The sequence below is a fragment of the Ranitomeya variabilis genome, chromosome 3 (genome assembly GCF_051348905.1).
Source record: "Ranitomeya variabilis isolate aRanVar5 chromosome 3, aRanVar5.hap1, whole genome shotgun sequence".
Taxonomy (NCBI): Eukaryota; Metazoa; Chordata; class Amphibia; order Anura; family Dendrobatidae; genus Ranitomeya; species Ranitomeya variabilis.
In genome coordinates, this window is record NC_135234.1 from 229,937,326 (window position 1) to 230,225,683 (window position 288,358).

Below are 288,358 nucleotides of genomic sequence, written 5' to 3' on the forward strand. Positions count from 1 at the left end.
AAGGGCTGCCAAAAATTTGGACCTACTCCAATGCCCCTTGGAAGAGACGTAGAGGAGGGCCTCATGAAAAAAATGTTCCCATTATGAAGCAATGGCTGCCAAAAATTTGGAGGAACTTCAATGCACCTTGGAAGAGACGTACTGTAGATGTCAGAGGGCCTCCTGAAAACAATGTTCCCATTATTAGGAAGTGGGTCTCCCATAGCGTTTTCCTATGCAGTGAATGCAAGGGCTGCCAAAAATTTGTTTTGGAGGAACTCCAATGGCTCTTTGAAGAGATGTAGAGGAGGGCCTCATGAAAAAATGTTCCCATTATTAGGAAGTGGGTCTCCCAAGTGTTTGTCTATGCAGTGAATGAAAGGGCTCCGAAAGTTTGGACGCACTCCAATGCCCCTTGGAAGAGACGTGGAGGAGGGCCTCATAAAAATTTTTCCCATTAGAAAGAAGTGGGTCTCCTATACTTGTAATGCCCATGCATTTACCCCTGAGGAGTATACATGGACACACTGTCTAATAAAATAGTTTTTATGGGCATCATAAACACCCTTTAAAAAACTATGTAGGTGTTGCATCACAGACCACAGTCGCCCTGGAGATATGGTGGTGGAGAATGAGGATGAGGAGAAGGAGGAGGACAACAGCAAATAGCCAAAATCAGGAAGCGTATACCCATGTGAAGAGGTGCATTTGAATAGACATCCCAAAAAAATACACTGGATTTGAGTTTATGTTACTCTGCTATCATTCGGTGGTGTTGAGAAGTCTGGCCAAATCCAGCCCTTGATCATTTTTATAAGAGTCAGCCTGTCAGCATTTTCTGTTGACAGGCGGATGCGCTAATCAGTTATAATTCCATCAGCGCACTAAAATCACGCTCTGCAAAACGCTAGCGACAGGGCAGGCCAGGACCTCCAAGGCGTAGAGAGCCAGTTCATGCCACGTGTCCAGCTTGGATACCTAATAATTAAAAGGCACAGATGAATCACGGAGGACATTGGTACGGTCAGCTAGGCACTCCCTCACATTCTTTCAAAACTTTGCACTCCTTGTGAGAGTACGCCGCTCCTCGAGGCCTGTGTGATGGAAGGGTCTGAGAAAACTCTCCCAGAACTTTGCCAGTGCTCCCCTGCCTCTGCTGGATTGGAATTGTGTCTCTCTCATCTGCACTCCTTAATAATTCCGCAAAAAGGGCCCTCTGGTACTGCCCCATTTTAGTAGACCTGAATACCGACAGCCTTGTTGATGCTGGTAGTCAACAACTGCCCACTTCTGCTCACAAATCTTTCCAACATCTGCATTGTAGAGTTCCAACATGTGGGGACATCACACACCAGCCGGAAGCTGCAAAAGCTGCTGAAGCACGACAAGGGCTGAGTGAGAGGCGTCTGACTGGGATCCAAGAAGTATTGTTTCTCCTTGCGGAGAGTGACATGTTAAGCATGTCGAGATGAGAAGACATAAAGATTAGAAGACTTAAAGGTCAGACACCTCTCACTCAGCCAAACCAGATCTCCACTTTGCACTGATGAGGGGCAGTACCCCGAAACACGGTGTCTGCAAATTGAGATTCTGGTTTGGCTAAATTATAATGCTTAATAAAGTTAATATTTTCGATATCACATAAATCATCTTCCTTCCTTATTCTTTGATCTCTATTCAAGGATTTAATTGTGGTGGAGATTATTCCACATGATTCCATGATGGGTTGCTCTTCTTTTTTGGTTTACTATATTGTTCTATAGGAATTATGGGTGTTATTATATTTCTTAGGATTTTTTAGGCTGTCAACACAACTCCAGAGTCTGCTACATATTTCAGAAGGTCTTTTGCAGTCAAGCAGAGGTTCTGATTTGCCTCTCTAGCAATCCTATGAGCAATTCTCACTGAAGTTTTCCTTGGTCTTCCAGACCTTATCTTGACCTCCAGTGTTCCTGTTAACTTCCATTTCTTAATTACATTTTGAACTGAGGAAAGGGCAACTGGAAAAAGCTTTGCTATCTTTTTATAACCTTCTCCTGCTTTGTGGGCCTCCACCATTTTCATTTTCAGAGTGCTAGACAGTTGCATCGAAGAACCCATAGTTGCTGTTTTTTTGGCACAAAGTTAGAGGAGGGTGGGTTTTTATAAAGCTGGAAAATTTGCATCACCTGCCCTTTCCTAAGAATGATAGTGAACAAACCTTAATCCTAACAGGCTAATTAAGGTCCGAAACCTTGGTCAAAGTTATCTGAACAAACAAATCTCCATGGGAGCCTAAACTTTTGCTTCAGCCCATTTCCCTTTTTGCCATTTGTAAAAAGAAAACAATGACTATATATATATATATATATATATATATATATATATATATATGTAGCGCCCCCACCGCCGCAGGGCCGAGGGGTACCCGGTACCGGGCCTGTGAGTCTCTGCTCTGGGGTTGTCACGGTGGCTAGACCCGGTCCGTGACCCTGCTGAGGGGCGTACAGTAATAGATGTGGATGGTGGTGGTGGTGCGGTGCAGTAAATAACGAGGACACCAGGTTGCAGTCTCTTTACCTCTTTACTGAAGGCTTCTGGGTCCTCAGTCCGGAATACGGTTAGCCGGGCTGCGCAAGTCCGGCCGGTCCGATGGCACCTCCAGAGTTCCCTTCGCAGGTGGAAATCTGTGCCTTCCTTCTAGCGCTTATGTGTTGTGGTCCTCCCCTGCTGTGCTTACGGGATAGTCCCCACAACTGTTGTGTCTGTTTCTCGTGTTCCCTCACAACTCGATTCTGATGTTCTTCTTAATCTCATCCCCTAGATCTTATGGTAGGACGCACCCGTATGACGGGAAGGCTCGGAGCTCTTCCGGAACCCTAGAGTCGCCCCTCTCCACAAGTTGCCCCCTATGTCTGCGTAGGTGATGTAGGTGAGACAGCCAGCCTATAGCTCTCTGTCCTGCCGTTGGTTTGATGTAATGCTTAGAGCTCTGTACTTCCTCGGCGTTCCGGCCACCGGTTAGTTACGCCTCAGTAGGATGTTGCCTCGGTCTAACAGCACGACTCCTACTGGTATTTCTCCCTGTTGCGTTGATCTCGTTTCTCACTCAGCACAATAAATCTCACTTCTTGTCCTTTCTTAGGGCACCGCCGCTATGAAGTGCAGGCGCGGTCCCGTAGCTTTCTCTCTGTTTGCCAGGCCTCTGTCAGGATCCCACCCCTGACAGGGACCCTACCGAATCTTCCCCTACAACACCCTCTGCCACAAGGTGTTGCCTGGTTCCAACCCAGTCAGCGTTCTTTCTAACTTCCTGCCTAACCCCCAGTTTTACCAGACTGTGAGGAGTGGCCTAATGAATAGTACCCTTAGCTCCCCCTGGAGGCCATACTGTGAAATGTATTGGTGTCTGTGATACCTGGTCAGATGAACTCCTTCAGTGCCATCAGACGTACCATAGCCCCCCTTAGCAGCGGAGCCACAGTACTGCAACGACCAGGACTCTGGGGCGCTGCACTCCCCCCGGTTAAATCCAGTACTCCTGGACTGGGAAGAAAACAACAATACATGTCAGCAAAAAGACATTCAATTTTGAAAATGCAAGTGCAAGTCAACTTTTTAACAGAGCTTCCCTTTATGGGAGGTGAGGACACTTGAACGTTACAAACATGGTTAAATACTTTTTAAATAACTTTACTATAAATAACTTTTCTTACCCAACTGGGTATTCTACTGAGTGCAAAATTTTTAACATTAATTTAACATTGCCTTTAAGGACGTACTCGCTAAATCCACTAAAGATCTTCTTATATCACATATAAGGCTAATTAACTTTTATGCATTCTCCTTCTTTAAATCTGCAGGACCGCCTGTCCTAACTGCTCCAGACCTACTGCCTCTCCTTTCTGTTACAGGACCGCTCCTTTCCGCCCGAGCCTACTGTCCTTCCACTACTATACACAGTATAGAACATATCATTTTTCTTTCAGTTTAACCCCTTAAGCCCCGAGGGTGGTTTGCACGTTAATGACCGGGCCAATTTTTACAATTCTGACCACTGTCCCTTTATGAGGTTATAACTCTGGAACGCTTCAACGGATCTTGGCGATTCTGACATTGTTTTCTCGTGACATATTGTACTTCATGTTAGTGGTAAAATTTCTTCGATATAACTTGCGTTTATTTGTGAAAAAAACGAATATTTGGCGAAAATTTTGAAAATTTTGCAATTTTCCAACTTTGAATTTTTATGCCCTTAAATCACAGACATATGTCACACAAAATACTTAATAAATAACATTTCCCACATGTCTACTTTACATCAGCACAATTTTGGAACCAAAATTTTTTTTTGTGACGGAGTTATAAGGGTTAAAAGTTGACCAGCAATTTCTCATTTTTACAACACCATTTTTTTTTAGGGACCACATCTCATTTGAAGTCATTTTGACGGGTCTATATGATAGAAAATACCCAAGTGTGACACCATTCTAAAAACTGCACCCCTCAAGGTACTCAAAACCACTTTCAAGAAGTTTATTAACCCTTCAGGTGTTTCACAGGAATTTTTGGAATGTTTAAATAAAAATGAACATTTAACTTTTTTTCACACAAAATTTATTTCAGCTCCAATTTGTTTTATTTTACCAAGGGTAACAGGAGAAAATAGACCCCAAAAGTTGTTGTACAATTTGTCCTGAGTACGCTGATACCCCATATGTGGGGGTAAACCACAGTTTGGGCGCATGGCAGAGCTTGGAAGCAAAGGAGCGCCATTTGACTTTTCAATGCAAAATTGACTGGAATTGAGATGGGACGCCATGTTGCATTTGGAGAGCCCCTGATGTGCCTAAACATTGAAACCCCCCACAAGTGACACCATTTTGGAAAGTAGACCCCCTAAGGAACTTATCTAGATTTGTGGTGAGCACTTTGACCCAACAAGTGCTTTACAGAAGTTTATAATGCAGAGCCGTAAAAATAAAAAATCATATTTTTTCACAAAAATTATCTTTTCACCCCCAATTTTTTATTTTCCCAAGGGTGAGAGAAGAAATTGGACCCCAAAAATTGTTGTGCAATTTGTCCTGAGTACGCTGATACCCCATATGTGGGTGTAAACCATTGTTTGGGCGCAGGGCAGAGCTCGGAAGGGAAGGAGCGCCATTTGACTTTTCAATGCAAAATTGACTGGAATTGAGATGGGACGCCATGTTGCATTTAGAGAGCCCTTGATGTGCCTAAACATTGAAACCCCTAACAAGTGACACCATTTTGGAAAGTAGACCCCCTACGGAACTTATCTAGATGTGTGGTGAGCACTTTGACCCAACAAGTGCTTTACAGAAGTTTATAATGCAGAGCCGTAAAAATAAAAAATCATATTTTTTCACAAAAATGATCTTTTCACCCCCAATTTTTTATTTTCCCAAGGGTAAGAGAAGAAATTGGACCCCAAAAATTGTTGTGCAATTTGTCCTGAGTACACTGATACCCCATATGTGGGTGTAAACCATTGTTTGGGCGCAGGGCAGAGCTCAGAAGGGAAGGAGCGCCATTTGACTTTTCAATGCAAAATTGACTGGAATTGAGATGGGACGCCATGTTGCGTTTGGAGAGCCCCTAATGTGCCTAAACATTGAAACCCCCCACGAGTGACACCATTTTGGAAAGTAGACCCCTTAAGGAACTTATCTAGATGTGTGTTGAGCACTTTGACCCAACAAGTGCTTCACAGAAGTTTATAATGCAGAGCCGTAAAAATAAAAAATCATATTTTTTCACAAAAATGATCTTTTCACCCCCATTTTTTTATTTCCCCAAGGGTAAGAGAAGAAATTAGACCACAAAAGTTGTTGTGCAATTTGTCCTGAGTACGACGATACCCCATATGTGGGTGTAAACCATTGTTTGGGCGCATAGCAGAGCTCAGAAGGGAAGAAGCGCTATTTTACTTTTCAATGCAAAATTGACTGGAATTAAGATGGGATGCCATGTTGCGTTTGGAGAGCCCCTGATGTGCCTAAACATTAAACCCCCCCACAAGTGACACCATTTTGGAAAGTAGACCCCCTAAGGAACTTATCTAGATGTGTTTTGAGAGCTTTGAACCCCCAAGTGTTTCACTACAGTTTATAACGCAGAGCCGTGAAAATAAAAATTATTTTTTTTTTTCACAAAAATGATTTTTTAGCCCCCAGTTTTGCATTTTCACAAGGGTATCAGGATAAATTGGACCCCAAAAGTTGTTGTCCAATTTGTCTGGAGTACGCTGATACCCCATTTGTGGGGAGGGACCACTGTTTGGGCGCATGACAGAGCTCGGAAGGGAAGGAGCGCCATTTGGAATGCAGACTTAAATGGATTGGTCTGCAGGCATCACGTTGCATTTGCAGAGCCCCTGATGTACCCAAACAGTACAAACCCCCCACAAGTGACCCCATATTGGAAACTCGACCCCCCAAGGAACTTATCTAGATGTGTTGTGAGAACTTTGAACCCCCAAGTGTTTCACTACAGTTTATGAAAATAATTTTATTTTTTTTTTCACAAAAATGAAATTTAGCCCCCAGTTTTGTATTTTCACAAGGGTATCAGGATAAATTGGACCCTAAAAGTTATTGTCCAATTTGTCCTGAGTACGCTGATACCCCCTATGTGGGGGGGAACCACTGTTTGGGCGCATGACAGAGCTCGGAAGGGAAGGAGCGCCATTTGGAATTCAGACTTAAATGGATTGGTCTGCAGGCGTCACGTTGCATTTGCAGAGCCCCTGATGTACCCAAACAGTACAAACCCCCCACAAGTGACCCCATATTGGAAACTAGACCCCCCAAGGAACTTATCTAGATGTGTTGTGAGAACTTTGAACCCCCAAGTGTTTCACTACAGTTTATAACGCAGAGCCGTGAAAATAAAAATTATTTTTCTTTTTCACAAAAATGATTTTTTAGCCCCCAGTTTTGTATTTTCACAAGGGTATCAGGATAAATTGGTCCCTAAAAGTTGTTGTCCAATTTGTCCTGAGTACGCTGATACCCCCTATGTGGGGGGGAACCACTGTTTGGGCGCATGACAGAGCTCGGAAGGGAAGGAGCGCCATTTGGAATTCAGACTTAAATGGATTGGTCTGCAGGCGTCACGTTGCATTTGCAGAGCCCCTGATGTACCCAAACAGTACAAACCCCCCACAAGTGACCCCATATTGGAAACTAGACCCCCCAAGGAACTTATCTAGATGTGTTGTGAGAACTTTGAACCCCCAAGTGTTTCACTACAGTTTATAACGCAGAGCCGTGAAAATAAAAATTATTTTTCTTTTTCACAAAAATGATTTTTTAGCCCCCAGTTTTGTATTTTCACAAGGGTATCAGGATAAATTGGACCCTAAAAGTTGTTGTCCAATTTGTTCTGAGTACGCTGATACCCATATGTTGGGGTAAACCCCTTTTTGGACGCACGGGAGAGCTCGGAAGGGAAGGAGCACTGTTTTACTTTTTCAACGCAGAATTGGCTGGAATTGAGATTGGACGCCATGTCGCGTTTGGAGAGCCCCTGATGTGCCTGAACAGTGGAAACTCCCCAATTCTACCTGAAACCCTACCCCTAACCGTTTACTGAACATTTTCTGACAGTCATAAGTGCCACGTATATAAGTGCCACGTATATAAGTGCCACGTATATAAGTGCCACGTATATAAGTGCCACGTATATAAGTGCCACGTATTTAAGTGCCACGTATATACGTATATAAACGTATATTTCAGTGCCACGTAGTTCAGTGCCACGTATTTCAGGTTAGGGGTAGGGTTAGGGTTTTTTGTTTTTTTCTTGTGTTTTTCTATAAAAACGCATGCGTTTTACCGCGTTTACATGCATTTTTTCACACATGCGGTTTTTTTAAAAAACGCATGCAGATAAAAACGCAAGTGTGAAACCAGACTAAAAGACGCTTTTTATAGCAAAAAAGTTTTTGCGTCTCCACATTTTGAGACCTATAATTTTTCCACATTTTGGTCCACAGAGTCATGTGAGGTCTTGTTTTTTGCGGGACGAGTTGACGTTTTTATTGGTAACATTTTCGGACACGTGACCATTTTTTATCACTTTTTATTCCGATTTTTGTGAGGCAGAATAACCAAAAACCAGCTATTCATGAATTTCTTTTGGGAGAGGCGTTTATACCGTTCTGCGCTTGGTAAAATTGATAAAGCAGTTTTATTCTTCGGGTCAGTACGATTACAGCGATACCTCATTTATATCATTTTTTTATGTTTTGACGCTTTTATACGATAAAAACTATTTTATAGAAAAAATAATTATTTTGGCATCGCTTTATTTTGAGGACTATAACTTTTTTATTTTTTTGCTGATGATGCTGCATGGCGGCTCGTTTTTTGCGGGACAAGATGACGTTTTCAGCGGTAACATGGTTATTTATATCCGTCTTTTTGATCGCGTGTTATTCCACTTTTTGTTCGGCGGTATGGTAATAAAGCGTTGTTTTTTGCCTCGTTTTTTTTTTTTTTCTTACGGTGTTTACTGAAGGGGTTAACTAGTGGGCCAGTTTTATAGGTTGGGTCGTTACGGACGCGGCGATACTAAATATGTGTACTTTTATTGTTTTTGTTTGTTTTTTTTAGATAAAGAAATGTATTTATGGGAATAATATTTTTTTTTTATTATTATTTATTTAGGAATTATTATTTTTTTTTTTTACACATGTGGAAATTTTTTTTTTTACTTTTTTACTTTGTCCCAGGGGGGGACATCACAGATCGCAGATCTGATAGTGTGCACAGCACTCTATCAGATCCGTGATCATACTTTCATCGGAGCAGGCTGCAGCTTTCATCTGCAGCCTGCTCCGACCCGGAAGTGCTCCCTGCAGGACCCGGATACAGCCCCTCGGCCATTTTGGATCCGGGGCCTGCAGGGAGAAGACGTTCGGTACGAGGTGAGTACATCACCTTGTACCGATCGTCTCAGGGAAGCCCGCAGGGAGCCCCCTCCCTGCGCGATGCTTCCCTGTACCGCCGGTACACCGCGATCATGTTTGATCGTGGTGTGCCGGGGGTTAATGTGCCGGGGGCGGTCCGTGACCGCTCCTGGCACATAGTGCCGGATGTCAGCTGCGATATGCAGCCGACACCCGGCCGCGATCGGCCGCGCTCCCCCCGTGAGCGCGGCCGATCGCGTATGACGTACTATACCGTCACCGGGAATTAAGGCCCACCCCACCTCGACGGTATAGTACGTCATATGGGATTAAGGGGTTAAGATCACTGAGCCATCTCTATATGGCTCCTAGGAGGACTCACTACTAACCCCTACGGGTTCACTTCCTGTCCTCATTCTTCTATTAACATTATTGAACATTTCTAACAATCAACTAGTTGATTACATTTAACTTTCACATATCAACATCATCAATACTTTCTTTTCAAGACATCATTGCCATTCAACCATCTTAAGGCAACACTGTTCATAAGTGAAAGATGTGAACATCCCCTTTAAGAGGGAACCAAGTCTCTATGAGGTAGTGCAACTTTTCAAGCTGCAAGTCCGTATGCAGCAAGGACTCCAGTGCAGGTTCCAAGAACCGTATCTTCGCAAAGAGTCCGTCTTTTATGTAAAACCAGTAGAGAGCACCTTTAAGAAGCTGCAAACTATATACAAGGAGTTTGTATCATGCATTGTTCATGATTCAGCAGTTCTGGATAACTTGTGCAAACGTAGAAAACAAACAAAAACAAGAGGGATCCCGGGTCAACAAAGGGATCCCTTTAAGAGTTAACCCTAAACGGGTTTTAGCAGCAAAGTAGTAGAGAAAAACAAGGAACTATTTACAGTCACTAAAGCATTTTTGCTTACTTAGTCTTCTTGTAGCTGTGCAGGAGGTGGTCTTCTTCCAGGCCTCACCCGGCCAACGGGTCGCCTTGGTGTAGCAAGGGCCGGTCCTGGCTCCAGCAGTGACAGGACCCCTCTGCGGGATGCCCTCCTTGCTTGTGGGCGAGCGCGACCCAGAGGCACGCGGTGGACCCGGACCTCCTGAGGTTCCACGGGGACGGGCTCCGACACCTTCCCTGCAGAAGGCTCGTCCTCCGGCGTTCCGGCAGCAGCTTGGAGGGCGACGCACCGCTGGACGCCTCGAGCTATCCTGCCAGTTTCACCAGCTTCCCTCCTCCACCGGGTGTAGGTCACTGCATCGCCAGGCTCCAGATCGGAATCGTACCTTTCCCCGCAGGGCTCCATTTCTTCCCGATCCACACGGACCTGCAGTGGCTCCCCGATCTCCTGGATAACTCCCCTTCCTTTCCGGGAGTTAAAGGATATTACTACACCCCAGTGCGACGGTGGAACCTCCTCAACGCTCCTCAGATTGACTTGGGCTGCCGGTTGGGGTTTGTTCCGCCACGTGGTCATCAGGCGCTGCAGGTGCTCCGCCTCCGGCAGGATCCTCAGGCCCTGTGCCTGCAGCTCACACTCCGCCGCGGCCGGGATAAAAGAAGCGGGGGACACCGGAGACAGGTGGACCTCCGTAGGTTGGCCCAGCCGAGCGATCACACGGGCATCGGCTTCCAGGCGGTAGGCTACCTGCCGGGCCTCGGCTGCAGCCACACACTCCTCGGACATCGGCCATGGGGGTCGGCCTATCGGTAGCTCCGCAAGGGTCAGTTCCCACAACGATGGCGTGTCCGGGGCTGTGTCGGCTTGTGCAGCCTCTTGCTGAGTCGGGTTATTCCCACGCGGTGCTTCCGGCGTCGCCATTTTCGCTTCCTCTCTGGTGTCCTCTTCCCACGGTCTCTTTTGTGGGCGGCCCCGTCTCCATGGTCTCCATCCTCCAAAAAGAATGAGGAGGCGGACCTCGGCTGCTGACGGACACGTCCTCAGGACACAGAAATATTTAGACTGGGCGGCCATTGTCTTTCGCGCTATCCAGCTTGTCTACACCCACTCCACGCCCTTCTTCTTCTCCTGCGCTCTCCTCAGCGTTGTAATAGCGGCGGATTTTGGCGGCAAGTGGCACAGCACAGTCTTTGTAATAAAGTACAGTCCAAGCACAGTAAATCACAATTCCAAGGCACACATGACCTGATTCTTCAGGCTTAAGTAGATCCTGTTCGTGACTCCAAGTTGTAGCGCCCCCACCGCCGCAGGGCCGAGGGGTACCCGGTACCGGGCCTGTGAGTCTCTGCTCTGGGGTTGTCACGGTGGCTAGACCCGGTCCGTGACCCTGCTGAGGGGCGTACAGTAATAGATGTGGATGGTGGTGGTGGTGCGGTGCAGTAAATAACGAGGACACCAGGTTGCAGTCTCTTTACCTTCTGGGGATTCTGGGTCCTCAGTCCGGAATACGGTTAGCCGGGCTGCGCAAGTCCGGCCGGTCCAATGGCACCTCCAGAGTTCCCTTCGCAGGTGGAAATCTGTGCCTTCCTTCTAGCGCTTATGTGTTGTGGTCCTCCCCTGCTGTGCTTACAGGATAGTCCCCACAACTGTTGTGTCTGTTTCTCGTGTTCCCTCACAACTCGATTCTGATGTTCTTCTTAATCTCGTCCCCCAGATCTTATGGTAGGACGCACCCGTATGACGGGAAGGCTCGGAGCTCTTCCGGGACCCTAGAGTCGCCCCTCTCCACAAGTTGCCCCCTATGTCTGCGTAGGTGATGTAGGTGAGACAGCCAGCCTATAGCTCTCTGTCCTGCCGTTGGTTTGAAGTAATGCTTAGAGCTCTGTACTTCCTCGGCGTTCCGGCCACCGGTTAGTTACGCCTCAGTAGGATGTTGCCTCGGTCTAACAGCACGACTCCTACTGGTATTTCTCCCTGTTGCGTTGATCTCGTTTCTCACTCAGCACAATAAATCTCGCTTCTTGTCCTTTCTTAGGGCACCGCCGCTATGAAGTGCAGGCGCGGTCCTGTAGCTTTCTCTCTGTTTGCCAGGCCTCTGTCAGGATCCCACCCCTGACAGGGACCCTACCGAATCTTCCCCTACAACACCCTCTGCCACAAGGTGTTGCCTGGTTCCAACCCAGTCAGCGTTCTTTCTAACTTCCTGCCTAACCCCCAGTTTTACCAGACTGTGAGGAGTGGCCTAATGAATAGTACCCTTAGCTCCCCCTGGAGGCCAGACTGTGAAATGTATTGGTGTCTGTGATACCTGGTCAGATGAACTCCTTCAGTGCCATCAGACGTACCATAGCCCCCCTTAGCGGCGGAGCCACAGTACTGCAACGACCAGGACTCTGGGGCGCTGCATATACAGTTATATGAAAAAGTTTGGACACCCCTATTAATCTTAAGCTTAATGTTTTATAAAAACTGTTTTTTTTGCAACAGCTATTTCAGTTTCATATACCTAATAACTGTTGGACACAGTAATGTTTCTGCCTTGAAATGAGGTTTATTGTACTAACAGAAAATGTGCAATCTGCATTCAAACAAAATTTCACAGGTGCATAAGTATGGGCACCCTTATCATTTTCTTGTTTTAAATACTCCTACCTACTTTTTACTGACTTACTAAAGCACTTTTTTTTTGTTTTGTAACCTCATTGAGCTTTGAACTTCATAGCCAGGTGTATGCAATCATGAGAAAAGCTACTTAAAGTGTCCAGTTGCAAGTTGTTCACCTGTTTGAATCTCCTCTGAAGAGTGGCATCATGGGCTCCTCAAAACGACTGTCAAATGATCTGAAAACAAAGATTATTCAACATAGTTGTTCAGGGGAAGGATACAAAAAGCTGTCTCAGAGATTTGACCTGTCAATTTCCACTGTGAGGAACATAGTAAGTAAATGGAAGAACACAGGTACAGTTCTTGTTAAGGCCAGAAGTGGCAGGCAAAGAAAAACATCAGAAAGGTAGAGAAGAAGAATGGTGAGATCAGTCAAGGACAATACTCAGACCACCTCCAGAGAGCTGCAGCATCAACTTGCTGCAGATGGTGTCACTGTGCATCGGTCAACTATACAACGCACTTTGCACAAGGAGAAGCTGTATGGGAGAGTGATGCGAAAGAAGCCGTTTCTGCAAGCACTCCACAAACAGAGTCGGCTGAGGTATGCAAAAGCACATTTGGAGAAGCCAATTTCTTTTTGCAAGAAGGTCCTGTGGACTGATGAAACCAAGATTGAGTTGTTTGGTCATACAAAAAGGCGTTATGCATGGCGGCAAAAAAACACAGCATTCCAAGAAAAACACTTGCTACCCACAGTAAAATTTGGTGGAGGTTCCATCATGCTTTGGGGCTGTGTGGCCAATGCCGGCATCGGGAATCTTGTTAAAGTTGAGAGATGCATGGATTCCTCTCAGTATCAGCAGATTCTTGACAATAATGTTCATGAATCAGTGACAAAGTTGAAGTTACGCTGGGGATGGATCTTTCAGCAAGACAATGATCCAAAACACCGCCCCAAATCTACTCATGCATTCATGCAGAGGAACAATTACACTGTTCTAGAATGCCCATCCCAGTCCCCAGACCTGAATATCATTGAACATTTGTGGGATCATTTGAAGAGGGCTGTCCATGCTCGGCGACCATCAAACTTAACTGAACTGGAATTGTTTTGTAAAGAGGAATGGTCAAAAATACCTTCATCCAGGATCCAGGAACTCATTAAAAGGTACAGGAAGCGACTAGAGGCTGTTATTTTTGCAAAAGGAGGATCTACTAAATATTAATGTCACTTTTCTGGTGAGGTGCCCATACTTATGCACCTGTCAAATTTTGTTTGAATGCAGATTGCACATTTTCTGTTAGTACAATAAACCTCATTTCAAGGCAGAAACATTACTGTGTCCAACAGTTATTAGATATATGAAACTGAAATAGCTGTTGCGAAAAAAAACAATTTTTATAAAACATTAAGCTTAAGATTAATAGGGGTGCTCAAACTCTTTCATATAACTGTATATACTGTATATATTATTTATATATATATATATATATATATATATATATATACACTCACCGGCCACTTTATTAGGTACACCTGTCCAACTTCTTGTTAACACTTAATTTCTAATCAGCCAATCACATGGCGGCAACTCAGTGCATTTAGGCATGTAGACATGGTCAAGACAATCTCCTGCAGTTCAAACCGAGCATCAGTATGGGGAAGAAAGGTGATTTGAGTGCCTTTGAACGTGGCATGGTTGTTGGTGCCAGAAGGGCTGGTCTGAGTATTTCAGAAACTGCTGATCTACTGGGATTTTCACGCACAACCATCTCTAGGGTTTACAGAGAATGGTCCGAAAAAGAAAAAAAATCCAGTGAGCGGCAGTTCTGTGGGCGGAAATGCCTTGTTGATGCCAGAGGTCAGAGGAGAATGGGCAGACTGGTTCGAGCTGATAGAAAGGCAACAGTGACTCAAATCGCCACCCGTTACAACCAAGGTAGGCCTAAGAGCATCTCTGAACGCACAGTGCGTCGAACTTTGAGGCAGATGGGCTACAGCAGCAGAAGACCACACCGGGTACCACTCCTTTCAGCTAAGAACAGGAAACTGAGGCTACAATTTGTACAAGCTCATCGAAATTGGACAGTAGAAGATTGGAAAAACGTTGCTTGGTCTGATGAGTCTCGATTTCTGCTGCGACATTCGGATGGTAGGGTCAGAATTTGGCGTAAACAACATGAAAGCATGGATCCATCCTGCCTTGTATGGAGCATCTTTGGGATGTGCAGCCGACAAATCTGCGACAACTGTGTGATGCCATCATGTCAATATGGACCAAAATCTCTGAGGAATGCTTCCAGCACCTTGTTGAATCTATGCCACGAAGAATTGAGGCAGTTCTGAAGGCAAAAGGGGGTCCAACCCGTTACTAGCATGGTGTACCTAATAAAGTGGCCGGTGAGTGTATATATATATATATATATATATATATATATATATATATATATATATTAAATAGTTTTTGGCAAAGCCAGCTTACCGCTTTGAAGAAACAGGAATACATCCAACCTGTGGTTACAGTTCGCATGGAAAACGGATTGGGACATATCCACACATGTAAAGAAAAAACTTTTTGTTTCTCCAGCGATCAGTCCAATGGTAGAGTAAAATATACCTTTTATTTATCCATTAAAAAGTTCCAGATTTCTTCAGTTACAATATTGCAGACATTCAATCCCTTATGGACAACACATCCAGCTATGTGCTTTCCCAAGCCCAGATATCCCTGTTATCAAAGGGATTGGGCTTCTCCCCTACTAAAGACTTCAATGTGTACCAAACCATTATGGATATTAAAAGGTTTGCATGGAATTTAACTTTAAAATGCCACTATATTAAAGATAACAGCATTCTGGAAACTGCTGAGACCAAGCCGAATATGGAACTTTCCTTGGAATAAGATGAATTACTGATGTTTGAAGAACAGAGGACATTAAAAGATTTATATGACTTGGATACGACTGATAAAAAACCTGGGGATCAGTCTCTTAAGTTCCTAACATCTAATACAGATTATTATCCGTTGAAGTCAAGACCAGCAATCCTGGATACATTTCAAGAGGTTGTTGAATTGTAACTGATTGAACTGAGTAAAAATACAAGAAAAAAATCCAAGGGCAATTTGAGTACAGAAGAAAAAATAGCGTTAGATTAATTAGCACAAAATAAAGATCTTCTAATTAAAAATGCGGACAAAGGTGGGGCGATTGTGGTGATTAATGCTGGACTGTATAAAATCCTAAACCTTAGAGATCTAGAGAATCCGGATGTTTATTTGGAATTAAAAGAAAATCCTACTGTGAGATTTAACGGTGAACGTCTAAATTTACTCCAGGAAGGTGTAACAACTGGAGATTTGAACGAATAAATAAAAAAAATTGCTATTTGGACCACCCTGTCATTCCAATGTATCATTCCCTACCAAAAATTCATAAAAATATATTTCCACCTCCTATGAGGCCCATAGTGGCGAGGATTGGTGCACTGGGTGAAAGGCTGGGTGAGTGGTTGGATGCACATCTCCAGCCACTAGTTTCTTTGACTCCTAGCCATATACGTGACACGAAGGCAGTGGTTACCATGATGCATGCTTTTAAGTGGGAGGATGGTTTCACATGGTTTTCGTGTGATGTAATTAGTCTGTATCCCTCTATTCTTCACAATGTAGCTCTCAAATGTTTATCCTTCTATCTCAGGAAATATAGCAGTTATTCGGAGGTTTTATGTGATTTTTTACTTGAAGCAACTAAATTCCTCTTGAGTCATAATTATTGCATGTGTGACAATAGGTATTTTTTGCAGCCTAGTGGTGTAAATACGGGAGCAAAATTCTCCCCTTCACTCGCTAATATTGTAATGGCAACCTGGGAAGAGAATTTTATCTATATATCTTCAAACCCATTCAGAGACAATCTGGTGTGGATGGGAAGATATATAGATGATCTGGTCTTTGTGCTGAAAAATATGGAGGATGATGCCCAGTCTTTTCTTGAATATTTAAACAACAATGATTATAATCTCCAATTTACTGGTTTTCCTGAGAAGTCAAAGATTGATTTTTTAGATGAAACGTTTGTTGCTAGTGTGACGCCCGGGAGACCGAGGTACCCAGCACCAGATCAATGAGGTCCGTCTCTTGAGGGGGATGTCACTAGTGGCTTGACCCGGTGCTGTGGTCTCAGGCAATGCACAGTGCAAGGGATATCATGAAGGAACAGACACTTACTTGATCAGCAGCAGGTCCTCTCAGCTGTGATGACCCCGATCCTGGATCGATGGCTATTGTCCAAATGAAAGACTGAGGCGCTGAAACGTTTAACCAGTTTACTTCAACAAAAAGGGATTTGCAACCAATACTGTCACCGGAGTCTGTATAAGAACTCTGAATTACTTTGACCCTGTCAGGATTTCCACCTCTTATTATGCGCAGTTTCTGTATGGCCCTGCTGCTGTATGTGAACTGGCTGCCGACCCAATCTGTCTCTTCTGTGCTCTGGTTCGACGGACAACCCGAGTCCTTTTTGTCGGCTTACCCCCTCTGGGAGTACCGCTGAACTCTGTGTCTGTTGCTGCGTCTTACCTTGGTGAAGCTGATATCACCTCACTTTCTTCCGGTTGCTGTATTATATATAACGAATATAGCCACGGATCCAGTATCCGTCTCTGCGCCTATTTTGGGTAGAAATTATTGCTACCCGGTTCTCACAATGTCCTTTTTCTCTATTCCTCTTTTCCTACTATGGGTATTACGGGCCTATAATCCGTCATAGGACTGTTAGGAGTTCAGTTATACGACCTCTCACTTTCAGCTCCTCAACCCAACTGCCAGTCCTTTTCTCAGACCAGAATAGATCAAGGGGAGTCTCTGGAGCTCCCCCTACTGGCCAGAGATGGTAGTGCAGTCTTACTATTTTAGTATTTGTATTCGGTGTCAATAACTATTTTTGTGGCAAATACCCCTAGGGGCAACACACTAGTATTGAGGAGAACAGGGTATTGGTACTCCCTTACCGAAAATCAACTGCTTCAAAGAGTATACTGGCAGCTACATCTTGCCACCCCCCACATGTTATTAGAAACCTACCTGTGGGGGAACTCATCAGGACTAAACGCAATAGTTCTGATGATTCTATATATACAAGTGAAAGTAAAAAAGTTTACAGCAGATTACAAAACTGTGGTTACCCTAAATGGTGTTTGGAATGAGCCCATTCGATTGTCAGGAATATTAGCAGAGACTCTTAACTTAAACATAAACGTAAGAAAAATAAAACGGCTAACAATATTATTACATTCACCATGGGGTACAGTCCACAATTTAACCAGATCACTGACATCATACGGAAGTACATACCTATTTTGCGACAATATACAATTCTCAGAAACATCTTGGATAATCACATGGTCCGATTTGTGCCAAAAAGAGCAACTACATTAAAAAACCTTTTGTCTCCCAGCTTATTTGTGGATGTAGAATGAGATCAAAGGAAAAACTGGCTTAGTGCTGTTTCCACAAATGTGGAGCTAACGTGTGCAAATACCAATAGAGAATCATGAAGGCACTGGATCCAAAATGTACCAAATATAAAAAGCATGACTTTATTAACACTTATTAAAAACATAACATGACAAAAAATACAATAAATATAAAGTGACAATGAGCCAATACAGGGTCACCACAGAAGCTACAGACTGATACAACCCCCTTAGTGTCTACACCCGGTATTGTAAGTGATCATAGATTGTCAATCATAACAGGCATCCTAGCTAGACTGCTGGAAGTGTAACATACTAAAAACATCTAGCCACCAAATCCGGATACTGTGATCCATAAATAGTTGTAGCTATATAGAGACAGCTAGTAGTAGTGATTACCTGTAGTCATTATGGACCGGGGATGGGGGGGTCGACCAAACTGAGCGCACCTCGACGCGCGTTTCACTGCAAAGGCAGCTTCGTCAGGAGGCAGTATGGCGTTGCTACTGGAGCCTTATATACCAAAACCTAATTCTCACATGCCCAGCACCTGTGTGCCAGCGCATCGACGCCATGTTGCGGCGTCACTGAAGGGACCGCGCTCAATGTACGCGTCATCCGGTCACATGGTCCGGTCATGTGACCGGCCATGTAACCAAGACAACGCAGCACATACCAGAGCGCTTCCCCACAGCGGCACCACAGCGCATGCGTGCCGTGCGCTGAATGCTCAAGCAGGAGAAAGGTTTGTGGCAGGGATCATCTGTGACGTACAAAAACAGAACAACAAGGCTAACTACATTAAAATAGACCGCTACATCGTTCCTCCACCCTAACTGTACTAACAAACCTACCTTCCACCTCTTCATCCCATGCCATACAGAAACAGTGAATATACAAAAACAGATATTGCATTATTCAATATAAACATGATAACTATCTAGTTGGTGGCACACAATAAACAATAAGCATACAACAATAAGTGTCATAAGGCATAATGTTTCCACATATGAATAATTCGGCAGAATTCGTATAAAGTTAACAGTGCTGAGATCACAGGTAGCCTCTTGATTGTTATTTCCTCGCTTTTCCCCTTCCATTTTTTTGGGGTAATTCATAGGTGATTGCAACATCATCCGTACCATCAAATGCGTCTAAGATATAGCGTAACCACCAAAAGATGCTGAGCACAACTATAGATGGAATAGAGAGGGAGTTATTTCAATTATAGTAGATATATCTACATATTATGCCTCCATCAATATTCTAGTTCATGAAGCAGACAAAAGAATAAAAAATAAAAAAGAAGAAAGAAGAAGAAAGGAGGGGAGGGATGTAGATCCAACGGACACATAAAAAGTGGAAATATAACATAAAACCATAGAAGCAACATATAATAAAATTCGCGCTAGCCTAGGAAGGATTTGAAGCTAATCGATTCGTTTAGCCCATTGGGGGCGAGGGTATCCAAATCAACCATCCATCTCGTTTCACGTTTAAGCAATTCCTTTTTATAGTTACCACCCCTGATGCCCAATTGCACCCGATCAATCCCTCTGACTTTAAATGTTATAGGGTTACTATTGTGACATTTTCTAAAATGCTTAGGGATTGTTTTTAGTGCATCCACATCCAGCGCCATGGCCCCATTCTTGATGTCACGTACATGCTCTAAGGTGCGCACCCGTAGTTCACGTGTGGTCATGCCAATGTAAATCAGATTACATGCACATTTGGCATAGTATATCACGTTGTCTGTTCTACAATTGATGAAATGCGTGATAGAGAAAGCTTTACTGCCCCTACTATTTTCAAATGTGGTGACCCGCTCAACATATTTGCACGCAGAGCAGTCACCACATTGAAACGAACCCCATCGTGGGCCCATTCTATCAGAAAAAAATGATTTTTGGGGTGCCACATAATGGCTTTTAGTCAGCATGTCCTTTAGGTTTTTGGACCTACGCCATGTCACTGATGAATGGTTGGAAATATGTGGTGCCACATCCTCATCTGCCAATAGCACAGGCCAATATTTCCTCAAGATCTCTGACACTACTCTCCATTCTGAATTAAAAGAGGTAATAAACCGCACAGGTAAATTGTCATGATGTTTGACAGTTTTTTTGGCAGTTTTTTGTCCAGACTGGGCCAGGAGCGTATCACGTGACGTGAATTTGGCTCTTCTATATCCGGTGCGTATCGCTTTATGATTATAGCCTCTCTGTTGGAGATTATTTCTGAGGATTTTGGCCTGTCGTTCAAATGCATCATTATTAGAACAAATACGCTTAATGCGTAGAAATTGGCTGATTGGTACTGATTTAAATGTCTGTGGGTGGTGTGATGATGTTGCATGTAACAACGTATTTACAGCAGTGGACTTACGGAACACATCAGTCGAAATGAAACCTTCATCATCCTTGCTGAGCGTAACGTCCAAAAACTCCACCTTTTCTCTACTATACTTCCATGTTAGGTTAATATTCAATGAATTGTTATTTAACCTATTGAGAAAAGAATTAAGAGAAACCTCAGACCCCTGCCAGATAAAAAGTACATCATCTATATAGCGAGACCATGAGACCACGGCGTCTATCCCCTCAATACTACCAACAACCTCCCGCTCCCACAGCCCCAGGAAAAGATTTGCGTATGAGGGCGCACAAGTCGCCCCCGTCGCGGTTCCCTGGAGCTGTAGGAAATAGCGGTCCTTAAAAATGAAAAAATTGTGGGTGAGGGAAAAATGTAGAAAAATCAAAATGAAACTACACAGTTGGCCGTCTGTATGTGCCATACTCAAAAAGAAACGAGACGCCGCGATCCCATGGTCATGCCGTATAGATGTGTAAAGCGACTCCACGTCGCATGTCACTAGATGCATATTATCCTCAAGTTGTATCCCATTGAGGCGATTAAGAATGTCTGTTGTATCTCTTATGAATGATGGTAATGATTCCACACATTGTTGAAGATAAAAATCGATGTATCTGCAAATTTTCTCTGTTAAACTACCTATGCCTGACACTATAGGTCGGCCGGGCGGGTTTCGTGAATTTTTATGGATTTTGGGTGTCAGGTATAATGTAGGGACTATGGGAAAATCCACCATAAGTCCCTCCATCATTTTGGGGGGAAATGTTGTGGTCTGGCCATCGGAGATGTATGAACATGAGGCATTCAAACAACTCAATGTGACACAATGCTACAGACGGTTGGCCAATAGCCCACTTGAACAATATAAAATGGAACTTGATCAAATTTTGGTGTCGGCTAGAGACATGGGAGTTATTTCAACCAAAATGATGGAGGGACTTATGGTGGATTTTCCCATAGTCCCTACATTATACCTGACACCCAAAATCCATAAAAATTCACGAAACCCGCCCGGCCGACCTATAGTGTCAGGCATAGGTAGTTTAACAGAGAAAATTTGCAGATACATCGATTTTTATCTTCAACAATGTGTGGAATCATTACCATCATTCATAAGAGATACAACAGACATTCTTAATCGCCTCAATGGGATACAACTTGAGGATAATATGTATCTAGTGACATGCGACGTGGAGTCGCTTTACACATCTATACGGCATGACCATGGGATCGCGGCGTCTCGTTTCTTTTTGAGTATGGCACATACAGACGGCCAACTGTGTAGTTTCATTTTGAATTTACTACATTTTTCCCTCACCCACAATTTTTTCGTTTTTAAGGACCGCTATTTCCTACAGCTCCAGGGAACCGCGATGGGGGCGACTTGTGCGCCCTCATACGCAAATCTTTTCCTGGGGCTGTGGGAGCGGGAGGTTGTTGGTAGTATTGAGGGGATAGACGCTGTGGTCTCATGGTCTCGCTATATAGATGATGTACTTTTTATCTGGCAGGGGTCTGAGGTTTCTCTTAATTCTTTTCTCAATAGGTTAAATAACAATTCATTGAATATTAACCTAACATGGAAGTATAGTAGAGAAAAGGTGGAGTTTTTGGACGTTACGCTCAGCAAGGATGATGAAGGTTTCATTTCGACTGATGTGTTCCGTAAGTCCACTGCTGTAAATACGTTGTTACATGCAACATCATCACACCACCCACAGACATTTAAATCAGTACCAATCAGCCAATTTCTACGCATTAAGCGTATTTGTTCTAATAATGATGCATTTGAACGACAGGCCAAAATCCTCAGAAATAATCTCCAACAGAGAGGCTATAATCATAAAGCGATACGCACCGGATATAGAAGAGCCAAATTCACGTCACGTGATACGCTCCTGGCCCAGTCTGGACAAAAAACTGCCAAAAAAACTGTCAAACATCATGACAATTTACCTGTGCGGTTTATTACCTCTTTTAATTCAGAATGGAGAGTAGTGTCAGAGATCTTGAGGAAATATTGGCCTGTGCTATTGGCAGATGAGGATGTGGCACCACATATTTCCAACCATTCATCAGTGACATGGCGTAGGTCCAAAAACCTAAAGGACATGCTGACTAAAAGCCATTATGTGGCACCCCAAAAATCATTTTTTTCTGATAGAATGGGCCCACGATGGGGTTCGTTTCAATGTGGTGACTGCTCTGCGTGCAAATATGTTGAGCGGGTCACCACATTTGAAAATAGTAGGGGCAGTAAAGCTTTCTCTATCACGCATTTCATCAATTGTAGAACAGACAACGTGATATACTATGCCAAATGTGCATGTAATCTGATTTACATTGGCATGACCACACGTGAACTACGGGTGCGCACCTTAGAGCATGTACGTGACATCAAGAATGGGGCCATGGCGCTGGATGTGGATGCACTAAAAACAATCCCTAAGCATTTTAGAAAATGTCACAATAGTAACCCTATAACATTTAAAGTCAGAGGGATTGATCGGGTGCAATTGGGCATCAGGGGTGGTAACTATAAAAAGGAATTGCTTAAACGTGAAACGAGATGGATGGTTGATTTGGATACCCTCGCCCCCAATGGGCTAAACGAATCGATTAGCTTCAAATCCTTCCTAGGCTAGCGCGAATTTTATTATATGTTGCTTCTATGGTTTTATGTTATATTTCCACTTTTTATGTGTCCGTTGGATCTACATCCCTCCCCTCCTTTCTTCTTCTTTCTTCTTTTTTATTTTTTATTCTTTTGTCTGCTTCATGAACTAGAATATTGATGGAGGCATAATATGTAGATATATCTACTATAATTGAAATAACTCCCTCTCTATTCCATCTATAGTTGTGCTCAGCATCTTTTGGTGGTTACGCTATATCTTAGACGCATTTGATGGTACGGATGATGTTGCAATCACCTATGAATTACCCCAAAAAAATGGAAGGGGAAAAGCGAGGAAATAACAATCAAGAGGCTACCTGTGATCTCAGCACTGTTAACTTTATACGAATTCTGCCGAATTATTCATATGTGGAAACATTATGCCTTATGACACTTATTGTTGTATGCTTATTGTTTATTGTGTGCCACCAACTAGATAGTTATCATGTTTATATTGAATAATGCAATATCTGTTTTTGTATATTCACTGTTTCTGTATGGCATGGGATGAAGAGGTGGAAGGTAGGTTTGTTAGTACAGTTAGGGTGGAGGAACGATGTAGCGGTCTATTTTAATGTAGTTAGCCTTGTTGTTCTGTTTTTGTACGTCACAGATGATCCCTGCCACAAACCTTTCTCCTGCTTGAGCATTCAGCGCACGGCACGCATGCGCTGTGGTGCCGCTGTGGGGAAGCGCTCTGGTATGTGCTGCGTTGTCTTGGTTACATGGCCGGTCACATGACCGGACCATGTAACCGGATGACGCGTACATTGAGCGCGGTCCCTTCAGTGACGCCGCAACATGGCGTCGATGCGCTGGCACACAGGTGCTGGGCATGTGAGAATTAGGTTTTGGTATATTAGGCTCCAGTAGCAACGCCATACTGCCTCCTGACGAAGCTGCCTTTGCAGTGAAACGCGCGTCGAGGTGCGCTCAGTTTGGTCGACCCCCCCATCCCCGGTCCATAATGACTACAGGTAATCACTACTACTAGCTGTCTCTATATAGCTACAACTATTTATGGATCACAGTATCCGGATTTGGTGGCTAGATGTTTTTAGTATGTTACACTTCCAGCAGTCTAGCTAGGATGCCTGTTATGATTGACAATCTATGATCACTTACAATACCGGGTGTAGACACTAAGGGGGTTGTATCAGTCTGTAGCTTCTGTGGTGACCCTGTATTGGCTCATTGTCACTTTATATTTATTGTATTTTTTGTCATGTTATGTTTTTAATAAGTGTTAATAAAGTCATGCTTTTTATATTTGGTACATTTTGGATCCAGTGCCTTCATGATTCTCTATTGGTAGTTGCATGTTTATCTATGAAGGGATCCCGTCATAGGGGATGAGGAATTAATATTGTTTAACGTGTGCAAATGTTGCCAGTATGCTACAAAGGATAAAAAATGTGTCTCTTTTACAAACAAAAAAGAGTTTCCAATACGCAGTTTTATAAATTGCAATACGGACAATGTTATTCATCTAATTCAGTGCAATATTTGTCAACTTCAATATGTGGGTTGAACCATGGACCCTCTGAAAAAATGCATCCGTAAGCATTTGTCCGATGCGGTTAATTTGCCTCCAGCAGGTTTCTCTGCAGTTTCACGACATTTCGCCAATAAGCATAATTGGGGATCTAAAATCTTTTTCCTTCAAAGGAATAGAGAAAGTGTCTAAGCCCGTTAGAGGGGGCAACTTACACGAAAAAATCCTAGCGAGTGAAAGTAAGTGAATTTTTTTACTGGAAACTAGAGTGCCGTGTGGTTTAAATAGCCGCATGGACTTGATAACGCTATATTAAATATAAATTGAGATGTTATAAATAGAAGCTCTATAGTCACAGTAATTTATTTAATATGAAATAATTCCACTATTACCCCCTTCTTTTTTCCTGTTTTGTACTGTGAATATCTGAATATTTAATATGAATCTTTTTGTATCCTATAGATATAGTTGATTTTAATTTGCAATTAATGTGGATTTTAAAAATTCGTTTTTTTCATGTTGTTGAAATCCTTAGGAAAGGATGAATACCGCAAGGGGTTACTGTTGGCTATGGGGTGGGGTTAACTGGGTTAAATCAAATCTATTGGAATTTTCTATACACACCTGTGACACCCAGTAACCCATATGGGTCTTTTTTTTTTTTTCCCCCCCCCCCTTCCCTATACTACATTTGCGGTCTTGATTCAGTACTCATTTGGACCTGGAGGAAGACACATGTTGTTAGGGTTGGAGGAACGCACCGAATATATATATTTATTAGAAGAAGTTGGTGCGTTCGCAACCCGGGATGTATAGAGCACTGGCTCACGAAACCCCTACAAAATTTACTATCACCAGAAATATTTTCTGGCAGCGGGAGGCGAGATAGAGTCGGAACAGGGGTGGCAGTGGACATGGTTGCTGCAGCCACGCTAGCAGCCTGTACAGCAACTGCGGTTACGTCCACAGCTGAGGTTATGCGCTCGAGAGCCGCCAACCTACCCTCCAGCTGCTGGATGTACCGCATGGATTGCTGTGTGTCCTCCATAACTAGCCAGATCCTGGCGCTAGTGTACTGTTAGGGTTGGCAGAACGCACCGAATATATATATTTATTAGAAGAAGTTGGTGCGTTCGCAACCCGGGATCCACCGTGCAGGAAAACACCTGCAGCTAGATATGGCGGTACAATTTAGTAATATAAACAGACTCTGTTACTTCACAGAGTCTGTTAGCAAGGATAACGCTGTGCCCTGTTTGGCTCACAGAGGAACACAGCTACTTAGTAGAGCAGATGGTGGTCATGCATTCAAATGCAAACACGCAGCTCCTCGCCGGAGGTGCCAGCATTCTAGGGGCTTATTTCAGCCAGGTCCCTGAATACACACACACCAAACTCCTCGCTGGAGGTGCCAGCATTCTAGGGGCTTATTTCAGCCGGGTCCCTGAATACACACACAAACATGACCACACTGGCGCTGAGCTCGTACATAAATTGACACTAGCGCATGGCCGTGCGGTCATGCGCACCTCTCATAGCTGCAGCAAGTACAGGACCTTCCTAGAAGGACCAATGAGAGACTGCCACAGACGTTGAACACCTTCAGGACCTTCCTAGAGGACCAATAGGATTTGCTGCAGTACCTGAGCATGTGACCCTTGATCGCCAATGAGAGATCTTACCCTGGGCATGCTCAGAAGAGGAAAAGTAGGACTTAGTCCCAAAGACGTCTGCTCGCTGCTGACCAGTACTGGCCACAATGGCAGAAGCTGGAAGGACAGCAGTAACCCTTCGCACAGTGTCAGACTGAGCATGACGCTGGGACCGACGCCTCCGCTGAGCAGGCTCCACTGCGGCAGGAGAAGAATGGGAGACTGCAGCGGAGATGGCTCGAGACTCCCCCTGTGCAGAGGCAGAAACTCGACCCCTAACATTACCCCCCTCCTTGGACCTCCCCACGCTCAAAGGCAGCAATGAGCTGCGGAGCCCGAATATTCTCAGCAGGCTCCCAGGACCTGTCCTCAGGACCATAACCCTTCCAGTCCACCAAATAAAATTTTTTGCCACGTACCACCTTGCACCCCAAAATAGCATTCACCTCATAATTGTCCGTAGACGAACCCGATGTCCCAGCAGATGACTCGGAAAACCGGGACATGTATACGGGCTTCAAGAGGGACACATGAAAGGTGTCGGTGATACCCAGACGTGGCGGAAGGGCCAGACGGTAGACCACTGGGTTAACCTGTTCGAGGACCTTGAAAGGACCCAGGTAGCGAGGAGCAAACTTAGTGGACTCAACTCGCAGCCTGATGTTACGGGCGGAGAGCCACACTAAGTCGCCAGGAGCAAAGGTTGGAGCGGAGCGCCGATGTGCATCGGCGGAGGACCTCATTCTCTCCTTGGAGGCCCGAATGGCATCCTGAGTGCGGTCCAAAATGTCCCGCGCCTCCACAGCCCAGTCTGCCACCCTGGAGTTGGCGGAAGACATGGGCATAGGTACAGGTACCCGCGGATGCTGACCATAGTTTAGGAGGAATGTGGTCTGTCCGGTGGAGTTGGCTACGGCATTATTCAGCGCAAACTCCGCCCACGGTAGCAAGGATGCCCAGTCATCCTGCCTGGCTGAGACAAAATGTCGAAGATATGTGACCAAGGTCTGGTTGGCCCTCTCTACCAACCCATTCGCCTCGGGATGATAAGCTGAAGAGAGATTCAACTCAATGCTGAGTAGACGACAAAGCTCTCTCCAGAAACGAGACGCAAACTGGGGTCCCCAGTCACTGACAATTTTGTCCGGCATACCATGTAGGCGAAATATGTGTTTGATAAACAACACCGCCAGAGCCCGTGCAGAAGGTAGCCGTGGAAGAGGCACCAAGTGCACCATTTTGGAAAAATGGTCAGTGATAACCCAAATAATGGTGCAGCTACAAGACTTAGGTTAGCCCACCACAAAATCCATCCCGACCATCTCTCAGGGTCTGTCTGCCACCGGCAGGGCATGAAGCAACCCAGCTGGCCGTTGACGAGGAGACTTGTTCCTGGCGCAGGAGACACATGCCCGAACATAGTCTGCGACATCACGGGCAATATGCGGCCACCAATATGTCCTCGCCAGGAGCTCAGATGTCCTTTTGGTCCCAAAATGTCCACCCACCCTAGACGAGTGAGCCCAAGAGAGAACCTGCGGACGCAAACTGGATGGTACAAAAGTCTTGCCCGGAGGCACAGACTCTAGCGAAACCGGGGCCACAGTTCTCAGGCTCTTGGTAGGGACAATAAGCCGAGGCTCCTCTTCATCCTCCTCAGATGATACAACGGAGCAAGAGAGAGCGTCGGCACGAATGTTCTTCTCCCCGGAAAGAAAATGGAGGGTGAAATGGAACCGAGAGAAGAACAAGGACCATCTGGCCTGGCGAGAATTTAGCCGCTGGGCGGTCTGTAAATAAACCAAATTCTTGTGGTCTGTGAATACTTGGAAGGGAAAACGAGCCCCCTCCAGGAGATTTCTCCACTCTGAGAAGGCTAACTTCATTGCTAGCAACTCCCTGTCCCCGATGGAATAATTCCTCTCTGCTGGTGTGAAGGTTTTGGAAAAGAAGAAGCAAGGATGCTTCCGACCTTGAGCATCCTTTTGGAAGAGGACTGCTCCAGCACCAACGGAAGAGGCATCCACCTCCATTATAAACAGCTTATCTACATCGGGGTGATGTAGAATGGGAGCGCTAGCAAAATGAGATTTAATAGAAGTGAAAGCCTTGGAGACCTCCACAGACCACAATTTGGGATTTGCTCCCTTCTTGGTGATGGCTACCAAGGGAGCTACCAAGGTTGAGAAATGAGGAATGAACTGGCGATAATAGTTAATGAACCCCATAAAGCGCTGCACCGCTTTAAGGGAATGGGGTTCTTGCCAGTCCATCACAGCCTGTAATTTGGCAGGATCCATAGCCAATCCTTGGGCGGAGATGATATAGCCCAGGAAAGGTAAGGACTCCTGCTCAAACACACATTTCTCCAACTAGGCGTAGAGGGAGTTAGTTCGTAAGAGGTCGAAGACTGCAAACATCTCTCCGGTGGGAGTCAATATCTGGAGAGTAGATGAGAATATCATCCAGATAGACTACGACCGAGGTGGAGAGCATATCCCGGAAGATATCATTTACAAAGTCTTGGAAAACGGCTGGGGCATTACAGAGCCCACAGGGCATCACTAGATATTCATAGTGCCCATCCCTGGTGTTAATAGCTGTCTTCCATTCGTCCCCCTCACGGATGCGAATCAGGTTGTAAGCACCCCGCAGATCTAGTTTAGTAAAACCATTGCTCCCCGAAGCCTATCAAAAAGCTCTGATATCAGGGGCAGAGGATATTAATTCTTAACGGTGATGGCGTTAAGACCCCTGTAGTCTATGCATGGACACAGTTCTCCACTCTTCTTCTGCACGAAGAAGAAACCAGCCCCTGCGGGTGACACTGACTTTCTAGTGAATCCTCTTGCCAGATTTTCCTGGATGTACTGAGACATTGCCTCCGTCTCCGGGAGAGATAATGGATAGACTCGACCCCGGGGAGGCTCAGTCACAGGGGCGGAAGGGTCTCCGCAGCCCTTTTGGAGAACACGTCAGCATAGGACCAATACTGCTTGGGCAGAGAGGAAAGATCTGCGGGTACCTCTGTTGTAGCAACCTGAACGCTCTCTCTCTGACATCTACCCCCACAAGATTCACCCCTTCCCAAAATTCTGCCTGTGGACCACTCGATATGAGGAGAGTGGTACCGTAGCCAAGGCATCCCTAACAGGACCTCATCAATTCCTTCAGGAATGACGAGCAGAGAAATAATCTCCTGATGAGACGACGACAAGGACAGAGTGAAAGGGATGGTCTGGTGTGTAATCTGTGAGGACAGTGTCGACCCATTTACCACACGTACTGTTACTGGTTGAGCTAACATTACCAGGGGAATTGCATGATGTTGGGCGAAGGCAGAAGACATAAAATTGCCCTCCGCCCCAGAATCCACGCAGAGCTCTACCGAGTGGGTAAATGAGCCTATAGTAATTGTCCCCTTAAAGGACAATTTGGAGGCAAACGTCGCCGTGTCTAGTGTACCTCCACCTACTACCACTAGACAATGACGTTCCCTCGACCGCTGAGGACATCTGGTGGCAAGATGTCCTGACTGCTGGCAAACAAGACAAGCCTGGAGTGCACGAGCGGTCTGGGACTTAGATCCCGCTGGTGACCCTACCATGGCCTCATGTGACTCAGGGACCAGGACCGGAGATTCCAGAGGTTTGGCAAAGGTGGGAGCCAGCCGAAACCTCTGCCTACAGTGGGCTCGCTCTAACCTCCGCTCGTGAAAACGGAGGTCAATACGAGTGGATACAGTTATTAACTCCTCCAGTGTGGCGGGAATCTCCCTAGTGGCCAGAGCGTCCTTCACGTGGTCAGCCAGCCCCCTCCAAAATATCGGAATAAGGGCCTTATCCTCCCACTCCAGCTCAGATGCTAGGGTGTGAAAGTGGACGGCAAAATGGCTGACCAAGGACGAGCCCTGAGTCAATGCCAACAGCTGGAGCGCAGTATCATGGGTGACACGAGGTCCTAAAAAGACCTGTTTCAGAGTGCTCAGGAACAACAGAGCACTCTGCACCACATGATCGCCATGCTCCCACAGTGGCATAGCCCACTCCAACGCCCTGTCCGACAGGAGAGACACAATAAATCCCACCTTAGCCTGCTCTGTGGGGAAACGTGCGGCCAGAAGCTCGAGATGTATAGAGCACTGGCTCACGAAACCCCTACAAAATTTACTATCACCAGAAAATTTTTCTGGCAGCGGGAGGCGAGATAGAGTCGGAACAGGGGTGGCAGTGGACATGGTTGCTGCAGCCACGCTAGCAGCCTGTACAGCAACTGCGGTTACGTCCACAGCTGAGGTTATGCGCTCGAGAGCCGCCAACCTACCCTCCAGCTGCTGGATGTACCGCATGGATTGCTGTGTGTCTGCCATAACTAGCCAGATCCTGGCGCTAGTGTACTGTTAGGGTTGGCAGAACGCACCGAATATATATATTTATTAGAAGAAGTTGGTGCGTTCGCAACCCGGGATCCACCGTGCAGGAAAACACCTGCAGCTAGATATGGCGGTACAATTTAGTAATATAAACAGACTCTGTTACTTCACAGAGTCTGTTAGCAAGGATAACGCTGTGCCCTGTTTGGCTCACAGAGGAACACAGCTACTTAGTAGAGCAGATGGTGGTCATGCAGTCAAATGCAAACACGCAGCTCCTCGCCGGAGGTGCCAGCATTCTAGGGGCTTATTTCAGCCGGGTCACTGAATACACACACACCAAACTCCTCGCTGGAGGTGCCAGCATTCTAGGGGCTTATTTCAGCCGGGTCCCTGAATACACACACAAACATGACCACACTGGCGCTGAGATCGTACATAAATTGACACTAGCGCATGGCCGTGCGGTCATGCGCACCTCTTATAGCTGCAGCAAGTACAGGACCTTCCTAGAAGGACCAATGAGAGACTGCCACAGATGTTGAACACCTTCAGGACCTTCCTAGAGGACCAATAGGATTTGCTGCAGTACCTGAGCATGTGACCCTTGATCGCCAATGAGAGATCTTACCCTGGGCATGCTCAGAAGAGGAAAAGTAGGACTTAGTCCCAAAGACGTCTGCTCGCTGCTGACCAGTACTGGCCACAATGGCAGAAGCTGGAAGGACAGCAGTAACCCTTCGCACAGTGTCAGACCAAGCATGACGCTGGGACCGACGCCTCCGCAGAGCAGGCTCCACTGCGGCAGGAGAAGAATGGGAGACCGCAGCGGAGATGGCTCGAGACTCCCCCTGTGCAGAGGCAGAAACTTGACCCCTAACATTACCCCCCTCCTTGGACCTCGCCACGCTCAAAGGCAGCAATGAGCTGCGGAGCCCGAATATTCTCAGCAGACTCTCAGGACCATAACCCTTCCAGTCCACCAAATAAAATTTTTTGCCACGTACCACCTTGCACCCCAAAATAGCATTCACCTCATAATCGCCCGTAGACGAACCCGATGTCCCAGCAGATGACTCGGAAAACCGGGACATGTATACAGGCTTCAAGAGGGACACATGAAAGGTGTCAGTGATACCCAGACGTGGCGGAAGGGCCAGACGGTAGACCACTGGGTTAACCTGAGAACGCAGCGGAGATGGTTCGAGAATCCCCCTGTGCAGAGACAGGAACTCGACCCCTAACACATGTGGTGTCGAAACATGTCGTCCATAAGGGATTTAATGTATGCAATATTGTAATTGAAGAAATCTGGAACTTTTTAATGGATAAATAAAAGGTATATTTTACTCTACCATTGGACTGATCGCTGGAGAAACAAAAAGTTTTTTCTTTATATATATATATATATATATATATATATATATATATATTTTTTTTTTTTTAAAAAACCTATATGAGACAAGCTCACTGTAATATGACAGCATTGGTTAGGATATTCACAGAAAACAATTATTTAACCTAAGTTGAAGAAGAAATGATCTCTAAGGTCGTGCCCCAGGACTTCCGGGTCAGGGTCCTCCAGGGTCAGTGAGAGGAGGAACAGAGTGTCTGCAGTCCAGAACAAGGAAGTGCGCGTGTGCAGAGGGAGTTGGAGTGGGAGGTGCGCACGCGCACCCGACGGTAGCCTGGAACCAGCAGCGAGTCAGGAAGAGAGGAGGCCGGAAGGTGTGTGCACACTGCAGGAACGCACCGGGACAGGTAAGTATGCCGGCGAGCGGGGAAGAGGGCAGCAGGTGCAGCGGCAGACACGGTGGCAGGAAGAGGCACCATAACAGCGTCATGGCAGGATTGCGTTCCTGCAGATCGGGTGAAAGGGTTAACTGAAATTTCACCAGACCTGCAGGGACAGGGGGAGTGGTACTTGAGCCCAGGGGGGTGGCTTTGCCCCCTCATGGCTACGATCACTCTGATTGGCTGTTGAAAGTGAAAAAGTCAATCAGAGCAATCGTAATACTTCACCAATGAAAACTGGTGAAATATTACAATCCAGCCATGACTGATGCTGCAATATCATCGGCCACGGCTGGAGACCCCGATCTGACCCCTCCACCGACTGACAGCGGCGATCTGCAGCCACCGCCAGTGTTTCCTACCCTCCGTTATGTCCTCCGCTGCCCTCCTCTCACCTCCTCTCCCCTCCATCCTGTCTGGTGCCCCCCCACTGTCCGATCCCACCCCCTCGTGCCTCCGGGGTCCTGGGGTCCCTCCCGGTGTCTGTCCGGCTTCTAGGATGGGAGCCGCCATCTTTCAAAATGGCGGGCGCATGCGCAGTGCGCCCACCGAATCTGCCGGCCAGCAGATTCGTTCATTCATTTTGATCACTGTGATAGATCATATCACAGTGATCAAAATAAAAAAAAATTAAATAAACCCCCTTTTATCACCCCCATAGGTAGGGAACATAATAAAATAAAGAAAATATATTTATTTTTATTTTTCCACTAGGGTTAGGGTTGCAATTAGGGTTAGGGTTGCAATTAGGGTTAGGGTTACGGTTAGAATTATGGTTAGGGTTAGGGTTGCAATTAGGGTTAGGGTTAGGGTTACGGTTAGAATTAGGGTTAGGGATAGAATTAGGCTATGTGCACACGGTACGGATTTGGCTGCGGATCCGTAGCGGATTGGCCGCTGCGGATTGGTAGCAGTTTTCCATCATGTTTACAGTACCATGTAAACCTATGGAAAACCAAATCCGCTGTGCCCATGGTGCGGAAAATACCACTCGACATTTTCCGCAGCACGTCAATTATTTGTGCGGATTTCGCAGCGTTTTACACCTGTTCCTGTATAAGAATCCGCTGGTGAAATCTGCACAAAAAACACTGGAAATCCGTGGTAAATCCGCAAGTAAAGCAGTGCGTTTGACCTGCGGATTTTTAAAAAACGGTGCGGAAAAATCCGCACACAAATCCGCAACGTGGGCACATAGCCTTAGGGTTAGGGTTGGAATTAGAGGTTAAGATTAGGGTTAGGGGTGTGTTGGAGTTAGGGTTAGGCTTGTGGTTAGGGTTATGTGGAATTAGGGTTAGGGGTGTGTTGGGGTTGTGGTTAGGGTTGGGATTAGGGTTAGGGGTCTGTTGGGGTTAGGGTTAGGAATGTGTTGGGGTTAATATTGGAGTTAGAATTGAGGGGTTTCCACTGTTTAGGCACATCAGGGGGTCTCCAAACGTGGCATGGCGCCACTATTGATTCCAGCCAATCTTGCATTCAAAAAGTCAAATGGTGCTCCCTCTCTTCCGAATCCCGACGTGTGCCCAAATAGTGGTTTACCCCCACATATTGGGTACCAGCATACTCAGGACAAACTGGACAACAACTTTTGAGGTCCAATTTCTCCTGTCACCCTTGTGAAAATAAAAAATTGCGGGCTAAAAAATAATTTTTGAGGAAAGAAAAATTATTTTTTATTTTCACGGCTCTGCGTGATAAACTTCTGTGACACACTTGGGGGTTCAAAATGTTCACCACACATGTAGATAAGTTCCTTGGGGGTCTAGTTTCCAAAATGGGGTCACTCGTAGGGGTTTCTACTGTTTAAGCACATCAGGGGCTCTGCAAACGCAATGTGACACCCGCAGACCATTCCATCAAAGCCTGCATTTCAAAACGTCACTACTTCCCTTCCGAGCCCCGACGTGTGCCCAAATAGTGGTTTACCCCCCCATATGGGGTATCAGCGTACTCAGGACAAACTGGAGAACAACTTTTGGGGTCCAATTTCTCCTGTTACGCTTGTAAAAATGAAAAATTGCTAAAAAAATCATTTTTGAGGAAATAAATTTTTTTTTATTTTCACGGCTCTGCGTTATAAACTTCTGTGAAGCACTTGGGGGTTCAAAGTGCTCACCACACATCTAGGTAAGTTCCTTGGGGGTCTAGTTTCCAAAATGTTTAGGCACACAGGGGCTCTCCAAACGCGACATGGTGTCCGCTAACAATTGGAGCTAATTTTCATTCAAAAAGTCAAATGGCGCTCCTTCCATTCCGAGCCATGCCGTGTGCCCAAACAGTGGTTTACCCTCACATGTGAGGTATCAGTGTACTCAGGAGAAATTGCCCAACAAATTTTAGGATCCATTTTATCCTGTTGCCCATGTGAAAATGAAAAAATTGAGGCTAAAAGAACTTTTTTGTGAAAAGAAAGTACTTTTTCATTTTTATGGATCAATTTGTGGGGGTTTAAAGTGCTCACTATACATCTAGATAAGTTCCTTGGGGGGTCTAGTTTCCAAAATGGAGTCACTTGTGGGGGAGCTCCAGTCTTTAGGTACACAGGGGCTCTCCAAATGCGACATGATGCCCGCTAAAGATTGGAGCCAACTTTTCATTCGAAAAGTCAAATGGTGCTCCTTCCCTTCCGAGCCCTGTTGTGCGCCCAAACTGTGGTTCCCCTATACATATGGGGTATCGGCGTACTCAGGATAAATTGGACAACTACTTTTGGGGTCCTTTTTTTCCTTTTACTCTTGGTAAAATAAAAAAATTGTTTCTAAAAGATCATTTTTGTGACTAAAAAGTTTAATGTTCATTATTTCCTTCCATGTTGCTTCTGCTGCTGTGAAACACCTGAAGGGTTAATAAACTTCTTGAATGTGGTTTTGGGCACCTGGAGGGATGCAGTTTTTAGAATGGTGTCACTTTTGGGTACTTTCAGCCATATAGACCCCTCAAACTGACTTCAAATGTGAGGTGGTCCCTAAAAAAAATGGTTTTGTATATTTTGCTGTAAAAATGAGAAATCGCTGGTCAAATTTTAACCCTTATAACTTCCTAGCAATAAAAAAAATTTGTTTCCAAAATTGTGCTGATGTAAAGTAGACATGTGGGAAATGTTATTTATTAACTATTTTGTGACACATAACTCTCTGGTTTAACAGAATAAAAATTCAAAATTTGAAAATTACGAAATTTTCAAAATTTTCGCCAAATTTCCATTTTTTTCACAAATAAACGCAAAAATTATTGACCTAAATATCAGAATCGCTACGATCCTTTTGAATCGTTCCTGAGTTATTACCTCATAAAGGGACACTGGTCAGAATTTCAAAAAATGGCCAGGTCATTAAAGTCAAAATAGGCTGGGTCATGAAGGGTTAAATGAACTTCTGATGGCATAAGAATCTCTACCAAAGAGTAAGTTTCCTAAGGCATTGATTCCCAAATCAAAAAAGTTTCCACCATTAACTTTTAATGCTAATATTGATCTGTTTGTGAAATTGGTGAGTGCTGATTTGAAAAGTCTCAACTACAATCTCTGCATATAATTGCACCTTTGAATATAAAAAGGCCATTGAACAACTATCTGCGAGAACTGACATAGTTATCAAACCATCAGATAAGGGTGGCAATATTGTCATTTGGCCCATGTATTAGAAAGAGGCATATAAATTGTTGCAGGACACTAAATGCTATCAGAGACTTACTTTTAATCCTCTATGATCTTTTAGTTCACAGCTTAAAGATATTTTGGAACAAGCAGTAGATTCCCAGGTAATTAATAAAAAGCAGATGGCATTCCTGATTATAAAACATCCAATTATTGCTGTCTTCTACAGTCTCTCGAAGGTACATAAAAATGCATTATGTCCACCAGGTCACCCCATTGTAGCGGGCAATAACAACTTTAGTGAATTAATATGCAAGCTGATTGACTTTGTTCTCCATCCTTTAGTAAAGACTTTACCGTCTTACCTTAAAGACACTAACGATGTACTCCATAAACTGGATGGCTTACAGTTGGATGATGACATGATACTGGTGACCTGCGGCACAGAATCGCTGTATAAATCAATTCGATATGAAGATGGACTCCGAGCTGTGAAGCAGTTTTTACTGATGTCAGATGAAGATGGTCAGTTCTGTTCATTCTTCATAGATCTCCTCCAGTTTGCACTCACCAATAATTATTTCCTTTTTAATGATCAGTTCTTCCTACAACTCCAGGGGACAGCTATGGGGGCAGCATTCGTACCCTCACATGCTAATCTGTTCCTGGGGCTGTGGAAAAGAGGGATTTTAACCACTAATCCTACACCATTAGTGGAAAGAGTGTAATACTAGGGGAGGTATATTGATGATATTTTATGCATTTGGCAGGGATCCTTTCATGAACCACCTGAATCAGAGCGACATTAATCTACATCTGACCTATAGAACCGGAAGATCAAATATCAAATTTTTGGATATTTTCCTACAGGTTGATGATACTGGACATATTCACACTGACTTTTTTGCAAGCCTATCTCTACAAACAGTTTGCTTCCATGCATCATACCAACCTAGTTTGATTACACAGGTCTACAAAAAATATTTTTTTGTAATCATCGCAGGTGACTGTACTTTTCTGAATCATCTTTTTGTACTGACTTAAAAAATGTATATAGTTTTTCTTTATCAAGTATAGTTTCCATGGAGCAGCATCATTATTATAAGATAAAGGAAATATACTGGTGACATTAAGAAAACAGTAATCTACATGTCAGAAAAAAAATGATTCACCTTATAAAAACAGTTTTTATTGAACCAAAATAATTTCACATGCAAAATAGAAACCAAAATATAAGCAGAAATTAAAAGTGCTTGACATTAGACTGTCGTTGATACGATTTTTCAGGGTTGTCCCTATATAACATCCAACAGTAATCTGCCATCATTGAGTAATTCCAAAAACCCTGGTAGCGGTGTTCCATTACTTTAATGTCCTGGTGAAACCGCTCGCCTTGTTCATTGCTTACATCACCAAGATTTTGAGGGAAAAAATCTAAATGTGAATGCCAAAAGTGCATTTTCAGAGACATGCGACATCTAAGACACTGGTATGCTTTTAGAAGTTCCTCAACACCTTCAACATATTCTGGAAATTTTTGTTTTCCTACGAAGTTTTCACAGATCCACATGAAGCTTTTCCAAGATCTCAATTCCTTATCATTTAGAGTTCCTTCAAACACATAATCTCTCATAAGCTCTCTGATCTGAGGACCAACAAATACCTTCAGTTTTGCTGGTGAAATGATGGAGAATTTCTATGAAATGTACTGGAACCCTTGTGAATTTGTTTTTGCCATGGCTTTCACAAAGTTTTTAATCAATCCCAACTTAATATGTAGTGGAGGAAGAAAGATTTTTGCTGGAGCAACTAAAGGATTATGCTGAACATTGTCTCTACCTGGAGCATAGATGTTTCTCTGTCCCCAATAATGACGAACGTAATGCTCTGCTGTATTTCTACTGTCCCATAAACACAAGAAGCAACAATATTTTGTGAAATCTCCTTGAATTCCCGTTAGCAAACCAATCACTTTCAAATCTCCACAGATATTCCATTTATGATGCTTATATTGTATAGCATCCAAAACAACTGACAGATTTTCATAACTTTCCTTTAAATGGCATGAGTGAGCAATAAGGATTGATGGTTTTATATTTCCATTGTGAAGCAACACTGCTTTCAAACTTCTCTGGAATGAGTCAATACACAATCGCCGATCTGCAACAAAATACTCTTGATTCAGTTCTTCAAAGAGGCCATTCGCATTGTTACAGTACACCATTGGTCCATCAACTGTGAAAAATTGTGTTAAAGTGTTACTTCTGTTTTGGTAATAACACACTTTGACATCATCATGAAGAAGATTCTTTTGTTTCAACCTAGATGCAAGACGTTCAGCTTTATCTTTTGACAATGAAAGGTCTCTGATGAGATCATTTAATTCCTGTTGAGTAAAGTGTTCTGGCTGCTCGGCTGCTCCATCAGGTACATACTCATCTTGATTTGAGGTTTCCATGTCTTCGCCAGTAGCTTCAGCAGCATAGCCTTCATATTCTTCTTCATTTTCATCCAATCCAGACAACGGTGGTACAGGAACTGGTAAGGTACCATCATGTGGAACTGGCCTAATTGCAGATTCAAGTTCAAGGTAATTAATCTTATGTTTATTCTTTGTAGAAAAGCCTGTCAGTTTGACAAAACAAAAGTAGCAGTTATCACTATGGTTTTTGGGTTCTCTCCAAATCATGGGAACAGCAAATGGCATAGCCACTTTCCTCATATTCAACTAGTCACGAAGACCATTTGAACAACTTGAGCTTTGTCTTGATCACCAAATAGACACTTAAAGTACATCTGGAACATATTAACATCTCTGGTAATATTATGAGTGATTGAACATACTTGGCCTATTGGTGTAAAAGAACCACACACATAGCAGAATCTTTTCGGATGATTGATACACTGTTGGGGCATTTTTCTCCTTTAAATCAGATCAAACAGTAGAGTAAGTTCTGTTCAATGGTGGTGACAAACTAAAAAAAAATGTGGTGAGCCGACCGACAGAAATGCAGTGAAAATCCTCTCACAATGGCAGCTGTCCACTGCCTTCCCTTCTATCTCCATATGGCAGGGCTTAGATCCCTGTAGAGGCCTATTTCCTGTCAGAGTCTCACATACTAGTCCTTGCTGCCATCACCATCATTTTCAGACTGACTCAAATCTTACTGCCTCATAACAGCTCCTCCCCATGACATGTGACTTTCCGAGAATCAGTCATTGGTTGACTGCACTGTCAGTACTCCTTCCCATAAAATGGACTAAAACCTTTACTGATGTTGTCCCTGTAAGAAAATGTACAATTAAGTAAGACAAGCAAAGAAATGGGAACAACATAGGAAAAACCACAAACATTGAAAATGCAAAAATAACGTAATAACAAAAATACTTCTATCTCAGAAACTTTATGTGATAGAGCAAAACTAAGCATATTTTTGGAATCAGCACATCAAACTCCATAAAACAAATATATTACCTTTGCTGTTTTTTTTTTTTGTTGACCAGTGTTAGAGGAATTCCAGTGGGACAATTCCTGAGAATACGTCGTATCTGCTCAGACGATGATCTTTTTGAGAAACAAAGTAAAGACCTAAACAAAAGATTCAAAGAACGGGGATATTCATCCTTAAATATAACACAGGGATATTGGCAAGCTAAGAGGATGAATCGTTCCAAGGCACTTAATAAACTGAAACCTCAACCACAGCCTTGGACAAGGTACAATACAACCACTCGTTCGATTCTAGATGGCGTAAGGCCAGTGAAATTTTGTCTGGACACTGAAAAGTGTTACAATTAGATCCAGTCCTTTTTGAATATTTACCACCTAAACCCGCCATCACTTATAAAAGATCCCAGAACTTTTGTGATGTTTTAGTAAACACCCACTATAAGAAGAATGCTGAGTACTTATACGGATCACGGGATCCAATGTGGGGTTGTCACCTGTGCGGGTCATGTGTTGCTTGTCTAAATATAGGGAGATGCACTACTTTCTCCAGTGCTGATGAGTCAGTGCTCAAGGTTAGGGGTACCACATTATTTTGAATGCTAGAGGTGGGGACCTTAAGAAACATCTTGCCCAAATTGCGGCAAGCTGGATCTTTAGGTTGGACACTCTAGCACCCAAAGGACTCAACGAACAAATTTCTTACAGTGTATTTTTATGATTTTATTATTTGTTGTTTTTATCTTCTTTTTGTTTTGTCTTTTAGCTTCATCCTTGTCATCAAGCCTTCAAACAAAGCATTTCCATCCCATCTATACTTAATACATTTACATTTCGGTCTTCTCTAAATGTTTGTCCTTTGTCATCTCACTTCATCACTCGTTTGCACGTGTGTCCACTGCACTTTTTCACTGTATTAATGTATTTATATATATTGGTATATTTATACTTTTGTATTTACCTGTTCGGTGTATATATATGAATTTAGACTTGTCATTTATCTATGGTATTTATTATTACTTTTATTATTATATTTTAATATCTATGGATGGTATTGTCTTCTTTTCTTTTCTTTCTATTGCTTTTCCTATTTTTAATTATTGATACAAGATAACATTGCTTCTATTTTATTAATGTTTTCTTTTGCCAGTACAGTAATTGTTTCCAACTGTATCCCATTATAATCTTTAGTATCTACTTATGGAACATTATCATTTTAGTACTATACTTGTCTCTTCATTCATGTCCCTTCAGTTTGCGCTATCCTCCAGCCAATGATGTTATTTGTTTTTACATCTTTGCCATAGTATTCCATGGGTTTGTACGTTCCACCCTGGAGCGCACGGCCGCGGCATGTCACTTCCATTTCCCAGTGTGTTTTGGGTTGCGTGCGCTCCAGTGTGGAGTGCTCGCTACCAACTCCCAGCTGTATTTTTTCCTTCACCTCCTTTGAGCATTCCACACTGGAGTGCATCATCTCTACATGTCACTTCCACTTCCGGGCGTGTCTGTCTGTGGCGTGCGTTCCATGGTGGAACTCATATACCACTTAAGTATTTCTTTTCAGGGTTTTTATGGCTCAAATTGCTTCTACTGCAGTGGAACACATACTGCAGACAGACACCATGGGAAGCGAAAGTGGCATGTAGCGACGATGCGCTCCAGCGTGGAACGCTCAAAGGAGGTGAAGGAAAAAATACAGCCGGTAGTTAGAAGTGAGCGCTCCATGCTGGAGAACACGCAACCCAGAACACAACCGGAAACGGAAGTGACATACCGCAGCCATACTATATCCCTTCTCTATGCTCTTTATGCACTTTACCTCTAGACATGTATGTCTATTAGACTTTTGCACTATGCAGATTATTTAAATGGGATTCTTTTTATGCCTAATTATGTTATTTGGTCAGTATTCCCAATGTGGTTTCTGTCTTTGTTCTTTGGTTCCCCTATTTTATATGTTTTATTATGATTCAATAAAATTATATATTTCATCTTTGATTTATCTGGTTCATTCACTTATTCTGAATAGGTTAAATATATTTTTTTGCCTAAAATACAAAGAAAATGTGTCATCTTTAACTTTAAATCTTTTAGAGATCATTTCTTCTTTAACTTGCTTAACTCTTCACAATAATGACCATACTTTTACATGACACGGTAAGTAAAAGTAACTATCTCCTCCAAATGATACGGGGATTTCCTTTATGTCCTGCAGGTCCCTAAACCTCGACAATGGAGGGTGTCCAGATACTCACAACCTAACAATAGCCTTATGACCTTATTCTCCCCATCCGTTTCCTCAAAGCTGATTCATCAGGGGACTAGATATGACTATCATCACAGTTCAAGCAAATAAAATAAATATCTCCATCAACAGTAAAATCCATATTGACCCTCCTAATCTAGTCATAGCTGCGCCATGGTATTGTTGCCGGTATAATTGGAAAACATCATATCCGGACACCAAGGGTGTGCTGGAAAACACTGAGTATGCGAGACATCACATCCGGGTGTCCTGTGGAATGCATCCTTGGACTGTATGAATGTCATTACCGGGCGCCATTCATTAATTATGTGCATTGTAGACAGGAAAGGCTTTCACTTTGATTTTATTCATCAGTTACTATGTGGCTTGCTTCTTTTTAACTTACCTGCGATGTATTATTCCATTATGTTTCTTATTGTTGTTTTATATATTTAATAAAATTCAATTGTTTCATTATTATTGGCTTGCATTTTTGTTCCTATTATTGGTGTTCCGTGAAGAAATCTATATTCTTCTTTTTCTTTTTCTTGTTTGTTTTTGTTTTTATATTAAATGCTTTTTTTAGTGTATATATCTGATGAAGGTCGGTGAGACCGAAACATTAACTTGTACAGTATGTACATAATTTACTGATTCAATGCATTGCATAATTTTTACTTTGTGTGACTGATTTCTTGTTGAAAATATATCTTTATGCTAAGTTTTATTTTAGTGGAACTGCCATGATCACAAAATATTAAGTAAATGGTATTGTCATCAATATAGTTCAAAGCGCCGAAAGCTGATGAACAGGAACTTAGTAAAGTGTTTGGTGAGCGGCTCGGCTATTGGACAAACACTGTGGTATGATGCTCTCAGCTGACATCTAAAAAGATAAAGTGGTAGCTACAAATCTAAGAATTTCAATTGATAACAAAAGTCTTACTAAGAAATCTTTTATTTTCTTACACAGACTAAACTTTATTCAGAGATCCTCCAGACAAAGATAAAAGATACAAATAAGAAACAACTTACCACACAGGTGACCAGAGACAAACTGTAACACTTCACCTATGTAGTTTTCATCAGTTTTCTATAGGAAGACTATGAAATTGAGAGTTAATAGTATACATCAAGGTCAGAATTTCTATGGAATATGCATTTTATGAGGGACCTAGTAGAACCTGTGAGTCCATCTCAATGTCTATATCTCGTATACCTTTCTTTATTCCTCCATCGGCAGCACAAGTATATTCTCCAGAACTCAGCAGAAAGCAGGAGGCCCCTGACTTGTTTTTGTCTTTGGCACTGGCTCTTCGTATGATTCTCTTGTCTTCAAGTTGTTGGAATGCAGTTGGGTCTTCGTGATCCTCATCTGACATTACCGTGTTGGCATCGCCATTTTGCTTTGAATCTGGGGAAAACATATTTCCTTTAGAATTCGAATATTGCAATGCAATAAGTAACTTTTTCTTTCTTCCAATCCTACTACATATATTAATGGGAATATAACATAATCAAAATGTAATTTTCTATGTAAATATCAAAATCTTTTTCAGTAGCAAAAATACATTTAAACTCTATAATGTTCATGGTGATATAACATTTTCCTATCTAAAGTATCTATTAAAAGTGCCTAAATGAAATGTATAGAAGAACCTAACAGAAGGCAATTCATGACTTGTATTAGAATCTTTTCCTCCATTGACCTTAATGATAAAAATAACAAGAACTTCAGGTTAACTATATTTTACCAGTGTAACAGACCGCTAACTATGCCTCAGCCAACATTCATCTGTAACAAGACAAAAATAGAAGGAATATGTTGACTTTTTGACATGACTCATTTCTCTCTACAAAAAAAAAAATATATATACAGTCATATGAAAAAGTTTGGGCACCCCTATTAATCTTAAGCTTAATGTTTTATAAAAATTGTTTTTTTTGCAACAGCTATTTCAGTTTCATATATCTAATAACTGTTGGACACAGTAATGTTTCTGCCTTGAAATGAGGTTTATTGTACTAACAGAAAATGTGCAATGTGCATTCAAACAAAATTTGACAGGTGCATAAGTATGGGCACCCTTATCATTTTCTTGTTTTAAATACTCCTATCTACTTTTTACTGACTTACTAAAGCACTTTTTTTGGTTTTGCAACCTCATTGACCTTTGAACTTCATAGCTAGGTGTATGCAATCATGAGAAAAGCTACTTAAAGTGGCCACTTGCAGGTTGTTCTCCTGTTTGAATCTCCTCCGAAGAGTGGCATCATGGGCTCCTCAAAACAACTGTCAAATGATCTGAAAACAAAGATTATTCAACATAGTTGTTCAGGGGAAGGATACAAAAAGCTGTCTCAGAGATTTAACCTGTCAATTTCCACTGTGAGGAACATAGTAAGGAAATTGAAGAACACAGGTACAGTTCTTGTTAAGGCCAGAAGTGGAAGCCAAGAAAAACATAAGAAAGGCAGAGAAGAAGAATGGTGAGATCAGTCAAGGACAATCCTCAGACCATCTCCAGAGAGCTGCAGCATCAACTTGCTGCAGATGGTGTCACTGTGCATCGGTCAACTATACAACGCACTGTGTTTTTTTGCCGCCATGCATAACGCCTTTTTGTATTACCAAACAACTCAATCTTGGTTTCATGAGTCCACAGGACCTTCTTCCAAAAAGAAATTGGCTTCTCCAAATGTGCTTTTGCATACCTCAGCCGACTCTGTTTGTGGCGTGCTTGCAGAAACGGCTTCTTTCGCATCACTCTCCCATACAGCTTCTCCTTGTGCAAAGTGAGCTGTATAGTTGACCGATGCACAGTGACACCATCTGCAGCAAGTTGATGCTGCAGATCTCTGGAGGTGGCCTGAGGATTGTCCTTGACTGATCTCACCATTCTTCTTCTCTGCCTTTCTTATGTTTTTCTTGGCCTGCCACTTCTGGCCTTAACAAGAACTGTACCTGTGTTCTTTAAGTAGCTTTTCTCATGATTGCATACAACTAGCCATGAAGTTCAAAGCTCAATGAGGTTACAAAACCAAAAAAAGTGCTTTAGTAAGTCAGTAAAAAGTAGGTAGGAGTATTTAAGAAAAACACTTGCTACCCACAGTAAAATTTGGTGGAGGTTCCATCATGCTTTGGGGCTGTGTGGCCAATGCCGGCATCGGGAATCTTGTTAAAGTTGAGAGATGCATGGATTCCTCTCAGTATCAGCAGATTCTTGACAATAATGTTCATGAATCAGTGACAAAGTTGAAGTTACGCTGGGGATGGATCTTTCAGCAAGACAATGATCCAAAACACCGCTCCAAATCTACTCAGGCATTCATGCAGAGGAACAATTACATTGTTCTAGAATGCCCATCCCAGTCCCCAGACCTGAATATCATTGAACATCTGTGGGATCATTTGAAGAGGGCTGTCCATGCTCGGCGACCATCAAACTTAACTGAACTGGAATTGTTTTGTAAAGAGGAATGGTCAAAAATACCTTCATCCAGGATCCAGGAACTCATTAAAAGGTACAGGAAGCGACTAGAGGCTGTTATTTTTGCAAAAGGAGGATCTACTCAATATTAATGTCACTTTTCTGGTGAGGTGCCCATACTTATGCACCTGTCAAATTTTGTTTGAATGCAGATTGCACATTTTCTGTTAGTACAATAAACCTCATTTCAAGGCAGAAACATTACTGTGTCCAACAGTTATTAGATATATGAAACTGAAATAGCTGTTGCAAAAAAAAACAATTTTTATAAAACATTAAGCTTAAGATTAATAGGGGTGCCCAAACTTTTTCATATGACTGTATATATATATATATATATATATATATATATATATATATATATATATATATATATATATATATATATATATTATTTCTTTGAGAAATGGTCTCACCTTTGGTCTTGCAAACAACAATTTAGTTTCTCATTATTGAAGCATTTGAAATTGGGGAAGGTGCTTTTGTATTAACCCTTTTACTGTAAGGTTTATAATATTAATCTCTGGCAAGCATAACGTTTTCATGTCACTGCAATCAGAATTCAATGAAATCACTCTGTGCTACTGACTAATACAGAGAGGATGTTGGAGAGGACAAAATTCCCCATTGGACATTGACAGTACTGGATGTAATGAGCCTAAGTTCTGGCTCCCTGTCAAATGCTCCAACCATGATGATTAGCACGTAGTAATTCAATACTTCCTGTGTCCATGTCCCGGTGATGTCACTTGCTTGGACTAATATACTGTACACCATTGATATGATTGGTGAATGCAGAAACTGCTTAACACTCTTATAGGAACATGTAGCCAGCTGGAAATGATATGGAGGGATGTGACTGGTTGCCATTGTTATGGGGGCACGTGGCTGTCTTTGTCATATCTAAGCAAATTGCCTCTTCAGAGAGGATGAGGACTTCTAGTGCCACCTATTGGAAATAGCAATTCTAAAAATCACTATTGACCCTTTTACAAGCCTTACCACATGACTTAGCATAAAAGCCAAACCAGAATCTCAACTATTTAACTCTAGTGCCACCTACTGGAACAGGAGCACTGCATGGCTTATAAGCTTCCTTACACTGGCATGTCACTCTCCACAAATAAAAATATTACCCTTTAGATTTGTGTCATATGTGACTTTAAATTATTTTCATGATCAAAGAACATAATGGAACTAGAATTTCGGCTTTTCAAAATTCTGTAAACAGCACTGAATTCTGATGTCTGAACCGACTCCGGAGTCCATAGCATTCAATAAGATTCACGATCATTGTTGTACATAGTCCCTTATGTGCTTGTACCCTTCTTCCATTGCTTTACCCAAAGCTTATATTTTCTTATTTATTGTTAAATATAAAATGAATAATGGCTGAAACATATTTATCACTATTATCTCAAAGTAAAACATCTAAAAGGTCCCTGAAGCAAAAAAAAAAAATGTATAAAACCTAATGCAAAGAAAAACTGATTAGAGCAGTAATTTTCCTAAGCTTCGTTGGTGAAAGTGCGAGTTGTGCCCCTGGCCATTTATACAAGTTGTTCAGTAATCATTTTGTTGCCATTACCATGTATGATACAATAGCGAAGTAATAAGTATGTTCCCCTTAAGGTTTACTTTAAGTGATACATGTTTTACTGGAGAAAGTATCTCTAAATATACGTTATTATTCACATTATGTATTTGAAGATGTACAGTAGTGGCCAAAAGTTTCTTAGAGTGTCACAAATTTTGGAGTTCACAAAGTTTGGTCAAATGTTTCTATGGTTATTGAACTACAATTATAAGCGTTTCATACATTTTTAGACTTTTAGTGATAAATACATCAAATTTATGTAAAGACTTAATTTTTCTAATGTTGACCCTTATTTTTCAAGACTTCTGCCCTTCATGCTAGCAGTTGGATATCAGCTTCTGGGCCAAATCTTGACTGATAGCAACCTATTCTTGCTTAATCAGTGTTTGAAGTTTATCACAATTTCTGCGTTTTCGTTTGTCTACTTGCTTTTTGAGCATTCACCACAGGTTCACAATGGGATTTTGGGACTTCAAAGATCAGAGTGTTTTAAAAGCAATAAAATATTTGTAAAAATTAACAATTTATATAGTCATTACCGTATTGACCTGAAAAAACAAGTTACCAGATCATTTTTACTGCACAATGAATGACATAAGAACCCCAAAAACAATTACACAATTGTGGGGTATTTCATTATCATTTCACCTAATCATTTTAGAATAATTTTCCTTTTTTCCTGTTTGATACTGACCTAAAGAGTCATGATACCAAAAAAGTTTTACTGAAAAAATGAATGGCATAAAATAAAATTCCGAACAAAAGACCGAATGTGTTTTTTTCACTTTTCTTCCTATATTTCAGTGTCTTATATAGTAAAGATTATGGTGTCATTCAAAACTACAACTCCTGCATCTAAAAATATGTCTTCTTACAAAACATAGTCTGCATGCATGGGCTCATACTCATTTGCGAGAAAAACGGACGAGTGCAATCCGATAAAAAATCGGATTGCACTCTGACCAATGTTATTCAATGGGTTAAATCTCATCTGTGATTTTTTTCAGCTGAAATCGGACTGAGAAAAAAATTTCAGCATGTTGAGATTTGCTGCATATCTCAGCCAAGACTCGCCAATGCAAGTTAATGGATACGAGAAAAAAATTGCACAGCACTAGGACCATGCGAGTTCTGTCCGATTTTTACACACCAATCGCATTTGAAAAGCTGGCAATTCATATGCAGCTACAGTAATATCACACTGTCATTTTCTCATGGTCCAAACTTCAATGCAATTCAGGCTGCGAGGGAGCGCAGCTTCAGTGACGTCACCGCTAGTCACTGAAGCTGCTCTCGCAGCATCTCACTCACCAGTGGTTTTCAGCCAGGATGGTCACATCTTGGCACCGTCCAGGTTGAAAACTGTATGTTCCCCAGATATGGATTACTGCGTGGCACACAACAACGGACAGGTATGGATATATTGTTGGTTTGTTATTTTACTTTTATTACAGGAGATCAAGGGCTTCGCAGGAATTAGGTGTGATTGTAAGTATGGTTTAATTAAGAATAATAAAGGAGTCTGTGTATTTCTTTCAAATAAAGGACTTTATTCTGGCTGTGTCTTTATTTACCATACAAATATAGGATTATTAATGGATAGGTGTCTTATAGCGCTTCTCCATTATTAAGCTGTGGGCTTGATGTCACCTGACAGTGATATCAATCTCCCACAACTATTACCCCACTTGCCACCGCTACAGGGCAAGTGGGAAGAGCGAGGCTAAGTGCCAGAATTGGTGCTGATGTTTTTAACCAGGGGGAGCCAGTATCCATGGCCCCTTCCTAGGCCATTAATATCAGCCCAAAACTGTCTACATAGCCTTTGCTGGTTATTAACTATGGGGGTACCCCAAGTCATTTTTTTTGGGGGGTCCCCATTTTAATAGCCAGTAAAGGCTAATTATACAGCTGTGAGCTGATAATAATAGCACGGGAAGCTCCATGGGTATTATCCCCTTCCCAGGCTACAAACATCTGCCGCCAGTTGCTGGCTTTCACTCTGCTGGTTTTGAAAATTGCGCGGGAGCCCACGCCATTTTTTCCCCCAAAAAACCCTTTAATTAAATACATGTACAGTAATTTGCACACACACTGTACTAATTGTATTTGTCACAGACCTCTACATATCTACCTAGTCTATATGTATTTACTGTATGTAATCCATCGCTTCTATCCTGTCTGCTCCTGCTGTGATATTACACTACCGCAGGTGCTGAATTACTGGCTTATCTATCTATCTATCTAGGTAGAAAGAGAGGAACAGCACCAGAAAAAATACCTTAAAGTGTGCATGCTTCCCTGACCAGCATTCCAATGGCCTTCCAGACAAACAAAAAGGGAAACAGCACAAAAAGATGTAAAAAAGGACTTTAATGCTCTATCTATCTATCTACACACTGATCAAAAAAATAAAGGGAACACTAAATTCCCACATCCTAGATATCACTGAATGAAATATTCCAGTTGTAATTCTTTATTTATTACATAGTGGTATGTGTTGAGAACAATAAAACCTAAAAATGATCAACGTAAATCACAACTAATATCCCACGGAGGTCTGGAGTTTGAATAATGCTCAAAATCAAAGTGGAAAATGAAGTTACAGGCTGATCCAACTTCAGTGGAAATGCCTCAAGAAAAGGAAATGATGCTCAGTAGTGTGTGTGGCCTCCACGTGCCTGTATGACCTCCGTACAACGCTTGGGCATGCTCCTGATGAGGCAGCAGATGGTCTCTTGAGGGATCTCCACCCAGACCTAGACTAAAGCATCCGCCAACTCCTGGACAGTCTGTGGTGCAATGTGACATTGGTGGATGGTGCAATACATGATGTCCCAGATGTGTTCAATCTGATTCAGGTCTGGAGAATGGGCGGGCCAGTCCATAGTTTTAATGCCTTCATCTTGCAGGACCTGCTGACACACTCCAGCCACATGAGATCTGGCATTGTCTTGCATTAGGAGGAACCTAGGGCCAACCACATCAGCATATGGTCTCACAAGGGGTCTGAGGATCTCTTCTCAGTACCTAATGGCAGTCAGGTTACTTCTGGCGAGCACTTGGAGGGCTGTGTGGCACTCCAAAGAAATGCCACCCCACACCATTACTGAGCCACTGCCAAACCAGTCATGCTGAAGGATGTTGCAGGCAGCAGATCGCTCTCAACGGCGTCTCCAGACTCTGTCATGTCTGTCACATGTGCTTAGTGTGAATCTGCTTTCATCTGTGAAGAGCACAGGGTGCCAGTGGCAAATTCGCCAATCCTGGTGTTCTGTGGCAAATGCCAAGAGACCTGCATGGTGTTGGGCTGTGATCACTACCCCCATCAGTGGACATCGGGCACTCAGACCTTCCTCATGGAGTCGGTTTCTAACCGCTTGTGCAGACACATGCACATTTGTGGCCTGCTGCAGGCCATTTTGAAGGGCTCAGGCAGTGATCCTCCTGTTCCTCCTTGCACAAAGGCTGAGGTAGCGGTCCTGCTGCTGGGTTGTTGCCCTCCTATGACCCCCTCCCTGTCTCCTGGTGTACTGGCCTGTCTCCTAGTAGCGCCTCCAGCCTCTGGACACTACGTTGACAGACACAGCAAACCTCCTTGCCACAGCTCACATAGACGTGCCATCCTTGATGAGCTGCACTACCTGAGCCACTTGTGTGGGTTGTAGAGTCAGTCTCATGCTACCATGATTTGATACTAATAAAGTGGTTTTCATATTATCAATGTGTGGTGCCTTCTCTTATAGGTATATACATGAGTGTGAAAAGTTTAAAGAAAAAAACGGAGTGCACTCACCAATCTTCAAAAAATAAGCTTTATTGAATCTTCATAAAAAATTCCATTGCCGGGAGGTCGAGAAATGGGGCTCCAGCGAGCAGGAAAAGACCTTTTCCTGCTCGCTGGAGCCCCATTTCTCGACCTCCCGGCAATGGAATTTTTTATGAAGATTCAATAAAGCTTATTTTTTGAAGATTGGTGAGTGCATTCCATTTTCTTCTTTAAACTTTTCATGGATTGTGGTTATTTTTCTATGGATGTGCACCCGAAATCGTTCAGTGTGGCTGCTGTTGGAATTTAGATCTCTTGTCCTGCATACCGGCTTTCTTCGCTTGGAGGATTACAGGCAGTGCCGTTCAATAGTGTTGAGCGATACCGTCCGATACTTGAAAGTATCGGTATCGGAAAGTATCGGCCGATACCGGCAAAGTATCGGATCTGATCCGATACCGATACCCGATACCAATACAAGTCAATGGGACTCAAGTATCGGAAGGTATCCCTGATGGTTCCCAGGGTCTGAAGGAGAGGAAACTCTCCTTCAGGCCCTGGGATCCATATGAATGTGTAAAATAAAGAATTAAAATAAAAAATATTGATATACTCACCTCTCCAACGCAGCCTGGACCTTACCGCTGTGAACCGGCAGCCTTCTTTGCTTAAAATGAGCGCGTTCAGCACCTTCCATGACGTCACGGCTTCTGATTGGTTGCGTGCCGCTCATGTGACCGCCACGCGACCAATCACAAGCCGTGACGTCATCCCTCAGGTCCTAAATTCCTAGAATGGAATTTAGGACCTGAGGGATGACGTCGCGGCTTGTGATTGGTCGCGTGGCGGTCACATGAGCGGCACGCGACCAATCAGAAGCTGTGACGTCATGGAAGGTGCTGAACGCGCTCATTTTAAACAAAGAAGGCTGCCGGTTACCAGCGGTGATGTCCAGGGGCCTCTGGACAGGTGAGTATATCAATATTTTTATTTTAATTCTTTATTTTACACATTCATATGGATCCCAGGGCCTGAAGGAGAGTTTCCTCTCCTTCAGACCCTGGGAACCATACACTGGAAACTTCCGATTCCGATTCCCGATACCACAAAAGTATCGGATCTCGGTATCGGAATTCCGATACCGCAAGTATCGGCCGATACCCGATACTTGCGGTATCGGAATGCTCAACACTACCGTTCAACTTTTCTGTCTTTGCTACATAAAAAAAATATACATGAGTGTGAAAGCACAACCAACGTTCAAAAGTGACCAAAACATCAGCCAGGAAGCATTGGTACTGAGATGTGGTCTGTGGTCCCCACCTGCAGAACCCCTACTTTATTGAGTGTGTCTTGATAATTGCCAATAATTTCCATCTGTTGTCTATTCCATTTGCACAACAGCATGTGAAATTGATTGTCAAACAGTGTTGCACCCTAAGTGGACAGTTTGGTTTCACAGAAGTTTGATTTACTTGGAGTTATATTCATGTTTAAGTGTTCCCTTTATTTTTTTGAGCAGTGCATATGTTTTGACGAATAATTCCTTTGAAAACGATGTGTAAATGACATAGAGAACTGCTGTATGTAAAAGCTCATGTTAAAATCACATTGCAATCGGATAGCAATCGCAATGCACTAGGATGTAAATCGGATGCTAGGTGTGAAAATCGCATTGTACTCGCAGGACACTCGCATGTCACTCGTCCGTTTTTCGGTCCTGATATCGAACCTTTTTTTACTCACATATGAGTATGAGCCCTATGGAGGAGGCTTAGGAGCTGCTTTCACATATGGCTGATGTTGGCTATATTACATAGCCAACATCTGTCTCTAGTAGCCATGGCCGGAGCTTAGTATATTAATATTATATCAATAAAGCAAAATGAATGGTGTTCAAAACTATAGATTGTCTTGCATAAAAGTCCTCATATGTCTATCGATAGAAAACAAAAAAGTTATATTTCTTGGAGAGAGACGAGGAAAAATGAAAGCACAAAAATGAAAAGTTCCCCTGCACTTATAGGATTAAGCTTTGTTTATAGAAAAAAAATGTAAGGATTTAAAGGGGTTTTCTTCTTTCAATAAACTTATATCTGCAAGCTCAGTTCATTGTAAAAAAAAAATCCTGCACTTTAAATACCACCCAATAGTGGTGGCAAAAACTGTGATGTCACACTGAAATTGTTGCAACTTATGCTGAGCTCAGTGGCTCGTGCCATTTACATCAGCAGAGCTGTTGAACGAAGTCAGTAGCTGCAAAATGATGCATTGACGCAGTCTCAGAAGGGCATATCTCTCAACTTATGAAAGGCAAGGAGAGACATATGTTTTGTAGCACTTACACAGTAATTGCGTCCCTACTGAAGCCCCTTAAAGTTCTGACCCACTATGAAACCCCTTTCGTGTCGACCATATTATATGATGCCCCTAAAAATGCTTCCCCAATAAAGAATTATGTCCTCCATAGTTAACCTACACACATTATGAAGCCCTCACAGCAACCGCCACACAGTATGATGCCTCCAAAAAACAGTATGATGGCCCCCACAGCCCACCATACATTATGATGCCTTTACAGTCTTCCTACACAGTATGATGCCACCATAGCCTTCCCACACAGTATGATGACCCTCACAGTCCTCCCACACAGTATGATGGGCACCACATAGTATGATAATCCCAACACATAGTATGATAGCCCCACCGCCTTGCCCACACAGTATGATGGTATGATGGCCCCCACCCTCCCACACAAAGTATGAGTATGATGGCCTCAACAGTATGATACGCCTAAAGCACTCTACACAGTATGATGCTTACTCAGCCTAAAGCACAGTATGATGTCCCTCACACTTTTTCTTTCAACAAGTACTGACTGTCAAAAAATATTATGCACCTTGCCCTGTCCCCTCGATGTGTTGCTCCAGTCTGTGTTGTGCATGGACTGAGGCTCTGCACATCAGGCACAAGTTACTGGTGATATTACTCCTGTGGTTCCTTGTTCTATCATTGTTTGTGACTAGGGTTGAGCGAAACGGATCGTTCATTTTCATAAGTCGCCGACTTTTGGCAAAGTCGGCGTCTCATGAAACCCAACCCGATCCCTGTGTGGGGTCGGCCATGCGGTACGTGATCTTGGCGCCGAAGTCGCGTTTCGTATGACGCGTTTAGTGCCATTTTTTCAGCCAATGAAGGAGTGTGGGCAGAGTGATGACATAGGGGTTAGGGGCGTGCACGGCTATCATCATTTTATCGCTTGTGCGCAGTAGGGATTTGCAATGTGTAACACGAGATTTTCTGTGCTGGGACGGAGGGGAATATGGGACGGAGGAGAGAGAGAGAGAGAAAAAAATAAATAAAAAAAATTCCCCATTGACGTGCATAGGGTTTCGTGTTCCGGCCGATCCTCGACTTTTCGCAGTAATCGGCCGATTTCGCCCGACTCGACTTTTCAAAAAGTCGGGTTTCGCAAAACATGACTCGACCCTAAAAAGGTCAAAGTCGCTCAACCCTATTTGTGACTGTATCTACACACAGAGGATGCAGATACCATTGAAACTGAGACTACGGGGCAGGGAGAGTGGGTGTTTCAATTCGGAACCAGACACCTCAACTCATGTGCCTCATAGTGTGGTTGTGTGGTCTGCCACTATTTGCACTGTAAAAAAGGAGCCAAATGTGGTTTATCTGCTGGTTGGCAATGAAGATTCAAATTATCCAAAGTATAATAAAGGATTTTTATTTCACGTTTTTTTAGTCAATGCATTTCAAAGTCAAGACTGAAAAACCTGAATTAAAAAATACGTTATTATACTTCCATTTGGCTCTTCATTACCTACCAGCAGCGCGGATAAACCACATTTGGCTCCTTTTTTTCTCTTTTCTGGTTGGAAGAGCCATGGATCTGCAGCAGATGTTTTCATGTATGCTATATGCAGTAGGCTACTTACAGGGCTTACATGGCAACTTTGGTTTCGGCACAGATCATGCGGCTGAAGATTGGTATGTGCCGATGCCAGGGTACCATAGCCATAATAAATCACAAAGAGTCAGTTAAACCAAGTCTCAATGCAACCCTATTCACCTGTATAATGCTGCAACACATAGTGATCTATGGCTGTGCAACCTGTCACGGCCAAAATCTCCATGTAGCCTCAGCTTAATGAATTATGAAGCTTGCAATTTATTTAGATCTTCACATTATCCACCTAATTTGTTTTTTGGCTGCTGCATTTACACATTTTTATTTTATTGCTAATTGCTTGGTTTTTTTTTGCTCTATGATTTTTTGTTGTTGTTTGTACTGTTTTATTTGTCTATTTGGCTTCTGCGCTGCACAGTATTAATTATGCGGAAAAGGGTTAAAAAACTAGACTGAGAGAGGAGATGATGTCATTTGATTGACAGGTGCAGACAGGAGGACATCATTTGGAGAAAAAAAAGAAATTGCGCAGGCTGATTACAGAGGAAATAACTGTAATCATGCTACATGGTGTTAGATCTATTACGCAAGTTGTTTTGTTACTGAATTGTGGTTTGACACATCTAAAAAATACAGTTCCCTCCACCTTTTATTTTTCTACTTTTTATAGCACAAAGAAACACACTGGACTAAAGTTACAAAAACTGTCTAATAAAAAAATTGCCTTCTTGCCAGTAACAACCAATCAGATCTCTGCTTTTATGTGAATGTCCAATTGATTAAGCTGTACTAAATCTGAATATTGTAATGAATAGTATTCATATATTATTCCTTGGTAGAATATCTGTTTATTAACAAATACTATTTATTTCCCCTAAAATGAAATCTATTAACGGGAACATGTCACCTCCAAAAATGCTATTTTTGCAAATTTTGGGGTAATTTCTATGTAAATAGCGTTAAAATAATGTCTGTATGCCATACTTGAAGCATGTTGTTAGAGGAGGAAAGAGACGAACGAGTGGCCTAAAAAGGTACAGAGGCATTACTTAAGAAAAGTGAAAAATGTATTTTATTGGACTAACTAGGTAAAAGTGGCACTATATATTTTCTATATTTATCGCCTGTGGTATATAGGGAGTTACGATTAAGATGTACAATACACCAGGTAACCCCAGCGGCCTATGGGTGTAAAGTATCAACAGTATGCAAATTCCGCAATATGTGCCATATTTAAAATATTTGGGTTAGATAGTTAAATGCACAAATCGATGGATAACCTGTGCAGCATGTAAGTCTACAACAGCATCATACATGGAACACAATATGCTCCCCTTAAATATACACAATAGCCTCTAAAGGTAAATGACGATGAAACACCCAAAATATTTCTGGAGGAGGAATAACGAGTATAAATTCAAGGATTATCAAATAACAGATGGCTCTTGCTTAAAAGGTATAGATAGCAAAAGGTGAAAGCAATACATAGGTCCTTGGATCAATGTAGCATGGCTAAACCAGTCCATGATTTAGTGTAAATATAAGGTACATGCAAAATGGTTGAATGCACCAAATGTGAGAAAAGTTTATGTGTAATGTATGTGCATGAGATGTTCAATTCATCCAGATAAGCGAATGCATACAGGGTTCAGCTGGGTGAACAGCATATGGAGTTGTGTGCCTTATCCTATATCATGTTAAGTACCATTTAGTAGTGGTCGTCAGTCTATTTTATATTTTGTTATATGTTGTACATGAGTGTGGGGTAGCTGAGACCCCAGAGAAATTCCGACACTGTGGAGCGCTATGCACTCATATCTCAGCGCTGCTAAAAAGTGGTGCTGAGGAATAAGTACCCTTAACTGCCACCGTTAAAAGGCGTATCGGCGGTCGTTAAGGGCTTAAAAGGCCACTTTGAATCACAAAAAATGTGGAAGGGTTTGGGAATACAAACTTGAAACTTTGGGAGTCTTTGATTCCCTCAACCTAAGACTAAATCTGTCAGGAGGATTTATAACTGAGTCACTACAAAATCTGAAGAATCTGGTCCAGAGACAGTGATGGCACTAGGCCGCTGATCTTACATGGATATTGGGACTATCAAACCACTAATCTAACCCTATTTAGGATACATTCTCTGAACTCAGTCGGTTTATTTAAATGTCCATTTATTATTCCATTCTAGTCCTGTTTTTGTTTTTGTGCATATATTTGTGTTTCTTCAGATGTTCTGTTATACCATACCTGAGGAAGAGATCTAAGTATTGAAAGCTTGCTTTGAAACATCATTTATTTTATTTTTGTTTGCCATTAAGCAGACCGAGGCTGTGTTGCATAGGAGGAATGTCAGAACCCAGATCGAGGTCCTTTAAGCTTGTCGGGTGGTCCTCAGATGGGAATGCCTTCATTACCTCCTGGCTATTGGAGATGATCTTGGTAATTCTGAGGTTTGCTGCCGACAGCATTCCTTGTGTTCTAGAGAGCACATCAATTTCCTCTTCACTTGTGGGCAGAGGTTTAATCCCATCTTCTAGATAGATGTTCTTTTCTACAAATAAACAAACATTAGATCCATACTGTTTTTCACCTTCCTGGGTTGTCCATCTCATTCCATAGATTGTCACAGCAGGTGAGGGACTGTTCCCAAAGACATGTAGCTTCATCTACGAACTTGTTGCGGACAACATTGTCCCTGTGCCATAGGAGCAAGAGGTAGTTTCTACTGTCTTTTCTCATAATAAAACAATGGAAGATTTGCTGAATGTCAGCCATTACTGCAACAGGTTCTTGTTTGATGCGAAGGATCATTTCTATAAGGCTGTCGTTTAGTTAAGGCCCAGTGAGGAGCATGCTATTGAGAGGGATGTCTTCATACTGAGCACTGGAGTCAAAAAACGCTCTGATTTTGGTTAGCTTTGCAAGGGTGATAGACACCAAAGGATGGAAGGTACCAGCATTTTTCCCCTTCTATCAGTGGTGATACAGGCTCTGCATGATCCCTGACAAAAATATTCTGCATGAAGTCAACAAAATGTTTTTTTTTTAAACTCTGGTTTTCTCTTTAGGGTATATTTTAAAGCTAAAAACCTTGTCGTTGCTTGCTGTAGATTGTTTAGCAACCTTATTCTTGGAGAGCAAAAGGGTAATGATGCTACCCAGCTGTTGGAATCATCCTGGACAAATTCCTTTTACATCATCCTTATGAATTACTTGTCCTCTCTTGCCGATGCCAGCTTACTGTTTTCACTTGTAGAATTGAACACTGTTGACCTGAGGTCCTCACCACAGGAACATGTTCATGTTGTTGGGGGTTTCTTTCTGCCACTTACTTTCACTCAGCTTCTCATTCACCCAGTAATGATGTGGACACGCCTGAAAGAAAGTGCTGCGAACATTTGCAAGACATGAGTCTTAAATGAGGAAATCCTTGTAAGCCTCTTCATCTTTTCTATGCAGACATTACTTAAGTTATGATAACCCAGCCTAGATCAAAACTTTGAGTAAATAGAGCATTGTGTGGTCCAATGATTTGCTGACGTACATTGTGTTGCCGGAGAATGTCTCTGTCCAGCAGAATCAGGATATTTGTTATCTTGCTGGCTATAGTCTTTAGATGAGGGTGATGAAATGCAGCCTCTGGAGTTGGAATCTACTCTCTGTTGGATGGTATCTGGTTGCACTCGACTATGAGTTCATTGTCTCTTCTCCCAGAGATGTCCGTAACACGATTACAGGTGCCGAGGGTGTAGGGATGAGCATTTCCCTTTAAGTTAAACAGATCAAAGAGATCTGACCTTGCAAGTGATCAGTTACTCTGATCATCCAGGATGACATACACCTTTGCGGTTTTCTCTGGTTGACCCTTGGGATGTACGTACACCAGACATATCTTTGAACATGATTTGTCCCGGAGGCCATCTCCACAGACTTTTGTGCATGAAGAAGATATTGTGGTAGAGCTCAATGCTTGATCTGCATCTTCCCCGCCATGCCTTGTGGTGGTAAGCGCTGCAGAGTTAGATTGGAATGGATGGAGTGTTTGTACATGGTCTTCACTGTTGCACTGCAAACATTTAATAGCAATTTTACTGTCTTTAGCAAAGGGCTCAGTAGAAGCGCAACATCTGTAACATACCCCAAAGTTCTTTAGAATCTCCTTGCATTCCTGGAGTGCATTTTTTTCTGAAGCTGATGCACTTCTTTAGGGGATGTGACTTATGAATTGGAAAGAGTCGATTAGGGTTTTCAACCTTTTCACCTTTGTCACTCTTGTCTGGAGATGATGAAAGTGTTGGAAGAACATCAGTCTTCTTGACTGATACTGGACCTCTGCAGTTTCTAATATTATGATGTGAATCTTCAAATTTAGGAGATGATAAACCAGGGCCACTGGGCTCTCCGTAGGAAAAGCTTAGGTCAGTCTTAGACTCTCAGAGTTAACTTGTTGGAAAACCTGCAGCTCTTCAAAAGAAACAGATGTGTTAAGCCTTTGCAGAATTTTAATGTATTAATTTGTCTTTCTGGCATAGGATTCATGAACTGAACACACTCCCTCTAGTGATAGTTCAAGAGAAGCAAACTGGGAGATGCTGTTAATGTGACTCGGCAATTTCTGCCTTAAGTCTAATATATCACAAGAAAGATCATGTTTAATGGATTCAAAGTTCTTTCTAACCTTCCATGTAGGTTTTGTACAATGTTTAGCCTCTTCAATGGACTGAGGATTAAACTTTATACATTCTTCATCTCACCTTGCTTCTCTACTTCCTGAGGTCGAGAGGTCTACTAAAATGGTGCTAAACCAGAAGACCATTGTGGAAAATATGTTGAAAAAATTCCCATTAGACAACGCTAGACAAGCTTCCTTGCCCAACATAGGAGGAGAGGCAAGGGAGACACACACCAGGTATAGCAGAGGTACACTGTCAAAGGCCTGGGCCAATTTCATGACACTCTCCCAGTGTCCATGGCCTGATGACCGGGTATTTATGGCAAGAAGGGAATAGTTTTTAAAGATGGTCAAGCAACACCTGGTGAATAAAACCAGTGTAATTCCTCTGCGACTTTCAACTGTATTGGGTATCAAAGCTAGACACCTGGCATGAGCTGTCCCTCTATGCCTTGGAGGTGTTGTTCTGCCCTGCGGCAAGCATCTTGTCTGAGCGGGTTTTTTGTGCCACTGGGAGAGGTCATAACAGACAGGTGCTTTCAGCTGTCAACAGAAAATGCTGACAGGCTCACTCTGATAAAAATGAATATAGCTTGGATTAGCCCTGACTTTTCCACACCATTAGATGACAGCAACACATGAAGTGTTTTTAATCTTCAATATTTGAATGAAGCCCACCAGTTGTTGCCTTCAAGGGTCTGTGGATGACTGGATGACCCTTCTTATAATTTTTTCCTGATTTTGCACTTTGTGCAAAGCCTTTATGAGTGTTGGAGTACATCAACTACACTTTCAAAATATTTTAATGAGGCCTGCAAGCTGTTGCCTTCAAGGGTCTATGGATGACTGTATGGCCCTCTTTATAATTTTCTCCTGGCTTTGGATTGTGTGCAAAGCATTTATGAGTGTAGATGTTCCACAACTACACATTCTTAATTTTTTTTAATAAAGCACTCAGTTGGTGCCTTCAAGGGTGTATGGATGACCCTCCTTATCATTTTTTCAATTTTGGTTTACTTATTTTTTTTAAAAAACTTTTTTAAAAATTTGCGTTATATACAAGTCATCATAAAGGAAAGAATGTTTATTAACATTTTTTTCCATCTACTCCAATTTCTCATTGATTTTGAATGTTTTATTGTCTGTCCTTAAAGTGGAGTAAAATTGTTCTCAGCAGCGACCTGGGAGTCAGAGATGCTTCAGGCATTCTTCCCCATGCTGTCCTCCTTCCATTCAGCACTTTTTCCATCCATTTTAACGTTTTCACCACTCCCCAAACCTCCTTGTTGGGTCTGGTGGAAAAATGCTTGGATTTCCAAATGACTTCCATTATATTCGTTACTTGAAATGAGCATCCGAGCATTGAGAATTGCTTGGTTCGAGTAACGAGCAACCAAGCATTTTAGTGCTCGCTCATCCTTACACATCAGTTCTCATCTTACTGGGCTAAAGTGTCATTTATTACATCCCATGTTAGTGGCAAAGCTCTTGCATGGCTCAACCCCTTATGGGATGGATCCCCTAGTCTCCAACCACCAGACTTTCCTAGAAGTCTTCCGCAAGGTCTATGATGAGCCAGGCCAGGTGTCCTTGGCAGCATCCTCCCTCCTCAGATTGCACCAGAGTAATCTCGCTGTGGGCCAGTACACCATACGTTTTCATACCCTGTCCTCTGTGCCTGCCTGAACTAATGAGGTGTTGGCAGCCGCCTTCTGGGAGGGCCTGTCTGGGAGAATTAAGGATGAGCTGGCTGGTCGAGATGTTCCCACTTTTCTAGATGACCTGATATTCCTGGCTACCCGGATCAACCTTAGGTTACTCTGGACGCCCTCACTCTGGGATTCTGGGAGGCTTCTTATAGCCTCATTGTGGGTCCATTCCCTGTTGCTTATACTTTGACCCTTGGTTGAGTGTGTGTGAGCCTGTTGTGCCTGTGCCTGTGCTTTGTGCCTGTGCTACTTTATGCTTGTCTGGTTCTGACCAGGTTCTGTCCCCGTTTAGAGTTCTGCCTGTCCCTCCTGTACTGCGCTGCTATCTCCGTGTATGACTCCTTGCCTACGTTCTGACTATTCCCTGCTCACCCCTTCTGTACCACGCCACCCTCTCCATGTATGACCCTCGCTTGTCCGACCTGAGTTCCCCTTTCCTCTGTTCCAGGGTCCCTGTAGCATCCTGCATTCATCTCCAGTAGCAGGACGCTAAGCCTTGCCCCCTGTGGTCACATGATCACAGGTCCTTCTGGTTTCTGCTATCCTCAGCGTCTCCTCTCACCACGCTGCTCAGGTCCCGTTTGCCTGAGTTTTCCCCGCGGCATCTGACCCCGGGCTCTCCCGCAGTGTGGGTGAGTCACCCTGCTCAGCCATGGCATTTCGCGGGTGCTGACAGGATCCTGTTACTCTCCAAGGAAGTGATCCAAGAGAAAAAGACCTATGTGCTTGGCTCCTACCTTCCAAAGGCCAATCATGCCGCAGACCTCAGCTTCGACACTCCCCTCCGAAAATATGCACGTTGACTGACTGAAACAGGCCAAGCATCCTTAAGAGGTCCATCGAGCCAAGGGGAGGTGCTTCCACTCTAGTAGTCTAGAACATCTAATTCGCTCCTGTCTTGAGAAGATGGGAAACCACAAGACGTAGGATCAGTAGGAGAGACTACCCTAGATGAGAATTAATCCTTTCCCTCGCTGACTCTGTTAGTGTCTGTTTCCTATGGCAACACCCATTTCCATGAATCAGCTTATTTAGATTCTGGTTCCGCAAGAAATTTCATACAGCAGGTTATGGTGGATCGGTATCAGATCCCCATCTAACGTCTTAAGAGTCCTTTGATGGTATCTTCATTGAATGGGAGGCCTCTATCCGACACCATTCTTTTTGTTTTTGAACCTGCAGAACTGTGGGTAGAAATGTTGCACTCGGAGAAGATCTCCTTTTATGTGTTACCAGGTCTGTTCCATCCTCTGTTTCTGGAACTGCCATGGCTACAAACACACAAGCCTGTTTTGGATGGGAGAACCGGAGTAATACTTTGCTGGGGTCAGTCCTTTCAAGAGACATGTCTTGCCTCATTCATTTTGCTCGACCTCCAGGTACTTCACTTCATCAAATATACCTGGCTTGCCTTCCACTTATTGGACCTACGCAGATGTCTTCGATAACAAGGAGGTGAAGATGCTACCACCACACAGGCTGTACACCTGTCCTATAGACCTTAGAGTCTTCTCCCCATTGAGGCTATATGTATCCACTGTCTCAGGCAGAGACCCGAGCCATGTCTGAATATATAAAGGAGAATATAGCCAGGGTATTTATCCAGAATTCATCCTCCCCGGCTGTAGCAGGATACTTCTTTGCTAAGAAGGATAGCTCACTCCATCCCTGTATTGAATATAGGGGCCTCAACCAGAACACGATTATCTTGTTGCTTGATTGTCTCAGAGCTTCCAGAGTGTTTAAGAAACTTGATCTGTAAGGGGCATATTACCTAGTCCGAAAATGTCAGAGGGATGAATGGAATCTTGCCTTTAACACCAGTGATGGGATGGCCATTATGAGTATCGCGTAATGCCATTTGGACGCTGCAGTTCCCCAGCAATCTTCCAAGAACTAGTGAATGATATCTTCTGGGACCTACTATACTCTTGTGTGGTGGTTTACCTGGAAGACATTTTGTTGTTCTCACTTAACCTGTCCACACACAGGAGGCATGTCTACCAGGTCCTGCAGAGGTTAAGGAAGAACCGTTTGTACACCAAATTTGAGAAGCGATTCTTTAAGCAAATCTCTCTTTCCTTCCTAGGATAATCATCTCTGAGACCAGACTGAGGATGCATCCTGAGAAAGTGTTTGCCGTCTGAAGTGGCCCTGTCCTGATGTCCTGAAAGCAATCTAGCGTTTTCTGGGATTCACTAATTACTACCACCAATTAATTCCCTATTTCTCCTTGTGAACCACTGCAATTTCTGCCCTGGCCTACAAGGGTACTAACCCTAGGGTAAGGAGACCAGAGGTTGAAAGTGCCTTTGCTTCCATAAAGCAAGCCTATTCTTCTGCTCTAATGCTGCACAAACTGGACAGTAATAAGCAATTCTTGGTGGATGCTTCTTCCTCTAGGGCCAGTGCCGTTCTTACTCAGAAGTCTCCAACTGAATGTATTGTGCCCTATGATTTCCTTTCCAATACCTTCTCAACTCCTGAACACAACTACTTGATAGGCAATCGAGAACTGTTGGTGAATAAATTGGCTTTTTTAGGAGTGGGGATTTCTATTTGAAGGAGCGGTTTATCCAGTTACTATCTATACTGACCACAAGAACTTAGCCTTTCTGCAGTCCGCACAGCGGCTAAATCCATGTCAAGCCAAGTGGTCTTTCTTCTTCATACGCATTGATTTTGTTCTCTATTTCTGGCCAGGGGAAAAGAATTGCAAGGCTGATGTGCTTTGTAAGTTGTTTCTGTCTTCTGACCAGGAGGAGGAGCCTCAGCCCATCACTGAGTTCTTCAAAATGCTTACTGTTGCTCCAGTGGACTTGTCTCGAGTTCCATCCGGAAAGACCTTTGTCGCTGAACCAGACAGGAGGTGGTTTCATCAGTGGAATCCCGCATCTCAATTGGCTGGTCATGCCAGACAGAAGAAAATGGCTCTTCTGATTTCACAGCATTATTGGTGGCCATCCTGCAATAATTATAGGGGATAACTCAGGAGACTCTTTGCGTGGAACAAGACAACTACAGGACACAGTTTTATAAGTGGTAAAGTCTATATTATCACACGGTGATTCAAGCAGGTGCAGAGAGAAACTCAAGTCCACAACACTTGGTGTAAATATTAAACGCAGCTTAGCAGTCTATAGGAAACTTCAGAGGAAAATGCAATCAAGCAGAAAGTCTATGAAGCGCAGTTATTCTTGAGGATACTTGACATGAATAAATCCTTGTCTTAGTCCAAACACAGATAGATAAGCTTATAAGGCAGTTCAAATAATATCTCAGCTCAACCAGGGAAAGTCTATATAAAGAAAACACCGTGTGCACTGCTATAATAGGTGCAGAGACTAGGTACCCAAATCCTTCTATAGACAGAAAAAGAAGTCTCGCACTCAACTTAAGTATATTTGCAGATTTATTGGGTGCTGATGTAGCACTGGGGAAACATTTCAGCCTCAAATAGGCTTTCGTCAGTCACGTATTGTGTCTTTTATGCTGTATAGACACTTATAATGGTCAGGACACAAGTCATGTGTGATGCACTAAGTAGTTGCCTTGTGAGAACGTACAATGGTAATAGAGACAGGATGCTGAGAGAATTGTAGAGCTCTCAGATGGGCTGGCCCGGGTTGAGGGTGATATGTACCAGAGGTGACCAGCTAGGGGATCCGTTGGCTGGAGGGAAGCCGCTGTGGAGTGGATATGATCCTCGCAGATGCGGTGTCCACGTCTGCGAGGATCATATCCACTCCACAGCGGCTTCCCTCCAGCCAACGGATCCCCTAGCTGGTCACCTCTGGTACATATCACCCTCAACCCGGGCCAGCCCATCTGAGAGCTCTACAATTCTCTCAGCATCCTGTCTCTATTACCATTGTACGTTCTCACAAGGCAACTACTTAGTGCATCACACATGACTTGTGTCCTGACCATTATAAGTGTCTATACAGCATAAAAGACACAATACGTGACTGACGAAAGCCTATTTGATGCTGAAACGTTTCCCCAGTGCTACATCAGCACCCAATAAATCTGCAAATATACTTAAGTTGAGTGCGAGACTTCTTTTTCTAGCTCAACCAGGGAGGCCTGGTTAATAGTCTCAGATTTTTGCAGAGCAGCAAAGCTTACATGTCCAGCAAATGCAGATGGAAGTAAACACGAGCAGCAGATGAAGGAGGATTACTGGAAATTGGTGTATGCAGCAGGAACTCAGAGCAGAGTAGCAGGATCACCAGACAGGTTCACAGGAGCAGGAATATAGCCAGGGAGTAATCAGAGGTCAGGAGCTGGATGCAAGGCAGAATACTCTAGCACAGACTGAAGGCTGGGGTGGAGTTTTATAGCAGGAAGACACAGTGCACATGAGACCAAAGACGCCATCTTGGAAAAGGGCAGTAATGCACAAAAGGTAAAAAATGTTCAGAGTCCTGACACATCCCTGCTCAAAGATATTGCTGATTTAGACTGTGCCCAGAATAATACTCCGGAACAGCTTCCGTCCAGTCGGTGACTTCCTCTGCCTGTACCATCAGCTCCCAGGCTGCACATTTTGATGGACTTCATTACCGATCTTCTAGCTTTGGTCGGCCGTCGGTCGGCACTTCTCAAAGATGGCCCACTTTACTCTGTTGTCTAGTGTCCCTTCTGCCCCTGTACTTGCTGAGAAGTTCATCTAGCATATCTTCAGTCTTCATGGGTTACCTCTCCATATAGTCTCTGATAGAGGCGTCCAGTTCACATCTCGGTTCTGAAGGTCTACCTGTAGGCTACTAAATGTAACCCTGGACTTCTCTTCAGCCTACCATCCCCATTCCAATGGCCAGGTAGCACGGGTCAAGCAGATCCTAACCAACTTCCTGCAGCATTTCGTCAATGCTGGAAGGTTCCTGAGTAGGGTGAGCGACTTTTACTTTTTCAGGATCGAGTCGGGTTTCGCGAAACCCGACTTTGTCAAAAGTTGGATCGGGTGAAATCGGCCGATTATTTCGAAAAGTCGGGGATCCGACCGAAACACGAAACCCAATGCAAGTCAATGGAGAATCAAAGTCGGCAGTGAGTGGAGGACAGGAAAACACCAACAGAGCCCATTTTAATGCCAAAAACATCAATTCTTGTTACTTAAGCTTGTCAATCTTAATTTACCTTATAATAATAGTTAGCCATTGAAAATTTGGGGGTCATTTGGCAACAGTTGTGGGGAGAGTAGGGCTGGCTCAAGTTTTTCGTGGGCCCAGGAAACGCGGACTACGTCACGGCGGTGGAGCAGGGAGAGGTAAGTATTTCAACTTTGCAAGTGCTGTGATCCTGAGCAAGCAGGGGGGGCACACTCGTTTGCATTGCCACTGGCACAGGGCCCCTCAAAGTACGGCGTTGTGATTGACAGCGGGGGCGCCTCCCACCGGCAGAGACACTTTTGCGTACTATGAGGGGCCCTGTGCCAGTGACGTCGCCAACGAGTATGCCCCCCCACCTGTTGAAGGAACCTGCGCTTTCATCTGCACCTTCCTCTTTGTCCCCGTGTAAGGTGGTATAGTATGCGGGAAGGGGAACCAGACTTTCTGCAGGGTCAGATACTGGCTATGTAGAGTGCAAGGGGAATGTAGTGGTCTGGGTCAATGTACCGGCAGACTCATCTAGCAGTGGCTGGGCAATGGGCAGGATGAGGAGGAAACACAGATATAGGCCCAAAGAATAAAGTAGGCTAAATGCAGTTCAAAATTGGTAACAGGAGTAAACAGGCAGCACTGCTTTGTTCAGTGGAGAACAGCAAGGAGCGGCAGACACCGTTAGTAGGCCCAACCAAACCAGTAGGCCAAATGCAGTTTTAAAATTCCTATAGGCCGAAAGCCTGAAGATTGAAGCTCAGGGGAAAAACACAGGGGAATACCAAGGAGCGGCAGACACCGTTAGTAGGCCCAACCAAACTAGTAGGCCAAATGCACTTTAATATGTGATATCAGCTGCAAATTGAGGCTCTGCTTTGTGCAGTGAAGGACAGCTGTATTGAGTGGCGCAGACAGACACAGGTAGTAGGCCTAAATTAAAAAAGTTGTCTCAATGCAGTTTAAAATTGGTTACAGGGGTACACAGGCGGCAGAGCGTTGTTAAGCGGAGGACGATTGTCAGGACTGGAGTGGCCCAGACAGACTTAGTAGGCCTAAAATAAAAAAGTAGGCGCAATGCAGTTAAAAATGGGTAACAGGGGTACACAGGCAGCATTGTTTTGTTAGGCGGAGGACGATTGCTAGGAGTGGCGCAGACAGACTTACTAGGCCTAAAATAAAAAAGTTGGCTCAATGCAGTTTAAAATGGGTAACAGGGGTACACAGGCAGCACTAGTTTGGTCAGCAGAGGACGATTGCTAGGAGTGGCGCAGACAGACTTACTAGGCCTAAAATAAAAAAGTTGGCTCAATGCAGTTCTAAACTGGTAACAGGAGTAAACTGGTGGCACTGCTTTGTTCGGTGGAGGACAACTGGAATAAGTGGCTGACACAGTACGTTGGCCTAAATAGTAAAGCGGGCTAAATATCTGCAAAAAAAATGTTTGCAAATAAACAGGTGGCAAAGCAACGTACAGGGGTGGGTTCCTCTGCTGAGTACCAGATAGTGGTAGTTCGCGCACAGTATTCACAGGTCAAAATGGAGGGCATGGTCCCTGTATATATTTACTATCATCTCTCAATTTGTATTGGCAGTGCCATTGAAGGATTTAACAGCACCGACTAAACAGCGGTGGAGCACTGTTTGAGCTGGGGGGGGGAACACTCTCTCGTGGGCGGCGGTACTGGCCCAGGGCCCCTCATATTACGACGGTGTGTCTGACGTTGGGTGTGCACCGCCACCGCCAGAGACACTTAATTGTACTATGAGGGAGCCTGTGCCAGTGCCGTCGGCCAAAAGTGGGCACACCCACCTGTCCAGGCAAACGGCACTCGCACGGGTGCTTGGGCCAAGTGGTGACCACGGGCCCGTGGGGGGAGTCAGCCCATTTAGGGAGGTGTTAAAAATGGCCTATGGTGGACATTCAGCAGCAGCAAATGGAGGAACTGGAGCAGTCAGTAAGAGGAGTCCAAAAGCAAGACCTTTTTAAAGGAAAGCTACGTGTCAGCAGGGGAAGGTGGGGCAAAAGAATTTGAAATCCATGATTGGTTCATTTTAATGAAGGTTAGATCATCAACATTTTGGGTAGCCAGACGTGTCCTTTTTTCGGTCAGTATTGAACCAGCAGCACTGAAGACTCTTTCTGATAGCACACTGGCAGCAGGGCAAGCGAGCTCCTGTAATGCATATTCTGCCAATTCAGGCCAGGTGTCTAGTTTAGATGCCCAGTAATCAAAGGGGAATGACCTGTGAGGGAGAACATCGATAAGGGAGGAAAAGTAGTTTGTAACCATACTGGACAAATGCTGTCTCCTGTCACTTTGAATCGATGCAGCTGTCCCTGTCGTGTCAGCGGTCATTGAAAAATCACTCCACAACCTTGTCATAAAACCCCTAACGCCACTTCGGATTTCTGCACTGCAAGCACCTCTGCCATGTTGCCCCCTACGGCTCGTGTGAGAACCATCACCGCCGCTGTGTGCTGGGAATGCCAGAACCAAACGGTCTACAAGAGTTGCTTGTTTGGTAGCCAATATTTGCTCTAGGTTCTCATGTGGCATGATATTTTGCAATTTCCCTTTGTAGCGTGGATCCAGTAGGCAGGCCAACCAGTAATCGTCATCGGTCATCATTTTGACAATGCGGGGGTCCCTTTTTAGGATACGCAAGGCATACTCAGCCATGTGGGCCAATGTTCCAGGTGTCAATTCACTGCTTCTGCTGGGTTGAGGAGCACTTTCTTGCAAATCTACATCACAAGTGTCCCGCAAGAAACCTGTACCAGACCTTGCAATAGCACCAGTTTCTATTGCCCCCTGAGAAGCTCCCTCCTCCCATACATATTCATCCCCATCATCCTCCTCCTCATCCTCTTCGTCCGCCACCTCGTCCTGGACAGTTCCCTGACCAGACAATGGCTGACTGTCATCAAGGCTTCCCTCCTCCTCGGCTGCAGATGCCTGCTCCTTAATGTGCGTCAAACTTTGCATCAGCAGACGCATAAGTGGGATGCTCATGCTTATGATGGCGTCATCTGCACTTACCGGCCATGTGCATTCCTCAAAACACTGAAGGACTTGACAAAGGTCTTGTAGCTTCGACCACTGCACACCAGACAACTCCATGTCTGCCATCCAACTGCCTGCCCGTGTATGCGTATCCTCCCACAAATAAATGACAGCACACCTCTGTTCACACAGCCTCTGAACCATGTGCAGTGTGGAGTTCCACCTTGTTGCAACATCTGTAATTAGGCGTTGCTGTGGAAGATTTAGCAATCGCTGATGGTTCAGCATATGGCTGGAGTGTACGGGCGACCGGCGGATGTGCGAACAAAGTTTTCGCACCTTCAGGAGCAGGGCTGGTAACTCCGGATAATTTTTCAGGAAGCACTGCACCACCAGGTTCAAAGTGTGAGCCAAGCAAGGTATGTGTTTAAGTTGTGAAAGGGCTATGGCAGCCATAAAATTCCTTCCGTTATCACTGACTACCTTGCCTGCCTCAAGATGTACACTGCCCAGCCATGACTCACTTTCTTGCTGCAAGAACTCGGCCAGTACTTCCACGGTGTGTCTGTTGTCGCCCAAACACTTCATTTCCAACACAGCCTGCTGACGCTTACCACTAGCTGTTCCATAATGAGACACCTCGTGTGCAACACTGGCAGCTGCGGATGGAGTTGCCAGGCGACTGCGCTCTGTGGACGAGCTGTCGCTTCTGGAGGAGGAGGAGGAGGAGGAGGGGTGTCAAAAGCCTACTGCCTACTGTTTCCTGTGGACCCTGCATCCACCACATTAACCCAGTGCGCCGTGATGGAAACGTAACGTCCCTGGCCATGCCTACTGGTCCATGCATCTGTGGTGAGGTGCACCTTTCCACTGACAGACAGCCTCAGTGCATGGATAATGCGGTCTTTGACATGCTGGTGGAGGGCTGGGATGGCTTTTCTTGCAAAGAAGTGGCGACTGGGTAGGTCATAGCGTGGTACTGCATAGGCCATCAGGTCTTTGAAAGCTTTGTTTTCGACCAACCGGTAGGGCATCATCTCTAACGAGATTAATCTGGCAATGTGGGTGTGTACTTTCTTTTCCTCATGAGAGTCTCTTCTAGGGTGAGCTGGACAGGAGACCTGCAGATGGTGGAACTAGCGGTGGTGGTGGTGGTGGACATGGCGGATTGAGAGACAGTTGGTGATGTTGGCCTACATACAGTGCTTCCTACCAATAACCTTCTGATTCCCTGCCTGCTTTGGCCTTGCGATGATCCCTCCACATTTGCTTCTGGTGGTGTCCGAACCGGTGGGCTTACAGTGAGGGAAGCAATGTAGCGTTGCTGACTACCTTCATTCTGACCAGGTGCACCAACGGTACAGGACGTTTGGCACCCTCTTCCCCCAATGGCTGCCAATCTGGGTCAAGAACTGGGTTATCTATCACCTCCTCCTCCACAATGTCATGTGCACCTTCCTCAGTGTCACCGTGTAAGCCGGTGCTATAGCGTTCGGGACAGGGCACCATAGTCTCATCAGGGTCAGATTCTGGCTCAGGAAACTGCGAGGTCAATGTAGTGATCTGAGTCAATGGAACAGCATCATAATCTAGCTGTGGCTGTGCATCAGTGCACTCCATGTCCGATTCTTCTTGTAATGGGCAGTGTACAATTTCCCTTTCTAACCCTGGCACGGTATGGGTAAAGAGCTCCATGGAGTAACCTGTAGTGTCGCCTGACGCATCCTTCACTTTTGGTTTGGGAGAAGGACACAAGGAAACGTCTTTTTCCGGACCGGAAGCATCCACTGATGACTGGCTGCTCTTAGATTTTGAACTTTGGGAAGAGGAGGCGAAAGAGCTAGAGGCTGAGTCAGCAAGGAAAGACAAAACTTTTTCCGGCTGCTCCGGCTTTAAAAGCTGTTTTCCTACTCACAGGTAAGGGAGCCTTCGAGGCCTTGTGTAGCCAGACGATGACGCAGGCTCAACACCTCCAGCCTTAGGTGCTACTGTGCTTTTGCCACTACCACCAGATGCAGCACCACCACCACCATCAGTACTAGCTGGCAACCCCCACCCACGGCCTCTTCCACCAGACTTCCTCATTTTTTGGGGGGAGACACTGAACCACAACTCTGTCCCAGTGGTATAACTCAACACTATGAACATGGCAGAAAGTGGCTGCCTGATATATGACACACTAGCAGTACTGCAGAATATAAACTGTGTGAGAATTACTATCTCACTTTTGAGGGGAGACACTGAACCACAACTCTGGCCCAGTGGTATAACACAACACTATGAACGTGGCAAAAAGTGGCTGCCTGATATACGACACACTAGCAGTACAGCAGAATATAAACTGTGTGAGAATTACTATCTCACTTTTGGGGGGAGACACTGAACCACAACTCTGGCCCAGTGGTATAACACAACACTATGAACGTGGCAGAAAGTGGCTGCCTGATGCACGACACACTAGCAGTACAGCAGAATATAAACTGTGTGAGAATTACTATCTCACTTTTGGGGGGAGACACTGAACCACAACTCTGGCCCAGTGGTATAACACAACACTATGAACGTGGCAGAAAGTGGCTGCCTGATATATGACACACTAGCAGTACAGCAGAATATAAACTGTGTGAGAATTACTATCTCACTTTTGGGGGGAGACACTGAACCACAACTCTGGTCCAGTGGTATAACACAACACTATGAACGTGGCAGAAAGTGGCTGCCTGATATATGACACACTAGCAGTACAGCAGAATATAAACTGTGTGAGAATTACTATCTCACTTTTGGGGGGAGACACTGAACCACAACTCTGGCCCAGTGGTATAACACAACACTATGAACGTGGCAGAAAGTGGCTGCCTGATATACGACACACTAGCAGTACAGCAGAATATAAACTGTGTGAGAATTACTATCTCACTTTTGGGGGGAGACACTGAACCACAACTCTGGCCCAGTGGTATAACACAACACTATGAACGTGGCAGAAAGTGGCTGCCTGATATATGACACACTAGCAGTACAGCAGAATATAAACTGTGTGAGAATTACTATCTCACTTTTGGGGGGAGACACTGAACCACAACTCTGGCCCAGTGGTATAACACAACACTATGAACGTGGCAGAAAGTGGCTGCCTGATATATGACACACTAGCAGTACAGCAGAATATAAACTGTGTGAGAATTAATATCTCACTTTTGGGGGGAGACACTGAACCACAACTCTGGTCCAGTGGTATAACACAACACTATGAACGTGGCAGAAAGTGGCTGTAATTATTATAAAAAAAAAAAATTACTGCAATAACAAGCTTCCTACAATGATCTCAGGACAAGTATGGCAGCAATAAAAAGGACTGCTGAACAAAAAAATTGGTAGACAAATAAACAAGACAGGTAACTGTGCAGAAAGGAGCAACAGGATGTTTGCTTTGAAAAAAGCAGTTGGTTTGCACAGCACCGTGCACACAGCTATGCAGCTGCTGCACTAAAATACGACCTCCACTGTCCCTACACAAAAAGGTGGTGTGGGACAGTGAAAATCGCTCCAGCACAAGCGGTTTGGGGGTTTATATTTCCTCCCTAACTCTGTCCCTGCTTCTGACTAACTGCAGCAACCTCTCCCTATGCTCAGATCGGCAGAAGTAAGATGGCGGTCGGCGTGCATGCCCCTTTATAGCCCCTGTGACGCCGCAGACAGCAAGCCAATCACTGCCATGCCCTTGTCTAAGATGGTGGGGACAGAGACCTATGTCATCACGCTGCCCACACTCTGCGTCCTCCTTCATTGGATGAAAAACGGCGGTAACAGCGTCATACGAAATGCGACTTTGGCGCATTGATCGATGACCGCATGGCCGATCCCACACTAGGATCGGTTCGGGTTTCATGAAACCCGACTTTGCCTAAAAGTTGGCGATTTATGAAAATGACCAATCCGTTTCGCTCAACGCTATTCCTGAGAAATGTGTTCACTCTGCTTGCCTGCATGCTTGCTAGTTCTCAGGTCCCCTGTTCTAGTATACCTATCTATACCTGTCAGCACCTGCCATGCCTGCCTGTATACCTGCAGCGCCCCAGAGTCCTGGTCGTTGCAGTACTGTTGCTCCGCCACTAAGGGGGGCTATGGTACGTCTGATGGCACTGAAGGAGTTCATCTGACCAGGTATCACAGACACCAATACATTTCACAGTCTGGCCTCCAGGGGGAGCTAAGGGCACTATGCATTAGGCCACTCCTCACAGTCTGGTAAAACTGGGGGTTGGATAGGAAGTTAGATGAGAAAGCTGACTGATTTGGAACCAGGCAACACCTTGTGGCAGAGGGTGTTGTAGGGGAAGATTCAGAGGGGTCCCTGTCAGGGGTGGGATCCTGACAGAGGCCTAGCAACCAGAGAGAACGCTACGGGACCGCGCCTGCACGATATAGCGGCGGTACCCCAAGAAAGGACAAGAAGCGAGGTTTATTGTGCTGAGTGAGAAACGAGATCAACGCAACAAGGAGAATACCAGTAGGAGTCGTGCTGTAAGACGAGGCAACATCCTACTGAGGCGCGTAACCGGTGGCCGGAACGCCGAGGAAGTATAGAGCTCCAGGCCAAACTTCAAACCTACGGCAGGACAGTCAGTTATAGGCGGGCTGTCTCACCCAATTGACCTAGGAAGACACAGGGGGGTAACAACAGGAGTGGGGGCGACGCTAGAGTCCCGGAAGAGCTCCGAGCCTCCCCGTCATACGGGTGCGTCCTAACCATAAGATCTGGGGGACGTGGAAGAACATCAGAATCGAGTTGTGAGGGAACACGAGAAACAGACACAACAGTTGTGGGGACTATCCCGTGAGCACAGCAGGGGAGGACCGCAACACACAAGCGTTAGAAGGTAGGCACAGATTTCCACCTGCAAAGGGAACTCTGGAGGTGCCATCGGACCGGCCGGACTTGCGCAGCCTGGTTAACCATATTCCGGATTGAGGATCCTGAAGCCTTCAGTAAAGAGGTAAAGAGACTGCAACCTGGTGTCCTCGTTATTTACCGCAACCGGCACTTCACCGCACTACCACCACCATCCACACCTTTCATTGGGCGCCCCTCAGCAGGGTCACGGACTGGGCCTAGCCACCGTGACAATCACAGAGCAGAGACTCAGAGGTCCGGTACCGGGTACCCCACGGCCCTGCGGCAGTGGGGGGCGCTACATACCAACCGTACCTTCCGTGCCAACCTACATCCCAGCAGTACCTGCCAGCCCCTGCCTGTTTACCAACCATGTCTGCCAGGACCAGCCGTGCCTAACTGTATACCAGCCGAACCCACCTGCACCTACAATGTCTCCCTGTATACCATCTGTGACTGCCAGTACCTGCTGTGCCTTCCAGTATACCAGCAGTGCCTGGCAGCACCTGCTGTTCCTGTATACCTGTCGTGCCTGCCTATATAAGCCAAGCTTTCCCATTCCTGGCCATTTCAGCTTCTTGCCCCTTTGGGCATCAGCTGCTGTGTGTCCAAGGATCAGTGGAGTGATGGTTAGTTGTATGCATAGGCTCTCTAACTGAGCACTCCACCCATCAGCCTCTGCTGGTTTTAATCACAGCAGGCTCCTACCTACCCATTTAAAGGTAAGCTATCAGCTTTGGAGAGTTATCACTAGGGTTGAGCGACTTTTGCTTTTTTAGGATCGAGTTGGGTTTTGTGAAACCCGACCTTCTCGAAAGTCGGATCGCGTGAAATCGGCCGATTCTACTGTAAAATCGGGTTCCGGACCGGAACACGTAACCCAATGCAAGTCAATGTGGATTATTTTTTACATTTACTTAATATCTCTCTCTCTCTCTCCTCCGTGCAAAGCATATGTTGTGTTTGACTGCGGAAATCACTGCAGCCCAAACGGTAATATGGCTCTATGACGCCGCAGAAACCAGGCCGGAACCTATGCCATCACGCTGCCCACACTCCTTAATTGGCTGAAAAAATGGCGGGGAAGGCGTCATACAAAACGCGACTTTGGCGCCAAGATCGCCGACCACGTGGCCGATCCCACGCTGGAGTCGGGTCGGGTTTCACGAAACCCGACTTTGCCAAAAGTCGGCGACTTTTGAAAATTAACGATCCATTTCGCTCAACCCTAGTTATCACATTAGGTTTTGTCCCAGCACAAAGAATCGCTTTATGGCTACTGCTAGGTATACATGAATTGGCCAATTTTTGCGCTAAATATTCTTGTCTTTCCCTATTTTCTAGATCCTTAAAGCAATTCAAATTTCATATATTTCATCTTTACATGCTATAGTGCTATAGAGTGCAACTTTATTTGTTAGTTATATACAGAGATGGCTACTATTAGGGTATGTGTCCACGGGCCGGATTACATCCGGATTAGCTGCGGATTGAATGCTGCGTACAACCGCTGCCAACAATCCAGACCGTGGACACGCACTTCGCCCCTGTACACACCTGTTTTCTGTTTGGAAGTGACAGTCAGTCTTTTGTTAGTTGTGATCAATGAGATGCCGGGCTTCAAAATGTGGTGGTGCATGCATAAGGCCAGAGTCAGACTACTGTAGAACACAGGCGAGTGCTATGCTAGAAAACATTCCATAGCACCCAGACCAGTGTTAATCTATGGGGCAGCTCACATCAGCATTTTTTTTCTCAGGAATATTCAACGTGTGTGTAAAATCGCAGCATGCTGCGATTGTACGTGTATATCGTCCGAGACTCGCCAATGCAAGCCTATTGGTGCGAGAAAAATTTGGACGTCACAAGGACCACACGTCTAGCTTGCGACAAATACGCACACATTTTCCTAATTTCAGCTCATTGAGCAATTAAAATCAATATGGAAAGTCAGTGAGAAATGTAAAGCCATACACATGTCATACGGATGCCATACGGATACCATACGGATACATGGGTGGGAGAAAATCGCATCATCGCATTGCAAACGCATTACACATGGATGACCAAACAGAGAACAGTCGTGCAACTCTCGGCAAGGAAACTCGGAGTGATTTTTCATACGTTAAGTGTGACTCCAGCCTTACACTTAAAATCTGTGTGTAAGGGCTGTCCCACACGTCCAGATAATTCCGCTACCGGAATAAATCGGTACCGGAGTTATCCGTGTCCGTGTGCCTGGGAACTCACGTAGGCCATACGTGCGGCATACGTGTGCCGCCCGTATGGCGAGTGGGTACCACACGGAGCGTGTGGTACCCACGCGTCTGGTCCCCTGCATCTGGTGCTGAAGCTGCGATTCATATGTTCCCTGCAGCAGCGTTTGCTGCAGAGAAAATATGAATAATAGTGTTTAAAATAAAGATCTATGTGTGCGCCGCCCCCCCACCCCCTGTGCGCCCCCCCCGCTGTTCAGAAAATACTTACCCGCCTCCCTCGCTGCTTCCTGGTCTGGCCGCGGCTTCTAGTGTATGCGGTCACGTGGGGCCGATCATTTACAGTCATGAATATGTGGCTCCACCTCCCATAGGGGCGGAGCCGACTATTCATGATTGTAAATGATCGGCCCCACGTGATCGCATACAGTGGAAGCCGCGGCCAGACCAGGAAGGAGCAACAGCCAACGAGGGAGTGGGTGAGTATTTTCAGAACAGCGGGGGGGCGCACAGGGGGTGGGGGGGCGGCGGACAGATAGATCTTTATTTTAAACACTATTATTCATATTTTCTCTGCAGCAAACGCTGCTACAGGGAACATATGAATCGTGGCTTCAGCACCAGTGGGGGGGACAGCGCTTACTGTAGCGCTGTCTCCGGCACGCCACACGGACCCCAGACAGAGAATGTCCGTGTGAGGTCCGTGTTTTACACGGACCCATTGACTCTATTGGGTCCGTGTAATCCGTGCGCTCCCACGAACACTGACATGTCTCCGTGTTTGGCACACGGAGACACGGTCCGCAAAAAATCAATGACATCTGCACAGATGCATTGATTTTTATGGGTCTACGTGTGTCAGTGTCTCCGGTACGTGAGGAAACTGTCACCTCACGTACCGGAGCCACTGACGTGTGAAACCGGCCTAAGTGTGTATGTATGTAGCACAGGTGTTTGTGTGTATATGTGATTATTTATATTATGTAGAACAGCTGTGTATGTATGTAGCAGAGCTGTGTTTGTGTATGTAGAACAGCTATGTATGTGTAGCAGAGCAGTGTGTATGCATATATCAGATCAGAGAGTGCATGCAGCTTTGTTGTGTATATTTGTGCACTGCAGAAAGTGTACATAACGTGTGATGTAAAGCTAAATGTGAATAATACATAGCTAAACACTAACAATAGACCTTTAACCTTACTATTCTATGTAAGTGCATACAAATTAAAAAGATACTGACCCTTCCACGTCTTTATACAACCAGGGATGTTTTAATGAGTAGGAAATTCATTTTTATGGTTTTCTGACATCTAAACAACTAGCAGCATTTTCTAGCCTCAGTCAAATATCTATGTTTCATGTCCATGTAATATGTGTGTTTTTCAGATTGAACACATTCTCATTATAATTAATGGAACTGTTCACATGTCCATGTTTTTTTTAGGGACTGTGTGTCTGCAATTTCTGCATTTGATCTGAGTCAGAAATAAAAATTACCCATGCAAGTCTATGTGTCTGTGAAAATCATGGGCAGTTCACAGATTATATCCATGTGCCCTCTGTGTGCTGCTTGTGATTAACATTGCAATAGACAGGAGAAGATTTTTCATTTTTTTAGTTAATTTTTCATACAAGAAAGTCACTGATGAAACTCTGATAGTAACAACTGATACACTGATCAAACACTGTTGAAAATCTCTTCAAAACACTTAGAACTCTCGGATCATTTTATTTAGTTTTTTTGTGTAAGAAAAAAATTACATCTGAATAAGGCTTTACCTATAGTGCACTAGTGGGTATCTCGCATGCAGAATTGGCATGCGTTTTCCCGATAAACACTCGCGTTTTGCAAGCGTAATTAGCTTGCAGAATGCTAGCGTTTTCCAAGCGATCTGTAGCATCACTTGGAAAACTGATTGACAGGCTGGTCACACTTGTCAAACTTAGGGTATGTGTCCACATTCAGGATTGCATCAGAATTTGCTCAGGATTTGACACAGGTAAAATCTGCACCTGAGGTCACTGGCAGGTCACCTGCGTTTTTGATGCATTTTTACATGCGTTTTTCATGCGGATTTGTGTGTGTTTTTGTAGGCTAAATAAAGATATACAAAAAAAAGAATTGTGATGTAATTTCTTGTCCAACCTCTTCACTTACATACTCCATTGAAGAATAATGTTTACACACACAGCTAGATAGATAGATACGATAGATATCTATCTATCGTATCGATCTATCGTATCTATCATATCTATCTATCATATCCATCTATCGTATCTATCTATCTATCTATCTATCTATCTATCTATCTATCTATCTATCGTATTTATCTATGGTATCTATCTATCGATGTATCTATCTATTATCTACTGATATATCTATCTATAAATATATCTATCTATATATAGATAGATACGATAGATAAGATAGATAGATACGATAGATGGATATGATAGATGGATACGATAGATAGATAGATACGATAGATAGATACGATAGATAGATGGATACGATAGATGGATACGATAGATAGATACGATAGATACGATAGATGGATCACACATGCGAGAAACTCAGACGAGTCTCGCATCTTAATACCCGGCACTGCCACCGGCACTCGGGAGCGGAGCGTGCTGTTGCATGTATTTCTATGCAGGCAGCAGTGCCGGGTATTAAGATGTGAGACTCGTCCGAGTTTCTCGCATGTGTGATCCCGGCCTTAAATAAAGACACATACACCCATGAAATCTGCGTTTGGCCGGGGTCACACTCGCGAGAAACTCACACAAGTCTCTCGCTTCAATACCCGGCACTGCCACGGGCACTCGGGACCGGAGTGTGCGGCTGCATGTATTTCTATGCAGCTGAACGCTCCGGTCCTGAGTGCTCGTGGCAGTGTCGGCCTTAAATGCAATATATATAATTGAAAAAAAAAATTGAAAAAAAAATGGCGTGGGCTACCGCGCAATTTTCTGCTCCAGAGAGGGAAAGCCAGCGACTGGGGGACTGATATTTGTAGCCTGGGAAGGGGTTAATACCCATGGAGCTTCCCAGGCTATGAATATCAGCCCGCAGCTGTCTGCGTAGCCTTTACTGGCTATAAAAATAGGGGGACCCCCCAAAAAAAATGATGTGGGGTCCCCCTATAATTTATAGCCAGAAAGGCTACGCAGACAGCTGTGGGCTGATATTCATGGCCTAGAGAGGGATCATGGATATTGCCCCCCCCCCGGCTACAAATATCATCCCCCAGCCGCCCCAGAAATGGCACATCTATAAGATGCGCCAATTCCAAGGCTTAGCCTCTCTCTTCCCACTCCCAAGTAGCGGGAAATCCCCTCCACTATGCTGTAACATCTGGACGCTGCATGTTTGACGCTGCGGCTCTACGCAGCATCAAACACGCAGCGTTTCCTGAACGTGGACACATACCCATAGAGTTTGACAAGTGTGACCAACTTTTTACTATTGATGCTGCCTATGCAGCATCAATAGTAAAAAGATCTAATGTTAAAAATGATAAAAAAAATAAAAAATGGTGCTATTCTCACCTTCCGACGGCCCCGATCTCCGCAGCGGTGCACGCGGCGGCTTCCGTTCCCAGGGATGCTTTGTGCAAAGGACCTGGGATGACGTCACGATCACGTGACCACGACGTCATCCCAGGTCCTTCTCACAAAGCATCCCTGGGAACGGAAGTCGCCGCATGCACCGCTGAGAGGCGGGAGGACTCCGGGGGCCATCGGAAGGTGAGTATATCACTATTTCTTATTTTAATTCTTTTTTTAATAGTGATATGGTGCCCAGTCCATGGAACAGAGGCTCCTCTCCTCCATCCTGGGTACCATCCGCACATGATCCGCTTACTTCCCGCATAGTGGGCATAGCTCTTTTTGCAATGAAGAACTGAAATAAATTAACTTTTTGAAGATATTCTAATTTAGTGAGAAGCACTTGTAGTAGATGTTCCTTGCAAATTTGGTCTTGCAGTGGATCTGGGGATTTTGTCAGGATTAATAGTGTCCCCAATGTTGAGAAATACATGCAGATACTTATTTAACCTGCAATACAACCAAGGATGCATCTGATCGGCTCTTAGTTTTTTTGCCGCAGCAGGATAAGAACCCCAAACATACAGCCTATGCCATTAAAAACGATCTTTAGGGTAAATAAGAACAAGGATTCCTAGAAGTGATTATATGGCCCCCACAACATCATCAATTCTGTCAGGACTAACATTAAAACACAGAAGCCTACATCCACAGAAGATCTTGTGGTTAGCTCTTCAAGATGTTTGGAACAAGAGGTCTCAAAATGGAGAGCGAGTACAAATGAACAAAGTCACAGGGGAACACAGGAACGGGACCTAGGTAAACGGGCAGAGGACAAATCAGGGTATAACTGGGTCAGCTGCTCAAGCCAGACACAGGAACTATAAGTGGCACTGCTTTCAGGTAACAGCAGACTTAAATAGCCAGACAGATCCCAAAAAAAGGCATGGAAGATTAACCCCCGCATGACCATCCCAGGGAGAGAATAATCAGAAACAAACTCCAGACTGGATCATGACACTTGTCACTGAAAGTTCAACATGGCCTCTCATGGCAAAGAACTCTCTGAGGATCTGAAATAAAGAATTGTTGCTCTACATAAAGATGACCTAGGCTATATGAAGATTGCCAACATCTTGAAACTGAGCTGCAGGATGGTAGCCAAGACCATACAGTAGTTTAACAAGACAGGTTCCACTCAGAACAGACCTTGTCATGACCAACCAAAAAAGTTGAGTGCACGTGCTCATCGTCATATCCAGAGGTTGTCTTTTCAAAATAGACACATGAGTGCTGTCAGCATTGCTGCAGAGGTTAAAGGGGTGGGGGTCATCCTGCCAGTGCTCAGGCCATACACCGCACATTGCATCAAATTGGTCTGCATGGCTGTCATCCCAGAAGGAAGACTCTTCTAAAGTTGATGCACAAGAAAGCCCGCCGTTTTCTGAAGACAAGCAGACTAAGGACATGGATTACTGGAACCATGCCCTGTGGTCTGATGAGACCAAGATAAACTTATTTGGTTTAGATGGAGTCAAGCATGTGTGGTAGCAACCAGGTGAGGAGTACAAAGACAAATGTGTCTTGCCTACAATCAAGCATGGTGGTGGAGTGTCATGGTTTGGGGCTGCATGAGTGCTGCCTACTGTGGAAAGCTACAGTTCATTGAGGGAACCTTGAATGTCAACATGTACTGTGACATACTGAAGCAGAACATGATCCCTTCCCTTTGGAAACTGTCCCACAGGGCAGTATTCCAATATGATAAGGACTCCAAACACACCTTCAAGATGACCACTGCCTTGCTAAAGAAACTGAAGGTAAAGGTGGTGGACTGGCCAAGCATGTCTCCAGACCTAACCCTATTGAGAATCTGTGGGGCATCCTCAAATGGAAGGTGAAAGTGTGCAAGGACTCTAACATCCACCAGCTACGTGATGTCATCATGGAGGAGTGGAAGAATACCCCATTGGAAACCTGTGATGGTCTAGTGAACTCCATGCCCAAGAGAGTTTAGGCAGTGATTGAAGGTAGCTACACAAAATAATAACATTTTGGGCACAATTTGGCCATTTTAACTTAGTGGTTTACTCACTTTTGTTGCCAGCGGTTTAGAGATTAATGGCTGTGTGTTGAGTTATTTAGAGGGCACACCAAATTTACACTGTTATCCAAGTGGTACACTGACTACTTTACATTGTATCAAAGTGTCATATCTTCAGTGTTGTCCCATGAAAAGATATAATAAAATATTTACAAAAATATAAGGGGTGTACTCACTTTTGTGATATACTGTATATATGTATAGATTCAATATGGCGTACAACAACCACCCATTACATTGAACATACAAGTAGGCAATGTTGCAGGTTTCTCTAATGGCTGGAAAAAAGTATCCAGTTTTAGGGTCGAATGTTATTGAGAAGAGATGCGCCCTTGGTGACCTCACAAGTTGTACACCTTCATGATACTATGCACAGCCAAAAATCTATTTGCAAAGTCATTTGTGGACTCCATGGCTGTTTCCATCTTTACTGTTATAAATTTCAACTATTTAGTACAATTTTGTTATTCTATATACACTATATGGACAAAAATATTGGGACACTTACACATTATCCCATATATCCATAGGTATGAATCTGGAATTACTTCCCCGTTTGTGGTGATAGCACTGTTTTGGGAAGGCTTTTATTCAACATTTTTAGCATATCTGTGGGATGTTTTGCTCATTCATCCAGGAAAAGATGATTTGTGAGGTCTCACACTGATGTTAGTTAAGGTGACCTGGTTCCAAATGTGTGCTCTATTTCACCCAAAAGGTGTTTGATGGGTTTGGGGTTTGAGGTCAGTGTTCTGTGGAGGCCAGTTAAGGTCCTCCACATAAAACTCACCCAACCATGTATGTATAGACTTTGCTTTTCTCTAAGGCACAGTAATGCTGAGAGAAAAAGGCCAGACCTGTTTCTGATAGATTGCAGGTGCTTTAACCCTGGATGTAAATTTACAATGGTGCAAGCTTAAAGCGCATGACTAAACTCGGTTAAACGAGTTTTTCAGGATTATAATACTGATGACTTATCTGTAGTAGAGTCAATTATTTTTGCCCATATATCCAGAAGAGCATTTCTGATTTTTTTTTATTTATTATTTTACTCATTTACATAGCACCATTAATTCCACAGCATTTTACAGACATTATTCAGACACTGATGTTGGATGAGAAGGACCTGGCTTGCAATCTCCAGAATAATTCATCCAAAAGGGGCTGTGATTAGAGCTCTGTGTGGGCCACTCAAGGTCTTTCACACCAAAATTATCCAACCATGTCTTTATAGAAATTTCATGAGCTGACTTGTTGCAATAGTGGCATCTCATTACAGTACCATGCTCAAATTCAGAGACCTCTGAGTGACCCATTCTTTCACAAATGTTTGCAAAGGCAGACTGCATGACTAGAGATGGATTTTTATTATACTTATGACAATGGGAATAAATAAAGCAATAATTTAGAAGTGTGTGCATTGATTTTTCCATATAGTGTATGTTACAACTCCCCAATACACAGTGCTAATTCCAGACACAATAGTACCATAGTATGTAAACCGGAATAGGGATTCGATATTAGTAAGGGGAAAAAATATTTTTTAAGCTTTGTTCAAGCTATCTTGCATTTTAATGTCACAATTTTGTCCTCAATCTGAGACCTTAGCTCTACAGAAATGCTTCATTTAGTACTCTGAGACCAAAATTCATAATTTTTTTTGTCACCGTTTTTCTCACCAAATTATTCAATTCCTGAATTGCATGCTAAATCAAAAATGGTCTTTATTTTGTATTAGAGACTTTGTTGCACAAAAAAGTCTCACATCACATGTTGTAAAATGGTGCAAAAATTTTACCAAAAATATCTGCCCTACAGGCAATCACTTCAGGGAGAAGTGAAGTACAATTGCACTAAATTTTGGTGACTTTTTAAAAAGCTGCAATTAATTACACAAAAGCATCTGGAAGCTCTAAATTTTGCCCATACAATAAAAAAATAGAAAAAAAACATGTGAACACAAATAAATAAAATAGACTTTAAAAAAGAGGTGTAAGTGAAAAGAAGATTTAGGTGCAAATGAAAAACAGGCCAAAAAAGTCAGAAAGGCAATCATGCATTAAACCTTGAATTTTTCTTTCAACTGGATACCAATTGGTTCCCATTACTGTTGCAGCCAATCATGCACATGGCTTTATTACAACATACAATTTGGAGACATAAATTTGCACCTACATCAGGCTCTGCTGTTTCTCCATACCCCTACAATGTCATATACAGGTGCTTCTCACAAAATTAGAATATCGTCAAAAAGTTAATTTATTTCAGTTCTTCAAATCAAAAAGTGAGTCTCATCTACTATATAATCTGTCTGTTTGTAACTGAAATCCCGCGTCACTGATTGGTTGCCACATAGTCAAGTCACGTTTACTGAACAAGTTCTGTCAGTCACAGTGCGACGTAGTTCAGTCACGTTTACTGAACAAGTTCTGTCACAGTGCCACGTAGTTCAGCCACGTTTAGTGAACAAATTCTGTCAGTCATAGTGTGATGTAGTTCAGTCACGTTTACTGGACAAGTTCTGTCAGTCACAGTGCCACGTAGTTCAGTCACGTTTACTGAACAAGTTCTGTCAGTCACAGTGCCACGTAGTTCAGTCACATTTACTGAACAAATTATGTCAGTCACAGTGCCACATAGTTCAGTCACGTTTACTGAACAAGTTCTGTCAGTCACTGTGCCACGTAGTTCAGTCACGTTTACTGAACAAGTTCTGTCAGTCACAGTGCAACATAGTTCATTCACGTTTACTGAATAAGTTCTGTCAGTCACAGTACCACGTAGTTCAGTCACATTTACTGAACAAGTTCTGTCAGTCACTGTGCCACGTAGTTCAGTCACGTTTACTGAACAAGTTCTGTCAGTCACAGTGCGACATAGTTCAGTCACGTTTACTGAATAAGTTCTGTCAGTCACAGTGCCACGTATGTTATGATCTGGTGGCCTAGGAGCAGCATAAGACGTACTCTGGAGAAGGTGGTATCTGTACTGACCGCGGACCCTGAACTTAACACCGCAACTAGAAGTAGCCGTGGGATGTACCTACGGATCCTAGACACCTCGACACAGCCGGAGGACTAATTAACCCTATAGATAGAAAAGGGAAAACTATCTCACCTCAGAGGAAATTCCCAAAGGATAGGCAGCCCCCCACAAATATTGACTGTGAGAGGAGAGGAAAAAACATACACAGGCTGAAAACAGGATTTAGCAAAGGAGGCCAATCTAGCTAAATAGGAAAGATAGGACAGAGAACTATGCGGTCAGTATTAAAATACTAGGAAATATCCACCAAATACAAAAAACTCCACATCTAACTAAATACATGGAGGGTATATCTGCCTCTCCAGAGATTCCAGCTTGACTGCATAAATCCTAACACAGATTAAGCTGGACAAGAAAAAACATGAAATGCACTGAACAATGAGGCCCACAAAATGTGGGCTGCAAAACAAGCAGGACTTATCTTGGTGAAAAGACCAGGAAGCAGGAGAAACCATGAACGGATGTGAATCCTCCAGAAACAATGGACAACTGGCACTGACTAAAGGGTGAGGCCAGACTAAATAGCCCAGTCCAGAGTGGACACACCTGATAACTGCTGTGAAGGACAGACAGCAGCGCTACCACTTATAACCACCGGAGGGAGCCCAAGAACAGAATTAACAACAGTACCCCCCCCTTGAGGAGGGGTCACCGAACCCTCACCAGAGCCCCCAGGCCGATCAGGATGAGCCAAATGGAAGGCACGAACCAAATCGTCAGCATGAACATCAGAGGCAACAACCCAAGAATTATCCTCCTGGCCATAACCCTTCCACTTGACAAGATACTGAAGCCTCCGCCTTGAAAAACGAGAATCCACGATCTTCTCAACAACATACTCCAACTCCCCATCAATCAACACCGGGGCAGGAGGATCAACAGAGGGAACGACGGGTACCACATATTTCCGCAACAAAGATCTATGAAAAACATTGTGGATGGAAAAAGAGGCTGGAAGGGCCAAACGAAAAGACACTGGATTGATAATCTCAGAAATCCTATAAGGACCAATAAACCGAGGCTTGAACTTAGGGGAAGAAACCTTCATAGGAACATGACGGGAAGACAACCAGACCAAATCCCCAACCCGAAGCCGGGAACCCACACACCGCCGACGGTTAGCTAAACGCTGAGCCTCCTCCTGAGACAACACCAAATTGTCCACAACATGAGCCCAAATTTGCTGCAACCTGTCAACCACAGAGTCCACCCCAGGACAATCAGAAGGCTCAACCTGCCCCGAAGAAAAACGAGGATGAAACCCAGAATTACAAAAGAAAGGTAGCAAACTAGCCCAATTATTAAGGGCAAACTCGGCCAATGGCAAGAAAGCCACCCAATCATCCTGATCGGCAGACACAAAGCATCTCAAATAAGTTTCCAAGGTCTGGTTAGTTCGCTCAGTTTGGCCATTTGTCTGAGGATGAAATGCGGAAGAAAAAGACAAATCAATGCCCAGCCTAGCACAAAAGGCCCGCCAAAACCTGGAAACAAACTGTGAACCTCTATCGGACACAATATTCTCCGGAATGCCATGCAAACGAACCACATGCTGAAAAAACAACGGAACCAACTCAGAAGAGGAAGGCAATTTAGGCAAAGGTACCAAATGAACCATCTTAGAAAACCGGTCACAAACCACCCAGATAACCGACATCCTCTGGGAAACCGGAAGATCCAAAATAAAATCCATAGAAATATGCGTCCAAGGCCTCTCAGGGACCGGCAAAGGCAAAAGCAACCCACTGGGGTTGCAAGGTTTGGCCCGCGCACAAGTCCCACAGGACTGCACAAAGGAACGCACATCCCGTGACAAAGAAGGCCACCAAAATAACCTACTAACCAAATCTCTGGTTCCAAAAATCCCAGGATGGCCAGCCAACACAGAACAGTGAACCTCAGAAATCACTTTGCTTGTCCATCTATCAGGAACAAACAGTTTCCCCACTGGACAGCGGTCAGGTTTATCAGCCTGAAATTCCTGAAGAACCCGTCGTAAATCAGGGGAGATGGCAGAAAGAATCACCCCCTCCTTCAGAATGCCGACCGGCTCAAGGACCCCAGGGGAATCAGGCAAAAAACTCCTAGAGAGGGCATCAGCCTTAACATTCTTAGAACCCGGAAGATACGAGACAACAAAATCAAAACGGGAGAAAAACAGGGACCATCGGGCCTGTCTAGGATTCAGCCGTTTGGCAGACTCGAGGTAAATCAGATTCTTATGATCGGTCAAGACCACAATACGGTGCTTAGCCCCCTCAAGCCAATGTCGCCACTCCTCAAATGCCCACTTCATGGCCAACAACTCACGATTACCGACATCATAATTGCGTTCCGCAGGTGAAAACTTTCGAGAGAAGAAGGCACACGGTTTCATCAAGGAGCCATCAGAATTCCTCTGAGACAAAACGGCCCCTGCCTCAATCTCAGAAGCGTCAACCTCAACCTGAAAAGGAAGAGAAACATCCGGCTGACGCCACACAGGGGCAGAAGTAAATCGGCGTTTAAGCTCCTGAAAGGCAGAAACGGCCGCAGAGGACCAATTCGTCACATCAGCGCCTTTCTTCGTCAAATCGGTCAGGGGTTTAACCACACTGGAGAAGTTGGCAATGAAACGGCGATAAAAATTAGCAAAGCCCAAAAATTTCTGAAGGCTCTTCACGGATGTGGGCTGGATTCAATCATGAATGGCCTGAACCTTAACCGGATCCATTTCTATAGATGAGGGAGAAAAAATGAAGCCCAAAAAAGAAACCTTCTGTACTCCAAAGAGGCATTTAGACCCCTTCTCAAACAAGGCATTATCACGAAGGATCTGAAATACCATCCTGACTTGTTTCACATGAGACTCCCAATCATCCGAAAAAATCAAAATATCATCCAAATATACAATCATGAATTTATCAAGATAATTCCGAAATATATCATGCATGAAGGACTAAAACACAGATGGAGCATTAGAGAGTCCGAATGGCATCACAAGATATTCAAAATGGCCCTCAGGCGTATTAAACGCAGTTTTCCATTTGTCGCCCTGCTTAATATGAACAAGATTATATGCCCCTCGAAGGTCAATCTTAGTAAACCAACTAGCCCCCTTAATCCTGGCAAACAAATCAGAGAGCAAAGGCAAAGGGTATTGGAATTTGACCGTGATCTTATTCAAGAGGCGATAATCAATACAGGGTCTCAAGGAGCCATCCTTCTTGGCAACAAAAAAGAAACCTGCTCCCAATGGAGAAGAAGATGGCCGAATATGCCCCTTCTCCAAAGACTCTTTAACATAACTCCGCATGGCGGCGTGTTCTGGCACAGACAGATTGAAAAGTCGGCCCTTAGGGAACTTACAGCCTGGAATCAAGTCAATAGCGCAATCACAGTCCCTATGCGGTGGAAGGGAACTGGACTTGGGCTCATCAAAAACATCTGGAAATCTGACAAAAACTCAGGAACTTCAGAAGAGGGGGAGGAGGAAATTGACATCAAAGAAACGTCATCATGAACCCCCTGACAACCCCAACTAGTCACAGACATAGATTTCCAATCCAACACCGGATTATGCACCTGTATGTTATGACCCCAATGGCAGAGGGTCTCAGAAGTAATTACCAAGTCTGCAAAAACACAAAAAACCAGCTCATAGGACAGTGGTAACTGGGCTGACCGTATAACTAATCCTAGCACCACAAATAGCAGCAGCCGGGGAACGTGCCTACGTTGGTTCTAGACGTCTCGCGCCAGCCGGAGAACTAACTACCCCTAGAAGGGAAAAGATAGACCTTTCTTGCCTCCAAAGAAAAGACCCCAAAAGTTGGATACAAGCCCCCAACAAATAATAACGGTGAGGTAAGAAGAAAAGACAAACGTAAGAATGAACAAGATATTTAGCAAAGAGAGGCCCACTGACTAATAGCAGAATATAGTAAGATGACTTATACGGTCAGCAAAAACCCTATCAAAATTTCCACGCTGGATATACAAGAACCCCCGAACCGTCTAACGGCCCAGGGGGAGGATACCAGCCCCCTAGAGCTTCCAGCAAAATCAGGAATCACATTTAGTACAAGCTGGACAAATAAATAAGAGCAATGCAAATAACCAAAAAACAAGGAAGCAGGACTTAGCTTAATTTTGCAAAAACCACGACCAGCAGACAGGAGCAAACAGAAAGGAACTGATTACAACGATGCCAGGCACCAGACTGAGAATTCAGGAAGTTTATATAGCAACACCCCTGGACTAACGACCCAGGTGGGTGCCAAACTAGGGAAAGACAATCCCAGAGTCATATCACTAGTGACCACAAGAGGGAGCCAAAAAAGTCTAATTCACAACACCTGTAACCATGGAAACCCCAGCCCAATAGCATCATGCAGATTATGCAACACCAGAAAACGACAATCTTCCTGATGGGCTGGCGCCATGCACATGGTTAGCTGTGTCCAAAACTGAGGTTTATTTTTAGCCAATGGTGTAGCATCAATGCCCCTCAAAGGGATAGGACTCTGCAAAGGCTGTAAGGGAAACCCACAACGTCTGGCAAATTCTAAGTCCATTAAATTTAAAGCGGCACCTGAATCCACAAATGCCATGACAGAAAATGACGATAATGAGCAGATCAGGGTCACAGATAACAGAAATTTAGGTTGTACAGTACTGATGGTAACGGAACTAGCGATTCTCTTGACACGCTTAGGGCAATCAGAAATAACATGAGCAGAATCGCCGCAGTAAAAACACAACCTATTCTGACGTCTGAATCCTTGTCGTTCAGCTCTAGACACAATCCTATCACATTGCATAGGCTCAGGACTCCGCTCGGAAGACAACGCCATAGTGTGCACAACTCTGCGCTCACGCAAGCGCCGATCAATTTGAATGGCCAGGGACATAGAATCACTCAGACCAGCAGGCGTGGGGAACCCCACCATAACATCTTTAACGGTTTCAGAAAGACCCTTTCTGAAAATTGCCACCAAAGCATCCTCATTCCATTTAGTCAACACAGACCATTTTCTAAATTTCTGGCAATATGATTCTGCCGCTTCTTGACCCTGACACAGGGCCAACAATGTTTTCTCAGCATGCTCTACAGAGTTAGGTTCATCATACAATAACCCAAGCGCCTGAAAAAAGGTGTCTACATTAAACAATGCCGGATTCCCAGGTTCCAGGGCAAATGCCCAATCCTGGGGGTCACCACGCAACAGAGATATGACAGTTTTAACCTGTTGGATGGGATCACCAGAGGAACGGGGCTTCAGAGCAAAAAAACAGTTTACAATTATTCTTAAAGCTCAGAAATTTAGACCTGTTTCCAAAAAAACAGATCAGGAGTTGGAATTCTAGGCTCTAAAACCGGAGTCTGAACGATATAATCAGAAATACCCTGTACTCTAGCACAAGTTGATCCACACGAGAAGCAAGTCCCTGAACATCCATGTCAGCGCCAAACTCCTGAGCCACCCAGAGGTAAAGAGGGGAAAAAAAACACAACAGAGTACAGAAAAAAAAATGGCTCAGCACTTTCTTTCCCTTCTTCTGAGATGCGGTTAACTCATTGTTGGCCAGTTGTACTGTTATGATCTGGTGGCCTAGGAGCAGCATAAGACGTACTCTAGAGAAGGTGGTATCTGTACTGACCGCAGACCCTGAACTTAACACCGCAACTAGAAGTAGCCGTGGGATGTACCTATGGATCCTAGACACCTCGACACAGCCGGAGGACTAATTAACCCTATAGATAGAAAAGGGAAAACTATCTCGCCTCAGAGGAAATTCCCAAAGGATAGGCAGCCCCCCACAACTATTGACTGTGAGAGGAGAGGAAAAAACATACACAGGCTGAAAACAGGATTTAGCAAAGGAGGCCAATCTAGCTAAATAGGAAAGATAGGACAGAGAACTATGCGGTCAGTATTAAAATACTAGGAAATATCCACCACAGAAAATACAAAAAACTCCACATCTAACTAAAGACATGGAGGGTATATCTGCCTCTCCAGAGATTCCAGCTTGACTGCATAAATCCTAACACAGATTAAGCTGGACAAGAAAAAACATGAAATGCACTGAACAATGAGGCCCACAAAACGTGGGCTGCAAAACAAGCAGGACTTATCTTGGTGAAAAGACCAGGAAGCAGGAGAAACCATGAAGGGATGTGAATCCTCCAGAAACAATGGACAACTGGCACTGACTAAAGGGTGAGGCCAGACTAAATAGCCCAGTCCAGAGTGGACACACCTGATAACTGCTGTGAAGGACAGACAGCAGCGCTACCACTTAGAACCACCGGAGGGAGCCCAAGAACAGAATTCACAACACACGTAGCTCAGTCATGTATACTGAACACGTTCTGTCAGTCACAGTGCGACATAGTTCACTCACGTTTACTGAACACCTTCAGTCAGTGAATGTAGTGTACAAATATATTTTGGGTTGATATTGTTAACAAATATATTACAGTGTCGATGTACTTCTTTTGTCCGATGATTTATTTAAATACAGTTAGATATTCATGTAATGGTTTATATATTTTGATGATCTGTTTAATAATTTTGTTCAGTTGTATTAAGTTCTATGAGCAATAACATTTAATGATAATGTATATATTTTATCCGGAAAATCCTGTGTATTCATTGCATTATTCTTAAATCTTCATAAATAAACTACATAGATATTCTAGAATACCCGATGCGTTAGAATCGGGCCACCATCTAGTATATTATGTAGAGTCATTACAAACAGAGTGATCTATTTCAAGTGTTTATTTGTGCTAATGTTGATGATTATGGCTTACAGCCAAATGAAAACCCAAAAGTCATTATCTCAGTAAATTAGAATACTTTATAGCACCAGCTTGAAAAATGATTTTAAAATCCGAAGTGTTGGCCTACTGACATGTATGTTCAGTAAATGCACTCAATACTTGGTCAGAACTCCTTTTGCAACAATTACTGCATCAGTGCGGTGTGGCATGGAGGCAATCAGTCTGTGGCACTGCTGAGGTGTTATGGAAGCCCAGGCTGCTTTGATAGCAGACTTCAGCTCTTCTGCATTGTTGGGTCTTGTGTCTCTCATCTTTTGATACATGTGGTCAATGTTATATGTCTCAAGTTCATCTAGTAGTGCAGAAACCATCCACAAATATCCCTTTATTTGATATCTAATGGTCACTGAATGACTCATGAATCCGCTGCAGCTGATGCTCACATTCCATGCTTTCCCTATGGATACATCAGGTTAGTCTAATCTAAAGTAATACCTTATTGTGTGTATCTGATAAGACCCTATTTGTGGTGATTTCTCCTACAGTCCCTTGATTACCTCAGTGTTTGTAAGCCAAAATCAGGGTAGTAAAGATCGAGCACTAAAATGCTTGAGTACTTGGTACTCGAATCAAGCAGGTCAGTCGCTCGGACAGGCTCGACTTGAGTAACAAGTATAATGGAAGTCAATGGGAAACTCAAGCATTTTTCCAGAAAACTCAAACAGGAGGGCTGGGAAGGGGGCAGGAAAATTGCTGAAATGGATGGAAACATTGGATGGAAATGGATGGCACAAATATAATGGGAACATCATGGGAAAGACGCCTGGATGCATCTCTGGCTCTCAAAGTTGCTGCTAGGAACAATTTTGTTGGAGTATTATTTCACTTTTACTGAGTAACTATAAAACATACAAAACTGAAGAGAAAATGGATTTTACAGGAAAAAATGCTAGAAAAAATTCTCTCCTGTATAATGACTTGTATATAAGACATTAAAAAAATAAAAATAGAAAATGCCTCCTCCACCCCTTAATAGCCGAGGCCATCTCTCGCCGTATTTCCCAGTCGCCTATGACTACAGTAGATGACATAGTACAGAGGGAAATAAAACTATACCCATCAGTAGTCACCGGTAAATGTAATTTCAACATATTACCACCTTATCTGGGCATGTGATGTGTGTGGCATGGTCAGACACATACTGTTTAATTTATGAAGGGGAGACAAAAACTTACAAAGCCTAAACGGACAATGCAAGAACTGTCAAAATTAGAAGGAAGAAGGACTCCAATACACCCTGTATTAGACATAAAGGAGAGCCTAATGCACATTCTATTAAAAATTGTTAGGTAGTGGGAAACCTAGACTCACAAAGCCCAAGCACTAAGTGCAAGGGCTGCCAAAAATCAGAATGAGGGATTGCAATTCACCCTTGAAGATACGTAGAGGAGGGCCTTCAAAAAATGTTTTCCCCATTTTTAACCCCTTCATCTCGAAGCCTGTTTTCACCTTCCTGATGAGGCCAATTTTTTCAATTCTGATCAGTGTCACTTTATGTGGTAATAACTCTGGAACGCTTCAACGGGTCCTACTGATTTTGAGATTGTTTTTCCAAGACATGTTGTACTTCATGATAGTTTTGTTGCAAGAAAAACAAAAAAATATTAACGTGATCTTACTGATCTTAAAAATAATAGGATCTATAGATTGCGAAGGAATCTCTCTAATGGAAAACAACAACAACGTGGTCGCCCTATCTCATTCTCATCGGTGTCCTGAACTGATTAAAGGAGTTTGAATGGAGAAAACCATAGATCTGTTGTGGACAGGAGGGACCCTCCAAAGAATAATTTGATAAGAACTGGCAAAATCTACAATAAGCGGAAAATGACGGTATCTTCCCAAAGGGATAAGAAGGCGAAACCCAATACTTTGGAGGTAATCAACCTGTCCACACATACTATAACAAAAACACAAATGAAGGTTTGGGATTGGGGTTGTCTTGTTGTAATAACTATGATTATTTCACAGCTTTAAAGAATCTGCACATTTTTTCACGAAAGCTGGTTTTAAAACGGTTACACTTCAAGGTGGGACTAAGCTCTGACTCAATTGATATATTGGAACAAGAAGCAATTCGTGTTCTAGAGAAACTGGAGAATGAATCCAATCTAGAACCATCAGGTATTTCTCCTCCACCCATTACTCCTATATCTACTTCATTCCCTCCTTTGTCACTGTGTTCTCAGGCTGATATTTTTACATGTTTGGTTGCAGAGGAATTTAAAAATATTAGGAATGACAAAAAACAAGACAATCTTGCATGCTATCAGCGACAGGCTTTGGATCAATTTAGGTCACTTGATGTTGTCATTAAACCAGCTGACAAGGGGAGAAATGTAGTGATATGGCTGTTGGAAAAGTATGAGAGGGAGGCATTCAGACAATTACAAAATAGGAAGACTTACACTTCTCTCCCCCCAGAACCAGATCAATGCTTTCCAGATAAAAACAAACAACATTGTGAATATAGCATTTGAGAGGGGTATCATCTTTAAGAAGACCAAGGATGGTCTGTGTGTTAAATGTCCAAGGGTGCCTAGCTTTTATCTTCTTCCCGAAGTCCACAAGGACGCAAAAAATCCATCAGGGCATCAGATAGTCTATGGCATAGGAGGGTTATGCGACCCAATATGCTAATACATTGATCACAATCTGTGACCGCAGGTTGAGACCTTGCCTACCTATGTCTATTCTAATTTTTGGGAGACAGAACGAATAAAAACAAGCAATTCAGGAATTGTTGTTTTTTTGAGGCCATTCTGCGTGTGGTAAAATTTATATGGTAGCTTGATTCTTTGGGCCAGTATAATTACAGCGATAACACATTTATATTTTTTTAATGTTTTGATGTTTTTCCACAATAAAAGCTATTTTATAGAAAAAATATATACTGTTGCATTGCTTTATTTTGAGAGCTATAATATTTTTTATTTTTCCACTGACGGAACTGTATGGCAGCTTGTTTTTTTGCAAGACAAGATGATGTTTTCAGCAATACCATTTTTATTTACAATTCGTCTTTTTGATCAGCGTCATTATGATAAAGCATAGTGTAGTGCCACGGTGTCCACACCATGCAGTAATGAGGTAGTAAACCCGGAAAGTTCTCAGCAAACATATTTAATATCCAAACAACTCACAAAATGAACAGCACACGGTATCCTCTGGATTGCAGCCAGGCCATCACAACAGTCCGTATCCGAGACCGGTTGCCGAGGACGACTGCACCACCGTATCACTCTGCGGGGTGCCAGGCGTTCGTTGCACTTGGGCCTGTGTTACCTCACACAAGCTGGACGCTGCAGAGCCACCTGCTCTGCCACTTGCAAACAAACACTGACACACCCAACCCTTTGCTGCAGGGTTTTTTAAATGGAATCTATGGCCATGGGCAACTTGTAAAACCCGGCCCTGAGGGAGTGAACTTCTCCACTACCATCCTACAGTTCGCAACAAAAATAAAAGCCCTTTTCCTAAACATTGCCTTGGTCAAATAACTTGACCAGGTCCAGACTTACTTTTATTTTGCACTGCATCCACAGCTATGCCTATGACTGCAATGCACTCCAGCAGTTTAATACTCTTCTATGCGCATCCTGAGAGATACATATAATACCTGTCACTGCCTCACATACTGTTAGGGGTCGAGTTCCCGCCTTTGCACAGGGGGAATCTCAGGCCATCTCCGCTGCGGTCTCCCATTCTTTCACTGCTGCAGTGGAGGCTGCTCAGCGGAGACATCAGTCTCAGCATCTCGCTCAATCTGACTCTGTGAAGAGGATTACTGCTGCTTTTCCAGCTTCTGCCATTGAAGTCAGTGCTGGGCAGCGGCGAGCAGACGCTTTTGGGACTAAGTCCTGCTTTTCTCCTTCTGAGCATGCCCAGGGTAAGATCTCTCATTGGAGATCGAGGGTCACATGCTTGGATACTGCAGCAAAGCCCATTGGTCCTCCAGGAAGGTCCTGAAGGTGCTCAGGTTTTGTGGCTGCTTCTCATTGGTCCTTCTAGGAAGGTCTTGTTCTGGCTGCAGCTATAAAAGGCTCGCATGGCCGCACGGCCATGCGCTAGTATCTTTCTAAGTTATGCGCTTTGCGCCAGTGTGGTCATGTAAGATTGTGTTCAGGGACCCGGCTGAAATAAGCCCCTAGAATGCTGGCGCCTCCGGCGAGGAGTTTGTGTGTTTGTGTGTATTCAGGGACCTGGCTGAAATAAGCCCCTAGAATGCTGGCACCTCCGGCGAGAAGTTTTGTGTGCATGCAAGACCACTGACTGCTCTCTGTTGGGCAGTTTGCCTGTGCTCCTGTGAAGTCTAACAGGGCGCAGTGCTTTGCTTTCACGGCTGTTCTGTGAGTTAACAGAGCTAGCCAATACCGCCATATAGTGCTGCCATTTGCTAGCAGCGGGTTTTCCTGCACTGTGGACCCCGGGCTGCGAACGCACCAATAACAACAATAAAAAAACTATATTTTCTCGGTGCGTTCTGCTAGCCCTAACACATACCCCCCTCTGTTCAAACTTGTGGGGTTGAACATTTGTCACCATACAGGAAACCCGTGACAGGGCATCCGCATTTCCCTGTGACTTCCCCGCCTGATGTTCCACTGAGAAACTAAAGTTTTGTTTTGTAAGAGCGTCATTTATTAACCTCATCCCCAGCTGTGTCCTTGACCGGTGACAGAGGGTTACCCGTTGATATGACTGGAGTCACCTCCGTGACCAAACATTCCCGGTCCTTCCAGGCTTTTAGCAGGTTCACATGAACAGTTGTCCTGGCTTTCTTTTCCTGGGCTGGTACACTCTATAATTCACTTCTCCCACCTTCCCCTGTATTTCATATGGCCCTTGCCACATGGCCATGAGTTTATGCTCTGTGGTGGGCATTAGTACCAACACCCAGTCCCCTTCTTTAAAGGTCCTGACCGTGGCTCTTTTAGTACACGCGTGTCTCTACACTGTGTTCCAAATTGTTATGCAAATTGGATTTAAGTGTTATAAAGATTTAAATGTTTTTCAAATAAACTCGTGGATGGTATTGTGTCTCAGGGCTCAATGAATCACTGAAATCAATCTTAAACACATGTGATAATTAGTTTTCCAGGTGATTCTAATTAAAGGAAAACTACTCAAAAATGATATTCCACATTATTATGCAGGTCACAGGTTTCAAGCAATATGGGAAATAAAAAGGATCTCTCTGCTGCTGAAAAGTGTTAAATAGTGCAATGCCTTGGACAAGGTATGAAAAAATTAGATATTTCACGAAAACTTAAGAGTGATCATCATACTCTGATGAGATTTGTGACTGAAACAGAGCACAGACAGAGTTCATGCAAATAAAGGCATAATGAGGAAGTTTTCTGCCAGACAAATTCACTGAATTAAGAGAGCAGCACCCAAAATACCATTACAAAGCAGCAAACAGTTATTTGAAGCTGCTGGTGCGTCTGGAGTCCCTTGAACCTCAAGGTGTAGGATCCTTCAAAGGCTTGCTGTGGTGCATAAACCTACTATTCGGCCACTCCTAAACAGTGTTCACAAGCAGAACCGGTTGCAGTGGGCCCAGACATACATGAAGACTAATTTTCAAACAGTCTTGTTTACTGATGAGTGTCAAGCAACCCCGGACGGTCCAGATGGATGGAGTAGTGGATGGTTGGTGGATGGCCACCATGTCCCAACAAGGCTGCGACGTCAGCAAGGAGGTGGAGGAGTCATGTTTTGGGCTGGAATCATGGGGAACTAGCTGGTAGGGCCCTTTAAGGTTCCTGAAGGTGTGAAAATGACCTCAGCAAAGTAAATACAGTTTCTGACTGACAACTTTCTTCCATGGTCTAAAAAGCAGAAACGTGCCTTCAGGAACAAAATCATCTTCATGCCTGACAATGAGTACCTCTGAGTAATTGGCTGCTATGGGCATAAAAGGAGATAAACTCATGGTGTGGCCACCATCTTCCCCTGACCTCAACCCTATAGAGAACCTTTGGAGTAATAATAATAATAATAATAATTTTTATTTATATAGCGCCAACATATTCCGCAGCGCTTTACAACTTATAGAGGGGACTTGTACAGACAATAGACATTACAGCATAACAGAAATCACAGTTCAAAACAGATACCAGGAGGAATGAGAGCCCTGCTCGCAAGCTTACAAACTATGAGGAAAAGGGGAGACACGAGAGGTGGATGGTAACAATTGCTTTAGTTATTTGGACCAGCCATAGTGTAAGGCTCGGGTGTTCATGTAAAGCTGCATGAACCAGTTAACAGCCTAAGTATGTAGCAGTACAGACACAGAGTGTTATTAACTGCATAAAGTGTATGAGAACATGATGCGAGGAACCTGATTATGTGTTTTGGTTTTTTTTCTATTTTTAATAGGCCACACAGGGATAGTTAGGTTAATGCGTTGTGGCGGTAGGCCAGTCTGAACAAATGCGTTTTTAGGGCATGCTTAAAACTGTGGGGATTGGGGATTAATCGTATTAACCTAGGTAATGCATTCCAAAGAATCGGCGCAGCACGTGTAAAGTCTTGGAGACGGGAATGGGAGGTTCTGATTATTGAGGATGCTAACCTGAGGTCATTAGCGGAGCGGAGGGCACGGGTAGGGTGGTAGACTGAGACCAGAGAGGAGATGTAGGGTGGTGCTGAGCCATGGAGTGCTTTGTGGATGAGGGTAGTCGTTTTGTACTGGATTCTGGAGTGGATGGGTAGCCAGTGTAATGACTGGCACAAGGTAGAGGCATCGGTGTAACGGTTGGTGAGGAATATGATCCTGGCAGCAGCATTCAGGACAGATTGGAGCGGGGAGAGTTTGGTAAGAGGGAGGCCGATTAGTAGAGAGTTAAGGTACCGTCACACTAAACGATATCGCTAGCGATCCGTGACGTTGCAGCGTCCTGGCTAGCGATATCGTTTAGTTTGACAGGCAGCAGCGATCAGGATCCTGCTGTGATGTCGCTGGTCGCTGAATAAAGTTCAGAACTTTATTTGGTCGTCCGATCGCCGTGTATCGTTGTGTTTGACAGCAAAAGCAACGATACCAGCGATATTTTACATTGGTAACCAGGGTAAACATCGGGTTGCTAAGCGCAGGGCCGCGCTTAGTAACCCGATGTTTACCCTGGTTACCAGCGTAAAATGTAAAAAAAACAAACAGTACATACTCACATGCGTCCCCCGGCGTCCGCTTCCCACACTGACTGAGCGCCGCAAAGTGAAAGTGAAACCACAGCACAGCGGTGACGTCACCGCTGTGCCCTGCTACTGCCGGCGCTCAGTCATTGCAGGAAGCGGACGCCGGGGGACGCATGTAAGTATGTACTGTTTGTTTTTTGTACATTTTACTCTGGTAACCAGGGTAAACATCGGGTTACTAAGCGCGGCCCTGCGCTTAGCAACCCGATGTTTACCCTGGTTACCCAGGGACCTCGGCATCGTTGGTCGCTGGAGAGCGGTCTGTGTGACAGCTCTCCAGCGATCAAACAGCGACGCTGCAGCGATCGGCATCGTTGTCGCTATCGCTGCAGCGTCGCTTAGTGTGACGGTACCTTTACAATAGTCTCATCAAACAAAATAGTATCATCAAACAAAAGATCTATGAGGGTGGGAGGCAGTTCACATCAAAACAGCAGCTCTGGGAGGCTATTCTGACTTCATGCAAAGAAATACAAGCAGAAACTCTCCATAAACTCACAAGTTCAATGGATGCAAAAATTGTGAAGGTGATATCAATGAAGGGCTCCTATGTTAACATGTAACTTGGCCTGTTAGGATGTTTTGGAGTTAAATAGCTTTTTTGTTCAGTGAATGTGACCTCCTAATGCTGCAAATTCCACAAATGAGCATTTTCAGTTCTTTAAAACAAATCAAATGTTTAGAAATTCTACTGTGCCTAATAATTTGGAACAGTGCATTTTGAGTTTTTATTCATTTTGGAGATTATACTGTTATCATTGGGAGGTTTCTTCAATAAAATTCGATGTATACTCTAACTGGTGATGACTTTTATTAGAGTGACTGTCATTTGCACTGACCATTTAGGAAAATCCGAGAAAAATGTCATTTGCATAATAATTTGGAACATAGTGTACACGGCCTGGGCATCCATCAGATGCTCCTTTACTATGGGCCGGACTGCCACAATCCGGTCCTGCATGCTTGCCACGTGCTCAATGACACTCTTATGCGGAGTTGGCTCCTGTTCCCATGTCTCCAGCAACCCCCTCGGATGCCTGCCTACAATAGCACAAACGGGGAGAAACCCGTGGATGCCTATGGTACTTTGTGGATAGCAAACATTAGATAGGGCAATAACATGTCCTAATCCATCCCGTCATTGGAGATCACCTTTTTGAGCATGGCTTTGAGGGTCTTATTAAACCTCTCTACCAACCCGTCGGTTTGTGGGTGGTACACCGACGTGTGTAGCTGTTTAATCTGCAGCAGCTTACATAGCTCTCTGGTCACATTGGACATAAAAGGAGTCCTCTGATCGGTAAGGATCTCATTTGGCAGCCCAAGGCGACAAAACATTGCAAACAGCTCGCAGGCGATTAGTTTTGCAGAGGAGTGGCGAAGTTGTATCGCCTCTTGGTACCGGGTGGTGTAATCCACTACGACCAGAATATGTTGGTGGCCCTTGGCGGATTTCATTATAGGGCCCACCAAATCCATGGCTATCCACTCAAGGGTTACCTCTATGATGGGTAGAGGCACCAATGGACTCCAGAACTTCTCAATGGGTGTGGTTAGTTAGCACTCGGGACATGACTCACAATGCCGTTGTACCTCCGCATACACTCCAGGCTAAAAGAACCACTGAAGTATGTGTTCTTGGGTTTTATTTTTCCCTAAGTGTCCTTCCAGCATGTGTGTGTGTGCCACCTCTAGCATGGCCTGGCGGTACAACTGGGGCACCACCAGCTGTTCTACTACTTCATCCCGAATTTTATCAACCTTATACAATAAGTCTTGGTTGAAAGCCACGTGGGGAAAAAACATTTCTGCACCCGGGTGCTGAGACACCCCATTTACTTCCACCACTATTTCTCGTGCCTGTGCCAGGGTTTGATTCTGGAGCTGTGCTGTCTCAAACATACCAGGGAAATCTTCCAGCTTGGGGATCGTTGGGGTCTCCTCGACCTTTCCTGCCAATACCTCTAGGGGAAACTTATCAGGGTTACAGACTGTCCATAGGTTGGCGACCCCTACGGCAGGTATCTCAAACTCGGCATCACCAGCCGGTTGACCACCACCCTCTCTACCTTCTGGAACAGGGTTAAGGTTTCAGGCTGAAGCCATGTTTTTACCAGCTGCAACAGGTCATATACCTGAGACATGGAGTTTCCACAGAAGACCATTGGAATACCCATTGTGCGTGTACATATGTGTTAACCCCCAGTCGGGCAAGGATCTCAACTTTCAGTTTCCCATAGTCCAGGGCATCGTCCCAACTGAGGTCCAAGTAGGCTTTCTGGGAAGAAAGGAGCCACCACTTCAGCCCATTAGGAAAATGCCAAGGTTTCCCGCTCTGCAGTGTGCTCAAAGACGTTGAGGAAGGCATCCATGTTGTCCTCAGGACCCATCTTCCTCAGCGCTGCCTGGACTTGTACCAGTCCTCCGAATGAATTGAGGTCACTGGCGGGGCTGCCTCTCGCTTAGTTGCGATCTGCTGCATCAACAGGATGTTTGTCTGCTGCTGTTGCTGATACTCCTGCTGAAACTGCAGCTGCAGTTGTGTGAGGACCAACTGCTTCAGAAGCTCCTACATCTTGTCAGCAGGCTTGGGCTGTAATGTTGCAGGTCTAATAGCCGACATACAGCGGGCTTTGGGTATGCCTCAGTTCCCACTGCCTGCATTCTCCAACCATATATAGTGCCGCGGTGTTCACACCATGCAGCAATGAGACAGTGACCTAGTAAAGTTCACAGCAAGCGTATTTAATGTCCAAACAACTCACAAAATTAACAGCACAAGGTATCCTCCGCATCGTAGCCGGGGCATCATAACAGTCCATATTTGAGACCGGTTTCCGAGGGTGACTTGTTGTGAAATTGGATTCTGGGCTCCCCCGGTGGCCACTTGTGGAATTTAACTTGTGTGCATCATCCCCTCTGTTCACCTGCTCCTATCAGGATGTGGGAGTCGCTATATAACCTTGCTCCTCTGTCAGTTTCATGCCGGTCAACAATGTAATCAGTAGCCTTTCTGTGCATGTTCCTGCTACTAGACAACTCCCAGCTAAGTTGGACTTTTGTCCTTGTGTGTTTTTGCATTTTGTTCCTGTTCACAGCTGCTGTTTCGTTACTGTGTCTGGAAAGCTCTTGTGAGCGGAAATTGCCACTCTGGTGTTATGAGTTAATGCTAGAGTCTTAAAGTAATTTCTGGATGGTGTTTTGATAGGGTTTTCTGCTGACCATGAAAGTGCCCTTTCTGTCTTCATGCTATCTAGTAAGCGGACCTCGATTTTGCTAAACCTATTTTCATACTACGTTTGTCATTTCATCTTAAATCACCGCCAATATATGTGGGGGCCTCTGTCTGCCTTTTGGGAAAATTTCTCTAGAGGTGAGCCAGGACTGTCTTTTCCTCTGCTAGGATTAGGTAGTTCTCCGGCTGGCGCTGGGCATCTAGGGATAAAAAAACGTAGGCATGCTACCCGGCCACTTCTAGTTGTGCGGCAGGTTTAGTTCATGGTCAGTATAGTTTCCATCTTCCAAGAGCTAGTTCTCATATATGCTGGGCTATGTTCTCTCGCCATTGAGAATCATGACAGTGACTGCACCTCCTTATCACGCTGTGGGGTGCCATGTGTTCACTGCTCTTGCCTCTGTGTTACCTTACACAATCTGGATGCTACAGAGCCACTTCCACTTGCAAATAAGCACTGACACACCCAACCCTTTGCTGCAGGACTTTTTAAATGGAATCTGTGTGCCATGGGCCACTACTTGTAAAACCCGGAGGGAGCGAACTGCCCTACTACCATCCTGTAGTGCGCTCCAAAAATTAAAGACCTTTGCGGGTGTTCCTAAACATTACCTTGGTCAAGTAACTTGACCAGGTCCACACTGACGTTTATTTTGCACTGCAGCCACAGCTTTGCCAGTGACTGCAATGCACTCCAGCGGGTTTAATACTCTTCTATGCACATCCTGGGAGATACATAGCGACCCTCACATATAATACCAGTAATGTCCTCACAATAGTTTTTGCCTCGTTTTTTATTTTTATTTTTTATCGGTATTCACTGAAGAGGTTAACTAGTCCCACAGTCTTATAGGTCGGGTCGTTCCAGCTGTGGCAATACCAAATATGTGTTTTTTTTGTTTATTTTTGTTTTATATAACTAAATGTATTTATTGCATTAATATTTTTCTTTTTTTCTCTATTTTGTAATTTTTTTTATATTTTTACAATTTTTAATAACTTTTTCTTACTTTTTTACATTGTCCCAGGATTGGACATCAATTTTCCACAACTGATCGCTGATCAGCATAATTAACACTGGGTTGAGGAGTTTCAGCTCCTGCTCTGAGCGTGAGCTGGTAGGTCACCGTCCCTGGGTGACTCTGCGGCCATCTTTCGGCCCGAGGTCACCATGGAGACCATCGGTACAATGTCATCACAATCGTGTTGTGCCAATGGAAGCAGGGGGGAGCTCCCTCCATCTGCAATGGCCCTCAATGTTGCTGTTACTACTGACAGTGCCATCAAAGGGGTTAACCACCAGTTATCGGTGCTAGCACCGATCATAGGCATTGCCGCTGGGTGTCAGCTCTCATATAGAGCTGACACTCACGTTTGATCTCGGTGGTGCTTAGCATGAGTTCGTGTGATCTTCATGCCATACATCTACGGTGGTTTGAGGGAACACACCTCCAACAGCACCGTATGTATACAGCGCATGTCAGGAAGGGGTTAAGGAGTGGGCCTCCAAAACTGGTAAAGCCTATCCACTACATGCAAAGGCTGAATAACATTTACAGCTGGAGGGTATACAGTATACTGTAATTTTAGAGGTAGGCCTCATACATATCCTATAAAAATTATGAAGGAGGGCATCACACACACCCTGGAAAAACTAAGAGTGAGATCCGCATGATGACCCAATAAAGTTTTTAATGAAGGCCGCCTGATGACCATATAAAGATTTTGAGCGAGGGCTGCCTGATGACCCTCTATTTGAATTGGCTTTATGTTCTGCTGCTTTCATCCAGTGGAGTTGAGAAATCTGGACCAATCTATGCCTTGTTCATTTTGGTAAGAGTCAGCCTGTCGGCATTTTCAGTTGACAGGCAGATGCATTGAGCATATATTATGCCCCTGGCAACACTAAAAACTCATTCTAACAAAACACTAAAGGCAGGGCAGGCCAGCACCTTCAAAGTGTAGAGGGACAGTTCATGCCACGTGTCGAGCTTGGATACCCAATACTTGTAGGGTCGGTCAGGTACTCCTTCACCTTCATCTTCAAAAACCTATCCCTCCTTGTCAGATTACCCTGTGCATCAGGGCCAGGATGCTGGGAGGGTCTACTGCAACTGGCCGAGACCTTTGATAGTGTTCTCCTGCCTCTGCTGGACCTGGTGTGTCTGTCGCTTGTCTCTCCTCCTTGGTTGCCCAAGAATCTATGACCTCTGCCGCCAGCATTGTCTGGTAGGAATTTTTGTATTAATTGTTCGACTAGGATATTCCACCATTTTACTAGCCCTAACGCCAGTGTGTTTGTGCCTTGTTTCCCCAAAGTTACTCTGCATGTCTGTGCTCTTACTCTTTGCTCCTTTCCCCTTAATCAGCTGGGATACTGTTGTCTGTTACCTGTATGGATGCAGCCAAGTTCCCTGCTCTGCTGCGTAGCCGAACATGTGTTGTAGAGTCTTTGCTCCACTGCATGACCATCCGCGTGTGCGGTCCCTGGCTGCCGCTGTGGAAGCTGAACATGGGTTGCGAGGTCCTCTGCAGCTGGTGCATGACTTTCCACGTGTGTCCTGGCTTGCAGCTGCTGCCAGGTGCCCCAGGCCTCAGTTCCAGTGCTGGCTATGCTGTACTGGTTTCTGTCTGTGCTTAGGGTGCACGTTCCACACCTTCTTTTATTAGGGGCAGTGTGTGCTATTGAATTGCTGTCCTCAGCCTACTGCTGAGGGGTTGCTCCTATTTAAAATGCCTCTTCCCTGTTGGGCATTGCCAGTGGTTCTCATTAGGTTTCTGAACCTAGCCATGTGTGTTTGGTCCTCCATGTTGCTCCTGTTCTGTCTGGTCTTCAGCTCCTATTCTGCCTGCTATCCGTTCTAGGAAAGCTGATTTCTTTGTCCATGGACCCGTCCTGTCTATGTGTTGGTACCAAAGTCCTTGCCTTGAATGTGAATTCCTGCTGTGTGATGTTCCTGAAGTCCTTCTGTGTCTTGAACCATGTATCCAGTGACTGTGAGTTTCTTGTAACCTGTGTCTTGAAAATTAAACCTGTGTTCGTCTTTTGAAGATGGAGTCCGGTGTTCCTGCTGAGCGTCTATTACGCTGTGCTCAGCCTACTGTGTGGTTCTAGCTCCGTCCAGCTCTGGTTGGATCCTGCGGTGCTTGCACCACACCGCTTGAATTCCTTTCTAGGATGTGTCTGATGTCCGGAGTCTGGCGCTGCCTGGTGCCTGACGACCGCTGCTCGGTGTCCTGCTGGTGTTCCTGAAGTTCTGCCGGGGTCTCTGATGTCCTACCTGAGTCCTGATGTTCTCTGCCTGGAGCCGTGTCTGTTGTTCGGAGTCCAGATGTCCTGCCTTTGTCCTTGATGTCCAGCCTATGTCCAGATAACCAGTCCATGGTCTTGGTGGACCAGCCGGTGTTTTAGAGTCAGTCTTCTCGTGTTCCTGGAAGGGCTCCTCCTCCGTGTTTCTGGCGAGTCTCCAGTATACTCGTGTTCTTCGGTGACAGCTCTGCCTGTGTGTCCTGGATCTGACCAGCCGATGTCTTGAACCTCCATGTCAGTATTCCTGGATCCGTACTGTCTGTGTTTTGCTTATGTCCCGATGTCCGACCTGTTCCCTGGGGCTAATCCCATGATGACGTCTGTCTGAGGGCGGTGTCTGATGTTCTCCTGCTGTGACTGTGCTTCGCCTGAGAGAGAGGCTCTCCTGATATGCCCGTGCCAGATGACCCTGCACTGCATCAACCCATTTTGACCTCTTGCCATTGTCTGACGTCTGCAGACCTGTGATGTTCACCCTTCCTTGATGTGCGGAATCAGGATCCTAGCATTGTTATGTCTTGTGTTCGGTATGATGACTTTATGTACTAAACTTTATGTTTCTTCATACCTGAAGTTGTGTGGTGTCATCTAGTCCTGCATGTCACCACCTTGCCCACATGCTCAGCTGCCACAGACCCCGATCGCTGCCCTTCCCTAGTCTGGGTATGCCCGGGTCCCTCGTTGTGGTACAGTGGGTCCACATTCTATTACCACCTGGGGCACACGCCCCATGTTGTTGTGGCCTGGCGGCGTGGGATTGTAAGCTAACTAAGCTAGGCTCATCCTTCCATTACACTATCCTTCTCCACCTCAGGAAGGAGAGGTGTAAAGTTCTACTTGTAGTGTGGGTCGAGAAGAGTGAACAACCAGTAATCGGTGTTGGCCAAAATGTGTATAACACCAGGGTATGCTGTTTACCACCTAAACAAACTAGTTTCAGTACAAATTGTTACAACTTCACTGAGGCAGTGCTGCAGTGCTTCCAGTTTGTGACTGACATGGCCAATATGCTCCGAGATGACAATTCAAAGATGGAGGAGAGGGGGCAGGAACTGGTATTGGTGGAGGAAATGCTGATGTAGCTGGGGCCCACAATCCATGGCATTGGTAACACATGTGCAGTCCCAGGGTCCGACTCAGTCCCGGCCTCTATTAGGTTCACCCAGTGTGCTGTCAGGGAAGTGTAGCATCCCTGGCCACAAGCACTTGTCGATCATTAAGTGGAACTTCCCAGTAACTGCGTTGGTCAGGAGCTATGTGTTGGTCTAAGGCAGGGATGGCACACAGGGAAAAATAGTGGCAGCTGGGGACTGAGTAATGAGGGACAGATGTTGCCATTAGGTTGTAGAAAGCCTCAGTGTCCTAAACGGCAACACATCCAGTTCAAGCAGTTTGGAATTGTGCCTGTTTAGTGTTTGAGCCTGTAGGTGGGTGGCTGCGTATTTTCTTTTGCTTTATAAGGCCTGGGGTAGGGACAGCTGAATGCTGCACTGAATGAAGACATTGAACGTGGTTTCTGATGGTCCTTGCGAATGTGCACTGGTCCAGGGTGGGAGGCATCTAAACTTACATCCTGGATGGAGAACTGGCAAACACATAGCACAGAGGAAAAGGCAATGGTGTCACCCACAGACACTGATTGTGAACCCAGGCATTTGGCCCACCTAATGACATGTGCTTGAGCATGCTGGTGGTGGTCAGGCTGGTAGTTTTCTGGTCCCTGCTGATTTTGGTATGGCACAGGTTGGAAATGACCTTTTTTTATTGTCTGCACTTCCTTTAAAAAAAGCGCTAGACTGGGGAACACTTAACCCTTGGCCTGGGAACTTGATGCATGTGGGTGCTCTGGGAAACAATTGCATGTCTTCTCCCTCTGGCTGTGGATTCCTCCCCCTCTGCACTGCTGGCCTCATTCTGTATAGCACCTTCCCAGGTTGGGTCAGTGACGTCATCGTCCACCATTTCATCTTTCACTTCAGTATTCTGGTCCTGATGACTTGTTTACTTAACAACATCACATGAGTATGTGGTTCAGACTCTACGCTAGTGAAACTGGACCGTGTGGGAGACAGGTGGTGCTGGGAAATATTATCTGCCATCCATCCAACCATCTGACTGCACTGTTCTGGCTTTAAGAGTGGTGTCCCATGCCCCCCCTGCAAAGTGGGACAAGATGCTAGGTTTCGTGAATGAGCGTGTTTGTTGTGCTTCTGCAGCAGGCAAAGTTTCACCTGGTCCACAGCCCCGACTTCTGAGTGCATCATCAGCAGCACATCCACTTCCTCGTCCCTTACTGCTCGCATTGTGCATTTTAAATTAGGTATATATGCTTGCAAACATTCTGGTATTAATAGGGAAAAGAACATACTGTATATACTCGAGTATAAGCCGAGATTTTCAGCCCAAATTTTTGGGCTGAAAGTGCCCCTCTCGGCTTATACTCGAGTCACGGTCGGTGGCAGGGTCAGCGGGTGAGGGGGAGAGAGCGTGTCGCATACTCACCTAGTCCGCCGGGACTCCTGGCGCTCCCCCTGCCTGTCACACTGTCTTCGGTGCCACAGCTCTTCCCCTGTTCAGCGGTCACGTGGGACCGCTCATTAGAGAAATGAATATGGACTCCACTCCCATAGGGGTGGAGCCGCAAATTCATTTCTCTAATCAGCGGTGCCAGTGACCGCTGACAGAGGAAGAGCTGTGGCACCGAAGACAGTGTGACAGGCAGGGGGAGCGCCAGGAGCGCCGGGACTAGGTGAGTATTTTATATTCACCTGTCCACGTTCCACACGCCGGGCGCCGCTCCGTCTTCCCGTCCTCTGGCTCTGACTGTGCAGGTCAGAGGGCGCGATGACGCATATAGTGTGCGCGCCGCCCTCTGCCTGATCAGTCAGTGCAGAGAGACGCCGGGACGGGACGCTGAGGAGCTGCAAGCAAGAGAGGTGAGTATGTGTTTTTTTTTTTTTATTGCAGCAGCAGCGTTATATATGGCACAGATTTATATGGCACATCTATGGGGCAACGGTGCAGAGCACTATATATGGCACAGATTTATATGGCACATCTATGGGGCAATGGTGCAGAGCACTATATATGGCACAGATTTATATGGCACATCTATGGGGCAACGGTGCAGAGCACTATATATGGCACTGCTTTATAAGGAGCATCTATGGGGCAATAATGAACAGTGCAGAGCATATAAGGCACAGCTTAATAAGGAGCATCTATGGGGCCATAATGAACAGTGCAGAGCATATATGGCACTGCTTTATAAGGAGCATCTATGGGGCCATAATGAACAGTGCAGAGCATATATGGCACTGCTTTATATGGAGCATCTATGGGGCCATAATGAACAGTGCAGAGCATATAAGGCACAGCTTAATAAGGAGCATCTATGGGGCCATAATGAACAGTGCAGAGCATATATGGCACTGCTTTATAAGGAGCATCTATGGGGCAATAATGAACAGTGCAGAGCATATATGGCACTGCTTTATATGGAGCATCTATGGGGCCATAATGAACAGTGCAGAGCATATAAGGCACAGCTTAATAAGGAGCATCTATGGGGCCATAATGAACAGTGCAGAGCATATATGGCACTGCTTTATAAGGAGCATCTATGGGGCCATAATGAACAGTGCAGAGCATATATGGCACTGCTTTATAAGGAGCATCTATGGGGCAATAATGAACAGTGCAGAGCATATATGGCACTGCTTTATATGGAGCATCTATGGGGCCATAATGAACAGTGCAGAGCATATAAGGCACAGCTTAATAAGGAGCATCTATGGGGCAATAATGAACAGTGCAGAGCATATATGGCACTGCTTTATATGGAGCATCTATGGGGCCATAATGAACAGTGCAGAGCATATAAGGCACAGCTTAATAAGGAGCATCTATGGGGCCATAATGAACAGTGCAGAGCATATATGGCACTGCTTTATAAGGAGCATCTATGGGGCAATAATGAACAGTGCAGAGCATATATGGCACTGCTTTATAAGGAGCATCTATGGGGCCATAATGAACAGTGCAGAGCATATATGGCACTGCTTTATAAGGAGCATCTATGGGGCAATAATGAACAGTGCAGAGCATATATGGCACTGCTTTATATGGAGCATCTATGGGGCCATAATGAACAGTGCAGAGCATATAAGGCACAGCTTAATAAGGAGCATCTATGGGGCCATAATGAACAGTGCAGAGCATATATGGCACTGCTTTATAAGGAGCATCTATGGGGCAATAATGAACAGTGCAGAGCATATATAGCACTGCTTTATATGGAGCATCTATGGGGCCATAATGAACAGTGCAGAGCATATAAGGCACAGCTTAATAAGGAGCATCTATGGGGCCATAATGAACAGTGCAGAGCATATATGGCACTGCTTTATAAGGAGCATCTATGGGGCAATAATGAACAGTGCAGAGCATATATGGCACTGCTTTATATGGAGCATCTATGGGGCCATAATGAACAGTGCAGAGCATATATGGCACTGCTTTATAAGGAGCATCTATGGGGCCATAATGAACAGTGCAGAGCATATAAGGCACAGCTTTATAAGGAGCATCTATGGGGCCATAATGAACAGTGCAGAGCATATAAGGCACAGCTTAATAAGGAGCATCTATGGGGTCATAATGAACGGTGCAGAGCATTGTATATGGGGCATCTATGGGGCCATAATGAATGGTGCAGAGCAATGGCACAGCTTTATAAGGAGCATCTATGGGGCCATAATGAATGGTGCAGAGCATTCTATATGGCACAGCTATATATGGAGCATCTATGGGGCAATAATCAACGGTATGGAGCATTTTATATGGCACAGCTTTATATGGAACCTCCTTTGGGGCAATAATGAACGGTATGGAGCATCTATTTTTATTTTTGAAATTCACCGGTAGCTGCTGTATTTTCCACCCTAGGCTTATACTCGAGTCAATAAGTTTTCCCAGTTTTTTGTGGCAAAATTAGGGGTCGGCTTATACTTGGGTCGGCTTATACTCGAGTATATACGGTATTTAGCCCTGGAAAAGACTTTTGTTTTAACGGCACAGCAGCTGTATACAAATACTGAAATAGCAATATTAAATCCTGCCTAAATGCCTCTAAGGCCTTGATCACACATAAGCAAGATACGGCGGAGTCTCGCAAGTGAAAACCCAGCTCTGGCGCCGGCACTCCAGAGCGGAGCGTGCAGCTCCATGTATTGCTGTGCGGCTGCACGCTCTGCTCCAGAGTGCCGGCACCAGAGCTGGGTTTTCACCTGCGAGACTCGGCCGTATCTCGCGTATGTGTGATCCCGGCCTTATCCAAAACTATCCCTCCATTGAATGCAGGTAACGGCAGTTTTACTACATAAAGGAAAATATTTAGCCCTGAAAAGGACTGTTACTTTAAGGCCATGTTCACACGTTGCGGTTTTTACTGTGGATCTGCAGCAGTTTTCCATGCGGTCTACAGTACCATGTAAACCTATGGAAAACCAAATCCGCTGTGCACATGCTGCGGAATAAAATGCGTGGAAACGCAGAGTTGTTTTTTCCGCAGCATGTCAATCCTTTGTGCGGAACTGCAGCTTTTATGCACCCATTGACTTGCATTGAGTCGGGCACTTCCGCAGCAAAACCGCAGATGTAAAAAAGATCTGCGGTTTAGCTGAGGAGGAAATGCTGCAGTTCGGGAGGGGGGAAGAGTGTGGGCGGTGACTGTGTGCGTGTATCTGTGCGGGCGGGGTCTGCGAGCTCTCCGTGCCGGGTCTATGGGCTGTCCGGGGGTCTGCCGTCTCTCCGTGCCAGGTCTTTGGGCTGTCGGGGTGGTCTGCGGGCTGTCCGGGTGGTCTGTGGGCTGTCCGGGGGTCTGTGGGCTCTCCGTGCCGGGTCTGCGGGCTGTCCGGGTGGTCTGCGGGCTGTCTGGGTGGCCTGTCTGGGTGGTCTGCGGGCTGTCCGGGTTGTCTGCGGCCTGTCCGGGTGGTCTGTGGGCTGTCCAGGGAGTCTGCGGGCTGTCCAGGTGTGTGGGTGTGTGTGTGTGTGTGCGCACGTGTGCGTGTGTGCAGGCATCGTCCAATGGGACTACAAGACCCATCGAGCTATGCCTGCTACAGTGACAGTGATTGACACATTAGCCAATGATGAGACAGTAGTAGTCCCATCATCCGGCTAATGTGTTGAATGTATAAAAGAAACACAAACATACAATTTTACATACAACATGCATACTACATACATACAACATACTACATACATACAACATATTACATACAACATAAATACAAAATATAGACATACAGTACATACAACATAGAGTACATTCTCACCATCACTTGTCACTTTGATCCTCAAAGCCAGTGTCACCTGTAAAAAATATTAAAATAATAAACAAACACTATACTCCCTGATCCACAGAAATCCCATTAAAACAAGTGTCCCACGACGATCTCCCGTGGAGAGCAGCCACATCAGCTGATGCGACCGCTCACCAGGGGCTCCAGGAATACAATGACGAAGGTATCCTTCCGCACTGTATTCCTCCATCACTGTAAAAAATAGTCTCTAGTCTCACTTGTGGCACTGCTGTGTGAGAAAGTTCCCACGCAGCAATGCCATAAAGTGAGATCCTGAACTAAGGTAACCTCAGTGATACACTGCAGGAGCCATTGTCTCCTGTCAGTGTGTCACTGGAGGCCTATAGAGCAGTGACATCACCCAATGTCACTGTTCTATAGGGGAGATCATTGTGGGACACTCATTATTAATTGGACTGCGTCGGACAGGGAGCATACGGTTTATTATTTTTAATTTTATACAGGTGTTCGAGTATGGTAAGTATGGTTAAATTAAGAATATTAAAATACTTTTTCTGGCTGTGTCTTTATTTTTTTTAACTCTTTCACTACTCTAGGATTAATAATGTATAGGCGTCTTATTGATGCCTCTCTATTATTAACCCGGCTTAATGTCACCTTACAATAGCAAGGTGACATTAACCCCTTATTACCCCATATCCCACCGCTACTCGGGAGTGGGAAGAGAGGGGCTAAGTGCCAGAATTGGCGTATTTTACAGATGCACCATTTCTGGGGCGGCTGGGGCCTGGTATTTGTAGCCGGGGGGCCAATATCCATGGCCCCTCTCGAGGCTATAAATATCAGCCCGCAGCTGTCTGCGCAGCCTTTCTGGCTATAAAATATAGGGGGACCCCACGTCATTTTTATTTTGGGGTCCCCTTATTTTAATAGCCAGTAAAGGCTATGCAGACAGCTGTGGGCTGATGTTCATAGCCTGAGAGGGGCCATGGGTATTACCCCCTTCCCAGGCTACAAATATTGGCCCCGGCCGTCGGCTTTCCCCCTCTGGCGCAGAAAATTGTGCGGAAGCCCACGCCATTTTTTTTCATTTTTTTTTAAATTAAACATTCAGTAAGAAACATAGGCCTTGCTATTATATATATATGGATATATCTATAGATATATCCATAGATAAATCTATATATCTATACATGGATATCTATGGATATATGTATATATATATATATCTATAGATATAACTATGGCTATATCTATCTATAGATACAGTTAGGTCCATATATATTTGGACAGAGACAACATTTTTCTAATTTTGGTTATAGACATTGCCACAATGAATTTTAAACAAAACAATTCAGATGCAGTTGAAGATCAGACTTTCAGCTTTCATTTGAGGGTATCCACATTAAAATTGGATGAAGGGTTTAGGAGTTTCAGCTCCTTAACATGTGCCACCCTGTTTTTAAAGGGACCAAAAGTAATTGGACAATTGACTCCAAGGCTATTTCATGGACAGGTGTGGGCAATCCCTTCGTTATGTCATTCTCAATTAAGCAGATAAAAGGCCTGGAGTTGATTTGAGGTGTGGTGCTTGCATTTGGAAGGTTTTGCTGTGAAGTAAACATGCGGTCAAAGGAGCTCTCCATGCAGGTGAAACAAGCCATCCTTAAGCTGCGAAAACAGAAAAAACCCATCCGAGAAATTGCTACAATATTAGGAGTGGCAAAATCTACAGTTTGGTACATCCTGAGAAAGAAAGAAAGCACTGGTGAACTCATCAATGCAAAAAGACGTGGGCGCCAATGGAAGACAACAGTGGTGGATGATCGCAGAATAATCTCCATGGTGAAGAGAAATCCCTTCACAACAGCCAACCAAGTGAACAACACTCTCCAGGAGGTCGGCGTATCAATATCCAAATCTACCATAAAGAGAAGACTGCATGAAAGTAAATACAGAGGGTTCACTGCACGGTGCAAGCCACTCGTAAGCATCAAGAATAAAAAGACTAGACTGGACTTTGCTAAAAAACATCTAAAAAAGCCAGCATAGTTCAGGAAGAACATTCTTTGGACAGATGAAACCAAGATGTACCTCTACCAGAATGATGGAAAGAGAAAAGTGTAGCGAAGGCATGGTACAGCTCATGATCCAAAGCATACCACATCATCTGTAAAACACGGCGGAGGCAGTGTCATGGCTTGGGCATGCATGGCTGCCAGTGGCACTGGGTCACTAGTGTTTATTGATGATGTGACACAGGACAGAAGCAGCCGAATGAATTCTGAGGTATTCAGAGCCATACCGTGTGCTCAGATCCAGCCAAATGCAGCCAAACTGATTGGTCGTCGTTTCATACTACAGATGGACAATGACCCAAAACATAAAGCCAAAGCAACCCAGGAGTTTACTAAAGCAAAGAAGTAGAATATTCTTGAATGGCCAAGTGAGTCACCTAATCTCAACCCAATTGAGCATGCATTTCACTTGTTAAAGACTAAACTTCAGACAGAAAGGCCCACAAACAAACAGCAACTGAAAACCACCGCAGTGAAGGCCTGGCAGAGCATCAAAAAGGAGGAGACACAGCGTCTGGAGACATCCATGAGTTCAAGACTTCAGGCAGTCATTGCCAACAAAGGATTTTCAACCAAATACTAAAAATGAACATTTTATTTAAAATTATTGAATCTGTCCAATTACTTTTGGTGCCTTTGAAAACAGGGTGGCACATGTTAAGGAGCTGAAACTCCTAAACCCTTTATCCAATTTTAATGTGGATACCCTCAAATGAAAGCTGAAAGTCTGAACTTCAACTGCATCTGAATTGTTTTGTTTAAAATTCATTGTGGTAATGTCTATAACCAAAATTAGAAAAATGTTGTCTCTGTCCAAATATATATGGACCTAACTGTATATTTATAGATAGATAGATATATCTTTAGATACATAGATACATCTATCCAAATATCTATCTTGCTACTTTCACATATCAGGTTTTTGCCGTCAGGCACAATCCGGCGAGTTTTGAAAAAACGGATCCGTAGGGTTTTTTCCGCTGGATACGTTTTTTCCTCATAGAGTTGTATTAGCGCCGGATTGCGCCTGATGGCCACACGTTTCATAAATTTTTTGGTGGATCCGTCAGAACAGCTGTTTCCAGCGGACGGAGAAAACGTACAGAAAAACTGATGCAACTGATCCTTTTTTTGAGAGAGAACAGAAAATGTGCATGATTTCAATGGAAAAAATGTCTGAAAAACTGGATTCGGAGGCCGGATTCATCATTTCACATCTCAGTTTCATACGTTTTTCGTCGGATCCGTCGCTGCGCGTTTTTTCGCCGGACAGAAAAAACTTTCCTCTGTACGTTTTCTCCGTCCGCCGGAAGCAGTTTCTTTTGACGGATCTGGCAAAAAATGGATGAAACGTGTGGCCATCTGGCACAATCCGGCGCTAATACAACTCTATGAGAAAAAAAACGGATCCGGCGAAAAAAAAACTGGATCCGTTTTTTTCAAAACTCGACAGATTATGCCTGATGGCAAAAACCTGATGTGTGAAAGTAGCCTAACTATCCATATATCTATCTACATCTATCCATAGATATATCTATCTACATCTATCTATCTCATTCCATCTATCTTTCCATCTGTCTGTCTGTCTATCTATCTATCTGTCTATCTGTCTATCTATGTGTGCAATGGAGTGTGGGTTGGACAAATGTAAAAGAGCAGGTTGGACAAGACATGACATCACTAATCTTTTTTTTTTGTTCAATAATACATCTTTATTTAGCTTTCAAAAACGCATGCAAAACTGCATTAAAAAAAAATCAAAACCACGCAAAAAAAGCATAAAAAACGCATCAGCATTTTCTGCCAAGAGCTGCGGATTTAGTGCAGAAAAATCCGCAGGCAAATCTGCAACATGTGCACATACCCTAGTAGCAGTGCAGCAATGGTATACAAGTACTGCAATAGCAATGTAAATCCTGCCTAGATGCCTCTAATCCTAAACTTTCTCTCCACTGAATGCAGGTAACAGTGGTTTTACTTTAGAAAGGAAAATCTTTAGAACTGTTTTTTTAATGTTGCAGCAACAATATACAAGTACTACAATAGCAAGATTACTAAACCCTCACTATATCCCTGCTCTAAACTATGCTCTCCCTCCTACAACAACTCTCCCTGAACTGCTTCCTCAACACAGTGTATCGAGCATCAAGTCACCGGGTCGTATATGAGACCCAGGGCCGGACTGGGACTAAAATTCAGCCCTGGCATTTGAAGTTACACAGGCCCACTTGTCACATGGTGACTGTATAATATCTTTGTACACTTGTAGGCAGGGCCGGTTTTAGGCAAAGTGGGGCCCTAGGTAAAGTTTAAAATGGGTCCCCAAATGCTAACATATTGCACATCACACAGAAGCCTTTCTGTTGTATTTACGTGCGCTGAGTTTAGGCCGCTAAACGAGTTTGATCGACAATACTGAAGTTGTTCAACGCTTGTTTCCCGGCCTCTTTCCACCAGCTGAGGAATAATGATGAGACAGAACGATCACTAATAGATCACCATACAGTATCATGTTTTCAGCAGCACATCTACAGTTTACACTGGCAATGTGCTGCTGACAACAAGGCTTTTTGTTCCAGCAAAAACAATCCGAATATGCAGCATTTTACTTGTTTAGTAAAATACACCCCATAGTCCTCCATATATTATAATGTGCTCCATAGTCCTCCATATAGTATAATACACTCCCTATAGTCCTCCATATATTAAAATACACTGCTCAGTCCTCCACATAGTATAATACACTCCTCATAGTCCTCCATATAGCATAATACAATCCTCATAGTGCTCCATATAGTATAATGCACCGCCACAGTCATCCATGTAGTACAATTCACTTCCCATAGTATAATGCACCCCATAGTTCTTCATATAGTATAACGTATTCCCCATAGTCCTCGATACAGTATAATGCAGCCCACATATAGTATAATGCAGCCACCCCAGAGTATAATGCAGCCACCCCAGAGTATAATGCAGCCACCCCAGAGTATAATGCAGCCACCCCAGAGTATAATGCAGCCACCCCAGAGTATAATGCAGCCACCCCAGAGTATGTAACCCCCATAGAATATAATACAGCCCACCTCCCCATAATATATAATGTAGCCCCCCATAGAATATAATGCAGCCCCCCATAGTATATAACGCAGCCTCCCCCATAGAATATAATATACCCCCACAATAGTATATAACACAGCCACATAGTACATAACATGGCCTCCCCCATAGAATATAATATACTCCCCATAGTATATAGCAAAGCCCGCATATTATATAGCACAAACCGCATAGTATACAGCACAGCCTGCATACTATAGCACAGCTCGCGTAGTAGATAACACAGCCCACACAGCAGTATTCAGCACAGACCACACAGTAGTATACAGCACAGACCACACAGTAGTATACAGCACAGCCCACGTAGAAGTATACAGCACAGTCCACACAGTAGTATACAGCACAGCCCACAGAGTAATATATACAGCACAGCCCACAAAGTAATATATACAGCACAGCCCACAAAGTAATATATACAGCACAGCCCACAGAGAACTATATACAGCACAGCCCACAGAGAACTATATACAGCACAGCCCACAGAGAACTATATAAAGCACAGCCCAGAGTACTATATACAGCACAGCCCAGAGTACTATATAAAGCACAGCCCAGAGAGTACTATATACAGCACAGCCCAGAGAGTACTATATACAGCACAGCCCACAGAGTACTATATACAGCACAGCCCACAGAGAACTATATACAGCACAGCCCACAGAGAACTATATACAGCACAGCCCACAGAGAACTATATAAAGCACAGCCCACAGAGATAAAGCACAGCCCAGAGTACTATATACAGCACAGCCCAGAGTACTATATAAAGCACAGCACAGAGAGTACTATATACAGCACAGCTCACAGAGTACTATATACAGCACAGCCCACAGAGTACTATATACAGCACAGCCCAGAGTGTACTATATACAGCACAGCCCACAGAGTACTATATACAGCACAGCCCACAGAGTACTATATACAGCACAGCCCACAGAGTACTATATACAGCACAGCCCACAGAGTACTATATACAGCCCACAGCAGCATACAGCACAGAGCACAGCCCACAGAGAACTATATACAGCCCACAGTAGTATACAGCACAGAGCACAGCCCACAGAGAACTATATACAGCCCACAGCAGTATACAGCACAGAGCACAGCCCACAGAGAACTATATACAGCCCACAGCAGTATACAGCACAGAGCACAGCCCACAGAGAACTATATACAGCCCACAGCAGTATACAGCACAGAGCACAGCCCACAGAGAACTATATATAGCACAGAGCACACAGTAGTATACAGCACAAAGCACAGCCCACAGAGAGCTATATACAGCCCACAGCAGTATACAGCACAGAGCACAGCCCACAGAGAGCTATATACAGCCCACAGCAGTATACAGCACAGAGCACAGCCCACAGAGAACTATATACAGCCCACAGTAGTATACAGCACAGAGCACAGCCCACAGAGAACTATATACAGCCCACGGTAGTATACAGCACAGAGCACAGCCCACAGAGAACTATATATAGCACAGAGCACACAGTAGTATACAGCACAGAGCACAGCCCACAGAGAGCTATATACAGCCCACAGCAGTATACAGCACAGAGCACAGCCCACAGAGAACTATATACAGCCCACAGTAGTATACAGCACAGAGCACAGCCCACAGAGAACTATATGCAGCCCACAGCAGTATACAGCGCAGAGCACAGCCCACAGAGAACTATATACAGCCCACAGCAGTATACAGCACAGAGCACAGCCCACAGAGAACTATATATAGCACAGAGCACACAGTAGTATACAGCACAGAGCACAGCCCACAGAGAGCTATATACAGCCCACAGCAGTATACAGCACAGAGCACAGCCCACAGAGAACTATATACAGCCCACAGTAGTATACAGCACAGAGCACAGCCCACAGAGAGCTATATACAGCCCACAGCAGTATACAGCACAGAGCACAGCCCACAGAGAACTATATACAGCCCACAGTGGTATACAGCACAGAGCACAGCCCAGAGAACTATATACAGCCCACAGCAGTATACAGCACAGAGCACAGCCCACAGAGAACTATATACAGCCCACAGCAGTATACAGCACAGAGCACAGCCCACAGAGAACTATATACAGCCCACAGTAGTATACAGCACAGAGCACAGCCCACAGAGAACTATATACAGCCCACATCTCTTCTCTTCCTCCCCTCACCTCCTCCGAGAATGGCCCCACAGTCCAGAAAAAAAAAAAACTCTCCTCACCTCTCCTCGTGCCCAGCGTTGCTTCCTGGTTCCTGCTCCTGTCTCAGCAGCTGCAGTCTGCCCGGGACACAGCAGGTGCGCGATGATATGACGTCATCGCGCACCCGCAGTGTCAGAGGCAGAGCGGGGAATGATGGGAGAGGAGCGTCTGTAGACGCTCTCTCCTCCATCATTGCATTCAACTGTACCGGCGTCTATACGCCGGTATAGTTGAATGCGACGGCGGGGGCGGCGGATTGAGCGGCCCACCACTGGCACCGGCCCTTCTGGCATTTGCCAGAAGTGCCCTATGGCCAGTCCGGCCCTGATGAGACCCCATCATGGCTATGGCATTACCGTGAATGGCAAGCATTCCCCGCATGTTCATTGGCTGTCTAACAGGCGTCAAACATGCTGGGGGGGACTCAAGCATGGTGCTCAAGCACCTGCGATAATTGATCGAGTATCAAGCAGTGGAAAGCACGCTCGCCCATCACTAGAGAGAGACAATCAGAGGAAAAGTACTGTGTAATACAAACACATGCATCACTTCTACATTTTACCCACTCCTGGTTTTGGCTTACAAATACTGAGGTAAAAAACTCACCAAATACTCTTTACCCACTCCTCGTTTTGGCTTACAAATACTGAGGTAAAAAACTCACCAAATACTCAACGTGTGCACGTGGCCTTAGATGTCAACCATTATAAACAGCGATATCAGGTAAATGATGGCACCAGAGAAAGAAAAGTGTTTGCTATCAATACAGTGTGACATGTGAGTAGAAATATTGAACATCATACATTGGGATACTGCGGATAGATGTTATTTTTTCAGCACTGTCAGGTCATTAAGAAACAAATTATGTGATTCCTTTCTCTCTCTCAAGAAAATATAAATAAATACAAAATGAGCATACTGTACCTACATCATGGGAATAAGTCTTTGTGGTATCGGATCAATTAGTTGTGCTCAATGCTTTTATGGCCTAATTACTGTACCATTAAGAAGAAAAATCCTTTATCATTTCTATAAGTGCTCCTAGCATAATTCTGGGCACTGTGACTAATATTTTTACATTACTCTTGATGGGAATTAAAGCTGACAATTACTACTGTTAGTTTTATTACCCTAGATGCAGTACATGACTCAATCTTACACGTGTCTTCTAGGCACCTGCCTTAATAGCAGCACACAAATGGCTTATAACATTGCTTTCAGTGGATATTGCTTCTGGCATATTCCTGGATTTGGTAGTGTGTATGCATTTATAAATTAGCATCCGAACTGGCATGACTTGCAGCTCCGCTATTGTTGTTCTCTATGCTGCCAGTGATTCAGATGTTAATAGCAAAAACTTTGAAAAATTGTCATGTGTGGAAATGTTCTGAACTGCGGTGCTTTATACTATAAATAGGGTTTGGCATGTAAATCAAGGTGAAGTCATGCAAATATGGCAAGGTACTATGCTACGCTGGAAGCCCTCTGTGAGATATACAAATAAGCATCACGCATAATGTTGCATCTGCTGACAACACCTCTAGTCTGGGCTGCAGCAAATATAGGTAATGATGATTGAATTGTATTAATTGTCTGATTGATTAAATGAATCGAATAAACACATCAATAATTGAACAGTTTAGGCTTTTATACAGAACTGTGCAAAAGTTTTAGGCAGGTGCGGAAAAAATGAATGAACAAAAGAGAAATTTAAAGTAAATCAATATTTGGTGTCACTCACCACCCTATGCCTTCAAAACAGCATCAGTTCTTCCAGTTAAAATTGGATAAAGTAATGAATTTTGTAAGATTATGGTCAGATGTATGAGTAACCAATTATAGCAAACAGGCACTAATAATCATAATTTTCATATACAGGTTGAAACACGGTCAAGAGGCTTGCATCTACATGGGGAACAGCCAACCTGATACAAAGATGAAGTTGTAGAAGACTGTTTCATGCCATAGGTCACACACCATGGCAAGATCGAGCAAGGCAACGAGACACAAGCTAGTTATACTGCATCAGCAAGGTCTCTCCCAGTTAAAAAATAATCAAGCATTCTTGGGTTTCAAGATGTTCTGTTCAAGCTCTTTTGAAACGCAGCAAGAAATATTGAGGTATGTAGTCACAGAGGTCAGCCAAGGAGGAAAGACACATCATCCTTACTTCCCTTTAAAATCAACACATGTCCGGCAGTGCCAGTAGTTCAGAACTGACAGCAATAAGTGGGACCATTTAGATGAATCTTTTGTTCATTCACTTTGCATGTGGCTAAATTATAAAAATAAACTATTAACACTTATATTTTTTAAAGCATTCTTACTTTGCAGCATTTTTCCTTACCTGCCTAAAACGTTTCTACAGTACAATATATATATCACTAATATAAACGTTTTTCCTATTTAATCCCACCTTTTTATTTCATTCCCGAGTTTACACCAAAAGGTCCTAACAGGAGTACTAATATGGCAAACCTAGAGACCATTATTATATTCCTGGAAGCCATGATAGCACATCGGAATCCTTCAAATGAGCTGAAAGAGCTGAAAGGGCGAGGGCGCAATAGCAGTGGCTTACCTTCAATGGTGGCAGGCCACGCCACTGCTATAGGCCCATGAGCGCACGTCCTCTGCCCATCAGCACAGAATGATAGGGGTGGAAGCATCTGCTGATGCTCCCTCCTCCACCATCACTGCTCATGTTATATTGTATGGAGGACCATGGGGAGTGCATTATATTGTATGGAGGACCATGGCGAGTACATTATATTGTATTGTGGACCATGGCAAGTGCATTATATTGTATGGAGTACCATGGAGAGTGCATTATATTGTATGGAGGACCATGGCAAGTGCGTTATATTGTATGGAGGACCATGGCTAGTGCGTTATACTGTATGGAGGACCATGGAGAGTGTATTATATTGTATGGAGGACCATGACAAGTGCGTTATACTGTATGGAGGACCATGGTGAGTGCATTACAGCTCTGGCAAAAATTAAGAGACCACCACATCAAAACCCTGTCATGGGCAGCCCAATCTCCAGACCTGAACCCCATTGAAAACCTCTGGAGTGCAATCAAGAGGATGATGGATAGTCACAAGCCATCAAACAAAGAAGAAGTGCTTAAATTTTTGCGCCAGAAGCAGAAAGACTGGTGGAAAGTATGCCAAGACGCCTGAAAGCTGTGATTAAAAATCATGGTTATTCCACAAAATATTGATTTCTGTACTCTTCCTGAGTGAAAACATTAGTATTGTTGTTTCAAAATGATTATGAACTTGTTTTCTTTGCATTATTTGAGGTCTGAAACCACTGGTTTTTTTTTTAATTTTCACCATTTCTCCTTTTCAGAAAAAAAAACCAAAATGTATTGCTTGTAAATTCAGAGACATGTTGTCAGAAGTTTATAGAATAAACACATAATTTACATTTTACTAAAAAATATAAGTATAAAGAGAAAAATCAGACAAACGGAACATTTTGCAGTGGTCTCTTAATTTTTGCCAAAGCTGTATATTCTATGGAGGACCATGGGGAGTGCATTATATTCTATGGAGGACCACAGTGAGTGCATTATACTATATGGATGATTATAGGGGGTGCCTTATATTATATAGAGGTTATGGAGGACCACTATAATATTTTGAAGGTTATGTGGGGGGCCATTATACTGTAAGCAAGCAATTATACAGTGTGAAGGTTTGTGTGGAGTTCATCATACTGTGTGGAGGGCTAGTGCAAGCCATTATGCAGTGTGGGGCTATTATACTGTATGTAGGCCCATTAAACTGCATGGAGGGTTTTGTGGGGGTCACAGTTGGGGATCATACTGTGTTGGGGTCACCATACTTTGGCTTGGTAGTACAGTAGTGTCATTATGATGTGCTTGTAGAGGCTATTGTGGAGGACTTCTGGAGGTATCATACTGTGTTTGGGGGGCACTTTTGTTGGCATCATACATTATTAGAGCAATGAAAGAGGAATCTAGGACATCAGCAGGAGTAAAATTAATATGGAAAGGTTGGAAAGTTGTGAGATATACTCTTCAGTGACCCGGCAACTATTTATTGGGGGTAGCACAATTAGAACTTCTGCTATGGGGCCCCATGATTTCTATGTGCGCCCCTGGGCAATGGGATTAGTGAAGGATCCCCCTTTCTTCATCTAACTGTTTAGGATTATAGTTACCTTTGATAACTTTTATCCTTATTAGTGTATTACCAGAATGCAGTAAGCTAACTTCTAACTACAACGTAATGAAAGCTGTGTGCTGTGATTGTTCAGCTTTAAAACAAGTTTTTAATTTGTGTAAAGTGAAAAAGTTAATTAACGAATACACTTGTATTATGAAAGTTGCTTTTATCTTGAGAAGATAACCTCCATTCATAGCTTTGTTTCAACATAGAAGAGCGTTTCCTATATTGGCACGGCTTGCTGACATGTCAAAAGCTACTCCAGCTTTCTTCTCTCTCATTTTTTTAATGGTGGATAACTACAATAGAAAGTTTGCTCTGGAAAATCAAGTTATCACCTATCCACTATGTACTGTAGATGGTAATTGTGGATCTATGTTAGTCTGACCACTTGGACCCGCAACGATCAGTAGAAATGGAAGCTATTATTCCCATTAGAACAGAGTAGCAGTCTGCATGCTCAACTTGAGCTATATGAATTTCTTATGGGGCTGCCAAGCGTTGCAATCTGCTTTTTCCGGCTGGTCCATATGGAATACATGGACCGGTGTTCGTGCGTCCATCCTGTCGTGCCACGTTGGTGCTAAAAATTCCCTGAACTACCAATGGGTGCAAGTTCCGATGGTGGGAGACCTACCGATCAGCAAGTTATCTCATATCCTGCATAAACAGTAGGTAATAAGATATTTTTAATATACAACTCCTTTTAGTCTAAGTTTATTCAGGGGATTTGGCACTCTGTAGTACAATTACAAAACAAAACTATAAGAGTATATTATATAAGGATATATAAAGAAATATTTGCCACCAGGGGTGGACATGAGTTGGAGAGGGGCCCCTGCAGGGTGGCTAATAATAAGGGCAATCTGACCGGTTTCTCCTGCCTCATGTGCAGCAGGCTGGGAGCAATCCCTGCAGATATGCTGCGGAGAAGAGCTACAGGTATCCAACCTCTGCTTCTTGCCCCGTGCTTCCTGTCTGACACAGGCGCGCGGCTGGATGACAAAGAGAAATCTGCTGGTGACAATAATGCAGTGGGGGAATGTGAGGAGAGGTGAGTGGTGGTGTTTCGTTTTTTTTCACAATAAATTGGAGTGAGGTGGAGGAGGGCAATGAGGTACATAGGACCCTTTATAATGAATTGAAAGGTGGGAGAAGACACTGTCAGGGCACTTCTAATGATTTGGGAAGTGGCGGAGAATGCTCAGTACCTGATAATGGTAGCCCCCCCCCCCATAAAAATAAAGAAATAAAGGGGGGGTCTCATGGCTACACAGACCGTGAATAACATTTATGGTTTTACTCAGTTTTTCTGCCACCTTGAGGTCACACAAAGGTCAATATGATGCTTATGGTCATCACTTGAGCAGCTAAAACTGGTTTTTACCAGTTTTGATTGGTGCCTTTTTAACGTTTTTTCATTGGTGGTTATTGTGTTTGGTGGGCTTTTTGAAGATATATATAAAGCCCTGTTTTAGCTTTTTTGAACCATTCTGAGGTACCTGAGAAGAAAGGAAGATCCCACCCTCCCTCCCTTTATTTATTCTTGCCTTGTCTTGATGTTTTTATTTGTGGGAAAATCGCCCTGTTTATGGGTGGATTGGTTTTATTGGTGTTTGGATATTCTGTTTGGTTTTAAGTTACCCAAAATAGACATCACGGCCAATTTTCATCCAACAAAAATGTCTAGTGCTTTTCTTCATTTGCATGAATCATGAATGGGTCTTGTGTGGCCATGCCTTCTCCCATCTCCAAATTCATTATGATGCTATCAAGGACTTTTGCTGAATGAAGGGACACAGGACAAGGACTAAGGCTATGTGCAGACGTTCAGATTTTGCAGGAGAAAATTGTACTGCATATCATACTGTGTTGGTAATAAGAATGCTGCGTAAAATACGGTACATTTACCGTATATACTCGAGTATAAGCAGACCTGAGTATAAGCTGAGGTACCTAATTTAGCCACAAAAAACTGGGAAAACTTATTGACTCGAGTATAAGCCTAGGGTGGGAAATGCAGCAGCTATTGGTAAATTTCAAAAATAAAAATAGATACCGTACCAATAAAAGTAAAATGAATTAAGGTTAAATGTTTTTGAATATCCACATTAAATCAGGAGCCCCATAAGATGGTCCATACAAAATACGCCCCATATAATGCTCCATAAAGTTCATGATGGGCCTCATAAGATGCTCCATAAAGTTCATGATGGGCCCCATAAGATGTTCCATACAAAAACTCGCCCCATATAATGCTGCATAAAGGTTAATGATGGCCCCATAAGATACTCCATACAAAAATATGCCCCATATAATGCTCCATAAGGGTTAATGATGGCCCCATAAGACGCTCCATAGAAAAAAATGCCCCATATAATGCTGCACAAAGGTTAATGATGGCCCCATAAGATGCTCCATTAAAAAAATTCCCCATATAATGCTGTATAAAGGTTAATGATGGCCCCATAAGATGCTCCATATTAAAATATGCCCCATATAATGCTGCACAAAGTATAATGATGGCCCCATAAGATGCTCCATAGAAAATTTGCCCCATATAATGCTGCATAAAGGTTGATTATGGCCCCATAAGATGCTCCATAGAAAATTTGCCCCATATAATGCTGCATATAGGTTCATTATGGCCCCATAAGATGCTCCATAGAAAAGTTGCCTCATATAATGCTCATCATATCAGTGCGGTTTATGCTGATATGATTACTGTATATCTGCTGCTGTTGCAATAAAAAAAAGACATACTCAGCTCTCGTCGCTGTCCGCTGCTCCTCAGCATTGCCGTTTCTCTGCAGTGACTGTTCCGGCAGAGGGTACACTAACCACATGATCGCGTCCTCTGACCTGAACGTCACAGCCACAGGACGTGGAAGACACAGCGCGGCGGTGGAACGGGTACAGGTGAATATTGCATGTTCCGGTGTCCTAAACAAGCGGCGGCACAGGCACCTGGCCCCCATAGCGTGAAGGTGTCCTCGCCTGCTCAGGACACCGGCAATTTTCCCAGTACCAACGGCGACCTTCGGTCCTGTCAGCAGCCACCGGAACACTTACCGAGGCGGACATGTCCCCGGAGACGCCGGGGACCTCAGCACTGGGACTGTGACTCGTGTATAAGCCGAGGGGGGTCTTTTTCAGCCAAAAAAAAGGGGCTGAAAAACTTGGCTTATACAAAAGTATATATGGTATTTTTTGCAACGTTTTTGACATGCTTTTGTTAAGTTTTTTCCCCCACTCATTAGTATGGGTGAAATATGCTGCAAGAATTGACATTATGCAGATTTTAATCTGCTGCAAACCTGCACGGAAAAAATAAGCAACGTGTGCATGAGACTTCAGGGACCTCATTCACTTTGCATGTGCTGTAAAACTTGCATATATTCCATGAGCACATAGCCTTTCAGTTAATTGGGGAGTAACAGACTGAATAATTTATATTATTGGGCATCATAGATTATAGTTAATGGAGAGTACAGTGCCGCTTATCACTTTACATTTTTAATGGTAAGGAACATATCTGTATTCAGGGGTGAGACACATGTATGTATACAATTTATGTGACCTTGTTATTTTCAGGTTTGCGACAATCATCGTGACAAGAAAAGTAGTGGCTGGGAGATGTTGACATTAAGGTCTGACCAGATGGAGAAGAAACAGCAGAAAATGGCTCTAATTAGATGAGACGTCAGCAGTAAGTTTCTGGACGTAAATTTTATTCTGTATCTGCACTGTGTGACTTGAAGTGATAATATTATCTGTAAAATCCCTTAGGTCACATTCTCACATTTGGGTAATATGTCTGTGCAATGCCAGAATTTTATCGGACGGCAAATGGACTCATAGACTTTTGTAGATCCATTCACACATCCGTGAAAATTACCGATCTGAGAATGAGATCCATGAGGGTTAGAGAATGTCCTGTTCTGATCTGATTTTGAGGATCAGAATAGGACATGCTCAATGTGACTGTTAAAAGCACGTGCAGCACACCGACACTGCACACGGATACAGGAATGTAGAATTATCATGTATAACACAGTCCCTTAGTATATAGTGTACTCAGTTATTATGTATAGCACCGTTTCTTACTACATAGTGTACTCACTTATTATGTATAGCAGTACCTTAGTATATAGTGTGTTCACTTATTATGTATAGCACAGACCCTTAGTATATAGTGTACTCACTATGTATAGCACAGCCCCTTAGTATATAGTGTACTCACTTACGTATAGCATAGTCCCTTAGTATATAGTGTACTCACTTATTATGTATAGCACAGTCCCTTAGTATGTAGTGTACTCACTTATTATGTATAGTGCCATCCTTACTTACATAGTTTCCTCTTTTATTATATATAACACCGTCCCTTATTACGTACCATCCTCACTATTTATATATGGGGCTGTCCCTTATTATATAACTTCCTCTTCTGTTATGTACAGTGATGTCCCTTACATAGTGTACTCTTGTTATTCACAGCACCCTCTTTAATTACATAGTATTCTCTCTTGTTAGATATAAAATGACTGCTGATGGAGGAAACGGTGACCAGACGACCAGTCCATCAGCTGCCCTATTAAAAAAGAAGCTTTGCCATGCTCCATCATCCATCATTGCATTATATTATCTATCAAGAGAGGACGGTATATAATATAAAACAGGGCGCTATATAATCCGATATGTAGGGGACGGAGCTGTACATAACAAGACTGTGTAATAAGGTATGGCAATATACATAACAAAGGAGACAATGTAAGATATATATATATGTATGTGTCATATATATATACAGTTATGCTCAAAAGTTTACATACCCCTGCAGACTTTGTGCTTTCTTGGCCTTTTTTCAGATAATATGAATGATAACACCAAAACTTTTTCTTCACTCATGGTTAGTGGTTGGATGAAGCGATTTATTGTCAAACTAGTGTGTTTTCTCTTATTAAATCATAATGACAGCCCAAAACATTCAAATGACCTTGATCAAAAGTTTACATACCCTGGTGATTTTGGCCTGATAACTAGTGTTGAGCGATACTTTCCGATATCGGAAAGTATCGGTATCGGAAAGTATCGGCCGATACCGTCAAAATATCGGATCCAATCCGATACCGATACCCGATCCCAATGCAAGTCAATGGGACGAAAATATCGGAATTAAAATAAACCCTTTATAAACTTGTAGGTTCATTCTACATGAAGGAAAACAACTAAGAATAATGTAGGATGTATTGGGGGACGTGGCGGAGATATTAAAGGGACAGAGGTTTAGCCCAATGTAATAGAATAGCAGGATTTTTAATTTTTTTTTATGAAGTTCGGCGTTAGAAAGAATTTGACTATGTTATTTTTTTTTTTTTTTATGTCAGATATTGATGTTTCACTACTTCCACGCCCTTCACCTTCTTTTTTACTTCTCCCACGCTTTCTTCTTAATTATCCTCATCATCAGCTTCTTTGACATCAACTTCTTCACCTTATTCATCTTCTTCTTCATCTTCTACCTATTATTTTTTGGGTTACATTGTTCATATTCTTTTTATTTTACTATTATCTTCATCATATTCAACTTCTTCATCATATTCTTATTTGTGACAGGCATTCCCGTAGTTGTTATCTATAAAAGTTTGAAGATTACACCTTCCGTTCTGCCTGTCACAAACCAGTTACATTTGTCCGCGTTCAGTTTGGCCTGCAGCATCAGGCTTTATCCAGGGGCACCACGAGGAGGAACGGACTCACCCCCATACACTGCTTAGTCTTCTTCTGCTTATAATTTACATAATATTTTTTTGCTCTGATATTTTGTGTTATGCTTAATGTCCTTCTGCTCTTTGTTCTGCAGCCTCTTGTTCTTCTGCTTCTCGGTCTTCCAGGTCGTCGTCGTCTCCAGGGTCGTCGTCTCCGGGGTCGTCGTCATCGGGGTGGTCTCCGGGGTCGTCGTCATCGGGGTGGTCTTCAGGGTCATCGTCTCCAGGGTCGTCGTCATCACGGTGGTTGTCGTCTCTGGTGTCGTCGTCATCTTAGGGGTGTTCTTCCGGGTCATCGTGTTTAGTCTCTTGAACTTGGAAATGTAGCAGAAGGTACAAGAAGGCTGAGAAAATGCCGAGAACCAGCTGATGGAACTGGAACTCGGATGGCTACCCGAAGGTCCAAGAGCCAATGGAACTACCGAGGACCAGCTGACGTTACTGGAACCCGGTTACTAAGCAGGAGGTACCCGTGCCTGAAAGCACTACCAAGGACCACCTGACGTTGGTGGAACTCGGATACCCAGAGGGAGGCACCTAAGCCAAAGGCTCTGCCCGGAACCAGCTGACGGTACTGGAACCAGGATGGGGAGCAGAAGGTACAAGAGCAAAAGACACTGCCGAGAACCAGCTGACGGTGCTGGAACCCGGATGGGTAGCCGAAGGTCCAAGAGCCAATGGAACTACCGAGGACCAGCTGACGTTACTGGAACCCGGTTACTAAGCAGGAGGTACCCGTGCCTGAAAGCACTACCAAGGACCACCTGACGTTGGTGGAACTCGGATACCCAGAGGGAGGCACCTAAGCCAAAGGCTCTGCCCGGAACCAGCTGACGGTACTGGAACCAGGATGTGGAGCAGAAGGTACAAGAGCAAGTGTCTGCGTGGCTTTTGCAGGACACGTTGCCGGCTGCACAGCAGGGGAACAGCTGGCGGTGCTGGACCCCACTGACACATTGGCGAGGTGTTTGGCTCTGTGCAGCCAGCACTTCCGGACAGCAACGAGCGGTGTTGTAGCCCGGGCTCTGCAGGGGGAGCAGAGTGTAGGCCGAAGCCTACTTGAACCAATTTCAAAGGTAACCTTTAACCCCCCCTCAGGGGTTAGAAAGTAGAAGAGCCACAGCTTATGCAGCAGTAGTGCTGCACAAGTCAAAGGTTGCTCTTTTAATTTCGCTCCTTGCACACGCTGAATGAAACACGTATAACATTTAGCCCTTTATACAGTCAAACTGTGTTGGAGGCGCGAGTTCCCTTTGTAATGAGACGCAGCACAGGTGTCAAGAATCCCACCTTGGTGCTGGGTGCAGCCTCCCGAGCGTTGTTATTTGCTGTACAGGAGTCTGCGCTGTCGTGTTATCCCCTGGCCTAGCGCCGTTAGCGCTGCCCATCTTCTGGCATCATGTAATGTCGGCCGGTGCGGTTCGCGATGCCCATGAATCCCAGCCCCGCAGTGTCTTAACATTGTTAAAACACTGCGGGGCTGGGATTCAGGGCCTGGCGCAGCACATATGTTCGCCTCTCACACTCGGGTCCTTACACCCGCTTCAGACTGTGCGGCGTCATCTGATCCCTTATCGCATGCCACGGCCATGAAGCCGCACAGTCCGAAGAAGGCGGAAGGAGAGGAGGGACAGGCGAACTGATGCACTGATCCTGCCCATCAATCACACCCTCGCAGTCCCAATAAATAAGACACCGAGGGGCGTTGTGTGGGTCAGGGCGGCCGCAGAGGCGCAGGCAGCCAAACAATGATGCCAGAAGACGGGCAGCGCTACCAAGGGGGTTGCAGCGTGTCATTACAAAGGAAAGTCACACCACCGGGACGGTTAAATGGTCACACAGAGGACACATTGCAGACGTGTTTTCAGTTCCACATGTGCGAGGAGAATACGTTTCTGAGCCACCTTGCACACATGCAGCATTACCGCTGTACAAGGTGGCTGGATAACGTAAAAACGCCTGGGGGAGGGGGGACAGGTTCCCTTCAATTTCAGTTCTTGTGTCTGCGTGGCTTTTGCAGGACACGTTGCCGGCTGCACAGCAGGGGAACAGCTGGCGGTGCTGGACCCCACTGACACATTGGCTGGTGTTTTTCTCTGTGCAGCTAGCACATCTGGGCAAAAACTGGCGGTGTGTTAGAGCCCAGGGACAGCAGGAGGAGGAGCAGGAGGAGGAGGAGCAGGGGGAGGGGAGTGTAGGCCGAAGCCTGCACAGGCGGCAGCTTTGGGTGTGTTGTGTCTGCGTGGCTTTTGCAGGACACGTTGCCGGCTACACAGCAGGGGAACAGCTGGCGGTGCTGGACCCCACTGACACATTGGCGAGGTGTTTGGCTCTGTGCAGCCAGCACTTCCGGACAGCAACTAGCGTTGTTGGAGCCCGGGCTCTGCAGGTGGAGCAGAGTGTAGGCCGAAGCCTAATTGAACCGATTTCAAAAGTCACCTTTAACCCCCCCTCAGGGGTTACAAAGTAGAAGAGCCACAGCTTATGCAGCAGCAGTGCTGCGCAAGTCAAAGGTTGCTCTTGTAATTTTTCTCCTTGCACACGCTGAATGGAACACGTATAACATTTAGCCCTTTAGACAGTCAAACTGTGTAATGGAGGCGCGAGTTCCCTTTGTAATGAGACGCAGCACAGGTGTCAAGAATCCCACCTTGGTGCTGGGTGCAGCCTCCCGAGCGTTGTTATTTGCTGTACAGGAGTCTGCGCTGTCGTGTTATCCCCTGGCCTAGCGCCGTTAGCGCTGCCCATCTTCTGGCATCATGTAATGTCGGCCGGTGCGGTTCGCGATGCCCATGAATCCCAGCCCCGCAGTGTCTTAACATTGTTAAAACACTGCGGGGCTGGGATTCAGGGCCTGGCGCAGCACATATGTTCGCCTCTCACACTCGGGTCCTTACACCCGCTTCAGACTGTGCGGCGTCATCTGATCCCTTATCGCATGCCACGGCCATGAAGCCGCACAGTCCGAAGAAGGCGGAAGGAGAGGAGGGACAGGCGAACTGATGCACTGATCCTGCCCATCAATCACACCCTCGCAGTCCCAATAAATAAGACACCGAGGGGCGTTGTGTGGGTCAGGGCGGCCGCAGAGGCGCAGGCAGCCAAACAATGATGCCAGAAGACGGGCAGCGCTACCAAGGGGGTTGCAGCGTGTCATTACAAAGGAAAGTCACACCACCGGGACGGTTAAATGGTCACACAGAGGACACATTGCAGACGTGTTTTCAGTTCCACATGTGCGAGGAGAATACGTTTCTGAGCCACCTTGCACACATGCAGCATTACCGCTGTACAAGGTGGCTGGATAACGTAAAAACGCCTGGGGGAGGGGGGACAGGTTCCCTTCAATTTCAGTTCTTGTGTCTGCGTGGCTTTTGCAGGACACGTTGCCGGCTGCACAGCAGGGGAACAGCTGGCGGTGCTGGACCCCACTGACACATTGGCTGGTGTTTTTCTCTGTGCAGCTAGCACATCTGGGCAAAAACTGGCGGTGTGTTAGAGCCCAGGGACAGCAGGAGGAGGAGCAGGAGGAGGAGGAGCAGGGGGAGGGGAGTGTAGGCCGAAGCCTGCACAGGCGGCAGCTTTGGGTGTGTTGTGTCTGCGTGGCTTTTGCAGGACACGTTGCCGGCTACACAGCAGGGGAACAGCTGGCGGTGCTGGACCCCACTGACACATTGGCGAGGTGTTTGGCTCTGTGCAGCCAGCACTTCCGGACAGCAACTAGCGTTGTTGGAGCCCGGGCTCTGCAGGTGGAGCAGAGTGTAGGCCGAAGCCTAATTGAACCGATTTCAAAAGTCACCTTTAACCCCCCCTCAGGGGTTACAAAGTAGAAGAGCCACAGCTTATGCAGCAGCAGTGCTGCGCAAGTCAAAGGTTGCTCTTGTAATTTTTCTCCTTGCACACGCTGAATGGAACACGTATAACATTTAGCCCTTTAGACAGTCAAACTGTGTAATGGAGGCGCGAGTTCCCTTTGTAATGAGACGCAGCACAGGTGTCAAGAATCCCACCTTGGTGCTGGGTGCAGCCTCCCGAGCGTTGTTATTTGCTGTACAGGAGTCTGCGCTGTCGTGTTATCCCCTGGCCTAGCGCCGTTAGCGCTGCCCATCTTCTGGCATCATGTAATGTCGGCCGGTGCGGTTCGCGATGCCCATGAATCCCAGCCCCGCAGTGTCTTAACATTGTTAAAACACTGCGGGGCTGGGATTCAGGGCCTGGCGCAGCACATATGTTCGCCTCTCACACTCGGGTCCTTACACCCGCTTCAGACTGTGCGGCGTCATCTGATCCCTTATCGCATGCCACGGCCATGAAGCCGCACAGTCCGAAGAAGGCGGAAGGAGAGGAGGGACAGGCGAACTGATGCACTGATCCTGCCCATCAATCACACCCTCGCAGTCCCAATAAATAAGACACCGAGGGGCGTTGTGTGGGTCAGGGCGGCCGCAGAGGCGCAGGCAGCCAAACAATGATGCCAGAAGACGGGCAGCGCTACCAAGGGGGTTGCAGCGTGTCATTACAAAGGAAAGTCACACCACCGGGACGGTTAAATGGTCACACAGAGGACACATTGCAGACGTGTTTTCAGTTCCACATGTGCGAGGAGAATACGTTTCTGAGCCACCTTGCACACATGCAGCATTACCGCTGTACAAGGTGGCTGGATAACGTAAAAACGCCTGGGGGAGGGGGGACAGGTTCCCTTCAATTTCAGTTCTTGTGTCTGCGTGGCTTTTGCAGGACACGTTGCCGGCTGCACAGCAGGGGAACAGCTGGCGGTGCTGGACCCCACTGACACATTGGCTGGTGTTTTTCTCTGTGCAGCTAGCACATCTGGGCAAAAACTGGCGGTGTGTTAGAGCCCAGGGACAGCAGGAGGAGGAGCAGGAGGAGGAGGAGCAGGGGGAGGGGAGTGTAGGCCGAAGCCTGCACAGGCGGCAGCTTTGGGTGTGTTGTGTCTGCGTGGCTTTTGCAGGACACGTTGCCGGCTACACAGCAGGGGAACAGCTGGCGGTGCTGGACCCCACTGACACATTGGCGAGGTGTTTGGCTCTGTGCAGCCAGCACTTCCGGACAGCAACTAGCGTTGTTGGAGCCCGGGCTCTGCAGGTGGAGCAGAGTGTAGGCCGAAGCCTAATTGAACCGATTTCAAAAGTCACCTTTAACCCCCCCTCAGGGGTTACAAAGTAGAAGAGCCACAGCTTATGCAGCAGCAGTGCTGCGCAAGTCAAAGGTTGCTCTTGTAATTTTTCTCCTTGCACACGCTGAATGGAACACGTATAACATTTAGCCCTTTAGACAGTCAAACTGTGTAATGGAGGCGCGAGTTCCCTTTGTAATGAGACGCAGCACAGGTGTCAAGAATCCCACCTTGGTGCTGGGTGCAGCCTCCCGAGCGTTGTTATTTGCTGTACAGGAGTCTGCGCTGTCGTGTTATCCCCTGGCCTAGCGCCGTTAGCGCTGCCCATCTTCTGGCATCATGTAATGTCGGCCGGTGCGGTTCGCGATGCCCATGAATCCCAGCCCCGCAGTGTCTTAACATTGTTAAAACACTGCGGGGCTGGGATTCAGGGCCTGGCGCAGCACATATGTTCGCCTCTCACACTCGGGTCCTTACACCCGCTTCAGACTGTGCGGCGTCATCTGATCCCTTATCGCATGCCACGGCCATGAAGCCGCACAGTCCGAAGAAGGCGGAAGGAGAGGAGGGACAGGCGAACTGATGCACTGATCCTGCCCATCAATCACACCCTCGCAGTCCCAATAAATAAGACACCGAGGGGCGTTGTGTGGGTCAGGGCGGCCGCAGAGGCGCAGGCAGCCAAACAATGATGCCAGAAGACGGGCAGCGCTACCAAGGGGGTTGCAGCGTGTCATTACAAAGGAAAGTCACACCACCGGGACGGTTAAATGGTCACACAGAGGACACATTGCAGACGTGTTTTCAGTTCCACATGTGCGAGGAGAATACGTTTCTGAGCCACCTTGCACACATGCAGCATTACCGCTGTACAAGGTGGCTGGATAACGTAAAAACGCCTGGGGGAGGGGGGACAGGTTCCCTTCAATTTCAGTTCTTGTGTCTGCGTGGCTTTTGCAGGACACGTTGCCGGCTGCACAGCAGGGGAACAGCTGGCGGTGCTGGACCCCACTGACACATTGGCTGGTGTTTTTCTCTGTGCAGCTAGCACATCTGGGCAAAAACTGGCGGTGTGTTAGAGCCCAGGGACAGCAGGAGGAGGAGCAGGAGGAGGAGGAGCAGGGGGAGGGGAGTGTAGGCCGAAGCCTGCACAGGCGGCAGCTTTGGGTGTGTTGTGTCTGCGTGGCTTTTGCAGGACACGTTGCCGGCTACACAGCAGGGGAACAGCTGGCGGTGCTGGACCCCACTGACACATTGGCGAGGTGTTTGGCTCTGTGCAGCCAGCACTTCCGGACAGCAACTAGCGTTGTTGGAGCCCGGGCTCTGCAGGTGGAGCAGAGTGTAGGCCGAAGCCTAATTGAACCGATTTCAAAAGTCACCTTTAACCCCCCCTCAGGGGTTACAAAGTAGAAGAGCCACAGCTTATGCAGCAGCAGTGCTGCGCAAGTCAAAGGTTGCTCTTGTAATTTTTCTCCTTGCACACGCTGAATGGAACACGTATAACATTTAGCCCTTTAGACAGTCAAACTGTGTAATGGAGGCGCGAGTTCCCTTTGTAATGAGACGCAGCACAGGTGTCAAGAATCCCACCTTGGTGCTGGGTGCAGCCTCCCGAGCGTTGTTATTTGCTGTACAGGAGTCTGCGCTGTCGTGTTATCCCCTGGCCTAGCGCCGTTAGCGCTGCCCATCTTCTGGCATCATGTAATGTCGGCCGGTGCGGTTCGCGATGCCCATGAATCCCAGCCCCGCAGTGTCTTAACATTGTTAAAACACTGCGGGGCTGGGATTCAGGGCCTGGCGCAGCACATATGTTCGCCTCTCACACTCGGGTCCTTACACCCGCTTCAGACTGTGCGGCGTCATCTGATCCCTTATCGCATGCCACGGCCATGAAGCCGCACAGTCCGAAGAAGGCGGAAGGAGAGGAGGGACAGGCGAACTGATGCACTGATCCTGCCCATCAATCACACCCTCGCAGTCCCAATAAATAAGACACCGAGGGGCGTTGTGTGGGTCAGGGCGGCCGCAGAGGCGCAGGCAGCCAAACAATGATGCCAGAAGACGGGCAGCGCTACCAAGGGGGTTGCAGCGTGTCATTACAAAGGAAAGTCACACCACCGGGACGGTTAAATGGTCACACAGAGGACACATTGCAGACGTGTTTTCAGTTCCACATGTGCGAGGAGAATACGTTTCTGAGCCACCTTGCACACATGCAGCATTACCGCTGTACAAGGTGGCTGGATAACGTAAAAACGCCTGGGGGAGGGGGGACAGGTTCCCTTCAATTTCAGTTCTTGTGTCTGCGTGGCTTTTGCAGGACACGTTGCCGGCTGCACAGCAGGGGAACAGCTGGCGGTGCTGGACCCCACTGACACATTGGCTGGTGTTTTTCTCTGTGCAGCTAGCACATCTGGGCAAAAACTGGCGGTGTGTTAGAGCCCAGGGACAGCAGGAGGAGGAGCAGGAGGAGGAGGAGCAGGGGGAGGGGAGTGTAGGCCGAAGCCTGCACAGGCGGCAGCTTTGGGTGTGTTGTGTCTGCGTGGCTTTTGCAGGACACGTTGCCGGCTACACAGCAGGGGAACAGCTGGCGGTGCTGGACCCCACTGACACATTGGCGAGGTGTTTGGCTCTGTGCAGCCAGCACTTCCGGACAGCAACTAGCGTTGTTGGAGCCCGGGCTCTGCAGGTGGAGCAGAGTGTAGGCCGAAGCCTAATTGAACCGATTTCAAAAGTCACCTTTAACCCCCCCTCAGGGGTTACAAAGTAGAAGAGCCACAGCTTATGCAGCAGCAGTGCTGCGCAAGTCAAAGGTTGCTCTTGTAATTTTTCTCCTTGCACACGCTGAATGGAACACGTATAACATTTAGCCCTTTAGACAGTCAAACTGTGTAATGGAGGCGAGAGTTCCCTTTGTAATGAGACGCAGCACAGGTGTCAAGAATCCCACCTTGGTGCTGGGTGCAGCCTCCCGAGCGTTGTTATTTGCTGTACAGGAGTCTGCGCTGTCGTGTTATCCCCTGGCCTAGCGCCGTTAGCGCTGCCCATCTTCTGGCATCATGTAATGTCGGCCGGTGCGGTTCGCGATGCCCATGAATCCCAGCCCCGCAGTGTCTTAACATTGTTAAAACACTGCGGGGCTGGGATTCAGGGCCTGGCGCAGCACATATGTTCGCCTCTCACACTCGGGTCCTTACACCCGCTTCAGACTGTGCGGCGTCATCTGATCCCTTATCGCATGCCACGGCCATGAAGCCGCACAGTCCGAAGAAGGCGGAAGGAGAGGAGGGACAGGCGAACTGATGCACTGATCCTGCCCATCAATCACACCCTCGCAGTCCCAATAAATAAGACACCGAGGGGCGTTGTGTGGGTCAGGGCGGCCGCAGAGGCGCAGGCAGCCAAACAATGATGCCAGAAGACGGGCAGCGCTACCAAGGGGGTTGCAGCGTGTCATTACAAAGGAAAGTCACACCACCGGGACGGTTAAATGGTCACACAGAGGACACATTGCAGACGTGTTTTCAGTTCCACATGTGCGAGGAGAATACGTTTCTGAGCCACCTTGCACACATGCAGCATTACCGCTGTACAAGGTGGCTGGATAACGTAAAAACGCCTGGGGGAGGGGGGACAGGTTCCCTTCAATTTCAGTTCTTGTGTCTGCGTGGCTTTTGCAGGACACGTTGCCGGCTGCACAGCAGGGGAACAGCTGGCGGTGCTGGACCCCACTGACACATTGGCTGGTGTTTTTCTCTGTGCAGCTAGCACATCTGGGCAAAAACTGGCGGTGTTAGAGCCCAGGGTCAGCAGGAGGAGCAGGGGGAGCGGAGTGTAGGCCGAAGCCTGCACTCGAGCAAGTTGAAAGGAAACCTTTAACCCCCCCCCCCCCCAGGCGTTTGTAGCTGAAAGAGCCATTGTGTACAGCACTAATGCTGGAAAAGGTAAACTTAGCTCTTTTAATTATGGTCCTTGTACATGCGGAACCTAACATTTATGAAATGTGTCCCCACACAGCGTTAAACCGTCCGGTAGGTGGAACTTTCCTTTGTCGTGTGACGCAGCACAGCCATCATTTTTACCCCCTTGTCGCCGTTCGCCCCCTCCTCAGCGTTGTTTGAATCTGTCCCGGAGCCTGCGCTGTTAGGTTAGCCCATGGCCATGCACACATGTTGCGCTGCCCGTCTTCTGACCTCATTTGGTGTCAGGCTGGCTGCGCCTGTGCGGGTGCGCTGGCCGAGATCACGCCTCGCAGTGTCGTCTAATGTAATCCCACCGCGGGCCTGTGATCCGTGCCCGTGCGCAGTGCATATCCTCTCCTCTCACTCCCCTCCCTACGGCTTCTTCAGACTGTGCGGTGTCACGGCCGTGGCATGCTATTAGGGACCAGCTGACATCGCACAGTCTGAAGAAGCCGTAGGGAGGGGAGTGAGAGGAGAGGATATGCACTGCGCACGGGCACGGATCACAGGCCCGCGGTGGGATTACATTAGACGACACTGCGAGGCGGGATCTCGGCCAGCGCACCCGCACAGGCGCAGCCAGCCTGACACCAAATGAGGTCAGAAGACGGGCAGCGCAACATGTGTGCATGGCCATGGGCTAACCTAACAGCGCAGGCTCCGGGACAGATTCAAACAACGCTGAGGAGGGGGCAAACGGCGACAAGGGGGTAAAAATGATGGCTGTGCTGCGTCACACGACAAAGGAAAGTTCCACCTACCGGACGGTTTAACGCTGTGTGGGGACACATTTCATAAGTGTTTGGTTCAGCATGTGCAAGGAGCATCACGAAAAGAGGCACTTTTTCCCTTTGCATCATTACTGCTGCACAAGGTGGCTCCTTCAGTAACAAACGCCTGGGGGGGGGGGGGGGTCAGGTTCCCTTACATTTAACTTGTTGTGCCTGCGTGGCGGTCGCAGTACACGTTGCCGTATACACAGCAGGGGAACAGCTGGCGGTGCTGAACCCCACTAACACATTGGCGAGGTGTTTGGCTCTGTGCGTACAGCACTTCTGGACAGCAACTAGCGGTGTTGGAGCCCAGGGACAGGAGGAGGAGGAGGAGGTGGAGGAGATAGGAGGGATTGCCACACACACAGCAGGGGAACAGCTGACGTTACTGAACCCCAATAACAGAGGAGGGACTGTTGACTGTGCGTACAGCACTTCTGGACGGCAACTGGCGGTGTTGGAGCCCAGGGACAGGTGGAGGAGGTGGAGGAGGAGGAGGTTGGAGGAGGTAGGAGGGATTGCCACACACACAGCAGGGGAACAGCTGACGTTACTGAACCCCAATAACAGAGGAGGGACTGTTGACTGTGCGTACAGCACTTCTGGACGGCAACTGGCGGTGTTGGAGCCCAGGGACGGGTGGAGGAGGAGGAGGTTGGAGGAGGTAGGAGGGATTGCCACACACACAGCAGGGGAACAGCTGACGTTACTGAACCCCAATAACAGAGGAGGGACTGTTGACTGTGCGTACAGCACTTCTGGACGGCAACTGGCGGTGTTGGAGCCCAGGGACGGGTGGAGGAGGAGGAGGTTGGAGGAGGTAGGAGGGATTGCCACACACACAGCAGGGGAACAGCTGACGTTACTGAACCCCAATAACAGAGGAGGGACTGTTGACTGTGCGTACAGCACTTCTGGACGGCAACTGGCGGTGTTGGAGCCCAGGGACGGGTGGAGGAGGAGGTTGGAGGAGGTAGGAGGGATTGCCACACACACAGCAGGGGAACAGCTGACGTTACTGAACCCCAATAACAGAGGAGGGACTGTTGACTGTGCGTACAGCACTTCTGGACGGCAACTGGCGGTGTTGGAGCCCAGGGACGGGTGGAGGAGGAGGAGGTTGGAGGAGGTAGGAGGGATTGCCACACACACAGCAGGGGAACAGCTGACGTTACTGAACCCCAATAACAGAGGAGGGACTGTTGACTGTGCGTACAGCACTTCTGGACGGCAACTGGCGGTGTTGGAGCCCAGGGACGGGTGGAGGAGGAGGTTGGAGGAGGTAGGAGGGATTGCCACACACACAGCAGGGGAACAGCTGACGTTACTGAACCCCAATAACAGAGGAGGGACTGTTGACTGTGCGTACAGCACTTCTGGACGGCAACTGGCGGTGTTGGAGCCCAGGGACGGGTGGAGGAGGAGGAGGTTGGAGGAGGTAGGAGGGATTGCCACACACACAGCAGGGGAACAGCTGACGTTACTGAACCCCAATAACAGAGGAGGGACTGTTGACTGTGCGTACAGCACTTCTGGACGGCAACTGGCGGTGTTGGAGCCCAGGGACGGGTGGAGGAGGAGGAGGTTGGAGGAGGTAGGAGGGATTGCCACACACACAGCAGGGGAACAGCTGACGTTACTGAACCCCAATAACAGAGGAGGGACTGTTGACTGTGCCTACAGCACTTCTGGACGGCAACTGGCGGTGTTGGAGCCCAGGGACAGGTGGAGGAGGTGGAGGAGGAGGAGGTTGGAGGAGGTAGGAGGGATTGCCACACACACAGCAGGGGAACAGCTGACGTTACTGAACCCCAATAACAGAGGAGGGACTGTTGACTGTGCGTACAGCACTTCTGGACGGCAACTGGCGGTGTTGGAGCCCAGGGACGGGTGGAGGAGGAGGAGGTTGGAGGAGGTAGGAGGGATTGCCACACACACAGCAGGGGAACAGCTGACGTTACTGAACCCCAATAACAGAGGAGGGACTGTTGACTGTGCGTACAGCACTTCTGGACGGCAACTGGCGGTGTTGGAGCCCAGGGACAGGTGGAGGAGGTGGAGGAGGAGGAGGTTGGAGGAGGTAGGAGGGATTGCCACACACACAGCAGGGGAACAGCTGACGTTACTGAACCCCAATAACAGAGGAGGGACTGTTGACTGTGCGTACAGCACTTCTGGACGGCAACTGGCGGTGTTGGAGCCCAGGGACGGGTGGAGGAGGAGGAGGTTGGAGGAGGTAGGAGGGATTGCCACACACACAGCAGGGGAACAGCTGACGTTACTGAACCCCAATAACAGAGGAGGGACTGTTGACTGTGCCTACAGCACTTCTGGACGGCAACTGGCGGTGTTGGAGCCCAGGGGCAGGTGGAGGAGGAGGAGGTTGGAGGAGGTAGGAGGAGGTAGGAGGGATTGCCACACACACAGCAGGGGAACAGCTGACGTTACTGAACCCCAATAACAGAGGAGGGACTGTTGACTGTGCGTACAGCACTTCTGGACGGCAACTGGCGGTGTTGGAGCCCAGGGACGGGTGGAGGAGGAGGAGGTTGGAGGAGGTAGGAGGGATTGCCACACACACAGCAGGGGAACAGCTGACGTTACTGAACCCCAATAACAGAGGAGGGACTGTTGACTGTGCGTACAGCACTTCTGGACGGCAACTGGCGGTGTTGGAGCCCAGGGACGGGTGGAGGAGGAGGTTGGAGGAGGTAGGAGGGATTGCCACACACACAGCAGGGGAACAGCTGACGTTACTGAACCCCAATAACAGAGGAGGGACTGTTGACTGTGCGTACAGCACTTCTGGACGGCAACTGGCGGTGTTGGAGCCCAGGGACGGGTGGAGGAGGAGGAGGTTGGAGGAGGTAGGAGGGATTGCCACACACACAGCAGGGGAACAGCTGACGTTACTGAACCCCAATAACAGAGGAGGGACTGTTGACTGTGCGTACAGCACTTCTGGACGGCAACTGGCGGTGTTGGAGCCCAGGGACGGGTGGAGGAGGAGGAGGTTGGAGGAGGTAGGAGGGATTGCCACACACACAGCAGGGGAACAGCTGACGTTACTGAACCCCAATAACAGAGGAGGGACTGTTGACTGTGCCTACAGCACTTCTGGACGGCAACTGGCGGTGTTGGAGCCCAGGGACAGGTGGAGGAGGTGGAGGAGGAGGAGGTTGGAGGAGGTAGGAGGGATTGCCACACACACAGCAGGGGAACAGCTGACGTTACTGAACCCCAATAACAGAGGAGGGACTGTTGACTGTGCGTACAGCACTTCTGGACGGCAACTGGCGGTGTTGGAGCCCAGGGACGGGTGGAGGAGGAGGAGGTTGGAGGAGGTAGGAGGGATTGCCACACACACAGCAGGGGAACAGCTGACGTTACTGAACCCCAATAACAGAGGAGGGACTGTTGACTGTGCGTACAGCACTTCTGGACGGCAACTGGCGGTGTTGGAGCCCAGGGACAGGTGGAGGAGGTGGAGGAGGAGGAGGTTGGAGGAGGTAGGAGGGATTGCCACACACACAGCAGGGGAACAGCTGACGTTACTGAACCCCAATAACAGAGGAGGGACTGTTGACTGTGCGTACAGCACTTCTGGACGGCAACTGGCGGTGTTGGAGCCCAGGGACGGGTGGAGGAGGAGGAGGTTGGAGGAGGTAGGAGGGATTGCCACACACACAGCAGGGGAACAGCTGACGTTACTGAACCCCAATAACAGAGGAGGGACTGTTGACTGTGCCTACAGCACTTCTGGACGGCAACTGGCGGTGTTGGAGCCCAGGGGCAGGTGGAGGAGGAGGAGGTTGGAGGAGGTAGGAGGAGGTAGGAGGGATTGCCACACACACAGCAGGGGAACAGCTGACGTTACTGAACCCCAATAACAGAGGAGGGACTGTTGACTGTGCGTACAGCACTTCTGGACGGCAACTGGCGGTGTTGGAGCCCAGGGACGGGTGGAGGAGGAGGAGGTTGGAGGAGGTAGGAGGGATTGCCACACACACAGCAGGGGAACAGCTGACGTTACTGAACCCCAATAACAGAGGAGGGACTGTTGACTGTGCGTACAGCACTTCTGGACGGCAACTGGCGGTGTTGGAACCCAGGGACAGGTGGAGGAGGTGGAGGAGGAGGAGGTTGGAGGAGGTAGGAGGGATTGCCACACACACAGCAGGGGAACAGCTGACGTTACTGAACCCCAATAACAGAGGAGGGACTGTTGACTGTGCGTACAGCACTTCTGGACGGCAACTGGCGGTGTTGGAGCCCAGGGACAGGTGGAAAAGCAGAGGAACACAATGTAGGCCGAAGCCTGAGAAAGTCGAAAGGGAACCTTTAACCCCCCCCCAAGGCGTTTGTAGCTGAAAGAGCCAGCTTGTGCAGCACAAAAGATGCAAAAGGAAAAGGTGGCTCTTTTCATCATGCTCCTTGCAAACACAGAACTAAACACTTATAAAATGTGTCCACTGATACCGTAAAACCGTCCCAGAGGTGGGACTTTCCTTCGTAATGTGACACAGCCCACCCGTCATTCCTACCCCCCCGGCGCCGCGCACCGGCTCCTCAGCGTTGTTTTATTCCGTCAAGGAGCCTGCGCTGTTATGTTATCCCGTGGCCAGGCACACTTAGCGCTGCCCGTCTTCTGGCATCATTTGGTGTCTGGATGGCTGCGCCTGTGCGGCCGCGCTGGCAGAGAGCCCGCCTCACAGTGTCTTCTGATTTAATCCCACTGGGGGCCTGGGATCCATGGACATGCGCAGTGCATATCTGAACCTCCACCTCTCACTCATCTCCCTATGGCTTCTTCAGACTGTGCGGTGTCACGGCCGTGGCATGCTGTTAGGGACCAGCTGACACCGAACAGTCTGAAGAAGCCATAGGGAAATGAGTGAGAGGTGGAGGTTCAGATATGCACTGCGCATGTCCATGGATCCCAGGCCCCCAGTGGGATTAAATCAGAAGACACTGCGAGGCGGGCTCTATGCCAGCGCGGCCGCACAGGCGCAGCCATCCAGACACCAAATGATGCCAGAAGACGGGCAGCGCTAAGTGTGCCTGGCCACGGGATAACATAACAGCGCAGGCTCCAGGACGGAATAAAACAACGCTGAGGAGCCGGTGCGCGGCGCCGGGGGGGTAGGAATGACGGCTGGGCTGCGTCACATTACGAAGGAAAGTCCCACCTCCGGGACGGTTTTACGGTATCAGTGGACACATTTTATAAGTGTTAAGTTCTGCGTGTGCAAGGAGCTAAACAAAAATAGCTACCTTTTCCTTGGGCAGCATTACTGCTGCACAAGGTGGCTCTTTCAGTAACAAACGCCTTGGGGGGGGGGGGACAGATTCCCTTACATTTCAGTTGTTGTGTCAGCGTGGCGGTCGCATGACACATTGCCGGCTACACAGCTGGGGATCAGCTGACGTTACTGAAACCCAATAACACTGGGTCGTATGTTTTGACTGTGCAGACGGCACGTCTGAGCCTCAACTGGCGGTGTTGGAGCCCAGGAATTTAAGTTCAGGTGGTAGAAAGATGAACACAACAGGAGACCTGGATAACGTATACAGTGACCTAATTATTCAATCAGGAGGAGGAGTGGCAAATTCCGGCGAGATCCAGGCCTTGTTCATTTTCAGGAAAGTAAGCCGGTCAACGTTATCGGAGGATAGTCGCATGCGACGGTCAGTTAGTACACCACCTGCAGCACTAAAGACACGTTCCGATAATACACTGGCCGCAGGGCAAGACAGCACCTCCAATGCATACTGGCTTAGCTCTGGCCATGTATCCAGCTTTGAGACCCAAAACTTGAAAGGGGAAGAGCCGTCTGGGAGTACAGCAAGAGGGCAAGACATGTAGTCTGTCACCATCTGACGGAACCGTTGCCTCCTGCTGACTGGAGCCGTCTGTGATGGTGTAGACTTTTGTGGCGGGCACAGAAAACTGTGCCACAGTTCGGCCATACTGGTCTTGCCTTGGGCAGAGGCACTGCTTCTGCTCCCTCTTTGTGCAGAGCCTCCACCACGGCCTGGACGCACTGAGCTGCTTTGGAATGCACTAGCAGCACTTCTCTCAGTTGGAATGGAGAAGATGATGGAATTGACCAGTGTGTCTTGGTACTCCCGCATTTTTCGCTCCCGGTTCAACGGTGTGATGAGGCTTTCTACGTTGTCCCGGTAGCGAGGATCGAGGAGGGTGAACACCCAATAATCAGACATGTTGAGAATGTGGGCGATGCGGCGGTCGTTTCTCAGGCACTGCAGCATGTAATCCACCATGTGCTGCAGACTGCCAACTGCCCAAGAAACGCTGTCCCCTGCTGGAGGCGTGATCTCTGCCCGCTCGTCATCACCCCACCCTCGCTGTACACACTGACTACTGGACAATTGTGTAACTCCCTCCTCTGGACGGATGTCTTCCTCCTCCATTGACTCCTCCTCATCCTCCTCACAAACGGTCCCCTGCCTACGCGTTTGTGAGGAACCACGTGGCGCTGACTGTCCAGAAGATGATGGAAATGGTGAATCCTCATCCTCCACCTCTTCCACAACATCATCCCTTAGCGCTTGCAGTGATTTTTCAAGCAGGCAGATAAGGGGGACAGTCATGCTGACTAGTGCATCATCTGCACTCGCCATCCGCGTGGAATAATCAAAGGGACGCAAAACCTGGCAGACGTCATTCATAGTGGCCCACTCTGTGGTTGTGAAGTCTGTACGGCGCTGACTGCGACTTTTTTGCGCCTGAAGCAGCTGGTACTCCATTACAGCTTGCTGCTGCTCACACAACCGCTCCAACATATGTAACGTGGAATTCCACCTGGTAGGTAGGTCACATATGATGCGATGTTCCGGCAGGCGGTGTCGGCGCTGCAGAGCCGCAATGCGCGCTTTTGCCGTGCTGGAACGCCGCAAGTGAGCACACTCTAGGCGGACCTTGTGCAGCAGTGCATCAAGATCCGGATAGTCCCTCAAAAAGCTCTGCACGACCAAATTGAGCACATGTGCCAGACATGGGATGTGAGTGAGGTTGCCGAGGCCCAGAGCTGCCACCAGATTTCGGCCATTATCACACACTACCATGCCTGGCTGGAGATTCGCTGGCACAAACCACACATCGCTCTCCTGCTTGATGGCATTCCAGAGCTCCTGCGCTGTGTGGCTACGATTCCCCAAGAAAATTAATTTCAAGACGGCCTGTTGACGTTTGGCCACGGCTGTGCTCATGTCGGTCGTAACAGGTACACGTTCATCACGGGTCCATGTGGAGGTGGACTGTGACGGCTCCTGCAGCGATGATTCTGAGGAACTGGTGTAGGAGGAGGAGTCAATGCGTACAGAATGGATTCCTGCAATCCTTGGAGTGGGCAGGACACGTCCTGCGCCACTCGCACGGTCTGTACCCGGCTCAACGACATTAACCCAATGGGCAGTGAGGGAAAGGTATCGCCCCTGTCCATGTTGACTGGTCCACGCATCGGTGGTGAGGTGGACCTTGCTACTGACGGCGTTCAGTAGCGCGTGTTTTATGTGTCCCTCCACATGCTTCTGCAGGGCAGGGACGGCTTGCCTGCTGAAGTAAAAGCGGCTGGGCACATTGTACTGTGGGACTGCCAATGACATGAAGTCACGGAAGCTGTCAGTCTCCACCAGCCTGAATGACAGCATTTCCAGTGACAGAAGTTTGGCAATGCCTGCAGTCAGAGCCTGTGCTCGTGGGTGGTTTGACGAGAAAGGCCGCCTTTTCTCCCATGCCTGTACTACCGATGGCTGTAGACTGGGCTGGGAGTGTGTGGATGACTGGGAAAGTGGCGCTGCGGGTGGAATTACAGCGGGTCTCTGGACAACAGGGGCAGAGGTTCTTCCACGGCGATCCTGGGAGGACGCCGAACCAGCTGCGTGTGAGGTAGAGGAAGAGGCAACACGAGCTGAAGAGGTGGTAGCTGCCGCTGTTGGTTGGCCTACCTCTTCAGTGTGTTTTTCTAACTCCGCCGGGTGCCTGTTGCGCACATGTTTCCACATGTTGGAGGTATTGAGGTTGCTGACATTTTTCCCTCTTTTGACTTTTTGATGACACACGTTGCATCTGACATAGCAAATGTCATCTGCAACTGTGTCAAAAAAGGACCAGGCACTGCAAGTCTTGGGAGCGCCCTTTTTGGCTTTTGGAAGAGACATGCTCCTAACGGGTGCCAAAGCGGAGGCTGCAGGATCCGCAGTCTTCCCCCTCCCTCTCCCTCTTTGGGCCGTACGGGGAATCTCTTCCTCAGAGCTGCTCCCACCACCTTCCTGTCCCTCACGCCAAGATGGGTCGAGGACCTCATCATCTACACTACCCTCTGCCCCCAACTGCTCCTCCTGGGTAGTCTCAGCAGCAGAGCACGCACCAGTAAGTGGCACCTGAGTGTCATCATCAGCTGATGCGGCCTGCGATGTGGTGACCGGAGCCACTGGCCCACCCGCCTCTTCAGAGGAAGACAGAAAAAGCTGTTGGGCATCACTGCACCCTGCCTCTTCTTCCATTTCTCCAATGCTGCTTGGCTGGCCCCCTGTTTCCAAGCCAAGAGATTCAGAGAACAGAAGTAGAGACGGCTCCTGTCCTGGGCTCTCTGTCTGCCTGGGCAATTTGGCAGGTGGTGAAGAGACAGATGGCTGCTCTCCAGTGCTCTGTGTCTGAGAGGATGTGGCACTAATGGAAGTTGATGCATTAGCTGCCATCCATCCGACAACAGCTTCAATTTGTTCTTCACGCAGCAGCGGTGTACGGCGCTCTGACACAAAGCTTCGCATGAACGACTGTTGCCTGGTGAATGTGGGTGCTGATGAGTCACCGGTGCCCGCAGCAGGCACAGAATCCCCACGTCCCCTCCCTGCTCCGCGCCCACGCCCACGTGCCTTACTCACTGCCTTCTTCATCTTGGTTGACTGATAAAGATAAGCAGAAAAGTACTAACGGATTTGTGTGCTTATTCCTGAGCAACTCCTCCTAACAGGTATAAGAAGCACTAATTATCTAAAGTGTGGACTAGACTTTAATATGAGCTAATGTGGCCTACAGAAATGTAAAGTGGTGTAACTGGTGTGTTTGGTGAACTGTATTATTTATTTATTTTTTGGGGGCTGAACTGACAACAGATAGAGCTGCAGTCACACGGAGACCGTGCAGACAGACGTAAACGGCGCTGCAAGGCCCAAAAACCCTCCTCTACTTTATCCTATGTAGTGTTTTTCCACAAATTAGCTGGAGACGGGTGGAAAGACACTAATAGGATTTTTTTAAATTAATTAGCAGCAGACTACACTACTTTGAAAAAAAAGAAAATTGATTTGGCGGTATGACGCAGTGAAAAACCCTGAGCTGGAGACAACCAGGCTACAGCTGCTCACAGATTACAGGGCGAGCTGCAGTCACACGGAGACCGTGCAGACAGCCGTAAACGGCGCTGCAAGGCCCAAAAACCCTCCTCTACTTTATCCTATGTAGTGTTTTTCCACAAATTAGCTGGAGACGGGTGGAAAGACACTAATAGGATTTTTTAAAATAAATTAGCAGCAGACTACACTACTTTGAAAAAAAAGAAAATTGATTTGGCGGTATGACGCAGTGAAAAACCCTGAGCTGGAGACAACCAGGCTACAGCTGCTCACAGATTACAGGGCGAGCTGCAGTCACACGGAGACCGTGCAGACAGCCGTAAACGGCGCTGCAAGGCCCAAAAACCCTCCTCTACTTTATCCTATGTAGTGTTTTTCCACAAATTAGCTGGAGACGGGTGGAAAGACACTAATAGGATTTTTTAAAATAAATTAGCAGCAGACTACACTACTTTGAAAAAAAAGAAAATTGATTTGGCGGTATGACGCAGTGAAAAACCCTGAGCTGGAGACAACCAGGCTACAGCTGCTCACAGATTACAGGGCGAGCTGCAGTCACACGGAGACCGTGCAGACAGCCGTAAACGGCGCTGCAAGGCCCAAAAACCCTCCTCTACTTTATCCTATGTAGTGTTTTTCCACAAATTAGCTGGAGACGGGTGGAAAGACACTAATAGGATTTTTTTAAATAAATTAGCAGCAGACTACACTACTTTGAAAAAAAAGAAAATTGATTTGGCGGTATGACGCAGTGAAAAACCCTGAGCTGGAGACAACCAGGCTATAGCTGCTCACAGATTACAGGGCGAGCTGCAGTCACACGGAGACCGTGCAGACAGCCGTAAACGGCGCTGCAAGGCCCAAAAACCCTCCTCTACTTTATCCTATGTAGTGTTTTTCCACAAATTAGCTGGAGACGGGTGGAAAGACACTAATAGGATTTTTTTGAATAAATTAGCAGCAGACTACACTACTTGGGAAAAAAAAAAAAAAAAAGGAACAGTATGAGGCAATGAACCACCCTCCCTGAACTGAATACAACCAGCTATGGATGGCCTATGTGGCTGCACTCAGACTGGAGACTGGGCTGCACTCACACACACACACACACAGACCCTGCAGATCGCTGTGAAAACAGCGCTACAAGGCAAAAGCAAGGTGAATAGTAGGTGAACACAGCGGTTGCTAAATTAGCCTTTGGAAAGCACAAAGAAGCAAATCGCTATCTCTAAACTGTCCCTCAGTCAGCAAACAGCGTCCTGTCACTAACTGAATTCACAGCAGAGTGATCGCAAAATGGCGCCAGCGACTTTTAAACTGCATCATGACATCATTACACCAGCCAATCACAGCCTTGCCAGTAGTTTCATGCCCTCCATGCTAAACAGGATGTGCCCACACTTGGAATCAATCTCATTGGCTGAATTTCTGCTTTTTGAATCTTAGAACTTCCGATTCCGGTATCCGATACGCGGCAAGTATCGGAATCCCGGTATCGGAATTCCGATACCGCAAGTATCGGCCGATACCCGATACTTGCGGTATCGGAATGCTCAACACTAGTTATCAGTAGTGTTGAGCATTCCGATACCGCAAGTATCGGGTATCGGCCGATACTTGCGGTATCGGAATTCCGATACCGGGATTCCGATACTTGCCGCGTATCGGATACCGGAATCGGAAGTTCTAAGATTCAAAAAGCAGAAATTCAGCCAATGAGATTGATTCCAAGTGTGGGCACATCCTGTTTAGCATGGAGGGCATGAAACTACTGGCAAGGCTGTGATTGGCTGGTGTAATGATGTCATGATGCAGTTTAAAAGTCGCTGGCGCCATTTTGCGATCACTCTGCTGTGAATTCAGTTAGTGACAGGACGCTGTTTGCTGACTGAGGGACAGTTTAGAGATAGCGATTTGCTTCTTTGTGCTTTCCAAAGGCTAATTTAGCAACCGCTGTGTTCACCTACTATTCACCTTGCTTTTGCCTTGTAGCGCTGTTTTCACAGCGATCTGCAGGGTCTGTGTGTGTGTGTGTGTGAGTGCAGCCCAGTCTCCAGTCTGAGTGCAGCCACATAGGCCATCCATAGCTGGTTGTATTCAGTTCAGGGAGGGTGGTTCATTGCCTCATACTGTTCCTTTTTTTTTTTTTTTTTCCCAAGTAGTGTAGTCTGCTGCTAATTTATTCAAAAAAATCCTATTAGTGTCTTTCCACCCGTCTCCAGCTAATTTGTGGAAAAACACTACATAGGATAAAGTAGAGGAGGGTTTTTGGGCCTTGCAGCGCCGTTTACGGCTGTCTGCACGGTCTCCGTGTGACTGCAGCTCGCCCTGTAATCTGTGAGCAGCTATAGCCTGGTTGTCTCCAGCTCAGGGTTTTTCACTGCGTCATACCGCCAAATCAATTTTCTTTTTTTTCAAAGTAGTGTAGTCTGCTGCTAATTTATTTAAAAAAATCCTATTAGTGTCTTTCCACCCGTCTCCAGCTAATTTGTGGAAAAACACTACATAGGATAAAGTAGAGGAGGGTTTTTGGGCCTTGCAGCGCCGTTTACGGCTGTCTGCACGGTCTCCGTGTGACTGCAGCTCGCCCTGTAATCTGTGAGCAGCTGTAGCCTGGTTGTCTCCAGCTCAGGGTTTTTCACTGCGTCATACCGCCAAATCAATTTTCTTTTTTTTCAAAGTAGTGTAGTCTGCTGCTAATTTATTTTAAAAAATCCTATTAGTGTCTTTCCACCCGTCTCCAGCTAATTTGTGGAAAAACACTACATAGGATAAAGTAGAGGAGGGTTTTTGGGCCTTGCAGCGCCGTTTACGGCTGTCTGCACGGTCTCCGTGTGACTGCAGCTCGCCCTGTAATCTGTGAGCAGCTGTAGCCTGGTTGTCTCCAGCTCAGGGTTTTTCACTGCGTCATACCGCCAAATCAATTTTCTTTTTTTTCAAAGTAGTGTAGTCTGCTGCTAATTTATTTTAAAAAATCCTATTAGTGTCTTTCCACCCGTCTCCAGCTAATTTGTGGAAAAACACTACATAGGATAAAGTAGAGGAGGGTTTTTGGGCCTTGCAGCGCCGTTTACGGCTGTCTGCACGGTCTCCGTGTGACTGCAGCTCGCCCTGTAATCTGTGAGCAGCTGTAGCCTGGTTGTCTCCAGCTCAGGGTTTTTCACTGCGTCATACCGCCAAATCAATTTTCTTTTTTTTCAAAGTAGTGTAGTCTGCTGCTAATTAATTTAAAAAAATCCTATTAGTGTCTTTCCACCCGTCTCCAGCTAATTTGTGGAAAAACACTACATAGGATAAAGTAGAGGAGGGTTTTTGGGCCTTGCAGCGCCGTTTACGTCTGTCTGCACGGTCTCCGTGTGACTGCAGCTCTATCTGTTGTCAGTTCAGCCCCCAAAAAATAAATAAATAATACAGTTCACCAAACACACCAGTTACACCACTTTACATTTCTGTAGGCCACATTAGCTCATATTAAAGTCTAGTCCACACTTTAGATAATTAGTGCTTCTTATACCTGTTAGGAGGAGTTGCTCAGGAATAAGCACACAAATCCGTTAGTACTTTTCTGCTTATCTTTATCAGTCAACCAAGATGAAGAAGGCAGTGAGTAAGGCACGTGGGCGTGGGCGCGGAGCAGGGAGGGGACGTGGGGATTCTGTGCCTGCTGCGGGCACCGGTGACTCATCAGCACCCACATTCACCAGGCAACAGTCGTTCATGCGAAGCTTTGTGTCAGAGCGCCGTACACCGCTGCTGCGTGAAGAACAAATTGAAGCTGTTGTCGGATGGATGGCAGCTAATGCATCAACTTCCATTAGTGCCACATCCTCTCAGACACAGAGCACTGGAGAGCAGCCATCTGTCTCTTCACCACCTGCCAAATTGCCCAGGCAGACAGAGAGCCCAGGACAGGAGCCGTCTCTACTTCTGTTCTCTGAATCTCTTGGCTTGGAAACAGGGGGCCAGCCAAGCAGCATTGGAGAAATGGAAGAAGAGGCAGGGTGCAGTGATGCCCAACAGCTTTTTCTGTCTTCCTCTGAAGAGGCGGGTGGGCCAGTGGCTCCGGTCACCACATCGCAGGCCGCATCAGCTGATGATGACACTCAGGTGCCACTTACTGGTGCGTGCTCTGCTGCTGAGACTACCCAGGAGGAGCAGTTGGGGGCAGAGGGTAGTGTAGATGATGAGGTCCTCGACCCATCTTGGCGTGAGGGACAGGAAGGTGGTGGGAGCAGCTCTGAGGAAGAGATTCCCCGTACGGCCCAAAGAGGGAGAGGGAGGGGGAAGACTGCGGATCCTGCAGCCTCCGCTTTGGCACCCGTTAGGAGCATGTCTCTTCCAAAAGCCAAAAAGGGCGCTCCCAAGACTTGCAGTGCCTGGTCCTTTTTTGACACAGTTGCAGATGACATTTGCTATGTCAGATGCAACGTGTGTCATCAAAAAGTCAAAAGAGGGAAAAATGTCAGCAACCTCAATACCTCCAACATGTGGAAACATGTGCGCAACAGGCACCCGGCGGAGTTAGAAAAACACACTGAAGAGGTAGGCCAACCAACAGCGGCAGCTACCACCTCTTCAGCTCGTGTTGCCTCTTCCTCTACCTCACACGCAGCTGGTTCGGCGTCCTCCCAGGATCGCCGTGGAAGAACCTCTGCCCCTGTTGTCCAGAGACCCGCTGTAATTCCACCCGCAGCGCCACTTTCCCAGTCATCCACACACTCCCAGCCCAGTCTACAGCCATCGGTAGTACAGGCATGGGAGAAAAGGCGGCCTTTCTCGTCAAACCACCCACGAGCACAGGCTCTGACTGCAGGCATTGCCAAACTTCTGTCACTGGAAATGCTGTCATTCAGGCTGGTGGAGACTGACAGCTTCCGTGACTTCATGTCATTGGCAGTCCCACAGTACAATGTGCCCAGCCGCTTTTACTTCAGCAGGCAAGCCGTCCCTGCCCTGCAGAAGCATGTGGAGGGACACATAAAACACGCGCTACTGAACGCCGTCAGTAGCAAGGTCCACCTCACCACCGATGCGTGGACCAGTCAACATGGACAGGGGCGATACCTTTCCCTCACTGCCCATTGGGTTAATGTCGTTGAGCCGGGTACAGACCGTGCGAGTGGCGCAGGACGTGTCCTGCCCACTCCAAGGATTGCAGGAATCCATTCTGTACGCATTGACTCCTCCTCCTACACCAGTTCCTCAGAATCATCGCTGCAGGAGCCGTCACAGTCCACCTCCACATGGACCCGTGATGAACGTGTACCTGTTACGACCGACATGAGCACAGCCGTGGCCAAACGTCAACAGGCCGTCTTGAAATTAATTTTCTTGGGGAATCGTAGCCACACAGCGCAGGAGCTCTGGAATGCCATCAAGCAGGAGAGCGATGTGTGGTTTGTGCCAGCGAATCTCCAGCCAGGCATGGTAGTGTGTGATAATGGCCGAAATCTGGTGGCAGCTCTGGGCCTCGGCAACCTCACTCACATCCCATGTCTGGCACATGTGCTCAATTTGGTCGTGCAGAGCTTTTTGAGGGACTATCCGGATCTTGATGCACTGCTGCACAAGGTCCGCCTAGAGTGTGCTCACTTGCGGCGTTCCAGCACGGCAAAAGCGCGCATTGCGGCTCTGCAGCGCCGACACCGCCTGCCGGAACATCGCATCATATGTGACCTACCTACCAGGTGGAATTCCACGTTACATATGTTGGAGCGGTTGTGTGAGCAGCAGCAAGCTGTAATGGAGTACCAGCTGCTTCAGGCGCAAAAAAGTCGCAGTCAGCGCCGTACAGACTTCACAACCACAGAGTGGGCCACTATGAATGACGTCTGCCAGGTTTTGCGTCCCTTTGATTATTCCACGCGGATGGCGAGTGCAGATGATGCACTAGTCAGCATGACTGTCCCCCTTATCTGCCTGCTTGAAAAATCACTGCAAGCGCTAAGGGATGATGTTGTGGAAGAGGTGGAGGATGAGGATTCACCATTTCCATCATCTTCTGGACAGTCAGCGCCACGTGGTTCCTCACAAACGCGTAGGCAGGGGACCGTTTGTGAGGAGGATGAGGAGGAGTCAATGGAGGAGGAAGACATCCGTCCAGAGGAGGGAGTTACACAATTGTCCAGTAGTCAGTGTGTACAGCGAGGGTGGGGTGATGACGAGCGGGCAGAGATCACGCCTCCAGCAGGGGACAGCGTTTCTTGGGCAGTTGGCAGTCTGCAGCACATGGTGGATTACATGCTGCAGTGCCTGAGAAACGACCGCCGCATCGCCCACATTCTCAACATGTCTGATTATTGGGTGTTCACCCTCCTCGATCCTCGCTACCGGGACAACGTAGAAAGCCTCATCACACCGTTGAACCGGGAGCGAAAAATGCGGGAGTACCAAGACACACTGGTCAATTCCATCATCTTCTCCATTCCAACTGAGAGAAGTGCTGCTAGTGCATTCCAAAGCAGCTCAGTGCGTCCAGGCCGTGGTGGAGGCTCTGCACAAAGAGGGAGCAGAAGCAGTGCCTCTGCCCAAGGCAAGACCAGTATGGCCGAACTGTGGCACAGTTTTCTGTGCCCGCCACAAAAGTCTACACCATCACAGACGGCTCCAGTCAGCAGGAGGCAACGGTTCCGTCAGATGGTGACAGACTACATGTCTTGCCCTCTTGCTGTACTCCCAGACGGCTCTTCCCCTTTCAAGTTTTGGGTCTCAAAGCTGGATACATGGCCAGAGCTAAGCCAGTATGCATTGGAGGTGCTGTCTTGCCCTGCGGCCAGTGTATTATCGGAACGTGTCTTTAGTGCTGCAGGTGGTGTACTAACTGACCGTCGCATGCGACTATCCTCCGATAACGTTGACCGGCTTACTTTCCTGAAAATGAACAAGGCCTGGATCTCGCCGGAATTTGCCACTCCTCCTCCTGATTGAATAATTAGGTCACTGTATACGTTATCCAGGTCTCCTGTTGTGTTCATCTTTCTACCACCTGAACTTAAATTCCTGGGCTCCAACACCGCCAGTTGAGGCTCAGACGTGCCGTCTGCACAGTCAAAACATACGACCCAGTGTTATTGGGTTTCAGTAACGTCAGCTGATCCCCAGCTGTGTAGCCGGCAATGTGTCATGCGACCGCCACGCTGACACAACAACTGAAATGTAAGGGAATCTGTCCCCCCCCCCCCAAGGCGTTTGTTACTGAAAGAGCCACCTTGTGCAGCAGTAATGCTGCCCAAGGAAAAGGTAGCTATTTTTGTTTAGCTCCTTGCACACGCAGAACTTAACACTTATAAAATGTGTCCACTGATACCGTAAAACCGTCCCGGAGGTGGGACTTTCCTTCGTAATGTGACGCAGCCCAGCCGTCATTCCTACCCCCCCGGCGCCGCGCACCGGCTCCTCAGCGTTGTTTTATTCCGTCCTGGAGCCTGCGCTGTTATGTTATCCCGTGGCCAGGCACACTTAGCGCTGCCCGTCTTCTGGCATCATTTGGTGTCTGGATGGCTGCGCCTGTGCGGCCGCGCTGGCATAGAGCCCGCCTCGCAGTGTCTTCTGATTTAATCCCACTGGGGGCCTGGGATCCATGGACATGCGCAGTGCATATCTGAACCTCCACCTCTCACTCATTTCCCTATGGCTTCTTCAGACTGTTCGGTGTCAGCTGGTCCCTAACAGCATGCCACGGCCGTGACACCGCACAGTCTGAAGAAGCCATAGGGAGATGAGTGAGAGGTGGAGGTTCAGATATGCACTGCGCATGTCCATGGATCCCAGGCCCCCAGTGGGATTAAATCAGAAGACACTGTGAGGCGGGCTCTCTGCCAGCGCGGCCGCACAGGCGCAGCCATCCAGACACCAAATGATGCCAGAAGACGGGCAGCGCTAAGTGTGCCTGGCCACGGGATAACATAACAGCGCAGGCTCCTTGACGGAATAAAACAACGCTGAGGAGCCGGTGCGCGGCGCCGGGGGGGTAGGAATGACGGGTGGGCTGTGTCACATTACGAAGGAAAGTCCCACCTCTGGGACGGTTTTACGGTATCAGTGGACACATTTTATAAGTGTTTAGTTCTGTGTTTGCAAGGAGCATGATGAAAAGAGCCACCTTTTCCTTTTGCATCTTTTGTGCTGCACAAGCTGGCTCTTTCAGCTACAAACGCCTTGGGGGGGGGTTAAAGGTTCCCTTTCGACTTTCTCAGGCTTCGGCCTACATTGTGTTCCTCTGCTTTTCCACCTGTCCCTGGGCTCCAACACCGCCAGTTGCCGTCCAGAAGTGCTGTACGCACAGTCAACAGTCCCTCCTCTGTTATTGGGGTTCAGTAACGTCAGCTGTTCCCCTGCTGTGTGTGTGGCAATCCCTCCTACCTCCTCCAACCTCCTCCTCCTCCACCTCCTCCACCTGTCCCTGGGCTCCAACACCGCCAGTTGCCGTCCAGAAGTGCTGTACGCACAGTCAACAGTCCCTCCTCTGTTATTGGGGTTCAGTAACGTCAGCTGTTCCCCTGCTGTGTGTGTGGCAATCCCTCCTACCTCCTCCAACCTCCTCCTCCTCCACCCGTCCCTGGGCTCCAACACCGCCAGTTGCCGTCCAGAAGTGCTGTACGCACAGTCAACAGTCCCTCCTCTGTTATTGGGGTTCAGTAACGTCAGCTGTTCCCCTGCTGTGTGTGTGGCAATCCCTCCTACCTCCTCCTACCTCCTCCAACCTCCTCCTCCTCCACCTGCCCCTGGGCTCCAACACCGCCAGTTGCCGTCCAGAAGTGCTGTAGGCACAGTCAACAGTCCCTCCTCTGTTATTGGGGTTCAGTAACGTCAGCTGTTCCCCTGCTGTGTGTGTGGCAATCCCTCCTACCTCCTCCAACCTCCTCCTCCTCCACCCGTCCCTGGGCTCCAACACCGCCAGTTGCCGTCCAGAAGTGCTGTACGCACAGTCAACAGTCCCTCCTCTGTTATTGGGGTTCAGTAACGTCAGCTGTTCCCCTGCTGTGTGTGTGGCAATCCCTCCTACCTCCTCCAACCTCCTCCTCCTCCACCTCCTCCACCTGTCCCTGGGCTCCAACACCGCCAGTTGCCGTCCAGAAGTGCTGTACGCACAGTCAACAGTCCCTCCTCTGTTATTGGGGTTCAGTAACGTCAGCTGTTCCCCTGCTGTGTGTGTGGCAATCCCTCCTACCTCCTCCAACCTCCTCCTCCTCCACCCGTCCCTGGGCTCCAACACCGCCAGTTGCCGTCCAGAAGTGCTGTACGCACAGTCAACAGTCCCTCCTCTGTTATTGGGGTTCAGTAACGTCAGCTGTTCCCCTGCTGTGTGTGTGGCAATCCCTCCTACCTCCTCCAACCTCCTCCTCCTCCACCTCCTCCACCTGTCCCTGGGCTCCAACACCGCCAGTTGCCGTCCAGAAGTGCTGTAGGCACAGTCAACAGTCCCTCCTCTGTTATTGGGGTTCAGTAACGTCAGCTGTTCCCCTGCTGTGTGTGTGGCAATCCCTCCTACCTCCTCCAACCTCCTCCTCCTCCACCCGTCCCTGGGCTCCAACACCGCCAGTTGCCGTCCAGAAGTGCTGTACGCACAGTCAACAGTCCCTCCTCTGTTATTGGGGTTCAGTAACGTCAGCTGTTCCCCTGCTGTGTGTGTGGCAATCCCTCCTACCTCCTCCAACCTCCTCCTCCTCCACCCGTCCCTGGGCTCCAACACCGCCAGTTGCCGTCCAGAAGTGCTGTACGCACAGTCAACAGTCCCTCCTCTGTTATTGGGGTTCAGTAACGTCAGCTGTTCCCCTGCTGTGTGTGTGGCAATCCCTCCTACCTCCTCCAACCTCCTCCTCCACCCGTCCCTGGGCTCCAACACCGCCAGTTGCCGTCCAGAAGTGCTGTACGCACAGTCAACAGTCCCTCCTCTGTTATTGGGGTTCAGTAACGTCAGCTGTTCCCCTGCTGTGTGTGTGGCAATCCCTCCTACCTCCTCCAACCTCCTCCTCCTCCACCCGTCCCTGGGCTCCAACACCGCCAGTTGCCGTCCAGAAGTGCTGTACGCACAGTCAACAGTCCCTCCTCTGTTATTGGGGTTCAGTAACGTCAGCTGTTCCCCTGCTGTGTGTGTGGCAATCCCTCCTACCTCCTCCTACCTCCTCCAACCTCCTCCTCCTCCACCTGCCCCTGGGCTCCAACACCGCCAGTTGCCGTCCAGAAGTGCTGTAGGCACAGTCAACAGTCCCTCCTCTGTTATTGGGGTTCAGTAACGTCAGCTGTTCCCCTGCTGTGTGTGTGGCAATCCCTCCTACCTCCTCCAACCTCCTCCTCCTCCACCCGTCCCTGGGCTCCAACACCGCCAGTTGCCGTCCAGAAGTGCTGTACGCACAGTCAACAGTCCCTCCTCTGTTATTGGGGTTCAGTAACGTCAGCTGTTCCCCTGCTGTGTGTGTGGCAATCCCTCCTACCTCCTCCAACCTCCTCCTCCTCCACCTCCTCCACCTGTCCCTGGGCTCCAACACCGCCAGTTGCCGTCCAGAAGTGCTGTACGCACAGTCAACAGTCCCTCCTCTGTTATTGGGGTTCAGTAACGTCAGCTGTTCCCCTGCTGTGTGTGTGGCAATCCCTCCTACCTCCTCCAACCTCCTCCTCCTCCACCCGTCCCTGGGCTCCAACACCGCCAGTTGCCGTCCAGAAGTGCTGTACGCACAGTCAACAGTCCCTCCTCTGTTATTGGGGTTCAGTAACGTCAGCTGTTCCCCTGCTGTGTGTGTGGCAATCCCTCCTACCTCCTCCAACCTCCTCCTCCTCCACCTCCTCCACCTGTCCCTGGGCTCCAACACCGCCAGTTGCCGTCCAGAAGTGCTGTAGGCACAGTCAACAGTCCCTCCTCTGTTATTGGGGTTCAGTAACGTCAGCTGTTCCCCTGCTGTGTGTGTGGCAATCCCTCCTACCTCCTCCAACCTCCTCCTCCTCCACCCGTCCCTGGGCTCCAACACCGCCAGTTGCCGTCCAGAAGTGCTGTACGCACAGTCAACAGTCCCTCCTCTGTTATTGGGGTTCAGTAACGTCAGCTGTTCCCCTGCTGTGTGTGTGGCAATCCCTCCTACCTCCTCCAACCTCCTCCTCCTCCACCCGTCCCTGGGCTCCAACACCGCCAGTTGCCGTCCAGAAGTGCTGTACGCACAGTCAACAGTCCCTCCTCTGTTATTGGGGTTCAGTAACGTCAGCTGTTCCCCTGCTGTGTGTGTGGCAATCCCTCCTACCTCCTCCAACCTCCTCCTCCACCCGTCCCTGGGCTCCAACACCGCCAGTTGCCGTCCAGAAGTGCTGTACGCACAGTCAACAGTCCCTCCTCTGTTATTGGGGTTCAGTAACGTCAGCTGTTCCCCTGCTGTGTGTGTGGCAATCCCTCCTACCTCCTCCAACCTCCTCCTCCTCCACCCGTCCCTGGGCTCCAACACCGCCAGTTGCCGTCCAGAAGTGCTGTACGCACAGTCAACAGTCCCTCCTCTGTTATTGGGGTTCAGTAACGTCAGCTGTTCCCCTGCTGTGTGTGTGGCAATCCCTCCTACCTCCTCCAACCTCCTCCTCCACCCGTCCCTGGGCTCCAACACCGCCAGTTGCCGTCCAGAAGTGCTGTACGCACAGTCAACAGTCCCTCCTCTGTTATTGGGGTTCAGTAACGTCAGCTGTTCCCCTGCTGTGTGTGTGGCAATCCCTCCTACCTCCTCCAACCTCCTCCTCCTCCACCCGTCCCTGGGCTCCAACACCGCCAGTTGCCGTCCAGAAGTGCTGTACGCACAGTCAACAGTCCCTCCTCTGTTATTGGGGTTCAGTAACGTCAGCTGTTCCCCTGCTGTGTGTGTGGCAATCCCTCCTACCTCCTCCAACCTCCTCCTCCTCCACCCGTCCCTGGGCTCCAACACCGCCAGTTGCCGTCCAGAAGTGCTGTACGCACAGTCAACAGTCCCTCCTCTGTTATTGGGGTTCAGTAACGTCAGCTGTTCCCCTGCTGTGTGTGTGGCAATCCCTCCTACCTCCTCCAACCTCCTCCTCCTCCACCTCCTCCACCTGTCCCTGGGCTCCAACACCGCCAGTTGCCGTCCAGAAGTGCTGTACGCACAGTCAACAGTCCCTCCTCTGTTATTGGGGTTCAGTAACGTCAGCTGTTCCCCTGCTGTGTGTGTGGCAATCCCTCCTATCTCCTCCACCTCCTCCTCCTCCTCCTGTCCCTGGGCTCCAACACCGCTAGTTGCTGTCCAGAAGTGCTGTACGCACAGAGCCAAACACCTCGCCAATGTGTTAGTGGGGTTCAGCACCGCCAGCTGTTCCCCTGCTGTGTATACGGCAACGTGTACTGCGACCGCCACGCAGGCACAACAAGTTAAATGTAAGGGAACCTGACCCCCCCCCCCCCCAGGCGTTTGTTACTGAAGGAGCCACCTTGTGCAGCAGTAATGATGCAAAGGGAAAAAGTGCCTCTTTTCGTGATGCTCCTTGCACATGCTGAACCAAACACTTATGAAATGTGTCCCCACACAGCGTTAAACCGTCCGGTAGGTGGAACTTTCCTTTGTCGTGTGACGCAGCACAGCCATCATTTTTACCCCCTTGTCGCCGTTTGCCCCCTCCTCAGCGTTGTTTGAATCTGTCCCGGAGCCTGCGCTGTTAGGTTAGCCCATGGCCATGCACACATGTTGCGCTGCCCGTCTTCTGACCTCATTTGGTGTCAGGCTGGCTGCGCCTGTGCGGGTGCGCTGGCCGAGATCCCGCCTCGCAGTGTCGTCTAATGTAATCCCACCGCGGGCCTGTGATCCGTGCCCGTGCGCAGTGCATATCCTCTCCTCTCACTCCCCTCCCTACGGCTTCTTCAGACTGTGCGATGTCAGCTGGTCCCTAATAGCATGCCACGGCCGTGACACCGCACAGTCTGAAGAAGCCGTAGGGAGGGGAGTGAGAGGAGAGGATATGCACTGCGCACGGGCACGGATCACAGGCCCGCGGTGGGATTACATTAGACGACACTGCGAGGCGTGATCTCGGCCAGCGCACCCGCACAGGCGCAGCCAGCCTGACACCAAATGAGGTCAGAAGACGGGCAGCGCAACATGTGTGCATGGCCATGGGCTAACCTAACAGCGCAGGCTCCGGGACAGATTCAAACAACGCTGAGGAGGGGGCGAACGGCGACAAGGGGGTAAAAATGATGGCTGTGCTGCGTCACACGACAAAGGAAAGTTCCACCTACCGGACGGTTTAACGCTGTGTGGGGACACATTTCATAAATGTTAGGTTCCGCATGTACAAGGACCATAATTAAAAGAGCTAAGTTTACCTTTTCCAGCATTAGTGCTGTACACAATGGCTCTTTCAGCTACAAACGCCTGGGGGGGGGGGGGGTTAAAGGTTTCCTTTCAACTTGCTCGAGTGCAGGCTTCGGCCTACACTCCGCTCCCCCTGCTCCTCCTGCTGACCCTGGGCTCTAACACCGCCAGTTTTTGCCCAGATGTGCTAGCTGCACAGAGAAAAACACCAGCCAATGTGTCAGTGGGGTCCAGCACCGCCAGCTGTTCCCCTGCTGTGCAGCCGGCAACGTGTCCTGCAAAAGCCACGCAGACACAAGAACTGAAATTGAAGGGAACCTGTCCCCCCTCCCCCAGGCGTTTTTACGTTATCCAGCCACCTTGTACAGCGGTAATGCTGCATGTGTGCAAGGTGGCTCAGAAACGTATTCTCCTCGCACATGTGGAACTGAAAACACGTCTGCAATGTGTCCTCTGTGTGACCATTTAACCGTCCCGGTGGTGTGACTTTCCTTTGTAATGACACGCTGCAACCCCCTTGGTAGCGCTGCCCGTCTTCTGGCATCATTGTTTGGCTGCCTGCGCCTCTGCGGCCGCCCTGACCCACACAACGCCCCTCGGTGTCTTATTTATTGGGACTGCGAGGGTGTGATTGATGGGCAGGATCAGTGCATCAGTTCGCCTGTCCCTCCTCTCCTTCCGCCTTCTTCGGACTGTGCGGCTTCATGGCCGTGGCATGCGATAAGGGATCAGATGACGCCGCACAGTCTGAAGCGGGTGTAAGGACCCGAGTGTGAGAGGCGAACATATGTGCTGCGCCAGGCCCTGAATCCCAGCCCCGCAGTGTTTTAACAATGTTAAGACACTGCGGGGCTGGGATTCATGGGCATCGCGAACCGCACCGGCCGACATTACATGATGCCAGAAGATGGGCAGCGCTAACGGCGCTAGGCCAGGGGATAACACGACAGCGCAGACTCCTGTACAGCAAATAACAACGCTCGGGAGGCTGCACCCAGCACCAAGGTGGGATTCTTGACACCTGTGCTGCGTCTCATTACAAAGGGAACTCGCGCCTCCATTACACAGTTTGACTGTCTAAAGGGCTAAATGTTATACGTGTTCCATTCAGCGTGTGCAAGGAGAAAAATTACAAGAGCAACCTTTGACTTGCGCAGCACTGCTGCTGCATAAGCTGTGGCTCTTCTACTTTGTAACCCCTGAGGGGGGGTTAAAGGTGACTTTTGAAATCGGTTCAATTAGGCTTCGGCCTACACTCTGCTCCACCTGCAGAGCCCGGGCTCCAACAACGCTAGTTGCTGTCCGGAAGTGCTGGCTGCACAGAGCCAAACACCTCGCCAATGTGTCAGTGGGGTCCAGCACCGCCAGCTGTTCCCCTGCTGTGTAGCCGGCAACGTGTCCTGCAAAAGCCACGCAGACACAACACACCCAAAGCTGCCGCCTGTGCAGGCTTCGGCCTACACTCCCCTCCCCCTGCTCCTCCTCCTCCTGCTCCTCCTCCTGCTGTCCCTGGGCTCTAACACACCGCCAGTTTTTGCCCAGATGTGCTAGCTGCACAGAGAAAAACACCAGCCAATGTGTCAGTGGGGTCCAGCACCGCCAGCTGTTCCCCTGCTGTGCAGCCGGCAACGTGTCCTGCAAAAGCCACGCAGACACAAGAACTGAAATTGAAGGGAACCTGTCCCCCCTCCCCCAGGCGTTTTTACGTTATCCAGCCACCTTGTACAGCGGTAATGCTGCATGTGTGCAAGGTGGCTCAGAAACGTATTCTCCTCGCACATGTGGAACTGAAAACACGTCTGCAATGTGTCCTCTGTGTGACCATTTAACCGTCCCGGTGGTGTGACTTTCCTTTGTAATGACACGCTGCAACCCCCTTGGTAGCGCTGCCCGTCTTCTGGCATCATTGTTTGGCTGCCTGCGCCTCTGCGGCCGCCCTGACCCACACAACGCCCCTCGGTGTCTTATTTATTGGGACTGCGAGGGTGTGATTGATGGGCAGGATCAGTGCATCAGTTCGCCTGTCCCTCCTCTCCTTCCGCCTTCTTCGGACTGTGCGGCTTCATGGCCGTGGCATGCGATAAGGGATCAGATGACGCCGCACAGTCTGAAGCGGGTGTAAGGACCCGAGTGTGAGAGGCGAACATATGTGCTGCGCCAGGCCCTGAATCCCAGCCCCGCAGTGTTTTAACAATGTTAAGACACTGCGGGGCTGGGATTCATGGGCATCGCGAACCGCACCGGCCGACATTACATGATGCCAGAAGATGGGCAGCGCTAACGGCGCTAGGCCAGGGGATAACACGACAGCGCAGACTCCTGTACAGCAAATAACAACGCTCGGGAGGCTGCACCCAGCACCAAGGTGGGATTCTTGACACCTGTGCTGCGTCTCATTACAAAGGGAACTCGCGCCTCCATTACACAGTTTGACTGTCTAAAGGGCTAAATGTTATACGTGTTCCATTCAGCGTGTGCAAGGAGAAAAATTACAAGAGCAACCTTTGACTTGCGCAGCACTGCTGCTGCATAAGCTGTGGCTCTTCTACTTTGTAACCCCTGAGGGGGGGTTAAAGGTGACTTTTGAAATCGGTTCAATTAGGCTTCGGCCTACACTCTGCTCCACCTGCAGAGCCCGGGCTCCAACAACGCTAGTTGCTGTCCGGAAGTGCTGGCTGCACAGAGCCAAACACCTCGCCAATGTGTCAGTGGGGTCCAGCACCGCCAGCTGTTCCCCTGCTGTGTAGCCGGCAACGTGTCCTGCAAAAGCCACGCAGACACAACACACCCAAAGCTGCCGCCTGTGCAGGCTTCGGCCTACACTCCCCTCCCCCTGCTCCTCCTCCTCCTGCTCCTCCTCCTGCTGTCCCTGGGCTCTAACACACCGCCAGTTTTTGCCCAGATGTGCTAGCTGCACAGAGAAAAACACCAGCCAATGTGTCAGTGGGGTCCAGCACCGCCAGCTGTTCCCCTGCTGTGCAGCCGGCAACGTGTCCTGCAAAAGCCACGCAGACACAAGAACTGAAATTGAAGGGAACCTGTCCCCCCTCCCCCAGGCGTTTTTACGTTATCCAGCCACCTTGTACAGCGGTAATGCTGCATGTGTGCAAGGTGGCTCAGAAACGTATTCTCCTCGCACATGTGGAACTGAAAACACGTCTGCAATGTGTCCTCTGTGTGACCATTTAACCGTCCCGGTGGTGTGACTTTCCTTTGTAATGACACGCTGCAACCCCCTTGGTAGCGCTGCCCGTCTTCTGGCATCATTGTTTGGCTGCCTGCGCCTCTGCGGCCGCCCTGACCCACACAACGCCCCTCGGTGTCTTATTTATTGGGACTGCGAGGGTGTGATTGATGGGCAGGATCAGTGCATCAGTTCGCCTGTCCCTCCTCTCCTTCCGCCTTCTTCGGACTGTGCGGCTTCATGGCCGTGGCATGCGATAAGGGATCAGATGACGCCGCACAGTCTGAAGCGGGTGTAAGGACCCGAGTGTGAGAGGCGAACATATGTGCTGCGCCAGGCCCTGAATCCCAGCCCCGCAGTGTTTTAACAATGTTAAGACACTGCGGGGCTGGGATTCATGGGCATCGCGAACCGCACCGGCCGACATTACATGATGCCAGAAGATGGGCAGCGCTAACGGCGCTAGGCCAGGGGATAACACGACAGCGCAGACTCCTGTACAGCAAATAACAACGCTCGGGAGGCTGCACCCAGCACCAAGGTGGGATTCTTGACACCTGTGCTGCGTCTCATTACAAAGGGAACTCGCGCCTCCATTACACAGTTTGACTGTCTAAAGGGCTAAATGTTATACGTGTTCCATTCAGCGTGTGCAAGGAGAAAAATTACAAGAGCAACCTTTGACTTGCGCAGCACTGCTGCTGCATAAGCTGTGGCTCTTCTACTTTGTAACCCCTGAGGGGGGGTTAAAGGTGACTTTTGAAATCGGTTCAATTAGGCTTCGGCCTACACTCTGCTCCACCTGCAGAGCCCGGGCTCCAACAACGCTAGTTGCTGTCCGGAAGTGCTGGCTGCACAGAGCCAAACACCTCGCCAATGTGTCAGTGGGGTCCAGCACCGCCAGCTGTTCCCCTGCTGTGTAGCCGGCAACGTGTCCTGCAAAAGCCACGCAGACACAACACACCCAAAGCTGCCGCCTGTGCAGGCTTCGGCCTACACTCCCCTCCCCCTGCTCCTCCTCCTCCTGCTCCTCCTCCTGCTGTCCCTGGGCTCTAACACACCGCCAGTTTTTGCCCAGATGTGCTAGCTGCACAGAGAAAAACACCAGCCAATGTGTCAGTGGGGTCCAGCACCGCCAGCTGTTCCCCTGCTGTGCAGCCGGCAACGTGTCCTGCAAAAGCCACGCAGACACAAGAACTGAAATTGAAGGGAACCTGTCCCCCCTCCCCCAGGCGTTTTTACGTTATCCAGCCACCTTGTACAGCGGTAATGCTGCATGTGTGCAAGGTGGCTCAGAAACGTATTCTCCTCGCACATGTGGAACTGAAAACACGTCTGCAATGTGTCCTCTGTGTGACCATTTAACCGTCCCGGTGGTGTGACTTTCCTTTGTAATGACACGCTGCAACCCCCTTGGTAGCGCTGCCCGTCTTCTGGCATCATTGTTTGGCTGCCTGCGCCTCTGCGGCCGCCCTGACCCACACAACGCCCCTCGGTGTCTTATTTATTGGGACTGCGAGGGTGTGATTGATGGGCAGGATCAGTGCATCAGTTCGCCTGTCCCTCCTCTCCTTCCGCCTTCTTCGGACTGTGCGGCTTCATGGCCGTGGCATGCGATAAGGGATCAGATGACGCCGCACAGTCTGAAGCGGGTGTAAGGACCCGAGTGTGAGAGGCGAACATATGTGCTGCGCCAGGCCCTGAATCCCAGCCCCGCAGTGTTTTAACAATGTTAAGACACTGCGGGGCTGGGATTCATGGGCATCGCGAACCGCACCGGCCGACATTACATGATGCCAGAAGATGGGCAGCGCTAACGGCGCTAGGCCAGGGGATAACACGACAGCGCAGACTCCTGTACAGCAAATAACAACGCTCGGGAGGCTGCACCCAGCACCAAGGTGGGATTCTTGACACCTGTGCTGCGTCTCATTACAAAGGGAACTCGCGCCTCCATTACACAGTTTGACTGTCTAAAGGGCTAAATGTTATACGTGTTCCATTCAGCGTGTGCAAGGAGAAAAATTACAAGAGCAACCTTTGACTTGCGCAGCACTGCTGCTGCATAAGCTGTGGCTCTTCTACTTTGTAACCCCTGAGGGGGGGTTAAAGGTGACTTTTGAAATCGGTTCAATTAGGCTTCGGCCTACACTCTGCTCCACCTGCAGAGCCCGGGCTCCAACAACGCTAGTTGCTGTCCGGAAGTGCTGGCTGCACAGAGCCAAACACCTCGCCAATGTGTCAGTGGGGTCCAGCACCGCCAGCTGTTCCCCTGCTGTGTAGCCGGCAACGTGTCCTGCAAAAGCCACGCAGACACAACACACCCAAAGCTGCCGCCTGTGCAGGCTTCGGCCTACACTCCCCTCCCCCTGCTCCTCCTCCTCCTGCTCCTCCTCCTGCTGTCCCTGGGCTCTAACACACCGCCAGTTTTTGCCCAGATGTGCTAGCTGCACAGAGAAAAACACCAGCCAATGTGTCAGTGGGGTCCAGCACCGCCAGCTGTTCCCCTGCTGTGCAGCCGGCAACGTGTCCTGCAAAAGCCACGCAGACACAAGAACTGAAATTGAAGGGAACCTGTCCCCCCTCCCCCAGGCGTTTTTACGTTATCCAGCCACCTTGTACAGCGGTAATGCTGCATGTGTGCAAGGTGGCTCAGAAACGTATTCTCCTCGCACATGTGGAACTGAAAACACGTCTGCAATGTGTCCTCTGTGTGACCATTTAACCGTCCCGGTGGTGTGACTTTCCTTTGTAATGACACGCTGCAACCCCCTTGGTAGCGCTGCCCGTCTTCTGGCATCATTGTTTGGCTGCCTGCGCCTCTGCGGCCGCCCTGACCCACACAACGCCCCTCGGTGTCTTATTTATTGGGACTGCGAGGGTGTGATTGATGGGCAGGATCAGTGCATCAGTTCGCCTGTCCCTCCTCTCCTTCCGCCTTCTTCGGACTGTGCGGCTTCATGGCCGTGGCATGCGATAAGGGATCAGATGACGCCGCACAGTCTGAAGCGGGTGTAAGGACCCGAGTGTGAGAGGCGAACATATGTGCTGCGCCAGGCCCTGAATCCCAGCCCCGCAGTGTTTTAACAATGTTAAGACACTGCGGGGCTGGGATTCATGGGCATCGCGAACCGCACCGGCCGACATTACATGATGCCAGAAGATGGGCAGCGCTAACGGCGCTAGGCCAGGGGATAACACGACAGCGCAGACTCCTGTACAGCAAATAACAACGCTCGGGAGGCTGCACCCAGCACCAAGGTGGGATTCTTGACACCTGTGCTGCGTCTCATTACAAAGGGAACTCGCGCCTCCATTACACAGTTTGACTGTCTAAAGGGCTAAATGTTATACGTGTTCCATTCAGCGTGTGCAAGGAGAAAAATTACAAGAGCAACCTTTGACTTGCGCAGCACTGCTGCTGCATAAGCTGTGGCTCTTCTACTTTGTAACCCCTGAGGGGGGGTTAAAGGTGACTTTTGAAATCGGTTCAATTAGGCTTCGGCCTACACTCTGCTCCACCTGCAGAGCCCGGGCTCCAACAACGCTAGTTGCTGTCCGGAAGTGCTGGCTGCACAGAGCCAAACACCTCGCCAATGTGTCAGTGGGGTCCAGCACCGCCAGCTGTTCCCCTGCTGTGTAGCCGGCAACGTGTCCTGCAAAAGCCACGCAGACACAACACACCCAAAGCTGCCGCCTGTGCAGGCTTCGGCCTACACTCCCCTCCCCCTGCTCCTCCTCCTCCTGCTCCTCCTCCTGCTGTCCCTGGGCTCTAACACACCGCCAGTTTTTGCCCAGATGTGCTAGCTGCACAGAGAAAAACACCAGCCAATGTGTCAGTGGGGTCCAGCACCGCCAGCTGTTCCCCTGCTGTGCAGCCGGCAACGTGTCCTGCAAAAGCCACGCAGACACAAGAACTGAAATTGAAGGGAACCTGTCCCCCCTCCCCCAGGCGTTTTTACGTTATCCAGCCACCTTGTACAGCGGTAATGCTGCATGTGTGCAAGGTGGCTCAGAAACGTATTCTCCTCGCACATGTGGAACTGAAAACACGTCTGCAATGTGTCCTCTGTGTGACCATTTAACCGTCCCGGTGGTGTGACTTTCCTTTGTAATGACACGCTGCAACCCCCTTGGTAGCGCTGCCCGTCTTCTGGCATCATTGTTTGGCTGCCTGCGCCTCTGCGGCCGCCCTGACCCACACAACGCCCCTCGGTGTCTTATTTATTGGGACTGCGAGGGTGTGATTGATGGGCAGGATCAGTGCATCAGTTCGCCTGTCCCTCCTCTCCTTCCGCCTTCTTCGGACTGTGCGGCTTCATGGCCGTGGCATGCGATAAGGGATCAGATGACGCCGCACAGTCTGAAGCGGGTGTAAGGACCCGAGTGTGAGAGGCGAACATATGTGCTGCGCCAGGCCCTGAATCCCAGCCCCGCAGTGTTTTAACAATGTTAAGACACTGCGGGGCTGGGATTCATGGGCATCGCGAACCGCACCGGCCGACATTACATGATGCCAGAAGATGGGCAGCGCTAACGGCGCTAGGCCAGGGGATAACACGACAGCGCAGACTCCTGTACAGCAAATAACAACGCTCGGGAGGCTGCACCCAGCACCAAGGTGGGATTCTTGACACCTGTGCTGCGTCTCATTACAAAGGGAACTCGCGCCTCCAACACAGTTTGACTGTATAAAGGGCTAAATGTTATACGTGTTTCATTCAGCGTGTGCAAGGAGCGAAATTAAAAGAGCAACCTTTGACTTGTGCAGCACTACTGCTGCATAAGCTGTGGCTCTTCTACTTTCTAACCCCTGAGGGGGGGTTAAAGGTTACCTTTGAAATTGGTTCAAGTAGGCTTCGGCCTACACTCTGCTCCCCCTGCAGAGCCCGGGCTACAACACCGCTCGTTGCTGTCCGGAAGTGCTGGCTGCACAGAGCCAAACACCTCGCCAATGTGTCAGTGGGGTCCAGCACCGCCAGCTGTTCCCCTGCTGTGCAGCCGGCAACGTGTCCTGCAAAAGCCACGCAGACACTTGCTCTTGTACCTTCTGCTCCACATCCTGGTTCCAGTACCGTCAGCTGGTTCCGGGCAGAGCCTTTGGCTTAGGTGCCTCCCTCTGGGTATCCGAGTTCCACCAACGTCAGGTGGTCCTTGGTAGTGCTTTCAGGCACGGGTACCTCCTGCTTAGTAACCGGGTTCCAGTAACGTCAGCTGGTCCTCGGTAGTTCCATTGGCTCTTGGACCTTCGGCTACCCATCCGGGTTCCAGCACCGTCAGCTGGTTCTCGGCAGTGTCTTTTGCTCTTGTACCTTCTGCTCCCCATCCTGGTTCCAGTACCGTCAGCTGGTTCCGGGCAGAGCCTTTGGCTTAGGTGCCTCCCTCTGGGTATCCGAGTTCCACCAACGTCAGGTGGTCCTTGGTAGTGCTTTCAGGCACGGGTACCTCCTGCTTAGTAACCGGGTTCCAGTAACGTCAGCTGGTCCTCGGTAGTTCCATTGGCTCTTGGACCTTCGGGTAGCCATCCGAGTTCCAGTTCCATCAGCTGGTTCTCGGCATTTTCTCAGCCTTCTTGTACCTTCTGCTACATTTCCAAGTTCAAGAGACTAAACACGATGACCCGGAAGAACACCCCTAAGATGACGACGACACCAGAGACGACAACCACCGTGATGACGACGACCCTGGAGACGATGACCCTGAAGACCACCCCGATGACGACGACCCCGGAGACCACCCCGATGACGACGACCCCGGAGACGACGACCCTGGAGACGACGACGACCTGGAAGACCGAGAAGCAGAAGAACAAGAGGCTGCAGAACAAAGAGCAGAAGGACATTAAGCATAACACAAAATATCAGAGCAAAAAAATATTATGTAAATTATAAGCAGAAGAAGACTAAGCAGTGTATGGGGGTGAGTCCGTTCCTCCTCGTGGTGCCCCTGGATAAAGCCTGATGCTGCAGGCCAAACTGAACGCGGACAAATGTAACTGGTTTGTGACAGGCAGAACGGAAGGTGTAATCTTCAAACTTTTATAGATAACAACTACGGGAATGCCTGTCACAAATAAGAATATGATGAAGAAGTTGAATATGATGAAGATAATAGTAAAATAAAAAGAATATGAACAATGTAACCCAAAAAATAATAGGTAGAAGATGAAGAAGAAGATGAATAAGGTGAAGAAGTTGATGTCAAAGAAGCTGATGATGAGGATAATTAAGAAGAAAGCGTGGGAGAAGTAAAAAAGAAGGTGAAGGGCGTGGAAGTAGTGAAACATCAATATCTGACATAAAAAAAAAAAAAAATAACATAGTCAAATTCTTTCTAACGCCGAACTTCATAAAAAAAAATTAAAAATCCTGCTATTCTATTACATTGGGCTAAACCTCTGTCCCTTTAATATCTCCGCCACGTCCCCCAATACATCCTACATTATTCTTAGTTGTTTTCCTTCATGTAGAATGAACCTACAAGTTTATAAAGGGTTTATTTTAATTCCGATATTTTCGTCCCATTGACTTGCATTGGGATCGGGTATCGGTATCGGATTGGATCCGATATTTTGACGGTATCGGCCGATACTTTCCGATACCGATACTTTCCGATATCGGAAAGTATCGCTCAACACTACTGATAACATGAACAGAAGTTGACACAAATGGATTTTAATGGCTACTAAAGGTAACATACTCACCTGTGACCTGTGACAAATGGCAGGAAAATTGTTTGGTATGCAAAGAAAAACCCACAAATAACATCAGCTGAAATACTGGACTCTCTGAAAACTAGCGGTGTGGCTGTTTCAAGATGCACAATAAGGAGGCATGTGAAGAAAAATGGGCTGCATGGTCGAGTCGCCCGAAGAAAGCCATTACTGCGCAAATGCCACAAAGTTTCTCACCTACAATATACAAAACAGCACAGAGACAAGCCTCAAAATTTCTGGAATAAGGTAATTTGGAGTGATGAGACCAAAATTGAACTTTTTGGCCACAACCATAAACGTAACATTTGGAGAGAGGTCAACAAGGCCTATGATGAAAGGAACACCATTCCCACTGTAAAGAACTGAGGTGAATCGCAGATGTTTTGGGGATGTGTGAGCTACAAAGGCACAGGAAACTTGGTCAAAGATGAAGGAAAGATGAATGCAGCACGTTATCAGCAAATACTGGAGGCAAATTTGCAATCATCAGCCCAGAAGCTGCGAATGGGACATACTTGAACATTCCAACATGACAATGATACGAAACACAAGGCCAAGTCCACTTGTCGTTGGCTACAGCAAAACAACCTGAAGGTTCTGGAGAGGCCATCTCAGTCTCCTGACCTCAATATCATTGAGCCTCCCTGGGGAGATCTCAAGCACGCAGTTCATGCTAGACAGCCTGGTAATTTACAGGAACTGAAGGCTTTTTGCCAAGAAGAGTGGGCAGCTTTACCATCTGAGAAAATAAAGAAGCTCATCCACAACTACCACAAAAGACTTCAAGCTGTCTTTGAGGTTAGAGGGGGCAATACACGGTATTAAAAAATGGGGTATGTGAACTTTTGATCAAGGTCATTTGGCTTTCTTCTGGCAACTCGACCATGCAGCCCATTTTTCTTCAAGTGCATCTTGAAACAGCCACACCGCTAGTTTTCAGAGAGTCCAGTATTTCAGATGATGATATATGTGGGTTTTTCTTTGCATCCCAAACAATTTTCCTCGCATTTGTCACAGGTCACTGGTAAGGATGTTACCTTTAGTAGCCATTGAAACCGATTTGTGTCAACTTCTGTTCATGTTATCAGGCCCAAATCACCAGGATATGTAAACTTTTCATCAGGGTCATTTGGATGTTTTGGGTTGTCATTATGGTTTAAAAAGAGAAAACACAGTAGATTGACAATAAATGGCTTCACCCAACCACTAACCATGAGTGGAGAAAAAGTTTTGGTGTTATCATTCATATTCTCCGAAAAAAAGCCAAGAAAGCAAAAATTCTGGGGTAAGTAAACTTTTGAACACAACTGTATTTATATATATATATCTGTAGCTTTGTCGCCATAAAAGGAGGGGGGCCCAGACACATTTCTTGCACAGTATCCACTCCTGTTCGGCACAGAATGTGAAAGCAAGGATGCAGTATGAGAGCTGTTGTGAGAGTCTTTTGTAAAGCTTTTTTTGGAAATCCTAGTTTGTTGTTCACAGTAAGGCCGGAGTCACACTACAGCGAGATACGGCCGAGTCTCGCAGGTTAAAAACAAGCTCTGGCACCGGCATTCTGGAGCAGAGTGTGCGGCTCCATGTATTGCTGTGCGGCCGCACACTCCGCTCCGGAGTGCCGGTGCCAAATCGCTGTGTGTGATCCCGGCCTAACAGCTTCTCCGTTCAGAGGGACGATCTACACAAAACAATGTGAAATGACATGAAAAGTGATAATCTTAGCTCCAAGATTTTGCGGCAATGATTTATGTAAACTCTTCCCCAAGAAAACCAGAAACTCTTTAAGACATAGCAGGTCAGGCTATGTTCTCTAACCCTGGATAACAGGATTCAGATGGGAGCCCCGTTGAAACCATTCCCTATAATGAGGCAGCGTCCATCTTTTTCCAAACATGCATCAGACTTTAAGAGTTTAACTCCTCATGTGGAGAAAAAACTTGAATTTATATCCGTGCCTATTTGTGGGTTACACAGAAAAATGAGAGAATATTAATTTGTGCAAATGAAAAAAACATTTGTACTTTCAAATATTCTTTTTTTATTATTACTTTTAATAACACAGTACATTTGGCAGTAGTATGGAGGTAAGGAATGGCATGCTTACAAAATGAGGTGCATAGACGTAATTATCATAATACAAGAAAGACATTATCTGAATTTAATTAGAATAAATGGCAGGTATAAAATTAGAACTTTTATTGCGTACGATATCACATGTCCAGGGTCATTCAGTGACATTTGCTCATAAGGCACAATCGGGTAGAAATGAATATATATCTGGCAGGTGTAGATAGTTTTGTATATGATTTTAGTTCTAAAACAACATTGATTGGACAGGATCACAGATTACTGCACAAAATTAATAATCAGAATTGCTTAACACTGTAATTTGCATTGCCTCCAGGTATCACAGAGATTCAGCGTCATTCTTAAGGTACCGTCACACTAAGCGACGCTGCAGCGATAGCGACAACGATGCCGATCGCTGCAGCGTCGCTGTTTGATCGCTGGAGAGCTGTCACACAGACCGCTCTCCAGCGACCAACGATGCCGAGGTCCCTGGGTAACCAGGGTAAACATCGGGTTGCTAAGCGCAGGGCCGCGCTTAGTAACCCGATGTTTACCCTGGTTACCAGAGTAAAATGTAAAAAAAACAAACAGTACATACTTACATGCGTCCCCCGGCGTCCGCTTCCTGCAATGACTGAGCGCCGGCAGTAGCAGGGCACAGCGGTGACGTCACCGCTGTGCTGTGGTTTCACTTTCACTTTGCGGCGCTCAGTCAGTGTGGGAAGCGGACGCCGGGGGACGCATGTGAGTATGTACTGTTTGTTTTTTTTACATTTTACGCTGGTAACCAGGGTAAACATCGGGTTACTAAGCGCGGCCCTGCGCTTAGTAACCCGATGTTTACCCTGGTTACCAGTGTAAAATATCGCTGGTATCGTTGCTTTTGCTGTCAAACACAACGATACACGGCGATCGGACGACCAAATAAAGTTCTGAACTTTATTCAGCGACCAGCGACATCACAGCAGGATCCTGATCGCTGCTGCGTGTCAAACTAAACGATATCGCTAGCCAGGACGCTGCAACGTCACGGATCGCTAGCGATATCGTTTAGTGTGACGGTACCTTAAGTTCTCCCCTGATTTGCCTTTTTTTCTACTGTTTTTTGTTATGCCCTTCTTCATGTTATATTGGCAAATGTGTATAGTATATATGTGCAGTGAAACTAGATCAGTGACATATTAATATAATAGATGGCAAACCTATATGCAAACCTATATGCTAAATACAGTTGTGTTCAAAAGTTTACATACCGTGGCAGAATTTTTGCTGTCTTGGCCTTTTTTCAGAGAATATGAATAATAACACCAAAACTTTTTCTCCAGTGATGGTTAGTGGTTGGGTGAAGCCATTTATTGTCAAACAATTGTGTGTTCTCTTTTTAAATCATAATGACAACCCAAAACATTCAAATGACCCTGATCAAAAGTTCACAAACCCCTTTTCTTAATACCTTGCTTTGCCCCCTCTAACATCAACGACAGCTTGAAGTCTTTTGTTGTAGTTGTGGATGAGGTTTTTTATTTTCTCAGATGGTAAAACTACCCACTCTTCTTGGCAAAAAAAAACCTCCAGTTCCTGAAAATTCCTGGGCTGTCTAGCATGAACTGAAGCGCTTGAGATCCTCCCAGAGTGCCTCAATGATATTGAGGTCAAGAGACTGAGATGGCCACTCCAGAACCATCACTTTGTTCTGCTCTAGCCAATGACAGGTCGACTTGGCCTTGTGTTTAGGATTGTTTTCATGTTGGAACATCCAAGTTCGTCCCATGCGCTGCTTCCAGGCTGATGAGTGAAAATTTGCCTCCAGTATTTGCTGATAACATGTTGCATTCATCTTTCCTTCAACTTTGACCAAGTTTCCCGTGCCTTTGTAGCTCACACGTCCCCAAAACATCAGTGATCCACCTCCGTGCTTTACAGAAGGAACGTTTTTTCTTTCATCATAGGCCTTGTTGACCTCTCTTCAAATGTAACGTTTATGGTTGTGGCCAAAAAGTTAAATTTTGGTCTCATCACTCCAAATTATCTTGTTCCAGAAGTTTTGAGGCTTGTCTCTGTGCTATTTTGTGTATTGTAAGCGAGTTACTTTGTGGCATTTGCGCAGCAATGGCTTTCTTCGGGCGACTCGACCATGCAGCTCATTTTTCTTCAAGAGCCTTCTTATTGTGTATCTTGAAACAGCCACACCGCTAGTTTTCAGAGAGCACTATATATCAGCTGATGTTATGTGTGGGTTTTTCTTTGCATCCCGAACATCCCTGGCAGTTGTGGATGACATTTTTGTTGGTCTACCTGATTGTGGTTTTGTTTTTACAGAGCCCCTGATTTTCCATTTGTTAATCACAGTTTGAACGCTGCTGACTGGAATTATCAATTCCTTGGATATCTTTTTGTAACCCTTTCCTGTTTCATACAGTTCACTACTTTTTCCCATAGATCCGCTGACAATTCTTTTGTTTTCCCCATGACTCACAACCCAAAAATGTCAGTGGCTGGATGAAAGATGCGAGAGTTGTCCGGATCCCAGAAACTCACTCAGCTTTTAGGTACACACACTGATTACAAGCAAACAGGTCACAGATGAGGATGTTACCTTTAGTAGCCATTCAAACCTATTTGGGTCAACTTCTGTACATGTTATCAGGCCAAAATCACCAGGGTATGTAAGCTTTTGATCAGGATCATTTGGATGTTTTGGGTTGTCATGATTTAAAAAGAGAAAACACAGTAGTTTGACAATAAATGGCTTCACCCAACCACTAACCATGAGTAGAGAAAAAGTTTTGGTGTTATCATTCATAAATCTTTGATAAAAGGCCAAGAAAGCAAAAATTCTGCTGAGGCATGTAAACTTTTGAGCACAACTTTATGTTTTGCTCATTCTACATAGTGACAGTCATGGCAACTACTCCTTTGGAAATATGGTGCAAGACCAGCAATAAAACGGAATCTGTCAGGAGGATTTCATATGCACATGTAGCTTTTTCAAAGACAAGTCCAACAATACCTTTACAGGACCAGTCCATTTTTCTGCTACTGAGCAATCAGCGTTTGAATTGATATGCAAATGAGGCTGAAGATCAGAAGCCTCTGTCACTTCAGCTCTATTCCCCACCAAGCACCTCCTCCTGCTTGACTGATGGCTCCTTTGACTGAAGTCACACAGCATAGAGGCTGTCAGTCAAAAAGGAGATGGCGCTGAGCGAGAAAACAAAAGACAATATGGTCACCTGTTGACCAAAATCAAAATCTAACCATAATAAGCTGGAAATGTCCTTTAATTTCAGTGGTTTCATTTTAGAACCAAACATGTTACATTCATTTTTTTATATTTTCAAAAGAGGCAAGTTTTGCCACTCATATTGTCACAATCCATGTTTGGATCTGTGGCAGATGTTGCCTCTCAGATTAACACTTTTTTCCTTTCAGGCTATCGGGGGTTAATGCAGTTTTTGTACTGTGGCCGCTGGTGTAATTACATTGCTGCTAGTTCTGCTGATGTGGGTGGTGACCACTCCCACCTTCCTTTAAAAGGTCACCTGATGCATCAGCTGACTGTTGGTTATACAGGTCCTTTTTGAGAACAACCTAGCTGGAGACAGGAGCTTGCTGAGTGCAGTGGTTCGTCAGTTGAATGCTGTAATTTGGTGCCTTACTCTGCTGTGTGGTGCATTTCAACAGAGAAAAGCTAAGTGCTGTTTTGTGTTTCCTTTTCCCTGTGGTTTTTGTCTTACATTACCTCGTGTTGTATTATTGCAGTGGTGGGACCAGTGCTCTCACCTGCCAGTTCCCTACTAAGGGATAAGAGCAGGGCAAGTGAGGGACTAGGTATTCTGCTCAGCGACGGGTTGAAAGAACCCGTATAGGGACGCTAGAAAGAGCAGGGCATATCCTCAGGTGAGTGCAGGAGGTGTCCATTCCCCGTTCCCTACCGACAGGGCCCAACATTGTTATTGTGTCCCCGATGTACCCTTCTGTGTTTCGGCATTTTATGACAGTCCCCTCGTCGGGTTGTGTCACTCCAGGACAGTCACTTTGTGACATTATAACCAACCATCCCATTTTTTTCCAGTGACCCATAGCTCAAATGCAGGCCTTTACCCAACTGCTTCAGACCCTCACCGAGGAATTTAAGGTGCTGCGTGGTGAGGTGGTGCAGCAGCTGCAGTAGTTGGTGGGGTTTTGGGCTTCGGCCCAGGTCCAACCAGAACCCAAGATATCGCTTCCTGACAGGATCTCTAGAGGGAGAGATACATTTTTGTTTTTTCAGGAAGCCTGTAAATTGTACTTCAGGTTCCACCCTCCTTCATCAGGGAGTGAGGAACAGCGTGTGGGGATTATAATCTCCCTTCTTAAGGGTGATTCCCAATCCTGGGCTTTCTCCCTGCCAGCCAGTTCTCCATCTTTATGGTCGTGGATGCGTTTTTTGCAACATTGGCGCTTGTGTATGGGGATCCAGATGGCATCTCCCTGGCGGAATCCCGACTGCGTAAAATCAAGCAGAGGGGTCAGCTGGCTGAGGAGTACTGCGGTTTAGGAGGTGGGCCACTGGCACACAGTGAAATAACACTGCCCTTAGGAGCCATTTTAGGCAGGGTCTGTCTCTAAGGTTGCAGGATACTCTTGTGCAGTACGCCGCCCCCAGGTCATTGGAGGCTGCCATGTCCCTTGCCATCCGGGTAGATAGATGTTTGAGGGAGAGACATTCACCAAATGTGCCCCCGGTAGTCCTTGCTAATGAGGGGGACACACCTGAGCAGTCGGATGAACCCATGCAGGTGGGAGGTGTTGGTTCCCAAACGGGGTAGCCTGTGGTTCACCGTGGTGTTGGGGCATGTTTTTACTTTTGGAAGACTGTTAATTTCATTGGTATCTGCCCAGCTCGCGCCAGAATATCTGAACCATCGAAGAAGCCGCGTCCCCTGGTCATGTGGAGGGAGGCGACCAGGGAGTGTATATTTCCTCCATTTTTACTCAACCCTCACCACTTGCTAACCCTGAGTGTCGGAGTCCCTTTAGGAGGAGAGGCTCAGGGGAGGGTAGTGGTTCCCTCTGAGCATTTTGGGGCTGTGAGTGTAGTGGAACAGGGAGACGCCTCTATTGTCAATTCCTCAAAGAATTCACCATCTTGTGGCAAACGTATGCATGGAAATAAACATTCAGGTCCGGACCTGTGTGTGAATGAGTACGTATGGGTGTCCACGAAAAACATCAGGTGGAAGTATGCAACTGGGACCTGGCGTTCTAGGGTGATTGGGCCTTATTGGGGGTCAGCCATTCTCAGCCCGGTGACTTTTCAGTTGGAGTTACCCCCAGTTATGCATGTACACAACTCATTCCCCAGGTAGGCGCTCTGGAGATTTGTGGCGCCTCAAGAGCCTATGTTGTTGGCATTTCCATGAGGCCACGTTTGCCATAAACCTGAGGGTCAGGTGACTGCCAAGGTGAACTCTGGTGGATCGAGGCATCATCACCGTAGGTTGTTGTCTGTTGAGTGCAGGTGTTGAGGGTCCAGAGTCCCCTCATTGAAAAGGGGGTACTGTCACAATCCATGTTTGGATCTGTGGTAGATCTGGCCTCTCAGAGTAAAACTTTTTTGCTTTCAGGCTATTCTGGGTTAATGCAGTTTTTGCCTGGTGGCCGCAGGTGTAATTGCATTGCTGCTAGTTCTGCTGATGTGGGTGGTGACCACTCCCACCTTCCTTTAACCCCTTCCCGACCTTTGACGCCACGTAGGCGTCATGAAAACCCGTGCCAATCCGACCCATGACGCCTATGTGGCATCATGGAATGATTGCGTCCCTGCAGATCGGGTGAAAGGGTTAACTCCAATTTCACCCGATCTGCAGGGACAGGGGGAGTAATACTTCAGCCCAGGGGGGGTGGCTTCACCCACCCGTGGCTACGATCGCTCTGATTGGCTGTTGAAAGTGAAACTGCCAATCAGATCGATTTGTAATATTTCACCTAAAAAACTGGTGAAATATTACAATCCAGCCATGGCCGATGCTGCAATATCATCGGCCATGGCTGGAAAACCTAATCTGTCCCCCCCCACACCCACCGATCTCCTCCCCAGTCCTCCGTTATGTGGTCTGCCCCCCTAAGTCATCCTGTCCGCTCCCCGTCCTCCTGTCCGCTCCCCCCGTGCTCCGATGCCACCCTTCCCGTCCTCCGATCCACCCCCCGTGCTCAGATCCCCCCCCCCCTCATACTTACCGAGCCTCCAGGCGTCCGTCCGTCTTCTCCATGGGCGCCGCCATCTTCCAAAATGGCGGGCGCATTCGCAGTGCGCCCGCCGAATCTGCCGGCCGGCAGATTCGTTCCAGGTATATTTTGATCACTGCGATATAACCTATCACAGTGATCAAAATAAAAAAAATAGTAAATGACCCCCCCTTTATCACCCCCATAGGTAGGGACAATAATAAAAAAAAAGAAAATATTTTTTTTTCTTTTTCCACTAGGGTTAGGGTTAGAACTAGGGTTAGGGTTAGGGGTAGGGTTAGGGTTAGGGCATGTGCACACAGTGCGGATTTGGCTGCGGATCCGCAGCGGATCGGCCGCGAATCCACAGCGGATTGGCCGCGGATCCGCAGCGGATTGGCCGTGGATCCGCAGCGGATTGGCCGTGGATCCGCAGCGGATTGGCCGCGGATCCGCAGCGGATCGGCCGCTGCGAATTCGTAGCAGTTTTCCATCAGGTTTACAGTACCATGTACACCTATGGAAAACCAAATCCGCTGTGCCCATGGTGCGGAAAATACCGTGCGGAAACGCTGTGTTGTATTTTCCACAGCATGTCAATTTTGTGCGGATTCCGCAGCGTTTTACACCTGTTCCTCAATAGGAATCCACAGGTGAAATCCGCACAAAAAAACACTGGAAATCCGCTGTAAATCCGCAGGTAAAACGCAGTGCCTTTTACCTGCGGATTTTTCAAAAATGGTGCGGAAAAATCTCACACGAATCCGCAACGTGGGCACATAGCCTTAGGGTTAGGGTTGGAATTAGATTTAGGGTTGGAATTAGGGCTAGGGTTGGAAATAGGGTTAAGATTAGGCTTGTGGTTAGGGTTACGGATAGGGTTAGGGGTGTGTTGGGGTTACAGTTGTGGTTAGGGTTGGGATTAGGGTTACGGTTGGGATTAGGGTTAGGATTAGGGTTAGGGTTGGGATTAGGGTTACGGGTGTGTTGGCGTTAGGGTTGTGGTTAGGGGTGTGTTGGGGTTAGGGTTGTGATTAGGTTTATGGCTACAGTTGGGATTAGGGTTAGGGGTGTGTTGGGGTTAGTGTTGAAGTTAGAATTGAGGGGTTTCCACTGTTTAGGCACATCAGGGGTCTCCAAACGCAACATAGCGCCACCATTGATTCCAGCCAATCTTGCGTTCAAAAAGTCAAATGGTGCTCCTTCCCTTCCAAGCCCCGATGTGCACCCAAACAGTGGTTTACCCCCACATATGGGGTACAAGCGTACTCAGGACAAACTGGGCAACAACTATTGGGGTCCAATTTCTCCTTTTACCCTTGCGAAAATAAAAAATGACTTGCTAAAACATAATTTTTGAGGAAAGAACAATTATTTTTTATTTTCACGGCTCTGCGTTATAAACTTCTGTGAAGCACTTGGGGTTTGAAAGTGCTCATCACACATCTAGATAAGTTCCTTGGGGGGTCTAGTTTCCAAAATGGGGTCACTTGTGGGGTGTTTCTACTGTTTAGGCACATCAGGGGCTCTGCAAATGCAACGTGACACCCGCAGACCATTCCATCAAAGTCTGCATTTCAAATGTCACTACTTCCCTTCCGAGCCCCGACGTGTGCCAAAACAGTGGTTTACCCCCACATATGGGGTATCAGCGTACTCAGGAGAAACTGGACAACAACTTTTGGGGTCCAATTTCTCCTGTTACCCTTGGGAAAATAAAAAATTGTGGGCTAAAAAATCATTTTTGAGAAAAGAAAAATTATTTTTTATTTTCATGGCTCTGCGTTATAAACTTCTGTGAAGCACTTGGGGGTTGAATGTGCTCACCACACATCTAGATAAGTTCCTTGGGGGGTCTAGTTTCCAAAATGGGGTCACTTGTGGGGTGTTTCTACTGTTTAGGCACATCAGGGGCTCTGCAAACATAACATGATGCCCGCAGACCATTCCATCAAAGTCTGCATTCCAAATCGTCACTGCTTCCCTACCGAGCCCCGGCATGTGCCCAAACAGTGGTTTACCCCCACATATGGGGTATCAGCGTACTCAGAAGAAACTGGACAACAACTATTGGGGTCAAATTTCTCCTGTTACCCTTGGGAAAATTAAAAAATTCTGGGCTAAAAAAATATTTTTGAGGAAAGAAAACACATTTATTATTTTCACGGCTCCACGTTATAAACTTCTGTGAAGCACTTGGGGGTTCAAAGTGCTCACCACACATCTAGATAAGTTCCCTAGGGGGTCTAGTTTCCAAAGTGGGGTCACTTGTGGGGAGTTCCTACTGTTTAGGCACATCAGGGGCTCTGCAAACGCAACGTGACGCCCGCACAGCATTCCATCAAAGTCTGCATTTCAAAACGTCACTACTTCCCTTCCGAACCCCGACGTGTGCCAAAACAGTGGTTTACCCCCACATATGGGGTATCAGCGTACTCAGGAGAAACTGGACAACAACTTTTGGGGTCCAATTTCTCCTGTTACCCTTGGGAAAATAAAAAATTGTGGGCTAAAAAATCATTTTTGAGAAAAGAAAAATTATTTTTTATTTTCATGGCTCTGCGTTATAAACTTCTGTGAAGCACTTGGGGGTTGAATGTGCTCACCACACATCTAGATAAGTTCCTTGGGGGGTCTAGTTTCCAAAATGGGGTCACTTGTGGGGTGTTTCTACTGTTTAGGCACATCAGGGGCTCTGCAAACGTAACATGATGCCCGCAGACCATTCCATCAAAGTCTGCATTCCAAATCGTCACTGCTTCCCTACCGAGCCCCGGCATGTGCCCAAACAGTGGTTTACCCCCACATATGGGGTATCAGCGTACTCAGAAGAAACTGGACAACAACTATTGGGGTCAAATTTCTCCTGTTACCCTTGGGAAAATTAAAAAATTCTGGGCTAAAAAAATATTTTTGAGGAAAGAAAACACATTTATTATTTTCACGGCTCCACGTTATAAACTTCTGTGAAGCACTTGGGGGTTCAAAGTGCTCACCACACATCTAGATAAGTTCCCTAGGGGGTCTAGTTTCCAAAGTGGGGTCACTTGTGGGGAGTTCCTACTGTTTAGGCACATCAGGGGCTCTGCAAACGCAACGTGACGCCCGCAGAGCATTCCATCAAAGTCTGCATTTCAAAACGTCACTACTTCCCTTCCGAACCCCGACGTGTGCCAAAACAGTGGTTTACCCCCACATATGGGGTATCATCGTACTCAGGACAAACTGGACAACACATTTTGGGGTCCAATTTCTCCTGTTACCCTTGGGAAAATAAAAAATTGTGGGCTAAAAAATCATTTTTGAGAAAAGAAAAATTATTTTTTATTCTCATGGCTCTGCGTTATAAACTTCTGTGAAGCACTTGGGGGTTCAAAGTGCTCACCACACATCTAGATTAGTTCCATGGGAGGTCTAGTTTCCAAAATGGGGTCAATTGTGCGGGAGCTCCAATGTTTAGGCACACAGGGGTCTCCAAACGCTACATGGTATCCGCTAATGATTGAAGCTAATTTTCCATTCAAAAAGCCAAATGGCGTGCCTTCCCTTCTGAGCCCTGCCGTGCGCCCAAACAGTGGTTTACCCCCACATATGGGGTATCATCGTACTCAGGACAAACTGGACAACAAAATTTGGGGTCCAATTTCTCCTATTACCCTTGGAAAAATAAAAAATTCCGGGCTAAAAATCATTTTTGAGGAAAGAAAAATAATTTTTTATTTTCATGGCTCTGCGTTATAAACTTCTGTGAAGCACCTGGGGGTTTTAAGTGCTCACTATGCATCTAAATAAGTTCCTTGGGGGGTCTAGTTTCCAAAATGGGGTCACTTGTAGGGGAGCTCCAATGTTTAGGCACACAGGGGCTCTCCAAACACGACATGGTGTCCGCTAACGATTGGAGCTAATTTTCCATTCAAAAAGTCAAATGGCGCGCCTTCCCTTCCGAGCCTTGCCGTGCACCCAAACAGTGGTTTACCCCCACATATGAGGTATCGGCGTACTCAGGAGAAATTGCACAACAAATTTTAGGATCCATTTTATCCTGTTGCCCATGTGAAAATGAAAAAATTGAAGCTAAAAGAAATTTTGTGTGAAAAAAAAGTACTTTTTCATTTTTACGGATCAATTTGTGAAGCACCTGAGGGTTTAAAGTGCTCACGATGCTTCTAGATAAGTTCCTTGGGGGGTCTAGTTTCTAAAATGGGGTCACTTGTGGGGGAGCTCCAATGTTTAGGCACACAGGGGCTCCCAAACCTGACATGGTGTCCGCTAGCGATGGAGATAATTTTTCATTCAAAAAGGTCAAATGGCGCTCCTTCCCTTCCGAGCCTTACCATGTGCCCAAACAGTGGTTTACCCCCACATGTGAGGTATCGGTGTACTCCGGAGAAATTGTCCAACAAATTTTAGGATCCATTTTATCCTGTTGCCCATGTGAAAATGAAAAAAATTGAGGCTAAAATAATTTATTTGCGAAAAAAAAAAAGTACTTTTTCATTTTTACGGATTAATTTGTGAAGCACATGGGGGTTTAAAGTGCTCACTATGCTTCTAGATAAGTTCCTTGGGGGGTCTAGTTTCCAAATTGGGGTCACTTGTGGGGGAGCTCCAATGTTTAGGCACACGGGGGCTCTCCAAACGCGACATGGTGTCCGCTAAAGATTGCAGCCAATTTTTCATTCAAAAAGTCAAATGGCGCTCCTTCCCTTCCGAGCCCTGCCATGCGCCCAAACAGTGGTTTACCCACACATATGAGGTATCAACGTACTAAGACAAATTGCACAACAACTTTCGTGGTCCAGTTTCTCCTTTTACCCTTGGGAAAATAACAAAATTGTTGCTAAAAGATAATTTTTGTGACTAAAAAGTTAAATGTTAATTTTTTCCTTCCATGTTGCTTCTGCTGCTGTGAAACACCTGAAGGGTTAATAAACATCTTGAATGTGGTTTTGAGCACCTTGAGGGGTGCAGTTTTTAGAATGGTGTCACTTTGGGGTATTTTCTGCCATATAGAACCCTCAAACTGACTTCAAATGTGAGGTGGTCCCTAAAAAAAATGGTTTTGTAAATTTTGTTGTAAAAATGAGAAATCACTGGTCAAATTTTAACCCTTATAACTTCCTAGCAAAAAAAAAAATTTGTTTCCAAAATTGTGCTGATGTAAAGTAGACATGTGGGAAACGTTATTTATTAACTATTTTGTGTCACATAACTCTCTGGTTTAACAGAATAAAAATTCAAAATGTGAAAATTGAGAAATTTTCAAAATTTTCGCCAAATTTCCGTTTTTTTTCACAAATAAACTCAGAAATTATCGACCTAAATTTACCACTAACATGAAGCCCAATATGTCACGAAAAAACAATCTCAGAATCGCTAGGATCCGTTGAAGCGTTCCTGAGTTATTACCTCATAAAGGGACACTGGTCAGAATTGCAAAAAATGGCCAGGTCATTAAAGTCAAAATGGGCTGGGTCATGAAGGGGTTAAAAGGTTACCTGATGCATCAGCTGACTGTTTGTTATACAGGTCCTTTTTGAAAACAACCTATCTGGAGACAGGAGCTTGCTGAGTGCAGTGGTTCTTCAGTTGAATGCTGTAATTTGGTGCCTTACTCTGCTGTGCGGTGCATTTCAACAGAGAAAAGCTAAGTGTTGTTTTGTGTTTCCTTTTCCCTGTGGTGTTTGTCTTACCTTACCTCGTATTGTATTAGTGCAGCGTTGGGACCAGTGCTCTCACCTGCCAGTTCCCTACTTAGGGATAAGAGCAGGGCAAGTGAGGGACTAGGTATCCTGCTCGGTGACGGGTTGAAAGAACCCGTATAGGGACGCTAGTAAGAGCAGGGCACATCCTTAGGTGAGTGCAGGACATGTCCATTCCCTGTTCCCTACCTACAGTGCCCACTGTTGTTAAAGTGTCCCAGGTGTACCCTTGTGTGTTTCAGCATTTTGTGACCGTCCCCTCGTCGGGTCAGGTCACACCAGGACAGTCACTTCATGACATTTATTGCCAACAATAAAAACAGACACAAAGACAAATGAGGATCTTTACATTTCATTATAATTAATCATTATAATATTTATTGGATTTTATGTTTAGATGAACAATGATTTCATGATTCTCAAAATTCTTTAAAGGATATAACAACTTATCGAAAAAATATTCTATTTTTTTCCTAGCTCAAGCAGAAGACCAGTGATGTCCCACGCTTGCGATTATCACAGTTGCTGAAAATTAAGTTCCTATATAAGTTCCATTAATCATATTAAAGATGATCTGCCCAGGATGTAAGATGAATACTGGACAGTTGTCCACCTAGTCCTGCCAATCAGAATTCAACTAATATCAAACAAGGCTCTCATTATCATTACATAAACCTAAAGTCATGCTCTGGTTTTATTACACTTATGGAGATATCTGAAATATATAACAATTTGTTAATAAAATTTCATTATTAAACACCTAGATAATACTTTTTGTATAAGGTAGTTTGTGTCAAGGCACTAATGCCAACTTCTAAAGGCAGTGATGCTAAAGAAAACCTTAAAGAGGAATGGTCACTAAATGTAAATTTGATAGCTTTTGCTCTTATTTTATTCCCTTTCTTTTCGTGATTATTCTGGTTTTTGATTCTTCATTAATTTTTGGTTCAGTTCACCTTTTATTTTAAAGAGGACCTGTCACCATCTCAAACAAGGGCAGTGTTGCTCTTATTTTATTTCTGATGTTCCCCTGAGTATTTTGAATTTTTTTTAATCTACTATATGGTTCCAGAGATATGGGCCTTTTTATGTGGTGCTAATTTTTGGTCTTTACTAAGGGGGCGTAACTCACAGGAGTCTCTGGAGGCGTGGTTCACAGGATTCTCTGGTGGTGTGGCTCACATGGTAATAATGCAGAGCAGCCTAACGACATGCCCCCACAGAATCCTTGGTAAAGACCAAATAAAGACAGTATAGTGGATTAGAAAAAAACTAAACAGAATACTCAAGGGGACAGCAGAAATAAAATAAGAGCAAAACTGACCGTGTTTGACAGTGACAGGTCCTCTTTCACATAAAACCTAGAAATAAATGATAAAGTAAATGGAAAAAAGTTGATCACATTATTTGACTGGGAGACATTTTGATTTAAACGGCGTTGTACAAATCTCGTATACTTTTAATAGTTGTCTATGAGGTTGCATAGGTGTTATTTATTGCAGTTTTTTACTTTCCAGGCATATTACTGGACACTGTCTTTATTTTGATGGCAATAAAATGAAATAAAACATGATCAAGATAGAGGATGATACTAAGGGGGAAATTGTTGCTTTTTATCTTTTCTTTGTTGTGTAACTTTATGTCACTGTGACCCCTATTTGTACATAGAATATCATGTTTTGTAACATAATTTCATGCTATTTCAAACTTCAAGTTTAGTGGTTGGCAGTGTTAATAGTTCTTAATATAAATGATAGAGAAATATAAAACTTTAATCAAAATATACATTGCTTATAGAATGGCCATGCTATAACAACACATATCGGTTATATAGAAAAACACAGACTTAGATTACAATGTAATATTAGCGTAATGACACAATACAATGATCATTAGTTGGACATACAGTACCACAGAATGAGAATACACAAAGTATTTCAGAATTTTTAGGCAATTCAAATACTTAACATGTAGAAGATGAATGTTACAAAAATCTAGACAGAGACATTGTATGGAAGACCTGGTACTGATGCCCTCAAAAGTCTAAAGTACATAAACCTGAAAATTACTTTTCTTTCAATTCGTAATGCTCTACATTCCCAAAGACATTCATGCTTAAAAATATTGTCATCTACATAATTTTCAACGGTCTAAAAGTATTGGAATTTTTGTTTTTGCATTTCCATTTTTTTTTACTCCCCTTCTTTTACTTTTTTTTTTTTATTTTCCCGCCAACATTGCTATCTGAGGGCTTATTTCCTGCTATATAGTTTGTCTTTTTTATTTATTGCAGCCTTTTTCTAAGATCAGAAACATTTTTAGTTTGTGTCGATGGAGCTGTGTGAGGGCTTCTTTTTTGGCTTAGCAAGTACAAAATTTATTGAAAACTGGTTTGGCTAGGTACACGATTTGATCTTTTTTTAAAAAAAATTTTTAGGAAGGTGAAGCAAATAAAAAATTAAATGCAAATGTTTTGTTTAGATTTTTTTTTTGATCATCATGATATTTACTGTGCGGGTTAATTAAGGCCGGTTTCACATTAGCATTTGGAGGAGATGCGGAGGGCTGCGGACTTCCTCCGTGAAGCCCCGCCCTCGGCCGCACCTCCGCCGCTAGCTCCGCCTACTTCTGCATGTGGCCGGCATGGGGCCTGCATACCTATCTTTAACATTAGGTACGCAGGTCGTGCCGCTGTATGCGGATGATTCCGCATGCGTCGTTTTGACGATGCGGCGACCAGCATAGGACGCAGCTTGTGGCAATTTCTTTTTTTCTCCGCATCGTCAAAACGACGCATGTGGAAGCATCCGCATACAGTGACAGGACCTGCGTACCTAATGTTAAAGATAGATACAAAAAAATGGAACAGCACAATGCTCACCGATGGGTGCCAGGCCTCCTGGGTAGAATGGTCCACTCATCCACCCAATATGTATACAAAATAGAAAAAGAAAGCAGCACTCCAAGTCCTTTTCAAGGTGAAAAAAGTTTGTAGTTTATTCAACCCACATCTCTGTGCGATGTTTCGGCTCAACTGAGCCTTTCTCAAGCCTTGAGAAAGGCTCAGTTGAGCCGAAACGTCGCACAGAGATGTGGGTTGAATAAACTACACACTTTTTTCACCTTGAAAAGGACTTGGAGTGCTGCCTTCTTTTTCTATAATGTTAAAGATAGGTACGCAGGCCGCATGCCGGCCGCATTCAGAAGTAGGCTAGCGGCGGAGGTGCAGCCGAGGACGGGGCTTCACGGAGGAAGTCCACAGCCCTCCGCATCTCCTCAAAAAGCTAGTGTGAAACTAGCCTAAGTTTGTATTTTTGTAAGATTAGACTTTTGCATGCAAGTCAATACCAAATGTGCTTTTTTTTTCTTTATTGTTAACTGGGTGGTGACATTTTTATATCTTTTTCTACTTTTCATACTTTTTTTTAGTTTTATTTTGACTTGACCCTACATTTGATCAACTATACTATATGTTGCAATACAACTGTATTGCAATATATAGACAAAATAACATTCCTCTATGAAGTACAGTCACAGATTAGGATCTCCAGAATCCCGAGAATGGGGCTTTCAAGAGCCCTGTCTCAATGTGTCGGAGGTCGAGCATGGACACCTCCATTCTACGCATTCTCATTCGGAGAGCAGTAGGTAGCGGATCTCAAATGTGGAATCACCATGTGCAATGCTCTGCATCATAGAAGTGGAGGAAAGCACAACGATTAACCAGTTCAAAACTGAGCCATTTATGCCGTCCTTCCCCACTTCAGGTACATTTTCAGGGCTTTCTTGCACATGTGGCTTAAAGAGCTGTAAAATTCTCACTCAGAGTCATGTAATTTTTATGTAATGCAGCCTCCTGGCAATCGCCGAAAACTGGTACTGCGCAGGCACGGACAGCGCCATCTTAGAGGAGGAAATTTTTTTTCTTCTCTAGTAAGATGGCACCGCCAATAGCAGCTATCAGACGACATCTATATACACTGATAGCTGCTACTGCGAAGGCACGGCGGGTGCCATTTTCAAATTGTTTTTTGCTATACACCTCAGGAAAAGCTCAACCACATGTAGTAACCACACATTAAACATGCGATTTATGTAAACTAGGGGGCAGATCAGTGAGGGATCAGTGACCAGTCAGCAGTCTGCATTCTGAATATCTAATCACCACATGAAGACCCCCCACAGGCCGCCCCGAGGCACAAGTGGAGCGCCCCCACTGTCGCAGGGCCGAGGGGTACCCGGTACCGGGCCTCTCTGTCTCGGTTCTGGGATTGTCACGGTGGCTAGACCCGGTCCGTGACCCTGCTGAGGGGCGTCCAGTGAAAGTTGAGAATGATGTGGTGTGGTGCAGGTCGCGATGAATAACGAGGACACCAGATTGCAGTCTCTTTACCTCTTTACTGAAGGCTTCAGGATCCTCAATCCGGAGTACGGTTAACAGGGCTGTCTGAGACCGGCCGGTCTGATGGCACCTCCAGAGTTCCCTTTGCAGGTGGAAATCTGTGCCTTCCTTCTAGCGCTTGTGTGTTGTAGTCCTTCCCTGCTGAGCACCACGGGATAGTCCTCACAACTGTCGTGTCTGTTTCTGAAGTTCCCTCACAACTGATTCTGATGTTCTTCTCCGTCCCCCAGATGATATGGCTAGGACGCACCCGTATGACGGGTAGGCCTGGAGTTCTTCCGGGACCCTAGAGTCGCCTCTCTCCAACTGTTGCCCCCTATGTCTGCTTAGGTGATTTGGGTGAGACAGCCCGCCTATAACTGACTGTCCTGCGTAGGTTTGAAGTAAGGCCTGGAGCTCAATACTTCCTCGGCCTTTCCGGCCACCAGCTACGCGCCTCAGTAGGATGTTGCCTCGATCTTACAGCACGACTCCTACTGGTGTTTTCTCCTTGTTGTGTTGATCTCGTTTCTCACTCTTCACAATAAACCTCGCTTCTTGTCCTTTCTTGGGGTACCGCCGCAATGAATTGCAGGCGCGGTCCCGTAACGTTCTTTCTGTTCGCTAGGCCTCTGTCAGGATCCCACCCCTGACAGGGACCCCCCTGAATCTTCCCCTGCAACACCCTCTGCCACAGGATGTTGCCTGGTTCCAACCCAGTCAGCTTTTTGTCTAACTTCCTATCTAACCCCCAGTTTTACCAGATTGTGAGGAGTGGCCTAATACATAGCACCCTTAGCTCCCCCTGGAGGCCAGACTGTGAAGTGTATTGGTGTCTGTGATACCTGGTCAGGTGAACTCCTTCAGTGCCATCAGACGTACCAATAACCCCCTTAGCGGCGGAGCATCAGTACTGCAACGACCAGGACTCTGGGGCACTGCACTAGCATATTATTAACTAAAAAGTGAAAATAAATATTGTACACAACAACCACAAGATGGATTTCATCAACCCAGGTATCATTTTATTCAGTATAACAGCGCCGACCTGACACTTTATGTAGGTTATTGTGCACAATCCTGCTGACACGTTCCCTTTAATAGCAGAGCTATCTAGGTCTCCTATGACTCTGCAGCTGTTGCTGCCTCTTTATTCATAGTGATCACATAACCACTGAGTAAGGAGGAGGAATCACTGTCAGTGCTTCCTATTACTGCATTTACAGCCCTTGTTCAGTACTGTGTATACAATAAGGCACATACTACTGCAGCTACACGATCACTTGTAGCTCTGCTACTATACAGTCATGGCCGCAAGTGTTGGTACCCTTGAAATTGTTCCAGAAAATCTGGCATTTTTTAATACTTTTTTCTCATTAAAGCGTTTCTTGATCTGGTTAATTAATTTAACATTTTGATCAATCAGACTTCTATGGAAGTGGAGATACGAAATATGTTTTTTTATGTGGAGGTGATTACAAAAAATATTTTAAAAAAATGATTAAATAATTGTTTTTATCTTTCATTCTCCTTAGGGAACTTGAACCTTAAATTTTCTGATTGCTTTTGCTATTCAGTATACAGCAATACCACAATATTGCAGTGTAAGGGAAAAAAATAAGTCTGCTGTGAAGACCAGCAATGTGCTGGTTTTCACAGAAGTACCGTTATGACAGGCACTAGGTCCTTCAGCAGACCCCTGGCTCCCATGGCACCCTATGATGGTGTTGTGTGGAGGCTGAACAAAGTGCAGAACGCCCCCCTGAATGTTGCTATCAGAGATTGACAATGGCATTTTAGAGGTTAACAGCAGCAGGCAGAGCTCGACTCTGTTCCCTGCTGTTAGAGGTAGATGATGGCTGTGTAGCCCATCTGTCATCTGTCCTGAATGATGCAAGCTCACCTCCTGAGAAAGCATCTAAAAATGGGAACCCAAGAAATTAAATAAAGTACATCACAAGTCTAGAAGGGATTAAAGGAATGAGCAGGATTACTTCAGTGATAATTCAGATCTGAGGGTTTAACGCTGTGCTACAAGCACTATTGAAGATCTTTTCCATAAACATTAACATTTTTCATTCAAACACTGTTTAGCCATAACATTTGCTACAGCCATCCTATCTAATATGCCAAAATAGAGCTGAACTCCACCAGCAGCCTATCTTGATGCTTGTGGGTCACAATGCAAGATCTCCAACAGGGTTCCCATCACAGGTCTTTAATAGTATTGGTCATCTCTGATGAGTCAAGGGGACATTTTCTTTTCCTACCTAATCTCTAGGGCTCGAGTGTGACTGCACCCACTATAGATAGGTACATCTCTGGATTTCACAAGACTGTTTTATGTGTCCTGTGATATCTGGCAAAAATGTTAATAGACTGTCCTTTAAGTCCTACAAGTTGTAAGGTGGGGCCTATATGGATCAGAAGTACATCAGTGAGCCTTGGATGCTTATGAACCCATCAACAATTTGTTCACCAGTTGTCCTTTCTTGGCTCACTTTTTGCCAGCACTAACCAAAGATACCCCACAAGAGCTCTGGTTTTGGAGATGTCAAGAATCATCTAGCCATCACAGTCACTCAAATTCTTATGTTTACCCATTTTTCCTGCTTGAAGCTATCAGGGAACTTGTCACCTCTTTAAACATTACCTGCAGATATAGTGTTAATCTGCAGGTAAAGCGTGTTACAATGCTGTCAGGCCAACCCACTGAAAGTGCTGCTACTAGGAGAAAATGAACTTATTTCCTCCCAGGAGCTGCCGGCTTTCAGTCGGAGTGGGTTCAATAATGCTTGCAGCATTGCTCACTATACTGTTATCGGTAGTTGTAAGCATGCCCGGGCACTTTGATTGACAACCATTTCTGCAGTGCGTCTGTGAGTAGTGCGAGGTCATTCAGTCTGAATTTTGCCTAGTATAAATCTTAGGCTACAAAAGGGATGTGGTTGACGTAAATGGCCATTTTGGGTGCAGGTCCAAGCTTTTTGGGGGGACATTCCAAGGAGAATATCTTCAGTCGAACCTATTTGATGATTAATATGTTGATTGCTATGCAGTGTTATTTGCTAAAACATAAGAAATTATTTAAGGGGGTTGTGCAGTAAAGACAAGTTATCACTTATACATAATATAGCAGATAACTTGCTGATCAGGGGGGTCTTACTGCAGGGACCCTCACCAATCAGCAGAACAGGGAATTTGTATCCCCGACACATAACTTTTATCCTTGTTAGAAAATGACACAGCAGTTTGGACACCTGACCGGCGCTCCATTAATTCTCTACGGGTTTGCTGGAAAAAAATAAGTGCAGCAGTCAGCACCCCACAAGAATACATTGATCAGCAGTCAAGCATGTGCACTGTTTTCTATTCTTATCAGACTAAAAGTACGGGTCCCAGCAGTTTGGACCCTCAACTATTAACAATATATCAACTATAAGTGATATATACCCTTTAATGCCATAGTAAACGTTTGGATGCTCCAACCCAATTAGGCAGCGGGGAGCCAACTTTCAATCAGCATAACACCAGTAGTCCCACCCAGTCAGCAACACGGGAAACTGCCGCTCTGTTGAGGTGACGTGAGCGGAAGTCTGTGACTGTGGCCTATCTTTGTGCCAACCAAAATGGTGTGCCATTGAAATTCAATAGATTGGATCCTTCTCTGCTTCAACATCATCTGTTGGGGTAGACTTTGGAGACCCCTATACATATTAGAGAGTTGCACAATTCCACTGAAATCGGCAAGTTTGGATTACTTTTATCTAATGTGTTTGGGGTCGTGAAGAGTAGGCCATGGACACTGCATTCCCATAAAACTCCATTAATGGTACAGTAACGTGCCGAACCACTTTTCATAAGAGCCCACTTTAAGCACTTCTTTCAATTACAGTAATGCCAATAAGCATGGTATTCCTGAGTGTGGATCATAGGGAAAACAAATTGCATAGTCAATGAAGATTCAGAAACAGCCAAAACCAAGTCTAATGAACATTCTTCCAGCTAGCCATTCATTGTATCATCGCACATGTCTGTTGTGCATCTTACCTGTCCTCTTTTCCATGACATCCTCTCCAGCCAATGGGCAGGATTCACTTTGAGTGCTGTTACGATGTGATGTGTCTTCAGATTTAGCAGTAACTGGAGAGTCCAGCTGCATAGGTTTAGGAACATGTTTCTTTTTCTTCTTAGGAAGCTTTTGTTTGGCCATAGCAAGAGAATAATACATTCCAAAATTATTCACAATGACTGGAACAGGCATTGCAATGGTAAGCACACCAGCCAGGGCACATAAAGCCCCCACTAGCATGCCAGACCAAGTCTGTGGATACATGTCCCCATACCCAAGTGTGGTCATGGTTACCACGGCCCACCAGAATCCTATGGGAATGTTCTTGAAATGCGTATGGTTGCTTCCAGTTGGGTCTGATGCGCTTGCACCTATTCGTTCTGCATAATAGATCATAGTGGCAAAAATTAGAACTCCTAGAGCTAAAAAGATAATTAGAAGCAGAAACTCATTTGTACTGGCACGAAGAGTGTGCCCTAAAACTCGCAGTCCAACGAAATGTCTTGTCAGTTTGAATATACGTAAAATCCGGACAAAGCGTACAACACGTAGGAAGCCCAGAACATCTCGTGCAGCTTTGGACGATAAACCACTGAGGCCCACCTCGATGTAAAATGGCAAGATGGCCACAAAGTCTATAATGTTCAGGAGGTTCTTCACAAAGACCAACTTATCTGGGCAACAAGTAATTCGGACAATGAATTCAAGTGTGAACCAAAAAACACAAACCCCTTCTATGTATGTCAAAATGGGTTCTGTTTCCACCTCCTTTACCACTATGATCTGTGTCATATTTCCCACAATGATCAGTTCTGTTACATTTATGTCCACAATGAAAGCCTCATGGGTCTCCAAGCAGAAAGTGGTGATGGACATCAGGATGAAGAAAAGTGAAATAAATGCCACTACCTGCAAGAGAAATGAAAGAAGAAGCACAGATTTCCCATTTGCACAAATTCAAATTATGTAAAACGTACCATATATATGGAACATAGACCTGTCTGCATGAGGTATCAGTGAGCCATGTGTCCTATTTACATGCCCTAAAGTGAACTATTCCTAATTTGCATGTTTAGTCCGCCTATTTCCTGAGCAGTCACTTAGGCCATTCAGACTGCTGGGCATTCAGCCAGTAGTAAAGACAGATACGCAGAGTCTGTTTCAATGGTTTTGTCTACGTAAGAAGAACATCAGGACTATTTGCTTTTCAGGTCAACTCATCCATTCTATGTTCTTGGTATGGAAAGTTAGAAATGTTTTTGAGATTTTTTTATGGAAACATTTGCTAAAGAGAATTTGCTACCATCTGGATATTAAAACAAGATGTTTTCTAAGATGGCTTATTAGTAATAATAATAATAATAATAATAAGGGCTCTTTCAAATGTCCGTGATAGATGGTCTCCTGACCCGAGCGTCCCAGCTTCATATATTTCTTTGAAGCTGTCATGCCTGGTTCAGACTCAGGAGATGTGCGGCCCGTCCATGCATCGCTATCTGACATCGGACCGATTATCATGGACATCTGAAACAGCCCAAAGTTTATGTTTGGCCTTTGCTCTCCAACAACAGTTTCCAAAATCTCTGGATGTACACTAAGCTAAACATTGCTTCCCTCTTATCTAGGATCACGTGTACGGCCCTACAGTGCCGCACTTGTCAAAGGGTCATGAAAGGGCTATGCGACTCCGACTAACCAATTAACTCATGGTGTATATTGATGACTCTCAGTTATCTTATGACTTGACAAAGTTGCCTGCTGCAAACAATGGCACTTAGCACCTGGGGCTCACCCCGAGGATCCAGGGCACAAACTCACTCCCAGCTACTCCGACGGTTAAAGGGAGACTAAGGGAAAGCCTAAACCTTGTTTAAAACTACTTACAGTTAGGTCCATATATATTTGGACAGAGACAACATTTTTATACAATGAATTTTAAATAAAACAATTCAGATGCAGTTGAAGTTCAGACTTTCAGATTTCATTTGAGGGTATCCACATTAAAATTGGATGAAGGGTTTAGGAGTTTCAGCTCCTTAACATGTGCCACCCTGTTTTTAAAGGGACCAAAAGTAATTAGACAGATTAAATAATTTTAAATAAAATGTTCATTTCTAGTACTTGGTTGAAAACCCTTTGTTGGCAATGACTGCCTGAAGTCTTGAACTCATGGACGTCACCAGACGCTGTGTTTCCTCCTTTTTGATGCTCTGCCAGGCCTTCACTGTGGTGGTTTTCAGTTGCTGTTTGTGGGCCTTTCTGTCTGAAGTTTAGTCATTAACAAGTGAATTGCAAGCTCAATTGGGTTGAGATCAGGTGACTGACTTTCATTCAAGAATATTCCACTTCTTTGCTTTAATAAACTCCTGGGTTGCTTTGGCTTTATGTTTTGGGTCATTGTCCATCTGTAGTATGAAATGACGAATCAGTTTGGCTGGATCTGAGCACACAGTATGTCTCTGAAAACCTCAGAATTCATTCGGCTGCTTCTGTCCTGTGTCACATCATAAATAAACACTAGTGACCCAGTGCCACTGGCAGCCATGCATGCCCAAGCCATCACAATGCCTCCGCCGTGTTTTACAGATGATGTGGTATGCTTTGGATCATGAGCTGTACCACGCCTTCGCCATACTTTTCTCTTTCCATCATTCTGGTAGAGGTTGATCTTGGTTTCATCTGTCCAAAGAATGTTCTTCCAGAACTGTGCTGGCTAAGGCTACGTTCACATTTGCGTTCGGCGCCGCAGCGTCGGGTGCTGCAGCGTTGCCACATGCATCATGCACCCCTATATTTAACATGGGGCGCATGGACAAGCGTTGCATTTGCGTTTTGTGACGCATGCGTCGCTGTGGTGCATGCGTCAGGGCACAGAGGACGCAGCAAGTTGCAGTTTTTTCTGCTCCCAAAACCATGCAAAAGTGGACGCATGTGTAAAAAAACGCTGCGTTGTGCATGCGTTCACATTTGCGTTGTGCGTTGCGTCGCCGACGCTGCGGCGCACAACGCAAATGTGAACATAGCCTTATTTAGATGTTTTTAGCAAAGTCCAGTCTAGCTTTTTATTCTTGATGCTTATGATTGGCTTGCACCGTGCAGTGAACCCTCTGTATTTACTTTCATGCAGTCTTCTCTTTCTGGTAGATTTGGATATTGATACGCCGACCTCCGGGAGAGTGTTGGTCACTTGGTTGGCTGTTGTGAAGGGGTTTCTCTTCACCATGGAGATTATTCTGTGATCATCCACCACTGTTGTCTTCCGTGGGCGCCCAGGTCTTTTTGCATTGATGAGTTCACCAGTGCTTTCTTTCTTTCTCAGGATGTACCAAACTGTAGATTTTGCCACTCCTAATATTGTAGCAATTTCTCGGATTGTTTTTTTCTGTTTTCGCAGCTTAAGGTTGGCTTGTTTCACCTGCATGGAGAGATCCTTTGACCGCATGTTTACTTCACAGCAAAACCTTCCAAATGCAAGCACCACACCTCAAATCAACTCCAGGCCTTTTATCTGCTTAATTCAGAATGACATAACGAAGGGATTGCCCACACCTGTCCATGAAATAGCCTTGGAGTCAATTGTCCAATTACTTTTGGTCCCTTTAAAAACAGGGTGGCACATGTTATGGAGCTGAAACTCCTAAACCCTTCATCCAATTTTAATGTGGATACCCTCAAATGAAAGCTGAAAGTCTGAACTTCAGCTGCATCTGAATTGTTTTGTTTAAAATTCATTGTGGTAATGTCTATAACCAAAATAAGAAAAATGTTGTCCAAATATATATGGACCTAACTGTATGTAGTCCTATCTGAGACTCCTTTAAATTTTATACCCACAGAAGATTTTACTTCTTTAGTTGTAAAGAATAACGTTTTTACTTCATATGCAAATGAGGGATCATTGACGCACCCTTCAGGTGGCCAAGGGCTCAGTGCACCATCCTCTCATCACACCTTCAATTACATTGAATGACAAAATTCGCTAGCCCGGAGTGTGCGATGCCTGACTTGAATCCCAACACTATACGTGTGCACTGACACTGTAGGAGCTGAACAAATGGACACATAGTGACTGTACGAATCTGTGTGCCATGCAACACAGAATCACACAGCAATGAGCAGCCACCGCAGACAGGAGAGAGGGATGGAAGCACATTTGAACAGAGTCTGTGCCTGTCCTTGATGGGCTTCTACTGTATAGTGTAAGCTGTCCAGCTACCTAAGGTTAGGTGCATGGCTTGTTGATTGAGGGGGAGGAATGGTACACTGAGATCTTGGCCACACCAAGGGTGCACCAAGGTGGTCTCATTTGCATATGGAGTAAAAACATTTTTCTGTACAATTAAAGAAGTGAAATCTATTCTGCAGATATTAGTTTCATAAGAGCCAAGTCCCGTATAGGACTGTACTAGTAGTTTTAATCAAGTTTTGCAGGTGACAGACTCCCTTTAATCATCGGTGTAGGTGGAGATGAGCATGTGCCCTTGCTGCGGAGTGCGAGTGGTGGCAACAAGCCACATTGCATTAGCCAGTCTATTCAGATATCGGGCCAGGGCAGTGAGATGTATGTTTTTTCCCCAGGTAAAAGACTCTCATCTTCTAGCTTACTGTAAACTTGGAGCTTCTAATAAAAAAGGGTTCTGTCTGTTCAATTCTTTGGTACAGAACACCAAAAAACATAAGATATGCTGGCCATGGAAATAGCAATATTTCATGAAAAGCAAAAAAATATGTATTTCTATGGTAAAAAAATAAAGATCCACTAATTACGATTAATAGTTTGTCATATGTCTAAATCTATGTTGATGTACGTGGCAATGTGCCTGGTAGAAGCAAGATATCACTGTGAGGCACATTAATGGTCTGTGGCAGCTAGTCAACATTGTAAGGCTGGTTTCACATTTACGGACGAGGGCTAAGCGAAGGGCAGCGTAGTTCCTCTGGTAAGCCCACTGCCACACCTCTTCCATTCAGCTCCGCCTATGTCAGCATACGTCCTGCGTACTTATCTTTAACATTGGGTACGCAGGCCATGTGAATGTATGCGGATGCCTCCACATGCATCGTTTTGACGCTTCGCCGACCACAACAAAATGCAACATGTTGCATTCGGCGCAGTACGGCACAGCATCAAAACGACACATGCGGAGGCATCCACATACATTCATATGGCCTGCGTACCCAATGTTAAAGATAGGTACGCAGGACGCATGCTGAGGTAGGCGGGGCTGAATGGAAGAGGTGCGGCAGTGGGCGGGGCTTAACGGAGGAACTACACAGCCCCCCGCAAAGCCATCGTCCGCAAATGTGAAACCAGCCTAAATCTGTTGTTCTGCACTCTCATAGGGGCAGAAAAAATTTGGTAAAAGCAGTGCTGTACCCCAACAGATTCCAGTGACAACAATGGTCTCCACAAGGTCATATGACTCAGCATTTTGCCAGAAAAAAATAGAGCAAATGAGCTGCACAATTTTGTATGGCATTTCTGGCTAAGGGTAAGTTCACACTAGGCGTTTTTTCAGAGATTTTTTTCTACAGCAAAACTTGATATCTTGGCAGGAAAGAAGCATGTTTACCTTGCATTTTTTGATGAGTTTTTTGCAGCAGTTTTGGCATGCTAGATTTATCTCTTCTGCATGCTGATAAAGTTTAGTGTTAAACAAAGTCCTATTCCATAGAATAAGGTTTTGGCACAAAAAACATAGCAAAACCTGATACCTGCCTTTTTGGTGCGTTTTTTCAGCACCCATTCAAGTCAATGGGTGAAAAACGCTGAAAAATGCTGAAAGAGGTGACATGCTCTATGTCCAAAATGCCATGCAAAGCACAAAATCCTGATGATAAACAATGTGTGTGCATGAGATTTCTGAAATCTCATAGAGATAGCTGGTACTGTAAAACACAGCTGAAAATTAGCATAAAAAGTAGCAAAAACGCATAGTGTGAACTTAGGCTAAACCCTGTGATGGAGGCTCCAAGAAGCGCCTCCCATTCAGATGTGAACAGAGCCTCACAGGCAGGTTTGTTTTCATAGGTTTGAACTGTCGTAAATATTTTGATCTAATCCTGTGGATACAAAGAGTTGGACTATTTATTAATCATGAAGTGCTACATTTATGGTCAGTAAAACCAAGAGTGAAAGAATCAAAGTCCTTGGCAGCAGGTCCAGGTATCAATGTGAATATTCCCTTTACAAAATGTTGCTTTTTTAACATAAAAATATTAATGGGACTGAACTAGAAATCAAAATCTCATCATTCCATTACTTTGGGTTGTAGCATTGCTCTCTAAGATCTTAAGGAGGGTGATCAAGAAGAGAGCAAAGCTCCAAACTTACCCTGGCAGCTCTAGATGAGTAGGGGTCCTCAAACAGTGCCCACATCTTGGACATCCATCTCTTCCAGCTACCCCTGGACCTGTCTGGCCTCTCCTCTATACAAAGTAGTTCGGGTGTGGAGTCCTTTTCTTCATCACCATCATCTGGTTCTACATTTTCAAAGATATCTAAAGCCTCCTCTGCTTCCCGGTGCTGTCTGTATGTCATCCAACAACAGGGCTCCACATCTGTCTCATCGATGCCCCAAAATGCCAACTCCTCCTCAAAGAGAGGACCACAGATGTCCGCCGGGCAGTGCAGCTTCCCTGTGCGGTAGTAGTTGAGGACATAGGAGAAGATCCCTGGGTGCCTATCAAAGAAGAACTCGGTTTGTTGGCTGTCGAGATCCAACTGACTGGAGGTGTCAGGGTCTGCCAGCCATGCCAGGCGGGTGCCAGGCAGCGTCCTTAGGGTGCTCTTATAGGTCTCATGGCGAGTGCCCCCCACATTGATGGTGATCTTGCCAGAGTCTTCCCCCTTTGCCATCTCCTCCTTCAGACATGTTTTGGAGGGAGGTTTGTTCCCAGACTTTCGTCCACGGTAAGATGAGACACACACCGAACTAATCATAGATTTCTCCTGGTAAGACCCCTTTAGACAGTCTCAGGGGTTTCCAGAGAGACTGTCTGGGGATATGAGACAGCACGGATCTTCCAACAGGTGACGGAGAGAGGAGGAGAGAGCTGCAGAGAGCAGGGCGCTGGGGATGGGAGTGACTGGGCTGATGATGAGGAGGAATTGTCTATAGCAATTGGAGAATTGGCTCAGCAATCATGGGCACGACTGAAAACAAACACAGGATGCATCGGGCACCTTGTGGGTGAGGAGGTGGTGGTGCCCTGTCCTGGACCCCTGGTGCTGCAGGGGCAGGTTCTCCACCCGTGCCACGGCTTGTTCACGGGGCTGCAAGGTTAAGACAATTATTGGCTCTGCTGCTCCTGATGCTGCTCCACCTGTAATAATACAATTGTCTCACACTGATGCTGCTCCACCTGTTCCAATACCATTATTGCTATTATTGACACTGCTGCTTCACCTGTCCTAAGACAATGCTGGACCTTCTGCAGTAGGAGCTCCTCCACCTGGATGAATGCCGCTGACACAATGGGAGCCAGGAGCTTTATCTTCTACACGTTAAGCCAGCTGTGTTCTTCTGATTCCTTCCCACACAGATATTAAGACCTTTCCTCCCAGGCAGAGCGTAGGCCCCTTCTTCCTAGGTAGAGAGCAGGATGGAAGTTGCTGAGATGAGAAGAACACGTTTCCTTGACGCTGCTGCTGCTGCTGGATCAACAATTGGTCTTCTCCCCTAAGTAATGAAGGTTATCCTGCTGCCTGATGTCTACCATCTCCCAAGTCCTCTATTCCATGATGGATCTAGCTGGAGTTTGTCACCAGCAGAGACCCTTGGGCGGTTCATGCCATCACCTGAGGAGCAGCAGATGATGTCCCTCTTCCAATGTCACCCTTCCTCGGTAATCTGAGCAGGGAGCTAATAGAGAGGCGTCACTCCCTGAACTAGGAGCTGCTCGTCCGGATCCAGCAGGTGGAGGCAGACTCTTGTCTCTGTAACCCTTTCACCCAGGCAGCAGCTTCTCCTGTGCTTCCAGGATTGCTGGCTGTCATTTATAGAAACACAACCTGTGGGAGGACCCCAGGAATTCTGCAAGAGCAAGCAGATCCTGCAAATCGATGAATTGTTGTTATGATAAAGTGGCCTGTATTCATTAGTAAAGCTTTTAAAGAGGAGACTGAAGTTTAACGTGAGTCCTGGTTGGATGGTAAGAAGTCTACACTATGGTCTCCTTAGGAGAAGAGCAGGGAGCATTGGTGCAGTGTATAGGGAAAGATGCACTTAGTGTGAGGAGAGTGCAGGACAAGAAAACTAGTGGAAGTCATGGAAGGAGAGCAAAAGGATAATGTTTGTTGTGTGCTGATGGTCTGTATGTATGCCCTAAATAACAGAATCCATCTCTGCAAATAGAATATCAGCTATGTACAGGTCCTTCTCAAAAAATTAGCATATAGTGTTAAAGTTCATTATTTACCATAATGTAATGATTACAATTAAACTTTCATATATTATAGATTCATTATCCACCAACTGAAATTTGTCAGGTCTTTTATTGTTTTAATACTGATGATTTTGGCATACAACTCCTGATAACCCAAAAAACCTGTCTCAATAAATTAGCATATTTCACCCGACCAATCAAATAAAAGTGTTTTTTAATACCAAACAAAAAAACCATCAAATAATAATGTTCAGTTATGTACTCAATACTTGGTCGGGAATCCTTTGGCAGAAATGACTGCTTCAATGCGGCGTGGCATGGAGGCAATCAGCCTGTGACACTGCTGAGATGTTATGGAGGCCCAGGATGCTTCAATAGCGGCCTTAAGCTCATCCAGAGTGTTGGGTCTTGCGTCTCTCAACTTTCTCTTCACAATATCCCACAGATTCTCTATGGGGTTCAGGTCAGGAGAGTTGGCAGGCCAATTGAGCACAGTAATACCATGGTCAGTAAACCATTTACCAGTGGTTTTGGCACTGTGAGCAGGTGCCAGGTCGTGCTGAAAAATGAAATCTTCATCTCCATAAAGCATTTCAGCCGATGGAAGCATGAAGTGCTCCAAAATCTCCTGATAGCTAGCTGCATTGACCCTGCCCTTGATGAAACACAGTGGACCAACACCAGCAGCTGACATGGCACCCCACACCATCACTGACTGTGGGTACTTGACACTGGACTTCAGGCATTTTGGCATTTCCTTATCCCCAGTCTTCCTCCAGACTCTGGCACCTTGATTTCCGAATGACATGCAAAATTTGCTTTCATCAGAAAAAAGTACTTGGGACCACTTAGCAACAGTCCAGTGCTGCTTCTCTGTATCCCAGGTCAGGCGCTTCTGCCGCTGTTTATGGTTCAAAAGTGGCTTTACCTGGGGAATGCGGCACCTGTAGCCCATTTCCTGCACACGCCTGTGCACGGTGGCTCTGGATGTTTCCACACCAGACTCAGTCCACTGCTTCCTCAGGTTCCCCAAGGTCTGGAATCGGTCCTTCTCCACAATCTTCCTCAGGGTCCGGTCACCTCTTCTCGTTGTACAGCGTTTTCTGCCACATTGTTTCCTTCCAACAGACTTACCATTGAGGTGCCTTGATACAGCACTCTGGGAACAGCCTATTTGTTGAGAAATTTCTTTCTGGGTCTTACCCTCTTGCTTGAGGGTGTCAATGATGGCCTTCTTGACATCTGTCAGGTCGCTAGTCTTACCCATGATGGGGGTTTTGAGTAATGAACCAGGCAGGGAGTTTTTAAAAGCCTCAGGTATCTTTTGCATGTGTTTAGAGTTAATTAGTTGATTCAGAAGATTAGGGTAATAGGTCATTTAGAGAACCTTTTCTTGATATGCTAATTTATTGAGACAGGTTTTTTGGGTTATCAGGAGTTGTATGCCAAAATCATCAGTATTAAAACAATAAAAGACCTGACAAATTTCAGTTGGTGGATAATGAATCTATAATATATGAAAGTTTAATTGTAATCATTACATTATGGTAAATAATGAACATTAACACTATATGCTAATTTTTTGAGAAGGACCTGTATACACCAAGTATTATAAATAACACAGTATTCCAGTGTAGTCCCAATAAATATATATATATATATATATATATATATATATATATATATATATATATATATATATATATATATATCTTGTCTCTGCACTCCTCCCATCACATCAGCCTAAGGCTGTTTGGGATTAGTGCTAGATTATACCTGCACTTTACATTTGTAGGGGTTTAGCCTGGTAGAGGCATCATATTAGATTAGGGTCCCATCAATGAAGGACATCTGGACATGGCTCTCATGAACTGGCCAATTTATGCACAATGTACCTTCATTTGTTTATGTATATTCTATATAGCAGTAATGCAGTTCACATTTCATGTGTTCAATCTTTGCATACATCCTAGCTCTTATAGAGTGCCGCTGTATTTTTAGATATATATATATATATATATATATATCTATATATATATATATATAAATAAATAAATATATATGCAACTAGCTGAAGAGCCCGGCGTTGCCTGGGCATAGTAAATATCTGTGGTTAGTTATAGCACCTCACTTCTCTTATTTTCCCATCACGCCTCTCATTTTCCCCCTCACATCTCTCATTTTCTCCCTTACACCTCTCAATTTCCCCCTCACTCCTCTTATTTTCCCCCTCACTCCTCTCATTCCCCCCACTCCTCTCATTCCCCCCTAACACTTGTCATTTCGACCTCACATCTGTCATTTTCCGATCACTCCACTATTTTCCTTCACTCCCCTCATTTTGCACTCACACCTTTTCATTTTCACCTCACACCCCTCATTTTCACCTCACACCCCTCATTTTCACCTCACACCTCTCATTTTCCCCTCAGTATATACATGTTTGTCATCTCCCTTATATATAGTATACACCTGTATGTCATCTCCGGTATATAGTATATACCTGCTGTATGTCATCTCCTCCTGTATATTGTATGTACCTATGTGTCATCTCCTCCTTTATATAGAATATACCTTTATGTCATCTCTTCTGTATATACTATATACCTGTATGTCATCTCCTGTATATAGTATATACCTGTATGTCATCTCCCCTGTATATAGTATATACCTGCTGTATGTCATGTCCTTCTCTATATACCTATGTGTCATCTTCTCTTTTATATAGTATATATCTGTATGTCATCTCCTCCTGTATATAGTATATACCTGTAAGTCATCTCCTCCTGTATATAGTATATACCTGTGTGTCATCTGCTCCTGTATATAGTATATACCAGTGTGTCATCTTCTCCTGTATATAGTATGTACCTGTATGTCATCTCCTCCTGTATATAGCATATACCTGTGTGTAATCTCCTGTATATAGTATATACCTGTGGGTCATCTGCTCCTGTATATAGTATATATCTGTGTGTCATCTCCTCCTGTATATAGTATATACGTGTGTCATCTCCCCTGTATATAGTATATACCTGTGTGTCATCTCCTCCTGTATATAGTATATACCTGTGTCATCTCCTCCTGTATATAGTATATATCTGTGTGTCATCTCCCCTGTATATAGTATGTACCTGTATGTAATCTCCTCCTGTATATAGTATGTACCTGTATGTCATCTCCTCCTGTATATAGTATATACCTGTGTGTCATCTCCCCTGTATATAGTATATATGTGTGTCATCTCCCCTGTATATAGTATATACCTGTGTGTCATCTCCCCTGTATATAGTATATACCTGTGTGTCATCTCCCCTGTATATAGTATGTACCTGTATGTCATCTCCCCTGTATATAGTATATACCAATGTGTCATCTCCTCCTGTATATAGTATATACCTGTGTCATCTCCCCTGTATATAGTATATATGTGTGTCATCTCCTCCTGTATATAGTATATACCTGTATGTCATCTCCTCCTGTATATAGTATATACCTGTGTGTCATCTCCCCTGTATATAGTATATACCTGTGTGTCATCTCCCCTGTATATAGTATGTACCTGTATGTCATCTCCCCTGTATATAGTATATACCAGTGTGTCATCTCCTCCTGTATATAGTATATACCTGTGTCATCTCCCTTGTATATAGTATATATGTGTGTCATCTCCTCCTGTATATAGTATATACCTGTATGTCATCTCCTCCTGTATATAGTATATACCTGTGTGTCATCTCCCCTGTATATAGTATATATGTGTGTGTCATCTCCCTTGTATATAGTATATACTTGTGTGTCATCTCCTCCTGAATATAGTATACAGTATATCTGTGTGTCATCTCCTCCTCTATTAGACCTCGTTCACACGTTATCTGCTCAGTATTTTTACCTCAGTATTTGTAAGCTAAATTGGCAGCCTGATAAATCCCCAGCCAACAGGAAGCCCTCCCCCCTGGCAGTATATATTAGCTCACACATACACATAATAGACAGGTCATGTGACTGACAGCTGCCGTATTTCCTATATGGTACAGTTGTTGTTCTTGTAGTTTGTCTGCTTATTAATCAGATTTTTATTTTTGAAGGATAATACCAGACTTGTGTATGTTTTAGGGCGAGTTTCATGTGTCAAGTTGTGTGTGTTGTGTTGCGTGTGGCGACATGCATGTAGCGACTTTTGTGAGATGAGTTTTGTGTGGCGATATGCGTGTAGCAACTTTTTGTGTGTCGAGTTGCATGTAACAGGTTAGTGTAGCAAGTTGTGTGCAGCAAGTTTTGCGCATGGCAAGTTTTGCGCGTGGCGATTTTATGTGTGGTGCATTTTGAGTATGTGCAAGTTTTGTGTGAGGCAACTTTTGCATGTGTTGCAACTTTTGTGTATGTGGCAATTTTTCCACGTGTGCAAGTTTTGCATGTGGCGAGTTTTCCAAGAGGTGAGTTTTGCGTGAGCCTAGTTTTGCACGTGGCGAGTTTTGCGCGTGGCGAGTTTTGAGCGGTGACTTTTGTGTTTTGACTTTTATGTGGCAAGGTTGGTGTATGTGTGGTGAAATGTGTGCTGAGGGTGATATGTGTTCAAGCACGTGGTAGTGTGTGGCGCATTTTGTGTGTGTGTTCATATCCCTGTGTGTGGTGAGTATCCCATGTCGGGGCCCCACCTTAGCAACTGTACGGTATATACTCTTTGGCGCCATTGCTCTCACTCTTTAAGTCCCCCTTGTTCACATCTGGCAGCTGTCAATTTGCCTCCAACACTTTTCCTTTCACTTTTTCCCCATTATGTAGATGGGGCAAAATTGTTTGGTGAATTGGAACACGTGGGGTTAAAATTTCGCCTCACAACATAACCTATGACGCTCTCAGGGTCCAGACGTGTGACTGTGCAAAATTTTGTGGCTGTAGCTGCGACGGTGCAGATGCCAATCCCAGACATACACACATACATACATACACACATTCAGCTTTATATATTAGATATATACGCACACATATATATTGCATTCACGTAAAAACATTACATGTATATTTTTTTATAAATAAATATATATATATATATATATATATATATATATATATATATATATATATATATATATATGTAAAGCGAGGATAAATATTTGAATCTATTTTCCAGTATGTAATTAAATCTTGCATGTAGCTGTATTGGGCCATGGATGAAAGCCCTAGTAAGTAGAATATTTTGATTAGATAACCTCTTTCATATAATAATCATCAAAACATTAAATGACAAGGTCACAGTTGTGTATCACGTCCCAGACCTCTGTCTTTGACATTGCATTAGTCTCTCTAGATAAGATGGATGGTGCAAACCCTGGAATTACCCAGCCTCTTTACACCGACTCATTAATGCATATAATTTGTTCTGCCTACTTGTAAATAATCCTAATAATCCTCTGTTGGGCAGATGATTGACATGTGCGCTCATATCCATTCTCCATACAGAAAGCATCTCTCTTCTTCAGTGACTACAAGTAAGTGTATTCTATTCTGAATGCTCTTTAAAACTCAACAGCTTATGTGTCCTTTACATGGAGAGCGCCCAGCATCAGAGATACTTACAGTACATTGACATGTTTAAAACATACTACTGTGTTTTAAGTCCTTTATTTTTTTAATACTCTTCTCTCTGTATCCTTGCAGGTGATTTGTAGGTGGCCAAAAGTCATATCCAGGTTATTATGCCAAAATGTTTGTAATTTTATATTTCATGTTATTTTATTTATTATGCTTGCTTGTATGTAGCATATGGCGATGCTGAATTCACTTTTGGTTTCTACTATCTATTGTAAAGTACATAATTTTTCATCAACATTACGTTGCAGATTTGCCTGTGGAATTTTCTGCGCAGATTCTGCATCTCTTGGTGGAAAACGCAGGTAAAAATCCGTGCTGATTTGTTGCGTTTTTTCATACGGATTTGTATGCGTCTTTGTAAGCTAAATAAAGATCTATTATTTAACACACAAAAAAATAATTGTGATGTCATTTCTTGTCCAACCTATTCATTTACATACTCCATTGAAGAATAATGTTTACACACACAGATAGATAGATTTATAGATAGATAGATCTATAGATAGATATTTAGATAGATAGATAGATAGATAGATAGATAGATAGATAGATATGGGATAGATAGATAGATAGATAGATAGATGATAGATCTATAGATAGATAGATACATAGATATAGCGATAGATAGATAGATAATACCAAGCCCGATGTTTAGTAATAAACATAATAAAATGGTACATAAAGACTTAGGCTGCGTCACACGGTCAGTATTTGGTTAGTATTTTACATTAGTATTTGGAAGCCAAAACCAGGAGTGGGTGATAAATGCAGAAGTGGTGATATGTTTCTATTATACTTTTCCTCTAATTGATCCACTCCTGGTTTTGGCTTACAAATACTGATGTAAAATACTGACCAAATACTGCTAGTGTGACGGCAGCCTTAAAGACACATACATACACAAAATCTTCGTTAGGCCGAGGTCACACCTGTGAAAAACTTGCACGAGTCTCACACCTCAATACCCGACACTGCTGCCAGCACTCAGACTGGAGCGTTCAGCTGCATAGAAATACATGCAACTGCACACTCCGGTCCCAAGTGCCGGCGGCAGTGCCGGATACTGAGACTCGTGTGAGTTTCTCGCAAGTGTAACCCCGGCCTTAAACGCAAAATCTGTTTAATTTTTTAAAAAAGGGGAAAAAAATGGCGTGGGCTCTGACGCAATTTTCAAAACAAGAGAGGGGAAGCCAGCGACTGGGGGCAGATGTTTAAAGCCTGGTAAGGGGGTAATACCCATAGAGCTTCCCACGCTATTAATATCAGCTCACAGTTGTATATTTAGCCTTTACTGGGTATTAAAATAGGGGATTAAAATCATTAAAATGATGTCTGGTCCCCCTATAATTAATAACCAGAAAAGGCTATGCAGACAGCTGCGGGCTGATATTAATAGTCTAGGAAGGGGCAATGGATATTGCTCCCCCCTGGCTACAAACACCAGCTCTCAGCCACACCAGAAATGGCACATCTCTAAGATGCGTGAATTCCGGCAATTAGACTGTTATGAGCTGGTGGTTTAGGAGCAACATGGGACGTGCTCTGGAGGAGGTGGTACCTGTACTGACCGCAGTTCCTGAGCTTAACACAACACTAGAAGTAGCCGTGGGATGTTCCTGTCACTCCCTAGACACCTCGTCACAGCCGGAGGACTAACTACCCCTAAAGATAGAAACAGGAAAGCTATCTTGCCTCAGAGAAAATCCCCAAAGGATAGGACAGCCCCCCACAAATATTGACTGTGAGTGGAGAGGGAAATGACATACGCAGAATGAAACCAGGATGTAGCAAAGGAGGCCAGTCTAACTAGATAAATAGAACAGGAAAGAATACTGTGTGGTCAGTATTAAAAACTAGAAAAATCCACCACAGAGTTTACAAAAATCTCCACACCTGACTAAAGGTGTGGAGGGTAAATCTGCTTCCCAGAGCTTCCAGCTTAACTGAATAAATCCATACTGACAAGCTGGACTAGAAAAAACATAGAAAGTGCAGAAAGATTAAGTCCACAACAAGTGGACTGCAAAAGAACAAAGCAAGGACTTATCTTTGCTGAACTGGTCAGAATATCAGGGAAATCCAAGCAGAGGTGTGAATCCAACCAGGAACCATTGACAACTGGCACTGGCTGAAGGACAGAGCCAGGATAAATAGCCGAGCCAGAATAGACGATCAGAGGAAGCAGCTGCTGACTGCTAAATCCCAGGAGCAGCAGTTCCACTTAAATCCACCGGAGGGAGCCCAAGAGCAGAACTCACAAAAGTGCCACTTACAACCACCGGAGGGAGCCAAAGAGCAGAATTCACAACAGTACCCCCCCCTTGAGGAGGGGTCACCGAACCCTCCCCAGAGCCCCCAGGCCGATCAGGACGAGCCAAGTGAAAGGCACGAACCAAATCGGCGGCATGGACATCAGAGGCAACAACCCAAGAATTATCCTCCTGGCCATAACCCTTCCACTTGACAAGATACTGAAGCCTCCGCCTCGAAAAACGAGAATCCAAAATTTTCTCCACCACATATTCCAACTCCCCCTCAACCAACACTGGGGCAGGAGGATCAACCGAGGGGACAACGGGCACCACATATCTCCGCAACAAAGATCTATGGAAAACATTATGGATGGCAAAAGAGGCTGGAAGGGCCAAACGAAAAGACACCGGATTGATAATCTCAGAAATCTTATAAGGACCAATAAACCGAGGCTTGAACTTAGGGGAAGAAACCTTCATAGGAACATGACGAGAAGATAACCAGACTAAATCCCCCACCCGAAGCCGGGGACCAACACACCGACGGCGGTTAGCAAAACGTTGAGCCTTTTCCTGAGACAACGTCAAATTGTCTACCACATGAGTCCAAATCTGCTGTAACCTGTCCACCACAGAATCCACACCAGGACAATCAGAAGGCTCAACCTGCCCCGAAGAAAAACGAGGATGAAAACCAAAATTACAAAAGAAAGGTGAAACCAAAGTAGCCGAACTAGCCCGATTATTAAGGGCAAACTCGGCCAACGGCAAGAAAGCCACCCAATCATCCTGATCAGCAGACACAAAGCATCTCAAATAGGTTTCCAAGGTCTGATTAGTTCGCTCAGTTTGGCCATTTGTCTGAGGATGGAATGCCAAAGAAAAAGACAAATCAATGCCCATCCTAGCACAAAAGGCCCGCCAAAACCTAGAAACAAACTGGGAACCTCTGTCAGACACAATATTCTCTGGAATGCCATGCAAACGAACCACATGCTGAAAAAACAATGGAACCAAATCAGAGGAGGAAGGCAATTTAGGCAAAGGTACCAAATGAACCATTTTAGAGAACCGGTCACAAACCACCCAGATAACAGACATCTTCTGGGAAACAGGAAGATCCGAAATAAAATCCATGGAAATATGCGTCCAGGGCCTCTCAGGGACCGGCAAGGGCAAAAGCAACCCACTAGCGCGGGAACAGCAAGGCTTGGCCCGGGCACAAGTCCCACAGGACTGCACAAAAGAACGCACATCCCGCGACAAGGAAGGCCACCAAAAGGACCTAGCAACCAAATCTCTGGTACCAAAAATCCCAGGATGACCAGCCAACACTGAACAATGAACCTCAGAAATTACCTTACTAGTCCATCTATCAGGAACAAACAGCTTCCCCACTGGACAGCGGTCAGGTTTATCAGCCTGAAATTCCTGAAGCACCCGCCGTAAATCAGGGGAGATGGCAGAAAGAATCACCCCGTCTTTAAGAATGCCAACCGGCTCAAGGACTCCAGGAGAATCAGGCAAAAAGCTCCTGGAGAGGGCATCAGCCTTAACATTCTTAGATCCCGGAAGATACGAGACCACAAAATCAAAACGGGAGAAAAAGAGGGACCATCGAGCCTGTCTAGGGTTCAGCCGCTTGGCCGACTCGAGGTAAATCAGATTCTTATGATCGGTCAAGACCACAACGCGGTGCTTGGCTCCCTCAAGCCAATGTCGCCACTCCTCAAATGCCCACTTCATAGCCAACAACTCCCGATTGCCAACGTCATAATTGCGCTCCGCAGGCGAAAACTTTCTGGAAAAAAAGGCACACGGTTTCATCAAAGAACCATCAGAATTCCTCTGAGACAAAACGGCTCCTGCCCCAATCTCAGAAGCGTCAACCTCAACCTGAAAAGGAAGAGAAACATCCGGCTGACGCAACACAGGGGCAGAAGTAAATCGGCGTTTAAGCTCCTGAAAGGCCTCAACAGCCGCAGAGGACCAATTCGTCACATCAGCGCCTTTCTTCGTCAAATCGGTCAGGGGCTTAACCACACTGGAAAAGTTGGCAATGAAACGGCGATAAAAATTAGCAAAGCCCAAAAATTTCTGAAGGCTCTTCACCGATGTGGGTTGAATCCAGTCATGAATGGCTTGGACCTTAACAGGATCCATTTTTATAGACGAGGGAGAAAAAATAAACCCCAAAAAAGAGACCTTCTGAACTCCAAATAGGCACTTAGACCCCTTCACAAATAAAGCATTATCACGAAGGATCTGGAATACCATCCTGACCTGCTTCACATGAGACTCCCAATCATCGGAAAAAATTAAAATATCATCCAAATACACAATCATGAATTTATCAAGATAATTGCGGAAAATATCATGCATGAAGGACTGAAATACAGAAGGAGCATTAGAAAGCCCGAAAGGCATCACAAGGTATTCAAAATGGCCTTCGGGCGTATTAAATGCAGTTTTCCATTCGTCACCCTGTTTAATACGAACAAGATTATATGCCCCTCGAAGGTCAATCTTAGTAAACCAACTAGCCCCCTTAATCCGAGCAAACAAATCAGAAAGCAAAGGTAAAGGGTATTGGAATTTGACCGTGATCTTATTAAGAAGGCGATAATCAATGCAGGGTCTCAAGGAGCCATCCTTCTTGGCAACAAAAAAGAACCCCGCTCCCAATGGTGACGAAGACGGCCGAATATGCCCCTTCTCCAAAGACTCCTTGACATAACTCCGCATGGCGGCATGCTCTGGCACAGACAGATTGAAAAGTCGGCCCTTAGGGAACTTACAGCCAGGAATCAAGTTAATAGCACAATCACAGTCCCTATGTGGAGGAAGGGAACTGGACTTGGGCTCATTAAATACATCCTGGAAATCCGACAAAAACTCAGGGACTTCAGAAGAGGGGGAAGAGGAAATTGACATCAAAGGAACGTCACAATGTACCCCTTGACAACCCCAACTAGTCACAGACATAGATTTCCAATCCAGCACCGGATTATGTTCCTGTAACCATGGAAAACCCAGTACAACAACATCATGCAAGTTATGCAACACCAGAAAACGGCAATCTTCCTGATGTGCTGGAGCCATGCACATGGTCAGCTGAGTCCAATACTGAGGTTTATTCTTGGCCAACGGTGTAGCATCAATGCCCCTCAAAGGAATAGGGCTCTGCAAAGGCTGCAAGGAAAAACCACAGCGCCTGGCAAATTCCAAGTCCATTAAGTTCAGGGCAGCGCCTGAATCCACAAATGCAATGACAGAAAAGGACGATAATGAGCAAATCAGGGTCACAGATAAGAGAAATTTAGGCTGTACAGTACTGATGGTAACAGACCTAGCGACCCTCTTAGTACGCTTAGGGCAATCAGAAATAACATGAGCAGAATCACCACAGTAAAAACACAGCCCATTCTGACGTCTGAATCTCTGCCGTACTGCTCTAGTCAAAATCCTATCACATTGCATAGGCTTAGGACTCTGCTCAGAGGACACTGCCATATGGTGCACAACTTTGCGCTCGCGCAGGCGCCGATCAATCTGAATGGCTAGAGACATAGATTCACTCAAACCAGCAGGCGTGGGGAACCCCACCATAACATTTTTAAGGGCTTCAGAAAGACCCTTTCTGAAAATTGCTGCCAGAGCATCCTCATTCCATTTTGTGAGCACAGACCATTTTCTAAATTTCTGGCAGTATAATTCTGCCGCTTCCTGACCCTGACATTGGGCCAACAAGGTTTTTTCTGCATGATCCACAGAATTAGGTTCGTCATACAATAATCCGAGCGCTTGAAAAAATGCGTCTACATTAAGCAATGCCGGATCCCCTGATTCAAGGGAGAATGCCCAGTCCTGAGGGTCACCACGCAGCAGAGAGATGACAATCTTAACCTGCTGAATGGGATCACCAGAGGAACGGGGTTTCAAAGCAAAAAACAATTTGCAGTTATTTTTGAAGTTCAAAAACTTGGATCTGTCCCCAAAAAACAAATCAGGAGTAGGAATTTTAGGCTCTAAAGCCGGAGTCTGGACAACATAATCTTGGATACTCTGTACTCTTGCAGCAAGTTGATCCACACGAGAAAACAAACCCTGAACATCCATGCCAGCACCAAAATCCTGAACCACCCAGAGATTAAGAGGAAAAAAAGACAAAACAGACTGCAGAAAAAAAAATGGCTCAGAACTTCCTTTTCCTTCTTTTGAGATGCATTTAATTCATTTTTGGCCAGTTGTACTGTTATGAGCTAGTGGTTTAGGAGCAACATGGGACGTGCTCTGGAGGAGGTGGTACCTGTACTGACCGCAGTTCCTGAGCTTAACACAACACTAGAAGTAGCCGTGAGATGTTCCTGTCACTCCCTAGACACCTTGTCACAGCCGGAGCACTAACTACCCCTAAAGATAGAAACAGGAAAGCTATCTTGCCTCAGAGAAAATCCCCAAAGGATAGGACCTCCCCCCACAAATTTTGACTGTGAGTGGAGAGAGAAATGACATACGCAGAATGAAACCAGGATGTAGCAAAGGAGGCCAGTCTAACTAGATAAATAGAACGGAAAGAATACTGTGCGGTCAGTATTAAAAACTAGAAAAATCCACCACAGAGTTTACAAAAATCTCCACACCTGACTAAAGGTGTGGAGGGTAAATCTGCTTCCCAGAGCTTCCAGCTTAACTGAATAAATCCATACTGACAAGCTGGACTAGAAAAAACATAGAAAGCGCAGAAAGATTAAGTCCACAACAACTGGACTGCAAAAGAACAAAGCAAGGACTTATCTTTGCTGAACTGGTCAGAATATCAGGGAAATCCAAGCAGAGATGTGAATCCAACCAGGAACCATTGACAACTGGCACTGGCTGAAGGACAGAGCCAGGATAAATAGCCGAGCCAGAATAGACGATCAGTGGAAGCAGCTGCTGACTGCTAAATCCAAGGAGCAGCAGTTCCACTTAAATCCACCGGAGGGAGCCCAAGAGCAGAACTCACAAAAGTGCCACTTACAACCACCGGAGGGAGCCAAAGAGTGGAATTCACAACATTAGACTCTCTCTTCCTACTTGCCCTGTATTGGTGGCCAGTGGGGTAATAGTTGTGGGGTTGATGTTACCTTTGTATTGTAAGGTGACATCAAGCCCGGCTTCGTAATGGAGAGGAGTCAATAAGACGCCTATCCATTACTAATCCTATAGTTTGTCACGCACGCGCTGAGACTGGTTGGCGCGGGCATGCGGGGGTGTGGCCCCACTGGACCACAGACCAAACTTCCCTGGAAGGGGCGTAACTAAGTAGCTTCCTAGGTGTTTGCTGGAGCCTCTGATGGTGAGGTCAGACTTGTGCAATAGGAAGCTACCAGGTACCACTCCAGGGTGGTGTCTGGCTGTGGCTGCTGATCCCACCGGGGAACGGAACATAGACAGGCAAGCGGGCATGGCTGGCACTCTGGCAGACAGGCCGGCACGGCTGGGACACAGTCAGGCAGACGGGTACAACAGAGACACTGGCAGGCAGGCGGGCTCGGCTGGCTCTCTGGTAGGCAGGCAGGTACGGCTGGCTCTTTGGCAGGACAGGCAGACAAGACTGGTACACTGGAAGAACCGGTAGGGACTGGTTTGCAGGCAGGTATGTAAAACAGGTAAGAACCTGTTCAGACAGGAGGACTAAATAATAGGTAGAGAAAGACCGCAAGAGCGGATGCAGAGCAAAAACACAGGAGCTAGAGCCAAGAACAGAAACGCAGGAGGCGGAGCCAAGAACAGGAGGCGGAGCCAAGTGTTGAAACGCAGGAGGCGGAGCCAAGAGCTGGAGGCGGAGCCAAGTGCAGAAACGCAGGAGGCGGAGCCAAGAGCTGGAGGCAGAGCCAAGTGCAGAACGAAGGAGACGGAGCCAAGAGCTGGAGGCGGAGCCAGGAAGAACCGCAAGGAGCGGAGCAAAGTAGAACCACAAGAAGCGGAGCAGCAGAGCGAGAGCTGAGCGGAGCCGCAGAGCAGGGCCACACAGTGCACAGCAAAGTCAGAGTACAGAGCAAAGCTACAGAGAGCAGAGCTGAGAGCAAAGCCACAGAGTGGAGAGCTGAGAGCAGAGCAAAAACACAGAGTGCAGAGCAAGATCACAGAATGCAGAGCAAGGAGCAAAGCAAGGTTGCAGAGAGCGGAGCTGAAAGCAGAGCAAAGCAAGACACAGAGGGCAGAGCAGGGAAAAGCAAGACACAGAGTACTCACAGCAGAAAAACAAACCAAGACAGGGATATAAACAGACACAGGAATGGGACTAGACTAAGACAGAGTCAGGAATGATACTAGGCACAGAGACATAGAGACATGGACACAAGCCAGGGTACGACGCCCCTCTGGGTGGCGGACATAGGCCAGGGTACGAAGCCCCGCTGGGTGGTACACAGAAAACAGACCAGGGTACAACGCCCTCCTGGGTGGCGGACATGAGAGTAAGCGAGACAGGGCCTGGCACCTCAGCAGCTAAGAACTGACTGAGGGAGAAAGTTGCACAGGCCCCCACCAATGGGTGGGGATGTCTTAAATACAGGAAGCCTCGTGGCGGTTGGCCAGGGACACCTTAGCAAGGTGCACAGAGTCTCTATAAGAAACAGGAGTTGCCGGCGCCGCCCCCCCTATGCACACAGACAGAGCATGCACAGAGCAAACAGCAGACATTAGGCACACAGCATGGAGCTGGCAGCAGAGAGACGTCACAACAAGGCCCAGAGAAGTGAGTTTGAGAGTAATGCAGGTGGGGAATGGGAGGCCATGCAGTGATGCCAGCAGAGTTGTTACAGTACCCCCCCCTTTACGGCCCCTCTTCTTCAAGCTCGCCAGGATGATTTGCAGAAGATGAATAGGTTCACACACAGTCCAGGCCAACATGACATCTTCAGGGTAGAATAAGGCAGGCGGGTCACCCGGAATCTCAGAAAACAAAGTCTCTTGGTGCTCAACAGGGTTAGCTTCCACAATAAGCTGGACCACCTCCTCCAGGTAGACAGGTAACAGGGACTTGAATGCTGCTGTCTTAACATCTTCACCAGCCGGACACATGGAAACTGGAAACCTTCTCATAGGATTCAACTTTTGCCCGACAGGTAGCAAAGATGTTCTTAGGTACGGAACACAAGAAAAGTCATTAGAGATGAATGTGGAGAACAACAGCTCCACCGGGTCAGAGAAAAATAGAGGTGAACAAACTTCTGTTTTGAAATCTTCACCAGCCGGCCACAAGGACGCTGAAGGTATCCACATAGGAACCATCTTCTTCCCCTTTATCCAGAAGAAATCGTCCTAACGGCGGGGATGTTCCTAGGAATGGATTACCGGTATAGTCATTGGAGATGTGTGGAGAGATCGTCACCGCTTCCCCATCTTCGGTGACGTTAGCACAGCTTAACTCGACGACTGTTTACTGGTATAGTCGCTGGAGATGTGTGGAGACATAGTCACCGTTTCCCCATCTTTGGTGACGTCAGCACACCTTGACTCGTCGACTAGCAGACCAGCTGAAGAAGATGACACTGCTGAGTGTCTTTGACGCATGGGAACCAGACACTTCTCAAGACTGGGTAAGTTCAAACGAAGCACTTTACTGGAACTCTTGACCATAGCGGGTGGTAGAGTCTTTGGCTCAGAATGACCCATGGGCATAACAGACAGCATACGGAAAACAAACTTCTTCGTGTATAAGGCTCCATCTTGGAGCTGTAGTTGTCATTGTAGGACTAGACTGCTCTTTAGCAGGGCTCGGCCATTATCAGGCAATGCCCACACCGGGTTCTGGAGCTGAAGAACGGAGACCATACACCGACTCCGTATGATAGGTGGCTTAAACACACCAAAGCTCCCAGAAGGCAGAGAAACAGTCATTAACTTAGATAGAGAGGAAGTACTCTCGCCAGGGACAGCCTCTCCTACTGGCCCAGGGTTTTGGAGTACAGGCTTCACAGAGCAAAGACCATCTGAATGTTCTTTACAACCACAGGGATACCGTATTTCAATCTCAGCACCAGATTCAGGCTGCAGATTTGCCAGCCCCCTCTTATTAGACCTCTTGGATCTTGCTCGGGTGGCCGCTTTGGCAGGTTGTGGAACAGGTGAGTCTTGGATGGTCATGGACGGAAGCGACGGTTTACCTACTGGTTTCTTTCATCTGGACCGTCTCTGTGAGCTTGGAGGGGAAGACTTTTCAGGAGACGGAGAAGTAGGCACATCGAAGACTTAACAGAAGGCCGCCAGGAAGGCCTCCAAGTCCGTGAAGATGGGATCCCCTCTTTCAAAGAGGGGGTTGATCCATTCCAAAGCATCTCCTGCTAGGTAGGACATTATGTATGCCACCTTGAACAGATCAGAGGGGAAATCGGAAGCATACCATTCAAAGTTCAGCATACACTGCTCCAGGAACACACGGCACAGTTTTGGATCCCCATAGTACCTTGGCGGATCCACAGGAGCTTGCTTTTCATAGGCCAGAAGTTTATTAAAGATAGCATCAGAGACAATGATTAGTGCATCTTGCTCCGAGAGCGAAGGCACATGGGACTCAGCGGGGACCATGGCCTATGCAAACTGTCACGCACGCGCTGAGACTGGTTGGCGCGGGCATGCGGGGGTGTGGCCCCACTGGACCACAGACCAAACTTCCCTGAAAGGGGCATAACTAAGTAGCTTCCTAGGTGTTTGCTGAAGCCTCCGATGGTGAGGTCAGACTTGTGCAATAGGAAGCTACCAGGTACCACTCCAGGGTGGTGTCTGGCTGTGGCTGCTGATCCCACCGGGGAACGGAACATAGACAGGCAAGCGGGCACGGCTGGCACTCTGGCAGACAGGTGGGCACAGCTGGGACACAGGCTGGCAGACGGGTACAACAGAGACACTGGCAGGCAGGCGGGCTCGGCTGGCTCTCTGGTAGGCAGGCAGGTACGGCCGGCTCTCTGGCAGGACAGGCGGACAAGACTGGTACACTGGAAGAACCGGTAGGGACCGGTCTGCAGGCAGGTATGCAAAACAGGTAAGAACCTGTTCAGACAGGAGGACTAAATAATAGGTAGAGAAAGACCGCAAGAGCGGATGCAGAGCGAAAACACAGGAGCTAGAGCCAAGAACAGAAATGCAGGAGGCGGAGCCAAGAACAGGAGGCGGAGCCAAGTGTAGAAATGCAGGAGGCGGAGCCACGTGCAGAAACGCAGGAGGCGGAGCCAAGAGCTGGAGGCAGAGACAAGTGCAGAGGTGGAGCCAGGAAGAACCGCAAGGAGCGGAGCAAAGTAGAACCACAAGAAGCGGAGCCGCAGAGCGAGAGCTGAGCGGAGCCGCAGAGCAGGGCCACACAGTGCACAGCAAAGTCAGAGTACAGAGCAAAGCTACAGAGAGCAGATCTGAGAGCAGAGTGGAGAGCTGAGAGCAGAGCAAAAACACAGAGTGCAGAGCAAGATCACAGAATGCAGAGCAAGGAGCAAAGCAAGGTTGCAGAGAGCGGAGCCGAAAGCAGAGCAAAGCAAGACACAGAGGGCAGAGCAGGGCAAAGCAAGACACAGAGTACTCACAGCAGAAAAACAAACCAAGACAGGGATATAAACGGACACAGGAACGGGACTAGACTAAGACAGAGTCAGGAACGAGACTAGGCACAGAGACATAGAGACATGGACACAAGCCAGGGTACGACGCCCCTCTGGGTGGCGGACATAGGCCAGGGTACGAAGCCCCACTGGGTGGTACACAGAAAACAGACCAGGGTACAACGCCCTCCTGGGTGGCGGACATGAGAGTAAGCGAGACAGGGCCTGGCACCTCAGCAGCTAAGAACTGACTGAGGGAGTAAGTTGCACAGGCCCCCACTAATGGGTGGGAATGTCTTAAATACAGGAAGCCTCATGGTGATTGGCCAGGGACACCTTAGCAAGGTGCACAGAGTGTCTATAAGAAACAGGAGTTGCCGGCGCCGCCCCTCTATGCACACAGACAGAGCATGCACAGAGCAAACAGCAGACATGAGGCACACAGCATGGAGCTGGCAGCAGAGAGAAGTCACAACAAGGCCCAGAGAAGTGAGTTTGAGTGTAATGCAGGTGGGGGATGGGAGGCCATGCAGTGATGCCAGCAGAGTTGTTGCATAGTTGCTATAAGTTAAATAAACACACACCAGAATAAAGTATTTTAATGAAATAAAACATTAAACACAGTTTGCCATCTTTATTATCCAGCTAATCCATATGACACCCTCGATCTCCTCTTATAAAAATAAAATAATAAACCAACACAAATACTCCCTGTTCCGATGTAATCCATTTAATAATGACTGTCCCACGATGATCTCCCATGTAGAGCTTTCACATTGGGAGATGTGACCACTCTACAGGAGTTTCCGATGATACACTGACTGGAGGTAATACTCCGCAGTGTAGTTCACCGTAGTTCATACTTTCACTTGCAGCACCGCTGCGTGAGAAAATTCTCACGCAGTGGTAGTGTCGTAAAGTGAGAGCACAAATTCCGATTAACTACATATTACCTTCGGTCAGTGTATCATTTGAAGCCCCTGTAGAGTGGTCACATCTCCCGATGTGACAGCTCTACACGGGAGATCGTCGTGGGACAATTGTTATTAAATGCATCACATCGGAACAGGGAGTATACTGTTGGTTTATTATTTTACTTTTTATGCAGGCGATCAAGGGCATCGGGGATTAGTTGTTTGGTGAGTATGTACTGTATGTGTATATGTGGTGTTTTTTTACTATTCAACATAGTAGCCGGATGATGGGACTACTACTGTCCCATCATCGGCTAATGCTGTCACTGTTCTATTTGACAGCAGACATAGCCGGATGGGACTAGTAGTCCCTTTGGACGATGCCTGCCTACACATACCCGCACACACACACAGCTGCGTACACACCCGCAGACCCCAGCACAGACAGCTACACACAGACACCCGCACACAGACACGCACATCTCTGCCCACACACTTTTCCTCCTCCCTATCTGCAACATTTATCGCAAGCATCTCCGCAGCAAAACTGCAAACCTTTTTACACCTGCGGTTTTGCTGCAGATTTGACTGACTCATTGGAAGTCAATGGGTGCAGAAACGCCGCAGATCTGCAAAAAGAATTGACATGCTGCGGGAAATAAAACACTGCGAATCCGCGAGGATTTTTCCACAGCATGTGCACACCAATTCTGGATTTCCCATTGACTAACATAGCTTGTGCACTACACTGCAAAACACAGAGCTCTTTGTAATACTGATTTTGATCTAAAATAGCAAAAAAGCCATCCCACCGTCAACAAGGTGACCCTGATCGGGACGATCCTACGCTGTCTAATATTAAAAACCTTACCATGTGTTAGAGCTGACCTCAGTGTGTGAATATGTGCAGACAAAAGGACGGGGTCCCAACCAGGGGATGCCAGTCTTGGGAAGCCTTTGAATGTTCTTTCCAGCTCAGGAGAGGGAAGCCACACCCCGACTTACACAGAATGCAAAAACACAAAGAAAAAACACAAAAATTGAGCTTGGTTTGAGTTGGTATGAAGCACATAAGCACATGTTCACATTGGTCATTAAACATACAAAACCTGCAAGAAACAAAATGAGCAAAAGCCCTGCTGTAGCTAAATAAGTAAAAAGCAAAAGTGCATTTAAATAACACAGAGTTCTTAGTAATACTGTTTTTAATCAAAAATAGCATAAAAGCCATCCTACCATCGACAAGGTGACTCGGGGGACGGTCCTACACTGTCTAAGGGTATGTGTCCACGTTCAGGATTGCATCAGGATTTGGTCAGGATTTTTCATCAGTATTTGTAAGCCAAAACCAGGAGTGGAACAATTAGAGGAAAAGTATAATAGAAACATATGCCCCACTTTTGCATTTAGCACCCACTAGGGTTGAGCGAAACGGGTCGTTCATTTTCAAAAGTCGCTGACTTTTGGCAAAGTCGGGTTTCATGAAACCCGATCCGACCCCTATGCGGGGTCGGCCATGCGGTACGCGACTTTCGCGCCAAAGTCGCGTTTCAATGACGCGAAAAGCGCCATTTCTCAGCCAATGAAGGTGAACGCAGAGTGTGGGCAGCGTGATGACATAGGTCCTGGTCCCCACCATCATAGAGAAGGGCATTGCAGTGATTGGCTTGCTGTCTGCGGCATCACAGGGGCTATAAAGGGGCGTTCCCGCTGACCGCCATCTCACTGCTGCTGATCTGAGCTTAGGGAGAGGTTGCTGCCGCTTCTTCAGAAGCAGGGAGAGCGTTAGGCAGGGTCCATTAACCACCAAACCGCTTGTGCTGTAGCGATTTCCACTGTCCAACACCACCTTCGGTGTGCAGGGACAGTGGAAGCTACATTTTTTTTTTTTCTCTCAGCGCTGTAGCTCATTGGGCTGCCCTAGAAGGCTCCCTGATAGCTGTATTGCTGTGTGTACGCCACTGTGCAAACCAACTGCTTTTTTCAAAGCACAATTCCTCTTGTTCCTTCCTTTCTGCACAGCTATCTTTTTTGTTTGTCCACACTTTTTATTTAATTTGTGCATCAGTCCACTCCTTATTGCTGCCTGCCATACCTGGCTGAGATTACTGCAGGGAGATAGTAATTGTAGGAGTGCTAGAGTGCCATCCCTGTGTGTGCCATCTCTCACTCAGTGGGCCATAGAAAGCCTATTTATTTTTTTGCTTGATTTGGGTTCTAAAATCTACCTTTAAAAAAATCACTACATCAATCAGTGGGAGAAAAATATTGGCCTCAGTCAGGGCTTGTGTGCCACTCCTGACTCCTGTGTGTGCCATCTCTCACTCAGTGGGCCATAGAAAGCCTATTTATTTTTTTGCTTGATTTGGGTTCTAAAATCTACCTTTAAAAAAATCACTACATCAATCAGTGGGAGAAAAATATTGGCCTCAGTCAGGGCTTGTGTGCCACTCCTGACTCCTGTGTGTGCCATCTCTCACTCAGTGGGCCATAGAAAGCCTTTTTTTTTTATTATTATTATTTGGTTTCTAAATTGTCCCTGAAAAAATCATTTTATCTTATTTGGTTTCTAAAGTCTCCCTGAAAAAAAAAAAAATTAAAACAGTGGGAGATTAATATTGCCCTTTCTGCTTGTGTGCCAGTCTTGACTCCTGGGTGTGCCATCTCTCTCTCTCAAATTGTGGGCCATAGAAAGCCTATTAATTTTTTTGCTTGATTTGGGTTCTAAAATCTACCTGAAAAAAAATCACTACATCAATCAGTGGGAGAAAAATATTGGCCTCAGGGCTTGTGTGCCACTCCTGACTCCTGTGTGTGCCATCTCTCACTCAGTGGGCCATAGAAAGCCTTTTTTTTTATTATTATTTGGTTTCTAAATTGTCCCTGAAAAAATCATTTTATCTTATTTGGTTTCTAAAGTCTCCCTGAAAAAAAATAAAAAAATAAAAAAACAGTGGGAGATTAATATTGACATTTGTGCTTGAGTGACAGTCCTGCGTGTGTGGCATCTCTGTGATTTGGTGCCACAGAAAACAGAGTGTGTAACATTGTGCCTGATTTTCCTTGTGGTCTCACCAACCTGTTAAGGGATATTGAAATCATACTGAAGTTATAGCTCACCGTGTAAGTTGTTTGACAGCAACAAATAAAGTTACTTTGGTTAAGTTTTTAAAACAATGAGGAAGTCTGGTGCAAGAGGTCGTGGCCGTGGGCGTTCATTGTCAGCTGGTAATGATGGTAGTGGTAGTGGAGCATCAGGTGGTCGTGGGGATAAAAATATTCCACCTAAGTCTGGAGCTGTGGAGCCAGTTTCGTCATCTGGCTACACAAGGCCTCGAACGCTCTCTTTTCTGGGAGTAGGAAAACCGCTTCTAAAGCCGGAGCAGCAACAGCAAGTTTTGGCTTACATTGCAGACTCAGCCTCTAGCTCTTTTGCCTCCTCTTCTGAAACTGGTAAATGTAAAAGCAGCGCGTCGCTTGTGGATGTTCACGTTCAGGGACAAGTCGCTTCCTTGTCCTCTTCAGCAAAAACTACAACAAGAGAGAAGGATGCAGCAGGCGACACAACGGGTTACTCCATGGAGCTCTTTACACATACCGTCCCTGGCTTAGAAAGTGAAACACTTAACAGGCCATGCCCATTACAAGTAGATTCTGACATGGAGTGCACTGATGCACAGCCACAGCCAGAGTACTATGCTGCTCCTTTGACTCAGACCACAACATTGCCCTCTCAGGGTACTGATCCACAATCAGACCCTGATGAGACTATGTTGCCCCGCCACGAACGCTATACCACCAACCGACACAGTGACACAGACGAAGTTGCACACGAGCTCGAAGAGGAGGTAATAGATGACCCAGTTGTTGACCCTGATTGGCATCCATTGGGGGAACAGGGTGCAGGCGGTAGTAGTTCAGAAGCGGAGGTGGAGGAGGGGCCGCAGCAGGCATCAACATCGCAACAGGTTCCATCTGCCAGGCCCGTATCTGGCCCAAAACGCGTGTCAAAGCCAAAACCTGTTGGAGGACAGCGTGGCCATCCAGTTAAAGCTCAGTCTGCAATCCCTGAAAAGGGATCCGATGCTAGGAAGAGTGCAGTCTGGCATTTTTTTAAACAACATCCAATTGATCAGCGCAAAGTCATCTGTCAAAAATGTTCAACTAGCTTAAGCAGAGGTCAGAATCTGAAAAGTCTCAATACTAGTTGCATGCATAGACACTTAACCACCATGCATTTTCAAGCCTGGACTAACTACCAAACGTCCCTTAAGGTTGTAGCACCCTCGGCCAATGAAGCTAGTCAGCAACGCAACATCCCTTCCGGCACTGTAAGGCCACCATTTTCCGCACCACCGGCACTATCTGTGCAGGTTTCTTTGCCAGCCAAAAGCAGTCAGGGTCAGGGAATCACCAGTTTTGTAGGAGGAAATATTGCATCTAGGGCACTGGCGGAAACAATACCGTCTCCAACCGTCTCTCAGTCTGCCATGTCCACCGGCACACCCGAAAGTTCCACGATCTCCAGCTCTCCAGTCCAGCTCACACTACATGAGACTCTGGTTAGAAAAAGGAAGTACTTATCCTCGCATCCGCGTACACAGGGTTTTAACGCCCACATAGCTAGACTAATCTCGTTAGAGATGATGCCCTACCGGTTAGTTGAAAGCGAAGCTTTCAAAGCCCTGATGGAGTACGCTGAACCACGATACGAGCTACCCAGTCGACACTTTTTTTCCAGAAAAGCCATCCCAGCCCTGCACCAGCATGTTAAACAGCGCATCGTCCATGCACTCAGGCAATCTGTGAGTACAAAGGTGCACCTGACTACAGATGCATGGACCAGTAGGCATGGCCAGGGACGTTATGTGTCCATCACGGCACACTGGGTGAATGTGGTGGATGCAGGGTCCACAGGGGACATCAATTTCGGGACAGTTGTGCCTAGCCCACGGTCTAGGAAACAGTTGGCTGTAGGCGTTCGCACCCCCTCCTCCTCCTCCTTCTCGTCCTCCTGCAGAAGCTACAGCTCTTCCACAGACCGCAGTCGGCCAACCACTCCATCGGCAGATGACACTGTTGCACACCAGTTGTCCCATTATGGGCCAGCTACTGGCAAGCGTCAGCAGGCTGTATTGGCTATGAAGTGTTTGGGCGACAACAGACACACCGCGGAAGTTCTGTCCGAGTTCTTGCAACAAGAAACGCAGTCGTGGCTGGGCACAGTAGATCTTGAGGCAGGCAAGGTAGTGAGTGATAACGGAAGGAATTTCATGGCTGCCATCTCCCTTTCCCAACTGAAACACATTCCTTGCCTGGCTCACACCTTAAACCTGGTGGTGCAGTGCTTATTGAAAACTTATCCTGGGTTCTCCGACCTGCTCCTCAAAGTGCGTGGACTTTGCTCACATATCCGACGTTCGCCTGTACACTCCAGCCGTATGCAGACCTATCAGCGGTCTTTAAACCTTCCCCAGCATCGCCTAATCATAGACGTTGCAACAAGGTGGAACTCAACACTGCACATGCTTCAGAGACTGTGCCAACAGAGGCGTGCTGTTATGTTTTTGTGGGAGGATACACATACACGGGCAGGCAGTAGGATGGCAGACATGGAGTTGTCAGGTGTGCAGTGGTCGAAGATACAAGACATGTGTCAAGTCCTTCAGTGTTTTGAGGAATGCACACGGCTGGTTAGTGCAGACAACGCCATAATAAGCATGAGCATCCCCCTAATGTGTCTGCTGATGCAAAGTTTGACGCACATAAAGGATCAGGCGTCTGCACCAGAGGAAGAGGAAAGCCTTGATGACAGTCAGCCATTGTCTGGTCAGGGCAGTGTACAGGACGAGGTAGCGGGCGAAGAGGAGGTGGAGGACGAGGAGGATGATGGGGATGAGTATATTTTTAATGCGGAAGCTTTCCCGGGGGCACTGCAAATTGGTTACGTGGCAAGGCCGGGTTCTGGTTTTTTGAGGGACACAAGTGACGTAGATTTGCCTGAAACTGCCCCTCAACCAATCACAACCGGAGATTTGACAACTGGAACTTTGGCCCACATGGCGGATTATGCCTTACGTATCCTAAAAAGGAACACACGCATTACGAAAATGATGAACGATGACGATTACTGGTTGGCCTGCCTCCTTGATCCACGCTATAAAGGCAAATTGCAAAATATTATGCCACATGAGAACTTGGAACTAATATTAGCAACCAAACAATCAACTCTTGTTGACCGTTTGCTTCAGGCATTCCCAGCACACAGCGCACGTGATCGTTCTCACACGAGCTCCAGGGGGCAGCAGACTAGGAGTGTTAGGGGTGCACACATCAGAAGTGGCGTTGGACAGAGGGGTTTTCTGACCAGGTTGTGGAGTGATTTTGATATGACCGCAGACAGGACAGGTACTGCTGCATCAATTGAAAGTGACAGGAGACAACATTTGTCCAGTATGGTTACTAACTATTTTTCATCCCTTATCGATGTTCTCCCTCAACCGTCATTCCCATTTGATTACTGGGCATCAAAATTAGACACCTGGCCAGAATTGGCAGAATATGCATTGCAGGAGCTTGCTTGCCCGGCAGCAAGTGTCCTATCAGAAAGAGTATTCAGTGCTGCAGGTTCAATATTAACTGAAAAAATGACTCGTCTGGCTACCCAAAATGTTGATGATCTAACATTCATTAAAATGAACCACAACTGGATTTCAAAATCTTTTGCCCCACCTTGCCCGGCCGACACCTAGCTTTCCTATGAAAAGCTCTTGCCTGTGGACTACTGTGAATTACTTTTCTAATGTCTAATTTGCTGCAGCTGATTGTCCAGCATACGACATGTTTACACCTCCCTAAATGGCCAAACTCCCCACACGGGGCCGTGGTATTGCGACTTGGCGCAAGCACCCGTGAGACTGCTGTGAGACTGCTGTTTGTCTGAAGAGGTGGGTGTGCTCGCTTTTGGTTGACGGCATTGCTACTGGGTCCCTCATAGTACAATAAAGTGTCTCTGGCGGTGGTGGTGCGCACCCAACGTCAGACACACTGTTGTAGCATGAGGGGCCCTGGGCCTGTACCGCCGGCCACAAGAGAGTTCACCCACCTCCAGGTCAAACATTGCTCTACCACTTCCACAGTTATCTCTCACACTACCACCAATGTTTAGTCTATGTGCTGACATCCTTCCATACCTGCCACTGACAATACCATTGTGTTGACATGTATGATGGTACTTAACATAGTCAGGGGCAGTGTCCTCTATTTACCACAGTAAATACTTTGCGCTAAATTAGTAGGTCTGAAACAACGCAGAGGATCCCACCCCTGAACCTAATGATTCCACCCTTTAGTGTTTTTGTTTTGTTTTAATGCGAGACATTCACATTTATTTGTTGTTTTGGACTACTAACTGGCAGACACTCATTACAATCGGCCTCCGTTGACCAGACCACTGCTGCCCGTGTACCCCTGGAACCTATGTTACAGTGCCTACAGCCAGCCCATTTTATTATGTTAGGCCTTCGAAGCCTGTCTGCGGTCCCTCCTTCCACTAGGCCTCCACTGACCAGACCACTGCTGCCCGTGTACCCCTGGAACCTATGTTACAGTGCCTACAGCCAGCCCATTTTATTATGTTAGGCCTTCGAAGCCTGTCTGCGGTCCCTCCTTCCACTAGGCCTCCACTGACCAGACCACTGCTGCCCGTGTACCCCTGGAACCTATGTTACAGTGCCTACAGCCAGCCCATTTTATTATGTTAGGCCTTCAAAGCCTGTCTGCGGTCCCTCCTTCCACTAGGCCTCCACTCACCTGACCACTGCTGCCCGTGTACCCCTGGAACCTATTTTACAGTGCCTACAGCCAGCCCATTTTATTATGTTAGGCCTTCGAAGCCTGTCTGCGGTCCCTCCTTCCACTAGGCCTCCACTCACCTGACCACTGCTGCCCGTGTACCCCTGGAACCTATGTTACAGTGCCTACAGCCAGCCCATTTTATTATGTTAGGCCTTCGAAGCCTGTCTGCGGTCCCTCCTTCCACTAGGCCTCCACTGACCAGACCACTGCTGCCCGTGTACCCCTGGAACCTATGTTACAGTGCCTACAGCCAGCCCATTTTATTATGTTAGGCCTTCGAAGCCTGTCTGCGGTCCCTCCTTCCACTAAGCCTCCACTCACCTGACCACTGCTGCCCGTGTACCCCTGGAACCTATTTTACAGTGCCTACAGCCAGCCCATTTTATTATGTTAGGCCTTCGAAGCCTGTCTGCGGTCCCTCCTTCCACTAGGCCTCCACTGACCAGACCACTGCTGCCCGTGTACCCCTGGAACCTATTTTACAGTTCCTACAGCCAGCCCATTTTATTATGTTAGGTCTTCGAAGCCTGTCTGCGGTCCCTCCTTCCACTAGGCCTCCACTGACCAGACCACTGCTGCCCGTGTACCCCTGGAACCTATTTTACAGTGCATAGAGCCTATTTTTTTATTTTATTTAATATTAATAAAGCCATGATGGACTACGCTGTACCACGCTATGAGCTACCCAGTTGACAATTCTTTTGCGAGAAAAGCCATCCCACCCCTCCACCAGCATGTTAAAGACCACATTGTCCTTTCATTCTGTCAATCTGTGAGTCCAAAGGTACACCTGACAACAGACACATGGAGCGGTAGGCATGGCCACGGAAGGTTACGTGTCCTTTGTGGCGCAATGGGTTAATGTATTGGATGCATGGTCCACACAGGGGACAGCCTGGTAAGTCTGTCTGCAGTCCCTAATTCAAGTTGTCCTCAACTTAATAAAGCTGAGCTTCTACCTTCTGGCTCTGATTAACTGCTGTTTTTTAAAAAATTGGTGGTTCCGGCCTACTAACGGTGTCTGCCCCTGCCTGGTGTTGTCCTCAACTGAATAAAGCTGAGCTTCTACCTTCTGGCTCTGATTAACTGCTGTTTTTTAAAAAATTGGTGTTTCCGGCCTACTAACGGTGTCTGCCCCTGCCTGGTGTTGTCCTCAACTGAATAAAGCTGAGCTTCTACCTTCTGGCTCTGATTAACTGCTGTTTTTTAAAAAATTGGTGTTTCCGGCCTACTAACGGTGTCTGCCCCTGCTTGGTGTTGTCCTCAACTGAATAAAGCTGAGCTTCTACCTTCTGGCTCTGATTAACTGCTGTTTTTTAAAAAATTGGTGTTTCCGGCCTACTAACGGTGTCTGCCCCTGCCTGGTGTTGTCCTCAACTGAATAAAGCTGAGCTTCTACCTTCTGGCTCTGATTAACTGCTGTTTTTTAAAAAATTGGTGTTTCCGGCCTACTAACGGTGTCTGCCCCTGCCTGGTGTTGTCCTCAACTGAATAAAGCTGAGCTTCTACCTTCTGGCTCTGATTAATTTTTTTTTTGTTTGTTTTTAATTGCTGGATGGGGCCTAATACCTCTGTTTGCTGCTCCCTGGTGTTTGTCCTCAACTGAATAAAGCTGAGCTTCTACCTTCTGGCTCTGATTAATTTTTTTTTTTTTTTTTAATTGCTGGATGGGGCCTAATACCTCTGTTTGCTGCTCCCTGGTGTTTGTCCTCAACTGAATAAAGCTGAGCTTCTACCTTCTGGCTCTGATTAACTGCTGTTTTTTAAAAAATTGGTGTTTCCGGCCTACTAACGGTGTCTGCCCCTGCCTGGTGTTGTCCTCAACTGAATAAAGCTGAGCTTCTACCTTCTGGCTCTGATTAACTGCTGTTTTTTAAAAAATTGGTGTTTCCGGCCTACTAACGGTGTCTGTCCCTGCCTGGTGTTGTCCTCAACTGAATAAAGCTGAGCTTCTACCTTCTGGCTCTGATTAACTGCTGTTTTTTAAAAAATTGGTGTTTCCGGCCTACTAACGGTGTCTGCCCCTGCCTGGTGTTGTCCTCAACTGAATAAAGCTGAGCTTCTACCTTCTGGCTCTCATTAAGTGCTGTTTTTTAAAAGATTGTTGGTTATGGGCCTACTAACGGTGTCTGCCCCTGCCTGGTGTTGTCCTCAACTGAATAAAGCTGAGCTTCTACCTTCTGGCTCTGATTAACTGCTGTTTTTTAAAAAATTGGTGGTTCTGGCCTACTAACGGTGTCTGCCCCTGCCTGGTGTTGTCCTCAACTGAATAAAGCTGAGCTTCTACCTTCTGGCTTTCGGCCTATACTATCAGATATTAAACTGCATTTGGCCTACTAGTGTGGTTGGGCCCTTGAAACAGTGTCTGCTGCTCTTGGGTTTGCTACTCCACTGAACAAAGCAATGCCGCCTGTTTAGTCCTGTTACCAATTTTGAACTGCATTTAGCCTACTTTATTCTTTGCCCCTATATCTGTTTCCTCCTCATCCTGCCCATTGCCCAGCCACTGCTAGATGAGTCTGCTGGTACATTGACCTAGACCACTACATTCCCCTTGCACTCTACACAGCCAGAATCTGACCCTGCTGAAAGTAAGGTTCCCCTTCCCGCATGTTATACCACCTTACACAGGGACAAAGAGGAAGGTGCAGATGAAAGTGCAGGTTCCTTCATCAGGTGGGGGGGGGCATATTCGTTGGCGACGTCACTGGCACAGGGCCCCTCAGAGTACGCAAAAGTGTCGCTGCTGGTGGGAGGCGCCCCCGCCATGCAAACACACCGCCGTACTTTGAGGGGCCCTGTGCCAGTGCCAATGCGAACGAGTGGGCCCCCCCTGCTTGTTCAGGATCACAGCACTTGCAACGTTGAAATACTTACCTCTCCCTGCTCCACCGCCGTGACGTAGTCCACGTTTCCTGGGCCCACTAAAGCCTTGAACCAGCCCTACCCCCCACAACTTTTGCCAAATGACCCCCAATTTCCTATGCCCAACTATTATTATAAAGTTAATTAAGATTGACAAGCTTCAGAAACAAGAATGGATGTTTTTGGCATTAAAATGGGCACTGTAGGTGTTTTCCTGGCCTCCACTCACTGCCGACTATGCTTCCCCATTGACTTGCATTGGGTTTCGTGTTTCGGTCGATTCCCCGACTTTTAGCAATAATCGGGCGACTGCACTCGACTCGACTCTGGGCAAAGTCGGGTTTCACAAAACCCGACTCGATCTTAAAAAAATGAAAGTCGCTCAACCCTAGCACCCACTCCTGGTTTTGGCTTACAAATACTGATGAAAAATCCTGACCAAATCCTGATGCAATCCTGAACGTGGACACATACCCTAACATTCAAAATCTTATCATGTGTCAGAGCTGAAATAATGCTGTATAGTACTTTTTAATTACTCATAATTAGCTAGTGTAGTTATGGGAAACCGTCAGTATGGAAATGCTGTGAGATCTATGGGCAGATTATTATAGAGCAGGGGAAGATGAACAGATTGATTTATAGTATTGTTAACAAACATATCTCGTATTTTATTCATTGAAATCCCTGATCATTCTGGGCTTATCAGTCAATGGAATCATTATATACAGAGATCACTGTCTAAGTGTGCATCCAGAGATAGCTGTCAATCATTTATGAGGACTACCCTGTTGACTGCTAAGCAGTTTATTAACTGGATAAAAATACAACTTATACTGTTCAAACCAAGTGCAGGCACTCAGTGCACTCATGGCGGTGGTCAATCATTTATACACACTTTCCCACCTACTTGTTTTCCATCTATCTCCACCCTTCTCTGGCTCTGTGGGAAACCAGATTTTACCATCATTATTGGTCTTGTAGGAGGGTTATCTCTGGTGGTTTAGGCCAGTGAAGAGGTAATGTCATCATACCCAGGGCCGGCTCCAGGTTTTTGAGGGCCCCGGGTGAAAGAGTCTCAGTGGGCCCCCCCTTTAACACATACCACTATTCATGATCGCATATAACACAGCCATGTAGTATATAACACAGCCCACATAGTATATAGCACAGCCACGTAGCATATAACACAGCCATGTAGTATATAACAGCCCATCTAGCATATAACACAGCCAAGTAGTATATAGCACAGCCCACGTAGCATATAACAGCCCATATAGTATATAGCACAGCCACATAGTATATTACACGGCCCACGTAGTTTATAGAACAGCCATGTAGTATATAGCACAGCACATGTAGCATATAACAGCCCACGTAGTATATAACATGGCCCACGTAGTATATAGAACAGCCATGTAGTATATAGCACAGCCCACTTAGCATATAACAGCCCATATAGTATATAACACAGCCACATAGTATATAACACGGCCCACGTAGTTTATAGAACAGCCATGTAGTATATAGCACAGCCCACATAGCATATAACAGCCCATATAGTATATAACACAGCCACATATTATATAACACAGCCCACGTAGTTTATAGAACAGCCATGTAGTATATAGCACAGCCCACGTAGCATATAACAGCCCATGTAGTATATAACATGGCCCACGTAGTATATAGAACAGCCATGTAGTATATAGCACAGTTCACATAGCATATAACAGCCCACGTAGTATATAACATCGCCCACGTAGTATATAGCACAGCAATGTAGTATATAGCACAGACATGTAGTATACAGCACAGCCCCCCGCCCCCCAAGAATGGCCCCATAGTCCAGTACTCAGTTATAGTTCCCAAAGAAAAAAAAACACTCCTCACCTCTCAACATTCCCGCGCTGCGTTGCTCCCTCCCTGCTCCGGTCTCGGCAGCTGCCGCTGCACTGCCTGACACACAGCGAGTGCGCGATGACGTCATCGCGCACCCGCAGTGTCAGAGGCAGAGTGGGGAATGATGGGAGAGGGAGGTTCAGGTGACGCTCTCTCCTCCATCATTTGCTTTGAACTTTACCGGCGGACAGCGGTAAAGTTCAAAGCGTCAGCGGGGGAGTTGGCGCTTGTGACAGGCGGGCCCCCCTGCCTCACAGGGGCCCCATAGCAGCTGCGTGATGTGCCGCTAGCTGAGGGCCCCTGGGGGACTAGGCACTGGCAGCTGCCTGCCCCTAACGCCGGCCCTGAATGGGCCCCCCTGTTTCGCCAGGGCCCTGGCACTTGCCCGGGTACGCCGGGTGCTGACGCCGGCTCTGATCATACCTGCTGGTCTTGGGCAGTGCAATACGTGATGACACCATCCCTGAAGCTCTAGACAAAGAGCTGAAAGTGTTTTCCATGCAAAGAAAATTATAAATAATTAATTTATCACCCGACAATGCATATACATCTTGGTTCCCAGTGCAGCACAAAGAGAGCATGAACCTCTCACTGACCATGCAATCTGCAGTTTTTGCGCTTTCATTTTTTTCTATGACATACGTATCTGTAAGGAATATTTTTTATGAGACATGTTAAAATTGTATCATTCACTGTACTGAAGATTGGTAAAAGATTAAACTTGGGGTCAAATTGAAAACCTTTCCCTCCACAATTCTAAAATTATTTTTTTCAGTTTAATTTTTACAGTATTCATTGTGCTATAAAATTGATTTGGTAATAAGATTGTCCAGGTCAGTACAATAATGGCGATACTTTATATATATATATATATATATATATATATATATATATATATATATATATATATATATATTTGACTGGTGAAAAAAATTGGAAAATTCATAAAGCAAAAAAAAAAAATTCTGTTTGTGTCATTCTATTTTTTGAGACCTGTAACGGTTTCTTTTTTACATTGATGAAGCTGCGTGAGGGCTTCTTTTCTCTTTATGGCCTTTACTCATTGGGTTCATTAATTTTATGTTTTGATAGATCAAAGTTCTATGGACACATTTTATATTTATATTCTATATATTTTTTTAATTTGAACCTGAGACTGCTTATACTACACAGTGCAATATCAGAGTATGATGTATACAGTAGAAAAAATCAGTCTTTGGTGAACACCAGCCAGCGGTTAGTCTTCACAGGGCACTGTCTTTGGCCAGCATGGGGACATTTTTGCAGACATGGGAACTCTTTCCATTCCTAACCCTTTACCGCAATTTTCGCTTAAAATGGCATGCTCCTAGATTATGCTGCAGTCAGAAATTGGCAGCAGCATTTAATAGGTTGATGTTTAATCATTCAAATTAAGTTGCTTGTTGCACCTTTGGTGTGGCCAAGAAGATCAGTGCACAGTTTTGCCCACTGGTTTTGGATGCCCCTCGCCTTCCTTACTTGTGAGTGACAATGCTGGCGCTGTCAATTACCAGTGAGGGAAGCATGGGGCATGCAAAATTGGTGAGCGGAATGGTGCACTGAGCTTTTTGACCACACCAAGGGTGCACCATGCAGCATAATTAGCATATTTGCTTAAACCTTAGTTTCTGTAGAACAAAGGCATCGATTAGATCACAAAAGGGGCTATATCACCTCCTAGGCTATTTATGCTGTCAGTTTGGGAAATCTCTTTTTAAAGTGCAAAAATTACAGCAACAACAATTGCTACCCCCCCCCCAAAAAAAAAAAATCGATTGCAATCATCCTAAAAGCGATTCCCTTAAAAAATATATATATTTGTTACATATAAAATCTTAATGTATAGTCACAAAGCTCTTTATATTGTACATATGAAGCAGCGCGATGACAGTGGTTAGCACTTTAGTCCTGCAGCATTGGGGTCCTGCGTTTAATTCCCACCATGGACAACATCTGCAAGGAGTTTGTATGTAAGAATACTGAATTTAGATTGTGTGCCCCAATGGGGACAGCGATGATAACGTCTGTAAAGCGCTGTGGAATTAATGGTGCTGTATAAGTGAGGAAAATAAAGAAATATTGGTACATAGTTATGGAAGTTTTTTTCCTTCATTTTTGCATAATTTTCATTTCCATTATGTCACATATAGTCAATTTGAAGGGGCAACGGTAGTATCACTTTTAGTTTGGGCAGCCTTTTTATGTATTTGTAATACATTTCATGCATTATACATATTTTAAATAGGTGAAGCACATTATTTGCTTTTCAGTGTCCCAATATCAACAATTAGATATAAAAAGTAAGCGAGAAAAATTTTGTTTTGGGGAATCATTTTTTGAGCAATTGTAGTTATTGCAATTGTTGCACTTTAATATATAAATTAGGATATAGTGGATATAAAAAGTCTACAAATCATGCCAAAAATAATAATTTCAGAGCTTTTTCCTCCTGTATGTCACCCATAATCTATACAGATCCATCAAGAAACAAACTGACATTTTTTGGGTGGATAAAGAAAGCTAAAATAATGTGTTTGCAAAAATATGCACTCACTTAAAGCAAACCTGTCAGCAGGATTTTGCTAAGCACAACTACAGGCACTGTCAGGTTGGCGCAGTTAAACTGATTAAAATGATACCTAGGGAGAAGAAATCTGTCTTGCGGTTCTTGTGTAATCAGTGTTAGAAGTTTTCAGTAAATAACATGTCCATGCTTCGGGGTGGGACTGTAGGCAGAGACTTATCATGGTGCTCTAGGCCAGAGAAACCAAGGAAAGACCTGACCAAAGGACGCCCTGAAGCACAACATGTTCCTCATCAGAGACAGACAGAGAGACAGACTGTTTGTTCTTCAGGGGCGGCCTGTGGGCAGTTCTTTCCTACCGCTATTACCACTTTGACACAGATGGCACCAGAGAGATCACACAGATCCCATTGATATCATTAGTTGTCAAGGGAACACAACTCTGCTGCCTCCAATCATCAGGGCAATTGGACAAGACCGCAGCTGCTTCCACTACTAGGCCGGTTATTGGGGAACTAACAGTGAGCATGTGGTATATACACCTTCAACTCCAATGCATGGAATATATATACGTATATACTCCCCATATGGTCACTGCCAGCTCCACAATAACAAAAGAACTACTAGCTGCCATTACCAATCATTTATACAGGCCGTGTGGACTCCCATTACAAGTAGTGTATGGCTTAAGAGGTGTGGCTTACAGAACAAGAGGAACAGCGCTATTAAATTTGATATATATGTTTAATCAAGAAAGCTAGGCAGTGTTTATAAAAAATATACAAGATGATACAAAATGGAACAAAACAATACAGTATGCACAATTGCATGTAGTAAAAAGGAATAGCGAAGATAATTACTAAACCTGGTCACAGAAATGGCTCAGAGATTAGCGGAGGGAAGCACTCCAATTGGGAAAATGGACAGAACACCCAGCGAACTATGTCTTCCAAGGACTGACAAATGACCCAGACCCAAACACTGCTTTTTATTAGCTCATGGTTACACTCTCATACGTCCTCTTGATGAGCTCATGTAGGGGTGCATTATGGGATATGCTGGGCCTCAACTTACAGGATATCTTTCCCCTGATGGTTCCAGGAAGTAGATATCAATGTCATATTTCTTATCGTGATCAAACATGGCCTGGTTTGCATCATCTATTGCACGGTTAATAAGTTGGAGGGGTTCTAGTGGCCCCAGGATGATGTGAGTTAATGTGTTCTGTACGTCCCTTCGCACCGCTGCCAAAAATCTACATCCCATAAATATGTGATCGATAAAATATGTGTTCCAAATATTTATGGACAATGGTGACACGCTCAGAAAAATCCTTCAAACCCAGGATGATTCTTCTTTGGAACAAAGGCAGCCCATGCACTTTTACTCCCCTGAGTAAACAGATCTCAAAGATTACTCTCTTCCCCAGCAGATATCCTGCTGTAATCACTTGGACACTGCAGGAGGTCTTTGCTTCAAAAAGGAGATGAACTTGTCAGGTCCCCCTTGCCCTCCAACCCAGTAGCATTCACCTATGTATGAGTAAATTCCCTGCCTAACCAGGCCTTTATAACGTTATTCAGTGAAAATGAGGTTTAAAAAAAGCATTTTTAATGTCCCTTTTTCCTATGCTAATGAGGGCTTTGACTAGTCGATGGGGACCTGACAGGTTCCCTTTAAGAACATTAAGTGAGGGTCGAATGACTATGTTCTAGTCATTTGATGCTTGTTTAACAACCTCTCTACACAGGCTGACGAAGAATGATGGCCGTGTGCGTGGCCGATCGGCTTCGACGTACTATCCCAACCATGGTCAGATGGGCCCAGCCGACATGGATGGGATAGTACTTCGAATGTCAGAAAGGGGTTAAAGGGGACCTTTCACCAGTTTAACCATGTTAAACTGACCACATAATGGAATACTGCTTCCAGAGATAAATAAAACGTTTTTATTTTTTATTTCTCATCTCCGTTGTAGAGATATTATCTTATAAAATTTAGATTACTAGTATATTTTCACCCAGACAGTTTTGTAACGCTATTAACTGCAGATTAATCCTATAACTGCAGGTTAACAGTGTTTGGCGACAGGATAGGTTCTCGTAAAAAGTAATAATATCCCCTGATGCCACTGATGCAGTACGATGGCTCCCACATGCGCCACAAACAGTTTGATGCACCCCACACATAGCATAAAGCTCTCCACAGCCTCCCCACCCAGTATGATGGCCATCACACACAGTATGATGCCCCACAGCCCTCTCACACTTTGCAATCATGGCCCTTGCACATAGTTTGATACCACCACAGTACTACCACAAAGTAAAATGGCCACCATCAGTCCCCACACACTATGATGATGGTATTCACAGCCCCATCACACAGTATGGACCCTAAAGCCTCACACATACAGTATGATGGATCCCACAGTTCCCCATACACAGTATGAGAGCCCCCCACATAGCATGATGCCTCTATAGTATGATGATCCTTCTTCCTCCCCCACAGTATGATGCATCCCGCAGCCCCCCCCCCCCCCACAGTATGATGTACCTCACAACTCCCATGCACAGTATGATGGAGCACTATCCCCACCCACGATGTGATGACTTTACAACCCACTTAAGCATGGTATGATGCCCACACAGCACCACCCACATAATATAATGGCCTCACTGAAGTCTCCATCGCACAGTGTAATGCCAATACATTCCCCAACAATTACTGATTCATAAACTAAAAAAATAAACACCATATTCTCACCTAACCCTGGATCCTGACAAGCCCACTGACACAGTCAGTGTCCCAGTATCATGTTGCCACCTCCACCTTGACTCTGGTGACCTGTGCCTGCTCCTGCATTCTGTAGGCCTAAAGCAACCTGCATCCTACAGAACAAAAAGTGGTAGGAAAGGCCTTCCTGCTCTACTGCAGAGTTTAACAATATTGGCTGCTCTGCATATCGATACAGTCCCCTCTGCCTCTTTTGTAGCTATGCTACTGATGGCAGCCCTGTTGCAGAAAGGGAACCCTGAGTAATTGTGCAATTTGCAGTAGCTTATCTGGCAGTATTGCAAATTATGCTTTTTTTATGGCAAAGTTAATTTGGCCGATTACTTTTGAGCCCCTGATATGAGGAGGCTTTGTAGAAAAATGGTTGCAACTCCTAAATGTTTCACAATATATTTTTGGTCAAATCCTTTAATTTAATTCAATTGTGTCTCAGTTGTTTCATTTTAGATAAAAAATAGTGACATGCAGAGCTCAAATCACGAAGATCCTGTCACTGTCCAAAAATTTCTGGACCTAACTGTATGTCATATGTCAGGTCCCTTTCTTTAATGTGGGCTCAGGAACTGCTGTATAGAAACCAATGGGGTGAAGAGAGGTGACTTTTATGAGTTAACTCCTCTTCTGGATATAATTTTTACACATTTTCAGCCAGACACTGGTAGTCATGCTCCTTGGAAACAAGCTATACGTTATGTAAGATGAATGTTCTCATATAAAGAGAATGACAGCAGATAGAAAAAAACAAGTTAATTGCAAACTTGCTTATCTTCATGCTGTCTAACTAGTTAAAGCAATTTAATAACGTGAGAATGCCTTCTTAATATTGAAGTATTGAAGAGAGTGGCGGACCTATTATACAAAAAACTCCCATTGACTCAGCATATTACAATGGATAACAGCTGCAAATGCAAAACCCGCTAGGGCCATGGGGTACGCGGAAACGGGTCGGACGGCTCTTAAAGGGGTGGTCATGGCAGCGGTGACCAGGTCCGAGGCCCTGGGCGCGTAATAAAAATAAGAAAGGGGAAGTTCATAAGGGATTGTACGTGACGCCACCTATGGTGTGCGGCTATAAATGGCTGATGCTGCTTAATGAGACTGTTGGGGCCAATGGTGATGCAGCCGGGATGGTTCTGCTCCCCATAGGTGGAGCGGGTCCCCATTGCTACTGGTACAGTTTTGTAAGGGACTTGTGGACGTTGGGGTGCAGTACTGAGAGTGCAGGAATGAGGGTGCAGGAATAACTAGAGGACACAAGGGTTGCCGTTTTATTTACCTTTAATCCCAGGTTGCAGGTGAAGTCCGGGGCACAAGTCACAGCTAGTGATGGAGATCCGGGCAGCCTGGAAGCAATTCAGAGTCCACTTAGCCAGGTGTGGTTGGAGGCCTTTCTACTGCGCTGTTCTCTGGGTGCTTGGTGCTGTTAGTTCTCTGTTATGATCTGGTGGCCTAGGAGCAGCATGAGACGTACTCTAGAGAAGGTGGTACCTGTACTGACCGCAGACCCTGAACTTAACACAGCAACTAGAAGTAGCCGTGGAATGTACCTATCACTCCCTAGACATCTCGACACGGCCGGAGGACTAATTGCCCCAAGAGATAGAAAAGGGAAAACTATCTTGCCTCAGAGAAAATCCCCAAAGGATAGACAGCCCCCCACAAATATTGACTGTGAGAGGAGAGGGAAAAAACATACACAGACTGAAATCAGAATTTAGCAAAGGAGGCCACTTCTAGCTAAATAGAAAGGATAGGACAGAGTACTATGCGGTCAGTATTAAAACACTAGAAAATATCCACCACAGAAAATACAAAATCTCCACATCTAACTAAAGATATGGAGGGTATATCTGCATCTCCAGAGATACCAGCTTGGCTAAACAAATCCTTATACAGACCAAGCTGGACAAGACAAAAACATGGAAAAGAACTGAACAATAAGGCCCACAGCATGTGGACTGCAAAAATCAAGGCCAGAACTTATCTTTGTTGAAATGAACAGCAAAGCAGGAGAGACCAGGCAGGGATGTGAATCCTCCAGGAACAATGGACAACTGGCACTGACTAAAGGGTCAAGCAAGACTAAATAGCCCAGTCAGAATTGCAAAAAGTGGACACACCTGATGAATACTGCGATCCAGAGACAGCAGCGCTACCACTTATAACCACCAGAGGGAGCCCAAGAGCAGAATTCACAACAGTACCGCCCCCCCTTGAGGAGGGGTCACCGAACCCTCACCAGAGCCCCCAGGCCGATCCGGACGAGCCAAATGAAAGGCACGAACCAAATCCTCAGCATGAACATCGGAGGCAACAACCCAAGAATTATCCTCCTGGCCATAACCCTTCCATTTGACAAGATACTGAAGCTTCCGCCTCGAAAAACGAGAATCCAAAATCTTCTCAACCACATACTCCAACTCCCCATCAATCAACACCGGGGCAGGAGGATCAACAGAGGGAACAACGGGCACCACATATTTCCGCAACAGAGATCTATGAAAAACATTATGGATGGAAAAAGACGCTGGAAGGGTCAAACGAAAAGACACTGGATTGATAATCTCAGAAATCTTATAAGGGCCAATAAACCGAGGCTTGAACTTAGGGGAAGAAACCTTCATAGGAACATGACGGGAAGACAACCAGACCAAATCCCCAACCCGAAGCCGGGAACCAACACACCGACGACGGTTAGCAAAACGCTGAGCCCCCTCCTGAGACAACACCAAATTGTCAACAACATGAGCCCAAATTTGCTGCAACCTGTCAACCACAGAGTCCACCCCAGGACAATCAGAAGGCTCAACCTACCCTGAAGAAAAACGAGGATGAAAACCAGAGTTACAAAAGAAAGGAACCAGAGTTACAAAAGAAAGGTGAAACCAAGGTAGCAGAACTAGCCCGATTATTAAGGGCAAACTCGGCCAATGGCAAGAAAGCCACCCAATCATCCTGATCAGCAGACACAAAGCATCTCAAATAAGTTTCCAAAGTCTGATTAGTTCGCTCGGTTTGGCCATTTGTCTGAGGATGAAATGCGGAAGAAAAAGACAAATCAATGCCCAGCCTAGCATAAAAGGCCCGCGAAAACCTAGAAACAAACTGGGAACCTCTATCGGACACAATATTCTCCAGAATGCCATGCAAACAAACCACATGCTGAAAAAACAACAGAACCAAATCAGAAGAGGAAGGCAATTTAGGCATAGGTACCAAATGAACCATCTTAGAAAACCAGTCACAAACCACCCAGATAACCGACATCCTCTGGGAAACCGGAAGATCTGAAATAAAATCCACAGAAATATGCGTCCAAGGCCTCTCAGGGACCGGCAAAGGCAAAAGCAACCCACTAGCGCGGGAACAGCAAGGCTTGGCCCGCGCACAAGTCCCACAGGACTGCACAAAAGAACGCACATCCCGTGACAAAGAAGGCCACCAAAAGGACCTACCAACCAAATCTCTGGTACCAAAAATCCCAGGATGACCAGCCAACACAGAACAATGAACCTCAGAAATCACTTTACTAGTCCATCTGTCAGGAACAAACAGTTTCCCCACTGGACAGCGGTCAGGTTTATCAGCCTGAAATTCCTGAAGAACCCGTCTTAAATCAGGGGAGATGGCAGAAAGAATCACCCCTTCCTTCAGAATGCCGACCGGCTCAAGGACCCCAGGAGAATCAGGCAAAAAGCTCCTAGAGAGGGCATCAGCCTTAAAATTCTTAGAACCCGGAAGATACGAGACCACAAAATCAAAACGGGAGAAAAACAGGGACCATCGAGCCTGTCTAGGATTCAGCCGTTTGGCAGACTCGAGGTAAATCAGATTCTTATGATCGGTCAGGACCACAATACGGTGCTTGGCCCCCTCAAGCCAATGTCGCCACTCCTCAAATGCCCACTTCATAGCCAACAACTCACGATTGCCGATATCATAATTGCGTTCCGCAGGCGAAAACTTTCGAGAAAAGAAGGCACACGGTTTCATCAAGGAACCATCAGAATTCCTCTGAGACAAAACGGCCCCTGCCCCAATCTCAGAAGCGTCAACCTCAACCTGAAAAGGAAGAGAAACATCCGGCTGACGCAACACGGGGCAGAAGTAAATCGGTGTTTAAGCTCCTGAAAGGCAGAAACAGCCGCAGAGGACCAATTCGTCACATCAGCGCCTTTCTTCGTCAAATCGGTCAGGGGTTTAACCACACTGGGGAAGTTGGCAATGAAACGGCGATAAAAATTAGCAAAGCCCAAACATTTCTGAAGGCTCTTCACGGATGTGGGCTGGATCCAATCATGAATGGCCTGAACCTTAACCGGATCCATTTCTATAGATGAGGGAGAAAAAATGAAGCCCAAAAAAGAAACCTTCTGTACTCCAAAGAGGCACTTAGACCCTTTCACAAACAAGGCATTATCACGAAGGATCTGAAATACCATCCTGACTTGTTTCACATGAGACTCCCAATCATCTGAAAAAATCAAAATATCATCCAAATATACAATCATGAATTTATCAAGATAATTCCGAAATATATCATGCATGAAGGACTGAAACACAGATGGAGCATTAGAGAGTCCGAATGGCATCACAAGGTATTCAAAATGGCCTTCGGGCGTATTAAACGCAGTTTTCCATTCGTCACCCTGCTTAATACGTACAAGATTATATGCCCCTCGAAGGTCAATCTTAGTAAACCAACTAGCCCCCTTAATCCTAGCAAAGAGATCAGAAAGCAAAGGCAAAGGGTATTGGAATTTGACCGTGATCTTATTCAAGAGACGATAATCAATACAGGGTCTCAAGGAGCCATCTGTTATGGTTCTCAATGGCAAGAGAACATAGCCCAGCATACATAGGAACTAGCTCTTGGAAGGATGGAAACTTAAACTGACCATGAACTAAACCTGCCGCACAACTAACAGTAGCCGGGTAGCGTAGCCTGCGTTTTATCCCTAGACGCCCAGCGCCGGCCGGAGGACTAACTAATCCTGGCAGAGGAAAATATAGTCCTGGCTCACCTCTAGAGAAATTTCCCCGAAAGGCAGACAGAGGCCCCCACATATATTGGCGGTGATTTAAGATGAAAATGACAAACGTAGTATGAAAATAGGTTTAGCAAAATCGAGGTCCGCTTACTAGATAGCAGGAAGACAGAAAGGGTACTTTCATGGTCAGCTGAAAACCCTATCAATACACCATCCTGAAATTACTTTAAGACTCTAGTATTAACTCATAACATCAGAGTGGCAATTTCAGATCACAAGAGCTTTCCAGACACAGAAACGAAACTGCAGCTGTGAACTGGAACAAAATGCAAAAAACAAACAAGGACAAAAGTCCGACTTAGCTGGAAGTTGTCTGGTAGCAGGAACATGCACAGAAAGGCTTCTGATTACAATGTTGACCGGCATGGAAGTGACAGAGGAGCAAGGTTAAATAGCGACTCCCACATCCTGATGGGAACAGGTGAACAGAGGGGATGATGCACACAAGTTCAATTCCACCAGTGGCCACCGGGGGAGCCCAAAATCCAATTTCACAACAGTACCCCCCCCTCAAGGAGGGGGCACCGAACCCACAACGTACTCCAACTCGCCCTCAACCAACACCGGAGCAGGAGGCTCAACGGAAGGCACAACCGGTACCTCATACCTGCGCAACAATGACCGATGAAAAACATTATGAATAGAAAAAGATGCAGGGAGGTCCAAACGGAAGGACACAGGGTTAAGAATCTCCAATATCTTGTACGGGCCGATGAACCGAGGCTTAAACTTAGGAGAAGAAACCCTCATAGGGACAAAACGAGAAGACAACCACACCAAGTCCCCGACACAAAGCCGAGGACCAACCCGACGCCGGCGGTTGGCAAAAAGCTGAGTCTTCTCCTGGGACAACTTCAAATTGTCCACCACCTGCCCCCAAATCTGATGCAACCTCTCCACCACAGCATCCACTCCAGGACAATCCGAAGATTCCACCTGACCGGAGGAAAATCGAGGATGAAACCCCGAATTACAGAAAAAAGGAGACACCAAGGTGGCAGAGCTGGCCCGATTATTGAGGGCAAACTCCGCTAAAGGCAAAAAAGCAACCCAATCATCCTGATCTGCAGACACAAAACACCTCAAATATGTCTCCAAAGTCTGATTCGTCCGCTCGGTCTGGCCATTAGTCTGAGGATGGAAAGCAGACGAGAAAGACAAATCTATGCCCATCCTAGCACAGAATGCCCGCCAAAATCTAGACACGAATTGGGTTCCTCTGTCAGAAACGATATTCTCCGGAATACCATGCAAACGAACCACATTTTGAAAAAACAGAGGAACCAACTCGGAAGAAGAAGGCAACTTAGGCAGGGGAACCAAATGGACCATCTTAGAGAAACGGTCACACACCACCCAGATGACAGACATCTTCTGAGAAACAGGAAGATCCGAAATAAAATCCATCGAGATGTGCGTCCAAGGCCTCTTCGGGATAGGCAAGGGCAACAACAATCCACTAGCCCGAGAACAACAAGGCTTGGCCCGAGCACAAACGTCACAAGACTGCACAAAGCCTCGTACATCTCGTGACAGGGAAGGCCACCAGAAGGACCTTGCCACCAAATCCCTGGTACCAAAGATTCCAGGATGACCTGCCAACGCAGAAGAATGAACCTCAGAAATGACTTTACTGGTCCAATCATCAGGAACAAACAGTCTACCAGGTGGGCAACGATCAGGTCTATCCGCCTGAAAATCCTGCAAGGCCCGCCGCAGGTCTGGAGAAACGGCAGACAATATCACTCCATCCTTAAGGATACCTGTAGGTTCAGAATTACCAGGGGAGTCAGGCTCAAAACTCCTAGAAAGGGCATCCGCCTTAACATTCTTAGAACCCGGTAGGTATGACACCACAAAATTAAACCGAGAGAAAAACAACGACCAGCGCGCCTGTCTAGGATTCAGGCGTCTGGCGGACTCAAGATAAATTAAATTTTTGTGGTCGGTCAATACCACCACCTGATGTCTAGCCCCCTCAAGCCAATGACGCCACTCCTCAAAAGCCCACTTCATGGCCAAAAGCTCCCGATTCCCAATATCATAATTCCGCTCGGCGGGCGAAAATTTACGAGAAAAAAAAGCACAAGGTTTCATCACGGAGCAGTCGGAACTTCTTTGCGACAAAACCGCCCCAGCTCCGATTTCAGAAGCGTCGACCTCAACCTGAAAAGGAAGAGCAACATCAGGCTGACGCAACACAGGGGCGGAAGAAAAGCGGCGCTTAAGCTCCCGAAAGGCCTCCACAGCAGCAGGGGACCAATCAGCAACATCAGCACCCTTCTTAGTCAAATCAGTCAATGGTTTAACAACATCAGAAAAACCAGCAATAAATCGACGATAAAAGTTAGCAAAGCCCAAAAATTTCTGAAGACTCTTAAGAGAAGAGGGTTGCGTCCAATCACAAATAGCCCGAACCTTGACAGGATCCATCTCGATGGAAGAGGGGGAAAAAATGTATCCCAAGAAGGAAATCTTTTGAACCCCAAAAACGCACTTAGAACCCTTCACACACAAGGAATTAGACCGCAAAACCTGAAAAACCCTCCTGACCTGCTGGACATGAGAGTCCCAGTCATCCGAAAAAATCAGAATATCATCCAGATACACGATCATAAATTTATCCAAATAATCACGGAAAATGTCATGCATAAAGGACTGAAAGACTGAAGGGGCATTTGAAAGGCCAAAAGGCATCACCAAATACTCAAAGTGGCCCTCGGGCGTATTAAATGCGGTTTTCCACTCATCCCCCTGCTTAATTCGCACCAAATTATACGCCCCACGGAGATCTATCTTAGAGAACCACTTGGCCCCCTTTATGCGAGCAAACAAATCAGTCAGCAGTGGCAACGGATATTGATATTTAACCGTGATTTTATTCAAAAGCCGATAATCAATACACGGCCTCAAAGAGCCATCTTTCTTAGACACAAAGAAAAAACCGGCTCCTAAGGGAGATGACGAAGGACGAATATGTCCCTTTTCCAAGGACTCCTTTATATATTCTCGCATAGCAGCATGTTCAGGCACAGACAGATTAAATAAACGACCCTTAGGGTATTTACTACCCGGAATCAAATCTATGGCACAATCGCACTCCCGGTGCGGAGGTAATGAACCAAGCTTAGGTTCTTCAAAAACGTCACGATAGTCAGACAAGAATTCAGGAATCTCAGAGGGAATAGATGACGAAATGGAAACCAAAGGTACGTCCCCATGCATCCCCTTACATCCCCAGCTTAACACAGACATAGCGTTCCAGTCGAGGACTGGGTTATGAGATTGCAGCCATGGCAATCCAAGCACCAACACATCATGTAGATTATACAGCACAAGAAAGCGAATAATCTCCTGATGATCCGGATTAATTCGCATAGTTACTTGTGTCCAGTATTGTGGTTTATTACTAGCCAATGGGGTGGAGTCAATCCCCTTCAGAGGTATAGGAGTTTCAAGAGGCTCTAAATCATACCCACAGCGTTTGGCAAAAGACCAATCCATAAGACTCAAAGCGGCGCCAGAGTCGACATAGGCATCCGCGGTAATAGATGATAAAGAACAAATCAGGGTCACAGATAGAATAAACTTAGACTGAAAAGTGCCAATTGAAACTGACTTATCAAGCTTCTTAGTACGCTTAGAGCATGCTGATATAACATGAGTTGAATCACCACAATAAAAGCACAACCCATTTTTTCGTCTAATATTCTGCCGTTCGCTTCTTGACAGAATTCTATCACATTGCATATTCTCTGGCGTCTTCTCAGTAGACACCGCCAAATGGTGCACAGGTTTGCGCTCCCGCAGACGTCTATCGATCTGGATAGCCATTGTCATGGACTCATTCAGACCCGCAGGCACAGGGAACCCCACCATAACATCCTTAACGGCATCAGAGAGACCCTCTCTGAAATTCGCCGCCAGGGCGCACTCATTCCACTGAGTAAGCACAGACCATTTACGGAATTTTTGGCAGTATATTTCAACTTCATCTTGCCCCTGAGATAGGGACATCAAGGCTTTTTCCGCCTGAAGCTCTAAATGAGGTTCCTCATAAAGCAACCCCAAGGCCAGAAAAAACGCATCCACATTGAGCAACGCAGGATCCCCTGGAGCCAATGCAAAAGCCCAATCTTGAGGGTCGCCCCGGAGCAAGGAAATCACAATCCTGACCTGCTGAGCAGGATCTCCAGCAGAGCGAGATTTCAGGGACAAAAACAACTTGCAATTATTTTTGAAATTTTGAAAGCAAGATCTATTCCCCGAGAAAAATTCAGGCAAAGGAATTCTAGGTTCAGATATAGGAACATGAACAACAAAATCTTGTAAATTTTGAACTTTCGTGGTGAGATTATTCAAACCTGCAGCTAAACTCTGAATATCCATTTTAAACAGGTGAACACAGAGCCATTCCAGGATTAGAAGGAGAGAGAGAGAGGAAGGCTGCAATATAGGCAGACTTGCAAGTGATTCAATTGAAAGCACACTCAGAACTGAAGGAAAAAAAAAAAAAAAATTTTTCAGCAGACTTCTTTTTTCTCTCCTTTCTCTGCCAATTAATTTAACCCTTTGTGGGCCGGTCAAACTGTTATGGTTCTCAATGGCAAGAGAACATAGCCCAGCATACATAGGAACTAGCTCTTGGAAGGATGGAAACTTAAACTGACCATGAACTAAACCTGCCGCACAACTAACAGTAGCCGGGTAGCGTAGCCTGCGTTTTATCCCTAGACGCCCAGCGCCGGCCGGAGGACTAACTAATCCTGGCAGAGGAAAATATAGTCCTGGCTCACCTCTAGAGAAATTTCCCCGAAAGGCAGACAGAGGCCCCCACATATATTGGCGGTGATTTAAGATGAAAATGACAAACGTAGTATGAAAATAGGTTTAGCAAAATCGAGGTCCGCTTACTAGATAGCAGGAAGACAGAAAGGGTACTTTCATGGTCAGCTGAAAACCCTATCAATACACCATCCTGAAATTACTTTAAGACTCTAGTATTAACTCATAACATCAGAGTGGCAATTTCAGATCACAAGAGCTTTCCAGACACAGAAACGAAACTGCAGCTGTGAACTGGAACAAAATGCAAAAAACAAACAAGGACAAAAGTCCGACTTAGCTGGAAGTTGTCTGGTAGCAGGAACATGCACAGAAAGGCTTCTGATTACAATGTTGACCGGCATGGAAGTGACAGAGGAGCAAGGTTAAATAGCGACTCCCACATCCTGATGGGAACAGGTGAACAGAGGGGATGATGCACACAAGTTCAATTCCACCAGTGGCCACCGGGGGAGCCCAAAATCCAATTTCACAACAGCCATCCTTCTTGGCAACAAAAAAAAAACCTGCTCCCAATGGTGAAGAAGATGGCCGAATATGCCCTTTCTCCAAAGATTTCTTAACATAGCTCCGCATGGCGGTATGTTCTGGCACAGACAGGTTGAAAAGTCGGCCCTTAGGGAACTTACAGCCTGGAATCAAGTCAATAGCACAATCACAGTCCCTATGCGGTGGAAGGGAACTGGACTTGGGCTCATTGAATACATCCTAGAAATCTGACAAAAACTCAGGAATTTCAGAAGAGGGGGAGGAGGCAATTGACATCAAAGGAACGTCACCATGAACCCCCTGACAACCCCAACTAGTCACAGACATAGATTTCCAATCTAATACCGGATTATGCACATGTAACCATGGGAAACCCAGCACAATAGCATCATGCAAATTATGCAACACCAGAAAACGACAATCTTCCTGATGGGCTGGCGCCATGCACATGGTCAGCTGTGTCCAAAACTGAGGTTTATTTTTAGCCAACGGTGTAGCATCAATGCCCCTCAAAGGAATAGGACTCTGTAAAGGCTGCAAGGGGAAACCACAACGTCTGGCAAATTCTAAGTCCATTAAGTTTAGAGCGGCGCCTGAATCCACAAATGCCATGACAGAAAATGACGATAATGAGCAGATTAGGGTCAGAGATAACAGAAATTTAGGTTGTATAGTACTGATAGTAACAGAACTAGCGATTCTCTTGGTACGCTTAGGGCAATCAGAAAGAACATGAGCAGAATCGCCACAGTAAAAACACAACCTATTCTGACGTCTGAATCCTTGTCGTTTAGCTCTAGACACAATCTTATCACACTGCATAGGCTCAGGATTCCGCTCGGAAGACAATGCCATAGTGTGCACAACTCTGCGCTCGCGCAAGCGCCGATCAATCTGAATGGCCAGAGACATAGAATCACTCAGACCAGCAGGCGTGGGGAACCCCACCATAACATCTTTAACGGATTCAGAAAGACCCTTTCTGAAAATTGCCACCAAGGCATCCTCATTCCATTTAGTCAGTACAGACCATTTTCTAAATTTCTGGCAATATGATTCTGCCGCTTCTTGACCCTGACACAGGGCCAACAAGGTCTTCTCAGCATGATCCACTGAATTAGGTTCATCATACAATAACCCAAGCGCCTGGAAAAAGGTGTCTACATTAAGCAAAGCCGGATTCCCAGGTTCCAGGGCAAATGCCCAATCCTGGGGGTCACCACGCAGCAGAGATATAACAATTTTAACCTGCTGGATGGGATCACCAGAGGAACGGGGTTTCAGAGCAAAAAACAGTTTACAGTTATTTTTAAAGCTCAAAAATTTGGACCTGTTCCCAAAAAACAAATCAGGAGTTGGAATTCTAGGCTCTAAAACCGGAGTCTGACCGATATAGTCAAAAATACCCTGTACTCTAGCAGCAAGTTGATCCACATGAGAAGCCAATCCCTGAACATCCATGCCAGCGCCAAACTCCTGAGCAACCCAGAGGTAAAGAGGGAAAAAAAACACAACAGACTACAGAAAAAAAAATGGCTCAGCACTTTCCTTCCCTTCTTCTGAGATGCGGTTAACTCATTGTTGGCCAGTTGTACTGTTATGATCTGGTGGCCTAGGAGCAGCATGAGACGTACTGTAGAGAAGGTGGTACCTGTACTGACCGCAGACCCTGAACTTAACACCGCAACTAGAAGTAGCCGTGGAATGTACCTATCACTCCCTAGACATCTCGACACGGCCGGAGGACTAATTACCCCTAGAGATAGAAAAGGGAAAACTATCTTGCCTCAGAGAAAATCCCCAAAGGATAGACAGCCCCCCACAAATATTGACTGTGAGAGGAGAGGGGGAAAAAACATACACAGACTGAAATCAGAATTTAGCAAAGGAGGCCACTTCTAGCTAAATAGAAAGGATAGGACAGAGTACTATGCGGTCAGTATTAAAACACTAGAAAATCTCCACCACAGAAAATACAAAATCTCCACATCTAACTAAAGATATGGAGGGTATATCTGCATCTCCAGAGATACCAGCTTGGCTAAACAAATCCTTATACAGACCAAGCTGGACAAGACAAAAACATTGAAAAGAACTGAACAATAAGGCCCACAGCATGTGGACTGCAAAAATCAAGGCCAGAACTTATCTTTGTTGAAATGAACAGCAAAGCAGGAGAGACCAGGCAGGGATGTGAATCCTCCAGGAACAATGGACAACTGGCACTGACTAAAGGGTCAAGCAAGACTAAATAGCCCAGTCAGAATTGCAAAAAGTGGACACACCTGATGAATACTGCGATCCAAAGACAGCAGCGCTACCACTTATAACCACCGGAGGGAGCCCAAGAGCAGAATTCACAACAGTTCTCCTGAAGTCCCTCTCTCAGTCTGTCCACTAATTGAAACACTACCTGCATGGCTGGCAGCTTGAGCCTGTTCCAGTTGTCACTCCCTCGTGGTGACTCCAGGCTCTCGTATGCTGCTGTGCCTCCGGGTGTCAGCTGGGGTTAGGAGACCTGAAATCTCCTGTCCTCCGTATTTGGATTTGGTTGCGGGGCCTGCAGTTCCCACACAATCATGGACTCCGGTGTCCGGTCTTCGGCACTCAGTCCTGGGGTGAGCTCAGTCACAGCGCCTATCCCCGATTCGCTTCACTTGTCTCTTCCTCCTTCACTGTCTGCTCCCTCACACACACTCTCTCTGACTCACTAACCCCGGCTCCAGACCAGAATTTATAGTGAAGTTCCTCTGAAAACCGGGTTAGAGCTCTCTCTTCTGGTCTGGAGTCAGGAAAGGTGTTGGATGTGGACATCAGCTGGTAAGGGGACCCTTCTTTGCTTCCAGGCATGGCATCACCCCCCCCTGAGGAAGGCAATGCCACTGTGGCAGCCGGACTCCTGGGGTGCCACATTCCCACTAGGGCAATTCAGTACTCCCGGACTGAGGAAACATAAAAACATGTTAACAGGTGAACAATTAGAACTATTACAAGATTTCAAAAAGATAAAAATTACAAAAGCCTTAAAACCATAACATTTTGCCAATTAAGTTCCTGAGGGCAACACTGGTCCATCTCCGTTATCCTACGGACTTTTGAGTTTCCTCGGTAGGAGTCACCCCAACCCACCTTTGCTTTGCTCCCGGGCGTGGCTACGGGACTCTAGACCTGACTTTTTCTGACTCTTCGGCCACGCCGACAGTTTATATTTACGTCAGGTCGGGGAACTATATACAATGAAGGTCCTGACCACACATAGTCCTGTGGCCCAATTGTCCAACAGGTTATAATGAATATTTTATAAAAGTTCTTACAGATTCTCTGTAGGCTCGTACACTTGGTGGTTGCAATCATATACATTTCAACTTATTTACATTATTAATACATTGACATTTTAGTCCCTATACCGGGCTGTGACCTGACCTCTGGTACTACGGGTGGATCTTCATAGCACTGGTACTGGTAGTGACCTGACCAGATTTACTGTGCTTGCTACCACTGGTGTAGTGCACTGTCTATTGGCTACACTATGGGTGATTCTACGTAGCACAGGTTTACCTGATTTTCTAAGACTACTCCTGCTCACTGTGGGCATGACAGATTCACCGCTGGCATGGGTGGACTCCCTTGCTCCGCAGCTGGTGTGGCATCTGCTTCTTGAGCCAGCTGGTCTTCAGGTTGGTCTTGAGTCACATCTCCTTGTGGCACTACTAGCTGGGGAAAGTTCACTACTATGGCCTGGTTCACTCTTGTCTAATTTGGAGGGAACTCACCGAGTACTGTGCTGATCTTTTCCTCCACTTCTTCCATGGGCTGAGAAATGTATTGATCTTCAATCCTCTCCTTCAGTTGATCAGGGCATGGTTTTAGATGATCCCTCGACACTGCCGCTGAGGTTTCTCTTCCATCTTTACTGATGAGACACACCTTGGTGTTATCAAAGTCTGAAGGTAAAAACGGTGTATGGCTCAATCTCCCACTGATCATCTAGTTTGTGAACTCGTCTCTTTCTTCTTCTCCAGGCGACAAGGGAACTGCAGGGGCATGCAGGGGCATGCTGATCATAATGTCTTTCCTGCTTTCCTGCTTGTCTTGCTTGGGACAAACACACACATTCTTGCACTCTACGGTATTGCTGCTGCTGTGTATCCCAGTCTGCATCTGGTGATGTTGTTTCAGGTGTTAAGACTCCCATGTCGAAGTCAACAGGTAACTTGTCAGGTCTCGCTCTCATCAGGTAGGCGGGTGTACAGTTGGTGGAGTTCACCGGGATATGGTTGTATAGATCTACCAAGTTCAGCAACTTTTCTCGCCACTGGTTTCTCTCTTCCATGGGCAAGGTCTTCAACAGGTCAATTACCACCTGGTTAATTTTCTCACACATGCCATTGGTACGGCATCATTCTGATTTTCTTGCATCCATACAGGTTACAGAACTTCTGCAACACTTCTGCCTCAAAGGCTGGGCATCGGTCAGTGAGCACTTTTTCCGGGTAATCGTGCGGGCGAAAAAAGTGTTGTTGAAATGCCTTTCCTGACGTCTTTGCTGTTTGGTCCTTGACAGGCATGACTACCAGCAACCTTGAGTAATGGTCCACTATGGTCAGAGCGTAGGTGTAGCCAGTCCTATTCGGATTCAACTTCACGTGATCCAAAGCTACCAGTTCAAGTGGCTTCTTCGTGATGATCGGCTGTAATGGGGCTCACTGGCTGTTACGGTCTTTCCTGCGCAGGTTGCATGGGCCACACTCTCAGCACCACCTCTCAATTGCTTTCCTCGTGTCAATCCAGTAGAATCTCTCACGAATTAGGACCTCCAGCTTCTTCCACCTGAAATGTCCTGCTCCATCGTGGTATGCCTCTAAGACCATTGGCGCATCCCGCTTCGGGACTACCACTTGCCAGACCAGTTCGGGTGTGTGGAAGTTGATGTTCCTCCGACACAGCGTACCCTCATAGATGAACAGCTTGCCCTTCTCCTTCCACAACTGTTGGGCCTCTTGTGGAGCATTTGGACCAGGGTGCGAATCAGCTTGTGTAAGCAATTTCTTTACCAGGCGGACTGCCGGGTCGCTATTCTGCGTCTCTGCCCATCCATGGTGGGGTAACGGGTTTAACGTGGCCTCTTGCATGACATAGCGCTTGTTCCTCACGCAATGGGAGCACTGGGCCACATCAGGGCGGTGGAAGGCTGGTAACTCGATTTCTTCTAGCTCTTCCGGGCCTTCTCCCTCATCTGGTTAATTGGGCATCCAGTTTCCAAGTGGGTCAGCGGATTATTGTCCGTGAAGATGGTAATCTTCACTGAAGCCAGGTAGTGTTTGAATTGCTCGGTCACAGCCCAGTCTATGGCAAGAAACTCCAGCTTGAAGGAACTATAGTTGTCATGGTTCCTTTCAGTGGGACAAAGCTTTCTGCTGGCATAGGCAATCACTCTCTCTTTGCCTTTCTGCACTTGTGACTGCTCCTAATCCCATGTTGATGGCATCTGTGTAAAGTACAAATGGTTGTGTGGCACTCCTGGAGTCCGGGTACCACAGTTGTGCTACCTTCCTCTCGGGGAGGGTAGTGCTATGCCTGGAAACAAGGAGGATCTCTTTGACAGGTAATTCACACACACAACACCTTCTGAATCTAGGCCAGGAGGGGGAGCTCAAAACCCGGTTTTAGGGCACCTTCCCTGAATAAAGATCCTGGTCTGGAGGAGGAGTCAGTTCAGTCAGGTAGAGACAGTCGGTCCAGAGAGACCAGAGAGAGCAGACATCTAGTAGAGACAGGAAAGTAGCAGAGGAGAGATTTGAGAGCTCAAGGAGGCTGCGAGTGGATCTCCGAGGAGCCAGAGCGCAGAGACAGGGTACCGGAAGCACGAGGCTGTGGCGAGCTGTAAGCCCCATAGCCGAACCAGAGGGCACAGAACCCCGCTTCACCCGTGGGAAGCATCACCATCCAGCCACTATACCATCACCCCAGAGGACCCCTTTAAGCGGCGTCTGTCCCTACTGGCTGAGATCCACAGGTGGCGTCACGAAAATAGACTTTCACAAATTCCCTTTAAAGACCATTCCCCTTTAATTGAGTCCCAGGGCCACAGACTGGGTTGCAGCCACCGTGACATCCCCTTTAAAAGTGACCGGACATAGGACCAAGTACCCCACTGCCCTGGTGGGCGACTCAGTTCGTCATAGTCAGGGTAGGCCAGGACTTCATCTCCCATGAGAGCCAACTTCTACCCGAGTGAAGGATTCTTCTAGCCTGCTGTTCCACTCAAACGGAGAATTCTTGTTCTTTGCCTTCTTGGATTGGCCTACTAGCAGGTCTTGCAGGGTGCGGCTATCTAGGTGACGTCCTTGATGAATCTCCAGTAGTAGCCTACTAAGCCGAGGAACAGCCGTACTTCAGGAATGGTGTTAGGTTTTGGCCAGTCCCTGATAATGGTGACTTTGTCAGGATCTGGTGCCACACCTTCTGCGCTTACTACATGGCCTAGGTACTGCACCTTGGGCTTCAACAGTTGACACTTGGACGTCTTCACTTTCAGGCCAAAGTTGGACAAGGCTTCGAACACCTTGGCCAGGTGCTTCAAGTGGTCTTCATAGGTTTTAGAGAAGGCGATGACATCATCCAGGAGCAACAGAACGGTTCCAATGTTTTTGTGCTCGAGGCAACACTCCATCATCCTCTGGAACATCCCCAGTGCATTGCAAAGTCCGAATGGCATGTAGTTGAACTCAGAGAGGCTCATTTGTGTCGTGAAGGTGGTTTTCTCTTTATCCGCCTCTGCCACAGGAACCTGCCAATACCCACTGGTGAGATCCAAGCTAGAGAAATAGCAGATTTCAGTGCAGCTAATGATTCCTGTATTCTGAGTAATGGGTAGGCATCCTTATGTGTAATGTGGTTATTCTGCCTGTAGTCGACTCAACACACATCCTCATTGTACCATCTTTCTTTCTAACGAGGACTAACGGAGCTGCCCAGGGGCTACAACTGTCTCTGATCACCCCAGCCTCCTTCATCTCCTGTAACATACCCATGGCACATTGATAGTGAGCTGGAGGTAAAGGCCGGTACCTCTCTTAAATGGGCAGATGATCTTCAGTGGGGATATGATCTTTGACCCCTTTTACCTGCCCAAAGTCTAGTGGGTGTTTGCTAAAGACTCGCTTATATTCCTGGACCACCCAGTAAGCCCCATGCTTTTGGTGTAAAGGGGTTGACTCAGTGCCTATGTGTAACTTAGACTAGCTGGTCTGCAGAGTCATTGTCCTTCGCCTGATCAGACGGGACCAAGGGTTCTACTGCCTGTATTGAGTTGTTATTGACAGTGAACAGCTTAGCAAGGTTGGCATATCAGGGTAAATATACCTCTTTTTCCTCACAATTCAGGATGCGTATCGGTACCCTCCTCTTGCTGACATTGACTACCCCCCTGGCTGTCAGGATGGTGGGCCTACTATCAGAATACACGGGTTCTACCAGGGCCTGGTAGTCTTGACCCCTGAGGCCTATTGCTGCCCGACACCAGATTAACATTTCACTCCTTGGAGGTATTGCAATGGGGATTGGATCACTCACTCTGACACTGATGACTTCTCCACCAGACAGTTCTATCTGTTGTCTCTGCATCAGGGCTTTGATCTCTTTTTGCAGGACATGCTGCTCACCGGAACTGGCAGTTTCGGCTACTTGCTGCAAAAAAAACAATAACCTCGCCAAGATAATTTTCTATCACATTGGTACCTAAGGTCATCATTGGGTTACATTCTCGCCGATCAATATCTACAATTATCAGACCTTGGGCTTTCAACTCTACCCACCCCGCCTTAATGGTTATCTCCTTATACCCCACTTGTGGCAAAGGCTGACCAATGCTGGCGACTACTGTCAGATCATTATCTGGGCCGCGAGTAATATCAGAGTCAGCCCAGTACCTTTTATAAAGAATATATGGCATAGTCGTCACCTGGGAGCAGGTGTCCAGTAAAGCGTTCATCCAGATGCTGTCAATCACAACTGTGAGGACCGGTCGTCCTCCGACGTATTTGGCTCTCCAGCTTTGTGGGCCTGGTCGTCCTACTCCTGGGGTTGGCCCTCTGCCCCAGGGGTTGCTCGTTTAAGTAGCAGAATTTTGCGATGTGCCCCGCCTTGACACAGCGGCAGATGGGTCTCCCATCCTGGTCGTAGTGGTCGTTATCTCTCCCTCTGGTCGATGGGATCCTCTTCTGCAATCTCAAAGGGACATCATCTGGACTGGAGGCAAGCTGGATCTTCTCCTTTGGGGACACTTGCATGGACTGCATGGTTTTGGTTAGTGCAACCACACTTTTGGTCAGCTCCTGGATCTGGAGACGCAGTCCTGCAGCAGGGTCATTATCTAGGGCCTGGGCGTCAGCCTCAACGGGGGCCTAGGGAAAGGATGCCGCTTCCTGGTCGTATGTAATTGCTGGGTGCCTAGAGAGCGCTGTGCGGCTGGAATTTGGTTCATGCAGCACCTGAATGGCCCTATCTTTAAAGTGTGCAAAGTCCAGGTCAGGGTTTTGTAGGGCCAAAAATTGCAGCTTTGTCCTGTGGGTGCTGGACACAAGTCCCTCAATAAATTGCTCCTTTAACAACCTGTCCCCATCTTGCATGCTGTCAGGGTCAAACTGCTTAATGGCCCACAGTGCCTCCTGTAGATTAAGGGCACAGTCCCGTATACTGTCCTGCACCCTTTGTTTACACCCAAAGAATCTCATTTTTATCTCTGCTGCAGTGCGGGTGTCAAAGGTATCCTTCAGCCTGGCCAAGATTTGTTTAACAGTTCTTTTATCAGTGTCCAGCCAGGACTTTACCTCCCTCTGAGCTGCACCAGTTTACTGGCCAGTGAGGATGCTGACATTTTGATTCTTAGACAGGGGGTACACTTCAAACAAACTGTAGAGTCCCTCCTTAAAATTGCTCAGGGTGTGTGACTCCCCTGAGTACTGCGGTAACCAGATATGTACGGCACTGATAACGGCATTATGGAAGCTGAAGCTGCGGCTGCCGCTGGATCTGGTTGGTTTATGGGGGCTGCAGACTGGACATTTTCTCCTCCCCCCCAGTGAACCTCAGCCAGGTCCTGCGTTTTGTTACCGGAGTCAGCGGCTGCTCCACCGGCAGTCTGGATGGTGCTCCTTCCAGTTTTCAAGTCTGGGGCCTCCTGCTTTTTTGCCCGCTGATGGCAGAGCATGGAGCGTAGCTTCCCTTCATGCTCTCTCTTTGGCTCCTCCCACAAAGACACACCCCCTCTGCTCCTTGCACACTACACAGCGCGAAAAATGGCGGTTATCATACAGTTTAATAAAGTCTATGGCGCACAGGACCCAGTTTGCTGGGTTGGTCCATCCTGTTCATGACGCCAGAAATGCAACACCCGCTAGGGCCGTAGGGTACTCGGAACTGGATTGGACAGCTCTTAATGGGGTGGACACGGCAGTAGTGACCCGATCCATGGCCCTGGGCAATTCAGAGTCCACATAGTCAGGTGGGGTTGGAGGCCATCCTACTGCACTTTTCTCTGAGTGCTTGGTGCTTTCAGTTCTCCTCAAGTCCCTCTCTCAGTCTGCCCACTAAGTGAAACACTACCCACATGGCAGGCAGCTTGAGCCTGTTCCAGGTGTCACTCCCTCGTGTTGACTCCGAGCTCTCGTACACTGCTGTGCCCCCGGGTGTCAGCTGGGGCCAGGAGACTGTTATGGACTGGTAATTTAGGAGCGACATGCGACTAGCTCTGGGCAGGTGGTAACTATACAGACCACAGTTCCTGATCTTAACACAACACTAGCAGTAGCCGTGGGATGTTCCTGTCACTCCCTGGACACCTCGTCACAGCTGGAGAACTAGCTACCCCTAAAGGTAGAAACAGGAAAGCTATCTTGCCTCAGAGAAAATCCCCAAAGGATAGGACAGCCCCCCACAAATATTGACTGTGAGAGGAGAAGGAAATGACATACGTAGTATGAAACAAGATTTAGCAAAGGAGGCCAATTCTAGCTAGATAGACAGTAAGGAAAGAAACACTGTGCGGTCAGTAATAAAAACTAGAAAAAGTCCACCGCAGAGATATGCAAAAATCTCCACACCTGACTAAAGGTGTGGAGGGCAAAAACTGCAGCCCAGAGCTTCCAGCTTAGCTGAATAGATCCATACTGATAAGCTGGACAAATGAGCAAAACATAGAATGTGCTGAACAATAAAGTCCACAACAAGGGGACTGCAAAAGGACAAAAGGACTTATCTTTGCTGAACTGGACAGAGTGTCAGGGAAATGCAAAAGAGCAGTGGCTCCAAGCAGGAACAATTGACAACTGGCATTGATTGAGGAATAAGGCCAGACTAAAATAGCCGAGCCAGAAAGACGATCAGTGGGAGCAGCTGCTGATGCTAAATCCAAGAAGCAGCTATACCACTGAAAACCACAGGAGGGAGCCCAAGAGCAGAATTCACAAAAGTGCTACTTACAACCACCGGAGGGAGCCCAAGAGCGGAATTCACAACAGTACCCCCCCCTTGAGGAGGGGTCACCGAACCCTCACCAGAGCCCCCAGGCCGATCAGGATGAGCCAAATGAAAAGCACGAACCAAATCGGCAGCATGGACATCGGAGGCAACCACCCAAGAATTATCCTCCTGGCCATAACCCTTCCACTTAACAAGATACTGAAGCCTCCGCCTCGAAAAACGAGAATCCAAAATTTTCTCAACCACATATTCCAACTCCCCCTCAACCAACACCAGGGCAGGAGGATCAACAGAGGGAAAAAGGGTACCACATATCTCTGCAACAAAGATCTATGGAAAACATTGTGGATGGCAAAAGAGGCTGGAAGGGCCAAACGAAAAGACACTGGATTGATAATCTCAGAGATCTTATAGGGACCAATAAACCGAGGCTTGAACTTAGGGGAAGAAACCTTCATAGGAACATGACGAGAAGATAACCAGACTAAATCCCCCACACGAAGCCGAGGACCAACACACCGACGGCGGTTAGCAAAACGCTGAGCCTTTTCCTGAGACAACGTCAAATTGTCTACCACATGAGTCCAAATCTGCTGTAACCTGTCCATCACAGAATCTACACCAGGACAATCAGAAGGCTCAACCTGCCCTGAAGAAAAACGAGGATGGAAACCAAAATTACAAAAAAAAGGCGAAACCAAGGTAGCCGAACTGGCCCGATTATTAAGGGCAAACTCGGCCAACGGCAAGAAAGCCACCCAATCATCCTGATCAGCAGACACAAAGCATCTCAAATAGGTTTCCAAGGTTTGATTAGTTCGCTCAGTTTGGCCATTTGTCTGAGGATGGAACGCCGAAGAAAAAGACAAATTAATGCCCATCCTAGCACAAAAGGCCCACCAAAACCTGGAAACAAACTGGGAACCTCTGTCAGACACAATATTTTCCGGAATGCCATGCAAACGAACCACATGCTGAAAAAACAATGGAACCAAATCAGAGGAGGAAGGCAATTTAGGCAAAGGTACCAAATGAACCATTTTAGAGAACCGGTCACAAACCACCCAGATAACAGACATCCTCTGGGACACAGGAAGATCCGAAATAAAATCCATGGAAATATGCGTCCAGGGCCTCTCAGGGACAGGCAAAGGCAAAAGCAGCCCACTAGTGCGGGAACAGCAAGGCTTAGCCCGGGCACAAGTCCCACAGGACTGCACAAAATAACGCACATCCCGTGACAAGGAAGGCCACCAAAAGGACCTAGCAGGGCCGGCTCCAGGTTTTTGAGGGCCCCGGGCGAAAGAGTCTCAGTGGGCCCCCTCTTTAACACATACCACGATTCATGATGCACACATACAGCACAGAAATATAGCACAGCCACGTAGCATCTAACACATCCCACGTAGAATGTAACACAGCCACGTAGAATGTAACACAGCCACGTAGAATGTAACACAGCCACGTAGTATGTAACACAGCCACGTAGTATGTAACACAGCCACGTAGTATGTAACACAGCCACGTAGTATGTAACACAGCCACGTAGTGTATGTAACACAGCCACGTAGTATACAGCACAGCCACGTAGTATACAGCACAGCCACGCAGTATACAGCACAGCCACGCAGTATACAGCACAGCCCATGCAGTATACAGCACAGCCCATGCAGTATACAGCACAGCCCATGCAGTATACAGCACAGCCCATGCAGTATACAGCACAGCACATGCAGTATACAGCACAGCCCATGCAGTATACAGCACAGCCCATGCAGTATACAGCACAGCCCATGCAGTATACAGCACAGCCCATGCAGTATACAGCACAGCGCTTGTAGTATATATAGCACAGCACATGCAGTATACAGCACAGCCCATGCAGTATACAGCACAGCGCTTGTAGTATATATAGCACAGCACATACAGTATACAGCACAGCACATGCAGTATACAGCACAGCCCATGCAGTATACAGCACAGCGCTTGTAGTATATATAGCACAGCACATGCAGTATACAGCACAGCCCATGCAGTATACAGCACAGCCCATGCAGTATACAGCACAGCGCTTGTATATATAGCACAGCACATGCAGTATACAGCACAGCACATGCAGTATACACCACAGCACATGTAGTATAGCACAGCCCCGTGACGTAGTATATAACATTACACCGCCCACGTAGTATAACACAGCCAGCCATTTAGAATATACAGTAGTCTATGACAAGTCCCAGCCAGCATAGCTAACATACTATATTGTAGCTGGCTGCACACAAGTCCCAGAGGACCCAGACAGTACTGTCTTGCAAGTAAGTTGCAGAGACCATCCACTCCTGCCGCCGCCTGTACGGTACGGGTCGTACTCGTACCTTGTCCTCAGGAGTCGGCTCCCAGGCAGCAGGCTGCATCCCCTCGCCCCCGCAATGCGTTGGGACCGAAGACTCACTCACCCAGTCATTGCTTCACGTGGCGCCGCTGCCCCCTTTGTGCATGCACCAACCATGCTCCTGACTGCAGCTGCTGCTCGTCTTCTGCTTGGCGCTGTCGACTGCCGAGTGCCGCCGCCGGACCTGTCCTGTGGACGTACCGCCTGCCCGGAAGTGACTCTATGTATCCATGGTGACGGCGGAGGTGAGTATTGCGCAGCGCCAGCGAAACCCTGTCACCTAAGAGTCACACATAGCGCAGGAGCGCATGTGTGTGTACAGTACTTGGATGTTACTGCCATAAATGGGCCCCCCCGTCTCGCCAGGGCCCCGGCACTCGCCCGGGTACGCCGGGTGCTGACGCCGGCCCTGGGACATAGCCACCAAATCTCTGGTACCAAAAATCCCAGGATGAACGGCCAACACCGAACAATGGACCTCAGAAATTACCTTACTTGTCCATCTATCAGGAACAAACAGCTTCCCCACAGGACAGCGGTCAGGTTTATCATCCTGAAATTCCTGAAGCACCCGCCGTAAATCAGGGGAGATGGCAGAAAGAATCACCCCTTCCCTAAGAATGCCAACCGGCTCAAGAACTCCAGGAGAATCAGGCAAAAAACTCCTAGAGAGGGCATCCGCTTTAACATTCTTAGATCCCAGAAGATATGAAACCACAAAATCGAAACGGGAGAAAAACAGGGACCATCGAGCCTGTCTAGGGTTCAGCCGCTTGGCCGACTCGAGGTAAATCAGATTCTTATGATCGGTCAAGACCACAATACGGTGCTTGGCCCCCTCAAGCCAATGTCGCCACTCCTCAAATGCCCACTTCATAGCCAACAACTCCCCATTGCCGACATCATAATTGCGTTCCGCAGGCAAAAACTTTCGGGAAAAGAAGGCACATGGTTTCATCAAGGAACCATCAGAATTCCTCTGTGACAAAACGGCCCCTGCCCCAATCTCAGAAGCGTCAACCTCAACCTGAAAAGGAAATGACACATCCGGCTGACGCAAGACAGGGGCAGAAGTAAATCGGCGCTTAAGCTCCTGAAAGGCCTCAACAGCCTCAGAGGACCAATTTGTCACATCAGCGCCTTTCTTCGTCAAATCGGTCAGGGGCTTAACAACACTAGAGAAGTTGGCAATGAAACGGCGATAAAAATTAGCAAAGCCCAAAAATTTCTGAAGGCTCTTCACAGATGTGGGTTGAATCCAGTCATGAATGGCTTGGACCTTAATAGGATCCATTTCTATAGACGAAGGAGAAAAAATAAACCCCAAAAAAGAAACCTTCTGAACTCCAAATAGGCACTTAGACCCCTTCACAAATAGAGCATTATCACGAAGGATCTGGAATACCATCCTGACCTGCTTCACATGAGACTCCCAATCATTGGAAAAAATCAAAATATCATCCAAATACACAATCAAGAATTTATCAAGATAATTGCGGAAAATGTCATGCATGAAGGACTGAAATACCGAAGGAGCATTAGAAAGCCCGAAAGGCATCACCAGGTATTCAAAATGGCCTTCGGGCGTATTAAATGCAGTTTTCCATTCGTCACCCTGTTTAATACGAACAAGATTATATGCCCCCCGAAGGTCAATCTTGGTAAACCAACTAGCCCCCTTAATCCGAGCAAACAAATCAGAGAGCAAAGGTAAAGGGTATTGGAATTTGACCGTGATCTTATTAAGAAGGCAATAATCAATACAGGGTCTCAAGGAGCCATCTTTCTTGGCAACAAAAAAGAATCCCGCTCCCAATGGTGACGAAGACGGCCGAATATGCCCCTTCTCCAAGGACTCCTTAACATAGCTCCGCATAGCGGTATGTTCTGGCACAGACAGGTTGAAAAGTCGGCCCTTAGGGAACTTAGAGCCTGGAATCAAGTCAATAGCACAATCACAGTCCCTATGTGGAGGAAGGGAACTGGACTTTGGCTCATCGAATACATCCTGGAAATCTGACAAAAATTCAGGAACATCAGAAGAGGGGGAAGGGGAAATTGACATTAAAGGAACGTCACTATGTACCCCTTGACAACCCCAACTAGTCACAGACATCGATTTCCAATCCAACACTGGATTGTGTACTTGTAACCATGGAAAACCCAGTACAACAACATCATGTAAATTATGCAACACCAGAAAACGACAATCTTCCTGATGTGCTGGAGCCATGCACATAGTCAGCTGAGTCCAATACTGAGGTTTATTCTTGGCCAACGGTGTAGCATCAATACCCCTCAAAGGAATAGGGCTCTGCAAAGGCTGCAAAGAAAAACCACAGCGCCTGGCAAATTCTAAGTCCATTAAGTTCAGGGCAGTGCCTAAATCCACAAATGCCATGACAGAGAAAGATGACAATGAGCAAATCAGGGTCACAGACAGGAGAAACATAGGCTGTACAGTACTAATGGTAACAGATCTAGCGACCCTCTTAATATGCTTAGGGCAATCAGAGATAGTATGAACTGAATCACCACAGTAAAAACACAGCCCATTCTGACGTCTGTATCCCCTCTGTTCCGCTCTAGTCAGAATCCTATCACATTGCATAGGCTCAGGACTCTGTTCAGAGGATGCTGCCATATGGTGCACCACTTTGCGCTCGCGCAGGTGCCGATCGATCTGAATGGCTAGAGACATAGATTCGCTCAGACCAACAGGCGTGGGGAACCCCACCATAACATCTTTAAGGGCTTCAGAAAGACCCTTTATGAAAATTGCTGCCAGAGCGTCCTCATTCCATTTAGTGAGCACAGACCATTTTCTAAATTTCTAGAAGTATAATTCTGCCGCTTCCTGACCCTGGCACAGAGCCAACAAGGTCTTCTCCGCATGATCCACAGAGTTAGGTTCGTCATACAATAATCCGAGTGATTGAAAAAATGCATCTACATTAAGCAATGCCGGATCCCCTGACTCAAGGGAGAATGCCCAGTCCTGAGGGTCACCACGCAGCAGAGAAATAATTTTAACTTGCTGAGTGGGGTCACCAAAGGAACGGGGTTTCAGAGCAAAAAACAATTTGCAGTTATTTTTAAAGTTCAAAAACTTAGATCTATCCCCGTAAAACAAATCTGGAGTAGGAATTCTAGGCTCTAAGGCTGGAGTCTGAACAACATAATCTTGGATACTCTGAACTCTTGCAGCAAGCTGATCCACACGAGAAAACAAACCCTGAACATCCATGTCCGCGCCCAAATCCACCCAGAGATTAAGAGGAAGGAAAAAGACAAAGCAGACTAAAGAAAAAAAAATGGCTCAGAACTCTTTTTCTTTTCCTTCTTTTGAGATGCATTCAACTCATTTTTGGCCAGTTGTACTGTTATGGACTGGTAATTTAGGAGCGACATGCGACTAGCTCTGGGCAGGTGGTAACTATACAGACCGCAGTTCCTGATCTTAACACAACACTAGCAGTAGCCGTGGGATGTTCCTGTCACTCCCTGGACACCTCGTCACAGCCGGAGAACTAGCTACCCCTAAAGGTAGAAACAGGAAAGCTATCTTGCCTCAGAGAAAATCCCCAAAGGATAGAACAGCCCCCCACAAATATTGACTGTGAGAGGAGAAGGAAATGACATACGTAGTATGAAACAAGATTTAGCAAAGGAGGCCAATTCTAGCTAGATAGACAGTAAGGAAAGAAACACTGTGCGGTCAGTAATAAAAACTAGAAAAAGTCCACCGCAGAGATATGCAAAAATCTCCACACCTGAATAAAGGTGTGGAGGGCAAAAACTGCAGCCCAGAGCTTCCAGCTTAGTTGAATAGATCCATACTGATAAGCTGGACAAATGAGCAAAACATAGAATGTGCTGAACAATAAAGTCCACAACAAGTGGACTGCAAAAGGACAAAAGGACTTATCTTTGCTGAACTGGACAGAGTGTCAGGGAAATCCAAAAGAGCAGTGGCTCCAAGCAGGAACAATTGACAACTGGCATTGATTGAGGAATAAGGCCAGACTAAAATAGCCGAGCCAGAAAGACGATCAGTGGGAGCAGCTGCTGATGCTAAATCCAAGAAGCAGCTATACCACTGAAAACCACAGGAGGGAGCCCAAGAGCAGAATTCACAAAAGTGCTACTTACAAACACCGGAGGGAGCCCAAGAGCGGAATTCACAACAGGAGACCTGCAATCTCCTGTCCTCCGGATTTGGTTGTGGGGCCTGTGGTTCCCACACAACCATGGACTCCGGTGTCCGGTCTTCAGCACTCAGTCCTGGGGTGAGCTCAGTCACAGCTCCTATCCCCCTGATTCTCCTCGCTAGCCTCTTCCTCCTTCACTGTCTGCTCCCTCACACACACTCTCTCTCACTCACTATCCCCGCCTCCAGACCAGAACTTATAGGGAAGTTCCCCTGAAAACCGGGTTAGAGCTCCCCCTTCTGGTCTGGAGTCAGGAAAGGTGTTGGATGCGGACATCAGCTGGTAAGGGACCCTCCTTTACTTTCAGGCATGGCATCACCCCCCATGAGGAAGGCAATGCTACTGTGGCAACCTGACTCCTGGGGTGCCATACAAACATCTGCATAACTATAAAACATTTCATTAAAGTACCATGGGTAATGCTTACGGCAGTTTGATTCTTTGGTGGAAATATTAATAATTTCTTGTTCTTATTTTTCAAGGCTGTTATACTTGGCTATATTAGATAAGAAAAATTCAGGAGGAACCTACATCCAGAGCATATTTATGTAAAAAGAGAGAGTTGGTATACTTCAGTCTTGCTATCTGCCTAAGATGCTTGACTGAGCTATGGCTCCAGAGCCGCTATAAATGGTTGCTGTGACCCAATATTTCTTGGACGTAAAAGAAGAAGTCAAGAGTAGAGTTGAGTGAATTTGTTCGGGTTCCCTAGCGTTTTCCGAATACACTGCAGAGAAAACCCGGCTTTCTGGATCGCCCCAGCTGATCTGCTGATCGGTGCCGCAGCTGCATGTGTCGCGGCTATGTCACAGTCACAGCTCATGCATGGAGAGCACAACAAATGATCCAGTAAGCCAGGTTCCCTCTGCAGCTTATTCAGCAAGCTCTATAGCTTGTCGAATAAGAGGGCGCCCCAATAAATTTGCTCAACTCTAGTCAAGAGTGTACCTGATTGACACAAGAGGAAAACAGAGTCCACAGTGCTAGAAAAAACAAAGATATTCTCACAGTTAAGGCTGTTCCTGCATTTGATGCAGATTTTGTTCTAAACTATACACTATTTTTTTCCTGGGTCAATAGACTGGGTACTACCTTTGTCATATGACAGGGTCAACCTTGGTTAAATTCCCATTTTTTTGTTCATGAAAAATCTAAGCATCAGATAAGGAAACCCTTTAACATAGCTTGCTAAAAACATCCTTTTTAGAAAAGAATTATGTGGCTAATAAAATGTCTATGGATTTACACTCTTTGTAAACCCTTTGTCATGTACTTATGTGTGAAATGTGGAATACTTCAAGTTACGAAATACTTGTTATTCAAGTAAGTGTAATTTGTAAAAATTGGAATTTTGGGCAGAAAGATCGTGAAGTTTACACATTCTTGCGCATTTTGCACATTTACCTCACATTTCTTGTAGCATAAAAGATCAGAAAATTCAAAACAAAATAATATGTGCCACAATCTTGTATGGCGTTATACAAATTACCTTAATAATGACCGCCAATACATCTTTATACTGACCTGAGATATAAGAGAATAGTATCCCCATACAGGTGACAATCCAGCAGCTGTCGGCCATACACTATAACTGACAACTGGCTGCAATCAATCAGTGTTGGCACCGACCATAGCTGTTTAACCCCTTAGATGCTGCTGTTAATAGTAACTGTTGTGACGCACGGGAGACCGAGGTACCCAGCACCAGATCAAAGAGGTCCGTCTCTTGAGGGGGATGTCACTAGTGGCTTGACCCGGTGCTGTGGCCTCAGGCGATGCACAATGTAAGGGATATCATGAAGGAACAGACACTTACTTGATCAGCAGCAGGTCCTCTCAGCTGTGATGACCCCGATCCTGGATCGATGGCTATTGTCCAAATGAAAGACTGAGGCGCTGAAACGTTTAACCAGTTTACTTCAACAAAAAGGGATTTGCAACCAATACTGTCACCGGAGTCTGTTTAAGAACTCTGAATTACTTTGACCCTGTCAGGATTTCCACCTCTTATTATGCACAGTTTCTGTATGGCCCTGCTGCTGTATGTGAACTGGCTGCCGACCCAATCTGACTCTTCTGTGCTCTGGTTCGACGGACAACCCGAGAACTTTTTTTGTCGGCTTACCCCCTCTGGGAGTACCGCTGAACTCTGTGTCTGTTGCTGCGTCTTACCCTGGTGAAGCTGATATCACCTCACTTCCTTCCGGTTGCTGTATTATATATAATGAATATAGCCACGGATCCGGTATCCGTCAATTCGTCTATTCTGGGTAGAGGTTATTGCTACCCGGTTCTCACAATGTCCTTTTTCTCTATTCCTCTTTTCCTACTATGGATATCACAGGCCTATAATCCGTCATAGGGCTGTTAGGAGTTCAGTTATACGACCTCTCACTTTCAACTCCTCAACCCAACTGCCAGTCCTTTTCTCAGACCAGAATAGATCAAGGGGAGTCTCTGGAGCTCCCCCTTCTGGCCGGAGATGGTAGTGCAATCTTGCTATTTTAATATTTGTATTTGGTGTCAATAACTATTTTTGTGGCAAATACCCCTAGGGGCGCCACACTATATTATATAAAAGGTTAACAGAGTGTGGCTTCTCCCTCTTTTATGCCCATCGGCACCCTGAGATCATGATTGTGTGGTCCTGATGTTTGCCATGGCAGTTCACGACCAAATAGTGGCCTTAGAGTCTGTCGGCTGTTGTAACCTGTTCAGAAGTTAGCGACATTTAGGTGGTAAAAAATACACTTTTTCATTCCTGTAATATCACTTTGCGTTAATTCCTGAAAATCACCTGAAGAGTAAATAAAGTAGCTGACAGCAGTTTTCAATATGTCAGGGGGTGCTGTTTTTAAAATGGTATCACTTTCGGGGGCTTTCCAATATATAAGACCTCCAAAGTTACTTCAAACCTGGAAAAAATGAAAAATTGCTGCTACATTTTTAGACGTCCTAAAATGCTAACAAAATAAAATAACATTTTACAAATGGTGCTTATTTAAAGCAGACATGATGGAAATGTTAACCATACCAGAGAAAAACATTAATAAATATCTGGATAAAGGGGATAATCATTAAAAGTTTGAAATTGCAATTTTTTGTCATTTTTGTCAAATTTCTGATATTTTTTATAAATAAACACAAAACATATTGACTTAAATTTACCATTATCATAAATTATAATTTGCCACACAAAAAAATCTCAAAATCACTGGGATTTGTTGAAGCGTTCCAGAGTTATTACCACATAAAGAGATACTGGTCAGATTTAAAAAATTTGGCCAGGTCACGAAGGGGTTAATACTTTCCTTACCTAAATAGAACACACAGGCACATTGATTTGGATGGAGAATATTTTGGTCACGGCCTTTATAAAATCAATAACATACAATAAAAATTATCAATAACTTCCAACTTAATAAATCAACTTTAACCAAACAAGGCAGCTCAGCCACAAAAGCTCAAGCCCGTTAACCCAGGACTCTCTGTCCATTCAGCTCCCTGAACGACTAACCCCAAGGCCGCACAATTAAAAAATGGGAGAGAGGACGGGGCAGTAGCTCCACAGGTGATTTCTCACACACGGGACCCGCAGCGCTGATGCTCCCCCTTGTATATGTATGCCTGTTACTATTTACTTTTAGCCCATCCTATCATGGGTGTCACAGGGTCCTACTCCGGTACCACACAATCAACAGAGCAAGAGAATAGTGAACAATTCCAGAACCTTTATTTAGGCAAAAACACAAAAGGTCCATATAATCCACCACACTGAGGATACAATAGTCCAGAACACGAATGCAGTTCAGTAACAGGATAAAAGTCCAACAATCCAGCAGAGAGGATAGCATAGTCTATATACTCTTCTTTCTCTCTGATATCCTCTTCACATCATTCCACACCAGACTGATCTGTGTCTCACCTCCCTGATATTTACAAGTCTCCCTCCTCATTCACAGGTCAGGAGGGGGAAGGTCTCAGGGGCTCATTGTTTCAACAAGCTAGGTCAACATGTCATTTGCATAATAGCAAACAACATTATTCACTGACCCTGTGGAAAGATAACAATACAGAACTGTGGGGAGAATATCAGATGGCAAATAAGGCTGGTTTCACATTTGCGATTGTGTCCGCAGCATTTGTACCGCATATATCTGCATGCGTTGTGTATTCCTATATTTAACATTAGGGATGCATGCATTTTTGTTTGTTCGCATTTTGCCGCGTTTGACGACGCATGCGTCGTTTCGTCGTTTGCGGCTTGGCACGGAAATGCAACATGTAGTAATTTTTAGAGGCATCAATTTGCCGCCTGGAAACGCATGCGGTCGATTGTGCAAGGATTGCGGCAAAAAAAGCATTGCTGTCTATATGAACGCATGCGTTTACAAGCACATGCATTTGCTTGCGTTCATGAACGCATGCGTTCCACAAGAGAAAAACATGTCTAGACTCTGATAAGCCGCCCCCACATACAAGGTGATAAAGGGAGGGAGTTATCATTTCATATTATCATTTCAGAAAATTACTGGTACAGATCGAATAACAACAGGATATTTACACAACATTGTCCTGCCATGACACACGTCCAATATCTGAATCAAAAAAGGCAGCAAATTGGTCCCGCATGTGACCAACTTCAGCAGTTGACCGTAGCGGATGATGATGGAAATCGGGCAGTGGGTGTGCAACTTGTTTATCCAGTTCAATGTTGGGTTGCTCCTTAGCCATTATATAATTGTGCAGAACCACACAGGCTTTGACCACCTCGTCGACTGTTTCCACTTTTAGATTTATGGCTGATGCAAGAATGCGCCATTTAGAGACCAGAATGCCAAAGGTACACTCTACTGTTCTTCGGGCCCTGGTCAGTCTGTAGTTAAAGATCCTTCTAGTATGGTTCAAGTCCCGACTGGAATAGGGCTTCAGTAGGTTTTCACACATCTGAAAGGCCTCATCCCCAACCATAACAAATGGCATCGGTCGACCTTGAGTGTTGGGGAGAGGTTGTGGAGGGGAAAAATTGAAATTTTTGCCATACACACGGCGGCCCATATCCGAGTTCTTGAAAGTCTGGGAATCGTTGCCACGGCCAAAAGCTCTAATGTCCATGGCGATGAAGCGACAGTTCGCATCAGCTATTGCCAAGAGCACAACAGAAAAATATTTTTTGTAATTGAAGTACTCCGATCCTGTTCTGGCAGGTTTGATAATGCGGATGTGCTTTCCATCCACCGCTCCTAAACAGTTGGGGAAATCACACACACTCCAGAATTTTTCCGCAATTTCAAGCCACATGTCGACGGTGGGTAGGGGTATAAACTCATCCCAGAGTACATTCCACAAAGCCCGACAGGTGTCCGCAACTATTCCGGACAGGGTGGATATTCCAAGACGGTATTGGAAGTGGAGGGATGATAAACTCTCTCCGGTTGCCAGAAATCTGTAAGAAAAAGAAACCCCAAAAAAATTACAAACTATTCTATTTATGGCGTGGTTACGCTAAAGAAAGAAAGGAAAATACCCAAAACATACATGTCAGAAAACACAAAATTTGGACTGTCATTGGTTTAGATTTGGAACGTACCTTAATGTAACCAGCAGATGTTCCTCCGGTGGAATCGCTCTACGGAGCTGGGTGTCCTGTCTCCGTATGGCTCCTTGGACATGAGCAAGCAAATCCCGGAACGAGTCTTGCGACATCCTTGTATATTCATGGAATTTCTCCGGGTTGGCATTAAGCTCACCATACAGCGTGTGATAGGCTCCACGGCTCTCACGTAGTTCGATAATGGGGTGCCTCCAAAACGCCTACGTTGTCTCCTTCTCCATCTTTCGCAATTTCTGTCTTGCTCCCAAGCAAAAGCACAGGCAAGAAACAGCTTGAAGCTTAAATCCAGGTTTAAATAAAAGCTCTCCATGCGAAGATCCATCATGACACAGGATACAGGAGCAAAATCTGAAGATTACAGCTGTTCAGGGGTCTATATAAAGAAATCCCATAATACACGCCCTCTGTAGTCCCATTGGCGGTGTCTGGTTATCTTGATTTTTCTCTTGTGAAATTTCTCATCATGCGCACCAAAAACGCAAACGCAGGAAAAAACGCATATAAACGCGTACAAACGCGGCGTTTTTTTAACCGCATGCTTCTAAAAAATGCCGCGTTTGTACTCGGATTATATGCGGATTAAACGCTGCGGATTTAAACGCAACTGTGAAACTAGCCTAACTCATCCTTACAAGAGAACACCATGAAAATAAGTAAAATAGAAATATACACAAAAATGATAACCACATAGCATATCACACCATCACAACCTCTCCCCCCTCATAATAAGTGAGCACGCCATTAGGTCTACACAGACCTCTGGCCTGCTCACTTTAGTCCACTTTGCGCCACTGTTTATAGTTCCTTGTACAGTGGCAGGGGTTGCAATAATCATAAGCACTTGTCCATTAATTCCCGGGTCCTGGCTTTATGGTCATACCAAGCTTTTTGACTGGACTGGGCCGTTCGCTGATGTTCATTAGCCAAGGTAGCTAGCTGGGTGAGACAGTCTCTGAACTCTAGAACGTAGGGAATGATGGGCGTTCCGGTATTTGCGATATCTCCCTCCAATTGTTCTTTCAGAAGAAGGAGAGGTGTTATGACCCCAATGGCGAGGGTCTCAGAGGAACGTGGAAGTCTGCAGAATACAAAAATCCAGCTCATAGGGCAGTGGTAACTGGGCTGACCATATATCTACTCCTAACGCCAACACTAGCTACGTTGATTCTAGATGACACGCGCCAGCCGGAGAATCTAGCTACCCCTAGTAGAGGAAAAACAAAGACCTTTCTTGCCTCCAGAGAAGGGGACCCCAAAGCTGGATAGAAGCCCCCCACAAATAATAACGGTGAGGTAAGAGGAAATGACAAACACAGAAATGAACCAGGTTTAGCACAGAGAGGCCCGCTTACTGATAGCAGAATAAAGAAAGGTAACTTATATGGTCAACAAAAACCCTATCAAAATCCACACTGGAAATTCAAGAACCCCCGAACCGTCTAACGGTCCGGGGGGAGAACACCAGCCCCCTAGAGCTTCCAGCAAAGGTCAGGATATAGATTTGGAACAAGCTGGACAAAAATACAAAACCAAAACAAATAGCAAAAAGCAAAAGGCAGACTTAGCTGATATAACTGGAACCAGGATCAGTAGACAAGAGCACAGCAGACTAGCTCTGATAACTACGTTGCCAGGCATAGAACTGAAGGTCCAGGGAGCTTATATAGCAACGCCCCTAACTAACGACCCAGGTGCGGATAAAAGGAATGACAGAAAAACCAGAGTCAAAAAACTAGTAACCACTAGAGGGAGCAAAAAGCAAATACACAACAGTACCCCCCCCTTAGTGAGGGGTCACCGAACCCTCACCACGACCACCAGGGCGATCAGGATGAGCGGCATGAAAGGCACGAACTAAATCGGCCGCATGAACATCAGAGGCGACCACCCAGGAATTATCCTCCTGACCATAGCCCTTCCACTTGACCAGGTACTGAAGCCTCCGCCTGGAGAGGCGAGAATCCAAGATCTTCTCCACCACGTACTCCAACTCGCCCTCAACCAACACCGGAGCAGGAGGCTCAGCAGAAGGAACTACAGGCACAATGTACCGCCGCAACAAGGACCTATGAAATACATTGTGAATAGCAAACGACACAGGAAGATCCAGACGAAAAGACACAGGATTAAGGATTTCCAATATCTTGTAAGGCCCAATAAAACGAGGTTTAAATTTGGGAGAGGAGACCTTCATAGGAACAAAGCGGGAAGAAAGCCATACCAAATCCCCAACGCGTAGTCGGGGACCCACACCGCGGCGGCGGTTGGCAAAGCGCTGAGCCCTCTCCTGTGACAACTTCAAGTTGTCCACCACATGATTCCAGATCCGCTGCAACCTATCCACCACAGAATCCACCCCAGGACAGTCAGAAGGCTCCACATGACCCGAAGAAAAGCGAGGATGGAAACCAGAGTTGCAGAAAAAAGGCGAAACCAAGGTGGCGGAACTAGCCCGATTATTAAGGGCAAACTCAGCCAACGGCAAGAATGTCACCCAATCGTCCTGATCAGCAGAGACAAAACACCTCAAATAAGCCTCCAAAGTCTGATTGGTTCGCTCCGTCTGTCCATTAGTCTGAGGATGGAAGGCAGACGAAAACGACAAATCAATGCCCATCCTACTACAAAAGGATCGCCAGAACCTGGAAACGAACTGGGATCCTCTGTCTGACACAATATTCTCAGGGATGCCGTGCAAACGAACCACGTTCTGGAAAAACACAGGAACCAGATCGGAAGAGGAAGGCAGCTTAGGCAAAGGAACCAAATGGACCATCTTGGAGAAGCGATCACATATCACCCAGATAACGGACATGCCCTGAGATAGCGGAAGATCAGAAATGAAATCCATGGAGATATGTGTCCAAGGTCTCTTCGGGACAGGCAAGGGCAAGAGCAAACCGCTGGCACGAGAACAGCAAGGCTTGGCTCGAGCACAAGTCCCACAGGACTGCACAAATGACCGCACATCCCTTGACAAGGAAGGCCACCAAAAGGACCTGGCCACCAGATCTCTGGTGCCAAAAATTCCCGGGTGACCTGCCAACACCGAGGAATGAACCTCGGAAATGACTCTGCTAGTCCACTTATCCGGGACAAACAGTCTGTCAGGTGGACAAGACTCAGGCCTATCAGCCTGAAATCTCTGCAACACACGTCGCAGATCCGGAGAAATAGCTGACAAGATAACTCCATCTTTAAGAATACCAACAGGATCAGCGACTTCAGGAGCATCAGGCACAAAGCTCCTAGAAAGAGCATCGGCCTTCACATTCTTTGAACCTGGTAAATACGAGACAACAAAATCAAAGCGGGAGAAAAACAATGACCAGCGGGCCTGTCTCGGATTAAGGCGTTTAGCAGACTCGAGATACATCAGATTTTTGTGATCAGTCAAGACCACCACACGATGCTTAGCACCCTCGAGCCAATGACGCCACTCCTCAAATGCCCATTTCATGGCCAACAACTCCCGATTGCCCACATCATAATTTCGCTCGGCAGGCGAAAACTTCCTAGAGAAAAAGGCACAAGGTTTCATAACAGAACAACCAGGGCCTCTCTGCGACAAAACGGCCCCTGCTCCAATCTCTGAAGCATCCACCTCAACCTGAAAGGGAAGTGAGACATCGGGCTGGCACAAAACAGGCGCCGAAGTAAACCGGCGTTTCAACTCCTGGAAAGCCTCCACGGCAGCAGGAGCCCAGTTAGCTACATCGGAGCCCTTCTTGGTCATATCCGTCAAAGGTTTCACAATGCTAGAAAAATTAGCGATAAAACGACGGTAGAAGTTAGCGAAACCCAAGAACTTCTGAAGACTCTTAACTGACGAGGGCTGAGTCCAATCAAGAATAGCTCGGACCTTGACTGGGTCCATCTCCACAGCAGAAGGGGAAAAAATGAACCCCAAAAAGGGAACCTTCTGTACACCAAAAAGACATTTTGAGCCCTTGACAAATAATGAATTTTCACGCAAAATTTTAAAGACCAACCTGACCTGCTCCACATGCGAATCCCAATTCTCAGAAAAAACCAAAATATCATCCAGATAAACAATCAAAAATTTATCCAGATACTTCCGGAAAATGTCATGCATAAAGGACTGAAAAACTGAAGGCGCATTGGAGAGCCCAAAAGGCATCACCAAGTACTCAAAATGACCTTCGGGCGTATTGAATGCGGTTTTCCATTCATCACCTTGCTTAAGGCGCACAAGGTTGTACGCACCACGAAGGTCTATCTTGGTGAACCACTTGGCACCTTTAATCCGGGCAAACAAGTCAGACAACAGCGGCAAAGGATACTGAAATTTGATAGTGATCTTATTTAAAAGCCGATAATCAATACAAGGCCTCAAAGATCCGTCCTTTTTAGCCACAAAAAAGAATCCCGCACCAAGAGGGGAAGAAGACGGACGAATATGTCCTTTCTCCAGAGACTCCTTGATATATGAACGCATAGCGGTATGTTCAGGTACCGACAGATTAAACAGTCTTCCCTTAGGAAATTTACTGCCTGGGATCAAATCTATAGCACAGTCACAGTCCCTATGAGGAGGCAGTGCACTGGACTCAGACTCACTGAAGACATCCTGATAATCAGACAAATACTCAGGAACTTCCGAAGGCGTAGAAGAAGCAATAGACACAGGCAGGGACTCCCCATGAATACCACGACAGCCCCAACTTGAGACTGACATAGCCTTCCAGTCCAGGACTGGATTATGGGTCTGTAACCATGGCAGCCCTAAAACAACCAAATCATGCATTTTATGTAAAACCAGGAAACGTATCACCTCGCGGTGTTCAGGAGTCATGCACATGGTAACCTGTGTCCAATACTGCGGTTTATTTGCTGCCAATGGCGTAGCATCAATACCCCTAAGAGGAATAGGATTTACTAATGGTTCAAGAGTAAAACCACAGCGCTTAGCAAATGACAGATCCATAAGACTCAGGGCAGCACCTGAATCTACAAACGCCATGACAGGATAAGATGACAGTGAGCAAATCAAAGTTACAGACAGAATAAATTTAGGTTGCAAATTACCAACGGTGACAGGACTAACAACCTTAGCTATACGTTTAGAGCATGCTGAGATAACATGTGTAGAATCACCACAGTAGTAGCACAAGCCATTCCGGCGTCTATGAATTTTCCACTCATTTCTAGTCAGGATTCTATCACATTGCATTAAATCAGGTGTCTGTTCAGACAACACCATGAGGGAATTTGCGGTTTTGCGTTCCCGCAACCGCCGGTCAATTTGAATAGCCAGTGCCATAGTATCATTCAGACCTGTGGGAATGGGAAAACCCACCATAACATTCTTAATGGCTTCAGAAAGGCCATTTCTAAAATTAGCGGCCAGTGCACACTCGTTCCAATGTGTCAGCACGGACCATTTCCGAAATTTTTGGCAATACACTTCAGCCTCGTCCTGCCCCTGAGACATAGCCAGCAAGGCCTTTTCTGCCTGAATCTCAAGATTGGGTTCCTCATAAAGTAAACCGAGCGCCAGAAAAAACGCATCAATATCAGCCAATGCCGGATCTCCTGGCGCCAGCGAAAAAGCCCAATCCTGAGGGTCGCCCCGTAAGAACGAAATAATAATTTTTACTTGCTGAGCAGAGTCTCCAGATGAACAGGGTCTCAGGGACAAAAACAATTTACAATTATTCATGAAATTCCTAAACTTAAACCTGTCTCCGGAAAACAGTTCAGGAATCGGTATTTTAGGTTCTGACCTAGGATTTCTGATAACATAGTCTTGTAGGCCCTGCACACGAGTAGCCAGCTGGTCTACACTTGTAATCAAGGTCTGGACATTCATGTCTGCAGCAAGCATAGCCACTCTGAGGTAAAGGGGAAAAAGAAAAAAAAAAAAAAACTCAGAATCTTCTTTCTTATAATCCCTCTTCTGCAATGCATTAAACATTTAATACTGGCCTGGCAAACTGTTATGACCCCAATGGCGAGGGTCTCAGAGGAACGTGGAAGTCTGCAGAATACAAAAATCCAGCTCATAGGGCAGTGGTAACTGGGTTGACCATATATCTACTCCTAACGCCAACACTAGCAGTAGCCGGGGATCATTCCTACGTTGATTCTAGATGACACGCGCCAGCCGGAGAATCTAGCTACCCCTAGTAGAGGAAAAACAAAGACCTTTCTTGCCTCCAGAGAAGGGGACCCCAAAGCTGGATAGAAGCCCCCCACAAATAATAACGGTGAGGTAAGAGGAAATGACAAACACAGAAATGAACCAGGTTTAGCACAGAGAGGCCCGCTTACTGATAGCAGAATAAAGAAAGGTAACTTATATGGTCAACAAAAACCCTATCAAAATCCACACTGGAAATTCAAGAACCCCCGAACCGTCTAACGGTCCGGGGGGAGAACACCAGCCCCCTAGAGCTTCCAGCAAAGGTCAGGATATAGATTTGGAACAAGCTGGACAAAAATACAAAACCAAAACAAATAGCAAAAAGCAAAAGGCAGACTTAGCTGATATAACTGGAACCAGGATCAGTAGACAAGAGCACAGCAGACTAGCTCTGATAACTACGTTGCCAGGCATAGAACTGAAGGTCCAGGGAGCTTATATAGCAACGCCCCTAACTAACGACCCAGGTGCGGATAAAAGGAATGACAGAAAAACCAGAGTCAAAAAACTAGTAACCACTAGAGGGAGCAAAAAGCAAATACACAACAGAGAGGCCCACGGACCTTCTGCTCCCACAAAATGACTTTGCAACTCCCCAATGTCATTTCCAAGGAAGATATCTTCAGGAAGTCCTCCCATAACGCCAATCCAACACAGTTTTTCTCCAAAACCAAAATCCAAATGTACCAAAGCTCGCTGTATATATTTGCGGACACCCCCCCCGCCAGGACAATGGAAATTCCAGGGCCCTGGTGAATTGCCTCGGGTCGAACCACACGGGGGTCAGCGATAGTCAGGAATGCCTCTGTGTCTCTAAATCCCGACACTTTGTATCCATCAATTAAGACATCCTGCAGGTGGCATTGCCATTGCTCTGCATTTCTGATAGACAAAGGCCGGAGTCCGTACACTCCAGGAGGGGTATCTATGGTACCGTGGTCAGTGGTCCACTCTGGTGGGGGTGGTGGTAGCTCTTCCTCAGGTGGGATGGAGTGCACAAGATGCACTGGACGAGGTGGGGCTGCATGGGGCTCCCTCCGAATCCTTGAGGGACAGCCAGACTGCAAATGTCCAGGATGCCCACACCCATAACATCTCCTCTCTGTGATATCCCCAGGTCGTGGTCAGAACAGTTGGGGCCCAGGATTGTGAGCTGTGAATGTCATTGGCCTGCGGCTGGATGGAGGGGCAGATATAATCGGAGGGTGACGGGGCGCGGGAGAAGGCCGTGGTTCATTGTCCAGAAGCCTCCTCCATTGCGGTCGGATTGTAAGGGCTTCATCGGCCAGGGCTGCAGCTCTATCCACGGTGCATGGCGTGCGCTCCCGGACCCATTCCCGTACCTCTGCGGGGCACTTGGCAAGAAATTGTTCTATAAGGAACACCTGTATAACATCTTCCACAGTAAAGGCGTTTTCTGCTTCCAGCCATATCCGACATGCCTGGGACATCTTATGTGCATACATCCTAAACAATCCCCCCGTGGTGCTTATGAGGTCTCGGGACTTGGCCCTATATGAGTCTGGGGTGATAGCATGGTAATCCAGGATAGTCTGCTTTACAATGTTATAATCCCAATTCTGCTGTGAGTCAATGGTTCGGTAAGCCTCCGCCAGGCTACCGTTCAGGAGTCCCACTAACAAACACATCCAGGCAGAGTGGGGCACCTCCATCACAGCACACTGCTGCTCAAAGTCCTTACAGAACCCCTCCACATCTCCGGAAGCCTCATCAAATGGCTTAAACTCTGTCCGGGTGATACATACAGGCTCCCGGATCGTTGGGTTTACATTCCACATTGCGTTACTCCCTCTTTCATGCTCCATTGCTTCTTGTCTCCGCTGTGCCCGGCGGGCAGCCTCCTCCTTGTACTCCTGAGAGACGCCTGGGCCCAGAACCGCCATCTCTTCTTCGTATCACACCACCCACTGGCTTTTTGGGGTGGGGGTCCTCGTCTCCAGTGCTCATCCTTCAGACATATGGGGGAAGGCGGTCAGGCTGGCACCCATCAGGACCAGGTCTCTGGCTCTCTCCTGTAAACTGGATACAGTCCAATTTCTGTACTCACTTTGTGGGTGGTTCTCCATTAGGTTACGCTCTGTTGATCCCGCTGCTTGCCACCAGATGTCACAGGGTCCTACTCCGGTACCACACAATCAACAGAGCAAGAGAATAGTGAACAATTCCAGAATCTTTATTTAGGCAAAAACACGAAAGGTCCATATAATCCATGACACTGAGGATACAATAGTCCAGAACACAAATGCAGTTCAGTAACAGGATAAAAGTTCAACAATCCAGCAGAGAGGATAGCATAGTCCATATACTCTTCTTTCTCTCTGATATCCTCTTCTCATCATTCCACACCAGACTGATCTGTGTCTCACCTCCCTGATATTTACAAGTCTCCCTCCTCATTCACAGGTCAGGAGGGGGAAGGTCTCAGGGGCTCATTGTTTCAACAAGCTAGGTCAACATGTCATTAGCATATTAGCAAACAACATTATTCACTGATCCTGTGGAAAGATAACAATACAGAACTGTGAGAATATCAGATGGCAAATAACAACTTATCCTACAAGAGAACACCATGAAAATAAGTAAAATAGAAATATACACAAAAATGATACCCACATAGCATATCACACCATCACAATGGGGCGATCACCAGTCAGAATACACATCTACCCCAGACACCACCCCATGACTGGAGAGCACCCTACCAACCACTACTCTGCCACTAATGCCTATATGCTCCCTAGAGATTTGGTGGGAAAGCACTTTTCCCGCCAATTAACCCCTTCAGGAGAAAACACGTCGCACAATAGATAATGCCATGTGCTCTCCTCTTGAAAGTCAGGAGATCTCCATTCTCAAACCATTTTTTTAGTGACCACAAAATATGTATTACCAACAAAGTATAACAATTTTAGAAGCCATCCATTAAATTTTCACACTTCATCATAAAGTAGGAAGATTTTTTTTCTGGATAGAAATGAAAGTTTTATCTGGTGATCTGACATTGAGAGTTAAAGTTCTAGTTCTTCTAATGATATCTAATTCCCTTACCACTTGACATTTTGAGTTATTGATTTAGGAACCTGAATCATACAAATGCTTTCAAAAGCATCCATTAGGTCAAGTAGGGAGGTTTGGGGCAAGTTTATCAACAAGATATCATCTTGAGCCAATGTAGTCAATGTGTGACTTGGCCCATTCCCTTTGTTTTACAGTGATGTCTTATGAAATTTCCAAAATGTTTTAGGTAAATATTAAAGAAAACCTGTAACCGGATAAAACACTAGCACTGGCTCCACATTGGGGCCAGGGGTGCGGTTACATACACCACTTTCTATACACAGAGTGGTGACTGAACCAGCGCCGACACTGCTGGCATGACTGAAACCGGAACACTGCTGAAGGGGAATATAGTTAATTTTCTGCCCGCAGAGTACGGGGAGCTTTGGCAGAATTGATGTTAGGTCAACTCTTTCACACATTGGTATCATTGTCTCATCTTAAGTCTATTATTCAGACTAGATATATTATTTGGTAGGTAAAATGAGAAAACACTCCAGTGTCTTCAACATTCTTATGGAGATTAACATTAAAGGTTATCTGTCATTACAACCAACCCTCCTAAGCCATCTATAAAGACATGTGGTCTTAGAAAGTTAAATAAAATGATACCTTGATATTTGTGATACAATGTGAGACATGTAATGACTGACCGTCTGCTCTTCTGACCTACATGTCTCACACTGGTAATGCCCTCTTTAATTTAAAATTTGCTCTGGAGGCAGATTCTCAGGGAGATCTGTGCCCGGCCCATGGATCTTTTACAGTTGTACACTACAAATGTTCTGGTTGCTTTAATCTCATGTTCACAAAAAATAGTAGCTTTATGACAACGGAATTGCAAGTGAAAAAAGCAATAACTTTGAAAAAGAGATGATCAAATTATTCCAAAGTGAATTGACTGTGTGATGAAAGTCATAAAATTCACAGATCCTGGATAATTTGAACAATTTGCGATTCATTTTCTTTCTATATATGGGTATGCAAAGATTTTACATTTGCACAATGTGTACCTATTTAACATATATATTCTTGAGTTTATATTTCTTTGTCTTTTCAAAAATACAAGAAAACTTATTTATTTCAGTAAAACAAACTGATATGACTATAATGCTCTGTGCTATTCATCATATTTCTGGTCTTAAACTGCTTGTTAGAGAAGTTGTAGTTTTTGTAAAGGAGAAATAATAGAAATTCATGAAATATTAATGCTTGGTTGAGTGCATTGCTTTCATTCTAAGCCAATCTTTGAAATATACAGTAATATTTCCGAACAGCTTATGTCTAACATCTATAGTCTATCTAGCCGGTTTGCATAAAATTTGTGTGCAGTCCATTATGACAATAAATATTAGTGTAAATGTTATCATTGCGTCAATACACCATTTGAAATGCATTAGAAATACAGTGTATAAGTGCTCCCCATGCTACTTACAATGAGGATATTGAAATTTTCCATTTGCTGGTTCTTTCAGCAGCATGTGCTTTATAGTTTTTCCAGAACACAGCTCTTAATATTCCTATTAACAATGCATGCATTAGATGAAGTGCACCCCATTACGTGTGAAAATATCATTTTCAAAATGTTATCATGCTGTTGGGATTCTGGTAGTCAAAGATTGCTGAAGAAAGATATACTGTATTTCCCATAGAATCAGATTTGTCTACAGGCAATACAGGGAATGTTGCTCTGTGGGAAAGCCCTGACATCCCAAAAACTGAAAGTTTAGAAAACCTAGAAAAAGGGCCAAGTGTTGGACTGAAGAAGAGTAAGTTGGGTTCCCCAATCCCTAATGTATTTAAATCACTACAACTCTGAATATTGCAACAACAATATTTATCCCCTTTTGACCACTTCAACACAAAAACAGCCTTAGTAATATCTTAATGACATCAACATATCTGACTATGGGAAAATGGTTGCCAATTGGTGGTAACCAACAGGCTGTTTCACAACACTCATCACAGACAGACTTTCCATGCTTTTTAAAATTAAAACAAAAATTGTCCAAAAGCTATTTCTCTTAGTCTTTTGTGAGCAGGAAGACCATTATGCTGTTGCCTGTAAGTCTATATGAACAACCAAGAAATTTCTTGTACATTGCCAAGACACAAGCAAGCGCTGTGGTCTACACCAAACCTGACCATGAATTTTATAACGATGAACGCATGGTCCTTGACTTGGTGACTGCCCTCCATTGTTTAGCGTCGACATCGCTTCTGTACTATTAAATTTGGTTGATACTTTCCATTAGGTAACATGGTGCCAGGCAACAAGAAATAAAACATCAGGGCTCGACAGGGTTGCCAACTTGACTTTTATTTTTTTCTCGACAGAAAAATCCCAGACAATATTTTTTATGAACACATTGGAATTCCTTAATAAATTCTTATGAATATAATTGGTATATGTCTACTGCACATAATTCTGATATGAAGACATTATCTGTATTCATAGTAAATGTAAATTTATGACAATTACAGTCAAAATAATCTGTATAAGTTTCTTCAGCTTTAAAAAATCACAGACGCCTTACTTTTTTTTTCACAGACAGGTCAAAAAAGTGCATTACTTTTTGGGACTGTCATGGAATTTCTGGACGGTTGGCAACCCTGGGGTTCAATACCTTGCATGAACACCACCCTCCTCATCCATATGATGTGTGCCAATGGATCCCCCCCAGTGTAGGGCAATGGGGTACTCGGTACTGGGTCCTGCGGTTTGGGGAATATCACGGTGGCTGACCCGGTCCGTGGCCCTCAGGGGTGTCCAGTAAAAGAGTTTATATATGGGCAAGGTGCAATAAAGAATGAGGAGACAGGTTTGCAGTCTTTTACCTTGTTTACTGAAGACTTCAGATGGTATCCTCAGCCCGGAGCACCAGATGACAGGGCAGGCAGAGTCCGGTCGGTCTGAAGGCAATTCCAGAGTCCCCTTGTCCAGGTGGAAATCAGTAGCCTACCTACTAGCGCCTGTGTGTTGTAGTACCTCTCTGCTGAGCTTCTCGGTAAGGTCCTCACAACTCTTGTAGATGTTCTAGATGTTGTTATTTCTTCCTCTCTGTCCCCCAGATGGAATGGATAGGACAACCTGTATGACTGGGATAGCCTGGGGCTTGTTTGTAGGGACCCTAGAGAAGCCCCGACCCCCACAATTTGCCACCGTGTCTTCTTAGGTATTAAGGTCGGGCAGCCAACTTGGAATTGACTGTCCTGCCGGTCTCTGGAGCAAGGCTTAGAGACAGTTGCTCCCTTGGTGTTCCTGGCTACCGGCTTCTGCGCCTCAGAAAGGAGCAGCTTGTTCCTGGCTGACCTCCCTCTGATATTCCTCTCCTGTGCTCTGCTTTCCTGCACACTCTCTGCAGTATGTTCACCTTTTTGTGTCTTTTTCCAGGAGTTGCAGCACTTCAGGCCAGCAGAGCTCCACTTCTTCTGTCTGCCTGACAGAAACTGAACTCCTTTTCCTCCAGATCAGGATGTAAATAGGGAAGCTCACCCTAAACAGGCTTAGAGCTCCCCCTTCTGGTCTGGAGTGTGAACATGTTGCATGCGTGTAATACCTGAATGTGGTTGTCTTTCATTGCCTTCAGACATGATATCACTTCTCCCCTGAAAGGATAATGACATTACTGCGATGACCAGGACACTGGGGTGCCGCACCAACAAATGGCACTGCTGAATAGAAAACCTGTATTGGAGCATTGTCATGTTGTAGCTGAAGAATGTGCAATGGACACTCCTGCCCCAGAAGAATTAGCCATTACTTTTGTTAATTAAATTCTGTTGGAACTTCAAACCCTTGAAGGATTGATGCCTTTGTAAGGCAACGGTTTAATTCCACCATCTCTAGAAGTTATGTCTGACCAGTTGCTTTCTAAGCTACCTGATATTTGCTTCATAGTGAATGCCAGCAGAATAAATAAAGGAGAAGCAGTCTAAACATCTTATATGTTTCCAATCTTGAGCAGGGGCCCAACCCTTCACCCAACAACAAAAAATAATTAAATATTTAAGCAACAATTGAGAATGTCGATAAAGAAAAGTGCATTAATGGAATGCCCCAACATTTTGATTGCTAAATTACAACAATGTTTGCCCTACGTGTTGTGACCTGTGCAGATATCCAGATCTAATGAAAATTGGGAGTCATAAATGCTGAACAGTCTGTTTCATAACAATTTTTGTCCTTTTGTGCCCATCCTTGCAGAGGGGCCCAGTCCAGCACAGGGTCCTACTTGTGGAATTTGCCCAAGATGCTGCTGCTCACCAAATAATTAATTTCCCTAAAAATGAGGTGTGTTATTTCCTCTGTGTCATTTTTGATGGGATCTTTCTAAAGTGGAGTGTAGTATTTTATATCCAAGAGTTGTCTGTGTTCTTCCTGGTTGTAATCTGACATGTTCGTGTTGACTACAACTTCTCCTTTGTCTGCTGGTTTGATGATCATATGATTGTTGTTGGCTTTTAAGGATTTTATGGCTTTTCTTTCCTCCATACTGATATTGTGTGGCACTTTGTGTCTGTCCAAAATAACTTATTTAACTTTTTTTACGGAAACAGTCTATGTAGTGATCCAGAGTTTGGTTGTCCCATGGTTGCAGGGTCCAGTTTGTCCTCTTTTTCCTTTTCGCTCTGTCGCTCACATTGTCTTGTGATGTGATATCTGCATGGTTATGAAAGAATTCTTTGAGTTACTGTACAATCTGCTGAAGAATTCCTTGATATCACTACAAAACTGAGCTGTATCAAGCTGTTTCTTAGGACAGAATAGCAAATAGATAAATGGCTGCAATCAATTGTACTAAAGCAAATAAATGTGCGATACATGAAATGTGAATAGCATAATGGCTTGTGAAATCTATGGAGAAAAAACACATGAGATGCTTAGCACAAAATTCGGCCAAAAAATGCGAGCCCATCCACCAACATCAAGGTAATCTCATGAATCTGATGGGTCCCTGACCTAACTGCCTGGTGTGAACACTTACCTCTGGCTAATGTCATGGTAAAGCTGGTTTTTTTTCGAAGGTCGGAACCAAATGTGTTTGGATGTAATTAAAATAACAACACGGTGAAGGGATTTGGTGTTCAAGTCAGAAAAAATAGTACATAGCAAGTAATGGTATACTAACTGAACAGAGAACAAGTCTGAACTGGTGCATAACCAAAAACAACTTTCATAGCAATTAGATAAATGGCTGCACTCAATTGTACTAAAGCAAATGAATGTGTGATACATACACTTTCATAGGACAGAATGTTAGTCTCTTTGATAGAGCATGCATTTCTCCTGTACTTGGCTCATATTGTGAGAGGTTCACATCAGAGGACGATATATTAAAATTATTCTGTAAATTGGGCTTATGTTCAGCTACATTGAGACTTGCTTTCTTCCGGAGTCTGTCCAGTTTCTTTTTCTTATTAATAATAAGTAGTGTTGAGCATTCCGATACCGCAAGTATCGGGTATCGGCCGATATTTGCAGTATCGGAATTCCGATACGGAGTTCCGATATTTTTGCGATATCGGGAATCGGGATCGGAATGCATATTCACGTGTAAAATAAACGCGCCCTGGTTGTAACCGCTGCAACCGGCAGCCTCCGTTCCTAAGAATGAGCGAGTGAATGACCTGCGATGACGTCGCGGTCTTGTGATTGGTCGTGTAACCGCTCATGTGACCGCTCACGCGACCAATCACAAGCTGCGATGTCATCGAAGGTCCTTCACTCGCTCATTCTTAGGAACGGAGGCTGCCGGTTGCAGCGGTTACAACCAGGGCGCGTCAGAGGGTGAGTATACCCCTATTTTTTATTTTTATTCTTTATTTTACACGTGAATATGGATCCCAAGGCCTGAAGGAGAGTTTCCTCTCCTTCAGACCCTGGGAACCATCCAGGATCACTTCCGATATTTGTGTCCCATTGACTTGTATTGGTATCGGGTATCGGTATCGGCGATATCTGATATTTTTCGGATATCGGCCGATACAATCCGATACCGATACTTTCAAATATCGGAAGGTATAGCTCAATACTAATAATAAGGTGATGTTGAAAATTATTGGAGAATTTCTGTAATGTCTCCTTGATTAGACATAAACCCGGTCCTTGTATTTGGTAGAAAAATCCAATGAGATGATTCTACAGTCTCTCAGATGATCTGTAGCAAAGTTTCTGTGAAAAATGGGTATTGTAAGTATACTTTGTTGGATTCCTTATCATGAGGCCTTTGAGGATTATGTTTTCCTTTTTGCATCTGGATAGAAAGAAAATGGCACAACTAAAAATGAGGAGTATGTTAAGACATACTGAAGATTTGAGTCATGGAAGATAAGCAATTTTGTACTCCCTATCTCCAAGGATTCAGTAAGTGACACACGGCCCATACCCATGATGGATTCAGTAGTAACACATGCTCCAGGTTCTATGCTGCGTAATACAATCCATCATCTCATTACTTGGTGATGGTAGTACAGGTGCTGCAATAAATGTAGTGATGAATTTTATCACGCATAATGTTGCAATATTGCAAATTTGCCAGTGTCTCAGTAAAAACTACAGTGTTGCTACAAATTCTAGCATGGTTGAAGTACTCATACTCTTCTGACAATGGGCACAGCCTTATTTCAGAAGGTCTCTTTTTTAAAAAATTGTTGCACAATCAAATTGTATGATGTGCAGTGAGCATGTGTAACTTTTGTCAAAATGCATTACAGCTAGGACTATTCTGGCATTGACTCTTACTTGGTTACCCGGTTGTATTTGACTAATAGTCATCCTGTCTCACATGTGATACAACATTACATCCTACTACTGGTGGGGATGGGGAAATGTCCATTAACCCCTTTCTGCCATCTGACGTACTATCCCGTCGAGGTGACCTGGGACTTAATTCCCAGGGACGGGATAGTGTGTCAGGTGATCTGTCGCGCTCACGGGGGGAGCGCGGCCGATCGCGGCCAGGTGTCATCTGATTATCACAGCTGACATCCGGCACATTAACCCCCGGAACACTGTGATCAAACATGATCGCAGCGTTACGGTGGCATAGGGAAGCATCGTGCAGGGAGGGGGCTCCCTGTGTGCTTCCCTGAGACCCTAAGAACAACGCAATGTGATCGCATTGTTCTGAGCATCTCCTCCGTCATCCTGCCTGCAGGCCTCGGATCCAAGATGGCCACGGGGGGCCTTCCGGGTCCTGCAGGGACCTGCAGCTGAGAGCAGGCACCGGCAAGCCTCCTGCAGTGCCTGTCAGATAGCTGATCTGACACAGTGCTTTGCTAAGTGTCAGATCAGCGATTTGACACTGTACAATGATGTCCCACCCTGGGACAAAGTAATAAAGAAAAAAAAATTATTAACATGTGTAAAAAAATGTTAAAAAAAACCTAAACAAAGAAAAAAAATTGTTCCAATAAATACATTTCTTTATGTAAATAAAAAAAACAATAAAAGTGCACATATTTAATATCACCGCGTCTGTAACGACCCGACCTATAAAACTGCCCCACTAGTTAATCCCTTCAGTGAACACCGTAAA

The 288,358-nt window shown here is 46.1% G+C and overlaps 1 protein-coding gene across 1 annotated transcript; it reads right to left on the reverse strand.

The window, feature by feature from the left end:
* Window positions 1-42,490: 42,490 nt before the first annotated feature.
* On the reverse strand, window positions 42,491-201,777 carry KCNC4 (potassium voltage-gated channel subfamily C member 4). The gene is made up of 3 exons (XM_077295216.1): window positions 200,135-201,777; window positions 193,779-194,709; window positions 42,491-42,964 (listed from the first exon to the last, which is right to left on the reverse strand). Exons 1-3 carry the CDS (start codon window positions 200,741-200,743, stop codon window positions 42,714-42,716), a joined length of 1,791 nt encoding a protein of 596 aa, XP_077151331.1. The 5' UTR covers window positions 200,744-201,777; the 3' UTR covers window positions 42,491-42,713.
* Between the last annotated feature and the right edge of the window lie 86,581 nt (window positions 201,778-288,358).

Excerpts from the sequence above, each read along its gene's own strand:
- KCNC4 (XM_077295216.1), bottom strand. The coding sequence starts at position 200,743 with ATGATTAGTTCGGTGTGTGTCTCATCTTACCGTGGACGAAAGTCTGGG. Across the intron at positions 194,710-200,134 it reads ACTCATCTAGAGCTGCCAGG|GTAGTGGCATTTATTTCACT; the intron begins GTAAGTTTGGAG and ends TTTCTCTTGCAG. Across the intron at positions 42,965-193,778 it reads TGTCATGGAAAAGAGGACAG|ATTCAAAGCAAAATGGCGAT; the intron begins GTAAGATGCACA and ends TGTTTTCCCCAG.